Source organism: Peromyscus maniculatus, chromosome 15 (assembly GCF_049852395.1).
Source record: "Peromyscus maniculatus bairdii isolate BWxNUB_F1_BW_parent chromosome 15, HU_Pman_BW_mat_3.1, whole genome shotgun sequence".
NCBI lineage: Eukaryota > Metazoa > Chordata > Mammalia > Rodentia > Cricetidae > Peromyscus > Peromyscus maniculatus.
Genome location: NC_134866.1, coordinates 26,217,964 through 26,506,321, shown reverse-complemented (window position 1 = coordinate 26,506,321; position 288,358 = coordinate 26,217,964). Strand labels below are relative to the sequence as shown.

The 288,358-nt window shown below is 44.6% G+C and overlaps 3 protein-coding genes and 2 long non-coding RNA genes across 14 annotated transcripts in view; 3 read left to right on the top strand and 2 right to left on the bottom strand.

Moving 5' to 3' along the window:
• Pdzd2 (PDZ domain containing 2) overlaps positions 1-67,888 on the bottom strand; it is a 384,162-nt gene extending 316,274 nt beyond the window's left edge. Inside the window, exon 1 of one of the 3 annotated variants that reach the window (XM_076551730.1) lies at positions 67,593-67,888. The gene's annotated coding sequence lies outside the window, so the exon portion shown is untranslated. The remainder of the gene's footprint in view (positions 1-67,592) is intronic. The other 2 variants (XM_076551729.1, XM_015995051.3) reach the window with 2 other exon arrangements.
• On the top strand, positions 55,643-59,635 carry LOC121822715 (uncharacterized). The gene is made up of 2 exons (XR_006063893.2): positions 55,643-56,767; positions 59,423-59,635. It is a non-coding gene; the product is annotated as an uncharacterized LOC121822715 (long non-coding RNA).
• A 75,394-nt stretch (positions 67,889-143,282) lies between the features above and the next one.
• On the bottom strand, positions 143,283-160,207 carry C15H5orf22 (chromosome 15 C5orf22 homolog). The gene is made up of 9 exons (XM_006976111.4): positions 160,016-160,207; positions 159,007-159,152; positions 155,824-155,973; positions 151,619-152,051; positions 149,804-149,866; positions 149,318-149,439; positions 147,958-148,024; positions 145,216-145,355; positions 143,283-144,235 (listed from the first exon to the last, which is right to left on the bottom strand). The coding sequence occupies exons 1-9, from the start codon at positions 160,151-160,153 to the stop codon at positions 144,103-144,105; spliced, it is 1,392 nt and encodes a 463-aa protein (XP_006976173.1). The 5' UTR covers positions 160,154-160,207; the 3' UTR covers positions 143,283-144,102.
• A 12-nt stretch (positions 160,208-160,219) lies between these two features.
• Positions 160,220-279,443, top strand: Drosha (drosha ribonuclease III). Of its 8 annotated transcripts, none has more exons than XM_006976109.4 (35): positions 160,220-160,489; positions 161,733-161,821; positions 164,334-164,399; positions 167,578-168,408; positions 169,232-169,324; positions 175,120-175,230; positions 175,477-175,711; positions 179,401-179,542; positions 182,408-182,562; positions 186,633-186,713; positions 194,279-194,365; positions 196,965-197,051; positions 203,664-203,735; positions 205,271-205,352; positions 206,299-206,373; positions 218,032-218,201; positions 221,985-222,109; positions 223,686-223,785; positions 226,289-226,396; positions 233,295-233,402; positions 233,759-233,897; positions 234,239-234,299; positions 242,957-243,016; positions 244,444-244,543; positions 248,368-248,470; positions 250,313-250,383; positions 255,350-255,394; positions 257,034-257,191; positions 258,370-258,475; positions 268,488-268,629; positions 270,545-270,627; positions 270,711-270,814; positions 274,126-274,218; positions 274,988-275,034; positions 279,185-279,443. In XM_006976109.4, exons 3-35 carry the CDS (start codon positions 164,383-164,385, stop codon positions 279,313-279,315), a joined length of 4,122 nt encoding a protein of 1,373 aa, XP_006976171.1. In that variant the 5' UTR covers positions 160,220-160,489; positions 161,733-161,821; positions 164,334-164,382; the 3' UTR covers positions 279,316-279,443. The 8 variants fall into 8 exon arrangements, with proteins under 8 accessions (XP_006976171.1, XP_006976170.1, XP_042117335.1 ...); XM_006976108.4 differs by having other exon boundaries at positions 160,221-160,493; XM_042261401.2 differs by having other exon boundaries at positions 160,315-160,493; positions 221,985-222,085.
• Positions 279,444-284,827: 5,384 nt separating this feature from the next.
• Positions 284,828-287,063, top strand: LOC121822777 (uncharacterized). Its single transcript, XR_006064001.2, has 3 exons — positions 284,828-285,195; positions 285,381-285,417; positions 286,642-287,063. It is a non-coding gene; the product is annotated as an uncharacterized LOC121822777 (long non-coding RNA).
• The last annotated feature ends 1,295 nt before the right edge of the window (positions 287,064-288,358 follow it).

Sequence of the window (288,358 nt, the reverse complement as noted above, 5' to 3'; positions counted from 1 at the left end):
TTGTGGGGGAGCAACAAGGATTTATAAAGTAATAAAAGGAAGATACACTCATGAACACAGAACCAAGTCAACAGCTGCCGGCCATTCTGCCCAGGAGTGAATGGATCCAGCCGTCTGAATCCACCCCAAGAAGAAGGGTCACAACACCCCCCACCCCCACCCCCCCGATCCTTTTAAATGATCACATATGAGGATCAGAAGCCACACCCTAAGGTTTATGCCTCAAAGCTAATTGGTGGAACGAATTCCCACTACACCAGGGAGCTATCCAGGTTCCACAGAATCACTCATTTCCATTATTAGGAAACAAGTAATAGAAACTGTAGTGTCTATTTCTTCCCAGTCTTCTCTGGGGGATTTTATATGCCCAAAGAGACAAACCTTACATAGCAACACATGACCTGAAAAGAATACTGTCAAATCTACTTTCACAGTTCTGGGTCCCAGATACAAGAGTCTGGGTACCCAGTAAGCAGTCACCCCCCCCCCCAGGGGCAAGAAGAAACGAAGTCTTTCCTTTGGAAGTGTGAGGTTGGAAATCAATCATGAGCTCCCATTCTGGAGATGGTTGGAAATACAGCCACTCAATCATGAGTTCCCATTCTGGAGACCTTCCTTTAGAGATTCTCCTGCTACCCCAATTACACTATTTCCTTCTCGAATGGCCCGGAGCCTCTTTCATGTATTGATTTAACACCTGGATATTGATTTAAGCATTTTAGAGCAGTAATTCAAACCATGAACAAGGTCCATGGAAGCCTGGACAACATGAAACCCACCAACAGTTTACAAACACATTCACAATGACCACCCAACAACCGAAACCAGAACCAGTCAGTACCCAAGGACTGGCCCATCACAGAGACCCTTGTTTCCAATCCAGGCAAACACTCCTGGCAGCATCCACAGAGCCAAGCCTGTGGGTATAAACCTGTTCCTGCCATAAATGCCTATTGCAGAATAGATTCCGATGTTCGGTCATGCCTATAATCTCAGTGCTGGATGGGTTAATGTAGGAGGATCACTGTGAGTTTGAGGCCAGCCTGGGGGCTTCAGGGTGAGTTTCAGGCCAGCCTGGGATAGAGTAAGACCTTCCCTGAAAAAAAGAAATCTTCTAATGCTTCTTTAAAGTGACTAGCATCAGGACATAAGACAATTTACTGGGTCAGAAAAATGGACACCAAGAAATAGCCTGGACTTCAGTGATCCAGTAGCCCAGGAGCCCAACCGGGAATAATTATCATGCAGATATAAAGATAATTACTACTTCACAGTGGGCTCTATTGGCAAAAACACCCATACAGCCTAAGGTTATGGGAATCTAGAAGCTGGAGGGGCCTAGCAAAGCCTGAGGAAGAGGCAGGCCGTGAAAGACCAGGTTGTAGGCAAACACCAAGTAGAAATCCTGTAAATGGGTATAGGAGAAACCACATGGCCCATTTAGGCACCAATGAATATACCTGCTTCCTTTCTGAGACAAGAACAGCACAGTCAGACTCAAGTACAGAATGAATCTGAATAGCACAAGTGATAGCACATCACAATCCCATTTCCAAGAGGGGCATGATCAATATATAATGGCACTGATGCTCACAGGGTCTTACATCATGGTGTTGATGCTCACAGGGTCTTACATCATGGCATGGATGCTCACAGGGTCTTACATCATGGCATGGATGCTCACAGGGTCTTACATAATGGTGTGATTGATCACAGGGTCTTACATCATGGCACCCATGATCATGGGATCTTACATCATGGTGGGTTTCCCAGAGACCCTCTGGCCACTATGCCCTTGGCAGCCACAACTAGTCAATTAGTACTCCTGAGAAAAATCACCTAGTCTTCCCTGAGAGAGAATTAAGCAAGCCTAGGATAGGTGACGAATTCTGGAGCTGGATGTGACCACATTACTTCCTGAGTAACAGAAGCAAGGAGTTTATATGGCTGTATCTCATCCACAGACTCAAAAGGAATACTTTCTTGTGAGCTAACACTCCTGTACTGTCTTACTTTTCAGTTGCTGTAATAAAACACTATCACCAAGGCAACTGATAAAAGAAAGCATTTAGTTTGGGGGCTTACAGTTCCAGAGGGTGAGAATCTATGAGCATCATGACAGGGAACATGGTAACAGTCAGGCAGGCATGGCGCTGAAGCAGTATATGAGAGCTCACATCTGATCTACAAGTACAAGGTGCACACACACACACACACACACACACACACACACACACACACAGAGAGAGAGAGAGAGAGAGAGAGAGAGAGAGAGAGAGAGAGAGAGAGAGAGAGAGAGAGAGAAAGAAAGAAAGAAAGAACATAAACTAACTGGGAATGGCAAAGGCTTCTAAAACCTCAAAGCCCACCCCCAGTGACACACATCTTCCAACAAGGGCACACCTCCTCATCCTTCCCAAACAGTTCCACCAACTGGGAACCAAGCATTCAATATATGAGACTATGGGGACCATTGCCATTCAAATCACCACATGTACCTCAAAGGCACTGGGGCGTTATCAGTCTTCATTACCCTTGATAGGACCACTGGCTCCAGTTTTCCCATCTTCATGGCCCAGTGGTAGCTTATTCTCATAGATGGCGGTCTTCAGCGCTTCCCTTCACGTGCACGCACATCACTCCTCTTTTCTGTCCCTTTGAGGCTGAGCTGCTCTGTAACAGCTGCATCAGAAGAACTCAGCAGAAGCGACCCCATCTTTCTGTTAAGCTCTGAGCTGCCCTGGAAGACTATGGTGACCTGGCTAAGGAGACCACGTGGAGAAATACAAAGGGAAAGGCCCTGTGACCACAGGGAGAAAGAAAGACGCTGCTGCTACCTCAGAGTATCAGCTAAACTCAGTGGCCTCCCCACTTCTCCCTGCCAGGACCTCTGCCTTAAGAGCGAATCTTCACAGACCCTCTGGAGCAGCCCGGTCACAAGCTGAATCCCACTTGGAGACCCAACAATCCCACATCAAGGAAAGAGTTGTTTGATTAAACTCGATCAAATTCCTGGGCCACAGGATCACGAGCTTACATACAACGGCTGCTGCAACCCGTAAGTTTGTGATGGGCTGCCCGCAATCAGCTGTGCTCAGGCCCCATCCACATTACAGGAAGATGAAGGCACTTCTTGGGGTCCCCTGGAGTCTTACCACATCCAGGCCAGGACCGGACTCTGTGTTTGGAATGATAAACCATAGTTCTGATCCCCCACAGCCATGGCCTCTGCTCACTGCCAACCTCTCTCCTAGGCTGACATGTACAATTCCTCAGGAACACAAGTTAATTGCTGACTTCGAGATTCCAAGGTTCTAAGTGTTGTCTATTCATTGTTCTATTTTTAAGGGCTACAAAGGGCAAACACCCCCTCCTCCTCCTGAGACTGGTGCCTCTGAGGGTGGCAGCCGGTGGTGCCTGAGCTGGAGTAGTGGTTCAGACCCCAGAGCCAAGCTGCAAGGCTGCCTTAGATAAGACAGCCCCCCCCCCCCACATGTCCAGGAATCAGGTGATCATAGGCCCCAGCTATGATCTGCTAAAACCATAAGTGGCCCTAAAGCTTAAAGGGCCCACCCGGTTCATTTTCTAGAAGACGACACTGAGACTTATATGTAAGATGTGACTAGCTCAGGGTCAACAGAAACAGTGACAGGTATAGCCGGCGCTCATCTTGAATCAGGTTAGAAATTCTCTGCTTTCTTTTCCCTGCATGGACAGTGGAGGTAGAGAGAGGAGGCTGGCAGTATGAGGGAAGTATGTCCTCTATCACATGCTGGTTGTCCGTGTCCTTAAGGATCCCTTGGGTTTAGACACATATGCAGCCAAGCAACAGGCTTGCTTTTTCTCTGGGTCTTGCTACTGTTTAAGTGCAGGGAATATCCTGGTCTTGGGAAACAGTATGGGAGATGCATGAACTTTGAAGAAATGGAGCCTAATGGGAGATCTCTGGGGCCACTGTGGGGCTCCTCTTCTTTCAAGTCTCTCATTATACCATAGATGTACATGTGACTGTGTGTTCTGACACACACCTGCCATTGCCGTCTGGATTCTTTCACCAGAGGCCCAAACCAATGGGAACCACTCCATCTCAGACCCGAGCCTCCAAAACTGTGAACTCGCTCAGTAAATTATTTCTGGGGCCAGTGAGATGGCTCACCAGGAAAAGGAGCCTGCTGCCAAAGCTGGCCACTGTGTTCAACCCCAGGACCTATGTGATGGAAGGAAAGAACAGACATGCACAAGCTGTCTTCTGATGTCCACATGAACGTACACACATGCACACACACACACATGCACGCGCATGCACACACATACATGTACATACACACACACATTCCAAATTTGAATGTAATTCACAGGATAGTTAAAATAAATAAATAAAAAATAAACAGTTTATCTCAGTCATCTCAGGTATTTTACTGTAGTAACATGAATCTAGCTAATGCAGATTTCTGTGTAAGAGCTCAATGGCATTTCACCCTAAGAAAACTAATATGGCTGACTCCTGTATTTGAGACCTTCCCACCCTTAACACCACACCACACCACACCACACCACACACACACACACACACACACACAGTAGCTTAGAAATGGTACATTTTCTGGTTTAGTGGGGCAGAGTTCCTTCTGCCCTTTAATTAGGCTAGATAGCATGTTCTGCTACAAAACCACAAGGCAGGAGGCTTCTTGGGTCTGTTTTAGCCGAAAGGACAGAGTCCAGACCCCTCTGCCAAGATCTGTCACAGATGAACAGTATGTCTGGTCCCCAGCCTCTGGACATAGCCTTAGCTGCTATGACCTCTGCTTAAATACCCAGGGGGAGATCAAACAGCTCCTCCGACAAGAGTGAATCCCACGGTTAATCCCTGGAAATGGCTTGTGAGGTGTGTACTTTTCATTACAAGTGCTAACTCGCTGTATGCCAGATGCTCTACCAGGGGCTTTGCAAGCAAGCTAAGGCAGTTTGAATAAAAATGGCTCCCGCCAGGCAGTGGTGGCACATGCCTTTAATCCCAGCACTTGGGAGGCAGAGGCAAGTGGATCTTTGTGAGTTCGAGGCCAGCCTGGTCTACAGAGCGAGATCCAGGTCAGGCGCAAAGCTACACAGAGAAACCCTGTCTCGAAAAAACAAAACAAACAAACAAACAAAAGGCTCCCACAGACCCAGTGGGAGTGGTATTAGTAGGAGGTGTGGCCTTGCTGGAGGAAGTGAGTCTCATTCTCTTCCTGCTACCTGCAGATTCAGGTGTACAACTCTCAGCCACCTCTCCGGCACCATGTCTGCCTGCATGCCACCGTGCTTCCTGCCATGACTATAATAGACTCAACCTCTGAACTGTGAGCGAGCCCTGGTTAAATGTTTTTCCTTTCTAAGAGTTGCTGTGGTCATGGTGCCCCTTCACGGTAATAGAAACCCTAAGACAGAAGCCATCTCCTTAACCACCACAGTGGTGTTCATGATGAAGTGAGGCTCACGGACCTCTTGTGTTTATATTTTAGGAAACTGGGGCTCAGAGACATTTAGGAAGGGAGTCCAAAGGAGAACAGCAAAGCTTGGGGGTTTCCCCACTGACTATATATATATATATATATATATATATATATATATATATATATATATATATATATCTGCAAGTCCAGACTTGAGTCACCATGCTGCACACTAGTAGCTGAGCCTGTGATATAGGCTTGGTGAATCTTGCTCCCCAAATCTGATAGATGCATATACTGTGCATGACAGCCTAGCTTCAGAATGACTTTGAGAGAGAGAGAGAGAGAGAGAGAGAGAGAGAGAGAGAGAGAGAGAGAGAGAGAGAGAGAGAACTTTCTCATACTATGAAATCCAAGCATCAATTTTCCCTTTAAAATATCTTTGAGGGTTCTAGAAGATTGAGAGGGTGAGGAATAAGCCTAATTCAAGCCTAGAAGACAGACAAAGAGAAACAAATGCCCCAGTTCCTGCCACGTGGCCCTCCCCTAGGCCCCAGAGGGAATTTATGGCTGGAGCCGGATGCCAAAAGTAAAGGGTATTCAGTGACCATGATTGTCCCAGTACTATCCACTCCCATGATATGCAATTTTGATTTGTAATTGTGGGTGAACAGTATCTGAGATCAGAGTGGAGCAGAGCCAGGCAAGGAGGGGCCAGGGATTTAGATAAAAAGGTCGCAAAAGATATGGTAGAAAGCGCCAGACCAAAATTGAAGAGATCAAACACCATCAGGACAATCTATATGGGCATGGCCTTTCCCGCTGCCCAATTCTGGCATTGTTCCTCCATTTAAGCTGATGTGACCGCCCTGAGGAGGTGAGATGGGGCCAACACATAGGAGCAGAAAAGGGGACTGATCATGTCTCAAGTCTGCTAAAAATGCTCAACGCTGCGATGCCTAAGGCTTCTGGGACCAAATGTGACACTGGCAGTAGCCCCCACCCCCACCCCCAGTGGGAATGAGTCTGTCTCCTGCCTTTTGTTCGATTCTGAGGATGCAAGTCCAGTATCAACGTCCCATGCTTTTCCTTGGTGTGCACATGCGTGCTGCAGAAAAGGAGCATCCTGGTGTATTTTTCTGCTACAAGGATCCTACTCCTGTTGGATCAGGGTCTCATGCTTCTGACCTCCAAATTCAGTCATCCTGGGTATAAGCGTTTTATCTCATGAACTTGACAGACGGCAGGGCAAAACTCAATTCTTAGCAAAGGGCGCGGGTCTGAGAAGTGGGTGTGAAGGTTGCTTCACTTCTAAGTAAGCCAGCATCCTCACTACACCCTCTGCATGGGTTCTTGCCACATACTCTGCCCCAGTCAGGAGGCTGCCCTGACCCCCAACATGCCCTACCTGCCAAACGGACCATCAGACTGCTTCTACTCTGCACTGCCCATTCCAAAGGGACCCGCAGCAGTCCAGCCCTGGGGATGGAGCCCCACTTTCAGACACAAGCAGGTCAAATTCTGTCCCCACTGCCATTAAACTTGTTCCTTATTTATAGGCTGAGGTTACTTCTATCCTTAAAACTTTACCGTATTAACAACTTATTTATGTGTAAATATACATGCAAACATGTGTGCCATGGCATGCATGTGGACATCATTGGACTCAGATTCAGGCTTGGCAAGTGCATTTACTTGCTGAGCCATTTCCTCAGTGTTCTCTCCCAACCCACCCCCCTGCCCCCCCGCCCGACAATGTTTCACCATGCTCTAGCTCGCTTGTCGCGCACTAAGTAGATCAGGCTGGCCTTGAACTCACGAAGAATCACCTGCTTCTGTCTCCCTAGGTCTAGGATTAGAGGCTGTGCTGCCACACTAATGGAAGTTATTTCTTAATATGTTTTTCACTGTGTCCTTTCTCTTCAAAGGAGCTGAGAGTCAGAACGGCATAGGCTATATTCCCAAATACTCTAGCGCATACAGCAAATGTACTGGTTACCCGTCCATCCGTCCATCCGTCCGTCCGTCCGTCCATCCATCCATCCATCCATCCATCCATCCATCCATCCATCCATCCATTCTTCATGCAGCAAGTATTTATAGAACACCTGCCACATGAAGTCATTCCTCCAGCTCTGTGGGACCTGCCAGTGAACAAATTGAGCAGAGGTTCCTCTCTTATAACACTTACACCTTTTTTTTTTTTTTTAAATTTATTTAACTTTATTTTATGTGATCCCCTGGAACTGGAGTTACAGATAGTTGTAAGCTGCCATGTGGGTGCTGGGAATTGAACCCATGTCCTCTGGAAGAACAGCCAGTGCTCCTAACTGCTGAGCCATCTCTCCAGTCCCCCACTTACACCTTCTTATCTCATCTTCCAGCCCTCATTTTCCCTGTGTTATGATTTATTTCAAAAGATACTTACTTTTTCCACTTCCAAACATATCAAGCTCACAGGATTTCTTGCTTTGAGACAAGGGTCCTACGCTGTAGTCCAGGCTGTCTTAGAACTATGTACTCTAGGCTGACCTCAAACTCACAGCAATCCACATGCTTCAGACTCCCAAGTGCTGAAGGTATAAGACAGGTATGTGACAGGTATAAGACACAATACCCAGCTTTCCAGTCTTATTATGCATGCTATGACCTTATTGAACTATGTGCTTTTATCGGAGCCTCATTTACTTTTTAAAGAATTTAGGTGGCCGGTGAAACGGTTTAGCTTGCTAAAGGCACTTGCTGCCAAGCCTGATGACCTGAGTTCAGTCACTGCAACTAACACAGTGGAAGGCGAGAATTGACTCCCACAAAGTGTCCTCTGACCTATGCATGTGTGGCCACACACACACACACACACACACACACACACACACACACACACACACACCAAATGTAATAGTATAAATTTTTACAATTTAGTGTGTGAGTGCGTGTATACATACATACATATACATACACACACCAAATAGTTTAAGTTTTATGATTTAGTGTGTATGAGTACATGTGTACACACACGTACACATACACACAGTCACAGAGACCTTGTGGAGGTCAGAGGACAACCTTCAAGAGTCTATTCTCTCCTTCTACCATGCGGATCCCAGGGTCAAGTTTGGGTCATAGGGCTTGGAGGTAAATACCAATGAGTCATCGAGCTGGTCATTTTTTAAAAAAAATCAATTTGATATTTATTTATTTATTCATTTATTTATTGATTGATTGATTGATTGATTGTGTGTGTATGTATGTGTGTATGAAAAATGCAGCTCTTTCTAATGGAAAATAGGCAGGGTTACTGTAAGGAAATTTTAATTGATTTGTGTAAGCACATTGCTGGGACTCAATACAAGGTCATTTCTATCTTTCTAAATTCCAGATGCTCTTTAAAACCAACTTCTCTTTCTGTCTCCTCTTAGTGCATATTCATCACCGTCATAGCTTGTAGTATTCTTCCACGCGCTATGCTTTTATTCTTCCCTGTAGGGCAGATAGCAAACTTCTGGGAGGAATTTGACACCCAGTGTGTATTCTTCATGCACAGGATACCGTCCAGGTTTAGGTACAAGGTGATGTATGATGCAAACATCCCCCCCCCACCCCCCCCCCCACCCCCCACCCCCCCCCCCGTGCTCACTTGCTATTTTCTGCCTTTGAAGTTCAGCAGCCCTTGTTTATGAAACAACTCATGGTTCTTAACTTGTAGAATTCCTCTGCATTCAAAAGAAACTTGATTTCCATTGCTAGAACATGTCTCTATTTTAACATGGGGGGAAGCAGTGAGAAGTCAAGCCAAAGAGACACTTCCCATACTTAGAAGCGAAGGAGAAGGCTCCTATGACACATCCCGTGATAGTAAACATTTGCAGACAAAACACGAGAGAAAAAGCACACTCGCTAGAGCCCTGTGAGACAGTCACTGGGCTGAGGATTAGACACACATTTTTGTTCTATTTTTGTTTTTGAAAAAAAGTTCTCATGTATTTCAAGCTGGTTTGAAACTCACTATTTAGCCAAGGATGACCTTGAAGTTCTGATTCTCCTGGTGAGGGGTGTGTGCCAGGAAGCCCGGTTTATGGGGTGCTGGGGATCACCAGGGCCTCAGGCATGCTAGGCAAGCACTCTGCCAATGGAGCTCCACCTCCAGCCCCTCGTTAATTGTTAAAAGACACACTTCAAAGGTTCCTTAGTGAAATGGGAACATGTTCACAATATACTGTTATATTGGAGAAAAAAGCAGTATACAAATTATAGAATATGACCATAGTCTTAGAAGCATTCTATTTATATATCCACACATAAGGCACATAGAACAAAAATTAAAAAGAAATTACTTGATATGAATAGCCATCTATAGGTGGCAAAATTAAATTTACTTTTCTCATATTTTTCTAATACACACACACACACACACACACACACACACACACACACACACGCTCATGTACTGAAAACTGAAGTCAAAGAGCACCTTCAAAGGACCCCTTTGGTAACATGTGCCTCGCTGGGGAATATGAGGAGGACCAGGGACCGTGGGGTCTGGCCCTTACCCCTGCTCCTAGTGTTCAGAAAATATTCCGTTAAGTCATAATATGGGCTGCACATCTTTATAAACCCTGTAATTCAGGCTTTCCACAAAGGCCAATGGACGCTCTTCCCAATTACAGCAAGAGCTTGTCTGGAATTGAAAAATGAGTATGCTGTCATCCTGCTGAGAGAGGAGGGAGCCCTCCAGCGCTCCACATAGGGGTGGGCTGCAGAGCTCGGCTGGGGGCCAGCAGTCATTTCCAAAGAGAACAGGGAAGGCTGTACACAGTCAAGCAAATGGGAGGGCATGGGCCATCCTTCCCACTTCCTCTTGTCTGTCCTAGCAGGCTGGGAATGGAATTCATAGCCCCTCCGCAGCATCCCGCCGGAGTCCTAGCCAGCATCCATGTGGGTATTTTTAACAAGGCATAAAACTTGCAATTCTATTAAAAACACATGTCTCTTGTTTCAAAGCACAGTTAGCAACAGACACTGAGAATTGGTAAACACGCCATCAACTACGGGGACACTCTCGTTCAATTCCAAGCCTCTCATTCTGTGGTTCTGGAGACTTTTTTTTTCTCTTTTTTTCTTTCTTTCTTTCCTGAAGAAACATAGTTCTTTTGGTGGTAATAAATTTGGAGAATTCCTTATGCTCTTTTCTTTGAAATCTGGGGAAAAAATTGTGCTACCTTCTGACAGACAGTACTAGCTGGACCCATTTGTGTTATTTCTCAGAACAACAATAAAAGGTTGAGAGGCTAAAACCTGAAACATGGAAAGGAATGGGGAGGAGACAACTAACGAACCACAGAAGAAAAGCTGGGACCCCAGAGTTGGAAGGCTGGCCTTTGTTGCTGTGTGGGCTGGTTTTATGTCAACTTGACACAAGCTAGGGTTATCAGAGAGAATGGAGTCTCAGTTGAGAAAATGCCTCCATAAGATCAAGCTCTATACAAGCCTGAAGGGCATTTTCTTAGTTAGTTATTGACGGGCAGGGCCCAGCCCATTGTGGGTGGTTCTATCCCTAGGCTGGTGGTCCTGGATTCTGTAAGAAAGCAGGCTGACAGTCAGATCTCTGTGAGTTCGAGGCCAGTCTGGGCTACCAAGTGAGTTCCAGGAAAGTCGAAACCCTGTCTTGAAAAAAATAACAACAACAAAAAAGCAGGCTGAGAAAGCCAAGAAAAGCAAGCCAGTAAGCAGCACCCTTCCATGACCTCTGCACCAGCTCCCTACTTTGTTGGAGTTCTTGTCCTGACTTCCTTCAATGATGGGCTGCCATGTGCAAATATAAGCCAAATAAACCCTTTCCTCCCCAGCTTGCTTTTGGTCATGGTGTTTCATCGTAACAATAGTGACCCAAACCAAGAAAGTTGTCTTAAGTATCCAGCTTGAGTCCATCTCAAGTCAGCATCTGGGACAGGGTGCCTGGGATGTCCCTGTTAGAGAAGTGTCCTTAGACCCTTCAAAAGAGAAGGAGAGAGAGGATGTAACTCAGTGTAGCGTGCTTACCTAGAATACACAGGGCCCTAGAGTCTACCCTGAACACTGTGAACACAGGCAAAGATTTATCTCTTCTTAAACTGTAAAATACATTCAGTAATAAAGACCTTGGGCCTGCTGTTAGACAAACCTGGCTTTAAATCCATTTCCCTACATAACAGCTGTAGGAGCTTAACTTGCCTAGGCCTCAATTTTCCCATCTGTACAATGGAAAAACAATGCGGCTGAGTGATTTGTTCTCAATATTTACTTTTTCTGCATCATAACTAGGTGCAGAGTGGGTAGGGATCTTTATCCACCAAGTCCTCTATTAGTGGTACTCTCGTATCTCCTGTGATCTTCAAGCAATCCTGTAAGGAGGTAGCAAGACTTAGCCAGTGAGTTACTAAGAATGGACTCCATGTCCAAGAGCCAATGTGTCATCCAGAGGACAGGCTGTGTGGGAAGCAGTTCCCCCTCACACAAATTACTAGGCATTTAAAAGCTTCCCCTCAAATCCTGATGCTCGGAGTAGAGGAGAAGGCAGGGAGGGAACCTCCAGACCCGGTATTTTAGGCTTCAGGAAGGGAAATAGAAAGCTTTATTTATCTGGGCTCCCTAGCTTGCTAATTAACTTACGGACTGGACACTACTCTCACTGCGTTGGCGCCTGCACATCTTCTCATTATTAGAAAAACATCTGCCCGTCATCCCCATGGTTTCAGAGAGTGAGAGAGGACCAGAGTTCCATTCCCAGATGCAAATGTGTGGCATCAAAGCTGCCTCCACTGAAACCGCCCCTCCTCATCCCCTACCCTGGAGGGCATGGGCTTTGGGAGATTAGAAAAGTTATTGGATTTTCTAAATAAAATTGGGTGAAGCTGCAAGGAGCGTGAGCAGAGAGATTGTGTGTGTGTGTGTGTGTGTGTGTGTGTGCGCGCGCGCGCACGCGCGCGCACGCGTGCACAGCTACAGCATGCTGTTGAATACATTAGGAGAAAGTACTTACCCAAGCTTCAACTTGGCTACATAAAAGTTGGGACTCCCGGATAGATATTTATCAGGGGGTGGTTCACGGTGTGCTCAATGCGGGTCTGTACACGGCTCATCACAGAGGACAGAGAATTCATGTCCTGGACAGCATGTGGATCTAGAAGGCCAAAACACACCTGCCAACTCTCAGGCAAAGTCAATGGTGACCCAGGTATAACCTGGCAAGTGTGTGGTGACCCAGGTTTAACCTGGCAAGTGTGTCTCTGAGATAGAGGGGCTGGGAACCATGACACAGCAGCCCCCAGGGGATTGGGACATAAGCCAAGAGTACTCCCAGCATAACAGCGTGACTCCGGGTCTTCTCCCCACGCAGTCTAGGTAATCAGCAGTATACCCAGGATGGAAGGGCATCCTGGCATTGCCAGATCAGCCCTGGCAAACTAGGATGACTTGACTATGCCTTCTGCGTTTCCTTCTTCCTCTGACCAGACAATACCTTCATCCACCTCTTGCTTTGACTATTCAACAGGTTGGACAGCTTGGCCTCAGTCTCCTTATTTATAAAGTGGGAAGAATAACAAATAGTCCCCACCATGGGCCCTGGGATAGTTGCGGGACATGGCAAGACGGGTCATGTGCTGGTACAAGGATCAGGGACACAGAAGGCGAATAAAAGAATTGGGGGGCGGGGGGGGGGGGTTGCGGGGCTTGGGCAGAGCCTTCAGATTCTACACTTACAACCAAAGGAAACCAACTCTTTAGCTCATGGGCTCCTCCTGCTCATCTGTCAACAGGCCCCCTCCTTTGCAAAATCCTTCCTTGGCCTCCAAGCGCGCCTCTGTTCCCTTCCACTCCATCCCCGCATAGTCCAAAGTCAGGCAGCATCTTTACTTCTTTGCTCTCTTACTCTCTCTGGGCTCATCCCCCATCTCAGTGTGGACCATCCCTCCTGATGTGGCTCACATCTCATCCCCTCAAGTCCATTCCTCCACGCAGCTGTCCTTCATCTTGAATGGCTCCCTTCTCCATTGCCATAGGCTCGTCTCCGCCTCGGCGAGAAGTCAAGAGGTGGTCTTCTATCACAGGGAACTGACTCCTGAAAATTCTACAGTGCTCCTCTAAGCCTTTGGGGCTCCAGCAGCATCAGCTCACCCACAGGGAATTCCCTCCAAAATTCCCAGTGGATGCTCAACACTGTAGGAGTACTGAGTCCCATATATACTATGCTTTTCCGAATAGCTATCTTCCCGTGGTGGTACTGCACGCCCCCATTTTGTGTCTTTGGCATCAAACTCACCTCCTCTCCTTGCTCGAGTTCTCCAAAAAGCCCTCCTGCTTCTCCTCACCCCTCCTTCAAAACCCTTCTCCACCTGGCTCCTCCCTACCACTTCCTGTCAGCTAGGCATCGACTCGGCCGCCTGACCACAGGTGAATTTTATTTAGTCAAACACACCTTTGCATCATTAAACAAATGTTCCGGAGCATAAACAAAAGTAACTCACCTTAAAATAATATTCCACAACAAGGAGAGGCCAGGCAGGCTTCTGATATGGAACTATCATCAACATTCTTGCTTGGGTATGGCCCCTGCTCATTAAAACACCAACATGCAAGGCAAGGATGCGCCTGCTTGTGCAATGGTGGTCCAGCTATCTTGGGTAACGTCAACAGCCTTCCAAGTTGATTTAAGACCTGCTCCACAAGAGGAAGTTCAAGCCTGGTACGTGAGCCAGAACTAATACCTACGGCTTGGAGACCACATAGGTCTCAATGGGGAAACAACTTCTATGGTTTTTCTAGATGGATGTGATATGCCTGCCAAACTGCCTTCTGAACATGTGTGTTCACACCCATAGATCACTGTTGTCAGCCTTAACTCATCACCGCTGGTGAAGCTCCTGGGAACAAGTGGCTGCTACTGTGGCAAGGTGGCCTCCTTCTCAGTCATAGGTGGACATCTATCCCACCCCCTTTCAGGGATCATTGCAGAAGATAGAACTTTATGTATCATTTCCCTCTAAGACTGAAACCTTCCATCCTGCAGGGAAGCTCCTTGAATAGGAAGGCAAACAACTCTAAATAGCTCCAGGAAGTCCCTGAAACTCACCAGATTCACTGGGCCCCTCCTGGCCAGAGTCAGTGATAAATGCTGAGAGTCCCTCTGAGACAATCCAAGCTATAAAGACCCTAAGACAAGACAAGGTGTAAAGAAGACTCTGAGACTAGACCAGCTACCTGGGAGAAGCAGAAACCAGCTAAGCTGCCTGAAGAGCTTTAGACCAGTGGTTCTCCACCTATGAGTCGAGACCCCTTTGGGGGTCAAATGACCCTTCATAAGGGTTGGCCTAAGACCGTTGTAAATATCAGATATTCACATTATGATTCATAACAGTAGCAAAATCACAGTAATAAAGTAACAAAAATGATTTTATGGTGTGTTTGTGGGGTCACCACAACAAGAGAAACTATGTTAAAAGGTTGCAGCATCAGGAAGGTTGAGAACCGCTGGGTTAGACCAACTGAGCATCACTTGGAACAGACATTCTTCAACCTGTTGAGCAGCCCTGAAGGTTGAGGAGTGTGCAGCAGGTTCCCAGGCTGTGAGCTGTCGCCCATGCTGGGGTGGCCTTTGGTGAAACAGCCACATTTGAGTCATTTCTGCTCCTGTAAGCGACCCCAGTAAAACTCATGGTTCACCAAGTTGGACTTGGGTGGCATCCGTACTTTGATCCGTCATGGGCTGCCTATCAGAGGTGAGCAGAAATGTGTGTAGCGTCTCTCCAGGAAAAAGTTTTGTCACTCAGCAGTCCTATTATTTTAAAAATATATATATATTTTATTAACTATTCATACATGCATATGATGTGTTTTGATCAAATCTATCTTCCACTCCCCGCCACTCCTTACCTATTCCTTCCACTGCTTCTCCCTCTCAACTTCACGGGCTCTCTTTCTCTGTACTTGAACACCTACTATGTCTGCTTAGTGCTGCCTGTATGTGTGTGGGTGTGGGAACACCCCCTGGAGCATGGATAGTGCCTGCATCCCAGAAGAAAACCGATTCTCCCTCTTCCAGCAGCCATTAATTGCCAATCACTTCTCAGATAGGGGTGGGACTTCATAAACTCCTCCCTCTCCCCAGCCCTCACCCCCCCACCCCCGTTTTTAAAATTTATTTATCTGTTTGTTTTTGTTTGTTGTTTATTGGCTTTTTGAGACAGGGTTTCTCTGTACAGCTCTGGCTGTTCTGGAGGTCCAGAAACTTACTTTGTAGACCAGACTGGCCTTGAACTCACAGAGATCCACCTGGCTCTGCCTCCCAGGTGCTGGGATTAAAGGTGTGTGCCACCACTGCCCGGCTTTTTTATTTTTTGAGAAGAGTAGCCTCAGCCAGTGTAGAACTTACTATATAGGCTAGGCTGGCCTCTGCCGCCCGAATGCTAGGACTAAATTCGTGCACTATCCCATCCCACCCATTATTAAGTAGTAAGAGTGACTTAACACAAGCACCTTGATATGGAGACTGTGGATCTGATAACTGAAACAGGTTAGGAAAGTGATGGGCAGTGTGTACATCCTGGACTAAGAGACGATTCAGGTTCTGGCTGGACAGGGTAAGATTTCATCACTCTATTCAGAGTACCATGCACCTTAAACTTGATGAATCACGTCTCCATTGCTGCGGGCTCGTCTCCCACCCAGGCTGTTCTCCACTCAGAAGCCAAAAGGTGGTTTTTCTATCGTGCACAGCTGATTCTCAGAATCCTACTGTGGGCCCCTCTAAGCTGCTGTGACTGCAGAAAAATTCCTTTCCAACATTTTCCATGTAATCATTTCTGAACAGATGTGACTAGAGGTAACGAAAACTGCCAAACACCAAAGTCCGGCTGAGCAGGGGAGGATCCCCCACCTCCATTCTAACTGGGCACACTTCTGGGCTCTTTACTCTGCTCTTTGCCCCTCTGTTAAAGCCGCCCTGAACCACGAGTGCATCCCTACACACTCCATGCAGCTTCATGCCTCTCTGTCTTCCAATTTCAGCTCAGAAACTGCCAGTTCTGAAAAGCATTCCTGAACTGACCCCTCACCCAACTTCCTTAGACTGTTCTGGATGTCAGTGCCTCTGTTTTCCTCCCCCTGTACTCTTAACACAGTGAAAAGTATGGCTTATACATGTGTGTTTCTCTTTTACCAAAATATAACTACAGACAGACATCACACTCCCTGATGGTTAATACCGAGTGTCAACCTGACTGTGTCTAGAATCACTAGGAGGCATGCCTTGGGGCATGCCTGTGATAGAATATCTGGATTAGGTTAATGGAGGTCGACGCTGAATGTGGGCAGCACCATTCCATGGCTGTGTGGCCCCAGATAGTACAGAAAGAAGTGTGCTGGGCACCAGCATTTATCCCCGCCTCTTTCCTCCTGATTATAGATGTAATGTGACCAGCTACCTCGGGCCCCTGCTACTGTGATTTCCCCATCATGATGGACTGTACCCTTGGAACTGTGAGCCAAATAAACCCTTCTGGAAGCTGCATTTGTCAGCACTGTATCACACAAGCAGAAAATGAAACTCATAAACACAACTCCAATTCCCATGGGCAGCACACTACAATGTGAATGGGATGAATACATGAAAACCTGCAACCTTGTACATGCCAAACAGCACCAACCCTCCAAGCAGGTCAGGTTCAATAGTCAGATCCCTCCTGAAAACAGTCCAAGCAAAGATAGACCATCTTCTCTAGCCCCACCACAAACCAAAGCCCAGGCTCTGGAGGCAGATAACTCAGGACTGCAGGTAACCTTGGTGGCACCCCAAGTCCCTAGCTTCCTAAGGCCCTGGTCTCTCAATCATAATAAAGGGGTAAGAATGACTCACGTTGATGTCACAAGGAATAGAAGAAATTATTATGTAAAACAGATATCATTTACTAGATGCTTAGTTCTGATTTCCACCCAGCCCTGCTCCCCTTTTCTCCCTGTGGTGCCAAAATAGAGTCAGAGCCTCATAAAGTCTGTATTCATAACATACACTGGCAGCTCCCATCTCCTGCAACTGGATCTTAGGAAGCAAGGAAGGAGACAAAGACTGGCCCTGGACTGTGACCCTGGAGGGACACCACTGTCTAAAGCACCCACACCAGGTCCCAAGGTCACCATGCTCCTTGGCTTGGAACACAGGTATCTCCGAGACCTCTCTGTACCCAAAAAGCAGCTTCAAGGGCTTTGTGCCGCCGCCGCCCACTAGCTCAGTAGCCAAAGAATAGGCTAGAAAGATTCACAGGCAGAGATTCACTCCCCAATCCAAAAAAACATTTTTTTTTTTTTTGCAAAGAGACATGGGAAAGCGTCTGACAAGACAAAGAGGAGGCTCCATCCTTGCAGAAAACTGACTCCCCTTCCCTGAGAAGCCAGCAACTGCCAATCACTCCTCAAATAGGGGTGGGATTTCATAAGCCCCTCCCTGATCAGTAAAAGTTTTTTTTTTTTTTTTTTTTTTTTGAGACAGGTTCTCACTATGCAGACCAAACTGGCCTCTACCTCCCAAATCCTGGGCCTAAAAGTGTGTGCCACCCAGCCTGACCCACTAGTAACTAGTAAGAGTGACAGCCCAAACACTGTGTTCGCAAAGGCTCTGTCAGAGGGCGAGATTCCAGATAATGTATCTTGCTTATATTGTTCCCTATTTTCTCAGCTTTCTACAATGAAATACTTCTGTAGTCTGACAGCATTTACAATTTACAATGTCCATGGTCCATGTCATCTTTTTTTTTTTTTAATTTTCAAAAGTTTTTTTTTTTTTTTTTTTTTTTAATTTCCATACAGTGTATTTTGAGGTAGGAAGTATTTGTGGGGAGGGCTCATGTTATTCTTTTTTTTTTTTTTTTTTGGTTTTTCGAGACAGGGTTTCTCTGTGTAGCTTTGTGCCTTTTCCTGGAACTCACTTGGTAGCCCAGGCTGACCTTGAACTCACAGAGATCCGCCTGGCTCTGCCTCCCGAGTGCTGGGATTAAAGGCGTGCGCCACCACCGCCCGGCTCATGTTATTCTTAATAAAGGAGCAGTTCCATGCCCGGGGAAGGTTGGGTCTCAGGTAAATTATATTCAGTGTTATGGTTTGAATGAGAAAGCTCCTATGTTGGAATACTGGTCCCCAGTCGGTAGAACTGTTTGAAAAGGACTTGGAGGTGTGGCTTTGTTGGAGGAAGTGTGTCACCCGGAGCAGGCTTTGAGATTGCAAAAGCCCATGCTATTCTCATTTAGCTCTCCATGGTTGTGGACCAGATGTCAGCTCTCAGCTACTGCCGCCTGCCTGCTGCCATGCTCCGCACCATACGGTCATGAACGCTAACCCTTCGTAGCTATGAGCTCCACGTTAAACCCTTTCTTTATAAGTTGCCTTGGTCAGGTGTTGTATCGTGGCGATAGAAAAATAACAAAGACACTCAGTGATTGGGATCAAGTTGCACCCCTCAGTCCTGTTCTGCAAACTAACACAGGAAGGTCAGATCTCTGTGACCTGGGGTTCAGGGATCCTATGACAACAATGGAACCCTTGACTCACCAAGAGTAGTGTGTGTGTGTGTGTGTGTGTGTGTGTGTGTGTGTGTGTGTAATGTGTAAGTTTCTTTCCCAACACAGGATTGGAGGGTTCACTCTGATACCATTAGGTTTTCTATTAGCCAGTACTCATGGGTCAGGGAGCCCAGAGTTTATGGATAGGGAGAGGAAAGGTGCTTTGGGTTCAGGTAAGAAGCTTAGGGAAGCTAAGGACAGTAGTACACACCTATGGTCCCAATATTTGGGAGGCAGAGGCAAGAGGATCATGAATTTGAGACCAATCTGAGCTACAACGGCAAGACCCTATCTGAAAAGTGACAAACAAAAGCTGTTGTGAAATGACACCTCCCCCAGGCATCCCATCCAGCTCACTCATAAAGCGCAATCCTAATTAGTCTTAACGATAAAAACCCAGAGTCAGATATCAGGGTAAATGCTGGAGGATCAGAGACGCAAAGGAACAGCTACAGTCACCTCTTACCTCTCCTACTCCTCAGACCAAACGGGGCAGGACAGAGAAAAGTCTCCAGTTACAGGCTCAGGCTTCATGCCTTCATTAATTCTTTCATTCACCACTTATACACTAAGGCCATCTACGGGGCAATACTGAGCCACTGGGGCAGTATAATCAACTTATAATCAACTTAGTATAACCCCCCAATCCTATGTTGGGAAAGAAACTTACACACACATTACACACACACACACACACACACACACACACACACACACACACACACACACACACACTACCATAGCTGACACTTTTCAGGAATGCTAAGGAATAACAGCAGGTGAACATTTGCTGGGCTTAGAGCCTGTACAAAGCCAGGGCTGTCCTGGAATGCTGATTTCTCTCTCTCTCTCTCTCTCTCTCTCTCTCTCTCTCTCTCTCTCTCTCTCTCTCTCTCTCTCTCTTCTCTATGTTAAGAGGCTGTGGAAATAAGAAGGATGGGAGGAGATAAGGCAGCTGGCAGGAATGAAGAACTCTGGGCAAGAGAATCAAAAACGGTCTCCAGGAGGATTCTGAAGACGCTGCGCTCCCAGCTCCGCCATGAAAAATTGTCAGTAAAATCCGCATCCTTCAGCAAATGCTGTTGCTGACTGACTGGGCTGAATCCAGTGAAGTGCTATTTCTGTTCTCAACGTGAAGAGGAGGAGGAGGTGGGAGTAAAAAAAAAAAGCTGGGCGTAGAGGCCCCCGCACAAATTAAAACTATGCCTGCCTGCAAGTTCGTGGTGCAGTGGTGGAGGATCCTCGCAAATAAAGAAACACCTATGAGTGTGTGTGCCAAGACCAGCACTGAAAAGGACCTTGAACAAAAAGTTGAAGGAAAACAAACAAACAAAATAAATGAATGAATGAATGAATGAATGAATGAATGAATAAGTATTAAGGGGCTGGAGAGATGGCTCTGTGATTAAGAGCACTTGCTGCTCTTTCAGAGAGCCTGGGTTTGGTTCCCAGCACCCACATGGCAGCTCACAACACTCCTTTTCAAAGAATCCAGTACCCTCTTCTGGCCTCCTTAGGCACCACTCACACACACAGCCCACATACATACGCGCAGGTAAGCATACATAAAACAAAAACAAATTAATCTCTTGTTTATATATTTTTGCTTTGCATTTTTTTTTTTGAGAAAAGCTCTCAAACTACCATAAGGTGGACTCGAACTCACCATATAACTGAGGACAGTCCTGAACTTCCCATCCTCCAGCCTCAACCTCTCAAGTGTTGGGATTTATAGGCATGCATTATCTACCCAGTTTTATATGGCCCTGAGGATCAAACCTAGGGCATCCTGCATGTTAAGCAAGTATTTAACCAGCAAGCTACATTCCCCAGCTCATTTGCTGTGGGCAGAGCTGGGATAACATAAAAGTGAGTGAGGCTGAGTCATTTGAGTGTACAATAAGATGTCTCTATCTACATTTATCTATCTGTCTGTCTATCTATCTACCTATCTATCTATCATCTGTCTGTCTATCTATCTATCTATCTATCTATCTATCTATCTATCTATCTATCTATCTATCTATCTATCTATCTATCTAGGACAGAACACATGTGCCACAGGATTATGTGGAGATCAGAGGACAACTTGAAGAACTCAATTCTTTCCTTCTACTAAAACCGGGGAAGTAACCTGGGGCTCAAACTCAGGTTGTCAGGCTTGGCAAGCAGTTTTACCAGCTGAATCATCTTGCCAGGCCCTTGGCCTCCTATTTCAAATACACATTAGGTTCAACAGAGATTTACTGGCATTATCTTGATTTTTAAATATGCTGATATTTTTAAATATCATTGACCTTGATAACTGAGATGCTGGATATCTCTTCAATCCTGTGACTACATCTCTTCACTGTAGGTGGGCCCTGAAGGAACACATTCAGGAATAGAGGACAAACTCTATAGATAAGGTCAGAAAAGCTTCCTTGAGGGCTCAGCAGCTCTGAAGGTGGACTTTGGAGAATAAACAGAAACTAACATATCAAGGAAAAATAAATAATACTACCCAAGCCAAGAGCCGAGTCTGGAATGAGACTAGAGAAGCCATTTGCTCCCATCAGTGGATTAGAAGCCTGGAATAACACAGAAGGACCAGTTACCTGCCCCTTGGTGTTCACAACAAGCCCTGACAGGCTGTGGCTGAAGGAAGAACTGTGGTGTTCCTGTTGCTAAATGCGGTGGTTTGAAAACAAAACAAAACAAACAAACAACAACAACAACAACAACAAAAAAAAAAAAAAAAACAGCCCCCAAAGGGAGTGGCACTATTAGGAGGTGTGGTCTTGTTGGAGTAGATGTGGTCTTGTTGGGGGAAGTGTGTCACTGTGGGCTTTGAGGTCTCATATGCTCGTCACGGCCAGTGAAATGGATGACTTCTTGTAGCCTGTGGGATCAAGATATAGGAATCTCAGCTCCCTCTCCAGCACCATGTCTGCTTGCACATGATGATAATGGACCCAACCTCTGAAACTGTAAGCCACCCCCATTAAATGTTTTCCTTTATAAGAGTTGCCATGGTCATTGTTTTCTCTTCGCAGCAATAGAAACCCTGACTAAGGCACTAGACTTCTAGATGCAGGGTTTCAGGGTTGATATTTTCAATGCCACCATCAATGCAAAAGTAGCTTGATGGGCAGCAAGCTGGCTTAGCACTCTCACCTCTCATTTGTAACTAAGCAACTTCCTCAAAGTTTCCTGACCAGAAAGCTAGTACTGGGACCAGAGTCCAAGTCTCCCAACCCTCCAAGTCTCTGAGAGTTGATGAGCTCTTCATTGAACGAGTTAGGAAATGAACTAGCGCATCAGGGAGCGATTTCTCTCTAGTGCCTTCTAAATGGCTAAGTAACTCTCAGCATTATGCTGATGCCTGGGAACTGTGAATGCACACAGACACGGAGGTTCATCTGAGTTTCCTGCTGGGATGCTCTAGGAAGCTATACCACCCCAAAGCTCCATCTATGAAGGAGACAGAAAAGAGTTCCCCAACTCCTGTCCGCCCACAGGCTCTGAGCAGGCAGACTGAACCTCGATCCTGTCATTCATTCCCTGCACAGCTGGCCTCTAAGCTGCAGTGTCCTCTTCACCCAGAATTTCACTGTGTCCGCACAGGGAACCACCAGATCCCAATGCTGCCTCCTCCTATCCTTAAGTTGTTAATACCAAACAGAACAGAAGTGAAGGGCAGGACGCTGAATCAGACCAGAGTCCAGATGCCTTTGGGGTGCCGCCTCTGGGGATTCCCAGGCAGGACCCTGGATGTACCGCCAGCACTTCTGTACTGCTTTGTCTTGTCCTTGTTGTCAAGGTCACCATAATCCTCACAGACAGCATTTATCTCATATAGAGGGCTGGATGGTGGTCCCTTCCAGGGTCCACATCTCAGCTGCTAGAACGTGTGAATGTCACATCATTTGAAAGAAGGGTCTTTGCCGATGTGATGAAGTTAAGGGCCACGGAAGGAGGCACTTAGCTTCTATCACCCAGGTGTTCCTGACATGCAATGTCGCATACGCTTACCAGAAGTGAGGACAGAGGCAGCAGCCGAGGACAGCCATAGTGACGACCATAGCTGAGGAACGTGTATGGCCCCTGCAGCTGGGCGAGGGCGAGAAGTCTCTCCCAGCAGCTTCAAGAGGCAGTGTGGCCCTACTAACGCTGTGTTGCACTCAGGACCGAGAGAAAACAAATGCTTGTTGGTTTCATCCCAACAGTCATGTGTCAGGAGGGTAACACACTGACCCCTCTGAGCAGCAGCAGGACAGGAAGCATCTCTGGCACAGATCTGGTACATTCCAGGCACCAGGCACTGTACAAGGTTATCCAATAACCCCCATGTGCTATTTCCATTTATCAGATGGGCAAACTGATACTGAATGAGGAAAGCTGGCCAAGGTGGGTTGGGATGGAGGGAACATAACCCTACATGGACTGCTTTCTCCAACTGGAAGACCAGAAGTGCCTGGACAGTGTCCTACTTCTGGGCAGTCCCCTCAGGAATGTGCGCATCGGGCTGAACTTATTTCTGATCTCAAATGATATTTTTACTAGACTGATCTCCGAGGTTTGGCTCCTTCAAAAAGTCAGGGAATGACTAATTGTGGGGACAAGGAGACAAGATCTCAAATGACCTCCGTGGTGTTTCTGATGGATTTGCCAGCACCTAAATAGCTCCGGTGGGCCTAGTGGGTGATTCTTCTTCTTCACAAGGAAATCTTTGGAAGCCAAGACACCACCCAGAGATGACTCAGCATTGACTATCGAGCAATTAATTAATTAATTAGTGATTAATTAAAACACAAGCCTGCCCTATTTTGAATAGAGACTATTATAAACTAGACTCACAAGGAAAGTATAACTTCTCAGAAGTCTGCCTGACCCAGAGATCAGTGTACCAGAAACAAATGCCTGAAGATTCTCTGGAACCCTTCTTAGGGAAAAATCAGTTGGCTGTGCCCAGGAATCTGTGAGTACAGTCTACCATGACAACATTCTGCAGGATCCAGTAAAAGAGGAGAAATGTGGGGACTAAATTAAACCCCAATATTTTAACATATCAGACTCTCTATACAGCTATATACATGACCTGGACCCATTTGAACAGCAATACACCTTGTGGCTACATGTGACTTTATTAGGAGGTAGGGCGGGGACAAATCCATCCTAAATCCCATATTCCCAGCTCCCAGCAATCCTCACGTGTAAGAAACAACTGGCTGATGCCTTTGACAGGGCTGCTTGGGTAACTGGAAATGCTAATTGTCTCCAGGAGGCCTGTAAACTCAACACAAAGCTCTCAAAGAGGAGTTTTGCCCCAGAGTGACCTGGCTAACCACCACCCCCTTCCTCACGAAATCCAATTCTCTCAAGCAGAGCAAATGCTCAGTCAATGTATTTATTCAATCTCCACCGAGGAGAAACAGAGAGGAGGGCCCTGGGAGTTCCCTTGAAGTGCTTTTCTGCCGCTTTCTGGGGAAGATGGCCTGCCGAGCCACCACCTCCCACCCCAAGAGCTCTCAGCCTGTGTGGTCTCAAGTGTAGCCAGCTCTTTGTCCTGGGTCACCTGGGAACACAGAAGGACAAGGAGAAGAGAGGCTCAGCAGGGGACTTGCTGGGTTCTGTTGAAAGAAGTGGGGGTGTGGGGCGGGGATGGGGGAGTCGGTAGCAAGGAATTGGTGGACTGATGTTTGGTGCAAGGCCCTGGTTTTCTCTAGGTGGGAAGCCTCAGGGCCTGGGACCTTAAGGGTTAAAAAATCCCAGAGGAGAGGAGGGCATAGTCCTGCTTGATTCCTCCCCACCCCCCACCTACCCCTACCTATCCCCACCTCCGAGTTCTAGATGTTTAGAATCACCAAGGCCTTTGCTAAGGCAGGGCCACAAATCTGTCTGGAACTCCCCAACCCAAATAGCTTTGGCCTGGGAGTTTGCTTCAGGAGGCATGTGGCAGCAAAGCTGTCTGATCTGAACTGCTGGACCGCTTAATCTCTCTTTACTTGGTCCTAATGGTCACCTTACATTGGGCTGCTGCAATAGTAATTCACCTGAAAACAAGACGTCACCCCAAACCCCACCAGAAGTACTTCCCGATGCATACAGCTATCATATGATCTTCCTAAGATCTCTCAAAGGCTGAGCTCTAAACCACATCTGGCCCCAAGGATTTCCAATAAAGATCCACGGATGTGTCATTCCAAGAATAAACGATTAAAGCCTTTCCATCCCCACGTTCATATGCTGAAATCCCAATACTCCCCATCCTACTAGTACCACGTGACTACAGTAAGAAAGGATGTAGGAGGCTGAAGGTAAAGTTCTTGCTGTCCAAGCCTGAGAGCCTGAGTTTGGATCCCTAGCACTCATGTAAAAGTGAGTCAGGCACGGCCACCCACTTCTGTAACCCCAGTGCTGGGGGTGGAGAACATAGGAAGATTTCTGGAGCCCATTGGCCAGCTGGTGTGGACAAAATGCCAAGCCCCATGTTCAGTGGGAAACCCCATCTCAAAAAGTAAGGGGAAGAGAGATAGATAGAGGACCCTTACACTGGATTCCACATGCATATACACAGGTGAGAGATATAGAAAGGGTCCTTACACCGGATTCCACATGTGCACACACAGTTGAGAGATAGAGGGTCCTTACACTGGATCCCATATGTGCACACACAGGTGAATACACACACAGGTGAGCACACACAGGTGTGTACACACAGGGGAACACACACACACACACACACACACACACACACACACACACACACACACAGATGTGTGAAAGGAACAGAACTCCACCTCCTTCTCCCCAGCTTCATTTCCTCCCTGTCCTACTTGGCCATGGGGAGGACACAGGGAGAATTCAGAAGCCAAGAAGAGATCCCTCACTAGAGTCACCCATGCTGATGTCCTGATTTCAGGCTTCTAGCCTCTAGAACTCTGAGCAATGCATTTCTTTGAAGTCACTAAAGCCTTGATATTTTGTTATAGCAACATTAGCTGACTGATACTAAGAAATAGAGGACTATTATAGCAAATAACTAAAATATGGAAGTGGCAAATAACTAAAATATGGAAATATTTTTGGTACAAGTATTTTGGGACAGAGGACAGAGATTGGGAGGGTATTTAAGGAGCATGCTAGCTGCAAAAAGCACAGACTGCCTTGAGTAGAATGTTCACACAAATATGGCAACTGGGGTGGACTGAATGAGGATGGCCCCCATAGGCTCATATGTTTGAAGACTTGGTCCCCAGTTGGTCGAACTGTCTGGGAAGGATTAGGAGGTGTGGCCTTGTTGGAGGCAGTGTGTCATTTGGGACAGGCTTGAGGTTTAAAGAGTCTCACGTCCTAGCCACTATACTCTTTGCCTCTTGCTTGTGAGACATGAAGTCTCAGATGTTCCTACCTCCACACCATCATGGACTCTGTCAGAAACTATAAGCCCAATTAAACACTTTCTTTATAAGTTGCCTTAGTCATGGTGTTTTGCCACAGCAACAGAAAAGTAACAATTACAGACACTAAAGAGATTGTTCTGGTCAGGTGTCAGATACAAACCATGAGGGACACCACACTGGAAAATGAAGGAAAAGCAATCCTCATAGAGAAGCCAAGAGCCTGGCTGAGCTCATGCTCTGTTATTTCTCTGCCAGACTTGGACATTACCTCCACATAGCCTCTACTGACCAACCTGACCTTGCTATGAACATTCAATTCTTCCTCATCCAGTTCAGGCTTTGTGATGGCTAATCTTGATCGTCAATTTGGCTGCATCTAGAATCAACTAAAACCCAAGCTTCCAGGCACACCAGTAAGGAATTTTCTTGTTTGGATTAACTGAGGCAGGAAGGCCCACCTAACTCTGGACCTCACCTTCTGGTGGCAACCCACATAAAAGGACGTGGAAGAAGGAAGCTTTCGCTTTTTGCCTGTTTGCCTTTTTCACTCTCACTGGCAAGTTCATCTACCCCAGTGCTGAGGTATCCCTTCACCTGCATTAGAACCTACTTCCTAGGGATTCTAAGATCAGCAACTCTCCAGGAATCCTCTAGTGCTCCAGCACCAGGAAGTGCTAAGACAGACAGCCTTGCTGAACAATTACCAGATTCTTGGCCTTCCATTGTGAGATAACCACTGTTGGACTACCCCAACCACAGCCTGTACACCAGACTAATATGCATTGTAAAATCTCTCTCTCTCTCCCTCTCTCTCTCTCTCTCTCTCTCTCTCTCTCTCTCTCTCTCTCTCTCTCACACACACACACACACACACACACACACACATACACACACACTCCATATATATATATATAAAATGAAAATTTAATACAATCACAGATTAGACAATATACAAAAGCTATTAATTCTAATACATATATAAATAATGATATGAACATTATAATGGGTCTGGGAGTGGGGGGTTTATGCCTTTAAGTCCAGCACTTAGGAGACTAAGGCAGGAGAATTACCATCTCTCCAGCCTCCCCCCAGATAAAAATTTTAAGTTAAAGAAAAGGTCTAGTTTGCTTTTGGGTTAAAAGGTTGAGGTTGGCTGTGGTAGCTTACGCCTGTAATCTCAGTATTTAGGAAGATAAAGCAAGAGGATTGCCACAAGTTCAAGGCCCACCTGGGCTAGATAGTGAGTTCTAAGCCAACCTGAACCGAGGCAGGTGGATCTCTGTGAGTTTGAGACCATCTGGTCTATATAGTGAGCTTGAGGCCAGGCAGGGTTACATAGTGAGATCCTGTCTCAAAAAAAGCAAAAAATAATATAAAACAAAACAAAATTTCAAGTTGACAGATTCTCCTTCTGTAAATTCAATATGAATCCAATTAAAATGCCAACAAGGAGTACTTTTAGAAAAATCCTCTAGGAAAAGAAATATAATAGCCATGAAAATTATGAAAGAAGAATTTGTGAAAGAGAAAGCCTGGTCTCATAGGCATTAAAGCTTGTTGTGAAACTATAATAATAAAAGGAATTTGGCAGTGGAGAGCAAAGAGATAGGACGCAGTGCAAAGTAACCTTCCAAAACTTAGCTCAAGTGCCTACTGGTTCCGGGATGGACACCAAACAAAATGGACAGAAGTTCTTGCTATTTTTATTTGTGTTTTCATAACTGCAACCAAAACACTTGGGAGGGGCTTGCCGGTTGGCCAGTCTTGCCAAAAATCACAAGCTTCAGGATCAGGGAGAGACTGTGTCAAAGGCATAAAGCCGAGTGTGATAGAAGACCCGGGATGACTCCCTTGTACCCCCCACAAGCCCTGCTAATCCCATTCTCTCCACGTCCCACCGTGTGGGGTTTACAGGTGTACACGGCCACACTCAGCTTATTATATAGGAGCTGGGATCCAAATCCATGCTCATGGTTGCACATTGAGTGCTCTTAGCCGCCAAGTCATCACTCCAGTCCTGTATAATTTTAACAACATCCTCGTAAGTACTATTAAATGACAGGAGCCGGGCAGTGGTGGTGCTGGCCTTTTATCCCAGCACTCGGGAGGCAGAGGCAGGCAGCTCTCTGTGAGTTCGAGGCCAGCCTGGACTACAGAGTGAGTTCCAAGAAAGGCGCAAAGCTACACAGAGAAACCCTGTCTCGAAAAATTAAAAAAAAAAAAGAAAAAATTAAAAAAAAAAAATTAAAAAAAAAAAAAAGACAAGAAAGAAGAAAAAAGGTCAAGGTACAAGTATGGTCCTACTCCCGTTGAATGATGGACAACTCGTGTTGAGCCTGAATGAAAATTGTATGACCTTCTTTTTGAGTTTCTGTTTGTTTGTTTGTTTCATATTCTGAGATTTTGTACCTTCAGGCTCTGTTGGAAACAGCCAGTACCCAAGGCCAAGCTGTAAAAATTGCAGGGAAGCCACAGGGCTGCCAACCAGGGTGTTTAATGAGCGAAACTTAAGGGCTGAATGCAAATAACTAGTCAACAGCAGATGGCAGGGGTCAGGCAAGAGATGCTTCAAAGAGATAAAGTCAGAGCCTTGGTCAGGCCTGGAGAAAGATAAATGGCTCCTATCTGATTGGGGGTGGGGAGGTCAGAGGGTTCATGCAGCTGGTCCATGCACTACCAAAGGAGTAGGAAAAGAGGTTTTTATATCTCCACTCGACACTAGAAAGCCAGGGAAAGACAATCTGAGGACAGAGAAGGAAGAGGACCATTTGAGGTGGAAATGGATTGTTTGGCCCAATGTGATAATTCAACTGTAGGCTTTCAGTGCTTAGCTGTCCTGAAATCTCAAAATGGGTGAATCCTGAACACATACACATGGGCACACATACACACATACACACGGGCACACATACACACAGGCACACATTCACACAGGCACACACAGAGCCTAAAGACTGAAAGTGAGCTGATTCTATTTAACCTGGGAGAAAAACAAACAAATGAACAAAACTCAATTAAGTTGTTGCCAAGAACTTTAAATGGCAGAGAGAGGTACCCAATTAGCCCTTATTTGTCCTTCTTAAAAAGTCTTTAAAAGTTTATGCCTTATTTAAATACAAAGTTAATAGTACCAGTTATTGCTAACGTCATTTGCCGTAATAAAGCCTTGCTTTTAATTGGAAGCGAGGGTGTATCACTCCACTTCTCCTAATTAACTAACTTTATGGGAAGCCAGGCTTCTGGAAACACAAAGCTATCATGAGGTGCTGATATTTTCCCTGGGTGCATTTTTTCCTAACTCTAGACATTGTATCTTGGAACAAATCAAATTATTAGCATTGGCCTTGCATACTAAAACTTTAAAACTGATCACTGACCTGAAAGCTTTTCAAACAAATGCTGGCCTCTGTTGTGTTCAGGACTGACCAGAATACAGACAACATTATGTATGTACCTCTCCCCCGCCTCTTCATCTACAGCAGTGTTCTCAACCTGTGGGTTGCAACCTATTTGGGCGGTCTCATATCAGATATCCTGCATATCAGATATTTATGTTATGATTCATAACAGTAGCAAAACTACTGTTATAAAGTAGCAACAAAATAATCTTATGGTTTGGGGGGTCACTACAACATGAAGAACAGTTTTAAAGGGTCACGGCATTAGGAAGGTTGAGAACCACAGCTCTCCAGGGAAGGGCAGGCCATTATCTCACCCCTTGCTCTCCTCTCCTCTCATGTAGCCAGTCTTGGTTCCTTTAAGCTTGCCTCCTGGGAATAATTTTCCAATCATATAATTATCTCTGTGGGCCTTAGAGAGAGAAAAAAGAATATGGTGTTTCGAAAAAAAAAATTATACCCTTCTTTTGGTCCTATATTAAGCATTTTCTACATCTGGCAAAGGAATCTAAACTATGTTACTACAATATATTTAGTTGGTGTGAACACCTCTCCACTGCGCTTTCTTTTAAATGTACTTCTCTTTAGAGAAATTAGCTTGGGCAAGCTGAGGTTCTTACATCAAGATTTCTATATTCCCCCAAAGAATATGACCCAACAACACGGGTACTAATAACAGTTGCTAAAGTCAGCTTGAAAATACAAAATGAGATCTAATCTAGTTTCTCTAAAGGTAAACCTTCTATTTCAGTGATTAACTTGTGAAGAGTCCTACATGTCTGAGAACCCACATGGCATTCTGACAGTCAAAATAACAGGAAAGGCAAGTGTGGACAGGTGTGGGGACTCGGGCACACATAGACATGTGTGCATCTATAACACAAACATGAAGTGTTCATATATGAGAACTATATACGCTAATGTACTATGAGAGAAGTAAAACCCAGAGTTTCAGTTTTTGAGGGCATAAATTCGATTAATAGAGGTGACCGCTAGAAGCCAAAGTTGAACACTTAGTCCAGTGGAAAACTACGGCAACTCAGGGGTGACAGCAGGCAGTCAAGTTTTAATTGTTGTTTAATCGTCACTGTAAAGATGTCTTCTCTGCAAGAGAAGCTCCAATCTTCCTGCTCCCTCTTTATTGTCTTTTGAGTGCTCCGAGATAAGAAACTCTGAGATTAAGCTGTAAGGCTCTGAGGAGCTCTGTGGGATCCTGGATTGGATCCTAGAACAGATAAAGGACAGTCATGCAATCTGCATGAAGTGTGGAATTTAGTTTAGAAAACTAATGCACCATGGCCAGTCTTCAGCTCTGACAGATATACCATAGCTGTGTGATGCATTAACCACAGTGGAACCACACACTAGAGGTATGAGTCAGTGGCACGGCATTAAGTCTATGAGTACCTCAAAGATAAGTAAATAAATAACTGAACAGAATGAGGCCAGGACCAACTCTTACTATATGTGTAAGTTTTCTGCACATAATAAAATAATTCCAGAATAAAAAATTCATGACAAATAAAATTGCTGTCATTAAGCATCGGTAAACCAACATTTACAAGCCCTTAATGTTTATCACATGGTTCAGGAAACATAAGTAATTTCCCACCCAAGTAACAGCTCCATTTATCAATAATATGGCAGCAGCCTCCATTCATGGAAAAAGCAAGGCCATTTCCATACATGGTGGTAATTATCTTATAGGTGTCGACCTTGAGGATAAGAAGGCCCAGGGAGCCAAAGGAAGAAATTCAGATTTAGCCAGTCCCCCAAAGAGGCATCACCAGTCAATCATGATCTGAGAAGCCCAGCCTAGTAAAAGAGGCACACGCAAGATGCCCCGTTGCTATGGGGCATCTCTTAGAACCGCAGGAGACAAGCTGCCCAATTGGGCACTGCCGAACTATACCCACAACAGGAGGCATTTACAAACCCAGCAAGGCCTGGCACCTGCTCAGAGATTTCAAGGTCAAGCCAGCATTGCTTCCAGAGAGCAGCAGAGTAATTAAGCTCACATGTCCAGGCAGAAGGCTGGCAGGCAAGGCTGAAGAGCCATGGACTTGTTCCTGGCTGGCATGTGTTCACCACCAGGGTCTGGCCACGCACTCGGGAGCTGCATGCAGTTTGGTTCCAGCTCCTCTCTAGAGAGCATAGAGAGACTTAGTTTCTGGAGGCTGGTTTGCTTCTGAAAAATGACCTTTCAAATGCAAAGATTTTTGCAAGCTCTCAGGTGACTGAATCCCACACCCAGCTCAGTCTTACCTCCCAGTAGCAGTAGGTCTCAGATTTTATTTGGACCCAAATGCCTAAACTTATATAAAAGCATTGAATTTGTCCAGTTTTTGGGTCAATTCTTTGAATACCATGATTTCTCCAACTCTTGAGCTCCCAAAGTTTTGAGTGCATTTTCCTTTCCTTCTTGCTTGGGTACCAGACGTAGGACAATTGTGTGTCTATGGTGCGCTTTGTGTTCATAACGTGATTTAGAAGACTTAGGACCCTTTTAGTTAGACCCATAACTATTTCTTCTCTGATCTGAAGGATGGGTAGAGGTCTTTCCCTTACAAGGTCTACAAAACAAATGTTTCCCATTTTCCCCCACACCTGCTCTATTTTCCCATCTGACAAGAGCCTTTCCTGGAAAGGGAAGCAAATGTTACCAACAGACTGGTCTCCGACAATCCTGGTGATGGAGAGTGCTATGGTTTAAATGTGGTTTGTCCCTCAAAGGCTAGGCTCTCAGCATGGGGACATTAAGAGAAGCAGACTATTGGGAGGTGCTTAGGGCACTGAGAACACTGATTGTATGGGACTAAGGTAATGCCCAGGGGCTCGTGGTTCCCTGAGTTAATTCTTCTTAGCATAACATGTTATAAAAGATTAAACTGACTGCTGGGTCATGCCTGGCTTCCTCTCTCCCCATTCATCACTCCCTCTTGGAAGCACTATTATGATGCCATAAGGTCCATACTGGAGCAGAGTGGATGCCAGCATCATACCCTTGAATCTTCAAAAATTTGGGCTGAATAAAACCCTTTTCTGTAGAAATATCAGCTTCAGGTATTTCATCCTATTGACAGAAAACAGACTGCCGTGAGCAACCATCTTGGGGCCCTGTTCTTCCCAGCCCTGCTCCATCCTGTGTTTCAGAGACAGCCACTCTAACTCTGTACACATGGAAGACGGAGTGGAAGAATGGGGACGTCCCGAGTCTTCTACATTATCTCTTGAAGCACACCATAGACACAATGATCCTACATCTGGTGCTCAAGCAAGAGGAAAAAGAAGATGCACTTACAACTTTGGGAGCTGAACATTTGGAGAAATCATGGTATTAAAAAAAAAAAAAAAACAAACAAAGGACAAATTTTATGTAAGTTTAGGTATTCCCCAGAGATCTTGGGGGCACATTTGATGATCCTTAGTCCATACAGATTTAGTATTACAGGAGCTGAGATAATCAGAAGGGAATGTTCAAAATTCTGATACTCATTTCTGAAGGTAGACTAAAAATAGTTAAGTTGGTATAAGTATGTGACTCTCCAAAATTATAGTCCATAAGTCAGAGGTTGTTCTTGCTCTCTTTTTAAAAGGTGTTTATTCCATGAGCTTGTTGGAAAGAGTAAGTAAGTTAAATGGAATAGTATGTTTGAGACACAGGGAACAATGCTTGGCATTTGGCAATCCCTACTTAACTGCTTGGAATGTAAGAATATAACTAGACACTGTACAAGACAGTACAGTGGCGAGTATCTTCTCAGGTCCCGGCACCTCCCAAGACCCCGGAGAGAACCTGGTGTGATTCTTAGAGCCAACATCTCACAGGTGAAAGACGAGCTGCTTTAACCCACTTCCTAAAGTCCTGTTTCTTAGAGGGAAACTTCTGAGAGCATGCGCTGCTGGAAATGTCTTTAAGCAGAAGCCGCTTTGCAGAAATGAAAACAAATATTTTGCTTTCCCCCAGAAAAATCTGGAATCTGTGCCATCTTGGACTTTCAGTCAAGAGAAAGGAGAAGTACCTGCCATCTTAACAGCACTGTGAGAAGTACAGTGGTCTCCTGAATCAACAAATCACCCATTCCACGGAGATGGTACCAAATATTTAGTACATTTTCCTACACATACATACATACATACATACATACATACATACACACAATACATACACACATACATACATACATACATACACACACATACATACATACACTCATACCTACATACATACATACATACATACATACCTCTGGTAAAGAGTAATGTGTATTAGGCACTGTAGTAACTAATAACAGAACAATAATAACAATTAACTACACTAAAAGTTATGTGGATGTTCTCTCTCTCTCTTTCCTTCCTTCTTCCTTCCCACCCCACCCCAAAAGAGTCAAGACAAATGCTAACATGTTCAGCAAGAAGTTGACTAAAACTGAAATCACAGAAGGTGAAACTTGATAAAGGGGTGCCATGACAGCCCCGCCCCCCACCAGAGAGTCCTCCTTGGCTCAGAACTCAACACAATCACCTTTCCCATGCCACCTTTTCCCAGACAGTCTGGCAGGGCAACATTTTTTTGACATCACCAAGTGACTTAAAGGGAGTTGTGAGATCCACCATGTGGGAATGAGCCCCAGCTAATTCTCCCTCTGATAAAATTTAAACAACAACAACAACAGACATAAGAACTACAGCTTTAGATGTCTAGACTCCAGAGAATATTGTGAAGACCCATTCAGACCATGTTCCAACTGAAAGCCAAGCCCAGCCCCACCACTGCACACAGCGCTTGGCCACAGTCTCTCAGAGAACAGCCTTCAGTAGCTGCTGCCAACATGGGAGGATAAATGCCAGGCTCCCCTACCACCACGCAGGACAATTCCTAAGGGCTTCCCTAGCCCAGAGATCCCAGGAGTTTTCTGCTGGATTGCAAGCCAGCTTGTCTCTCTGCCCAGCCTCTGCTCCCACTTTCTAGGCTCTGCATGCTCAACCCCTCAGAATCTAACCACTAACACACATCAGGTCCTGAGGGATACCTGCTGGCCATCTTTCCAGCATGTTTGGGGGTTTATAAAGAGCTCTTCTGAGGTGTCATTGATGAACTATAATGAAGTGAACTTAAACCACACAGCTTGATGTGTTTTCTTTTTCTTTCCTTTTTGCATGAATAGGGATTGAAGTGAGAGCCATGTGCATGCTACACCAACTACTCTACTACTGGACTCTTCCCTCAGTCTCCTGTGCTGGCTGGTTTTTATGTCAACTTGACATGGGCTAGAGTCATTTTAGAAGAGGGAGCCTCAACCGAGAAAATACCACTACCAGTTGACCTGTGGGCAAGCCTACGGTACATTTTATTTACTACTCATTGGTATGGGAGGGTCCAGTCCACTCTGGGTGGTGCTACCCCTAGGCAGGTAGTCCCGAATGGTATAAGAAAGCAGGCTGAGTAAGTCATGAAGAACAAACCAGTAAGCAGGGTTCCTCTGTGGCCTCTGCTTCAATTCCTGCCTCCAGGTTCCTGCCTTGAGTTCCTGCTCTGACTTCCTTCTATGATGGACTGTGATGTAGGAGTTTAAAAATAAATCCTTCCCTCCCTAGATTGCTTTTTGGTCATGGTGTTTTATCACAACACTAAAACCCTAATTTGGACAGCTTCTTCCTTTCCTTTTTTTCCTTCTTCCTTTCCTTTTTATTTCTTTCAGATTCTTATGAAGCTGCCCTGCCTGGCCTTGAACTTGTAATCCTCCTTTCTCAGCCTTCCAAAGGATTGGGATGACAGACCAGTATCCACCACCATGGTCCAACTTCTAGCTTTTAGTGTATGTATAAATCAATGCAACCGTCATGAAGACAATGAACAAGTCCATGAGCCATCCCCCACTTCAAAGTTTTCTATGTTTCTTTTCTCTTTCCCTCTTCTGCCATTATCCCAGTCCCATTTCCCAGAAAATGCTTGCCTTCTTCCTGCTCCCAAAGATTAGTTTGCATTTTCTTAACCATTTATTTATTTGGGGGAGAGGGTGCCAAGGTGCCCCTGTGGAGATCAGAGGACAACTTGTATGAGTCAAGTCTGTGATTCCAGGGATCGAACTTAGGTTGTTAGGTTTGGTGGCAAGTGTCTCCACCTGTAGCACCATCTTGCATGCCCTAGCCTGAATTTTTTGGAACTTTATACAAATGAGTATATATGGGAAGGATCCATTCTGTTTGGCTTCTTTGACTCTGGATCCCTATTCTGAGATTAGTCCATATTGCTTCATCTACCCATAGCATGTTTCTTTTTATTGCTGAGTACTATCCCACCATATGGACATATCGCCTCATGATTTCCTCCCAGGAGCTCTCCAAAGCCCAACACAAGAACAGGGAAGACAGGACATTCCCATCTACTCAAGCAATCCTGGGCTTGACAATAACATGGCCCTTAATTGCATTGGAAACTTTTAAGCTTTTAGCTCGTATTGGTCATGCCATCCAACTGGGTGATTCTCAAAATCACTTTATTTTGTTATTCATCCCAAGTAGAGCACTGTTCTTACACATTGTGTGTGTGTGTGTGTGTGTGTGTGTGTGTGTGTGTGTGTGTGTGTGTTGATGCTGATCCCAGGCTGCCCAAGAGGATATGGAGCCCCCACAAAACAGTCAATGATCTCTATATACAGTGCTTTTCCCTTTCAGGAGATTGTCTGGTAGGTGGCAGGATCTGGGGGCTTCTGAAGGCCCTGACTTAACACTTTTAGTCTCTGCCCTACTCTCTCTTTCCATTTCTCTCATCAGACAGATCTCACCCGAGCCCAGAATCAAGTCCTCCCATGGACAGTGGCATAACACAATGACCTAGTAGTGCCTCTCAAGTTTTATGCTCCCCGAGTCCCATATTTGAACCCGCCTTCCATCTGCCTTGCTCAGGGTGAGGACATTGTTACCCTGTTTCTTTCTGGCCTCATTTGTAACCCTGAGATAACAACACCACTCTCCTCCAAGGGCTGTCACACTGACTAAATAAAATCGTAGACTTGGAGCTCATAGCACCGTACCCTCCACAGACAGCAGCCATTGATACTTTCATGGTTATGCTTCCCGAATGTTCTGTCTGTGGCCAGATCCATGCCTTCCACAGTTTCTACATGTTCTAAAAGTTCCTGTCACCACTGGGTTGCCCATATTTAGAGGCACCCACAAAGAGCCTGACACAACCCCTCCGACCCCCCTACCCCCACCCCCACCAGGTCCTTCCTTCCTGTCGATAACACCCAAGTCCATCTTCCCATCCAGCCTCCCTTCCATTTTTCTAATTTCCCAATGCCACAAGTTCTACACATCTGGATTTTGCAAGCCAATAAAATATTTTTTTATAAATTATTGTTGGAACAAAACTATTCTAATTTTTTTTTGCAATAAAGATACTAAATAAATACAACTGAGTAACACCACTCTTTCATAGTTTAATCTCCTCCGAGCAGGAAAACCACAGTGCAGCTCACGGCACTGCTCTTTAAAACAATTATGTGGAATTAGGAAAAACCTTGCTGTATGGATTTTATTTCCCTTGTTTCTCAACAGACTAATCTTTGAGCACTGACCAGTACCCATCTCTGCATAGATGGCATTAGAAGTCCGGAGACCTGTCATCTTCCTGCCTGTCTTAATCCATAGGAGCTGTGAGCACAAAGCAGTCCTATAGACTGGGTGGCTGAAGAACAACAGACAGTCAGTTCCTCCAGTCCAGGAGTCTGGGGGTCCAAGATTAAAGGGCTGACAGATCCTGGTAAAAAACTGCCCCCTCAGTACGTCCTCACCAGAGAAGAAAGAGGGAACGAGACGGACTTCCTCATGTCTTTCCTTATATGATCAATGATGCCCTTGCATGGGCTCCACCCTCATGTCCTATCTCCTCCCAAAGACCTTATCTCTACATGCCATCATGTGGGGATTAGGGTTTCAACAGGGGGAAACAAGCATTCAGTTCTCAGCATCGACCAGTCTCCCTCCTGCCCATCCCACTCAAACGTACCTAGAACTCACCTTCTGCACCTATATCTAACGGACAGCAGAGGGATTGTATTCTTGTTGTGTGTAGGGCTCATAAGGTATAGCACCCTTAGCCCGCCAATGGGAGTCCTCAACAGACCATTTTAGAATTTGGAATACATTGTCCCAGGGAGACCATGAGGAGGAAGCGCCCACCATTTGCCATCACATACTGCTTACGGCCCTTCAGAACCAGTAACCACAGGTAAGAGTACCGTCCCAGCTGAGTGGTGGTGGTGCACGCCTTAATCCCAGCACTTGGGAGGCAGAGCCAGGCAGATCTCTGTGAGTTTGAGGCCAGCCTGATCTACAAAGCGAGTTCCAGGACAGGCTCCAAAGCTACACAGAGAAGCCCTGTCTTGAAAGAAAACACAAACAAACAAACAAATAAACAAAAAGAATACAGTCCCAGTTCGGTACCTTGCCACTCACCTTTGAAACTAGGTTCCCTTCACTCCCCACACTAGAGTGATTTCTTGAGGGGACTTTCTCAGGACAGTAGCCACGTTTTTCCCCACAGTATCTCGAAAGTATCGCTAAACCACACAGGAAAAAGTCTCCTAAGAATTCTCACTGCTCCTAACAATAGGAAACAGACAGTGGCTAAAAATAACAATGGGCAAAGTGACAACATTTCTAGAAGGCTGAAAAGAGTTTCATTAGCAGAATTCCTGGGGTTCAGTGGTATGTAAAAGGGGCCCTCCCCTCCAGTGCCATCTGCTTTGAGCCTTTGCCATTCCAGTGCATAACTGTGGCTGCTCTTCTGGATCTTCGGATCTTCGGATGTTCTCCTCTGTCCCAGAGACTCTCTAGACTTCCCCAGAGTTCAGGCCCACACACCTGTGTTTCTCATCTTCCACCCAGAAGCTCCTTCCTAGATTTCCCCCTTTAAAAAAAAAAAAAAAAAAGGAAGACTCAAAAGAGCCAATAGGGCGTTCTGGAGATGGAGAAGGTCCTAGGGAGGTCCTTAAGGTCATCAAAGGAAATCAGATCTACTGTCAACCCGGAAGAAAAGCTTTCCCCTCCCAGGACAAGGACAGGAGGCACCCAGCGGGTGGAAGGCCCGTGGGGATGGGAAGCAGCCATCTCAGATGTCCTCCATGTGGGGGAGCTGGAGGGAACCAGGGGGGCTAAACAAGTTACCAGCTCTTTTGCGGACACCTTTGAGCCCTGGGTCCTGCCAAGGATTTCCACTCAACAGTGTGGGCCTCTCTTCCTCAGAGCATGATCTGACCAACTTTCAGTGCCAGCATCACCTGGAGATCAACAGCAATGGACTCTGGGGCTGTGTTTAAATGAGGCTGTTGATCTCTAGGTAATGTTGGCACTGCAAGCTGGTCCTGTGGATGCAAGACTGAGAGACTGATTTCTAGAACAGTTAGGTTAGGCATTCTCAAGTAGGGTGATTTTGATTTTTTTTTTTCCTTCTGGGATATTTGGCCATGTCTAAAGATATTTTTGTGAGTCCCTGTATGGGGTATAGTCATGGTGGGCAGAACCCAGGCTAAGGCACAGACTATTCGGCAATGAACAACTTACCTGGGGCCAGGTATACTGGCTCTTGTTTACATACCCAGCACTCAGGATGCTGAAGCAGAAGGATTGCAAAGTCAAGGCCAGCCTGAGATATACAGCAAGACTGTGGTAGTCTGAATGAGAATGGCCCTCGTAGGCTTATATAGCTGAATACTTGGTCCCCAGATGATGGAACTGTTTGGGAAGGATTGGGAGGTGTGGCCTTTTTGGAGGTAGGGGTGTTGCTTGGGTGGAGTTTGAACTTTCAAAAGACTCCTGGTGCATTATCTCTCTCTTTCTCCCGCCCTCTCTCCCTCTTTCCTCCCTCCTGTGGTGATATATTATGTCCCTCAATACATTGTGCACCCCAATAAAGTTTATCTGGGAATCAGAGGACAAAGCCAGCCACTAGATTAGACATAGAGGCCAGACAGCGGTGGCACACACCTTTAATTCCAAGACTTACGATCTCATGTCTTTACTTGAGAAGGACACACACCTTTAATCCCAGGAAGTAATATGGCAGGACACAGAAAGGTATATAAGGTATGAGGAAACAGGAACTAAAGAGGTAGCTCAGCTGAGATACTTTTGGGTGAGGACTCAGAGGCTTTCAGTCTAAGGAAACAGGAACTAATGCTCTTGAGACTTTCTTGGGCTGAGGATTTCCTAGGGGTAAGACATGGCTGGCTTACGTTCTGATCTTTCAGCGTTCACACCAATACTTGGCTCCAGGTTTTTTTTTTTATTAATAAGACCTTCTGAGATTCATATTACATTCTTTCTCTTCTTTCACTCTGCCTAGTGGTTGTGGATCAAGCTGTTCCTTTGCTCCACCATCATGGATTCCAACCTCAGAAGCCAAAAGCCAAATCAAACACTTACTTTTCTAGATTGCCTTGTCGGGGAGGAGTCAGTCCTTGGCCTTGGCCTTGGCTGGCCTGATTTTGTTTTTATTAGGCTAACAGTAACAGCCAGAGTGTTAGGAGTCTCTGAGCCAGGTCTGCCCTTTTCCCCAGCCAGCTCCTGCCTTTCTCACCCATCCTTCACTCCCTGCTACACTTCATTAAAGAGCAGGCTTTGGGAAACAACCAGGCATGTGCTGCAGAGTTAGGATTATTTTGTTTTCCCTGGTCTATCATTAGCCACATTTGCCTGCACATAGGATTGATGTTCTTAAGGCTCATCTACTCACAACTCCAGAACATAACCCTCACCGCAGTTATCACTATCTGTTTATGACATTAGAAACAGCAGGAAATCCAAACTCCAAAACTCGGATGATCCTGACATGCAAATGTGTCATAAAACCCCAGCAAGGGCAAACGATTTCCAAGGATTTATTACAACAGCGCTGCTCTTAACGAGAAAGATCTGATGGCTTCTCTGGGCAGTGGTCAAGGTTGCTGCAAAATGGGACGTGAGCCCCCAAGTGATCTGATGAAAGCCAGAGCACCCCCATGGGCCAGAGCATGCCTGGAATGAGCAGCGCTGGGGTTTAGAGAAAGAGAGGACTGCCTGATGCTCTGTCAGCGTCCACAGAGCTGTCTGCAAACAGGTGCTCAAGGTTGGTTGTGCTCATCAAGGTTTGGTTGTGCTCATCAATTTCTCATTTATATCAAAAACAAATGGCTGTGAAGACCGGATAGCAGACCTCCAGAGCTGCATGTGTTTGGGCAATGAGAAACTTAATTGGTTCGAGAATGCTATTCATTCCACAGACTTCCTTTTTAACCTTCCAAACCGGGCCAGTGCCACATAAGTACCATTAGCCCACAGCTCCTGCCTTCCAGGGATGCCACTGTCGGCCCTTCAAGAAGGAGCAGAGTGGCAGGGCTGGACCAACAGAGTGATGGGAGGGCTGCTGTAGTGATGGGGAGGACTGTCATGGTGAATGGGAGGACTGTGGAGATAGGGAGGACTGATGAAGTGAGTGGGAAGATGGATGGGATGGAAGGAAGGACTGCTGTGGTGGTAGGGAGGAGGGATGTAACGAAGGCAGGGACTTCTGCAGTAACTAGGAAGAAGGATGGAGTTTTGGGGAGGACTGCTGTGGCGATGGTGAGGAGGGATGTAACGAAGGCAGGGACTTGTGCAGTAACTAGGAAAAAGGGTGGAGTTTTGGGGAGGATTGCTGTGGCAATGGGGAGGACGGCTATGGCAATAAAGAGGTCTGCTGCTATGAATGGGAGGACTGGACAGGACGACTGTAATTTGTGTGAAGGCATATTCTCCTCTTCCCCCACTCCTAGTCCTTGAGTCCTTTTCGTCCTTTCTCGTTGGCTCTCCCTTCCCTGCGACCAGTGCCTAGCTGCTCATTGCCCCAGCCTCTGAGCCAATGCCCTGTTCTTCCAGCAGTCACCCCTCACAGCAGCTCCCCCCTCCATGCTACATAGTCCCTAACCTGCTTTGATTTTCTTTATGAAGTCTTTAGCCTCTCTCATTTTACTGACTATGCTTTCATTGGCTTTGTGGCGACCACAAGGGCCCAGAAGCTTGCAGCCCAACTCCCCAGACACACAGCAGAAGCTCTGTCAATATTTAGTGCATGAAGAAAGTCTGAGCATGCACTGTCCGGGAGGCCAAGAGACTGAGGGTTTGCAAATAGTGCTAACCAAGAAGGGCTCGAGGTGCCCAACCTTAAACAATGTACCTCATATCTCTGACACTTTGCCCTTGACGGCATCTGTGGTTGTCCTCACAGCAAGACTGATCTCTCCTGGGACAACCAGACAGTGGCTTCAGAGAGTCGAGCCTTCAGATTGCAGAGAGCCAATGGTATGTATTATCCTGTCCCCATTCCTAATGGATGCTGCCAAGTGTTCACTGGTCTATTTTTAGGTAACACGAGTGGTAACCTAACCAGTAAAAGCAGCCATCACCTTGTAAATGCAGGGTCAGCAGGCACTTGCATGTATGAACTTGTCAACATAACTGCAAAAGAGCACTTTTCCTGGAGATCATTAAAAATAATTAGAAGAAAATAGTTTTTGAGCAAGGGGATAAGTTTGGCTACAGAATCATGTTCATTTCTTATACCCCACATTAAAACCTTTGTAGGGTCCTTTTGAAAGATCAAGGACCACTGGGACATGAGGATACATTCCAAGATCATCTTGGCCCAGGAGGATTCTGCACTTTGCCCATCAGTTTCAGTGCCAGATTGAGGCAAGCTGGGTAAATAATTCCTTCTTGCCCCTAGGCTGAGCAGACACTACCAGAACAGCACCTCTGCCCCCAGGGAAATACTGCATTCCTTAGTGAGCATGCACAAAATCTCCCCAGTTATGTTGTAGAATAGAATAATTGTTTAACTATGTAAAGATGTTGCTTTTTTTTTTAATGCTGCATTTGTTCAACTATGTAATGGTGTGTTGCATTTGTTTACCTTGCCTACCTAAGGCACTGATTGGTCTAATAAAAAGCTGAATGGCCAATAGCTAGGCAGAGGAGGGATAGGTGAGGTTGGTGGCCAGGGAGAAAAGGGGATGGGGAGAGTGGAAGGCACTTGGGGCCTAACCAGCCAGACATAGAGAAAGCAGGAAAGCAGGAATGGACAGTTTGTAGATGAGGTGAACGAGCCTCAGGGTAGCATGCAGCTTAATAGGAATGGGTTAATTTAAGTTAAAAAAAAAGCCAGCTAGAAACAAGCCTAAGCTAAGGCTGAGCATTCACAATTAATAATAAGTCTCCGTGTCATGATTTGGGGGCTGGCAGTCCAAGAAAGCAGGCTACAGAGTTACTCTCTAGAAGTGAGGAACCTTCTCGGGGCTGGAGAGTTAGCTCAGTGGGTAGGAGCACTTGACTGCTCTTCTGGCTAAGAGCACTGGCTGCTGTTCCAGAGGTCCTGAGTTCAATTCCCAACAACCACACAGTGGCTCACAACCATCTATAATGAGATCTGGTGTCCTCTGTGTACATGGAGGCAGAACACTGTATACATAATAAATAAATCTTAAGCCGGGCGGTGGTGGCGCACGCCTTTAATCCCAGCACTTGGGAGGCAGAGGTAGGCGGATCTCTGTGAGTTTGAGGCCAGCCTGGGCTACCAAGTGAGTTCCAGGAAAGGTGCAAAGCTACACAGAGAAACCCTGTCTCAAAAATAAATAAATAAATAAATAAATAAATAAATAAATAAATAAATAAATAAATAAATCTTAAAAAAAAAAAAAAAGAAGTGAGCCTTCTCAACTGACTAGTGAAACCCAGGACCAGAAGGCTCAGCTGATGAATGCAAATAACCTGGCCTCTCTATCCTCTCTACCTCAGAGAGTTGCAGAGCTCGCCTTCCACTGGCTGGAAGGTGCAAGGCCTGTTCTTCCCCATGATTTCAAGGCTTTCTTGCCTCTCTCTTCAGAGTACTGAAGTTTATGACATATAACATTTCTGCCCAGTAAGCACAAGTACCCGAGGGCCTTCGGATCCCAAGAAATTATAATTTGTCTTCAGAGTTGGCCAGAACACACACCTGTCTGTGAACTGGATTTGTGGGTCCAAGAAAGGATTCTGGGGGAAATGCATCCCACTTTTCTTTCCAATAGGATGAAAGCTGGGTGTTGTGTGATATTTTGTTTGTGTCCTGACAAAGTTTGCTAGAGATCAGAGAAGCAGAACAGTAGCCACAGTCACTTCTTACCTCTATGAAATCTCAGATCCTGTCTCTATGAATCCTCCAACTGAATGGGCACTGAGATCCTGTCTCCACCTGCCTTATATTCCTGTTTCCACCTCCCGATGCTGGGATTAAAGGCATGAGACTCCCATGGGTGGAACCAAACGCATGATCCTCCATGTGCTGGGATTAAAGGTGTGATCCTCGAGGGCCCTGCTCTGTTTCTCTTTTAGACTTGTTCAATCTCATGTAGCCCAGCATGGCCTTGAATGTCGGCTTCCTCCTCCCAAGTGCTGGGATTAAATGTGTACCACCACTACCTGGCCTCTATGGTTAACTAGTGGCTAGCTCTGCCCTCTGATCTCCAGGCAATCTTTACTTGTCAGACCACAAACAAGATATTATACAACAGCTGGGTTTGCAGAGGATGGACAAGATGGGATGGGAGGAGGGTCAAAGACCAAAGTGGGTGGATGCAACAGTGAGAGAGATACAGAGAGGCAGCACGGAGAACTGAAGTCAAGTTCACGAAGGGCCAAGTGATAACTCCACTGCAGATCCATGTTAGGGTTCCTCTCTCCATGAGTGGGTAGTGTCCCAAGTATATTCCAAGGGCCCAATAGCAGAACCAGCAGCCCAAATTCTACACGGTTCTGAAGTCCCAGATGTTCCCTTTTAGACTGCACAGACAGACCCATCACAGGCAGCATTTCCTGTCCCACTTGGGTCTGAGCAGGGCCATGTACTGGGTACGCTCTCCAAGCCAATGCAGCTCAGACATAGGCATGACTTTCCCCCACCATCTCTCATCTCTTCTACCAGCTAGAGACAAAATATCTGCAACCTTGAGAAACCGTGGAAGACAGAGAAAAGACCCTTGTCTTTGAATTTCCATGAAGGAAAAGACATCCACTGACAAGAGCTCCCGCATGAGGTTATTATGTGAAAGAGAAAAAAAAATTTTTTTCTGAGACAGTTTCTCTAAGTAACAATCCTGGCTATCCTTGGACTCAGAGATCCCCCTGCCTCTGCCTGTCCGGTGCTGGGATTAAAGGTGTGCATCACTAACACCCAGCTGAGAAATAATTTTCATTATGTTAAATGAACATAAACGACACTAAACCTTGGTGGCTGAATGGTCACCACACCTATCATCATCCTAAAACAACAGAGTAGGTACTGTCTACTGATTTATTTTAGTGGGAGTTCCCAGGATGTCTCGACACGGAGGCGTGCATCTATTTAATAAGCTCTGGGGGTGGGGTGTATATGTACATGTCTGTAATGTATACATGTGTTTGCATGCATGTGGAGGCCAGAGGATGACATTGGGTGTTTTCTTCACTCATTCTCCACCTTCATGTTTGAGGCCAGGTCTCTCACTGAACCTGGTGCAGCTGGGCTGACCGGCCAGGGGGCCCTTGGTATCCCCCTGTCTCTGCTCCCGGGACTGGGATTACAGGTGTGCACTGCTCCACTGAGCTTTTTAATAGTCCTGGGGTAGCAGCTCAGGTCCTCATGTTTGCACAGGAAGCACGTTACACATAGAGGTAGCTCACCAGCCCTTAAATAAGCATTTGCTAAATGAGAGTAGTCTATTCTATCCGGAGGACTCAAATCCCAGGAAACAAAAGTTCACAGAAATTCATCACCACACACACACACACACACACACACACACACACACACACACACACACGCATCCACACATGCACGCACGCAGGCATGCAGGCATACACCCTTAAGTTCCTGCACCAAGACCACAATACAGTCAAGTAGCCATGCCTACTCTGGCTATCTATAGTTCCTACGACAGCAGAGACCCTCCTAGGGACAATCTTCAAGGCTCTGCAGCCTGCTGCCCAGCATGGATATCTCACACAGCCAAATACCAAAAAAGAAAACTGGGATAGGAAAGAAAAAGTCACCGAGAAAAATGGTCCAGATTTCTCATGATCTCACCCGTGAGTCAGATTGGCGTTTGGGATAACAACTAACTGAGCCGACCAGAACAGTTTGTCTGCAAGATGCCAGCCTGCCAGCTTCAACAGCCGAGAAGGCACACTTTTTAAATTGGCTTAAAAGGACAAATCTAGAGCACTTGTTTATTTTTTTCTCCTAAAAAAAAAAAAAAAAAAAAAAAAAAAAAAAAAAAAAAAATTCCAAGGTGAATGAATCTCTTGTTTAAAAATAGCCCTCTTGGAAATGAAACTATAATTTTCTTTTAAATGCCGAGTGCCGAGTATCTTGCCATTTGGGGCAGTGAGGAAACATCTTGCTGGAGTCTTTGCTGTGTGACCCTTAGAGAGCTGCCTCGTCTTTCTGGATTTGTTCACTTATAAAATGTAAAAGTAGGCCGGGCGGTAGTGGTGGTGGCACACACCTTTGATCCCAGCACTCGAAAGGCAGAACCAGGCAAATCTCTGTGAGTTCGAGGCCAGCTTGGTCTACAGAGCAAGATCCAGGACTGGCACCACAGCTACACAGAGAAACCCTGTCTCAAAAAACCAAAAAATAAATAAATAAATAAATAAATAAATAAATAATAAAGTAAAAGTAGAAGAGATGATCTCCAAGGTTTGAGGAAGAAAGCTTTAGTGGAAAGGAATTAATTTATTTTTTTCTTTTACACCTTGTGAATCTTTTACTGTCCATAGAAATTATTCCTGACAGAAATGGGGTATTTTCATGAGCAGCTTAGCGGAATTTACTCATCCAGGCCGGATGAAGTCCAAGCCACTACCCATGTGACTGCGTCTTTAGTCATGAGACAGGAAGGAGTGGACATTCTCAATGGCCAGCGCTAAGGTCTGAATGCCTGTGGCTCTCCCTAAGTCCTCCTGGGGATCCAGCCCCATGGTGCTGATGGAGTGATACAAAAGGAACGGAACTTTTTGAAGGTGACTGGGTTCTAACTGTTGAACGCTCACTCATGACAATCACAGATCTGCTCGGAAAGACCCAGGGAGCCGCTCAACCCCTTGTAGCTCTCAAGGACAAGCAAAAGAATGCCTCCATCCATGAACCAGCACGACCACCCCAGTCTCATGGCAACTTGATTTGGACTTCTCAGGCACCAGAACAGCAAGAGATATATATTTGTGTTGTTTACAAGCCACATCATTTATAGTCTGTTTACAGAGAAGCAAAAAAGACTAAGGCAGGAGGTGTGGAGATTAGAAGGGGCGGGGGAACCCTGCATGTTAGGATGTTTTCTTTTGTCCTTGTTTGAGACAAGGCTGCCCAGATTCCCCACACACTCCTTATGTAACTGAAGCTGGTCTTCAATGTCTGCTCCCTCGGCCTCCTCTCCAGCGCTGAGATGATAGGCGTGTACCACCACGCCCGGCTTATTTTGGTTTTGTTGTTGTTCAGACACAGGGTTTCACTCTGTAGCCCAGGCAGGCCTCGAACTCCTGCCTGAGTGTCTCACATGCCGGAATTACAGGGATAGGTACGACATCACTCCTGGCACAGACATGTTCTCTTATTTTAGTTTTGCCAGCAAGAGCTCATGTAACCCAGGCTGGCCTCAAACTCACTTTGTAGCCAAAGAGAACCTTGAATTCCCGGTTCTCCTCATGCCTAAGTGTGCCACCACGCCCAGTTGTTGTCTTTTTTTTTTTTTTTTTTAATTGATAAAAGAGGCTTTGGGGATTACTAATGATCATCGCCTCTCTCAGAGAGTGAGCAAAGTATGGGGGGGAGGGAGGGAGGGAGAGGGAGAGAATGAGAGAGAGAGAGAGAGAGAGAGAGAGAGAGAGAGAGAGAGAGAGAGAGAGAGAGAGAATGTTTCTACATGAGAGAACAGAGTTTTGCTGATCCACTCCAGATTTTTGTTCCCGTTCCCACCCTCTTCCCCCGCCCACCCCCTCTGCCCACCCCCCCACCCCCCACTCCACTTGACACTTTTCACCTGGGCTTCAGAGAAAAGGAGGGATGGAGGAGCTGGTTATTTCTATCTATCTTTAGGGTAAGGAATTATTGCAAACTTTAATTACTTGGGCCGCGGCGGTCCCTCAGGCCCACAGGCTGAGCGAGCTCCCGGTCTAGTGCAGCAATAATGTTAGGATCAGATGAAGAAGGAAGGGGAGAGGCGGTGCACACTCAGAGTCTGCGAAAGGATGAGCTCTCCTTGAGTGCTGAGAGCGGCCACTAATGAGTGCTATCAAAATAGCCGCTCGCAAGCCGACCCTTGAGTCCAGCCTTGACAGCCTCGCTTGCAGATCTGGACTCAACTGACCCCCTTGTCCTTTCTCCTGGTTAATGTCCTATGCTGTCTCCAAGGTTGCTACTTAAATCAGGCTGCTGTGTCCTACCAGGACAGTGTCTGGCAAAGAATGTCTAGAGGCCAAAAAATTAAAAGGAGATAAATATTTGTATGTATGTATGTATGTGTATATATATGATTTGTAATTATATACATTATATACATAGTTTCCTTTCCAAACTTGAAGTCTTTCCCATTTTCTTTTTTTTTTGCCAGCTTATAAAGGAAGACCCAGGATGAACCTCATCAAAATCACCACAAACTGCTTAGCCACACCCAGGATCCTCTGAGACTAGGGCCTGTGATTAATTAAAACCCTTTTTAAGTAAAGCAAAGAGTTAACCAACCCTTCTCCACATGTTCCTTTAAGGCCTCTGGAAAAGAGATGTGGTGGCCTCTATAGAAAACCACAGTGAGTGTTGTAGAAATGGAGGAAGTATAGAGACCCCTTTAAGGAGAACTTAGGCTCCAAATTTAAGCTTCAAATCACAGAATTGCTTCTTTCTATTGTCCTCAAAGGTTTAATTGTACCAATGAGGAAGAACAATTGGGTGCATTCAATTGAACAGACGTTTATCTCTACTACCAAACAGAAGACAGTAGTGTCCTAAGTGGAGCGGGCCTGGGGAACAGCAGGTCTCTTATGGAAGTCTCTCTACAGAGCTGGGTCGCCTTAGAAAAAGCACTCGCCTCTAGCAATCCCTTACGGTAAAGTGGTCTAGACACAGTAGACAGAGGGGACGATGCAGTGCAAGGGCACTTGAGTAGAGTGTGTGCTGGAAATCAGATCTCATAGCATGCTGAGGAATTAAGGGGAGGCTCAGGACGGGAACAGCCAAGAGGGACCAATTTTTCCAAGTGACTTGTGATTATGGATACAGGGCAAAGCAGTCTTAATTAGAGAGTGGTGAGGAAACTCTCATAGACACAGAAAGGCTCAAGAGAGACTCTTCGTCAGGTGTGATTCGGAGTAAAACCCGAGGAGACAGTCCCCCAGAGCCATAAACTATCCGGTGACAGGAGATGGGAAGGGAGGCATGCGGGCTGGGCATGGAAACGGGTAGTCTGTAATGAGAGGGAACACGGTGGGAGAATTCCTGCTGCTTCTCTCTCTGAACACCAACTACAGTTCTTTCCTAAGAAGAGAGAAGGCAGCGGCAGGAGCCGAGGGGTGGGGCAAGAGTCAAGGTAGATGCTAGGGTGGTAACTGGTGTGGTCCAGGGCCAGACTGACCAGTTATAGCGTTAGCCTGTGCATCTATCTGATGGCTCTAGAGATTTGCTCTACAGCAGTTACACCACTGCACGTTGCTGGGTGGATCTGGCTGTAGTTAGGATTTTTGGTGTCTGGAAGAGACCAGGCTGGCCCAGGACTTGCCGGGAGCCCCCTGCCTCTGCCTCCCAAGGGTGAGGATTTGGAGCATACACCCCAACACCCATCTTAAGTGGTTTTTGTTTGTTTTTCTACAGAAATGCTTAGCAGTCAGACCACAAGGATGGGAAATGCAGGTGGATGAACTTGGTGTGGAAACTTTGGAGGGCCTGGGAGGGGGGCAGGAAGCTTGAGACAGCAGCCAAGACCTGGTCAAGTGCTGGTCCACAGGGGTACAGGCTGGAAAGGGGAAGGCCCTGGGAGACAGCGAATCTCTTTCCTGGAGTTCTCTCCCGCTGACTCCTTGCTTTGGTCCCTTCTGGATATGTTGCCTTACACCTCAGGTTTCACCAAGCAGAACAGGCTAGATGTGGGGCTCCAGGGCAGAACTCGGCGCCTGGTGCTTCCGGCCCCACACACCTGGGGCTGACCTTATTTAAGAGGCGCACTAAGTCCTTTCCACGAAGGCAGCTGTTCAGACAGGCTCCTGGCCATCCCATAATAAACGCAGTTGGCTTTTTCAGACCCGAGCGCAGGCTCTTCACTTGAGCCCCTTGGCTGACTTCTGTGAGGCGTGGCCTCCATTCCCATTCTGGTTCCTGGAGTGAAATGAGGTCACTATGCTTCCCAGATCTGGGTCATGAGCAAATGGGAGAAACATGTCACCCACGCCTTTGTTCAGGTTGTTGGGGAAAAAACGTTAGAACAGGAACAGGATAATGCCAGTGGCAGAGCTGTGCCTGACTCTCGCTCTCTGGAAGTCACTCTCTGGGTGATGGGCACCAATCCATCTACCTCTTTTGGTAGACAGCTGGTCACCTGAAGATCTCCCCCTGGAGCTGTGGCCACTGCTGGCCAGGCCATATCTTTGTGAAGACATCACAAAGGCTGGGTGCACTGATACATGCCTGTGATCCAAGCACTTCACTAGGAAAGGGAGGAGGAAGGCAAGTTTGAGACTTATCTAGGTTACACAGCAAGACCCTGTCTTAGACAAAACAATGAAAAGATAGAGGTATCCACCTTCCAAACCCCTAGCTGAAAGGTCTAGATCAACAGCACCCCTCTGGTGAGCTGCTCTGGTAACCTTACCCCTCCATGTCAGAATACAATTCACCTTTCTTTGCGGTTTCTTATTCACCTCCAACCAGATGAAGATCGCTTTACGGCATTTTATAGCTTTGTGACATGTCCCAAAGTCTCACCATGGTATCATTTTCCCCTAAGCCAAGGGCTTCAAAAGGACATAAAGGTGTTAAGGGCTTAGTTTCAGGCCTTTCTCCAACTCTAGTATATCAGGTTACCTCCTCTCCAAGGCTGCTGAAGTGAACAATATCACTAAGATAATGTAACTCTAGTTGAAAAAAAAAAAAAAACTCCAGAGGCTGGAGAGATGGTTCTATGGTTAAGAGCACTGGCTGCTCTTTCAGAGGGCCTGGGTTCAATTCCCAGCACTCACATGGTGGCTCATAACCACCTACAACTATAGTTCCATGAGATCCAGTCCCCTCTTCTGGTATGCAGACATACATGCAGACAAAACACCTGTATACATTAAATAAATAAATAAATAAATCTTAAAAAAAGCAAAACATATACAATTTTAGAAGAAGAAGAAGGAGGAGGAGGAGGAGGAGGAGGAGGAGGAGGAGGAGGAAGAAGAAGAAGAAGAAGAAGAAGAAGAAGAAGAAGAAGAAGAAGAAGAAGAAGAAGAAGAAGAAGAAAAGCAACTCCTTGGAATAGACAGAGGGACCTAAAATGCCCTCATTGACCTGATTGGCCAAGTCTTCTCAGTAGGCCTAGGATGCAATTACAATTCTATCCCTTTGCATCTGACTTTGAAAATAAGGCCAAATGTCATGATGTCTGGGCTTTCTTGAGTATACTTTCAAACGGGGTACTGAAATCCTGGGGTTTAAAAATCTCATAAGATGTATATTCAGTTGCCTTTTTAAAAAAAATCATAAAATGAAAATGATATAGATCAATGATAAGCCAGAGTGAAAAATGCCAGGATGTTTATGAAAGAGATAATCCCTATTATGAAGGATGTGGCATCCTTCCCCTAGGCAACCTTTCTCAGATAATGCTGTCCATACAGTAAACAGAAATAGTTTAAGCTATCCATCAGCATCTACTTACCACCTACTTCTGGGGACTCACAGCCCGGTGTGAAAAAGTCTAGTCTACTCTGAGAGGGAAAAAAGAAAGTTACAACGAAACCAGGACGTCCTCAGCAGCGGGCTCACCTGCTCCACAGCTCGGGCTGGATGCCAAGTGACCGTGCCGAGCGTCCTGGAAGGAGCTGCCAGGCAAGGAAGAAAAGACGAGTTGTCACCTGAGTCTCAGCAGATGGACAGAATTTAGACAGTGGACAGGCAGGATTGGGGTAGGGGCTGAAAATGTGTATAGCTCAGGCAGGCAAATGGAGTTTAGAAACAGCCACAGTCAACCCCCCCCCCTTTTATTTAAAAGTCTAAGGTTAACCTGGGACTCTCACAAAGAACTCTGCAATATGGGACCTGTTCCTCCCAAGTTCAGCCGAGGTTATACAGAGATGGATGTCCAGAACACTCACTCTCATAGGATGCTCCAATTAAAACCCTAATATGCTACCCTACCCGGCACCGGTTTTATTAGAACCACTCACTGCAATTTATGCTTTGAGATGAATGGATTTTCTAAGAATATAACAGCATATGCCACAGACGTAAAACTCCAAGAAAGCAAAAAAAAACCAAAAAACAAAAAACAAAAAACAACCCACAGAGTTCAGATCATAAAGCAGTGGTTGGCAACCCCAGCTCCACATTAGAATCACCTGGGGAGCCTTCAAGAAATATCAGCGCTTGGGTTGTACCTTGTGCCAATTAAGTCACAGTCCCTGGAGCACCCATATTTAAATTAAAAATACCACTGATTCTAATCCATTCTCTCAACTAATATTTCCCGAGTGCCTGCTACCAGCCAAGCATTTTTTTCCTAAAGGTAGCAGTGAGGCAAATAAAATTCCCCCCTCCAAATATATAACATCATCAGTCTTACATTGCAATCAGCAGGCAGAAAAGGAAATTAAGTCAGCAAGATATGTGTGTGTGCATATATGTATATGTGTATGCAATACATATATATGTCTGCATGTATATGCAGACACATACACACATATGTAAATACTGAAAGAAAATAAAGATAAGAAGTGGAAACTTCAGGATGAAATAGGGTGGCACAAAAGACTTCGCCAACGGGGTCATTTAAATCAAGACCTGGAAGAAGTAAGACGGAAGAACGTTCCAGAGGGAGTGACATCATAGTCCTAAGGCAGAATCCTCTAAGTGTGGCTAGAGCCAACAGGGGAGTTGTCAGATGAAGTCAGAGAGGGGAGGGCGGGGGCAGAGGAGCACCAGCAAGGACCCGGGGGGGCTACATAATGAGCAGACTTTCACTCTGAGTTCGACAGGAAGTCACTGGGAAGATCCGGGTAGAGAGTGACAATGAGAGGATTTCTATTTTACCAGCATCATTCTGGACGCTCCACTGAGAATAAACTATGAGGGGGAAAGGGGAAAAGCAGCAATTGGGAGTCTCCTAAAATAGCCCAGCTGAGAGATGGGGATAGCTTGGAGGAGAAACGTGCTGGGAAACGGTTAGGTTCCAGATACATTTTAAAGGACCAAGTGGAGGAGAAGCATCGTCTGAGCTGAGCATAGTGGCATGTGTCTGTAATTCCAGGATGAGGCAGGAGAGTCATGAATTTGAGGCCAGCCTGGGCGATATGTCAAGAAAGAAAGAAGGAAGGAGCGTGGAGGGAAGAGAAGGGAAGGGAAGGGGAGGAGAGGAGAGGAAAAGGAAGGGAAGAGAAGAGAAGGGAAAGGAGGAAGGAAAGAAGAAAGGAAGGGAGGAAGAGAGGGCTGAGAATACAGCTCAGCTGGTAGACTTCTTAGGAGACCCAAAACCCTGTGTTTGGTCCCTAACACTACACACACAGACATGGTGGCACACACCTAGTCCTGGTGGGGGAGCAAAGGTAGGAGGATCAAGAGTTCAAAACCAGGCCAGCCAAGGTCACATGAGACTGAGAAAGACCAAAAGAGAGGGAAGGAGAAAAGAAGGGGAGCAAAGAGGCGGGAAGAGAAGGGGGGCTAGGAGGGAGAAGAGGGTGAACCATATGGACCATATGGATCAAATAAGTCGTTCCATATGGAAGCAGTACAAGATGGAGGTATACTGGGGAGCACTCTTGACTTCTGGGTGGCATTTGGAGCCATAGCATGAGAGACATCACAGAAAGACAGGAACTCCAAGTGCTCAGCCTTGGGCTCTCCACCATCGCAAGAGGCATGGGGTGGAGTAAGGAGGCAGCCTTGAAAATGGAAAAGAATGCGGGCTGGGCAGCAAAGAGGAATGTCTACAAAATGTTCCGTTCAGAACCAAGGAGTACCTCAAGGCAGCTGAGGATAGACTGATAGCGCCAAATGTTTGGAGGGATCAAGGACGGGGTCAGAAGTTATCTTTGGAGTTAGCAAATGTGGCATCAGTGACCTTCAGGAGAGCAGATTATAAGCAGCTGGAAGTGTGGATCAATGGGAGAAAGCATACTCACCTGGACTCAGCTTATGGGATTTTTGCCTTTCTTACTGAAATCGAAGGGGCCTCAAATGATACTTGGTTTATTGACTAAATAAGCAGAACTGTGCAAGTGTTACATCGCATAGGGCATTCAGGAAATCATCTACAATAGTTATCATGCTAGATGGGAGTCTTCCCTTTTGAAAAGTGACTGTTGGTGACAGCGTAACCCTTCAGATACTTTCATCAGACGGTTCATCCGCCGAACTGGAATATCTGATGACTGCATCATCTTCATGGCTCAGGTGTGAGCATTGTCCCATCTCTCCTCTGCCACCCTAGACATGACAGCCAACACTAGTTTCGTTCATTTAGAAAGAAGCTTCCCGAAGAATGTATTGCAGCTCAGTATCGATGAGCGCTTGAGTCTCAGCAACACCATGCAAATAGTCTAGGTTTTTTTTTTTTTTCACTTTAATGACTTTTAGAGCATGCATGCATGCATGCACGTGTGTGTGAACGTGTAGCCATCAGTGTGCCATGGCACACCTGTGGGAACTAGAGGATGGTCTGTGGGAGTCAGCTCTTTTTTTTTTTCATCAGGTGGGTTCTGGGAACCGAACTCAGGCTGGGAGGCTTGGTGGCTAGTGCCTTTACTGCTGAGCCAACTCACTGGCCCTGTGGTCAATGTTTTGATCAGCCTTCCCCTCTACTCTTTTGACCGACACTGACACCAAAACTGACTCCACTTTAGACTACAGTTTTCACCCCAGGCAAACCACATAGATCTGCTGAGCTCTAGATATGTAACACAGAATGCCGAAGAGGATCTGCGTGTGGGGTGGGGGTAGACATTAGGAATCCGTTCTTATCAATCTGAGCCTTATTTTTTGAGAGAAGCTCTCTCACTGAATCTGGAAACCATCATTTGAGCTGAACTGGATGGCCAGTGAGCCCCGGGGACCCTCCTCTGTCTCTGCCCATCTCGTGCTGGAGTTATGGCACTCGCGGTTACACTTGGCCTTTATGTGGGCACGGAGAGTTCAAACTCAGGTCCTCATGGTTGCAAAGCAAGTGCTTTACCCACTGAGCCATCTTCACAGCCCCTACCCAGAAGGATCCTAGCCAGCTTCAAGTCCTCAGAAAATGGGGTTTTGGAGGCTCACTATAGTCTTTTGTTTTGTTAAGAAGGTATCTCATACAACGTAGGTCAGCCTCAAGCTCAGCAGCTGAGGGTAACCTTGAACTCCTCCTCATTTTCCTGTCTCCTCGACCCAAGTGCTGGGAATATAAGCACACAGCCCTACTATGTTCTTAATGAGATGTTTTCTCAAGTTTTCTCCCCCTAGACCAGGCAGGATGCAAGGGCAGAAGCACACAGGTGGCTGAACTCACTTGGAACAGAAAATTGTGGGGGATGAGGGCAGGAAAAGACAGGAAGCTGGTGGTTCTAGTAAAGGATCAGACGAAGCGATGGTCCATGGGGTGAGGACAGGCTGAAAGGGAAGGGCCTGACAGGCAGCCACCATCTCTCCAGTCAGCCTTCCGAGGTTCTTGAGCACTTTGATAGATTTGATAAGTCAAAGAAATCGGGATTTCATTTATTTTGCCCCATGTACAGAATGGGAGGCATATGCAACACTTCTTTATGTGGCGTGTGTTAATAAATATCGGCTGAGTGAAAAAAGGAGGAAAAGTCTGAGAGCATCAAGGACAGAGCGTAAGCCTTGAGAGAAAACTGAGCATCATGTTGAGAGGAAAAATACCTCCTCCTCCCAATGTTTGCTGTGCTCTCCAGCTTTCGGTGATTTCTTTTATGGGCAAACTACCCACCTCCTAGCTGCAGGACCACCACTGTTATAAAGTTGGCATGCTGTGCCAAGACGAAGATCGGGAACAGCAGTGGAGAACATGTTATTAAAGAATAGTAAGTCCAACTCTCTTAGCGTGCAGGTTCCAGCGAGGATCTGAACCAATGGAATTCCAGAAGCACACCATGATCCAACAAGTGAGAACTGTGGTGGGTGGTAACATTCCACACAGGAACAGCACATAAAATTCATCCTGGCTCCATTGTGACTACCCACCTGCCTGTTACCAGGAACAATGAGCAGCGGCTCTTTGGTAGATGCTAAAAATAAAGGGTACTACCAATGAGTGGCACTTTACATGCACAACCCTCAGGCAAGTTCTGGTTACCATGGCAAACCCCACTAACGACAGCAGAGGTGGGGTGCGTGATGTATCAAGTAGCCAGGGTTCTGCCTTCCCACAGGAAAGCAGCTATGTCTGCCAGCAGTACTGATCAGCTGCTGTAGCCCTCTCCATGAGGGAAGCCCAACCAACACTTGTGGGTCTTGGACATTCTCAGTTACAATTACTATTGGTCTGAAAGAGTGCGGTCCCCCCCCCCACACACACACACACACAAAATCTGGATGTTTACTTACTGGCATGCTGGTGTAATTGTCAAGAGTGGCTTTATTTTTAAAAGGATGTCTAAACTGAGCACAGTGGGTCAGGTCTATAATCCTAGCTACTCACAAGGCTGAGGCAACGATCACTTGAGCCTAAGTGTTCAAGACCACCTTGGCCAATATGGTAAGACTCTGAGAAAGAGAGAGGGGTGGGAGGGAGGGAGGGAGGGAGGGAGGGAGGGAGGGAGGGAGGGAGGGAGGGAGGGAGGGAGGGAGGGAAGAAAAAAACAAACAACAGACTGAGGGAACCACAAAGGGGGTGAGGGCAGCTGCTTTCTTATCTGGAAAGGACTTGTTCTTGGCTTCTCCCATGACTAGCCCAAAGCTTATGACAGAGGAACAACCTTTTAGCAAGACTCAAGGGAATAAGTTGTCTACCAACCTACAGATGAAGTCTATGTACTCACCCAAGGGGCTTCACCGTCTGGAAAGAGATGCAGGGGCCACAAAAACCAAAAAGGACAGAAAAGTGCTCTTGTGTAAGGAAAATCAGAGCTAAACAAAGACCTCTGGGACTCTTCTAAATCAATTTCATCTCCTAAGCCCAAGTTCTCAGCCATGTTCTACACAGAATCTCTGAGAAAGAGGAATAGCCCAGATCCCAATGCTCCCCACAGATTCTGAGGTTTCTAGTTCCTTTCCTACTCATAAACTCAGGACACTGATGCTCAACACCGTTGGTTATAAGGATTCAACCTGGTCATCTCGACTTTCCCTGTGAGGATTCAAGGAAGACAGTTTAACCCATCAAGTCTCAAGATGGATCACAGAAAGTCTTCATCCCAAAGGGAAGAGAAAGCAAAATTAACTTCTTGGCTTCTCAGGCTGAAGTCCTAGGCCAACTTCTCAGAGAAATTGAGAATCTGAGACTGAGATTTCTTCCCTATGTATTAGCCATCTGTGAGCAGGAAATGAACTTGCAGAAAGCCCAGAAGTCTGAAGGGACTGCCAGGATCCTGGGCCACTCCTGCTTCTCAGAGACTCTATGTAGAATCTGGCTTAGGAGACAAAGAGATGAAGATTCAAATTAAGAAGGTATGTGATCTCATGTCATTTAATCTTTCTGAGACTGTGTCCCTGATCTGAGAAATAGGGATCACTGAGAATAGTGAGGTGTTCAGTGTGTTAAACAGTTGACAATGTGCTAGGGGTGGGAAGCCAGCTCTGATGAGCATGAACTACTCTATGACAGGACTGTTATGAGTACTTAAGATACAGAAACAAAGCAAGATCTTTGCTTTAATGATGTTTGTATTCTAAGAGGTGATATTAAAAATAAGCAAATAAATCAAGGCTATATTTCAAACAGGAATCATGTTATGGAGCTCCAGAAAGTTCCATTTTATATGATCTTAGGGTAAAAGCTTGGAAAAGTGAAGGGCCCCAGTGCATGATGGGAAAATTCCAATGTGTGATGGGACATGGTAGGCTCCAGAATTAAAAGGACAGCATGTTAGGCACAGAGGGAGGGGGGACAATGGGTGGTAGCAGTCACAGGAGATATGGGTCTGCCCAAGGGACACACATCATGTTGGAACCACAAAGAGCAATCCCCAGTCTTCAGCTAGGAAGTGACATGATTTGAACCGTGTTTTAAAAACTATCTTTTTAAGTTTTATTATTTTATGTATATGAGTATTTTGTCTGCATCTATGTCTGTGTACCATGTGCATGACTGGCACCCATGAGAGGCCAGAAGATGGCATCAATCACCAGGAACTAGAGTTACAGATGGTTGTGAGCTGCCATGTGGGTGCTGAGAACAGAATCCAGGTCCTCTGGAAGAGAAGCAAGTATTCTTTACTGCTGATCTACTTTTTCAAATCTTGAATTGTGCTTTTTAATGACCTAAAGGGAGTCAGATATGGTGGTGGGGTACACCTTTAATGTTAGCACTTGGGAAGCAAAGGTAGGTGGATCTCTGGGAGCTAGAGGCCAGCGTGGTCTACAAAGTGATTTCAGTCCAGCCAGAGCTACATAGTGGGAACTTGTATCAAAAAAAATTAATAAAATAAATATAAATTTAAAAAGCTTAAAATATCTGAGTAGGTTAGAGGGAGAAAAGGATGAAGAGGAGGAACATGGGATTTTCAGGGCAGTGATAATACATTCCTATGCTATTATAATGGTGGATTCATGTCTTTACACATTTGCCAAATGATGATACCAAGAAAACACTAATGGAGAAGATAGACTATAGGTGATAACAATGTTTCTTAGTTCAACGTAACAAATACAACATTCTAGTAGAGGATGTTGAGAATGGGGGAGATCGTGTATGCATGAGGAAACCTATACTTTCCTCTTATTTTAGCTGTACATCTAAAATTACACTAGAAAAAAAGACCCCAAACTCTTCAAATAAAACAAGCCCTCTGTGTGCTCTGAGGAGAAGGGACAAGGGTTCAAGAATGTTTTCAAGGTTTCAAGAATGTATCCCAGTTGGACAAATACAATGGGAATCCAGGCGCTAAGCAGCAGTGGCTTTGTGTGGCTTCTCTGGAGGTAGACACTGGAGGAAAAGCTGCCTTATGGTTTGCATGTAGGGTTGCTTAGAGGACAAGAAGGTCAAGAGTAGCTTCTAAACTCCGGGCACTGAGCTGTTGGTACATGGTTGCATCACAACAGAAGGAGGAGAGAACTCCCTGGAAGAAGAAATACCCTCTTGGGTTTGATTCGTAATATCTGAAACTCACCCATATGGAGATGCAGGTGCTGAGCATGAGTGTGAGACTCAGAGAAGTCCATGCTAACATTCCTTTGCTGATATCTGATCCAGCCCTTTCAGGTTTCCAATGGGGACTAAAGGCCAGTGGCTCTCCAGGAACCCTCCAGACTGTCCACACCAGGTTGGGACTGCTGCGGAAGCCCGGTTTACAGGCTGAGTAGCCAAGGGTTCTCACTGGTTCTCAACCTCTTCAACGTGAAGATGCCATTGTTGGACTACTAGGCTGTGGTGTTGTATAAGCTGAATAAACACCCTTTTAGTATATTTTCATTCTATCAGTTCTGTTTCTCTAAAGAATCCTAAGACAATCTGGTTGTCACCAAATTTAATCTCCAATGTCCTTAGAAAAGACACAAAGTGGAATCATGCAATCATGAGAGGACATAGACACACACACACACACACACACACACACACACACACACACACACACACGGAGATTGCCATGTGAGGACGGTGGCAGAGAATGGATGATACAGTCTTCAGGAACGTCAACAGTTACCAGAAGCTGGAAGAGGTGAGGCAATCACCCCCCCCCCCCCGCCCGAAGCGTTTGGAAGGAACACGGCCCTCCCAAAGAGCTCGATCTCAGACTTCTGACTCCCAGAACCACGAGAGAATGCATCTCTGTTGTTTTAAGCCACCACACTTGTGTTAATTTGCTTTGGCAGCCCTAAGAGCAACAAAAGGATACACCTCACTGGATTATTATGAATTGAATGAGTTTGAAATGTAGAAAGTCTAGAATAGTGCTTGCCAAATAGTGAACGTTAGCAGCATCTTAATTTTTACCATGCACTCAGCTTTGTGCCGGATCCAGAAGAGCAAGGGGGAACGACAGCTCATCTTAAGATATGTCATGCTTAAGGTAGGGCAGGTGAGGGACCAGACGGCAGACGAGTGTTTCAGGTACCAGGCGTATCTCCCTGGTGCCCAACATGGCTGACTGCTGCCCCACGGCAGTCACCAATCAAGCAATCAATCAGCTTTACATCTGCTCAGGGTTTCCAAGACCAGCACCAGGTCCAGAGACAGGGTGAATGCAATCTTTTCTGGTGCGTTCCTCTCTTCACGCCGTCTCACAGCCTGCTCTCATGAGAACCCATGCTGATGAGGACACTCAGAGCACATTTTCTGGGCACAGCTGTCTCTTCTTTTAGCCTAATGGTACTGGGAACAACAATGACCAGGGCAGCGAAGGAGTGGAGAGTGGGTTGGGGCAACTGTGGGAGGAAGCCATGCCCATTTGGTATGCTGGGTGATTTGTAATAATATCTGCATGGCTGCGTGAGCCTTGAAAGTTAATTTCCTTACCAGGAGACCCATATAGCACAATCTAGTTTTACCCAAATCTCTATAAAAATACACTGTGCCAAAGGGGGCAGGGGACAGGGTGTCGGGAATGGACTCAAACACAGCTAAAATCAGACATTTTATAAGTGTCTATCGGCCAACACACACACACACAGAGTTTATTGCCATCTTGTTTCATTAACCTTGGCTCCATTTTCAGCTTCATGGGTGCAGAAAGAGCAATGCTGGAACACTTGGGAAGAGTTTGAGATTGCCTGTGTTCACCCACGAGCAAACCTGAGTCGTATGATGAGCCACCTACCACTCACTCTACAGAGGGGTTAGGTTGCGAAGACACTTCTGGTGGCCGCATCACTGGAACTCTTCAAGGTGTTCAAGCATTATTGGGTGTTCAAACATGTTTTATGTCAGTCCAAGATATTACAGTTAACTCAAAAGGCACGTGTAACCGTGTCCAGGAAGGGCACGGTATAGGATATCAGAATGACAGTAATAACCCAGCATATTTAAACTGGATGAGCCAGGCTAGCCTTTGGTGAAGAGTTGAGAGTCTTATTCTGTCTTCCTGCTGAGGAATTCCTACATCTCCTGGAGCAACTGTAGCCAGGCAGGTCCCCAGGAAGTCAAAGCTCCCAGGCTCCCTGTCCCCTCCCACCAGCTTCCTCCTGGTGCCCAGAAACCACCCCTGCGAAGAAGCCCAGCTCCCTGACTTCATTCCCCTACTGAGAACACCAGCATCCAAAATTGCCCTCTTGCCCACCCTCCTTCCTCCCTGCTCAACTCCCACTGCCTTAGCGGGCAGGTGCCAGCCAGGAACTGACTTTGGATTTACACAGCACCAACTATGCCCCCGCTCACAGTAGAAATGCCCTTTAGCATGATCTGAATACCATCTTTATTTTTAGAAAAGCAGCATGGTCACTCTTCTGAGGTCACAACAACAGGGGCCGTGTGTTGTAGTTTGGATGGGTCAGTTGAGGAAACAGAATGAAACCAGTTCTTACAAAGTCAAGCACTAGAGGTGCCCCAGTGCTGATAAGAATGAGCCCAGGAACGAATCTGCTCACATCCATTTCCACTCCTGCAAACCACCTCAGAGGACCCTGTCTGAGGCATCATTCTGCAAAGGACAAAGAGGCCACAGAGGCCTCTGCCCAGAAAGCTGTTAAACCAGTACAGATGCTATCTGGGAAGGCCTCAATTTACTTCAACCTGAAGGCAAGGGAGTAGATTATCCTGCTCAAGGATTTGCCGAGTTTCCGATTCCTTTGTATCCTCCGGGAGGGACCTAGTCATTTCCAGCTGCTTCTGAGAAATCTTTCCACTTTCTTCCTGTTATTTTATCCAAAACTTAAAATGACCCTATGTGCAGAATAAGTCCACATTGCACATGGTGGCCCCCCATCCCCGCTCCCCCAAACCTCCATGTTTTCAGAGTACTTTTGAGTAATAGAAAAAGAAAATCACCTAAAAACAAATAACCCGAGGGAGATTTCATGGGCCAGATGTTCACTGCTGTCTGGTTTCACTAGACTGTGACAGAAAGAGTTAAGAATCTTAAGGGTTTTTGTTGTTGTTGTTGTTGTTTGTTTGTTTGTTTTTAATTCTTTGTAAGTTTCTAACCAGTCACTTACTCATACTGTATTCAACTAGGTAGTAAAAGCACGGGACATCCAGTACCAGATGTGACAGGATGGAGTCAGGTGGAGAGGGTGCCATCTGACGTCTGTGAGAGCAATGGCCCCCAGGTTGGTCTCTTCCCAGTGACACAGCGACTGAGCAGACAAATGTGCCTTGTCCACACACCTGCACCTTAGCAAGCTAGCTCCTTGGCCTTGTCACAGCACAAGGGGCCTCTGCCACCATTGAGTAGGGTCAGGCTATGACACACATGGTGTCCCCTCGAACAAATTTGTCAACAGTATATAGAACCCTTCAATTCACGGTCAGACTCAATCACATGACCTTCCCCGGCTTCAAATGTCTATCTACCCGGATCAAACCCCACACTCCCCCATTTTGCCAATATGGAGGATTTTCAAGTTTTAAAGGTCACATCAATCTTTTTACATGCAGCCAATGCATAAGCCCAAAGGACCACAAGACCCAGGCATGAACGATCCTCATGGAGATCGAAGAATCAGAGAAAACATTCTAGACTTCTATTTCCTTAAGAAGCACTCTTCACATTTCTACCCAAGTTAATTTAGGTCGCCATACATCTATTCAGTGTTTGGTAAAGAAAGTTAAGTGCCCTATTTCTCCCCTTCTTCACTAGTAACTAAGAATATTTATTTCATCTTTCTGTGTGCAAACAAAGGCTCATTAATAAAACCGAGGTGGTACAATGCTTGCTTCTTCACCCACCTCAGCAGGCTCAATTGCTTTGAACTGGACAAGAGTTCTCTGATAAAGCAAGGGTGTGTTGCAATTCTAGTTCCAGCTGGGGTCACTACTCTTCCTTTCCTGGGCCTCGGCTCTCTCAAAGACAGGAACTGGGAACGATGATGTATGGTCCCTCTCCAGATCACAGGGGATGGGGGCAGATGGTCCCAATGAGCCCAGACACTGGACCGTTGCTTAAGAGGGACACCAGAAGGTGGAGCCACGGCTGTAAGCCAACAGATAAAACCCAAAGGATTCCTTGGGGTAAGAACAGCACAGGCAGAGCAGAACAGTCCGAAGCTCTTCCTCCAACACTGAAGGGGAGCCTGCCTGGCCGAGCATTCTCTCACAATTCCATTCAGTGGGAATGGGAAGGACTTTGGTGAGAGATTAATTCTCTTCTCATCAAGCTGTTCCAAAGGGCCCGCTGCATACCAGGGATGGTCATCCGGGCCCTTGCTCACCTCAGCGCCTCTCCGAATACCTCTGAAAAACAGCCGTGAAGTAGCTACTCTGAAATTCCAGTGACCTGGCCATCAAGAAGTTCTCTGCATTGCCTAAATTCCAGCCAAGTCTCCTTCTCCAATTCTGGAATCCTCTCGCCCTTACCTGTCTCAGTGAGAACTGGGTTCACCTCCCAGGACTAGCAGAGGCACGGCAGCCTCTTCCTTCCAAGCCCCCAGCCTAAGGAGATGTCATACTAGCTCTCAGCAGATGGCTCCTGGATTACCAAGAAGACATGAGCCCCCTGGCTGTGGGGCTGTGGCCCGGTAGCCTCCTCTCTCCCCGGGCTCTCCCAGCCTCTACCTTCCTTCTCACGGGAGGGCAGATGGCAGCCTTTTTCTTTCCCTGTACCTGTTCTTGATGTTCTCTCTCTAACCTCATCCCTCTCAAACACCCCGGTTTTGACTTCTTCATTTTCTCCCACTGAGGCTTGCCAAATGGGCCTGCAGAGGGGAAACTGGGACTCGCTCCTGAACACACCTCCCCTCAAGTCCCACCACCTTCTCCGAACACTCCACAGTGCGGCTGGCACTTGGTGCGCCTGTTCTCAGTCTCGGTCAGTGGCCAATCCTTTTCATCCCTCTGGGCATCAGCTCCACTGCCTCTCCCCCCCCCTCCACCCGCTTAGGTCCTACCTAGCTCTTTCTATGTCAAGCACATGCTGTGCTCAGCCTCCTACTTGGCACTCTGGGGACATTCCCGAAGACAGAAGAAAGTTTCCCAGAGGTTCAGCCTCTCCTTGGGTTTGGCTGTGACCTTTGGTGGGCTCCTCCTCTTTGGGAGAGTTTTTCCCCTTGTGGTTGATGTACCCAGGCCTGAAGCTACCTTTAGATGAGGAAGCTTCCTCCACCAAAGTATGATTCGTGTTCATATGTGATCTAAGTCAAGGGAGCGTCTATAGTCTTGTTCCCTTGCCAACCCACCAGGAGCTCCCTCTTGGGGTTTTAGAGACCCCAGAGTGCAATCAGCCTGGGGCAGCTCCCCCTCGACTCTTTGTCTAGCCTGAGGCCACTCTTCCAGGTCTCATGTGTGCATAAGTATATAGTAAGGTCCTGGAGCAGGGGTTCGCAACCTTCCTAATGCCGGGGGCTTTTAATATATTTCATCATGCTGTGATGACCCCCAGCTATAAAGTTATTTCATTGCTACTTCATAACTGCAATTTTTGCTACTCTTATGAATTGTAGTGCAAATGTCTGATGCAGGATATCTGATATCCAACCCCTGTGGGGGTTGCAACCCACAGGTTGAGAACCACTGTCCTAGAGAAATAGGACAGCCTGATGAGCAGATCCTCTCAGGCTCTGCAGAGGGTGGGTAATGAAGAAAGCACCCTGAGGTCTCCTGGAAGAATGGTGCACAGTCACGGAGGAGGCCCAGGAACTGGATCTTGATGAAGAAGAGCTTTGTCAGGACCGCCAGAGAAGAAAGGATATTCCAGAACCCACCACCAGGGAAAATGGTTTTGAAAGGCAGAGACAATAGCAGTTAAGGAAGACTATTCCTTGACTCATATGTGTGTCTGTCTGTCTGGTGTGTGTGTGTGTGTGGTGTGCTGGGTATTGTGGCAAGAGAGACATCTAGGCAGACAGTTAAGTTTTGAACTGTTTGCCTCATAGGTCCCCAGAGCCTTGACAAGCTTTACAACAAACAGTGAGAAAAAGAAGGCTGGGGGCTGACCGGGTGGTTCAGTTGGTAAAGGTACTTCCACCTGAGTTTAGACCCTGGGACCCACGGTGAAAAGAAGAGAACGGTCTCCACAAAACTGCCTTCTTACTTCCACACACGAACCATGTCACACACTCACAGACACTCACCCCCACACGCCTATACACACATACACATGTACACAGAGTCTAGAAGGTTGCTGCTTTGTCGAGTGGTGAAAACCCAAACTCCCTAATTGAGCTCACCTACTTGCGCTTAGAGCCTGCGGGTGGCTTCTGTTTCTGCTTGCTAGATCCCACCCATGCCCACACTTCAGCCCCACAGCTGATGACTCTTCTCTTCCTCACAAGCGTCCGTCCGCCAGCTCAGGACCTCACCGCCTCCCCCACCATCGCACTGCGAGAATCTTTCCTTCAGGCTTGCCGCCTCTCCTCTCTCCCCATCTCAAGTCTTTCTGCGAGAGATTGCCCCAAAGCACATACCTGATCACAATAAGCCCTGCTCAGAAATCCCAAACATTTCTCAACTGTCTGGAAAATTAGAATCCTGGGGGTCGGAGCTCAGCCTCTTCTGCCATGGATGAATCTGAAGATGGGATGGACCTTTCGGCACACACCTCCTCGCCCAGGGGGTCCTTCATAAAGCTTTCAGAGCTCCACCGTGAAAAGCGGCCTTTTTCTCCTCCACACCCCCAAGATGTTTCATTTGGAACACACTTGAATTATTCGTTTAATTATCCCTCCAACCCGTCACCCACTAAACATAGGGGACTCACTGTAGAGCAGAAGGGCACTAGCTTGCGTCATCACTGTCCATCACTGTAGAGAGATGTCTCTCCTGCTACAAGGAACTGATTCCCAGCAGGGACAGAGCCCCTCTCCCCTCCTCCACATGCCCCCTGGAAGCTCTAGGCTCAGCAAACCACAGGTGCACCAAAATGATTGAAATGAATAGAGGAATTATCCTACGTTTCCTTAAATAGTAAACTGCCATGAGTGCATCCAAAATCAATTTCAATGATAGATTGAAAGTGTGACTCAATATTTTTCCAGGCGCCTATTAACTATGCCAAGGGGGCACATTTATACACTTCACATGGTTCTGATTCTTCTCCCAACACCTACCACCCCACCACTCCTCCCTACCCCGTAACACACCCCACAAGCTCACACCATGGGGTGGCTTTTATAGTAGCAGCAATTCCTGGCCCATCCTAATGGAAGAAGAAATCCGCGTAGCCAGAACAACCACCCACAGCCAGGGGTGTGCTCTGAGATATTTTATTCCGCCTTCACAAGAGGCCCTCCCACACCGCACCTGCCAGCCTGTACCTACCTGGCTCCCACCCAGAAGTCACAGGCCAGAAAAGGCTGACCCAGTAAAAATAGTGAGGACCTAAAGCAACAAGCCAGGAGCAGAGAGGAGTGTGGCAATGCACCCCCTCCCCAGGGGGTGCCCTGGAGATCCAGGGGTGTGTCTCCTTGAGAAGCTCACTTTCTTTGGGCACTCAGCAACCACTTACCTATCCGGGAGCTTCATCATGACTTGTCCAGCAAAACACAAGGAAGGGGCAAGACCCAGCTCAGGCCTCCGACAATGCCCAACCTCTGGGATGCCCCGGTGTCTGGGTGTCTGTCTTTCCAGTGTCGGCCACCAGCACATGCCAGACCTGGTGTGACTCCAGTGTTCCTTATCAAGAACTATGCACAGAGCAGGGCAGCTGAGGGCTTCTGGCAAACTTCTGTCCGCGGTCCTGGATCCTTCCCCCACCTCCCAGTTCCCTCGTGTGTTTCACCGCGGGGGGAGACTTCAGGAGGAAATACTTTCTCTACTGGAACATCCCTCCTCTCTCTGGCAGATACCATTAACACCCCAAAGATGTCCCTGCTTTTTATGCCTACTCTTTCTCGCGCCACTTAGTGGGCTGGGGGTTAGCAAGAGATGAAGCGCGGAAGGATGGCCTTTAAGACAGTAATTGATTTAAGGTATAGAGACCAGCCAGTACACTGGGGTAAGGGCTCCTGGCTGGTTTTAGGCGTCCTAAGCAGTGCGCCTCTGGTAATCCCGCTGCCTCCGTCCCTCTCGGCCCAACCCTCTCCTTCACTGTGCCCCGCTTACCTCCCGCCAGATGGAAGAGGAGTTTGCGCCACCTAACGTGGGGGACCCACTTGGGTGCCCTCACTCACCCCTGCGCTGGGACTAGGATTCCCGCACCTACCCGATCGATCGTCACTGAACTTTCTCCGGCGCACACCGTCTTGGGGTTACCTAGCTCCGCTCCCCCGCGAGCCCACCCGAAGCCTCCCCACCACCCCACCCGGTCGCGGCCGCAGCGCCCCGGTCGCTTCACCTGCTCGTGGATCGGCAGAGGCTCGAGCCGCTCCTGGCGCGTCCAGACCCAGGCGCCGCCCGGCGGTGCCCGCGCAGCTACCGCCGCCCCTGCCACACCGGTGCCGCCGCCGCCGCCGCGCCTGCCGGGAGCTGCCTCGCCGCAGGGGTTCGCCGGTTGCGGCGGGAGGCGCGATCGCGAGCGTCTTCCGATCGGCCCGGCGCTTGGAGGGCGCCCGCAGCAGCCGCCTCGCCGCGTCCAGCTGCCGGCTGCCCGCCGCCCGCCGCCAGCACGCACTGGCACTGGGAGTGAGCTGCTCGCAGCGCGGCGCAAGGGATGCTCCGAGCCTCCAGGATGGGCGGGGATTCCTTCCCACTGCTGGATTCGAGGGGCGGGAACTACCTTCCCGGAGTGACAGGCCCAGGGGGCGGGGATTCCCCTGCAGGAATGACAAGGTGGGCGGGGATTCCCCCCGAGCGAGCCCCTGGGCGGGCAGGGCGGCTCTCCCGGGGAACCAGCAGTCCTGGTGCGCCCGCTTCCTGGGGATCCTGGGAGGAACCGATCCAGGGAGACTGCGGCTCAGAATTGCCATGCAAGCAGGGTTTGGGGCGCCATCTAGGTGGAAGAATGAGAGCTAGGAGACTTGAACTTGCTTTTGCGTAGCACTTCACGTAGCGCCGAGAAAAAATGTCAATTGCCTTATCGCAGAATGGGTGGGGAGGCCAAGGGAGACCGCAGAAGAGCCAACCATCCATCCCAAGCTGCCCTGGCCTCTGGTCCTTACGAAACCCAAACTTAATATGGCATTGGTATGAGCATTCCTCATACCAAGAGAGAGAACCTCTTTGCGCTTTTAGAATCTCCAAGCTGTTAATCCTTCAATTAAGTTGCTAGAGGAAATTCCATGGGGCCCCCCGGGATGGAGGATCTGGATCTTGAGAGCACCAGTCAGGGGCTCCTGCTGAGGGGACCTCGAGAGCTAACGCCAGCCGCCCTTCACCTTGTTCCAGGTCACTGGGGGAACGGGAGCCTCGGCTTTTAGGATGCTTCCTCCCATAGATTTTCAGGAAGCCTTCAAATATTTTTGGTTCTCTTTTTTTGTCATCCTTGTCATTCTGCCTACCACAGGGAGAGGACGATAAGCGCATAATAGGGAGACTGCACAGCTCTGCAAATTAAGCTCTCTTGAGAGGAAAAAGCTGGTCTTTTTCAAGTGCTGGCAGATAAGGGTAAAAACATACGAAAAATTACAAACCTCGAGATCATGAGTCGTTGAATAATGCTTTTGACATTTTCTGCAGAGCAGTAATTGGAAATCTTTGCTTTGGGGGGGGGGGGGTAGAGCATGCCTGGGCTCTAGATTTGCCCAGCAAGGCATTAAGCTCTGGTCTCTGGGAACAGCAGATAGGCATACATCACCTGCAGACCCCACAGAACTGTCCCTCAGCATCAGAGACTAGAGTAGTCCCAAGGCATTTCTAGATAGTATTTTCAGCCAGGGTTGGGGTGAAGACATTCTTGGATTTAGCTTTCCCTCGGTGTTTATAGTTTCCAAGCCGCAGAGATCAATGCCTGTACAGATCCAGGCCTCGTGTATTACAAACTGCACAGTCTCCGGCACCCAGAGCATCTTTTCCTGTCTATAAATAGAGAAAACACTTACCATGCAGAACGGAGTAAGGAGCAGCAGTTAAGTTGTTCTTTGTAGCCCTTAGGAGGTGTTCAAGGAAACAGGCTCCGTTGTCTAGAAAGGTGCCATTAGGATGCCACTAAAGATCCTTCCACAATTATGCAGTGCTATCTGCTTGTTCAGTGATCCCAGGCTTCTCTGCCACCCCCCACCCCCGCCACCCCCATCTCAGGAGCCATGAAGAGGCCACCCGTGTCTTCTCTGCCTCTGTACCGAGCACCTGGCACAACCCTGCTACCCTCAGCGCTCAACTGAAATTGCAAATGGCCATGGCTCCAAATGGTCTCACTGTTCTTTCTTACCCAGCTGGTTCCAGTCCTTACAGCTCAGCCCTGTGCTCTAACCTGGAAATGCTGTTTCTTTTGCCAGAATGGCATCCTCACTCTCTGGGGTGTGCTGAGATCCGGGAGTTGAATAGGACTTCTTCGGGGAGGGCTTCTCATCCTCGGCACCAGCGTCAGGTGCCCTCTTCCTCATCAATTGCTGCAAAGGTATCACCTGGTCCATACTGAGACTAGAGCCCTTCTTAGGTGAGCTAAATCATGGAGCTGGTAGCGTTTCTCTGGCATATTCTTAGCTTGTGAGCTCCTGGAAATTAGAAAACAAAACAGAACTTATGGTGTTTCTAAAGTGCAGTGCAGTATGGTGTTCAACCTGATAGCCAACCACTCAAAAAGTATTTCCCAAAGTAAAATGAGTTCTTAGGGTGCTGTGGAGATAACTCAGTGGGTAAAGAGCATACCCTGAAATCATGGGGATCTGAGTTTGAATCTCCAGAACCCAAATAGAAAAGCCAGGCATGGTAATCAGTGTGTCATTAATCCCAATGACAAGCAGAGCTAGGGGCGTCCTCAGGAGCCCCCATCTTGGCATACAGAACAGTAAACAGCAACAACAATCAAAGACAGACAGGTTGTAGACAAGGCAGAAGGTCAAAACTAACATCCTAGGTTGTCTTCTGTCCTACACAGGCATGCAACGGCACATTCACACACACACACACACACACACACACACACACACACACACACACACAAATGCACAGAGTTTACTGAGTTATTATTAAATATATGCATGTGTTGTGTGTGAGTTCTACTACACATAAATATATGCAATTGAATGCTTTTATTATCTGCCTCACTCAGACATGGTCCGGCTGACCTCCTTAAAATGCTTCTGGCCCCAATCAGTTTTCATCTGCTATTTTCCACAGATGTTTTCATGAGTTCTTGCTCGTTGATAACAGCTTGACTCACAAGAGGGCCATCAAGTATGTGGAAATTTTCTTTTGCCCTTGCAGTCTTGTTGATTTGAAAGCTGGCAGCTGAAGTCATCTCATTTCCGGTGTTTGAAGATCAAAATGTAGATCCTTTCTGCCCTCTTGTCAAATATTTAGTCACAGATTAGTACATCTGTCCAAGTTGCCTCTTTAATTTATTGTTGAAAACATGCATGGTGGGAAGGAGGAAATGTAGGGAAACTAAGACTTGAGAGGAAGGAGAGGTGTGCTGGCTAGTTTCATGTCAACTTGACGTAAGCTGGAGTTATTGGAAAGAAGGGAACCTCAGTTGAAAAAAAATGCCTCCATAAGATCTGGCTGTGGGCATTTTTTAAATAGTGATTGATGGGGGAGGGCCCAGTCCATTGTGAGTGGTGCTATCCCTGGGCTGGTGGTCCTGGGTTCTATAAGAAAGCAGGCTGAGCAAGCCATGAGGAGCAAGCCAGTAAGCAGCACTCCTTCGTGGCCTCTGCATCAGCTCCTGCCTCCAGGATCCTGCCCTGTTTCGAGTTCCTGTCCTGACTTCCTTCAGTGATGGACTACAATGTAGAAGTGTAAGACAAATAAACCCTGTTCTCCCCAAGTTGCTTTTGGTCATGGTGTTTCATCACAGCTATAGTAACCTTAACTAAGACAGAAGGTAAAATTGAAGACAAGAAAGAAATATATTATCTCATTTATTATTATCTCAGTTCAATCTCTCAGTGAGAGATTAAAGAATGCTGCATCCTTTAGGTGCAATCCCCAGACTGCACTGACAATTTGGTTCACCTCTGAGCTTTCTTCTCATGAAACAGAATCTACCCACCAGATCGCCTCTTCGTATATTTCTGGAAGAGACATGGAGAGTTTCAATCCTTTTCTGTTGTTCCTCCTCCACTGCTCTTCCAAGTTCATTTCCAGGGAGGAAAAGGAACCTCAGTCACCTGCCTGCTGGGTTCCCTCTCTGCTCTCAGGCTCTGTGGGTTCATTTTCATCTCCAAGCTAGACTCTAGTTCCCTCTTTACTTAGCTAATCACCTCCTTTCTTTCTTCTGCACGTTGTGGTCCCCTAAAACCTCCACTTCATGACTTCAAAATGGAATACGCCATCCCCCGGCCAAGGAAGGGCTTAAAGAGAAAAGTAACAGCTGGATCCTGAAACAAATTGTGTTTAAGGGTTCCTAAGAGATAGGAAAATTCTGTCCTTGGGCCCTCACCCCTGAGGTTATCATGCTCTGGGTATGGGGAAGCTGCTGTTGGGGCAGGCGGAGTTTGCATCATTCATTCTTTACTCAAAGCTCAGTGGTTGCTATTTGGGTGAAGCACAATGCAGCCTTAGAGAAATTCTGTAGGCGAGCAGCTACCAGACAAGAAGCAGTCCAGGCTCACACTGCTATACCTGATCACAGCAGTAACAGATTTTAGTTTAAACCCTGATGAAAACTTTGTAATGTATATTGGTCTCAGGCCAAATCTTTTATGAGCCAGTATAGAAAATGAACCTACCGTTGATGGATGCTCTTTAAAAGGTATGTCCAGGGAAATATTTAAGTTCTTTCTCTCTTACACATAACGGGAATGATGTTCCATGAGAGGCATCAGCATGATGTTGGAACCTGGACAAATGTGCTTTGTCTTTTCAGAGCCGTCTAGTATTTCCACATATGCAGATGTTTTGACTTTCTCCTGGGTGGGCTCACCATTACAAAAATCACACTCTGATTGATTAAGACAGCCAATCCAATCCATTATTTTATTACTTTGATTCTCAGCTCTCCACTTATAATAAGAAAACATTGATTACTGCACTATTTGGCAGGAAAAGTCTATTCTATACTAGCAAGTACAGTTCACATATTATTTATTATGTTCACAATATATATATATATATATATATATATATATATATATATATATATATATCAATGCTTTTTGTAAAAGGGTTCCAGAATGTAGTGTGGATCCAATAGATCCTGTTTTGTTTTTCAAAACAAAAAATGTCATGTAGCAGGGCTAACCTCATTAAATTCCTCATCTTCATGCGTGTACCTCTTGAGTACTGGGATTACAGATGTGTACCACACAGTCAGTTCCAGAGAGTTCTAGAGTTCAAATCCAAGGCCTCATTCATGGGAGGAAACACTTTCCTATCTGAGTTACTCCCCCAGCCCAGTCCAATAAGTTCCTGTGGGTGACGAGGACATTTGGTTTACTTCTGAGCTTACTTGCTCCTCAGAATTAGGGTGCCAGCAATACTGATCTACTAAAACTTGGAAGAGAGAAGAAGTTCAGTTTTGGCTAGCATAACCTGTCCCTAGCCATCAGAATCTCTAAGAGAAGCAACCATAGCAGTCACATAGGCACAGAGGGGTTATTGCTGGAAGTGGGGGGGTTGTTTTGTTTTCTTATAATTTGTCTTCATTTTGTACACCAGAGATGGGACTTAGCAGTGAATCTTCTCTGGGCTTGAGGCTTCTGCTGAATACAACAGTTGTACTCTCCAAGACTTGGGACAATTGAATCAAATCACTGCGTATCCAGACACGTGACTCCAGAGGTAAGCCGCTTGCTACGTCTTTGATTTTGTGCACACCACATCATCAATCCCATCCCGGCTCCCCTGCTGATCATCCTTGTTCTGTTCTATGCAGCTGAGGGAGAAGGCGTCATTTTCAAGTCAGTCACACACTATTTTTACTTCTAAGTAGCTTCACTAAATCATCTAAAAAAGGTAATTATAGAAAGAAATCTATCACTCATGTGTGCTGTTTCCTTTCTTCTAAATGTATTTCTTCGCTCCTTATCTCTTTTGCCAATCTTAGCATCTGTCTTTACTGGTGCTTGGAACGTGGAGACAGAAATGACAATTCATCTGGGAAGACAACAGAGAGCCAGCACTGTGTTTTGAGACCAGTCACAACACAAGGAAGCGTGGGCATAACCTGGGGTGAGGTTCTCTAAAATGACGATAATGTTACTTGCCACTAAAGGTCTCATTAGGCTCTTGGGTCCCTAAAGAGAACATGGATACGGTAGCACTTCCAGAGAGAAATTAAATTCCTCTTCAGATGAGAAGCGTGTGTGAACAACAGTCACTAGACTGCCAGTTTCAGTTTGTCACCAAGTGTGCACAGCTAAGGTGCCCTACATGTTGCCTCAGTAGTGAAGGACATCACCAGGAACACTTGATACGTCATCACGTGCATCCTCTCCACATGGTGTGTCAATTAGTGAGGTAGTAAAAATGCACTTTGCATCTTTGCTGTCTGCAAGGGCATCATCAGTCAATGAAACCCAGAGACATTGGAACCTTGGGTGAGACGCTAAGGTGAACTGGAAAGGTTACATGTAGTCAAAACAAAGACTAGTTGCCCATCCGAGTGGTCTTCCACTCAGCTGCCTTGATGATCACAGTCTTGGCTGGATTTTACTTAACTCAAGGCGTTCATCTCATTCTGGCTAATAGGAGAACATATGGATTCTTTAATGTTAAAATTTTCATGTCTCCAGGGAAAATGAAACTTTTCCTTCTTCTTACTATGATGTGCTTATCAATAAAGCCAATAACTTCAGCTACCTTTATTTTTATTTATTTATTTATGTTTTGCTTTTCTGAGACAAAAATCTCACTAGCTAGCTCTGGCCTAAGACTCCCTGTGTAAACTATTGACCTTGTATTAGTGACTGTTTCGTTGCTGTGACAGAATGTCTGAGAACAGAAACTTCCTTCCAGAAGGGAGCCTTTATTTAGGCTCCTAGGTGAAGGTTCCAGTCCAGCATGGCACAGGAAGCATGGCAGTAAGAGCATGGGGAAGGTGGACATGTTGTGTTTGCAAGCAGGAGACAGATCCAGATGAGGGCTGTTGCTCAGTTCTTTTTCCTTTCTATTCAGCTGGGGACCCAAGCCTAGGGAATGGTGTCACATACATTCAGGATGGGTCTTGCCTTCTAAAACCTTTCTAGAAACACCTTCATAGACAGACCCAGGCGTGTGTTTCCATGGTGATTCTAAATCCTGTCAAACGGATAGTGAGGACTAATCATCACAGACCTCGAAATTGGTGGTGATTTGTCCATCTCTGTGTCCCCAGTGGTGAGATTACAAGTGTGTGTCACCCCATAGGGTTTAGACTGTCTTTAAATAAGTAGCTTGCTGTTGTGGTTTGAATGGTTAGATCACATGGAGAGAAAGTGGGAAGAAGCCAAAGACTGAACGCTCATGGCTTTCATAATACTGGAAGTTGCTATTCGGATGGCTGGGGGAGTCAGCTGTGAACCATGTGAAGTGCTGTGAGGAAAGGCATGGCAAGATAGGCATATGGGCACAACAGTGGCGCAACCGTTATGGACGTAACCAACCACTTTCTGCTTGGATTGAAGGTCCACTCCACGGGAGGAAGCAAATGCATGACACTGAACATCTGGTTGAGAACCCGTGGTTGGGGAGAGCTCACGGGCTCCAGGGGTGAGCCTATTATTATCATTCTGCTAAGTGGATATAGTATGATTTTTATCTCTCAGCTCATACAGATCAGTACAACTCTCACCAGAGAAGTTTCTGTGTTACAGTGGATGGTGGTTAATGTAGAAATTCACAATTGGTGAAAGTACAGAGAATGCGTCATTGTAGTCCACCCCAAATGGGACGTCTATATCACACACACACACACACACACACACACACACACACACACACACACACCTAGAGCTCAGGGATCATGGGATGGAAAGATGGTAGGAGCCAGGGGTTGGGGAGGACCAGAACCAAGAGTATCATCTGGTCATGACAGAACTTCTGCACTCACGAAGGACAGAGCACAAGATCAGGCCAGCCAACTTTCTAGCATGGAGTGGGAAGAGGTTCATGAGCCTCGATGCCTACTGAATAGCAATGGACAGTTGATGATTTGGGGGTGAGGGAAAGACCGTTTTAAGAGCGTGGCTCCTAGTGAATTGACCACACCCCAGTTGGTGGTCCCACACATCCAGGAGTTTATGAACAGTTCAAATAGGAACCGATTGATTAAAAAAAAAAAAAGAAAGAAAGAAAAAAGAGGACATGAAGTTGGAGGGGCAGAGAAATGGGAAACTAGGAGGAGTTACACGAAATAGTGAGGGAATAAATATGATCAAAATATATTGTATGAAATTTCTAAACATGCTTTCAACAAATGAAAGCCAAACAGGTGTTAACAAGCAAAAAGATCCTAGAATTTTAGAGCCCAAAGGAGGCCTCCTTTATTTTTAAAGATTTGTTTATTTTTGTTTTATGCATGCATGTGAATGCTTATACGTATGTATGTGTACCATGTGTGTACCTGGTGCTCACCAACTCCAGAAAAGGGAATTGGATCCCTTGGAATTGGAATTAGGGACCATTGTGAATCACCTAATGGTGATGCTTGGAACCGAACCCAGATTCTCAAGGAAGAGCAGTAAGCATTCTTGAACTGCTGAGCCATCTCTCCAGTCTGCCACAGGGAGACCTCTTCAGTATGGTTTGTTAATTACCTAGGAAGGAGTCCCTCTGCCCCCCTCTCTCCTATCCAGGATGGATGGCCTTGAACTTGATAGGTAACCCTGACTGGCCTCAAATTCTCAGTCTTCCAACATCAGCCTCGGGAGTGCTGAGATGCTAAGTACTCCCGAGTTGCTATGACCTGTGTGACTGGGCCTTGGAAACCTGACTGGAGCAATGAAAAAAGGACAGCCATGGGTACATACAAAGTGTATCGGGTGGGCCGTGTGCTCTATGGAGATACAGCAGCACCTACTTTAATAGATCATCAGGCTTAATATATACTGCAGGTAGAGGGGGTGGGTTTCTTGTACATAGCTACATAAGGAGGAGTCTGGTTTAGCTAATCTCAGTAAGAGGTAGAAAGTCTACCTCTTAGAGGGGAGCAGTCTCAGGCTGCAAACATCCCGGAGGAGAAAGCTGCAGTCTACACTTTCTGAATACCCTATCAACATCCATACATAGGCTTTGCCCTTTGCCTGAGCCCGACCTGGGGAAGGCTTTGCCATTCCCATTGGTTTGAGGTATTGAGGTCCTTGATGTGGTCATGCTCACGTCAACAACACACATTCACTCAGGACTCCATCTACATCCCACACTGTGGGCTGGCTTCAAGAATTAAGGTCATTCACCTCCCCCCCCCCATGGGTAGATGCATATCTCTGTTCCATGACCCAGAGGACATGATTAATCTCCAATGAGGGCAGCCCACTTATAAATTAATTCCTTCTGATAAATTCCAAATGCTCCTCAAAGAATGTTATTTTTCTTATTACACTCTTTTGAAATCTCTGCTATCAGTCAGAATGTCACTCAGCTTATCAATATTGTATCTCCAGCATGAAACTGCAAAAAAAAAAAAAAAAGTGCTTTTAGAGATCAAACAGTTTAACAGATGTGACTGCCTGGGTCACAGAATAAAGTCTCTCAAACTTGCTTTATTGTAGGTAGCATGTTTATTTGTTTTTTGTTTTCCTAGCAAAGGCTAACCATCTATTATAAAAACAAACCTATTTTTTTCATGGAATTGTTAATTGAAAAATCTTGTTCTTCCTTTCTTTCTTCCTTCCTTCCTTCTTTCTTTTTTTCATTTTTAGTTATTTGTTTTTGGTTTTTAGAGACAGGGTTTCTCTGTAGCACTGGATGTCCTGGAACTTGCTCTGTAGAGCAGGCTGGCCCCGAACTCACAGTGATCCTCCTGCCTCTGCCTCCTGAGGCTGGGATTTAAAGCGTGCACCACCACTGGCCAACCAATTGGTAAATCCTGATTCAAATCCAAAGCAAAGGGTCCCAAAGGAAGCATGTCCGAACGTGGTGGGAACTAGGGTGACGCAATCGGATGCTGGAGAGCCGGCCGCTGTCTGGATGGGGCACAGCCCTGAAAAAAGAGCCGGGATGCTCAGACTGTTCCAGAGTCTTTTTCTTTACCCTTGTTTTGATTCTGGTTCTCCTGCAGAACCATAGAATGCAGAAGCCTGAACTCAGAAGGCTGAAAGGCTTGGACACCAAGCAGCCAGAAGTTCAGTGGTAGTAATTAATAGCACAGATTGGAGACAAGTTTAGGATTTGTTAATGACTGTGGGGTTGACCTTGGGAAAGCTGGTTCTAGATGCAACTCCTCGTGATGCAACCCTCCAGCTCTCTGCCGTGCCCACGCCCTCCCTCATTCCCGGCTGGATGACCACACACATCCTGAGAGCGCAATTGTCAACACTTGGCGGACAGTCGCCAGAGGCTGCTCTGGCACCATCATACCCATGCTTTCTATTTTCTGCACATCAACGGAATGCGGTTGCCTGCTCACTCAGCAGCCTGCGGGAGGCATGGGAAACTTAAGTGCTCACACCTTCGCTTTCCGATGGCTCCGTGCCCCCTGTAAGCCTTTTGTTCCCCCCCTTTACCATGGACTTGTCACTGAAATGCCCTGTCTAGACCCTAAGGTGGTTTCCTCTCGTATGTTCCCAAACCACTGTGGCAACTAGCAATCCTGCCCCCACAGCCAACAAGTGTCCCGGTGTCCTCAGCCGCTCTTAACATTCCTTTGCACTCCAGACTTCCACTGACATCCCAGCCTCCCCAGCAGCTGTCTCCAGTGGAGTCTGTTTATTTGATCACAACACGTGTAACCTCATAGCTCACGGTCAGGAGTAGTGTGAGGAACTCAATGTCCTGTCACTTCCCCCACTTGCTTATCTAAACACTCTTGTCCCTGGGTGGCAACTACAGGGGCGGGGGCGGAGGGGGGGAAGGGAGAAGGGGGCCCCAATCCAGCACGAAAGCTGTCCTGTCCTGAGTTGGTACTGTCTGCTGAAATGCTCATAGGAAGGATATAGAAACCTTGGTAAATGGTGACTTTTCAGTTGTCCATCCTAAGTGGCTTGTAACAATGTCCAATATTTGTTTCTATGGCCTACCCACTCTACTATTTATTTATGATCTTCTCTATTAAGGTCAAATTTCTGACTTCATTGTCTTTTCTAAAAATAACCCTCCTTCTTAATTCTCCAGATTGATAGGACTTCCCTGAATCAGACCAATCTCCCTCTTCCTCATGAAGGAGACATACATCTCTTTACTTACAAACCCCTCAGGTTCCTCTGCCTCATTAACTGCAAGCCGAATTCATGATTTTTTTTCTCTGAAAACTGCTCTATTATGGGCCACCCCAGGAAATAAAACACAGCTATCCCCACTGTCTAAACCAAAACTCTCAAAGACCCTTGCCTCTCAAATCTCAAAACTATGTCCCCTCGATTCTTCCTTGAGTACTTATAGTCTTGACCACTCTGTTTCCTTTGCCATGAGTGATGTTTTCCTCTCTTATCTTGCCCTTCCTCAAGTTCCTTCTTCTTCTCCAGGACTCTGACTAACTCCCACGTCCTTCAGGAAAACTGTTTTTCCAGGTTAGGCTAGACACACTATTCCATGACAGTGCTTTTATATTAAAACTCTTATTTCAACTGCTCTTAACTCTTGGTGCAACTATCCACTTAATATTTACTTTTTCTCAGGCAGAGAGCAAGCCTCATGATAGGAAATAGTGTATTTATCTGGTTTAGAGAAGTAACTTCTAGTGACTGGCACAGAAAATATTTGTTGAAGAAATTGGTGATTAATAATAATCTCATAGAGCTGTGGTCAGGATAATAGGAGGAAAAGTACACATGCCAGTTAGTTAATCGCATGCTACTTATAAAAAGCTAGATAACATTTTAAAAATAAGTATTGTGCTCTGTTTTTTAATTAGTTCTAGGCTCCTTGATTTGTGGGGGGGAAAGACATCTCTCTTAACAGCATTTTGTCCTTGTCATATGTGGCATGATTTGTTCTTGGGTTGATTTCTCCTGCTTGGCAGTCCGTAGCAAGCATATTTAGTTGCTCAAAGATGAGACCTTTAAAAAGCCAATGTGTCAAAACCTAGCCACCTAAAATCACGCTAAGATGTGGCTCCTGGGCTGGACTATCCCTGTTCGCCCTCCACTGATGCCCACCATTCTCTCCCCAGCTCCAGGCCCCTGGACTCACCGATGGGCCTCGTGTTCTGTTCCTTTGCCTTCTGCTCTCTCTCTGGGTTTGAGCAGTAGATACCACTGGTCAAAGATTGGAGGCAGGAAAGCAAGGAGAAGGCATCTGACCCCACCCCACCCCCCAACTTCTCTGGCTTATAGGTTGATCCTGTGATCTGCTTTTCTCCCTAAGGCCATAGTTCCTATCACGAACCTTTCTAATCTGCCGTTTCATGCACCTCTCTTGTTACTATTCTTTTGTATTTTGAGATAGGGTCTGGCAATGTCGCCTAGGCTGGATCCAGACTTTCCACCCTCCTCCTCCTCATCTGGAGTGTGAGGATTACAGGCATGCATCAGCCCCCCTGGCTATGCACAGACCCTGTCTTTGTAAATAGTCCTTCCTCATGTTTATTCCCACTCAGGATAGCCACAGCTCCCTGCTCCTGCTACCTCTGGCACACTTCATCCCCCTTGCTTTCCCTTAACTTTCCTGTCAAGTACACTCTCTTTAGTTAGTTATTCTCCCTTTACTATGCCTTTGACCTCTGATAGAACCCCGGCTGGTCCAATTCCATTGCCTAAACAAATAGCATGAAGTGGTTCTCACATGTCTCTATGCTTCCTCTAAGCAAGCTAGAAGGTTGGGTTGATGTCTCCTGAGCATAGGTACCCATTATCCCCATTTCTCCAGCAGGCAACCAACATCTGGAAGCAATCAAAGTTAGGGATGTCCCCAGACTTCTGGAGGTTGGCAGTGGCAGGGTCAAGGAGCTCCTCCTCAGCTCCACACCTCACCTGCTAAACTGATGGCTGCCCCTCAGCTGCTTCCCAGACAGCTGGCATCCCAGATAAATCTCTTTTGGTGGTAAATCCTCTGCAGTGAGTCTAATCCAGGTGAACTCTGAAGCTTGTGAGTGTGCAGCTGGCTCTGTGCCCCAATTTAGAGCAGGTTCAGGAAGCATTCCCAGATGGCTCCTGGATGCTTTTTCTGGCTGCATTCCTGAGGTAGGTGGGAAAAAACACACACACGTTTCCTAGCTGCAAACCCAAGCAAAGAGCACATTGTCATATCTTTAGCAAATGACAAGAGGCCAAACACATATGGCCAAAGGACCAGCTGAAATAATTCCCTCTTTAGAGCCAGGTGCAAGGTCCTAGTCTCTTAATGCATCTATTGCCCTTAACAAAGAATCACCAAGGTGTCTTGCCAACTGGAGATGTTCCAGCATTCCATTTTATGTCCCAACTTTTCCCTCAGAAAAATAAAGTTCTACCCATTGCTAAAAAGAGAAGCAGCTACCCCCCCCAAAAAATAATAATAAAAATTATAAATAATAAAAAAGAATAAAAAAGTGCTCAGAGATTACTCAGTGGATAAGAGCACCTGTTGTGTGATCCTGAGAACTCGAGCTTGATGCCTGAGCCCTCATGGAAGAAGAGAACATCCTCTGATGTGCACCGCCGCAGGCACACATGTCACATACACAAATACAATAATAAAAAAAAAACAAAGTAAGAAGAAGAAAAAAAACACCTCTCTGTAAGCCTTAATTTAGCTCAAATGCAAAATTAATGGTAGTGTAAGGCAGGAGGTGTCTCCCACAGAGACAGGACAGGTTGCAGAGTCAAACTGCCCGTCCTGAATTCCAGCTCTGTTACAACATAGTTAGGACATCCGGGGACATGAACTTAAATGCATATGTACCTTTGTTTCTCCCCATGTAAAATGGGATGATAATAGAGTCTACCTGTGCTTGCTAGTTTCAGGTCAACTGGACCCAAACTGCAGTCATCTGAGAAGAGGGACCCTCAAATGAGACAATACCTTCATAAGATCAAGCTGTAGGCAAGTCTTCAGGGTATTTTCTTAATTAGTGATTAGGGGGTAGGGACCAGTTCATTGTAGGTGGTGCCATTCCTGGGATGGTGGTCTGGGTTTTGTTGTGGGATGTTCTGTATGGCAAATGTGTTAATAAATAAAACACTGATTGGCCAATAGCCAGACAGGAAGTGTAGGCAGGACTAACAGAGAGGAGAATTGAGAGAACCGGAAGGCAGAAGGAGTCACTGGCAGCCGCCGCCATGACAAGTAGCATGTGAAGATGCCGGTAAGCCATGAGCCACATGGCAAGGTATAGATTTATAGAAATGCATTAATTTAAGATGTAAGAACTAGATAGCTAGAAGCCTGAGCAATTGGGCCAAACAGTTTAAATAATATAATCGTCTGTGTGTTTATTTTATAAGTGGGCTGTCAGACTGCCAGGGTTTGGCAGGACCCAGAGAGAAAACTCTCCAGCCACAAGGGTTCTATAAGGAAGCAGGCTGAGCAAGCCATGAGGGGCAAGCCAGTAAGCAGCACCCCTCCATGGCCTCTGCATCAGCTCCTGCCTCCAGGTTCCTGCCCTGTCTGAGTTCCTGTCCTGACTTCCTTCAATGATGAACAGTGATATGGAAGTGTAAACCAAATAAACCTTTTCCTCCCCAAGTTGCTTTGGTCATGGTGTTTCATTATGGCCATAGAAACCTTGAGACAGGGTTTGCATAGAAATTATGTGAGTCGTACTGAGAAAATCACCTTGAATGATGCCTAGTATGTGGTAAAGATTTGAGTAAAATTATCATTTCAATAATTACCCATGTGTGTTTAGAGAGACAGACATATTTAGAATGTTGATCATTCACGGTATGTTGACAATTATCATTGTTAATTTTTTTCTTGTAGCTAAAATAACTTCTAGGGTGAAATAACAGATCCTAAGAAACTCTGCTAACCCAGTTGTTAGATGAAGGGAATGTGGCTTATGCCTTCCCTATCATCGGGGAAAGGACACCCTAGGGATGTAGTCCTTGGCACTACAAAATTAATTAATTAATCAATCAATTTATTTTAAATTATGGTCCAGTATTGATTTTCTGATTTTGAACATTGTTCTCCTGATACATAAGTTTTTACACTTGGAGTATCTTGGTGAAGGATATTAGGGTGCTCTGAATGTTTTCTTAAAATTGTATTTGTGTGTGTGTATGTGTGTGCGTGCACCTGAAGATTAAACTCAGGTTGTCAGGCTTGGTGGCAAGTGTGCCATCACACCACATCTGTTTTGGTTTTGTTTTTTTAAAAATACGATTTATCCTTATCATTTAAATTATGAGTACAGTGTCTGTGGGAGGTGGGGGGAGGGTGTGATGTGGCCTCATGGCTTAGAGGGTTTAAAAGACCTGAGTTCAGTTCCCAACACACATGTCAGGCAGCTCATAACTACCAGTAATTTCAGCTGGAGGGAATCTAACACCTTCTTCTGCCTCCTCAGACACCTGAACTCACACACACACATGTCCACATTCAGACAGATGAACACACAGAACTAAAAATGGATCTTTCTTAAAAAGAAAGGAAGAATTAAATAAAGAAAAAAATGAAGGTTGGAAAAATGGCTGAGCCATTAAAGGATCATAACCACAAAAAGAAAGAAAGAAAGAAAATTGATGTGTTATTTTTGTTGTTTGTTGTTGGTTTTTTACTCTTTACCCTTTTGGGGGCCTGCCACTAAGCTCCCAAATAAATCACACATGGAGGCTTATTCTTAATTATAAATTCCCGACCTTAGCTTGGCTTGTTTCTTGCCAGTCTTTCTTAAATTACCTCATCTACCTTTTGCCTCTTGGCTTTTACCTTTATTCTTCTGTATATCTTACTTTCACTCTTACTCCATGGCTGGCTATGTGGCTGGGTGGCTAGCCCCTAGTGTCCTCCTCTCCTTGTTTTCTTGCTCTTTCTTCCTCTCCTCCCAGATTTCTCCTATTTATTCTCTCTGCCTGCCAGCCCTGCCATCCTTTCTCCTGCCTCACTATTGGCCGTTCAGTTCTTTATTAGTCCATCAGGTGTTTTAGACAGGCAAAGAATCACAGCTTCACAGAGTTAAACAAATGCAACATAAAGGAATGCAACACATCTTTACATCATTAAACAAATGTTCCAGAGCATAAACAAATGTAACACACCTTAAAATAATAGTGTACAACATGATAGCAAAGTACCTTTCAAATTATTTCAAAGGACGGAGTCAATGAAGTTTGTGAAGGTAATGAGACATTACTGGAGGCATATGAGCAACCATCACAAACTGGGTGTCTTAGTTCAGGTTTCTATTGCTGTGAAGAGACACCGTGACCAAGGCAACTCTTATAAAGAAAAATCATTTAATTGGAGTGGCTTACACTTTCAGAGGTTTAGTCCATTATCATGGTGCAACATGGTGGTGGCAGGCAGACATGGTGCTGGAGAAGTAGCCAAGTGTCCTACATCTTGACTTGCAGGCAAGAGAAAGTGGTCTGTCTCGCTGGGTGTGTCTTGATCATATATAGGACCTCAAAGCCTGCCTCCACAGTAACACACTTCCTCCAACAAGATCACACCCACTCCAACAAAGCCACACCTCTTAACAGTGCCACTCTCGTTGAAGGCCATTTTCTTTCAAACTACCACATTGAGTAAAACAGTTAACATTTGAAGAAGAAAACTCAAAGGATGGTTAAGAATAAGTGATGACTTAATGCCAATGAATTATAAGAAAGCCCTGGAAAAACGAAGGCCACTTTCTAATATGTTTGCCAAAACTACACACAGAGTGAAGACTACTGTATCATGCAACACCACTGAATTTTAGTTCAAACATTATGCCAGAAAAATCCATGAGATTTATTCTTTTTCATTCCAAGAATGAGCATGAAGTTTGAATTATAACCCATGTTCTATTGGATGAAATAAAATTTTTATAATTTATAACTTCAATTTTCATTAAATATAACCTTTCCTGAAATGTTAATCTATCTTAAGTGGCTAGAGTGTAATTAATCTGTTCTATCCTCAATGACAGGAAGAGCCAGGACTCAAATGCAAGTAATCTGACCGTCTAGGGTAAGCTCTTTACCACTGCCTTGTGTGGGTGTCTCAACATGGGGGCTTTTTTTGGTTTCTTTGTTTCCATTACTTGATCAAATGTCATCCAATTATCCTAAACACAATTCATATCCTTTATGACAATAAGGATATATTGTGTGCATTGTGTGTGTGATGTATGTGTTCCTGTGTGTGTTTGCCTACTGGTACACATGGGTGGGTGTGAACATTTGTATGTTTGTAGAGACCAGAGGTTGATGTCAACTGTCTTCCTCTACTGATGTTTCTCTTACATTTTGAGAAAGGGTCTCCCGCTGAACCTCTTGTCACTGATTTTACTGGATTTCCTGGCCAGCAAGCTCCAGGAGTCTACCTGTTCCTGCTTAAGCATCAGGCTTTTATGTGGACTCTGGGGCTCTGAACTCAGGTCCTCATAACTTTGTTGGTGACGGGCAACCCTGTAAAGCAATGGAAGACAGGAAGAAAGGAAGTGACCATGCATAGGACCCACATCAGTCATGCTTGTATGGCAGATATGAAATATCTACCCTTTGTCTGGCCCACCAGGGCTCAGTGAAACTGCAGATGGCATTCACTCTTAAATAAATCCATTGCATTCTAGCTCAGAAACCAAACCTAAAGCCAATGAAATAATTAAAAAAATATCCAATGTGTTCAAATGATGACCTGTGAGGTTTTGTTTTGTTTTGTTTTTCAATATTTAGTTTCCTTTAATGACTCCCATCTCCTTACAGGGTGGGAATAGGCAGCTAGACAACAGCAAGAGATGTTCACCTGAAGATCTTGCCTTAGTTGAAGGATTTGCCCATATGCTTGAATACCCCCCCCCCAGGAAAAGAACTCTATAACCAGGGTCTGGGTCTCCTTGCTGCCAGGAGTCATTTGGCACTATATATATGACTCATAGTCTCTCTGCCAATCTGGACCCCTAGTTTTGGAACACCTAAGCTTCAGAAATGGCACTGCCATTGTTAGGTCCAAAGAGGATGATACTGGTAAAGATGTGATTCTTCAGCTTGTCTAATTGCTGGAAGACGTCAGTGATAAGGTTGTAACTCATGAGGGTCTCAGTGAACTCTTCAGAAAGCAGTACTCACTATACCACAGGAGCCATCAACTTTTCCAAAGTGCTCCCCCGAATATGGCAGTGCCAATAAGGCTGTCTCCATTGGAGATACTTGTGTCTTCATTGATCCAACTGGAGGTACACCTTCTTTCTTCTTTTTTGTTTTTTTAGTTTCTTAAGACAGGATTTCATTGTGTAACTACCATGGCTCTCCTGGAACTCACTTTGTAGACCAGGCTGGCCTTGAACTCATGGAGATCTGCCTGCTTCTGCCTCTAGAGAGCCGGGATTAAAGGCATGCGCCACCGTCACCCGGTCCAAAGGTAGTCTTAGACACTGGGGTAAAGGGTCCTTGATCTTGGGCTCAGCAGCTAGTGCCTACTTTGCTCAAGTTTTCTTCTGGAGCTGCAGCAGAAGCTTTTTCTCCCTTTCCACTTGGCCTTGGGTGTCTACTTCTCTTCCTGCAGATGCTTTTCCTTCACAGAGCTCTCTGCACACTTCTTAGCATCAAACCGGGACATCTTCTCAATTAGTTTCATCTTCCTGAAGACGTTCCCATGCAGACAAGGAACCAGCAGATGGTACTGAGGAAGGCCTGGCATAAACAAGACTCTAAGGTCTGTCTATAGAGCTATAAGACGGCACAGGTAGCGGTGGTGTCAGCCAATTCACCCACTATAAGTGGCCTCTTCTTCCAGTGAGTGTCCAGCAGCAGCTAGAATTTGCTTCCTCTCTTCCTTTATGTTTTTCAGTGGTTTGTTTGTTGTAAATGATGCCCAAGAGTAGAACTACCGGGTGCTGGCTGGAGGAGCTATGCCACTATTAGCAACACTCACTCATGGCACCAGCTGATCTGCTGCTCCTAGAGGACTTCTGTGTGGCTTCTCAGTGCTCACAAAATAGGAGATGGCATTGCTCTTTGCACAGATGTCATTTTTTCATTACTGTGACAAAAATGCCCAGACAAAAACAACTTAAGGGGAAATGGGTTTATTTGGCTCATAACTTCAAGTTGCAATCCATCATTTCAGGGAAGCAAATGCAGCAGGAATCCAAAGCAGCCGGTCCCATTATAGCCACCATCAAGTGTAGAAAGCAATGAATTAATGTACGCACGCCGGTGCTCAGCTCGCTCCTTTTCATTCAGGCCAAGTACCAGTCAATGTAACGGTGCCACCCACATGCAGGATGGATGTTCCCACTTGAATCACTCAAGAAAATCTCTTAAGATGTGCCCAGAAGCCGGGCGTTGGTGGTGCACACCTTTAATCCCAGCACTCGGGAGGCAGAGCCAGGTGGATCTCTGTGAGTTCGAGGCCAGCCTGGTCTCCAAATCAAGTTCCAGGAAAGGCATAAAAATACACAGAGAAACCCTGTTTCAAACCCCCTCCCCCCAAAAAAAAAGATGTGCCCAGAGGGTCAACCTGATCTAGATAATCCCTCCTTGAGACTCTCTTCCCAGCTCTTTCTAGATTATCCCATCAGACTCTCAAACACGGAAAAATCCATTGTCACCCACAAATGCTGGAGCCTTGCCTGCATAGAAGTTGCAGAGAAATTCAAGGGTGCAGTTAGTCTGGCAAAAGTGGAAGTGAGGTGGTTTGGAGAGCATGCAGACTTGGGCCCTCCTGCATTGTGCAGCGATGAAAGTCTTGAACACCTCCAGTTTTCAGAGTATATGTGCAGGGTCTCCAGAATTGTGGCCATTCTACAGAGAAAGTGAGTGAGCTGTGATATTTCAAAACAGCAAGGAAGACTAAAGAAAGGAAAGAAAATATACACATATGCACCATCAGAAAAATGCTTCTCCTCCTGACGTCTGAACTAGCTTTAAAAATATTTTTATTGCCAGGTGGTGGTGGCGCACACCTTTAATCCCAATACTCGGGAAGCAGAGGCAGGAAGATCTATGTGAGTTTGAGGCCAGCCTGGTCTACAGAGCAAGTTCTACGACAGCCAAGACTACACAGAGAAACCCTGTCTTGGAAGACAAATATATATATACACATATATTTTTATTAATTGTTGAGAATGTCATACAATGTATTTTGACTCTATTCACTCCCTACTACTCCCACACCCACCCTCACCTCCTTACCTACCCCCAATTTTGTGTTTTCTTCTCTTTTTTAAATAGCCCATTGAATAAAATTTGTACTCCTAATGTGGGGCCATTGACTGGATTGTAGTCAATCTACCAGGGCTATCCCTTAAAAAAAAAAAAAACTGACTTTCCCTCCCTAAGAAGCCATCAGCTGTTCATAGTTCATCAGTTAGGTGTGGGGGCTCCTGATCCTTTTCCCCTTCTGTGCTGACTGGCTTGATCTTGTACAGGTCTTATGCAGGCAAGCAAAGGCTGCTGTGAATTCATGAGTCATTATTATTGTTATCCTTCTTTTTCTTATTCTTCTTGTTTTGGATCTCAAATACTGGAGGCTAGCCTTGAACTCGCTGTGTATCTGAGGATGGCCTTTACTTCTGATTCTCTTGCCTCCAACTCCCACTTCTTAAGTTATGGAATTACATGCATTTGGCACCGTGCCTGGATAAGAAAGAAGCTTCTTACATTTGAAACCATCCGCAGCAAATGATATGGATGGAAAACATTACACTTAGGAGGATGGAAATGCAGAACAATGGAAGAAATGTAGAGGTATGAGGTAAAAGAACAATGGTCCCTTATATCTAGAAACAAGCATTGCTTTACAGTGGTACTCATGAGCTCATGCATACACAGAGCCAATTAAAATTTAGATGCTGTCTTAGAGTGTCTATCACTGTGATGAAACACCATAACTAAAAGCAATTTGGGGAGGAAAGGGTTTATTTCACATTACAGCATTCTAGTCCATCATTTGGGAAATCAGGGCAGGAAACTGGGGACAGGAACTGATGCAGAAGCCATAGAGGAGTAGGGCTTATTGGTTTAGTCTTCATGGCTTGCTCAGCCTGCTTTATTTCACATCCCAGGACTACCTGCCCAGGGCTGGCACCACCTACAATGGACTGGGCCCCCCAACATCAATCACTAATTAAGAAAATACTCCCACAGGCTTGCCTACAGGCCAGACTTACTGAGGCATTTTCTCGGTTGTGGTTCCCTCTTCTCAGATAACTCTAGTTTGTGTTGACAAAAAGAAAAACAACAGAGAGAGAGAGAGAGAGAGAGAGAGAGAGAGAGAGAGAGAGAACCAACTAGACCACACAGAATATATCAATGGCTTTGATGGTTAAAATGCATTATGATAAGTTATCAGTCTAGCCCTGGCACACCTTTGTAGGGAAAGGGAAACAGAACAGGGTGTGGCTATTTTCCCTACAATCACACCCAGGCACAGGAAAGCTGGGTTACACCAGGGTTCGTTCAGGTTCGTCTTTATCCCAAAATGACCCTCAAATAACTGGACAGCACCCCCGTCTTCTAGAAAGCTGTGGTGCCCCTTGTTTGAGAGCTGGTATCCTGGGGCCAAGTCTACACCTGGGAAGCTGGGTAGTAGGGAGTAGCCCCTTATTAGCTTATTGTAAAATCTAAACTTCTTTGTGATCAAGCCACACTTTTTTTTTCCTAAAAGTTGTAAGACAAGCTGATCCCAGGGAGGCGAAAATCCTGGGAGGATCCCTCTCCAGTCAACCACATCACTACTGCCGCAATTACCAATGGAAACAGAGGCTATGCCAGGACGCCGGGACCTTTTCCTGGCCTGGTTCTAACAGTCCTCGCTGCTCTCCTCTAAAGCCTCCCAGCCCTGGGGGAGTGCTCCTTCCCTTGATCACCCTGGCTGTGATATCTCACATTCTGTGGTCCACTGAACGCTAGGTTGCACCGTTTGCTGAAATGTACCTTCGAGGCTATCAGCCTGCAATCGGCACTCTGGAAACTGTCTCGGCTGAAAAGAGCTGCCTGGCCCAAGGGCACCCGTGCCTTCTGAAGCAGAATAAAGATCCAGAGCCCTTGCTCCGATTCGGGGCAACTCCGGAGTTAATGCAGCTTCCCCAGGTTCGCTGGGGCTTCTGTTGAGATGACATCACACAGCAGCTCTTCTCTCTGCCCAGGTCTGCTTCCTCTGTCTGCCTCCACAGGGGCTGATTTTGACAGTATTCGCTGAGCAGCTCTGGGAATGCAGATCTTCATGTAGGGTCTCCTCCTCTTCTTCCTTTCCCACTCCTTCCCTCCAGCCCTCATTGAGATTGATTGGGTCTTGCTATGTAGCCCTAGCTAGCACTGTACTCAGAATGTAGCCCGTACTGACCTCAAACTCATGGCAATCCTCCTGCCCCAGCCTCTTGAGAGCTTGGATGACAGGCATTTGCCACATTCGGGGAGAATCTGCTCCTCAGGGGACTCAATGTACAAGACACCCCATTTCTCCATTTTTGTAGACCGCCCTCTTTGTCTTGACGCTCTTGGTGTTCCCTCTCTGCTTTCACTTTCCAGGGCACTGGCTCTGGATTCCTCATCACTGTGGTCTGCAATTCCCAGGAAAACGTTTCCTTCTCTCCATGGAACCAAGGGTCCCCCGAGAATTCTTCCGGAGAGAGCCACAAGGGCTTGGTCATCATCACCAGATCAGTGCACCCTCCACTAGCAGCTTCTCAAAGGGCCTGACAGAGCCAAGTGGGGGCTGGGAAGAACTACACAAGGGCGATACACTCCCGCAGCTTACTAGAAGACTGAGCATCCTGGCTTCAGTGTTTGGGGGCCATGGTCTATGGCAGCTCCCGCGGTGTGGTGTTAGTCAAGATGCTCCGCCATCCACCTGGCAGCAGAGTTCTGTCAGTACAGCAAGCCAAAAGACACAGAACCACACCATCCATCTGCATATGGAGAGAAAACAGTTGCCGCTACCCAGAGAGGCAGCATGGTAGAAACCAGGACAGCCATTGAGCATAGGGGAGGGCCGGCAGGGCAAGCACGGAGTTGGGGTGGTGACGAGGTAAGTGGGCAGAGAGGAAGGCAGGGAAATCACTGAGCAAAAGGGGAAGGGAAGATCGGCCATTGAGCCAAGAGGCAGGGAAAGGTGGACGGCCTTTGGGAGATGAGCTAGATATTGAGAGTGAGAGGAAGTACCAAGTAGGTCAGGAGGTTCAGTAACCCAAAGCCACAGTCTTGTGCCGAGAAGTCTCCTTCTCCTTCTCCCTCACTTAGGAATTCTGCTAGATAGGAACTCCTCGGAGGCACCTGAAAAACAAAGACCTTCCCAACTCGGTTAAAAAAAAAAATCTTATTATAAGCAGACATGGCACAGTGCCAACTTCCCATGGTACCTGAGCGACAGGGCTACAGAGAGTTTTGCACGGTACTCTGGCTGTCATGGCTCAAACCAGGAGACTAGCTCACTACCTCGCTGGAATCAGAGGTCAAGAATTCTTCCTGAGAGAATCACAAGGGCAAGTGCAGCTTTCTGGCCAGTCACATGCCTGTGAATAGCACGCTGTCATATCTCATGGGAGTCCTCCTCACAATGCCCTGCCAAGCCTAAGGACGAAGTTTCATCCAGTCACACACACACACACCACAACTTTCTTGGTCTCTCAAAAAAAAAAAAAAGAAAAAAAGACCTTTGGTAGGAGGCTAGAAAAGTAACCCCCAAGAACTAACGTTTAGTGGCCTGCCTGAGCCAAGGCCTGTACTGAAGTCATGTTACTCGTCCTGGCCTGGCCACACCACACCTCCTGGGGAGGGAGGCTGACCTTCACAATGTACTAGGTCTTGCTACTTCTGTAGCCAGATGCCTGGTGATGTTTACACAACACTGATTTTCATAGAATCTTTCCAGAATGGACCCTATATGCACTAAGAGCATCAGCTAAGACAATATTTTTTCTATTCTTTTTTATGTGTGTGTGTTTATGTGGTGTGTGTGTGTGTGTGTGTGTGTGTGTGTGTGTGTGTGTGTGTGTGTGTGTATGCTTGTGGAGGTGTTTTGGGGCTGGAGAGATGGCTCAGAGGTTAAGAACACTGGCTGCTCCTCCAGAGGTCTTGAGTTCAATTCCCAGCAACCCCACAGTGGCTCACAACCATCTGTAATGAGATCTGGTGCCCTCTTCTGGTGTGCAGGGATGTGTGCAGGCAGAACACTGTATACATAATAAATACATCTTTAAAAAAATAGGTGTTTTCTTTTATTGCTCTCCACCTTATTTTTTGAGACAGGCTTTTTCATTGAACTGAGAGCTCACCATGTGACTAGGCTGGCTGGCCAGTGAGCCCCAAGATCCACCTCTCTCCCCATCCCCAGCACTGGGGTTACGGACCCATGCCACCGCTCCAGGCTTTTACACCGGTGCTGGAGATCTGAACTCATGTCCTCATGCTTGGGCCACAAGGACTTGACACGTGGTACTTCCTCTCTACTTTAATTTCTCTTCCTAGTAATTAAAACCTCAGCGCTCCCTAAAGGACACCTACTGACCTAGAAATGAAGAGGACTGCTCTGAGAAATGGAAGGTGAGGAAGAAAGCACAGTTTCTTCCTTGTCCTCACCTGTTTGTTTTCTCACTCTCCTCCACGATGCTTTGTGGACCTGCGGAATTCACAGAGGAGTTCCAATAAGGGCTGGGGCAGTGGAGCACACTCTCTGCTGCAATGATTACTCAGTCCTTGCCCGTAGTAGAAATCCCCGAGAACCTTCGGTTTGAAGACACAAATAGTAACGCCTCGATAGCTAACATGATTTCTAAAGCGTCACTGGTGCTTCATCAAAGGTGTGAGAATGCTTTCTTGGAAGCAGAGGAAGACTGTCAAAGCCCTTTTTGCATCTTGGGAATTATCCATATTTCATCCTTTCTTCCAGGATTGCTTTCCACATAGGGAAGCTAAGGCTGGCTGGAGCTGGGGTGAACGGGGCAGCTATATTTGATTGAGAGGGTTGGATAGCAGCCCTGCAGTTAGGTAGTAGTGTAGGGAAGCAAGAAGCTTGTGGAGTGTGATGGAGAATTCTCCACCAGACTGTGAGCTCTTTCCTTGAATGAGACAAGCATCCTTTGCTGAGTGGTGTCAGTGGAGCCCAGTGCAGAAGCCTCCAGGGTGGGCTCTCCCCCAAGACATCGGATGAGGGCTGACTCCCAGGCCTAACCTTAAACACAGAGGCAGTCTGCTATAAATCAAGTAACTTCCTGGAGGGCCTTGCTGTCTCATCTCAACTTCACAGTAGGACCCTTGGGACTGACTAAACAAAGCCAAATTTCAAGTGAATGAAAACTTCATGGCTGCCCTTCCTTTCTCACATGGCTGCCAGGACTTTCATCGTGAGCAGCCCAATCAAAATAACTTTCATCTGGCTAATTAGAAAAACAACTCCTTCCTTCCCCGGTCAGGGAGACCTCTTGTGATGAAAAAAGGTAGGTCTCCCATAGAGTGTTAACAGCTAAGGCCTGCAGTTGTGGGGAGTCCAGCTGGTGGGCCAGCTCACGCTCTCTTTTATACCCCGGACGCCTTTTCGTGTCTCTGTTCAAATATCCATAGGGTTCTGGGCAGGGGCCAGGCACTGTGCCACACACTTGGGGACACCCTAAGTGTGCAAGAGGGTAGGCAGGTGCCCATGAGCACAAGTGGGACCCTCCCACACCCATGGGTGGTCCTCCATTTGTAGCTTTGCACCTTTCCTGGGTCTCACTCTGTAGCCCAGGCTGGCCTCGAACTCACAAAGATCCGCCTGCCTCTGCCTCCCGAGTGCTGGGATTAAAGGTGTGCTCCACCAGCGCCCTGGCGACTTCTCTGTTCTTGAAACCTTTGCTATTGTGAAACGAGGCAGAAGTCGAGAGCTGAGGGAAGCAGGTCTGTCCTCAGTTCCACACTGAGCCTGTGAAGATGAGTAAAATCATTAAACCTTCTCCTGCAGGCTCTCTGTCTATAAAAAGAGGCTAGAGATATCCTGGGACGCATACCAAGATCGTATGTGAAGAGTTTGGAAAGCAAACCTGTAAGTGTGATACAACCAAAGCTTCGAAAAGCTCTAAATCCATCACTCACACAGAGCCTCTCATTCAATTCATGGCTGCTCCCCGGACATGCGTATTTGGGGGGCATTTTCCACAAAGACAAATATCAAGGACAGGTTAGAGAGCCTCATTTCTAGAGTTTTAAATATCTCTCCTTGCTCATCTATTAATGGGGTCTGAGCCAACTAACCCCGAACTTGAGGTAAGTGCGTGCACTTATGCTACAGTTCACCCGACCTAGAAGACAGCGGACACCCAGGACAAGCGAGAGCACTTCTTAGATTTTTTAATCAGCTATTAATGTGTCTACCCTAGCACCAAGATAGAAAATTACATGTTTTCAGCTCTTCTAGGGTTTTTATTTTGTCATAACTTAGTGCTTATATTTAGATGCACCTTAATAGTATCACAATGTTAAGTGATGGCCGGCCACTACTAATTGCTAAGACTCTTTACAGTTTGAAGATACAAAGAGTAATGTCTCAATAAACTAATATACAAATAGTAATGCCTCAATAACTAATATGATTGATAAATTTTTTATTTTTTTTTCATTTCTGGGGCTGTAGGCACAGCTCAAAAGAAAGGTAGTTGCATTTTCTGATATAATCTTTCCTGAGTTAAATAACCCAAAATTTATCTTGCACATTCCTCTTTATTATAAATAGTAATTTCTTATCAGGCCATAACTTACACATCCAAATGAATCTCTTCCTTCCAGAAATAGCTAAAGGGAAAGAAAAAATCTTAAGGTTGTTTTTCTTTTAAAATGTACTGATGAGGACTGATCCAAGAAAACTATTTTAAAGTTTGTTGGCTTAAAAGTACAAATTTGACTGTGTTAGAACCATTGGCTTTATTTTGTCTGCACCACATATGGATACTCGTTCTTAATACAACTGGGTTCATTCAAAATAGTCACTACTTAGTGTGGAGGGAGTAGTAGCTGTCAACCAGAATCCATCCAGCCTAAATGTGTCAGGACTGAATACAGGGCAGATAAATATATATATGACAGATAAAAGATCCATATGCCTTGAACAGCTTAGGGTATTAAAGGCTTTGTACAACACCCAGGGCAGGTTTGACTCTTGAGAACTTTCTGAGGGTGGATATTGGGCAATCAAATCAAGGTCTCGTGCATCCTAGGCCAGCACTGTCCTACTGTGCAACATCCCCAGCCGTTGGTTTTATGAGACATCGTCTCACATGTAGCCCAAGCTGGCCTTGGTCTTGCCGTGTAGCCGAGGTTAGCCCCAAACCTCCACCTCAGCTCCCTGAGTGTTGAGATGCTGGCTACGCCCTGCCATACTTAGAGATCAAGGGAGAACTCTTAATCTTAGACAACTTGATAAAAAGAGCTGGGGGTGCAGACTGGATCCCTTGGGGACCAAATCGTTTTCAGTTCTTGCTTTTCCTATGAGAAAAGCAGCCAGAGGGTTTAGGATATTTTGCAGCTATTACAGATTCATTTATCCTCCTCCCCATAATAATATCTTACAACTGCATTTGATGTCACTGTTTTTCATATCATCAATAAAAAGATAACTGGTTACCCATGGCCAGGCTCACCCCTCATAAGTAATGTCATAAAGCGATTTATCCAAAATGTATGGTTCTGCTTGTATTTCTTTAATTCCATTTGTATGGACTCCAGTGAATGCCATTGCATCTGGTGCTGTTCTGCATGACTGCTCTTCACCATGAGCCAAATATTGCCCTGCTTGCTGTCGTGACAGACAGACAAGTCTCCTGGAAAGTTCCAGACATTGGCCTGAGGTTCTTGGCTCTGTGCTTTTCCAAATTGCCCAGGATCACTGACCTTCTCCTCACCCAAAAGAATAGACTCACTTATATAGTGTTTAGATCCCATACTCCAGGTTATGAGAATCTCTTCTTTTATGAACTACCATGCTGGCTAGTCTAATGTCAACTTGACACAAGCTAGAGTCATCTGAAAGGAGGGAACCTTGGTGAGAAATGCCTCCATAAGATGTAGTTGTAAGGCATTTTCTTAATTAGTGATCAATGAGGGGAGGGCCCAGCCCTTTGGGGGTGGTGCCATCCCTGGGCTGGTGGTCCTGGGTTCTATAAGAAAGCAGGCTGAGGGGCTGGAGAGATGGCTCAGAGGTTAAGAGTACTGACTGGTCTTGCAGAGGTCCTAAGTGCAATTCCAGCACCTACATGGTGGCTCACAGCCATCCGTAATGAGATCTGGTGCCCTCTCTTCTGGTGTTCAGGCATATATGCAGGCAGAACACTGTATACATAATAAAAAATAAAAATAAAAAAATAGAAAGAAAGAAAGAGAGAGAGAGAGGGAGGGAGGGAGGAAGGGAGGGAGGGAGGGAGGGAGGGAGGAAGGAAGGAAGGAAGGAAGGAAGGAAGGAAGGAAGGAAGGAAGGAAGGAAGGAAGGAAGCAGGCTGAGCACGTCGTGGGGAGCAAGTCATTACACAGCACCCCTCTACAGCCTCTAAATCATCTCTTACCTCCAGGTTCCTGCCCTGCTTGAGTTCCTGTCCTGACTTGATGATGAACAGTGATGTGGAAGTGTAAGCCAAATAAACCTTTTCCTCTCTAAGTTGCTTTGGTCATGGAGTTCCATCACAGCAACAGTAACCCCAAGACAACTACTTAGTTCCTTTCTGTCTTCAATTGAGGTTCTTCCTCCAGCTGGGTTCAGTCTGGTGAAGGATTAGGGGCCATTTCAACACAGGAACAGTGACCAAGATTAAACCATAATGAGGCTGCCTTGGATTCAACAGCACACCCAAATACTCCATGTTGTTTTGTTTTGTTTCGACTGGAGACAGGGTGTCTGGCCTCGAACTCTCTAAGACTGACCTTGAACTCCTGATCCTTCTATCTGCCAGTGCAGGGCCAGGATTATAGGTGACCACTGTTGTGTGCAGCCTGGGTGCTCTCCATTCTCATTGCTCTTTGTCTGTTTTGTAATGAAAGGGGAGTGACTTCCCACAGGCTCAACCTGTCTGTGTCCACATTTTCCCCTCAGTTTTCTATGTCCTCATACTTCCCCTCAGAAATATGATGTCTGCCAGAACAGGATTTGTATTTTTCAGTATTTTATTTGTAGCTATCTCTTTGTTAATTTATTTGTCTCTCTGTGTGTGTCTGAGTGAGCGTGTGTACTACAGCATGCGTGTGTAGGACAGAGAATTTGCAGAAATCAGTTCTCTCCTTTCACCAGATGGGACCCAGGAGTTGAACTCAGATCTTCAGGCTAGGCACCGGGTGCTTTATACACTGCACCATCTCACGGGCCCCAAGTCTGAGTTTTTGTAGATATTTTGCTTCATCATGGAACACAGTTGTCATTATCTGTAGAGTTCTCGTGTTCTCTCTCTCCCTCTCTCCCCCTCCCCCTCCCCCCCCTCCTCTCTCTCTCTCTCTCTCTCTCTCTCTCTCTCTCTCTCTCTCTCTCTCTCTCTCTCTCTCTCGTGTGTGTGTGTGTGTGTGTGTGTGTGTGTGTGTGTGTGTGTGTGTATGGGTGTGCACGAGTGTACTTAAGAGAGACATCCTCTTTTGTAAGTTACTCTAGTCCCATTTTTGTGCCAGACATTCATTGATGATAATGTGTCAACAGACCTGGCTGACATTTCCATAAAGGAGGTCGTTCCTGCCGTGAGATAAGACTAAGATAACCAAGATTTCTAAAATAAAAGGAGACTCTCCGCAAAATTCCTGGAAGGAAGTCCCTGTGTAGAGCTCCTTAATACAACCAGACACATACAATCACTACCAAGATAAGGAATTAGAGTATTTGCTCACTCCATCTTCCTACTTTCCCAAAGCAGCCCCCACCTTTCTTAGTATCCTCCTAGCCACACTGACACTACCTAATCCCCAATTAGATACCTACCGCAGACAAAACTGTTAGCTAGTTAGGCCCTTTTCAACTTTAATCCTCATGTCCTCAAGAAGTTTACTACCGGCTTATGACTAGAGAGAGGAGAAAGACACCAAGGCTCCCATCTTGCCTCACCAGCTTCCCGTCTCACCCCACAGCTGCCTACCCTTAGCAGGTTCGCCACCAAGTTACTTCATGTTACCCATCTCTTAACACCATCTAACAATGTCTTCCTCTGAACTAGTGCATGATTTTCAAACCTACAACTCTGCTTTTTAAATGTAGATCCTCTGCTTCTCTAGAGTCTAAATGTTTCTCCAAAGTTTACCACCGTCCTGCCGTTCCCCAGGTCACATGAAGAGGAAAGGGGACTGATGGGGCACCTAATGGTGTGGCATAGGAGGGGTCGGGGAGGGCCAACTAACTCCAAGGATGTTAGTCTCGTGGAAACCTATTGTTGTAGACATTTCCCTAAAAATACTTTTAAAAGGAGTTTCACTGAAGTTCCCTTACACTGGGTGTTGGGAGGGACTGGAGGATGCTCTTAGCAGACTGCATAGGTTATCAAACAGAAACCCCACTGCCAGGTACAGAATATCTGCCTTTCCATTGCCCATCAGGGGAGTCCCAGAGGAGACCTCCCCAACACAAGCCACTGCCATTGTTCTTGGTCACCTACTAGAACTTGATGGTGAGGCCCGATTGTTGAAGACACCACACATGTTGGTCCTAGGACATGGAGAAATTAATCTGGTACTGACCTGGAAGCTTCCTCCCTGCTGGCTAGCTTGCATGGTAATAGAAGATGCTCCGCAGGTTACTGGGGGCAGAAAAGTCATCGAGAGTCTTATGCAGCTGTGAATGCTGAAGACTGCAATAACAATCAGCTTTGCAGGATATGCCTCTTTGTTCAGCAGGGGATATCCCACCACTTTCTGATTCAAATGAAGGCCTGCTTTCCAGCAGGGAACTCATACATGACAATGGAAACATGATCAAGGACCTGGCCAAGAAGTTGAGGAGGTCACATGTCCTAGAAGAGAACTTGCTAGTGATAATTTGCTAAGTGGACACAGCACCAGGCTGTCTTCTAAATACCCTTCTACCCATGGAAGAGCGCAGTTCTTACCCCTCATCAGACACAGCGGCTTCTTATCTCAATAGCTACAGTTACTACAGAGACGCACTAGTCAAAGTACAGAGAATAAGACACTGTGGGATGCTCAGACTCAAATGGGGATCTCTATCATCCTTTTCCTCCCAAGGCAAGGAACACCACAAAAGGGTGACCAGGAAGATTGTAAGAGCCAGATGTTAGGGAGGACTAACATCTGTAAATGTAGTGTCTTCTGTAAACGACAAGGCTGTCGCACATCTTAGCTCACAGAAGCAGTGGTGTGTACAGAAGATTAAGCCGAGCAATGGTCCTGATTGGACGGAGGAGAGTTTCATGAGGCTCTTCCTCTAGCTGAGAGCCATTGACAGTTGGGGTCTTCTGGGGTCAGGAAGAGTCAGTTTTCTCCAGGGGCGTGGCCTCTGGTAGATGGCCAGGCTCCAGAAGATAGTGCTACACTGTTAGAGTGCCATGGGCAACCCTAATTGAGCACAGTGGATTATAAGGAAAGAAAACAAAAGAGAAAACGCAGTTGGGAGGTGGGGGTGGGCATGGGTCTGGGAAAAGTTGTAGGGAAGAGGGGCTGTATTATCAAAATATATTTTATGTGTGTATGGAAATCTCAAAGAATAAAAATAAACAGTTTAGATGCTCGTGTGGAGCCTGGTGCAGTAATCCTATGCCTGGGGTACTACTCTCAGGCACCCTCTGGTAGCTGGCAAAGCCAAGACACCAAGGTCTTTTGTGAGCATTTTGCATGCTTGCCAACCTTTCCCCCACTCCAGTGTGATGCTTAGGACAAGGGAGGCAAACTATTTGGATCACTTAGAAACACAGAACAATTTTTGCTGCTTTGTTTTTTTCAGTATCCCACTGCATCCAATTAGTGTGGCTTGTATGTGCATAAGTGTAGGGCCAGCCAATGAAGCATGAGTAACCTCACCAGTGACCACCATCCCAAGGAAATATGATTCTCCTTCCCCCGCAGCCACCAGCAACTGCCAATAGCTTCTCACCCAGGAGTGGGAGGCAGGGGTGGTTTCTCCCCAGCCCTGGTACCCACACATATCCCAAATAGACGACATAAAAATTGGGAGGAAGATGTGTTGGGTAGAGTCCGCAGGGCTGAGAGTCAGGGGATGGGTGGGTGTGATCATAATGTGTTGGATATACCTATGAGTGTCTCCAAGAATAAGTTTTAAAATTAAACTTCTTTTTAAACAACAGAAAACTATCAACCCAGGACCCTAGTGGGATGATGCTTGCTTCCTCCTGCTGGCTCCAGTTCTAAGGAGGAATGAGTTTTCAACGGAACCTGCCACTTTTTACTTAGCCCTGACGAGAAGTCCGCAGCTAGTCCTTAGATATTACTCCTAGTTTAAAGACCAAGTACTTGAGGTTCAGAAAAGGTAAGGGACTTGCTCCAGGGCACATAAACACCGTAAGCCCAAGGCTGTGAGGTGGAAAAGCCAGTATTTCTACATTTCTGTTGTCCAAACCCACTAGCTTGTCATACTTTTCTTCTTACGCCTTTTACCTAGAAAACGCCCGAGTCTGGGTGCAGACACTAAAGGAGCACGCTTCTGACTCCTCTGCTATGCATGTTGTCTTCACCAGATATTTGACACAGGAGAGTGTGCTAGCTGATGCTTCAGATTATTTCTGTATAGTTATTTAAGTTCAATTGCTGGAAAACCAGCTCCTAAAGGGAGTCTAAGGGAACTCAGGGTTGATATTGGAAGGGAGCTATCTCTCTCTGCTGTGGTTTTTAAAATTCTGAAGAAAACACATAATAAACACACAACAAACAAATATAACATTGGGTTTAATATCAAGGACACAAAGAATCACCAAACATAGAATTGGTTTTAGTTGTTGTGGATATTGCTCTATATAAATAAAACACTGATGGCCAGTGACCAGGCAGGAAGTAGGTGGGACAAGGAGAGAGGAGAATTCTGGGAAGCAGAAGGCTGAGGAGGGAGACACTACAGCCACCGCCAGGACAAGCAGCATGTAAAGACTCTGGTAAGCCACCAGCCACGTGGCAAGGTATAGATTTATAAAAATGGGTTAATTTAAGATAAAAGACAGTTAGCAAGAAGCCTGCCACGGCCATACAGTTTATAAGTGATATAAGCGTCTGAGTGATTATTTTATAAATGGATTGTGGGACTGCGGGGCTTGGGGAATCTGGAGAGAAGCCCTCCAGCAACAAATGGTGCCCAACGGCTCGAGTTTCCACCTTAAACTTGAGAATGTTTAATAACCAATTCTAAACAGAGCCAAAACCAGGTTCCTGCCTCTTGTCTCATACGGGCAGCTAGACGCCACAAAACGCAGGTTTGAACACTGAGTTGAAATTCATAAGGATGGGGGAAATTATTTCAAAATGAGGCTGCAATCCTGAGTTCCTGGATACATAAGACCTTGATGTAGCAAACCTTATTGTTGGACTATGTTTGGACTGCCAGCCCCCAAATAATGACACAGAGACTTCTTATTAATTATGAAAGCTTGGCCATTAGCTTAGGCTTGTCCCACTAGCTCTTACAACTTAATTAACCCATATATATATATTGTTTGTTTATATATATATATATATATATATATATATATATATATATATCCCATATATATATATTGTTTGTTTATTTGTATGTTTGGAGACAGAGTGTCTCTCTGTTGTTTTGGTGCCTGTCCTGAATCTTGCTCTGTAGACCAGGCTGGCCTCGAACTGGCTCTGCCTCCCAGGTGCTGGGATTAAAGGTGTGCGCCACCACTGCCTGGCCAACCCATATTTATCTACGTTTTGCCAAGTTGCTTGGTTACCTCTACTCTATACTGTATGTCTGACCTCTTCAGTGTCTTCCTAGCATCTCCCATGCGCCTAAATTCCTTCTCTTTTTCCTCTCTCTCCCCAGAGATCCTGTCTACCCTCTCCTGCCTAGCTATTGGCCACTCAGTTTTTATTATACCAATCACAGCAATCCAGCTTCACAAAGTGTACAAATATCCCACAACACCTTGACTTAAACAGAATAAGATAAAACAAACAGAACAACCACAAAGGAGGTGGGTGTGGGAAAAGAGCATCCGAATACAGAAGAATGAGGCAGCTGGACTAACCCTAACCAAGGGAATGAATTCAAGATTTGAATCTCTGCAAAGGTTTACCCTTGACCACAAGTCCCACAGCCCTTGGTGCTGGAGTTCTGTCTTTTTAGAGACTTTGACCCAATGAAAGCCATTGGATAAGAGGAAGATGTATGTATGGACTGAGGCAGAAAATGCCAAGTAGAATGCTGCTCGAGTTGGATGGTGTCATATGGTCTGTGCTAGGTAGAGAGTCAGGTTCCAGATCTGGACATGGTTGTACCAAGACTCACCAGATAAGCTACACTTTGGGAAGAAATGAAACTTGGCTATTAATCGCTGTGGCTTCTCTTCCCTTCCTTTTTAATGATTGAGTGACATCAGACACTAAATGACATGCCATAACCTGGTGGTGGCTATTGTAGTTAAGCTCCATATAATTGAAAGAAAAATGTAGACTTGGAAACTAAAATATTTCAACATAGCTGGGAAGATAACCCTTGGAAACTGCCCAAGTCGATTTTTTTAACCTTACTTGAATAATTTAGAACCCAAAGAGTAAGTGCCTGGCATTTAGAAAGTACTAGATCAACATTGGTCAAATGACTGCACAAATACCTTTTCATTTAAAGTCTTTCTACCTACTAATTAATTTACATTCAGGTAAGCATCTCTTAGTAGGCATAAGCTCATGTGGCCAATTTTGAAATGTTATATCCTGTATTAATTATTGCTATACCCTGTAAATAGCAGAGTCCCACGTGAATGGCTTAATAGGTCTTCAAAGTGTTCTTGACCTTCATACATATTCTCTATACCTGGAATGTCCAGTAAGTCTGGCTTTAGTGTTTGAAGCTTTTTACCCATGCTGTATAATTCAGTAGCTTCTAGTCACACTCGGTGGTCTGCACTTGAAATACGGCTACCACAGCTAAGAAACTAACTGTTCTTTAATGCTAGCAATTAAACCCAGGACTTCATACAAACTAGGCAAGTCCTGCAGCACAGAGACACATCGCCATGCTTCTATCTAAACTTAAGTATCCTCACGTGGCTAATAGTCACCATTTTAGAAAGCATAGAAGGGGGAAAAGAATTCAGGAATGGTGATGTGTGTACTTGGGAGCATCCCAGCACCTGGAAAGTGGAGGCAAGAGCATCCCGAGTTCAAGGTAAGACTGGGATAGACCATGAGACCTTAACTCAAAAAGCAAAATGAGCAGACAAAAGATGGGGGGGGGGGAGGCGCGAGGCGGAGAGTTAGTTGGTTTAAGGCACTTCCAGAAGTCGGGATGGTGGTCATCTTCCTTTGATATCCTCTGCCCCGCTGTCAGTTTCAAAGTTATCAGATGGTGGCTGCTGGTCACCAGCTAGTCCTTGCTCTCCTGAGTCTCCAACTTCACTGTGTATCTGCATCCCCTGGGAGACTCTGCTCAGCACGTCTGGAGAGGACTGGGCATCTGTGTTTCCTCAGCTCCACAGATGATTCTGATCTGCAGCCAGGCTTGGGAACGACTCCTTTACAGAGAGACCCAAACCAACAGCCCTTGGGCCAAATACACCCTCAAAACATATGTTCATCCCACACACTGTTTTAAAATGTTTTTAATTAGTTGCCAACTTCTACAAATTGTAATGTTTCTTAATCTAAAAAGTGGAGTTGAGTAAAGGCTGCCCCCCTTCAGACACAGAGAACTTTCCTTTATTTAATACCACTTCCCTATTTCTATGACCCCTGGCCCCCAGTAGGCATTTGCTTTTGAGACCTTTGCCTTACCCCCGTGTATATAAATCTTTGCCACACCACAAAATAATTATCTATATACATGTAGACAGACCAACTCCAAACTCTCACCTATAATATCATAAGGCCACCCATTAATACTTTCAGGAAAACATTTTTGTTATGTATTGTATTCTATGTTTTTGTGTGTGTTTGTAGAGGGGGCATATGTGTACATAAAGGTGTGTATACTTTTTTGTGTGGTACAAGTGCATAGGTGTGTGTGTATGTATGTATGTATGTATGTATGTATGTATGTATGTATGTGTGTGTCTCCATCTCAGTCTCCTCTGACTCCTCCATCCCTGTCTCTGTCTTCTCTGATTCTTCCATCTCCTCCATCCCAGTCTCTGACTCATCTAACTCCTACATCTCTGTCTCCTCTATTTCCTCCATCTCTTCCATCTCCTCTGTCTCCTTCAAATCCTCCATCTCCTTTGTCTTCTCCATCTTCTCTTCCTCAGTATCCTCCCTCTCTCCATCTCCATCTCCTCTGACTCTTCTGACTCCTCCATTTCCTCTGTCTCCTTCTCCTCCATCTGTCTCAGTCTCCTCCGTCTTTGCCTCCTCTGGCTCCTTCTCTGTATTCTCTGTCCCTATCTCCTCCATCTCTGTCATCTCCTCTGACTCATACGTCTCCTCCAACTCTGTCTCAGTGTCCTCTGTCTCAGTGTCCTCTGTCTCAGTGTTCTCTGTCTCCTCCAACTCCCCCATCTCCGACTCTTCTGACTCCTCTGTCTCAGTGTCCTCTGTCTCAGTGTCCTCCAACACCTCCAACTCCTCCATCTCCGACTCTTCTGACTCCTCTGTCTCAGTGTCCTCTGTCTCAGTGTCCTCCAACACCTCCAACTCCTCCATCTCCGACTCTTCTGACTCCTCTGTCTCAGTGTCCTCTGTCTCAGTGTCCTCCAACACCTCTGACACCTCCAACACCTCCCACTTCTCCATCTCCTCCATTTCTGTCTTCTCCATCTCTTCTGACTCCTCTATCTTAGTCCCTTCTGTTTCCGTCTCCTCCATCTCGGACTCCTCCGTCTTCTCTGACTCTTCTGTCTTCTCCATCTCCTCTGACTCTTCTGTTTTCTCCATTTCCATCTCCGACTCCTCCGAAGAAGTCTCCGTCTCCTCCGAAGAAGTCTCCTCCGCAGTCTCCTCTGACTCTGACTCCGACTCCGACTCCGACTCCTTCATCAAGAAAGAATTCTGTGTAGACCAGGCTGTGCTGGAACTCAGAGATCCACCTACCTCTGCCTCCTCAGACCTGGGATCAAAGGTGGTTGCCACTACTATGCCTAGTGACACCGGATGTTCTACGGGTGGGGTGGGGTGGGGTGGGGTGGGGTAAAACATTTTATCCTGCAGGGAAAACTTTTTTCAACTCCGGAAGTAAAAACTCAAAGGCTTCATAAGGTCCCTGAACTGGACTAGATACTCTAGGCCCTTTCCTCCCTAAGCATATGTAAGCAGTAAGGACTGCTGAGAGACATTCTTAGGTCAGCCAAGCTACCCAAAAGACACAGAGACCAGAGAACGTACCTAGAAGACTCTCAGGCCAATAGAACTACCCAGGAAAGCTCCTGCCTGAGCTGCGTGGGCTGTACAGTAGTGAGCAGTGAGCTCCAGGGTCTTTTAGTTCTCACAAGCTGCCACCCATGCTGTTGTAAGTTTTTGATAATGCAGCTGTCTCTGAGTCATTTTTGCTCTGGTGAGTAGCCCTTCTTCACTCATACTCCTGTGAAATAACACCAATAGAACTGCTTGGTTCACCAAGCTGGACTTTGCTCGTATCAGTACCTTGGTCTGCCATTTGTTCACGGCCCCCCAGGAATAGTATCACATAATATAATTGGTGCCTGAACAAAGGGGCAAACAGAACCAAAGATGAGTTCGGGGAGGAATAATTACACAGTCCTGGCTTTGCAAGGTCCTGGTAGCGAGGCATGTAAATGGGGCTGAGCAGCCTGTGGGTAGAGCATCCACCAGGATAGCCCAGATGGGCTGTCTTCTCCTGTGTGGTATGGGATCATGGGTCTTCTTGCTATGTCAATGGTGGTGTGACCTCCATCATGACATGCAACCAACGCTGAGACCTCTGTCTAGAGAAGGAAAGTCTGGGTAGAGAGTCTACAGGAGAAAGCCAGGGGAGGCTGTCTGTCTCTGGTACATGGTGGTATGTCCACTTAATTAATTGCACCCGGCCTGTAAGTATAAAAATGCCCCCTAAAAAGTTTAAAACAAAAAATTGCAGTCCGCAAGTGTAACATCTAAGGGACAGATGTGTAAGCAGGTGTCACAGAGGTAGTGTAGCCCCAGCTAAGTATAAATAAAATGTGTCCAAGGCTGAAATAGCTACTCAGTGGGAACACGCTTATGTAAGAGAGGATGAAGTAGAGATGCTATCATGCTGTTTCTTACAGTTAGCAAATGTGGTGGTTTGAAAGAAAATGGCCCCCCATAGACCCCTAGGGAGTGGCACTATTTGGAGATGTGGCCTTTGGGGAGTAGGTGTGGCCATGTTGGAGAAAAGTGTGTCACCAGGGGCAGGCTTTGAGGTTTCAGATGCCCAAGCCATGCCCAGTGTCTCACTCTTTCCCTGTGGTCTGCCGATCCAGATGTAGAACTCTCAGCTACCTCCCCAGTACCACCTCTGCCTACATTGTCACCATGCTTCCCACCATCCATAATGGACTAAACCTCTGAACTGTAAGCCGGCTACAATGAAATGTTTTCCTTCTAAGAGTTGCCGTGGTCCAAGGATGACACCAGCGAAGACTCCTAGCAATAATGGAGAGAGGGTGCCTGAACTTACCTTCCCTTATAATCAGATTAATGACTACCCTAATTGTCATCATAGAACCTACATCCAGTAACTGATGGAAACAGAGACAGTGATCCACAGCCAAGCACTGGGCTGAGTTCCTAGACCTTAATTGAAGAGAGGGAGGAGGGATCACAGGAGCAAGTAAGGTCAAGATCGTGATGGGGAAGACCACAGAGACAGCTGACCCAAGCTGGTGGGAGCTCATGGACTCTGGCCTGTCAGCTGGGGAACAAGCATGGGACTGAACTAGGCCCTCTGAATGTGGGTGACAGTTGGGTGGTTTGATCTGTTTGGGGAGCCCCTGGCAGTGGGACCAGGACTTATCCTGGGTGCATGAACAGGCTTTTTGGAACACATTTCCTAGGTTGGGATCCCTTGCTCAGCCTTGACACAGTGGGGAGGGGCTTGGTCCTACTTCAACTTTGTATGCCAGACTTTGTTGATTCCCCAAGGGATGCCTTACCCTCTCTGAGGAGCGGATGGGGTGGGGGTGTGATGAGGGGAGATGGGGGAAGGAGAGGAGGGAAGGGTAACTGGGATTGGTATATAAAATGAAAAAAATTAAATAAATAAAAAGTAAAAAGAAAAAAAAACCCTAAACACACATCAGTTTGAAATACAGCAGCTAGCTCCAACCTTGGCCACAATTTTTCAAGCCTCGTATAAATACCATAACCCAACTCACTCATCTGTACATTTCCTTAATAAAAGCTTTGGCCTCATCATCCTGAAAAAAAAAAGTTGCCATGATCATGATGTCTCCTCACGGCAGTAGCCCTAACTAAGAAGATACAAGGATAAAAAGAGCCTATCCTGAGATCCAAAACCTTGAAACCCGTAGAAAGAGAAAGATAGTAAAACAGAGAAAAATAAGGTAAAAACATTACTAAGAGAACTAAATGTTTTAAAAGTGATGTTTGCTCTTCCATTCAACAGACAAGACTCTTCATTCAAGAGTTAAGAAAAAGAATAAGTTTATCACGTAGATCTCATCTATTTCTCCTTCACTGGCCTAGCTATGTGTCTCTCTTAGGGTCTCTCCTTGTAAGCTAGTTTCTCTGGAGCTGTGGGTTGCAGTCTGATTATCCTTTGCCTTACAACTAGTATCCACTTATGAGTGAGTACATACTATGTTTCTCCTTCTGAGTCTGGGTTACCTCACTTAGGATGATATTTTCTAGTTCCATCCACTGGAGTGTGTGTGTGGGGTAATGGAGGGCAAAGAATGGGGGATGAGAACATAAGGAAATGGGAGGGTTGAGCTGGAACAGGGACAGAGTGGGAGAGCAAGGAAAGAGATACCGTGATGATAAATTGGAGACATCATGGGAACAGGAAGAGGCGGGGTGTCGGGGAAGCTCTCAGGAACCCACAAGGATGACCCCACCTTGGACTACTGGCAATGGTCGAGAGGGTGCCTGGACTGGTCTACTCTGGTGACCAGTCTACCTTAACTGTCATCATAGAGCCTTCATCCAGTGACTGATGGAAGCAGATGCAGAGATCCATGGCCGGGTGCCAGGCTGAGCTCTGGGAATCCAATGAATGAGAGAAAGGAGGGATTCTGCAGGCAGGGGATGTCGAGATCATGATGGGAGGATGTGCAGAGATGACCAGCCACACTAGTGGAAACCCATGAACTGTGGACTAATAGCTATGGAGCCCCCATAGGGATAGACTAGGCCCTCTGGGTATGGGGGACAGTTGTTTAGCTCAAACTATTTCGGGGAGCCCCAGGCAAGGGGATCAGGATCTGTCCCTGGTACATGGACAGGCTTTTTGGAGCCCAGTGCCTAGGGTGTGACACCTTGCACAGCTTTGGTACAGGGGGAGGGACTTGTACCTGCCTCAGCTGAGTGTGCCAGGGTCTGCTGACTCCCCATGGGAGACCTTGATTTGGAAAATGTGGGGATAGGGGGTGAGTTGTGGGGGAAGGCTGGGAGGGGGATGAGGGAAGAGGGGGAATCTATGGTTTATATGTAAAGTGAATAGAAAATTTCTTAATAAAAAATTTAAAAAAAAGAATAAGTTTATTATCAGCCTTGGGACTGGGATGGAGCTTTGGTGACTCTGGTGAGCCCCATGGTAGTTGTGGCGTAAGAAAGACATTGGAGGGCATCACTGGCTTAGAAAAAGCATGTGAACTGGGTCCATACAGGGCTGAAACACAAAAAAAGCAAAAAGAGAGAAAGCCGAACAAAGGGACCTCTCTGTGTCACCCAGAGGCAAATGAGGGTAAATTTGCATCAAGCCAGAGTCCCTAGAGGAAGAACTGACTGAAGAACAAATTTGTTGCTGGTGAGCCTAAGGCTTACTAGTTCACTACAGGGGTAAAAACAAAACCAGAGGTACAGATGATTTCTTCAGCACCCTCCACTGTGGAGGAAGGAGGTCTCCAGGGATGGGAACCTCCCAAGCCACTTCCCTAAAGGAATGACCAGAGGCACTTTCCGGTAGGGACCAGGCAGAAAGTCCCCTGCTAAATTATAGATTTAATTATTTCTATTAATGTTAAAGATATTAGGCATTGCAGGTGTGCTTTGGTCCCTGGTGACTCCCAGGAATATCAAAGGCAATAAACATAGATATAAATCAATATTGATTAAAGGAACAACAAGTTTGATTGTGGGCTAGGCAGCTGTGTCCCCTGACACAGTAAACCATGTATATTTCTCTACTAGGTGTAGAGATTGTTAATCCAACCCAGGAGGCAGGTGCAGACATAGCCTGTGTCTCAGAGTTACTATTGCTGTAGTAGATAGAACACCTTGATCCAAAGTCAGCTGAGGAAGAAAGGATTTGTTTGGTTTACACTTCCACATTACAGACCAACACCGAAGGAAGCCAGAGCAGGAACCTGGAGGCAGGAGCTGCTGTAGAGGCCACAGAGGGGTGTTGCCTACTGACTTGCTCCCCATGGTGTTGTAGATTATTGTTTTAAGGTGTGTTATACGTGTTTATGCTGTGGAACATTTGTTTAATGATGCAAAGCTGTGTTGCATTCTTTTATGTTGCATTTGTTTAACTCTGTGAAGCTGTGTTACTGTGCCTGTCTAAAACACCTGATGGTCTAATAAAGAGCTGAAAAGACAATAGTGAGGGAGGAGAAAGGAGAGGTGGGGCTGACAGGCAGAGAGGTTATATAGAAGGAGAAATCTGGGAGGGAAAGAAGGAGGAAGTGGATGCCGGGGCGGTGGTGGTGGTGCACGCCTTTAATCCCAGCACTCAGGAGGCAGAGGCAGGCGGATCTCTGTGAGTTCAAGGCCAGCCTGGGCTACCAAATGAGTCCCAGGAAAAGCGCAAAGCTACACAGAGAAACCCTGTCTCGAAAAAGAAACAAACAAAAACTTCAAGGCAGAAAGTAAGTTAATAGAAATGGGTTAATTTAAGTTCTAAGAGCTAGTTAGAAACAACACTAAGTTAAGGCCGAGCTTTCATAATAATTAATATAAGGCTCTGTGCCATTTTTGTGGGTTGGCAGCCCAAAGAAATGCCCGGCTACAGAGGGGCCAGTTCTCCTCTGCTCTCAGGTCCTCAGATCCAGGTCACCCATACTCACACCACGGGGCCTGGGCTGTGAGCTCTCCTGCTCTCAGGGCTGGTTCACCTGCAGCCCTGACAACAGGGTCAGCTCTAATGTGCTACCCAAGTGAGGTGCGTGCCTGTGGTGAGGGGTGGGGCCATGTTTCCCAAGTTGGGGGCGGGGCCAGCTCTCCTGTTGTAACTATTCCCCCATTGGCCTTACCCTAGACTAGTCAGGTACAGCCATCCCCACAGAGCTCGCAGGGGGATGCACAGAGGCTTTGTAAAGGCACGCCAGGATGAGACAGCCAGCTAACTGATACAGATGCACGAATCTTCCCGGGCCTACTAAAACTTGCTGATGGTTTCAGTATCTTCTCAGAAGCTAAGAGTGATCACCCGACACTCGCTCAGAACGGATGACGGCAGACTTTCGGAGTCCTTCACAAAGGTTATCTCCGTGACCCCACTATTTATTAGGGGATGGTGGCTCAGGACTTTATGTTGTTATGCCCATCCTCGGGTAAAAAGATTTTGTTACATATAGATAACATAATGCTAATCCCTAAGTGTTTACAGATTTAGGGACCCATTCGGGAGCTATGTGGGTGTACATGAAGGAATATGGAGGGCGAATTGGTTCACAAACAGTAAACAAGACGTCCAGGGAGAGTAAATGCAGAGGCTCCCCAAAGCCACAAAGTTGTGAAAAAAAATGCTAATGTTGGGGCTGGATTACCTCCCGAGGGGAGGTCGGCAGGGAGGCCCTAGAGACCCCTGAAACAATAAAGCTTATTGGCATTGATGTTGGTTACATTCCAGAACTATATGGTAAGACCCTACTGCCCAAGATGTCACATGCTTCAGTTACAGGACTTCGACAAATAAGGCTAGGACCGAGCTAGACATGTCCCTCCCCGTCTAGCTCCTATAATGCTGGAAGGCGCTATTAAGGCTTCTGGGGGAGAATTCTGGGCCAGAGTCCTACTCCACTGTGGATTCCTCATTCTTCATGATAGAAGTACCGGACAAGGTGTGTCAGATGGTGCAAAAATAGCAGAAGTAGTTATGGTTGCCACCAACTTTCTGGTTGGACTTGAGGTCCACACTCCCCATTGGGAAGCTCACACCAGGTACCGAGAACTTAGAAAACCCTGTGGCCAGGGAGGCCATAGTGTCCCGTGGAAAAACCACTGCTGGTAAGGAAGTACGATGCCCGTGCTAAAGGTGCTTGCCCAGGCTTGTATTTATGGCCATAGGCTGTCAGTCTCCATTTGATAATTTGATCATTTATGCTTCTCATTTACGGCCTTCCCCTCAGCTGTATTTTATAGGGAAAGACCCCACCAAGACTGGCCACCAGCTACGCTTGAAAACAGAGGGGTCGATAAAAAGACAGGAAGTTCTCCTCCCACTAGAGTTAGACCACAGTCAGCCTTCAATGTTACACCCTCCAAGGCTCAGGAACTAGGAAAAGAAGGGGCAGAAAGAATGTAAGAACCAGCCGGGTGGTGGTGGCACATGCCTTTGATCCCAGCCTCGGGAGGAAGAACCAGGTGGATCACTGTGAGTTTGAGGCCAGCCTGGGCTACAGAGCGAGATCCAGGACAGGCACCAAAACTACACAAAGAAACCCTGTCTTGAAAAACCGGAAGAAAAAAAAAGTAAGAACCAGATGAAGGCTTGGTCTTCCTGCCTTTCATATAGTCATTTGGCTTACATTTAAAATATCATCACTACAGAAACACCGGGCCAGGTGGTGGTGGTGAACACCTTTAATCCCAGTGCTTGGGAGGCAGATCTCTGTAAGTTTGAGGCCTGCGTGGCCTACAGAACGAGATCCAGGGCAGGCTCTAAAGCTACACAGAGAAACCCTGTCTCAAAAAAACCGAAAAAGAAATGCCTCAAGACAAACAAAAATAAGCAAGGAGATCATTGGCGTTGGAACACTCCTACCCGCAATATACCCCTTCCCCACCCTCATTTAACCGATGAGGTACTATGCCCTGCAAAATGAGACAATACAGGTCCTAGAAACAATGACGCATTAAACATAAGCCCCAGTGACAATTACAGGACACCTCTGTAGGAACTGTTGGTTAAAAGTGCCCTCAAAAAACAATAGAGGATCTTACCATTCTTCGTGGCTACTTACCAGAGCTAGGAAGTAGGTATAATCCCAAGGCTGCGGATAAAACATTCCTTGGTTAGAAGCTGTAGAGAAATTAGTCTGGAACAGATCTGGAAGATTCCTCCTGGCTAGCTGGCTCACACGGCGCTCCATGGTGCTGTGCAAGCTGCTATGGGATAAAGGTTTTAACAGTCTCACTCAGCTGTGAACTCTATGAACTACAATACCAACCTGCCAGGCAAGATGTGGCTGTTGGTATAACCACGTCCTGACTGTTGTGTGGGTAACTAGCTACTCACTAATTGAATCTGGGGCCTCCTTTAAAATAGGGAGTCCACACCCACTGCTGTAAACCTACTTTTAAAACACTTGAATTAGGCTGGGCGGTGGTGGCTCACGCCTTTAATCCCAGCACTCAGGAGGCAGAGGCAGGAGGATCTCTGTGAGTTCAAGGCCAGCCTGGCCTACAAAGCGAGTTCCAGGAAAGGTGCAAAGCTACCCAGAGAAACCCTGTCTCACGAAAAACAAACAAAACAACAAAACAAACAAACAAACAAACAAAAAAACCTCAGAGCAACGGAACAAAAAGTCCAGTTTGATAATAGTGGTTAACCTGGAATTTCACAAAGAAATGAGGAATGGCAATGATGTTTTTTTTTTAAAAGTGTGCAAATGTAAGATTTTCCTTTTGCTTTTAATTTTATGTAAAGACTATTTGATTATGTGAAGCAAAAAGTAATAACATATCCAAGAATGTCTAATGTGGGTGACGGTGGAGCTTTGACAACAAAGGCATAAAGAACAAAAGGGAGGAAGTGAGAGGGTAATTACACATCAGGCGGAAGTGTCAGGTGAAGGCAGGCTGTGGTGCACTTAGAGACTGAGTACCGCAAACCCTAGCGCATCACTAGGAACAGTAAAACAGAGGCTAACCAACCACGGGAGAGGGGAGATGGAAATCCAAAAGTACTCAGACCAGAAATCGGGGCTGGAGGGATGGCCCTGAGGACAAAAGCACTTGTACAAGGCTGACGACCTCAGTGCCATCCTAGCGCCCACGGTCGAACAAGGGAAATGCCCCTGAAGGTTGTTTTCCAGCCTCCACGTGTGCTCTGGCAAGAACACGGAAATGCCACCCAACAAACACACACACACACACTAATATTTTTTAAAAGGCCAGGAGGACTGAGATTATATCTTAGCAGTATATCACTTGCCCTGCATGTATGGGGGCCTTATTCAGTAGTTCGGTGGGAGGAGGTGTGAAAGGCTCCAAAATAGTTTGACCACACAGCAGCCATGACAGGCTTAGGGGCCTAGACACAGCTTCTGTGACAGGCTTATTGGCAGGCGACACCCAGATCCAGGAAAAGCCTAAAGCTGATACCACCCAGGGATCTACCCAGGGATGAGGAAGTACCTGACACCCCAAACATTCCAACCATTAGATAAGAAGGCCAGATGTCCCTGAGTCTAGCACACACCTGTTTTTGTTTTACAGATATCCCTACACAAATGTCAGCCAATCAGGGTCCTGAACCCTGGAAATCCCTCACCCCAACCTCTGCTATGATAAAAAGTCTGCCCCACCTTAGCTCGGGGCTCTCTGCTCTCACCGCTGTGTTGGACAGACAGAGGGACCAAGCTCCAGAGCTTGAAATAAAGTCTCTTTGCTTTTATATGCGGGATTCAGTCTCTGTGGTGGTCTTTTGGGGGGTCCCCGTGATCTGGGCGTAACAGAGGCAAGGCATAAAAAATAATGAAATTTGCAGCAACATGAAGCATGATCCTAATTAGTCTTTCAATAAAAACCCAGAGTCAGATACTGAGGGTGAAAGCTGAAAGATCAGAGAAGCCAGCTACCCGAGACTTCTTAACCGCCATGAAATCTCAGACCAAATGATGGGGGATGTGATCCTGTTTCTATAGATCCTCTATAGGATCTAAAGACTAAATGGGCCAGGCCAGAGCCTGTCTTCACCTCCCAAGTGCTGGAGATTAAAGGCATGTGCCACCACCACCTGGCTCTATTTCTCTTTTAGACTTTCAGCCTCGTGTAGCCCAGGGTGGCCATGAACTCCTGATCTTCCTGCTTCCTCCTCCCAAGTGCTGGGATTAAAGGCGTGTGCCACCACCGCCTGTTTATGGTTAACTATTGGCTAGCTCTGCACTCTGATCTTCAGGCAAGATTTATTTGTCAGAGCACAAACAAAATATACAAAAGCAACATGGGTGGACCTGAACAAGACATTGGGTTAAGTAAAACAAGAAAGATATATACTGTAGTTGTGGAAGCTATAGCAGTGATCTCTAAGTAGAGAATAGAAATCTAGCTACTACAACCTTGGAGGATGTGAGGAGGCAGGGATGCAAAGATGTTGTGGGACTTTTTCCTGGGAAGCTGCACACAACCATCTGCTCACCCCAGAGAGGACCTTGACAACAGACGGAAGAAAAAACCACCCAACTCTAGCTTAGTGAACCAGTTGCTTCTTGGGATCGTTTATGAGAACACAGGTACGAGGTCACTCACAGGAACATGGGTTGAGATGTTTCCGATGCCATGCCTCCTTCACCAGGATGGGCTGTGGTTTCAAACCAGGAATCAAAACTTTTTTGTTTTTAGAGATGGGACTTCTCTCTGTAGCCCTGGCTGTCCTAGAACTCCCTTTGTAGACCAGACTAGCCTTGAACTCACTGAGATCTGCCTGCTTCTTTCTGCCTTCCAAGTCCTGGGATTAAAGGCATGGGCCACCACTGCCCAGCCTCTGATACATTTTTAAAATGTAGGTAGGCCTGTTTTTTTTTTTTTTTTTTTTTGGCTGAGCAGCTTTCTCAGCCTGTACTCCAGCTATAGGGGGCTCCAGAGACCTCTTCAAACCACATCTGTTCTGTTTTAGCCAACATGACAGCACCTTTATGAGCAAATCAAACCAAACTGAAGAACAGGAAAATCTTATGAGCATCCTATGAATATGAATGGGGTCTATTCTTACCCTAAATAGAAGATTTATCTTCTTATTCTGTGTTTTTGAGTCAGGGTCTCAGTAGCAGCCTATGGAGCCCAGGCTGGTCTCCAACTCACTTTCCATTCTCTTGAGATAGGGTTCCACACTGTAGCACAGACTGGCCACATTCCTGCTTCAGCTCTCACGCTGGGAATATAGATGTGAGCCACTGCTCTCAACTTGCCCTCCAGCTTTTGATCCTCCTGCCTCAGTCTCCTGAGTGCTTGGATTATAAGTGTGCCACCATGCCCAGCCACAACCCCAACCCCAAGGAAAGTCTCTTGCTCCTTTGAGGCATGTGAGAAGTGACGGGACCGTGCTGTTAGGATTCTTAGAAGGACTTTTCTGCAGTGCTATAAGGTTCTACTTCAGTGTCCCTGAGGGCTTCCAAAGGGGTCTTACAGTCACACACTTGAATTTCACCACAGGCCATGTATCGCAATTCTGAGGACCTTTTGCCAGTTTGGAAGATTGGAAATTTAAAACAGTTTACATTTCTAACCCAATAGGTTCTGGAGTGCTTCAGTTTTCTTGGAATTCTGCTTGCCAACTGCGGCTTATTTAGCCCACTCTTCCTATATTTCACCATACGTACTTAAAATACTGACCCTGTTTGATATTCTTCCTGGAAATAATAGCGTGTTACCTTGTTTGGACTGCCACTTTAAAATGTGCCCATAGACTGAGCGGCTTAAACAACAAAGACATATTCTGCCAAAGTTCTGATGTGGAGAAGTCCAGAATCAAAGTGCAGATGGTGTTGGCGAAAAGCTCTTCCTTATTTGTGAATGGCTCTCTTTTCACTGTGCCCCCATGCTTCTTTTTTTATTCTTTTATTTTATTACAATATTCTTATTAAGAAATTTTCTATTTATTTTACATACCAATCATAGATCCCCCCCTCTCTTGTTACTTAACTTAATTTCTATTCATCTACATGTTACCACGTGTCCATGGCATTACATGTCTGCAGGCATCTTGTTGCTCTTTGAGTGGCAGGCTGGTGTCTCTCCGACTCTACTTTCTTCTCTCCCTTTAGTTCAAATGTCCCGCCTAATCTTATGCTGCCTCGCCATTGGCCAAACAGCTTTATTTATCAACCAGTCAGAGCAAGACATATTCACAGCATGCCTCTGCCCAGTGCTCTTTCCAGCATGGTCCTGGCTACTGCCTTCATCAAAGTCTTTGCTCACCTGAATGACTCCTGTGCCCTCTGGATGGCTCTTCCTTCTCTTCTGATAAGTTCCCACCACAGTCAAGATCTTTAAAATGTCAGCCGTTACCTTTTCTCTAATTCAAACCATCCCAGCCACAAACCCTCACAACATTGCATTCAAATCCCATAGTCCTTGCAGGGTGACCTTAGGGCTCCTGTGACAGTGGCATCTGCAATTTCTTTTGTCAGTTGGGACCCTGTTCTTTGTACGGTTGCAGTCCATGTACTCAGATGTCAGCCTCTCTGGTGGCTTCTGGTTGATCCTTTTGTTTTGTTTTATTTTTCAAGATAGGGTTTCTCTGTGTGGTTTTTGGTGCCTGTCCCAGATCTTGCTCTGTAGACCAGGCTGGCCTCGAACTCACAGAGATCCACTTGCCTCTGCGGCTACCCCCACCCCCTCCAAGTGCTGGGATTAAAGGCATGTGGCACCACCGCCAGGCTCCTGATTGATCTTTAAATCGGCATCTCCACCAGTTAGATGTTGTTGTAAGGCAAATAGCTACATAGACCTCAGTAGCAGACAGGAGAACATGTGTAGGTCAAGTTTGATTCTGGCCTGAAATACATAGGAAGCTCCAGGCCAGCCTCAGCTACATAGCACAACCCCATTCTTTTCTTGTTTAAAAAAGTATTTTGATCAAGCCCAAACAAGGTTGTGAAGAATTGTCCCCATGCTTCTTTCACACGTGTATGTGCAGAGAAGTACAGGCACCCACAGAGAGACTGCTGGTGTCTCCTTCAGAGGGCATCAATCCTATCAGACAAAGGTTCTACCCTGGTGATTTCTTCAACACTACCTTTCCAGGAACCTTAGTCTCTGGATACAGTAAAACTGGAGGCTGAGGCTGCAACAAATGAATTCAGAAGGGATACAGTTAATCTGTAACAGAGTCACATTTTCATTAGTGTTCCAACTCTCTGCTACTATAGAAAAGTCCCTCTGAGTCTACTGTCTCAGGGCAAACAGCATGCATCACTTCCCAGCAATCTACAAGTTGGCTATGGTTTTTTGGTTTTTTTTTCTGTGTGTGGTATTGCTTGAAAGAGTTATTGTTCTCACTGCTGTGATACAATGCCTGGCAAAAGTCACTTAAGGAAAGGCTTACTTTAGGCTCACAGTTGGAAGATACACAGTCCATCATGGTGGGAAGGCCATGGTAGATGGAGCTTGAGGCAGCTGGTCACTGTGCATCCATCATCAGGAGACAGGGAGAGATGACTGCCTTGTTCACTTATTTTCTCCTTTTCATTCAGTCTTGGACTAGAGCCATCCACACACAAGATAGGTTCCCCCACCCCAGTCAAACCTTTCTGCAGAAAGGCTCATAGATGCACCCAGAGATGTGTTTCCACGGTGACTCTAAATTCAGTCAAGCTGACCATGAAGATTAGCCATCACAGGGGTGATATTAGGATGTCTGGGAGGTTTGATTTGGGAGTGGGTGTGGCCACTGGCTCTTCTTTTCTGTGTAGACCTCTTTGCACTACTACTGATTTCCTCAAAGCATGATGGCTTGGCTCCCAGAAGCACCCCAAAGGAAAAATCCGCAGTGTGCAAGGATTTGTCCAGCCTTTGCTTGTGTCCTGTCTGCTAGAGTCAGAGCTGGAAAGAACCAGGTGAAAGTGTGGGCCTGGGAGGAGAGTTGAATGGGGTGCTGGCTCACACATTAATCAGGGACTTAGGGCACATGAGTTCAAAAGCACTGTGGCATTTGAGGAGACAGCAGAAGTCTCTTTTTAGCTCCTTCTGCCACTCTCCCCTTAAGTCCAGCTGCTCTTATGTTCATGTACCCTAACTCTAGAGGGAAGGAACTGAGACAGAGACACTGAGAAACTGAATATTCAAGTCTTGCTAAATTACCACCAGATGCTACCATAGACCATACCCTATTGTCCTTCATCACCTTTTCAGCACAAAGTCTTTATTTTTTTGAATAATTTAACTTTATGTGCATTGGTGTGAGAGTGTCAGATGCCCTTGAACTGGAGTTACAAACAGTTGTGAGCTGCCATGTGGGTGCTGGGAATTGAACCCTGGTCCTCTGGAAGAGCAGCCAGTGCTCTTAACATCTGAGCCATTTCTCCAGCCTACAAATGTCTTTAAATTTGAACCAATTTTCCAGTTTCCTGGGGCCTTCATCTCTCCCCCACCCCCCTCTTGTTTTTTTAAGACAGGGTTTTTTTCTGTAACAGCCCTGGCTGTTCTAGAACTCACTTCAGCCTGGCCTTGAACTCACAGAGATCCACCTGCCTCTGCCTCCCTCTTCAGAGATTAAAGGCGTGGGCCACCACACCCAGTAGGGACCTCATTTCTGATGGGACTTTGTTTCTTCATTATCACATAAGCTTTGTATTGAGTAGATTTGTTTTTGTCTTAGACCATTTTGTGCTCCACTAGCAGGTACTGGAGATGGGATGGTTTACATTGAACAGAAGATGGTTTTTCACCGTCTCCAGGTTGGGAAGCCTAAGCTCAGAGCTAGCATCTGTCTGCCACAGGCCTTCTGTCAGCACCATAACATATGCACCACATGAGGCATCATAACATGGAAGACAGCAGAGGGCACAGGGGCGAGAAAAGGAACTGAACTCTCCCTGTTACAATAAACTGACTGACTCAGTGATGACATCACTTATTTCACGAAGGTAAGGTCTTCAGGCCTAATCCTCTTAAAGGTTTCCCCTTTTTCTTTTGGTGCTGTATATAGAACTCGGGCCTCTATGTACACCAAACCACTGCACTGTCCTGCCCATGGTCCCTTTAATACTGTTACAATGACAATTTTAAGTTTCAACATGAACTTGGGAGGAGACATACATCAAAGCATACTAGTGTGCATTCCTTTGGTCACAGGACTCTTAACCATGATCCTTAGGGGAGAAATCTTTTCTCCCAACAGGGCTATTCAAGTAAGAATTACCACACTGTCTTCCTAGTCATCCCAAGCAATGGTTTTGCTGATTTTCACTCATAAGACATGGGTTGTTCATTTTCTAGAATACTATAGTATTTTCCTCCGAGCTTTTCTAGCTTCCCCCAAGTCTCCTTCTGTCTTTTACTGTCCGCTACCCAGACCCAAAGCCAGAGCTTCATGTGCTGAGTTTCAATGTAGAAGCATCCTTCTATCAGATGCCAGTTCTCTAGGGTAGATACCATGGAAGGTAGTAACTTAAGTCAACAACAGTTTACCATGTTTTATAATGTGCAGCCCAAGCAGCCCCCTGCCTTTTGCTTGGGTTCATTGATGTAGATGCATTCAGCTGTGCTGAAGTCACTGGGGCAGCCAGCATAGGCTGACCTTTTGTTTTTCATATGGGCTTGGATCCTGGACTTTGGCATGGTATGACATTCTCAAGGCAGGCAGCAGCATTCCAAGAGAAAGACGACAGAAATAATGCCACCTCTCGCTCTGGGACTTGCAAAATTCACTTTTGTCATACTCTGTTAAATACAGCAAATAGCCAAGCCAGCCCAGAGCCAACGTCGCGAACAGGCCCTGCCTCTCGGTTTTCATTTCTATGTAAGAGGGTCTCGGGCTATAGCTCAGTCTCTTCTTGAATTCCCAATCTTCCTGCACTGGCCTCCAGAGTGTTGGGCATATAGGATTTGCCACCCACCTGTCTAGACTCCTTAATAGAGTTGTAAAGAAACTGTAGTCATACCAAGCCCACTTCATAAAGTTATGCTGTATCCTAGGCAGAAGGTTCAATATCATAAGGATTTCGACTCCTTCAAATAAATCTAGAAAGCCAGAGTCAACCAAAATCTCAACAGAGTGATTTAGGTCATGTGAAAAGATGTTTCACAGAATTCATACAGAACTCCAAAGGGCTCAAACTCACCAACACTATTTTGAGGAAGAACAGTATGCAAGGATCAGTCCTTACAGATGCCAAGATTATAAAATTATTGCATAAAACTACAATAAATGATATTAAATAAGGGATAAATAACAAAGGTTTTCTCTTTTAAAATAATAATTCCAAATCATGATTTTATATTTTTAGAAAGGCTGTAGAGAGTGGAGAGCACCCATATGCCCCTCACTGAGTATCTCCCTCAGTACAATACTTTTGTGACAATTAGTGAACTAATAATAAATGTTATCATTTTTGCCAAGCTTGGTTTGGAACTCAGAAGCTTGCATCGACCACTGAGCTATAGCTCTGACCCAGAATAAACATCTTGGGAAAGCAGAAACCCATGATAAGAACTGGGAGTTGCTGGGCAGTGGTGGCTCACACCTTTAATCCCAGCACTGGGAGGCAGAGCCAGGCAGATCTCTGTGAGTTCGAGGCCAGGCTGGTCTACAGAGCGAGATCCAGGACAGGCACCAAAACTATACAGAGAAACCCTGTCTTTAAAAACAAACAAACAAACAAACAAAAAAAAAAACAAAAAAAAAAACAAACAACCCCCCCCCCCACACACACACACAAACAAACACAAAAAGAAGTTAATGCAGCCTTGAGCTTTAGGACTGTTTCTCTTTGTTCAGCATTTGTATAAATACTTCAGCTGCTTATAGGCACCATGTGGGCCCTTGGCTTGGCTTAGGCAGAGGCTTGGATGAGTAATAAAAGATGTCCAGTCCCCACTGAGTCCTCTCAGTTCTTTGCTATCTCAAAATAGTCCCCGAGGCTTTCGAGGCCATGGGTTTGCATAAGGCTGGTAGAGCTTCGCCTCTGCTCAGCCACTGAAGAGAGGAGTGAACTCCCACTGAAGAGAGGAGTGACCGCCCACTGAAAGCCAATGAGGTGAGTGAGTCTGTGCGTTGTACCACAGAACATCTCAGCTTCCCAGTTAAGAACACCAGGAGCTAGGATGGTCCACTGGGAGAAGAGAGCAGGAGTCTTCTTGAGAAATTGAGACCTGTTTCAGAGAAAGGACGAAAAATTTAAGTGGGTATACATTTCATCACATATAAACTATATTCCAGTAAGTGCACCATTTTTTTTCTTTTACATTTACTTATGTGCGTGTGCCTATGGAGGACAGAGAACTACTCAAAGGAATTTTTTTTTTTCTTTCTACCATGTGGGGCCCAGAGATCAAGCTTGGGTCTTCAGGCTTAGGCACCTTTACCGCTGAGCCAGACCAAACCAGGTTTGTGGCTGTTCGTTTGTTTTAAGAAAAGAGCCCACAGAAAACTCAAATGGAGAGAGAAGAGAATCACACACAAAAAAAGAGATAGCCATTGCTATTTTCAGAGAAGTGGGGGAGAATATTGTCCCCATGAAACAAAACAAGACGGAAGTTTTATAATGAATATTCAATGGCTGGAGACATGGCTCAGCAGTGAAGAGCATTTGCTGCTCTTCAGAAGACCCGAGTTCAATTGCCAGCACCCACATAGCGTGGCTCACAAGTGCCTGTAACTCCAGCTCTAGGGGATCTGACACCCTCTTTTGTTTGTTTGTTTGTTTTTTGAGACAGGGTTTCTCTGTGTAGCTTTGCGCCTTTCCTGGAACTCGCTCTGTAGCCCAGGCTGGCCTCGAACTCATAGAGATCCACCTGCCTCTGCCTCCCCAAGTGCTGGGATTAAAGGCGTGCGCCGCCGCCGCCGCCGCCGCCGCCGCCGCCGCCGCCGCCGCCGCCTGGCATGACACCCTCTTCTTGTTTCCTTAGACACTTACACACATGTGGCAATTAAGCAATAAGAACCAAAACCAACCAACCAAATAATCCCGATTACATCAACTTTCTTAAATGGAAGGTAAAAAATAATGGAGCTATACTTACACATGTCCATGAGAAGAGTTTTCAGTCAAGAATTCCACATGCGACCCCTTTCTCCTTCAAATAAAAGGGCTGATGCCAAGCAAGGAGATGCATACCTTAAATACTAGCACTTGGGATGCTGAGGCAGGAGACTGCCTCCATCTGAAATCACACTAGACCAGTGAGTTCCAAGCTAACCTGGGCTACAGAGGGAGGGAGACGACACTCTGTTTCAAAGAAACCAAAGTACAAAATGAGAGCAAAACAAAAATTCCAAAGAGGAATAGAAAATAAAGCTGGATGGAGGTGGAGCATGCCTTTAATCCCAGCACACTCACGGCAAAGGCAGGAGAACCTCTTGAGTTTGAGGCCAGCCTGGTCTACTAAGCGAGTTCCAGGACAGGCTCCAAAAGCTACACAGAGAAACCCTGTCTCAAAAAGAGAGAGAGAGAGAGAGAGAGAGAGAGAGAGAGAGAGAGAGAGAGAGAGAGAGAGAGAGAGAGAGAGAGAGAGAGAACAATTAGTGAAAACAGCTTTAAAAAAAGGAAGAAATTGTTTTTCTTGGTAAATTAGAGGGGCAAGGGGGTACAAAAAAGGGCTGTTTGCAAAACATACTTAGCAACCTTTGACCTTTCATAGTGTTTAAGCATACCACTTTAGTAAAAATTAAAAAGTTGTTTATTATTATTATTGTTCTTGCAACCCAGGGCTTGTGAATGCTGAGCAAGTGCTCTACCAACCAGTTACATTGATAGCCTGCTAATTACTATAATTATGTTAGTGAATGCAAAAAATGTATAGTTGTAATTATATAATACCAAGAAATAGGAACCTTCAAAATATACATGGCCACACACTTTAACATAAATAAAAAATATTTAATCATGAATTAATAGCAAAAGGAAGAGAAGATTTGGAAAAGCCATTTTTCACTTTGTGATATACTTTGTAAAATTAGAGTTTTAAAACTGTGATAATTAATTCATAAGAGCTTGACGGTTTCATTCCCACTTTCTGAAGTGTATTAATATTTAAAACCCGAGTCTGTGTTTGAAGCATAAAGAATTTTATCAAATTAAAGAGTGGCAAATCACTCTCTTTTGAAGGAAAAAAATTATAAGTTGCCTTCAAATCCCTTCCTTATCTTTTAAAAAGTAAAAAACACATTGGTTTTGGATCTCATCATATTTTTTATTCTAAGGGCTTGCAGACAGAAATTTTATGGAAATAGACATAATCTTGTTTCTTCCCAGTTAAAGATATACAAATGTGTATTTCCAAGACAGGGTTTCTCTGTGTAGTTTTTGGTACCTATCCTGGAACTCACTCTGTAGCCCAGGCTGGCCTCAAACTCACAGAGATCCACTTGGCCCTGCCTCCCGAGTGCTGGGATTAAAGGCGTGTGCCACCACCGCCGGTGCATTTGTGTATCTTTGCATAAACATAGGTATTTAGGTGTCAGCAACAGTTATTTTCCCATCTGAGGTATGAGACCAATGATGAAACAGTCCCACCCTTCTGCAGGAATGATAAAACTTTCCCCTTGCTCTCTAAAGCTTTGACAGTTGTCTGTGAGTGTAAACAGGCATGCAAATGCGTTTATGTGCTTGCATACGGGAGTCACACAAAATATAATATACCCTCCAAGGGCCAGGCGGTTGAATAGTGCTTTGAGCTGCAGAAAAAAGGCAGGGGTTTCTCAGAGGAAGTGGTAACAGCCAGGAACAGGGGTCCGGGACTTCCAGCGAAACAAAGACCCGTGCACTGAAGTATGTCCACTGAGCAGAGGCTGCCAGACCATGCTGCAGAGCTTCTCAGGTGGGTAGTGTTCAGAACCGATGGGACACCGGAGCATGGTGTGACGCACCCCTGTAACCCTAGCAACTGGGAAGCCAAAGCAGAATTGCTCCAAATTCAAGTCTAGCCTTTGACTATCTGGCAAATTTGAGACCAGCCGGGGCTACAGGAGACCTTATCCCCCAAACAACAACAATAGCAACAAAGCAAAAACAAGACTATGAGTACAAACATTTAGGCCCCTTCCTGTGAGTCAGTTTTCTTTAGCTGATGACATTATGGGGGGCAGGGGAGGTTTGCTCAGAACAAGGGCATCCCTTCTGGAAGAACATCGCTTAGTGAAGGGAACTTCAGAGAGATCCTTTCCCTGGCTGTCATCGGTTTGAGGTGACCAGCATGCCAGAGTGGCATGCTCTGGTACCAGTCTGAAGCCCTAACCCTTCTTTCTTTCCCTCTTTCCAGGAGTGTTCACATCATTTCCATGAGGAGCTGGGTCTTGCAATTACATAAAAGGACAACACACACCTTCTCTATGGGAATTTTTTTTTTTTTTTCAGTTTCTTGGGACAGGTTCTCCTGTGTCCCAGGCTGGCCTTGAACTCCTTCCTAGGCTTCCTGCCTCCCTCTCCCAAGTGTTGGGGTTTCAGGCATGCAGCACCACAGTTGTCGGGAGTTCTAATCCTGCACCACTTTACACAATTAGCTTTGAAACAACATGAAAAGGGAGAAGGCAAAGGCATCAGAGTTTATAGGGTATCTGGAGACTCAGGATATACTATAGACTCTAGGAGACCTGTCTTGGAGTTTCTATTGCTGTGAAGAAACACCATGACCAAAGAGCAAGTTGGGGAAATAAAAGGGTTTATTTAGCTCACAATTCAGCATTGCTGTTCATCATCAGGACAGGAACTCAGACAGGACAGGATCCAGGAAGCAGGAGCTGATGCAGACGCCATGGAGGGGAGCTGCTTACTGGCTTGCGTCCCATGGTTTGCTCAGCCCACCATCTTCTAGAACCCAAGATCAGCTGCAACACAAGGCTGATACCACCTGCCATGGACTGGGCCCTCCCCCATTGGTCACAAAATGAGAAAATGCCTTACAGCTGGATCTCAAGAAAGCATTTCCTCAGCTGAGGCTCCTTCCTCTAATGACTCTACCTTGTGTCAAGTTGACACACAAAACCAACCAGTACAAGGCCAGAATATGCCATCCTTAAAATATGCCTCTTTGGCATATTGATTGTTTGGGGCTGGCTATTTTGAGAAACTGCAGATGTAAGAATAGCGCTGACTGTTGCCAAACCCAGGTCTAGAAGGTTATTCCACAGAAAGCCAATGTCCAGGAGACACAAGCATTAGGGAGAAGCTTTACTCAGTGGTAAAAGATGAAGAGGCAGTCCTGTTCATATTATCAGTTCCTTGGTTCTAGGGGTTTGAGGAGTCAGAGGCAGGACAGGAATAACAAAGGAGAGAGCCTAATATATCCATGCCTTTTTTGGGAATAGGCCCATATCTTCCAGGAATTTGAATGCCACCTCTTTTTATGGTCTGGTGTTTATGGAGAAGGTGGCTAATAGGTTTCTTAAGCCTTTAAGGAAATCTGGTGAGGGAGAGACAAGGCCAGTCTATGCTGATTATGCATTATAGTTCCAAACAAAGCATTTATCAAATCATCCACCTCTATATGCAGAACTGGAGGTTCCCACGCGAAGACCAAGGCAGCAAAGGGGAGAATCACAGATGAAGGCAGAGATGCCAAGACCCCCTTGTCCTGGTAATCATTCAGAATCTGCAGGACCCCACCCCCACCCCCGGTGGTGCACACCTTTAATCCCAGCATTCCAGAGGCAGAGCCAGTTGGATTTCTGTTAGTTCAAGGCCATCCTGGTCTACAGAGCGAGATCCAGGACAGGCTCCAAAGCTACACAGAGAAACCCTGTCTTGAAAAACCAACCAACCAACCAAACAAACAAAAACAGAATCTGCAGACCCAAGAGAAGTCAGGGGTCTTAGCAACAATGGCATCAAGTCCCAGAAAACCAACCCGGGCAGCTGCTAGCTTTGCCCACGCTCCAGAGGTGGTGCCCACAATCAAGTCAGTGGGAAAGAATGAAGGGTTGCCCTGCTGAGCTCCAGACTGGAGGATTCTGAAGTCAGCGAGAGGGTAGAGAAATGACATTTCTAAAAGAAATCCCACTTGTAAGGTGTCTTCTCTGCACCAGGAAGAGAGGGCGGGGTGGGGTGGGGTCGGGGAGTGGGGTTGGGTGAGCGTGTTTGCAGCTCACAGGAGAGGGCTTCCCCAGCATATGCAAGGCCTGGGCTTGATCCCTGAACAAAAGAGTGAAGGAAACAAGGACCTAAATTCACCTAACACCTAACAACTTTGCTTCTGTTACAGGATGCTTTTCCAGGCCTTTATCCTCACTCAGCTTTGCTTCAAAGCCTGATAGTATTTAAGCCTGATGTTTAAATATTTTTTATTTTTTTAAAGATCTGCTCTGGAGTTTTCTTCCACACATACAGGGGGTCTGAGGAGTTTATGTTAACAAACATGTCTGCTTTTCTCTTGTTCCTCTCTCTTTCATTATAGGGAGTTCCAGTTTAGAACTATGAAAGATAAAGGGGGAAAAAACCTGTTTTCACTGCTACCATTGGCAAGAATCTCCGGAGAGGACACTCTCCCTTGGACATGGTGGGCTTGCCAGGCAATAGGAGAGGGCCTCACACCCTCACCTCTCACCCCACAGGAAGCAGCTAGCAGAGAACATCCAAAGTACACACAGGTGATGGTGACAGATGCAGAATACCGAAAGGTCCCGTATGTCCCCAGGTGTTTGACTGGTTCATTGTTGGGCTGACCACAGGCTCTCTCCAAATCACTCACCGGTGAGGAGAGGTGAATAGGAAGTGGGGGGGTGGGCATTGGGTTAAAATTGGACACACCTGCGTGGAGGGCACAGCGGGCTGAACAGAACAAGAAATACATGGCTGTTTCCTCTCTAGCACAGAGAACGCTTCGCAAGCACATTTGAATAAACAAGCGCTCCATGAACAGTGCTACTTTTGAAAATCCTGGGGAAAGGATTCTAATTCAATTTCCAGATTATCCAGGTTAATGCAGGGGGGAAAAAAAAGACCCAACCAACAATTTATATATGCAAATTGGGCACAAGATGTTCTTTTATTCAATTATTTATTGGGCATCTGTTAGGGCTGTCACTAGCGTTCAAGGCAGTCAAGACAGAACGTTCTACTGTTGTGACACGTATTCTTGTGATTTCATTCATCCACAGTTCATTTGGATATAAAACAGTATTGCCAAAAATCGGTTTCAAAGGGCTGGAGGATTAGTCACGTGTGGCGGTGCAAACCTATAGTCCCAGGTCTCAGGAGCCGGAGACTGGGGGCTCTACCGCTGGAGGCAGCCGGAGTTTCACAGTGAACTCGAGCTTGGTGTTCAGGTCTGTAGCCCCGTCTACTAGGGAAGCTGAGACTGAAGGATGACAATCCTGGGCTATAGTCACAGACGTCAACAGCAGAGCGGGTTACAGGGGGACCCTGCCTCAAAAGGTACGTGTTAGAGATGCAGCTCAGTGATAGAGCCCTGGGTTCAATCCATTAGCTCTGCAGAGGCTATTTCCTTAAAAAAAAATAGGGAAATTCGTTATCTTAAGACAGAGAAGAAAGGAATATAGAGCCACGATTTCCTAAGTACAGAATCTCTGTTTTGTATGATGGAAAAACCCCACAAATGGACAGTAGCATCAGGACATAATATCATGAAAGTAATAAATCAATACAATTAATGTAATTAACGAATATCATAAATATAATTATTGAATGAATACTGCGAATGTAATCAATGAATACCACAAATGTAATTAATATCATGAATGACTATCATGGTGTAATTAAAAAAATATCTAGGGGGGCTGGAGAGATGGCTCAGAGGTTAAGAGCACCGACTGCTCTTCCAGAGGTCCTGAGTTCAATTCCCAGCAACCACATGGTGGCTCACAACCATCTGCAATGAGATCTGGCGCCCTCTTCTGTATACATAATAAATAAATAAAACTTTAAAAAGAAAAAAAAAAAAAAAAAAAAAAAAAAAAAAAAAAAAATATCTAGAACTTAAATAAAAAATTTTAAATATAAGAAAGAAACCTAAGCAAAGGGAAAAAAAAAAAAGAAAATGCATCAAGACTGAGTTCGAGTGACCAACAGCACTAAAGAGAGCCGACGTGCAAGCTAATCTGGTCGTCTACTGCCATCTCGTGTCCAAACTCCTCAATTACATGATGCTGTATGAGTTGACCTTTGCTGCTAAAGGGCAGAGGGAATCCCTCCCACTTGGCTAGGGTTTGAGTCTTTCCGTTGGCGGAAAAAGTGGCAGCCGGTTAGAGAAAAGGGGTGTGCACTTATGTGTAGGGGGGGGCGGGGGGGGGCTTTAGAGGAACGTGAGTCCCAGTAACTCAGTCAGAGTCGCGTATTTATGTATCTGGCCTTACAGGGGAGAGGGAAATGGAGGGATGGTGGAGACGGGGCTAGACAGTCCAGAGTGGGTGGTACACTTTTCAAGGAGAGTTGAGGGGCCCACAAAACACACAACGGCTGGGGTCAAAGTTCACTGGGCTCTACATGTGGCGCTTGATTCTCAGTCTCTCCCTCTGATGAATTTAATCTCCTTTGGTTAATGAAATTTCAGTAAGCGGATTTAAGGGAATTGTGTGCTTTTTTAAATTTATTTATTTATTTTTTTTTATGTTTTGGATCCTGCGTGTAGGTAGATAAGGGAACTGCAGAGAAAAGCTTCTCCCTGCCCCGTGGGGGGAGGAAACAACATCCGAGGGACCTTGATGGCTTCCTAGGCCTTCCAATTTCCCTTAGTTCAAAGTGCTCAGCACGCCGAAATGCCGTGCCGTGTGGTATCATTTCCTGAGCCTCTGTACCACTGCAATAAATTATCACATGCTTGGTGGCTTAAAAACAACACAGGAGGTTTTATAATCCGTCATTTGAATCATGCATTTGAAACAGATCTCAGCAGGCTAAAATGAAAGGACCAGAGGGGCCTGCGTTCCTTTTCAGGGCCCCGGAAAATGTTGCTTTGAATTTTGCACCTGTAGAGGTCGACTGTATTGTCTGGTGGTCCTCTCGTGTCTGCAGGGTCAGTCATGGGTGGTGATTCTTCCTCAGGGTGCATCACCCTGACACTGTGTCCTTGTCCATATCCAAAGACCTTCTGATTATACTGGCCCACCACGGTGAGCCAGGATAATCTCCAATCTCCACTCTCCTAACTGCAGCCTTAATTCTCCCTAGCCATATAACACAGCCTATTTATAGGTTTGATATACTAACTTACTACTTCTGGGGGCAAAACAACTTATTTTGCCTACCATAGAGTTATTTTTTTTTTTCGGGGGCAGATATGCTACTTATATTTTAGTCAAATGCTAGTCATTAAATCAGACTTTCTCTGCTTTTTTTTTTTTTTTGTAACTTGGAACTGATGAACAGAAAAAGAAACATTTCTGTCAGTGTCTAAAAATGTTTCCTAAGTGTTTAGAATTCCTCAAATCCTGCCTCACTCCACAAAGCATTATTGACCTTAGCTGGAAAACTCAGTAAATATAAAAATAATGCTAAATAATTCTTAAAATAGTTCTCATTGACAAAAGCAGGCATATAAGTCCAATACTGCTTGATAATATATAAGCTATGTAAGTTTTTTTTCCTTTTCCAAGATAGGGTCTGGTGTGGCTTAGGCACATGGCCTTGAACTCCTGATTCTTCTGCCTCTCTCTCTCAAGTTGAGTAGAAGGTCCTGTGTGCTGGTTTCATTTACAAACTAGCCAGAATTAAGCTTACAAGAATAAAAAAAATAAAAATAGTAAGTCCTAAAGGGGCTACAGGAAGAGAGGAGTAAAGCAGGTGAGCGTCAATGCTTTAGTAGTGGCAGATGGAGACCCATTTTTTTATTGTCATTGGCCAGCCAGGGCAAGGTGACCATGCAACATCCACTAGACATTTATTACCTCATTGGTGCTGGAGATCAAATCTTGGTCTTATGCATGCCAGGCAAGCATCGCTTTATCATTTAGTCACATTTCCTGTTCATATTCCCTGAGTGGCCTTTATATTGTGGAGGATAAACAGGGTCCTCCTTTTTTCTCTGAATGTCAGCAGTATATGCAAATAAACATCCAAGGAAAACCAACAGGATAAAGTTCTTGGGTTTTCTTGAGTGCTTCCCTGCTCTTCTGAAACATTACAAATATAGTGACCTATTTTATGGTTTCAGACTGTTATCCTGAACCAAGTACCTAAGAACCATTATGATCTCATGACTCACTAAAGACAAGTTCCTTAGATGCAAACAAATATAACAAAATGTTCTTACTTAATCTTTTAAACACTGTGAACAATGTAACTTGGATAATCACCCAAAATTGTATATATAGCTATCCTTAAGAATACTATGTTCCCTTGAGAAACCAAAGCCCACGTTAGGGTGTTGTGCTGGCTATTTTTGGTTGTCAACTTGACTATATCTGGAACCATAATCTAGACATGAAGGGCACACGTGTGATCTGGATTTTGAAGCAGGGAAATAACAAGCCTTTAATCCAGACCTTGAGGAGAAAAAATACATACTTTTCTCGTTTTCTTTTTTTATTTATTAAATGCCAAATGCTGTTTATTGAAGGAGGGAAGAGGTCTTAAATACAGGCTTACAGCACAATGGGAGAACCCCGGAGGGCAGAAGTTCCTACTGATGTTTTACAATCTTGCATCTAAGCTGTTAATGCCCATTATGCAGGATGCACAGACAAGGAACTTCCCTTAAGCATTCAGGAGGGTGGAACCTGGCAGGGAATTAGCATAGGGAGGATATCAAGGTCAAGGTCAGCAAGCAAGGCAACAGTTACCCAAAACAGGGGCCAGGACCCTACAGGGCCCCCTTTTACTAAAAAATGAGCTTCTGACTTAGATTTCGTGGGACATCAGCAGGTCACCTTACCCATCATGGAGACACCTGCCCAGGCCACACAGGTGCTCTGTCTTAGATTGGTGAGTGCCCCCCAGGAATTACCCGTCTCTGAATACTCATTATAATACAGGCTCAATCGTGTGTGAGCTGCAGAGTTAACTGCTGCCGAAGATCTCAAAGTGGCACTGGGCTTGCAATCTGTGTGTTTGACACAGAAAAGACCAACAGAGGTCCTATCCCACCCATAGCCAGTAGGCTAAAGGCAACTGAGCCATTCCCTTCCTTAATGAGCCTTACTGCAAATTGGAGTAAGGATACCATTGTAAGATGGTATCCCAGAAGCCAATGGAACTTGAGTTTATAAATTTATAATTTTCAAAGCCGATCAAAATGTATATAACTATTGAATTAAATTTATCATGCCCAATAGAATGAAAGATTAACTAACTGTGGTAGCTACTTTTGCTGCCCGAGTCTCCACTGTGCTAGCTGTAGTAAGCAATTATGAAATGGTAATCCCAGAAACAGTAGCAGCGGTGGCCACCATTGCTATAATAGAAACAATGGCAGCAGCAATGTCAAATTCTCTTCTGGAGCGTGTTTACATCCACTGGCATGGATACAACTCCAGTAACAAGAATCACCAAGCCCATTTTTCTTGAGCATGACTTAAACTGGCAGCTCTTCTGGAGAATCCAACCTCATGGCTACAGTTCCTAGGCTTATATTAATGCTTGCCAAGGCTGGCCATATTGGGCTCTCAATCTCCATTGGCATCAGAAAGGTAGAGTTTTTCCTGAAGACCCAATAGGTCTCTGTCATGTTGGGCTTCAGCATCAGCCACAGGGCGCGTTCAGTGCTCAGGAATCCAAAGAGGAATCTCATTGTCCTGAGGAAAGACATAAACAGAACCCCAGGCCTGAAAAAACACATACTTTTAATTCAGACTTTGAGGCTGGAAGGCACACCTTTAATCTGGGCCACACCTGCTGGGGACTAGCATGACCTGTGGAATAGTCCTTGATAAGAGGAGTGAGGATTGAGAAATTATAGATATGAAAAATATAGAAGTAGACAAAGAAAAAGACAGAGACACAGGATAGCTTCAGGAGGGCGCTGTGTCAACACCACAGTTGCCTCGAGTTTATTCCTAATGGGATTTTTATACACCAGCAAGGGGAGAGGCAAAAGACCTCCCCCTTTCAAGGTCAAGGTACAAAGTACAAACAAAGGTAGACCCTTCTTTAATTTTCAAAACAGCTGGTAACCATGCCTTATGGCAAAGCATCCTGTAATTAGGCCTTGAAGTATAGGACACCTGGTAACCACGCCTTTTGGTCCAAACATCCTATTATGCAGCTTTGCAGGGCATAGCAAACTCGACCCTCTGACCCTGAGTCAAGATGGAATAAGGCCTCATCATGGAGTCTCTGTGCCCACCCCCACACCTTCTGCTGGAAGCCTATGTAAGGACAATGGAAGAAGGAAGGGCTTGTCCTTCCTCGCCTGCTTGCCCTCGCCTTGCCAGCACATCCAGAAGACCAGCTGAGACACCCAGTCTCGGATATGTTCATTTATTCTGTAAGTTCTGTGACTCTAGAGATCCCTGGCTAATACAGGTGTGTACTACTGTCCTTCCCTTATGTGTTTCTCTTCCACTTCCTTAATGCCCTGCTTAAATCTCTTTCTTTCCTTCCTTCCTTCCTTCCTTCCTTCCTTCCTTCCTTCCTTCCTTCCTTCCTTCCTTCCTTCCTTCCTTCCTTCCTTCCTTCTCCTCTCTCTTCTTTTCTTCCTTTCTTATAAGACAGGGTCTTACTATGTAGCCCAGGCTGGCCTGGTACTTGCTATGTAGTTCACCATGGCCTTCACCACTGTGGGCAATCCTCTGGCATCTGTTTTTTGAGTGCTGGGATTATGGAACCTTTTCTTTCTTTCTTTTTTTAAATGTTCATTTTTCAGTTTATTTATTTTTTTATTGCATTGGTGTTTTGCCTGCATGTTTCTCTGTATGAGCATGTTGGATCCCCTAGAGTTGGAGTTTCAGAACAGCTGTGAGCCGATATGTGGGTGCTGGGAATTGAACCTGGTTCCCTTCTAAGAGCCGCCCGCGCTCTTAAACACGGAGCCATTTCTCTAGGCCTGAATTGTAATATTATCCTTATAAATGGATTCAGGTGGGTTCTAAGTTGGTCACTGTTCTTTTTTTTTTTTTTTAATGCCGAATGCCATTTATTGAAGGAGGGAGAAGGTCTTAAATACAGGCTTACAGCACAATGGGAGAACCCTGGAGGGCAGAAGTTTGCTACCGATGTTTCACAATCTTGCATCTAGGCTGTTAACGCCCATTATGCAGGATACACAGATACACTTTTTTTAAAAAACCTTTTCTTAGAGCTGAGTGTGGTGTCTCTGTGTAGTCCTCATCCCACTACTCAGCAGATAGAGGCAGGGTTGCAGGCACAGTTTGCGCTCTCTGAGACACTGTCAAGAGAGGGAGAGGCAGAGTGCCTTTGGTTATTGAACTTCGCTTTGCATTGACTTGTTCTGAAATGGTGTTCTGTGGTATAAGCCGGGAACCCTGGCTTCTCCCGAGTGGGGGTCCTGAAAAGGACTCCTGGTATTGTAGGCAGCAGAGCCAGCGGGTTGAACGGCACCTGCTGCTGTCTGCTGAACCACGGCTCTGAAATGCCTCCAACAGAAGCACTTTACAACACAGTTGAACAAATAACAGTCCTTGGATTATACCTTGGATCCTAGTATTCTTGTGTTGAGGTTATTTATTATTATTTTTGATGTGTGTGTGTGTGTGTGTGTGTGTGTGTGTGTGTGTGTGTGTGTGTATGTAATTTAGAGGCTCTCTAGGTGTTTTCCTCATTATCCACTTTATATAGTAAGGCAGATATCTTAGTTACTTTTCGATTGCTGTGATAAAACACCATCACCAATGCAACTTATAAAAGAAAGCATATATTTTGGCTAATGGTTTCAGAGGGGTAGAGTCTATGATGGCAGAGTGAAGGAATAGCTGAGAGCTCACATCTTGATTCACAACCATGAGTGTGTGTGCGGGGTGGGATGGGGTGGGGTGGAGTATGCAAACACTGGGAATTGCCAGAGTCTTTGAAACCTCAACATCCAATCCCAGTGACATACCTCCTCCAAGACTGTACACACCTCCAAATCCTTCCCCAACAGTTCCACCAACTGGGGGCCAAGCATTCAAATATGTGAACCAATGGGGCCATCCTCATTCAAACCATCACAGTCTACTCCCTGGCCCCCATAGGCTCATAACCATATCATAATGTAAAAGGCATTTAGTTCAACTTCAAAATCCCCATAGTCTTTCACAGTCTCAACACAATTTAAAAGTCTCTTTTGAGACTTCATTGTAATCCCCTTGTAAAATCAAAAAGCAAATCATATACTTCTAACACACAATAGTATAGACTAAACATTACCATTCCAGAAGGTAATCCTAAGCAGGCAGTCAAACTTATCAGTGTGTCCACGTAGTTCTGGCTTTAAAGTCATGAAGGGCACATGAGTAAAGGGGTTGAGAATCTTCCTATGAGGTTAAGGACCTCTGAGGCCAGGTATGTGGCAGGGGGATGCCTGCACGGGGGTCTTGAGAGGCCATTATGTGAAGCTGTGAAAGTGAAGCCTGGATTGGATTAGAGCCCCCAAGATGTTCAAGTTGCCAGAGCTGTGGGATATCTACACACAAGGCACGGAACCAGGCTGAGAGAGAACTGTGTTGCAGGCAGCGAAGTTGGAAAGACAGAGCCATCTAAGCCCTAAACCCTTTACATCAGACATGTAACCACAGGACAGGATCTCTCCTGGGACTCAGAGCCTGCCATGTAGGCTAGTCTAGCTAGCCAGCTTCTGGGGGTTCCATACCCCCACTTCCTGTGGTTTGGAATGGCAGGTGGGCTGCCACACTCATCTGTCATTTATGTGAAGTATGGAGCTCCAAACTTGAATCCTCACATCTGTGTGGAAAGGGCTTTACCAGTTGAATCATCTCCTCAGCCTTATGTGTGTGTGTATGTATGTATGTATGTAATTTGCATTACTGGGGATTGCACCCTGTACTTTGCATGTGCTAGGTTAAGTGCTCGACCACTGAGTTATATCCTCCTGTGTGTGTGTGTGTGTGTGTGTGTGTGTACGTGTGTCTGTAAGCCAGAAGACTTCAGGCGTTGTTCCTCAGGTGCTATTCACCTGTCACTGGTCTGGACCTTGCCAAGTAGGCTTTAAGCTATTTGTCTGAAACTCTCCAGCACAGGGATTACAAAGTGTCACCACACCTGCATTTCCACATGGGTTTTTGGGATTGAACACAGGTCCTCGTGTCTGCAAGGCAAGCACTGTACCCATGAGCTGGCCGATCTTCCTGTGTCCACCTTCCAAGTGATAGTGTAGGCACTGGTCCTCAGCTCTGAGGCATCACTTTCATCGTTTAAAGTTACCTGCAAGGGATGCCATAACCTGGGTCTGTGCTTGGCACCTCCTATGAACATGGAGGCTGGGGGCTGGAACAACACCACGTTTGCAGTGAACGGGCTCCTTGCCAGTCTACGGTTTCCTCTTTGGTTTGACAGTGTATGTGATGTTGATGTGATGGCGCGGAGGCTTTTATCTTCTTGTTTTATCTTCTTGTACTGCTACTGTAAGAATTAGGCTTGTATTCTTTTTCTCACCCATCCGGTTGACATCTGATACTCCCTTTCCCTTTGGTATGAGGCAACAGAGGGCCAGAAAGATGGCTCATTAGGAAAGGGTTTGCTAGGAAAGCCTAAAAGCCCAAGTTTGATCCCCCAAATCCCAATGTCTAAATCTGTCTGTCCTCTGACCTCCACACACATGCCGTGGCATGTGTATATCTACACTCACACAGGCATGTCACACACACACACACACACACACACACACACACACACACACACACACACACACACACAGAGTAATCAAATTTAAACAAATTTAGAGATGATTTGGAGGTTGTTGCATACTCCATGAAAGATAATATTCCAAATTCGAAGGCACGTTTACTGGTTTAGCATACAAATGAAAAGGCACCCAGGATGAAGTATAGGAAGAGTGATACTCAGCTTCCATGCTCTCTAGACATGCCACCTTCCATGCTCACCTGGCCAAGAGCTCTTTTTCTATCTAGCTAAAAATGTTTCCTTGTATATTTCGCCCAGTTTCTAGTTTTCATACTTCTATTCCGGCTCTGTTTATATTATGGCCTAGTTTACATTATTACCAAGAGTGCATAAAGTTTGTTTCATCCCCATTTGCCAGCATTTGCTATGTAGACAGAAACTCATGTAGCTGAAGGTGGATTCAAACCTGCTATTGTAGTTGGGGCTGGTCATGAACTCCGAATCTCCCTGCTTTCACCTCCCAAGTGCCGGGATTATAGACGTGTGTCACAGTACTTGTCTTCTCTTCCTTTTCCTTCTTTTGGTTTTTTGAGACAGGGTTTTCTGTGTAACAGTCCTGGAATTCGCTCTATAGGCCAGGCTGGCCTCGAACTCACAGAAATCCACCTGCCTCTGCCTCCCAAGGGCTGAGATTAAAGGCGTGCGCCACCACCGCCCTGCTAACACTTGTTTTCTTGAAGACTGACTGTTCTGATTGTAGGTGAGATGGACTGTTGATGCAATGTAACTCTCTTCTCTTTGTTCCTGGGTTTGTGAGACACAGTGTCATTAACAGAAAAAAGGGTCTTCTCTTTGCATGTCCCTCTCTTCTCCATTAGACAGGGTCTTGTGTAGCTCAGGAAACCTCAAACTCATCCTTAACCACCTCAGCACTGAAGTTATAGGCAGGCACCACCATACTCGGCTTGGGAGATTTTTTTCTTTTCTCCCCCACCCCCCAAGACAAGGTTTCTCTGTGTAGGGCTTGACTGTCCTAGAACTTGGTCTGTAGACCAGACTGGTCTTGAACTCAGAGAGCTACCAGCTTCTGCCTCCCAAGTACTGGGATTAAAGGCATGTGCCACCATGCATGGCTGGGAAATTTCTTTTAAACAGGCCAAACAACACAACAGAACTCTGGAGAGGGTTTCTGGAGACCCTAGTGTTAGTGTCAGAATGACATTTGACCTTTGACCTGTTATTGAGTGACTATGGCCTTGAGCAAATCCTAGTCTTCTTGGATCACAATTTCTTCTTCTGAAAAAAGGGAGTTGAAGAGAAAATTTCTAAGATTTCTTTCAGCTGCAACATTCTGTGGTTTTCTGCATTCATGTCCTTGAACTGAGAACACGATATTTTGTGATTTATACCTTACTAGAGAATTAAGAAAAAATGTAGTGTAACTTTCATTTTCTGACGTCTGGTGACATTGAACATGTCTTTCATGCGTTAATTGGCCATTTGAACTTACCTTTCAAGGACCATTTGTTCATGACCCCATTTATTGATTGGGTTATTGGGTTTCTTGTTGTTTGAGTCCTTGTATATTCTAGCTATAAATCCTCTTAGACATACAGCTAACACAGCTGCCCTCCCATTCTGTAAGACAACTCTCCACTCAGCTGTTTCTTTTGCTGTTTTGCTTTCTGGTTTCATGAAACGCCATTTGTCAATTGTTTAGCATTAGTTCCTCGATGACTGGAGCCCATTTACTAAGTCTTTGCCTATGGCAATATCTTGAAGTATTTCTATAGTTAATCTTCTAGTAGTTTCATGTATTCTGTTAAGACCTTTGATCCATTTGGAGCTGATTTTTTTTTTTTTTTTTGGCAAGGCAATCTAGTTTCATTCTACATGTGGATAACCAGTTTTGCCAGCACCATTTGTTGAAGAGGATGTCTTGTCTTCATATTTCCGGCATCTGTCAAAAATTGGGTGGCTGTAACTGTGTTGGTCTCTATCTGGATCCTCTGTCTTAGTCCACTGATCTATGTGTTGCTTTGTGCCAGTACTATACTGCATTTGTTACTATGGCTCAGTAGTAGAAGTTAGAAACAGATATGGTGATATTTGCGGTATTGTTCTTTTCTTCTCAGGATTGAACTCAAGTTATCAGGCTTGGATAGCATGAAGCTCAGAATGGCACAGAAGAACTGCTACTTGAGAAAAGGATTCCTGGCAAACCAACCACCATTCCCAATTGTTAGCCTCTGATCTAACCAATCTGGTGGCTATCTGGGGGGTAGCAATGATCTTGAACTCCTTTCTGGCCACTTGTAGTGGGGAACGGGTGTGGGCTGTGTAGAGGAGGCCGCTGACCTTCTCAGGAGGGAAGCAGACACCTGCCTAAGATCCCTGAAAGAGCAGGCCAGAACTGGAGCATGAACAGAGCTCCAGTGGGCTGCAACTTTGTCTTTGACCCTCGGTATCAGTTACCTTTTTAGTTTTGATAGAGTGTTGTTATGTAGTTCTGGCTGTCCTGGAACTTGTTATATACAGACCAGGCTAACTTTAAATACATGGTGTTTGGTCTGCCTCTACTTTTCAGCTGTTGGGGTTACAGACATGTGCCAATGTGTGGCTACCTGAATTTTTTATTTTAGTATAATGTATCTTTCTAGAGTCATATCTTCATTTACATTATTTAATAGGCTTGTAAAATTCTATTTAGGTAGGCTGCAATGAAGTTTAATTGGTGGGTACCTTGCTTTGAATTATAACATCCTATATGCTGACATTTTATGACTACATGCTATTTATCTGGGAATCTTCCTAAGGTGCCATATTGCCTGTCTCAGCATGATGCCAGAAAAAAGTCAAATTACTAGTCTATTAATACTCAAAAGCGGAATAAACCAGGAAGAGCTTAAAAAGCTCTATGCCATGTAGCAACTAAAAAGACCTAATTTAGATAATCTCCTTTTTTATCAGAATTTCAAAAGGCTGCTGAATTTATAAACTTTCCTAGCAATTTTATAAAGCAGAAAATGTTTAATAAACTATTTTACAAGCAGATGTTATATTGGAATTTGAAGAAGCCCCAAAGACATCACCTTTCTCTCCTAATTTTCTAAATAACTGTAGCACCATCACCAATACGGCAGCTAGCAAGGAGCAGGATTCCATCTCTGAGCAACAGCCTCCTCAAGGTTGACTTGGTCATCCAGCGGTCCCACTGTGAACCACTTTCCTGTGGTCTACCTTCAAACACTAGCAACAGTGGATGAGGAGAGCAGAACAAATCCTTCTATAAGAAAAGATCCTGATGCTCCTTCGTTCACTCTTTTGGCCCAGGAAGGAGTAGCAGGGAAGAGCAAGACTACAGCTGTACTTCGAAGTGGAAGGAAATAACCACAAGTGGGGGAGACGTCAATCCTTCAATCGTCAGCAAAGCTCGCCCAAAGCAGGATATTTTTAGGACTCTAAATCCATACACACGGTTCTTGGGAAATCATGTCAAATGTTAGATTGCAAAATTTTAGGCAACAATCCAAGCTGTGCATATTTGTAAGTTATGCTTACCCAGCATTTGGAACACAGTTCTCATCAGGTCTTATTCGTAAGAGGACAGCTCACAAACGACCCAACCATCTGTGACTACCCAAGTGTAAGATAAAAACGTTAGCGGGCTGGGCTACATGGACATTTCCCTAAACATCACAGGCAATTGCCAAGGCTATTGTTTACTGTCCAGAACTGAATGGTAAGGCCCTGTTGCTGAAGACACAACTTCTTATGCCATCAAACACTGAGAAATCAGGCTGGTGCCTAACTAGAAGCTTCATCCCCAATGACCAGTGTTCATAGTGCTGTAAGGTACTTTGCATGCTGGAGGAGAAAAGTAGTCATCAGCATCAACCAGCTACAAACCCTGCAAGCTACAACAAAGACCTTATATATTGCAAGATATACTGATGTAATAGTGGCACAGATGTTATGGGAGTAAGCAACCACGTTTGACTGGATTTAAGACTCACTCCATGAGATGGAAGACATATTTTGACCCTGCGGAAAGGGAAAAATACCTGGGATTAAATAGATCACAGGCCTAGGAGAAAACCTACTACTATTATTCTGCTAAAGGACAGCAATAAAATGACTCCTAAGGACATATTTCCACACCCATAGATCAGAGCATTGCTCAACCCTCATCAGAGAAGCTTCTTTTTGCAGTAGATGGTGATTAACACAGAAACCCACAACTGGGCAATGTGCAGAGAGTTAAAGACTTTGGAGCACTCAGCCCTAAATCAAATGTCTTCATCAAATCCCTCCTCTCAAGATGTAGAGATCTATGTGGAAGAAGAGGTAGAAAGATTGTAAGAGCCAGAGGTGGTGGATGACTCCAAGGCAATAGTATCTTCCAGAAATAAGAGGACTGATACACATATGAACTACAGAGGCTGTGACAGCAATGCACAAGACCTGCAAAGGTTAAAACCAGACAAAATCCCAGCACTGAGAAGAGGATGTGGACACAAAGCCCTACCTGTAACCAAGAAACTATTTACAACTGATATTTTCTCCAGTGGTGTGTTACTGGGTATGTCATCCACTCTAGGGCAAGTCTCATTCCAGGAGCAGTTAGCCTACACAAAATGGACGCCATGTTTTTTTTCTGGTTAGGTTTTTTTTTTTTCCTCCGAGAGAAAGAACATGGAGTGGGTAGGGAGAGAAGATCTGGGAGAAGTCATACACAAACTACATTGTATGAAAAAAAATTTTAAATAGAAATGAAAATATTAGGGTGTTGAAAAGATGGCTCAGTACTTAAGAGCACTGGATACTCTTCCACAGGACCTGAGCTTGATTCCCAGAACCCACATGGAGGCTCATAACTGCCTGTTACTTCAGTTCCAGGGGATTCAACACTCTCTTCTGATCCCCATACATACAGGCAAAACATATAAAACACTGAGGTAATTATATATATATGTATATATATGTTTTCTGAGACAGGGTTTCTCTGTGTAGCTTTGTGCCTTTCCTGCAACTCACTTTGTAGACCAGGCTGGCCTCAAACTCAGAGATCCGCCTGGCTCTGCCTCCCCGAGTGCTGGGATTAAAGGCGTGCACCACCACCTTCCAGCTAAAGAATTTTTTCTTTGTCTTTTTCTAGACAGGGTTTCTCTGTTTAGTTTTGGTGCCTGTCATGGATCTCGCTCCATAGACCAGGTTGGCCTTGAACTCACAGAGATCCGCCTAGCTCTGCCTGAGTGCTGCTGGGATTAAAGGCGTGCACCACCACCACCCAATAATAAATTTTTAAAATGTCAGTCAATAGATGCTTATACTGATTATAATAGAAAACTTTTAAATTATGGATAACTATTTAAACCTCTAGTAACTTCTTTCCTTATGGGAAAATACCTCTTTTTTTGAATAAAGAGCTCTAGTGTTGAGAATCATTATTCATAGAACTTTTGTGAGGATTCAATATTGCTTCAAAACTCAGGATTCCGGGGCTAGAGAGATGGCTATTTGTGTATATATTCCCTCCTGCATTTGAAACACAAATGAAGGATGCTAAATATCTTCCTGTCTGGATTGTGCAGATTCATACTTTACTAACTGGGCTTTAGTCTACAAGTAGGACAGAACACAGGGCGGCAGAGAGCCTGCTAGGGGAACACCTCAAACACCAGCATTTCTATAAAGGAAATGGATTGTTTTGTTCTCTATTGAGATAAGTCTATGTAGCCTAGGCTGGCTTTGAACTCACAGGAATCGTCCTGCTTTAGCTTGGGTATTGAGATTACAGGTGGATACCACAACTTTTATCCAACGCAGGTTAAAAATGAATTACATCAGTGTTTGTTTGAATCATAATAAATAATAACAACCTTCCCAACCACAACAAAAATTTAAAACAAAACATAGCTAAAATCCAGTGAAGTCAACAGACTGACATCAAGAATAATTTGTGCTACAGTTTAACATAAAAGCCTTACAATTTCCAAACATATCATTTAATTTCATTTAGCACACAGAATAATTTATTCATTAAAGTAATGCCTATTTACAGAACTCTAACAGAAAGGTTTCAAAATTTAAAAACTAGCACAATTTTACAGTTCTAAATTTGTATGAACATAAACCTTTTGGGTACATAATGTATCAAAATGGAAGGCTAACTCAGTTAGCTCTGCTTACACAATACAAACAAGCTTTCAAAGTGTCAAGAGAATTCGCCAAAGGACAATATGGCTACTATAAAAACCGAATACGCTTCCATGTACCGAATGACAATGGTCACGTGTCCTGGAGTTCTAGCTGCATCCAAGTAACTGTGATTCTGGCTACACACTCTAGAGGAACACGTGCAGATGAGGGCTGAAACTGATCTGCACAAATGAAACAACTGCTATGCTGAGCAGGAATTACAGAGGTTGAGCTTTTTTCTTTACACACCATGTTACCTTTTAAAGGAAAAGGAATTAAGCAGTTAAAAGTAACAACAGAACAAAAGTGTAGCAAAGTGTGCAAAAAAGGCCAACTGAGAAAATAACTTCCGTGATCAAGAGTGTCTCATTTGTGGTTGGCGAGGTGGGAACTCAGGGTTAGACACTGGCGTCTGCAGAGGCAGAGGGGGGAGATGCTACACCCCTTAAAGCACATTTCCCCTCCCCCCAAGTTTAGTGCAGCCCAAACAGCCTAGCCACTCTTCTGGGTTGCTAAGGGCAAACTTTTTAAATACGTAAAGCATGATCTCCAAATGCATACAGCAGAAAAACATTCTCTTCTATATGCAGTGATGGGTCTTTCCAGGAAAAACTTGCACGAGTCTCCCCAATACAATTCCCTTCTTTCTTTATTTGGGGAGAGACACTATCAGGGAACATTCCTAGTGCTCTCCTCACTGTTCAAACAACGGTTCTTCACTTTTATCACTAGTCTCGTCTTTGCAATCATCTAAGGGAGGACCCACTATGTTCAGTCACATAAGGAGGAGGCTGGTGGAAGGCTGCTATGTCCTTGGGTAGTTATGTCAGGTCACAAAGATATAACTTTCCTACTTTTTCCTTAAAGAGTTGGTTTATCAGAAAAAATGGTTGACCTTGATTTTTAAAAGATTTTATTTATTTATTTATTTATTTATTTATTTATTTATTTATTTTGGTTTTTCGAGACAGGGTTTCTCTGTGTAGCTTTGTGCCTTTCCTGGGACTCACTTGGTAGCCCAGGCTGGCCTCGAACTCACAGAGATCCACCTGGCTCTGCCTCCTGAGTGCTGGGATTAAAGGAGTGCGCCACCACCGCCCGGCTAAGATTTATTTTTATTTATGTGTGTATGTGTGGGTATGTAGCCATGTGTGTGGTGCTGGGAGGCCACAAGAGAGTGTAGCCTCTAGGTCTGGGGTCACAAGAGGTTGTGAGCTGCCATGTGGGTGCTGGGAACTGAACTCTAGTCCTCTGCAAGAGCAGCAAGTGCTCTTAACTGCTTAGCAACTTTAAAGCCCCTTGACCCTGATTGCCAATAGAGTGACACTCAGTGACAGAATGCCAGCTGAGGCCCACAGTGACCACCTGAAGGCAGTAACTCCCAAAGCCTTTCCAAGCACCAAAAACTACAGGCAGCCAGCAGTGGTGGTGCACGCCTTTAACCCTAGTACTCAGGAGATAGAGGCAGGTAGTTCTCAAGTTAGAGGCTAGCCTAGTCTACTGAGTGAGTTCCAGGACAGCCAGGGCTACACAGAGAAACCCTGCCTCGAAAAACCAACCAAAAACAAAACAAAACAAAACAAACAAAAACAAAAACAAACAAACAAAAACCTACAAGCAACAACAAAAAGAGAAATTCTGTTTGGTCAGGTTTACTCAAGCAGACCTCTTACACAAAAACAATGCTCGAGAACATTTAGTCAAAGCGTGGGCACAATTCCAACATCCTTAGACAGGCAGCTTTGCTGTAACATTTTCATGAACTGGCAAGGATGTCTTTGCATCACTTTTGAGAATGTTACTTTCCTACAAGGCCAGGGTACCTGAGAACTAACTGCACGCCCGAGACACATTTGTGGTTCTCTCTTTTTTCCTGAAACTGTTCCCAGCCCATTATTTGCTTCTCATGTGTCTCCCCCAGAAGGGCAGTGTCTGGTACAGTGACATGCTAAATACACATCAGATGAATGAATAAATAAATAAATCTCATATAATCCAAAGGGGAAAAGAAAACAATCTCTTACAATATCAAATTGTGATAAAGACAGCCAACAGTCCCCATCAACTGGGGTTAACAGATTTGATGAAAATCAATAAAATCAAATCAAACAGACATCCCTTACCTCTACCCCAATTGCCATTTTCAACAACAGATTATTTGCTTGAGATTCAAAATATCTGACTGATATCAACTGAAAGTTAACATAAAAGGTGTACTCTGGCTGGGTGGTGGCAGCACATGCCTTTAATCCCAGCATTTGGGAGGCAGAGGCAAGAGGATCTCTGTGAGTTTGAGTCTAGCCTGGTCTACAGAACTAGTTGCAGGACAGCCAAGGATACTCAAAGAAACCTTGTCTCGAAAAGCCAAAAAGTAAAAGTGTACTCTGGAAGACTCACAAACAAAGGCCCCGTGACTTTAACAAAATGCATAGGTGCCTAGTGCTCTGTGTTCTCAACATGGTGGAGACTCTTCTGAATACACCAGGTGAGTGTCCAGGGTCCCATAGAGCGAGTGCAGCACACTGAGGACCTTTTCCTGAATGGTGTCAACTTGTTCAGGAGGACAGTAATCATCCAGACTTGACCTGGAGCCAAGAGAAAAAGAGGAAGGCTATGTGAGCATGATAAAGTCATTCTGTGCGGAGGAACAGCCTGTGTGTGCTACTGCCAGTGAAGAGACATGCGGGTGCTTTACAAGAATTGTTCTTTATTATTATTTTTAAAAAGCTATTCTATAGGACAGGTACAATTACCAACTTTCTGTAGTTTTGTTTTGAGACAGGATGCTGCAACGCAGACCTGGACGGTCTTGAACTAGTTTTATAGACCAGGCTGGTCTCAGGCTCCCTGTAACCTTCCTGCCTTTGCCTCTCAAGTGTGTGTGCCAAGCAGATGCTACCATGGCTGAACTCAGGCCCTCATACTTGCATGGCATGCCATCTCCCCAGATCATGCCCTACATGCTTTTAAAAGCTCACCAGCCCCATGGAGGTGACAAAGTTTCATCTTAGGGTAAGGGAATTCTTTTCCTTAAAATTTACTTTTATGTGTTTGTGTTGTGTGAATGTGTGCCCATGTGTGTGGGCGTCCACAGAGTCTAGAATAGGGCATTGGGTACCCTAGAATTGGAGTTGTGGTTGTGAGTGACCTGATGTTGGGTGCTGAGAACAGAACTCAGATCCTCCGAAAGAGCCGCAAATGCTCTTACCTGCTTAGCGATCTCTTCTGTGTGTACGTGTGGGGTGGGGAGGAGTTTTAAGGCCCACAGCTTTAGGAGAGTTCTGCTCTCTCCCCTTTACTAGCATCTAGACGCTGCCTGCATTCCTTGCTGAGAACAGGAGACCCACTCTCTATCTCCCAAGCTGGCAGTACGCACCTTCCAAACCTTCTCTCCTGATTCAGAGTTCAGACCCCCTCTGAGGAGGAGAACTATGACAGAACCGAGGAGAACCCCTTCCAAACCCTTCCATTCTTCACACTGCAGGGTCCCTACTGCTGTGCAGAGGTTCCAGAGAGCAGGACACGGACGTCTGTGACGGGCCGTCATTCAGCCAATCACACTTACCTTGCAATTGTCACAAGAGTAGGCTTTGGAAGACTTTTCAGTAAAGAATACACAGACTGAATAAGACCCTCAATTTCTTCTTCTGTGCTGATGTGATGAGGGAGTTCGGAATAATCGCAGGTTAGCCCAGCCTGGTGAACCTGAAGATAAGGAAAAAATGACACCGGGAGCCAGATCTGTGTCTTGATGGCAGAGAGTATGCCTAGCGCCTAGCATGTAAAGCACAGGATCCAGACCCACCACTCAAAAAGACTCTAAATGGCACTGTAAGACTTCAGTGACTTCAGAAGACTCTTGGGAGAGTGGGCAGGGAGGAGACAGGGAGAGCCTTAAAGCTCACTGGCCAGCGAGCCAAGCTGAACGGGGAGCTTCACATTCAGGGAGACCTCGTCTCAAAAACAAAGGCTGATGGGGACAGTGGGCTCCACCGATGGAAGCATTCGCCACGAAAAGCCTGGACCTCAGTTCAATCTCAAGAACCCATGTAAAAGCAGGAGGAGAACCAATTCTATAGTCTGACTGCTGCGTGTGCATTGTGATGAGAGAGAGAGAGAGAGAGAGAGAGAGAGAGAGAGAGAGAGAGAGAGAGAGAGAGAACAATCAAGGAATGCTTCAGGCATTTAACTGCATCAACATTTTCAAGCCCTGAGTACCATGCACCTACCATTCTTTTCTTTTTTTAGGTTATGTGTAAGGGTGTTTTACCTGCATGCATGTATGTGCACCACATGTGGGCAGTACCTGCAGAGGCCAGAGGGCATCAGATCCCCTGGAACGGGAGTTGCAGATGGTTGTGAGTGGTCATGTGGGGGCTGGCAACTGAACCTGGGTCCTCTGAAAGAGCAGCCTGTGCTGTTAAGCACTGAGTCATCTCTCCAGCCCCAACATGTGCTATTTTTAACAAACACCGTTTTCAGAGAAGAGTAAGCCTTGGCTTAGCAAGCATTAACCATGCTGCCACTTATTTATTTATTTACTTATTTATTTATTTATATTTCATAAGTGAAGATTAAGTTAGTAAACATCAGCTCCAATAAAGTGGCATGACAGCATTCCACAACCAAAGAAAACCAAAAACACCTCACTGATGAGACAGAAGCAGCAGACTCAGAGGCAGGGACTTGGAGTCTCAGCTGTGGCATCTTAACAATCTGAGGAACGCACCTGAACTGCACTGCTTTGTGGCCCAGACTGGCTTTGAAGGAAGCATGTAGTCCAGGCTAGCCCAGAACATGCTACTGTAGCCTCCACTCTCAGAGTGTGCAGACTATAGTGAAGCCTTTCCTGGCTTCACTTGAACTTTTTTTTTTTAATGATTTATTTTATTTATTATGTATACAGTGTTCTGCCTGCATGTGTCCCTGCAGGCCAGAAGAGGGCACCAGATCTCATTACAAGTGGTTGTGAGCCACCATGTGGTTGCTGGGAATTGAACTCAGGACCTCTGGGAGAGCAGTCAGTGCTCTTAACCTCTGAGCCATCTCTCCAGCCCTCACTTGAACTTTTAAAGCTTTACATATTCTCAAATATTGGGTCAAAAAGGAAAATATCTGCTTCAAGGACTCTAAGGTGCTAGGAGTTAGAAATTATGATCACAGGTCTTTGCCTCACCACTCAGTTCACTACTGACAAGTGGCAAAGAACTAACATTTAAAATGTACCAGACATAGTTTTTTTCTTTTTTCTCTTTTGGTTTTTATGATCTGGTAAATTTTCAGAGAAAGGAAAAGAGCCCCAGTAAGAACTAATGGCCAGGCGTGGTGGCATACCCCTTTATTCCCAGCATTTATTCACAGGAAGTTTGAGGCCAGCCTGGTCTACTCAGCAAGTTCCAGGTTGGCCAGGGATATGCAGTGAAACCTTGTTTGAAAATAGAAAAAACATCAATAAGTAGATGATGAAATTAGAAACCAGAGACTAAATTATGGATGGTGAGGTAAGACTGGATTATCAACAAGCACAGAAAAAAAACAAAGAGGAAGTAACAGTTGGGCCTGGTGGTGCATGCCTGAAATATCAGAACTGTGAGTGGAGGCCAGAGGATCCCGGGTGTGTGTGTGTGTGTGTGTGTGTGTGTGTGTGTGTGTGTGTGTGTGTGTGTGTGTTTGAAACCCTGTCTCAAATCATAGTAAAAACAGTACAAGATTCAGAGTACCTTTGCTTCTTAGATAAATAAAATAAGAATCTCTCTCTGGGCAGTGGTGGCAAATGCCTTTAATTCTAGCACTCAGGAGGTAGAGCCAGGTGGACCTCTGTGAGTTGGAGGTCAGCCTGGTCTATAGAGCAAGATCCAGGAAAGGCTCCAAACTACACAGAGAAACCCTGTCTCAAAAAAAAAAAAAAAAAAAAAAAAAACCCAACCAACCAACAACAACAACAAAATCTTTCTCCTGGGAAAAAAATATATATTTAATTTTATTCATTTTTATTTTATGTGCATTGGTGTTTTGACATTGGTGTTGGGTCCCCTGGAACTGGAGTCACAGACAACTGTGAGCTACCATGTGAGAGCTGGGAATTGAACCCAAGTCCTCTGGAAAAGCAGTCAGTGCTCTTAACCACTGAGCCATCTTTCCAGTCCCCTGGAAAATATTTTTAAAAATCTTTTGTGAAAAGTATGTATTTTATCACTCTTTAATTTTTAAATAAGTAATATTAACAAAATGAGTCAATTTAAGAAAATTTTCACCCAGAAAATTACCTGTATAAAGCATCAATTTTACAATGATATGAAATATTTACCATTTCATAGTCTGGTACTTCCATCCGTTTTTTCAAACTCTGTACAAGTGGAACTAGTGATTCCATTCTGGAAAAAAGCCACCCCAGTCATTAAACACCACAATAACCTTGACTAGCATTGGCAACAAATGGCATACTCGATTTTTTATTTTAAATCATGGATTGGGGTTAGGAGTTGTGCTAGACAGTTTTATGTTAACTTGACACAAGCTGAAGTCATCTGAGAGGAAGGAACCTCAAGAGAGAAAATGCCTCCATAAGATCAGGCTGTAGGCAAGCCTGTAGAGAATTTTCTTAATTAGTGATCAGTGAGGGAGAATCCAGCCCATTGTGGGTGGTTCCATCCTTGGGCTGGTGGTCCTGGGTTCTATAAGTAAGTACAGTGAGCAAGCCATGAGGAGCAAGCCAGTAAGCAGCACCCTTCCCTGGCCTCTGCATCAGCTCCTGCTCCAGGTTCCTGCCCTGCTTGAGTTCCTGTCCTGACGTCCTTTGATGATGAACTGTGTTGTAGAAGCAGAAGCTGAAGAAACCCTTTCCCCCACAAGTTGCTTTGGTCATGGTGTTTCATCACAGCAACAGTAACCCTGACTAAGACAGGAGCATATAGCTCAGTGCTTGCCTAGCAAGCATGTGCAAGGCTCTGGGTTCAACCCACAGCAGTATACAGAAAATAATAATGATTAAAAAATAGAGCTCTACCATGGATACATGCTTCAAATGATGGATGGTTGAGAAATGAAAGATACCATCTTCTTTAAATTACTTTGAAACAGGGTCTCACTATGTAGCGCTGGCTGACCTGGAATTCAAGACCCTCTTGCTCTACCTACTAAGTGCTGGGATTGAAGGTGTACACCACTCTCCTGGCTATCTTTTTAACTAAATTTATTATTATTACTATTCTTACCATCATTTTAAAAAAGTAACTATTTCACAAAGCCCAGGTTAGCTTGTAACTCAATATGCAGCTGATCTTCCTGTCTCTCTCTTAACCCTTCTACAGAGAGTGCATAAATAATACTCAACAAAGGCAGTGGTCAATACTGGGTGTCTTCTTCGTTATTTTTTGAGACAGGGTCTTTCACTGACTCTAATGCCCATCAATTCAGCTAGGCTGGCTGGCCAGTGAGCTACAGGGATAATCTTGTCTCCGCCTCCCTATTACAACCATGTCTGGCTTTTTAAATAGACGTGCAGGATCTGAACTCGGGGCTCATGGCGATGTGGCAAGTACTTGACTGAGTAAGCCGTCTCCCTAGCCCTTGATTCGAATTTAAGGAGCAACTGGTCAGACAAACTTTGAAATGTATCTAGGATGGACAGCTCATGATTTGGGAAGGAAAAAGGTCTGGGGTCTTACCCGGGGGTTGAAGCCCATCTCTGTACAGCTTCTTCACCATCACCGTCACATAAATCAGCAAAAACTGCTTCTAAATCTTCCAGTTGACGAGTTCGAGTATCAACAATATCTACCAAATCTTCCTTCAAAAACATTGAAAAACTGAGGTTACGGTTATTCCTTTAAAAAACAAGTAAAATACTATTATGATGGAAATACCAGTTCAGTTAGCTAAAACTACTTTCTCTGTACTAACCGAAGCATTCACCAAAAGAATACACATGTGTGTGTGTGAATATCTATATGCACACGAAGAAGAATCTGGAGAGCTGAGAACATTTAAATAAGCTACAAGATATTCTTAGAGCTAGGCAAGGTGGCGTACACTTACAATCCCAGCACTAAGGAGGCTGAATTTGAGGCTGGCTATAGCTACACAAACTCTCTTAAGATAATCATCCTAATAATGAAAGCAAGTACTTAGTGGTAGGTCAAGTGCAGGCTTACCTCAGTGAGGTTACTATCAGGCTTTTTAAACTGGTAAAGCTCCTGTAGAATTTTGTACTCATCCTGTAAGACAAAACAAATACCCCAAGGTTAGGAGTTTCCAACATTATGCCTACTTCCAACAATATCCAAACGTTTGTCTGGGAGAATCAGGCACACTGTGTACTTCAAATATCAAAACAGATCTAATATAGTATAAAAATTAGCCAATAGGCTAAGAGATCATCAAAGTTTCTCTTTCTTTTAAGATTTATTTATTTATTGATTTTTTTATTTTTTTGAGACAGGGTTTCTCTGTGTAGCTTTGCGCCTTTCCTGGAATTCCCTCTGTAGTCCAGGCTGGCCTCGAACTCACAAAGATCCGCCTGGCTCTGCCTCCTGAGTGCTGGGATTAAAGGCATGCACCACCACCGCCCAGCCGATTTATTTATTTATTATGTATACAGTGTTCTGCCTGCATGTGTCCCTGCTGGCCAGAAGAGGGCACCAGATCTAATTGCAGGTGGTTGTGAGCCACCATGTGGTTGCTGGGAATTGAACTCAGGACCTCTGGAAGAGTAGTCAGTGCTCTTAACCACGGAGCCATCTCTCCAGCCCCCAAAGTATTTCTAATATAAGCATGTACCATTAGGTGAATGGACACATCCCAAGATCCAAACAGACTTTAGCTGTTCATGGGAGACATACATGTCTTCAATGACGATGACAGAAGATTCCCCATGTGTACCATGTGGCTACTTCCCTAGTCACAGAGACCTCTGGAGTACAGAAGCAATGCTGGCCTGCAGAGTGGCAGACCCAGACCCTGAGTTAAGGGAAAGATGCCTAACATATCTAGATTTTGTAAGTGAGATAAAACAAGCAAACTCCTTCTTAAAAACACAACTGGACAGCTCCGTTTCTAAGTGGTTGCACGTGGCCCAGTGCTAGGTAAGAGCTAAAATGTAGTGTTTCACCGACCATGACAACACTGAGCTGGAGCTTACTCATTACTTAAGTACCTACTCTGCAGCACCGAGGATTGAACCCACAACCCTGAGCAAGCTAGCGCTCTACTGCTGAGGTACACCTTAGCAGGCTGGGGATGACTGCTTCATTGCAAGTCAGAAAGACAAGGACCTTTCCCAGGATGGCACAGCTAGGAAGCTTTCTGAGACAAGGTTTCACATAGCCCAGGCTAGATTTGAACTTATGATCCCTATATCTTCTTCCCAAGTGCTGGTATTACAAGCATGTGCCATTACGCTTTGCCCTGTTATCTTTGTTTATTTTAAAAATAGAGCTGGGCCAGTGAAATGGCTCAGAGGGTATTGGTGCCTGCCACCAACCCTGATGATCTTGAAACTGACTTTGGAAAGTTGTCCTGATTTCCACATGTGCGATGTGGCATGAGCCGCCATCCTCCCGAAGTTAATGCATTCATGTAATGACCAATAAAAATATTGCTAGTAAATTAGAAAGTATAATGTAGGTTGGATATCTTTATCTGAGATGCTTGGAAGCAGAAGTTCCATCAAGTTCCAAGAGTTTTCCAGATTTTGGAAAATCTGGGGACTTTAGGGGGTGCACTTCATCACGGTACGTAGGGAAGTTTTGGGTTTTTGAGTAATTTAGATTTTGCAATTTTTAATTAGGAATGATAAGTTTGTACGTAATTTTAAAAGACTGGAAGAGAACAGAAGCATATGTGGCAGGAAACATGGTCTTTAAACCGAAGATAATTCTCATCTGATGTTTGCGGAGAGGTTGCTCTCTGTCATCCAGAGAAACGCCGTGCCATTCTCAGGGTCTATGCTTCCAAACTACCACATTTACCTGCGTGAACATTTCTTTGAAGGGATTTTTGACAGAAAAAAAATCCAAGTCAATATCTAGAACAAACGCATCTCCACTCTTCAGCGCTTCCAGGATCTCCCCAGTGCTGGCTGTGCCCTGGCACTGCTGGCCTCCAGAGGAACAGGGGCCTGGTGGCTCCGGGCAAGCACGGTCACTCGGTGGGGTCACTGCATCCCCTCGCAGTCCTTCTGAGCAGGGGTCCCCGTTAGCGGCGGCGGCTGCGCTCTCTCGACTGCCCAGTGCCAGCTTGGGCTTCTTGGCAGAAGACACAGAGTCACTGTCCTCTTGATGGTTACAGAGTCTGTGAGGTTCTACCACGACCACGTCCAACTGTAAGGGTTTCTGGTTCTCTAGCTGGTCTTCAGGTACAAACAGGCCGTCACTTAGGAAGTAATAGTCGGTACTGGTGACCCTGGATCAACGGGAAAACTATTGTAAGGAAAGAGCACATTAGCCCACGTCACACTACGACACTGCAGAAGAAAGACCCAGCTGACAAAAACTAGAGACTTTAATGCTTGCACTTGGTCTTCAGTAGAAACAGCTTCTCCACATTCTGAGCTGGCACACCACTGCCCAAAGGAAAGACTAGGCATGTTTTTGTAGTCCACCCTGCAGCTAGCTGTGGCCACCTCATAAGTTCTGGTCAGTGACTGTGACAGGAGCAGTGCTCTCCCCATCATGCTGACCATCCATGAGCATGAAGGTGGGAAGTCACATTGGCCCAGGAGGACTCCAGAGACCATAGAACATGAAGATAGAAGGGCTGGTGCAAGGATGAGGCCAGGCTGGACTACAAAGTGGGACCTGGTCTACACACACACACACGCACACGCACATGGAGAGAGAGAGAAAAAAAAAGAGTTTTTCTGAAAGAAATTGTTAATCAAATAAGAAAACAAAGAAAGGGCTGGAGAGAGAGCGGGTAGGTTAGGAGCACTTGCTGCCCTTCCAGGGGACGAGAGTTCATTTCTTAGCACCTATAAGAGAGAGCTTACAATGACCTGCAACCCTAGCTCCAAGGTATCCAACCCCTTTCTAGCATGCTTTGGCAAATGCACACACACACACACAAATAAGTCTTCAAAAATGTAAAAAAAAAAAACTCTTAAGAAAAAAATTATAAGAAATAATTTCTCTAAATACAGAAGTTCTATTTCATAGCTTCAGTTAAAGTATATAACACAGTATTTTTTTTTAACATGAAAAGCAATTTCAAAAGATCCACATATAAAATTCAGTTTATGAGTTCTGGATTTCTGTTTTAAAGATTTATTTTATTGAGTGTCTCCCCCGCCACTCTATGTGTGTGTGTGTGTGTGTGTGTGTGTGTGTGTGTGTGTGTGTGTACCTAAGTGTGCAGATGCCCATGGAGGTCAGAAGGGAACTGGAGACACAGGTGTTCGAGAGGGTCTTGACATGGGTGCTGAGACCCAACTCCAGTCACTGGATAAAGCTCTAGGTGCTCTCGCTGCTGAGTCATCTCTGCAGCCCTGACGTTTTAGTTTTTCCTTTTCTTTATAAAGAGACAGAGTGTGACTAAGGTGGTTATTGTGGCATCCAACTTCAGGGCTCAAGTGATCTTGCCTTAGCCTCCCAAGAATCTGGGACAATAGGAATATGTAGGTAAGACTTCTGATACCAGCATGTTTGCAGCTTTTTGACTATGTCTTGGTGAGTACTTAGAACATTAAATTCAAATACATGTTTCAGCGGCATACTCTACTAAATGAAAATAATACAGTTTATTCCCCACCTGTCCACACTTAATATATATAGCTTTAAATTGACCTGAGACTGGGTCTCACACAGCCTAGACTGTCCCTAAACTACTGACTCTCCTGTCTCCACCTCCTGAGTGCAGGCATTATGGGCACATGCCAACATACCTGGCATACGTGCTGGGGGTTGAGTCTGGGGTCAAGCACACTAACCACACACCCAAGTGAGGCTCGACTCGCAGCCCCTACAGCTATAAATTAAAAAGAAGATAGTCTTCAAAGCAGATGAATGACATAAAAGTAAAAGTGCAAGCTTGTTAAAAACTGCAACGTCCTAATGAAGACCAAGACTGTAATCCTAACCTGAATTTATAGTCTGTGTGTGGTATGCATGCCAATGTGTATATGTGGAAACTACTCAACCGGGGTGGCAGCCCTTGAGGCTTTTGCTGGTCTGGAGCTCACTAGTAGGCTATGCTGGCTGGCCTATGAGTCATACAGATCGGCCTGGCTCTGCTTCCTCAGGACTGGCATTAGAAGCATGTGCCACCATGCCTAGCCTTTTCATGCAGGCTCTGAGATCAAATGCAGGTCTTCATGCTTACACTGTAAGAACCTTATCAACTCATCTCTCTCCGAAGCCTCATATTCTTCTTAGTAAGCAAATTTTGCTTTGCTTCTATTCCTGCAAATAAATAAACACAGATTCATGCCTACATGCAATAGACTGTTCAAACATGTTTACTTGTTAGGCTAACTAAATCATGAGGGAAGCATAATATTCCCCAAGCTGTTATTAAATTTTGAGTTTCCAAAAATATCTGTGATGTTCTGTGTCAGAATAAGACCCTGTCTCAGAAAACCAAAACCATGCCTGGTGTGGTGGTGCACCTCTTTAATCCCAGTACTAGGAAGACACATCTCTGTGAGTTCAAGGCCAGCCTGGTCTCTATAGAGAGTTAGGCTACCCAAGGCAACATAAAGTGAGGATTATCTCAAAATAGAAAACAGAAAAACTCTCTCACACATATATATCCATATCAAGCTGGCACGATGGTTCACACCTTTAACCCCCGAATTTGGGAGGCCAAAGAAGGGCTGTTGTGAGTCTGGTGAGTAACAGCGACAACAAAAATCTGTTGTTTTTACAGCTTCTGTTAGGTCCACTCAACACACTGAACTCACTTGTTTGTATAGATCAATATTACGTATGATATTTGCTCTATGCTGAGGTCTAATTTCTTTTTAAAAATTATATAGTAAGTACAATTTTCATACATCAAGATGACACCACTCATATAAATGACAAAAACATGTAATACCAAAGGTAACACTGTCATCAAAACGGAAACAGAATTACAGGGCACAGTTTTCATTGTCACTGAGAGCCTAGAAAGCTATGTGTACATTGATTAAAACGTTCTTCCTATGCCAGGAGAATTTAGAACCAGACTGCTACTTCCAAAGACAGACACTGTAGCAACACAACACAGAGGATATTGGTTAAGTAGCATATACAAAAAAACCTGATACATATTGCTCAAATCAGAGGGCACAGTAATTTAACTTAGACTAAATCCAAAAATCACAACAATGAATTTACAACCTAAATCTACTTATCCAGACACCGACTTATTAAAAATGAAAACAAAAACTGATTTATTTGTTTGTTTGAGACAGGGTCTCATGTAGCCTCAGCTGGCCTCAAGCTCACTATGTGACTGAGGATGACCTTGAACCCTAGACCTTTCTGCCTCTACCTTCAGAGGGCTGAGATTACAGGTGTGTGCCACAACTCCCAGGTAAATTTTAAGTTTTTTCAGTGCTGGAAATTGAACTCAGGGCTATAGGCACATTGGGCAAGTGCTCTACTACCGAGCTACACCTGCAGTCCTTATTTTTGCATTTGGAAACAGGGTCTCATTCCGTAGTTCAGGCTGACTTCAAACTTTCAGCATCCTTTTACCTCAGCCTCTCAAGGGCTGTGATTATAGATATGTGCCACTCACCTTGCCTGGCTCATTCTAAAAGTCCAACTCAACACACTATATTTATATCAGAAGGATCAGGGGAAAAAATGTACCATTGGTTATATAAATCTATAAGGTACTATAAGGACTTGACAGAGTTAGCCAGCAACAGAATCTAAGTTCCAGAAAATGTCATAACACAAAAACAATTTTGCTAGTAATAGATAATAAGATTACATGAAAGAGATCAAGAGAATTAAAAATGAATCTAAATTCCAGAAAATGTCATAAAACAAAACAATTTCGCTAGTAATAGATATAAAGAGTACATGAAAGGGATTAAGAGGATTAAAAATCTGTTTCTGGTGATTCAAGAACTCTTTGGAGGAGCTGGGGCTTAATGTAACTCTGTATGGAGGCATTTAGGAAGTTATTACAAGAATCCAAAGTATAATTCAGTTCCTTTTATACTTACCAAAAATAAAGAAATTACCTGATTGTGGTGGTAGAAATGTCTTTGCCTACTAAGAAGTGGTGTTTGCCCTCTGTGATTTGCTGAGCCCATGTGGGATGAAGCCATATTATATGAGAAAAATGGCCAGCATAAACTGCAGGCATAATCCAATTTTCAATACTTAATTCTCTGGAAAAAAAATCAGAAACATTACAATTATTAATGAATGATTTTTCCCAAACATTTGAAGACAGCAGGTCTCAAGTATGGCCCCTGACAAGGTTCCTGAGACTATTAGGTTAAAACGGTTTTCACGGAAATACTATTACCTTTAACTGAACAAACATTTGCACAAGCATGAGGGTGCACAGCATGATGATACACAGCATGACGGTGGATTGGTAACTTAAGTGCCATGCAAGGTCCATTAGCAGTCATTATAACATTACTAGCAATTACCCTGTCCAAAAGCTAGTTTTGCTGAAGAATGGTCATGGTTTTATTAATTCTTGCTCCCAACTAGATATTTTAAAATATTTTGTATAGTTAAAAAAAAAGGAAACCAGGCCGGGCGTGGTGGCGCACGCCTTTAATCCCAGCACTTGGGAGGCAGAGGCAGGCGGATCTTTGTGAGTTCGAGGCCAGCCTGGGCTACCAAGTGAGCTCCAGGAAAGGCGCAAAGCTACACAGAGAAACCCTGTCTCGAAAAAAAAAAAAAAAAAAAAAAAAAAAAAAAGGAAACCAGCAGAACTCCTTCTGTTTAGACGTGAAGCACAATGGTGGCTTCGAGGAGAAACACCTGGGGCTGAAGTGTAACTTGAGTTAATTTCTTCTTTGAAAGATCAATTAACTGAGGTTATTTAGACACAAGGCTGGATTGTTGGATTTTGCATTCCAGCTAAGCTTTCAGAAGCTTGTGGAGTTTTGGTGGAAGATCAAAGAACATCACAACACTACTTATCTGATTAAGTGATAGAAATACTATTCCATTTTCCAATCACATCTATGAGAACATGAATTTTCATGATATACTTCAACCAAAACAACACACAGCAACAGACTGAATGAAGAATCAGAGAATCCAGGTGTCATTTATAGAGGCAAAAATTAGATCTTAAAAGATTTAAATAATTCCATGTGATAGTTTTAAAAATGTATTTTAACAAAAATAACTTGTTTATGCAGACATAATGATGTAATATTTTACAGTGAATATCTGAAAATTTTATTTTTAGTTGTAACGTAAATACACACAACTATAATTCACATTGTTTTCAAGGCTTAATTTTTTAAGAGTATACAGGAATGCAGAAACTTGGGCCTGGTGGCATGTACATGCAGTCCCTGCACTGAGGACGTAGAGACAAGAGGATCAGGGGTTCAAGGCTGGCCTTGGCTATAAAACAAGCTGAAAGTCCGCTTGGTCTACATGAAACCCAATCTCAAAACAACAACAAAACCCCCCACAAAACTAGAAAAAAGAAACAAGATACTAAAAAGTTTAAGAACTGTTCTAACTAATGTGTGGTCTGACTACATGCTTAGCACTCTCTTTCAATTTCTAAACTATGAAAGGAAGTGAGGGAATGGTGGAACTACCACATTGCTTTAGGAATTAGTGCCTTGATTTGGAGTTTTGGAAAAAGTCAACTAGAAGGTCTATAGTAGACTGAACGTAATACGCTTTATACATGAGATGATGACAGGATTTCAGGGAGCTATTATCTGAAGATATAGACTCCTTCCTGAAGGATGGAATGTGAATTATCCACTTTACTTCTATTCCTCTGACTTTATTTTTTAAGATTTCTCTTACTCTTCATTATGTGTGTGTCCAGAATGTGCACACGAGTTCAGGTGCCTGCAGAGGCCAGAAGGTGGTGCTGTCCTTCAGAGCAGTCACAAAGTGGTCTCGAGCCACCCAGTGCAGGTGCTGGGAACCACACTTGGGTACTCTGCAAGCCTAAGTGCTCTTACCTGCCGAGCCATCTCTCCAGCCCCATCTCTACGATTTTATAAAACTGAAAATCAACAGGGTTTGTGACCTGAAAATAAAGTCACTGCGAAGTAGGAAGGACATAATCGTAGAAAGGATGGGCAAACTGAAGATGCATGATTATGAGACTGTTTTCAGAAAAGTCCTATTTTCTGGACCCCACTACCAAGCTTTAAAAGGGGAGGAAAGCTTATTTAGATTACTTCGCAAGTCTCTTCCAGCATCCCAAATTCTAAATTAGAGGCCATCAAATACTGGCTTGGCTGTTTGTTATAATTTTTTTTTGTCAAGTTTTATTGGAACAACTCTTGCCATTTGCTTGCACAACGTCCAGGACTGCTTTCATGTCACAAAGGCAGGGACAAGTAGGTGGATATGGATAGAGTGCCAGGAAACCTAAATTACCACTCACACACACCAGTGTCTTAGTTCCTTTTCCTGTCGCTATGATAAAATACTTTGACAAAAGCAGGTTTTGGCAAGGAGGTCAAGGCAGCAAGACTTTGAAGCAGCTGAACACATCACATCCATAGTCAGGAACCTGAGACAGGAACCAGGGACCAGGGAAGTGCTGTTCACTTCCCTCTCTCCATTTTTACAGACCAGGACCCCAGCCAGGAAGGGCACTGCTCACAGTGGGTGGGTCTACCCCCCTTTCGTAATCCAATCAAGACAATCCCCCACAGGCAAGCCCGGGTGCCCACTTCTCAGATAATTCTAGATTCTGCCAAGTTGACAGTTAACACTTAATCATAAAGAATATTCAATGTAGCGCTGGCTGTCCTCCAACGGTAATTCTCCTGCCTCAGTGCTCTAAGGGCTGGGATCGCAGGTATCAGCCACCATGCCTGGTCCCTGTTTTGGCTCTTTCAGTTTGTCAAAAACTTGTTCTTAAACAAAATAAAAAAGGTGATGGGCAGTTGTGACTGCCTGTCTTTAATCCTAGCAGAGTCAGAGCCAGGCGGATCTCTGTGAGTTCGAGGCCAGCCTGGTCAATAGAGCAAGTTCCAGGACAGGCTCCAAAGCTACACAGAGAAACCCTGTCTTGAAAAACAAAACAATACCCCCAAAACAAACAAACAAACAAACAAAAGACAAACCCAAAATAAAAAGGCAAACAAATAAAAAACCCCACACACATGAGTGTAGCAAAAGTCTATATTTTATCATCTGCTACATGCTATGTTTCAAATACATAAAATGATTTTTAAAAAAAGTCATGTTACCCAAAAAGTGCTTCCTTATCAAACACAGTGTCTGCTGGCATATTCACAGGAATAAGGAGGTCTGGATGTGAGTCAAAATGTAAAAAGCTGATATTACTAGCAGGAAGATGCTTCGAACCTATGGCCCGGTATATGAAAGGCAGAACCTGTAACAGAGACATACACATTGAGAATTGCACACTGTCAAGTTGCAGACTCAAAATCAATCAATCAATTATCAATCAATCACTGCACAAATTTGAAGTGCATCAAGTTGTTAAAAAGTGGAAAAATACAAAATTTCTTTACTCTAGATGGTTCTGATGAAAATCTCCGTCTTTATTACCCAACTGCTCAGAACCACTCACTCTATCATTATCCGTGTTCCAAGTACTCTATTTTTTTCTTTTAGGTCATTTTCTGTCCTTTTAGGACGGAGCTAGGCTGGATGACTCATGTTCTCCTCTTACACGCTATATGCCCAGGTTTCCTCCTAACTTCGAAAGCCCTGACCAACCCAAAGTCGACTTTGTCTCAGGAATCAACTTTCTTTACCGCCTTCATCTTTTTCCATCAGTAAGTCCCCTCCCCCCACTTTTTCCTGGGCGAGGGGTTGAACCCAAGGTCCGTGGCAAACACCGTGCCACCGAGCTTCACTCTTGACCCATCTTGTTTTATGTCCCGAGACCCTCCACGGGTCCTGTAAACAAAGCTCCCAAACCCACGGACCTCTTGCTGGCCGTCTACCAGAAGTCTGCGTACCGTACACACGCTACAACTGCAGTGCCATAAAACGTTCACCAACGCCGAGGACTTAATGTCCTCGGTAACCGCCCTCTGATAGGATCTACGGTTATGGTGCCCATTTCACAGCTGAGGGTTCAGGTTCTTGGCCAACCCTCTTATCAAACTGCACAAACAGTAGTCAGGAGACCGGGCAGCCAGCCTCAGGGGCTGGTTAAGCCTCTGCAGGCTGCCGCGGGTTCGAATCCCTCCTGTCAGGGCTCGGGGGCTTCCGCTGCCCGCTCACCTCCTGGTGATCCTCCACCACCCACACCGGAAGCCTAGGGTAGCGCCTAAGGCGCGTGCGGTCGCCTCCGGTGTCACTCATGTCTCCGCGCGACTCCGGCGGCCGCGACTCCGAGGAACCCGGAGAGCCGCCGGGCATCTCCAAGCCCCGCGCCCCTTCGCTGCCCTTTCGCGGCGGAAACGCGCGCTCACCCGGTTGCGCTTCCGGATTGGAGGGCGTCAAGGTGGAGGGGCGGGTGTGAGAGCGATAGGCAGTGTTGATTGGTCTAGATGTCCGTCACTCTCGCTGGCCCGCCAATCACGGCGCAAAGGTGCTGCGACGCTCTCCGGAGAGTTTTCCCTCCCTAGGCTCAGCTTTTTCAGGTTTGCTTTTTAATTCCCGGGGTTTCCTGTTCCGGAGGCGCGGGCGGCGCCTTTGCCGTGGAGGCTGTTGTAGTAACCAGGCTTGGCTCCGGCGGCGACGCGGGGGCTCTCTGTAGGTAAACGGGGGCGCTTGGCGGGTGTTTGGAGAGCGAGTATCGAGGGCCGGGATTTCAATGGAGTCCAGGGCGGAGCGAAATGATCCTGGGAGTTGGGTCTGGCCGCTTCGGTGCAGATCTGCCGCCGAGGGCGAGAGAGCGACCCTCGGTGCAGATCCCGCAGATATGCAGAAGCGGCATGGGGTGCCTTTCATCTGTTTGTGGAGCACAAGTCATGGTCCAGGCCCAGGGCCGCCGGGGAGGCGAGTCCCGGAGTCCCGCGCTTACCTCGCAGGCTGGCGGGAGATGCAAACCAGAGAACGTGCAATTGAGCATCCACCAGGCGGAGGCCGGGCTTCAGGGTTCAACCATGGCAAAGTGCGGAGTCTCAGTGACTTGTAGTCACACCTTGCAACTCTGTGTGTTCGATTGACGTTCCTGGACTAGTCAACTGTTCATAATAGCTCCCTCAGTTTTACTGCTTTCAAATGACAGCCCAGGAATAGGCATTTTTTCATTTACATTGAATTCATTGACTTGAGTTAAATTTTGCATCCACAATACATTGGTTCAGTATGTTTTAGCTTTTCTGACTGTAGAAACGTCCAGGGTGGTCTGGTAGTGAGTGTCCCACTCCATTTTTACACTATCCAGAGGTGTTAATTACCCTGACTGTTGCCTGACTGTTGTCTAGCTTCATTATATTCCTTTTTGTTATCTTGAAGTCTTTACATCCTTATTTTCTTGTTTTTAATCACGTTGAATTTTTCTTTTTGTGGTGTCTGGTTTTATTTTTTATTTATTTATTTATTTATTTATTATTATTATTATTTTTGAGACAGGGTTTCTCTGTGTAGCTTTGGAGCCTTTCCTGGAACTCACTTGGTAGTCCAGGCTGGCCTCGAACTCACAGAGATTGGCCTGGCTCTGCCTCCCGAGTGCTGGGATTAAAGGCATGCGCCACCACTGCCCAGCTGGTTTTATTATTATTATTATTATTATTATAATAAAAATATTTGTATATGGGTTTTGAGATCTTTGAGCCCTGAAGGCTTGTGTGTGCCATGTTCATCTTTGAGTCTACAGAGTTTGGGACAGTGCCTCACATGTATTGATTGACTCAGTAAATGATGCATGAATCAGTGAAAATGTCTGCTTCCTGGGTGGTTTCAATAATGCACATTTGTGGGGAGAAGGGAAATTCAAACTTAGTGACACAGAAACAAAAAGTAAAACCTGCCTGCCGTTTATTGTGTGCAGAAGTGACCGAATGAACCCATGGTTTCAAGGATCTGGTGACATTGAAGGAGCTCAACATGGGCACCCCTGACTGCCACAGGCAGTTGCTGGTAAGTTCTATAAAAGAAGTGAGTATAGACCAGGCAGTAGCAGTTTAGAAGGGATGAGGTTATGTTCCCAAAGGAAATCAGGACTGCTTCTCAGAATAGGTTCAGTAAGAGGTTGGTGGATGGGTAGGAATTCAGTGGACGAGTAAGGGATGGTCGGAGCTAAGAAGTTTCATGATAGTGCTCGGTTTGCTAATGGGCGGGGAAAGGATGGGCTGAGAGGGGCTTTGTGGAGAAGGAAATAGGATGATAACCCTGGGAGGGGTTGGGTTTCGGTCTTTTAGAACTTCAAATGCTGAGCATGGAGTTTGCACTCAATTCTGATGCCAGTAGTAGCTCTTTGGGTCCCTGGTTTAATCATGAGAGTGTTGGAATGAGGAATAATCATTAATCATATTATTTGGTAGCTATGTTTATTAAACAGTAATTGATAGAGCTCGAGTTATTTGTAATTTTTTTTTTACTTTGTCAGTTTGATAAAGACTTAAGTGTTTTTTAAAAATTTTATTTATTTTTGTGAATGTGTATCTATACGTTCGTGTATATATATGTGTGTGTGTTAGAGTTCTCTATAGTTAAAGAACTACATCTGTAGAAAGGGGATGTATGCCAGGTGGTGGTGGCACATGCTTTTAATCCCTGGGAGGCAGAGGCAGGCACCACAACTACACCCTATCTTGAAAAACCAAAAAAAAAAAAAAAAAAAAAAAAAAGAAGGGGGATTTATTAGTCCAAGCATCCAGTAGTTGCTCAGTCCTTGAGGCTGGATGTTTCACCTGGTTTTCATTATATGCTGGAGCCCTGAAGAAGTAGGTTCCAATGCCAGTGAAGGGATGGACTTGCTAACAAGGCAGGAACAAGCAGGCAAAGAGCAAGCAGAAGTTATATAGGCTTACAGCAGAAGGTATGGCCCAGATTAGATTTAGATTACAGATCTGGATTAAAGGTAAGTCTTCCTACTTCAAAGACCTGGATTAGAAGTGGATCCTCCCCCCACTTCAAATTAAGCATAAATCCCTCACAGATGTGCACCCGGAATAGTTATGTTGACAACCAAGAATAACCATCACAGTGTGTCTACATCAGTGGTTCTCAATCTATGGGTTGTGACCCCTTGGGGTCAACAAAATAATATTATGGTTGAGGGTCACCATAACATGAGGAACTGCATTAAAGGTCTACATTATGAAGGTTGAGAACCCCACTGGTCTACATTTGGCGAGAGGACTTTTTTTTTTGGATTCAGCCTATTTGGTGTTCTGTAAGCTTCTTGAATCTTCATAGGTATTTTTTTCTCTATGTTAGGAAAGTTTTCTTTTATGACTTTGTTGAATATATTTTCTGTGCCTTTGAGTTGGTATTCTTCTATCCCTATTATTCTTAGGTTTGGTCTTTTCTTGGTATCTCAAATTTCTTGGATGTTTTGTGTTACAACTTTTTTGGCATGAGTGTTTTCTTTGATTGATGAATCTATTTTCTCTATTGTTTCTTCAGCGTCAGAGATTCTCTGTTCCATCTCTTGCAGTCGGTTGGTTATGCTTGCGCCTGTAGTTCCTGTTGGTTTAGTCAGAATTTCTATTTCCAGGATTCCCTCAGTTTGTATGTAGAGATTCTACCTATTTGTATGTAGACAAGTGTGCAGGTGCTTCCAGAGGCCAGAAGAGGGCGTGGTATCTCCTGGTGATTGTGAGCCACCCAACATTGGTGCTGGGAACTGAACTCTTCAAGAGCAGCAGGTGCTCTTAACTGCTGAGCTATTCTCCGCCCCTAGAAAGATGGTTCTACATTAAAGCTTTTGGCATTTAGTGTTTGTGTGTGTGTTTTTTAAAGCTTTTTGTTAAAGTTCAAATATTTCAAAAGTCATTTATTTGACAGTGTTCTTCTGTGGGAAGAGCGGAGAATGAAAGTAAATAATGTAACTTGTGTTAGGTTGTGGGTATATTTGAATTTGAGTGCAGGTTTCACTGTGATTTTTGGGTTGGATTTATGCCTTCTTTATATTACAGTGGAGGGAGTGTGAGTGACAGAGAAAACCTTTCCTTCAATCTTTTACCAAACCAGAGATGGGAGGTGGCTGTGCTTCTGGTCAGTTTAGCAATAGTTAGTTTTGAGTTAGTACAACTAATCAGGACAGCTTGAAAGTTGCTTGGAAACTTGATAGTTGTTCCTGATTTTGTTAATAGGCTAAGCATTTTCAAGGGCTTAAAAAAAATTTTTTTTTTTTTGTTTTTTGAGACAGGGTTTCTCTGTGTAGTTTTAGTGCCTGGCCTGGATCTTGCTCTGTAGACCAGGCAGGCTGGCCTTGAACTCACAGAGATCTGCCTGTCTCTGCCTCGTAAGTATTGGGATTAGAGGCGTGTACCACCGCCACCGGCTAAGGGTTTAAAATTATTGTTAAGATAATTGTAAACAAACAAGCAAAAAAAACCAACCAAACAAACAAACAAAAAAACAACTCTACTTTATAGCACTGGCAGTTTTGAAAACATGTTTAAATATTCTTTCTGTCTTGTAGAGCGTACATTCTGAGTGGGAGATGGAGCGTTTCTAGAGGATACATCACCATGCAAGGCAATACGTGGTAAGTGGTATGCTGGAAATGGCAGTTCAGGAAGACTGAAGAAGAGAGGGTAGGTGGTGGGCCAGAGGTGGGAACCTTTCCGATAGAGGGGAAGGGCAGGGATGTGTTCATTCTATGGTCACAGCACATTAGAGGTTTGTGTGCAGGGCTAAGAACCAGACCAGGAGCGTGAGTGAAACATCCTAGAGCCGTCCCCTGAGTGAGCTTGCAGTTTTTGACTGCAGGTAGGCATTGAAGGTAGAATTATATAATTAGTTGGTGGACTGCGGTGCTTGTAAGACCTGCTAAGAAGCAGCATCGAATATTGTAAGAGCAGGAAATCTAAGGAAGACGTGTTAGCCGGTGTTCTCTAGAGTTAAAGAATTTACAGAATGAATTGGTATATACAGAAAGAGATTTATTAGAATGACTTACAGACTGGATGCCCAGGTAATCCAACACTGGCTGGCTGTGAATGAAAAGTCCAAGAATCCAGTAGTTGCTCAGTCCACAAGGCTGGATGTCTCAGCTGGTCTTCAGTCTATCCTGGAATCCCGAAGAAGTAGGCTCTCATGCCAGTGGGCTTGCTAGCAAGGCGAGGACAAGCAGGCTAAGAGCAAAAGCTTCCTTCTTCCATGTCCTAATATATATAAACTTCTAGCAGAAAGTATGACCCACATTACATCTGGATTACAGATCTGGATTAAAGATGTGTCTTCCTACCTCAAAGGTCTGGATCAGAAGTGGATCTTCTTACGTCAAATTAACTAAAAATCCCTCACAAGCATGGCGTCCATTTTTGAGTTTTTAGTTCCAGATGTAGTCAAGTTGACAACCAAGAATAGCTATCACAGAAGACTTATGTGTGGTGATAAGGATGTTGAAAGTTCAGCAAGAATATAATTGTAGTTAAGTAAGGAAGTACTCAGGGAGTATTTACAAAAAAAAAAGATAGGAGTTTTATTTTTTAAAAAATATTGTTGGTACACGCCTTTAATTCTAGCATTTGGGAGGCAGAGGAGGGCTGATCTCTGTGAGTTCCAATCCAACCTGCTCTGTATTGAGTTTTCAAGCAAGCCAGGGTTGCAGAATGAGACTATATCTCAACAAAACAAAACAAAACCTTATTTATTAAGCTGTAGTGACACATACATGATGTCAGTTTAAAAATAAAGTTTTAGTTAAATGGGGTAAGGGAGAAAAAGTTTTCAGGATGATTCCCTTGTGTAGGCATTGATGTCCAACAAATGATATTTGTTGGAAAGGGAGTTGAGCATATTGTTTCTCAGCAACTAGAGATAAAGGTCCTGGCACTAATCCTGCTTGTATATGCATTTATCAGGTGCCAGCATGGTCAGGTTTCAGGTGCACTTTCATGGTGAAGATTACTGTGTGGTGTTCAGGTGGCTTTCTTGCTGTATCATTCCTCACCAGGTAGAGACAGGGTTCTCTCTCTTCCTTTTTCATAAGAGTACTAATCCCATTATTAGAACACCCAGCTGTGAAGAGACACCATAAATAAGGCAATTTTTGTAAGAGAAAGTATTTGATTGGGAGCTTGCTTAGAGTTTCAGAGGGTTAGTCCATGATCATCATGGCAGGAAGTGTGGTGGCTGACAGGCAGGCTGAACCACAAGCAGGGGGGCAAGGAGACAGAGAGAGAGAGAGAGAGACAGACAGAGAGAGACAGACAGAGAGAGACAGACAGACAGACAGACACAGACAGACAGAGAGACTGACTCTGGGCCTGGTGTGGGCTTTTGAAACCTCAAAGCCCACCCTCAGTGACACTGCTCCTTTAACAAGGCCACACCTCCTAATCCTTCCCAATCAGTTCCACTAACTGGGGACTAAGGCTTCAAATATATGAACATATGGGGGACGTTCTCATTCAAACCACCATGCTTAGGACTTACTTTAGTAAATACCTGTGACTTACTTTAATCCTGGTTACTTCCTCCATGTGTCACCACATAGGAATTTAAGAATTTTGAGGAAGCAAAAATGTTTAATCTATAGTAGCATTTTCAGGAAGTTTAAATGTGAAGAAGAGGGGAAAATGCATAGTTGAGGGCGAACTGGAGGCCAAGGCAAGTGTTTTATGTTGAGTAGACTGGACACTCAAGTGCTGGTGTCCAGGGTCTGGTGGCCGGCCGGGAAAGATGGGAAATGGTGGATGGGGGTAGCGGCCCCCTAGTTTTTGGAGATGGGGCTCTAGGTGCTTGTGGTAAGGTAAGCTTTGCTGGGAGCAGGAAATCGGGGATGGGATTGGATGCAGACAAGTTCCGTAAGTTGATACAGCATCTGTTCTGAACCCTCAAAGCCCCACCCTCTGTGACACACTTTCCCCAACAAGAATGCCACTCCCTATGAGTCTGTGGGGGCCATTTTCATTCACACCCCCACAGCGCTCATCAGGACAGTCCCGTATTTGGGAAACCCTGTTTACGTAGTGACGTGTGTGGTCCACATAGATGCATGCAGAGGACAAACCTTGGGTGTCGTTTCTTTCCTCAGGTGCCATCCACTTTATTTTTTGAGATCGGTTCTCTCACTGTATGACTGGCCAGGGGCCCTCAGGAATCCACCTGTCCCTGCCTTCCCAGCTCTGGGATTAAAAGCACATTCACCATATTTGGCTTTTTTATTTGTTCTGGGGCTCGAACTCAGGTCTTTATATTCTCCCTATTCCGAGAGGCTTTTTTTCCCCCTTCTTTTTCAAGACAGGGCTTCTCTGTGTAGCCCTAACTGTCCTGGAACTCTTTTTTTTTTTTTTTTTCTTTCGAGACAGGGTTTCCCTGTGTAGCTTTGGAGCCTGCCATGGAACTCACTCTGTAGCCCAGGCTGGCCTCGAACTCACAGAGATCCGCCTGGCTCTGCCTCCCAAGTGCTGGAATTAAAGGTGTGCGCCACCACCCCGTGTAACTCATTCTTGTAGACCAGGCCTGGCATGAATTTAGAGATCCTCCTGCCTCTCCCTCCTGAGCGCTGGGAATAAAGGTGTGCGCCACCACTGCCTGCATCCCCTAAGGTTTTTTTTTTTTTTTTTTTTTTTACAAAATTACTTCAAAATTCCATTCGATTTGTTGTGCGTGTGTGCAGGTCACAGGACAACTTGCAGGCGTCATTTCTCTCTTTCCATGATGTGGATCTTGGTGAGGCCCATGTTTTGATTTCTCTTTTCCTTCTCTCTAAAAAGTCACAGAATGTCGTTCCACCCAGGACGAGGGTGTCCCCGAGGACGAGGAGGACATGGAGCCCGACCCTCAGCACCAGCTTTCAGGCCCCAAAACCTGAGACTCCTTCATCCTCAGCAGCCTCCTGCGCAATATCAATATGAGCCTCCAAGTGCCCCTTCCACCACGTACTCGAACTCCCAAGCTCCCAACTACATGCCTCCGCGACCGGACTTTGTACCCTACCCTCCACCCATGCCGCCGTCAGCCCAAGGCCCCGTCCCGCCCTGCCCAGTCAGGCCCCCTTTCCCCAACCACCAGATGAGACACCCTTTCCCAGCTCCGCCCTGTTTCCCACCCATGCCCCCGCCAATGCCTTGCCCTAATAACCCACCCGTCTCTGGAACACCGTCCGGACAAGGCACTTACCCCTACATGGTGCCCCCGCCTTCCATGCCGCACCCCCCGCCCCCTCCGGTCATGCCCCAGCAGGTTAATTACCAGTACCCTCCTGGATACTCGAACAGTTTCCCGCCTCCCAATTTCAACAGTTTCCAGAACAACTCCAGTTCTTTCCCGCCCAGCGCCAACAACAGCAGTAGCCCTCACTTTAGACACCTCCCTCCGTACCCACTCCCAAAGGCTCAGAGTGAGAGGCGGTCCCCAGAAAGGCCTAAGCACTATGATGACCACCGGCACCGGGATCACAGCCACGGGCGCGGTGAGAGGCATCGGTCCCTGGAGCGCCGCGAGCGAGGCCGCAGCCCTGAGAGGAGAAGACCGGACAGCCGCTACCGGTCAGAGTATGAGCGGGGGAGATCGCCGTCCCGCCACCGCAGCTACGATAGGAGCAGGTACACCCGCATGGAGAGTCCTTAGTAAAGCCACAGGCACAGGCACGGCCAGTTTCTATCATCTGCCGGCAGACCCACAAAAACTTGTCAACTTTTTTTTTTTTTTTTTTTTGGTTCTTTGAGACAGGGTTTCTTTGTGTAGCTCTGGCTGTCCTGGAACTCGTTCAGTAGACCAGGCTGGCCTCGAACTCAGAGATTCGTCTGCTTCTGCCTACAGAGTGCTGGGATTAAATTTAAATGCATGTGCCACCACTGCCACCGTCACTTGGCATGTACGTTGATTTGTTAAAAAAAAACAACAACAACAAAAAAAACCCATGATGTAGACATTTTAGAAGAGAGACTGAGAAGAAGTAAGTTAATTGTAAAGAAAAACAATGTAAGTTGGGTGGTGGTGGTACACTCTTAATCCCAGCACTTGGGAGGCAGAGGCACGTGAATGTCCTGTTCGAGGCCAGCCTGGTCTACAAAACAAAATCTCTTGTTCTAATCTTGGCTATACGAATTTTAGTCTGCATTTATTTGTTAAGGAAATAGAGTTTTCTAGAAATCAGTGGGTAAGGGAGTCCTTGAATGCTTTTGCTGTAGGGTTAGGTCGTTAGGTCTTAAGAAGTCTTAGGTAGACTTCCGTTTAGCACTTAGTGATGACTTGGAAAACAGCCTGTGTAGAGACTGTCTGTCCCTCTAGTAAAACGAGGAGGTGTAGTAGGAATAGCACCTAGAATTTTCTTAGCCACAGGCTACTTCTTCAGAGGAAAGTTCAGTGCAGAGATGGTGTTGTGAGTCTTTGCTGAAAACAGCTGTGTGTGTTATTTCTTCTAAGAGAGCGGGAACGAGAGAGACACAGGCATCGGGACAACCGCAGGTCGCCATCTCCAGAAAGGTCCTACAAAAAAGAGTATAAGAGGTCTGGAAGGTAAGCAGGTGTCGGAGTCGCTATCAGAATTCCGATTTCTGTGTATGTGCCGCTGTCTGCCAAGTCTTCATTTCAGCTCTGGCCAGGGTGGCCTGGAAAATCAGAAGCCCAACATTAATACGGAATTTGATGATCTTGATAAGTGTCTCCAAATTAGAAAGTGTGTATGTATGTATGTATGTATGTATGTATGTATACAATCCATCCACAGTGCAATAAAACTATGGACTAATAAGTCTAGATTAAAAAAAATTATTCATAATTATGTTCTTAAATTTACTTGTTTCAGAAAAAAAAAAAGAGCAAAGTGTTCAGTTTATGCCCCCGTTAGCAAACAGACACCACGATTGTGATTGCTACAGTTTAAAACATCATTTCTATGTTTAAATCTGTGGTCTTAGGACCACATCTAAGAGTGGTCCTGGAGTTGGACAGGTTGGAGGTAAAATAAGAGAGTTCGATTTTCCTTATTGACTGGTGAAGTGTCACGGAAATAATACACATTAAACACTTAGAACCAACCCTAAAATAAGTACCAAATGAATGGTAACTATATATGATTATGCGAGCACTTGACTTTAGAAATAGGTAGTGTTTTAGTTAGGGTTTCTATTGCTATGAAGAGACACCATGATCATGGCAGCTCTTATAAAGGAAAACAGTTCATTGAAGTGGTGGTTTACAGTTCAGAGGTTCAGTCCATTATCATCATGGCAGGGAGTCTGGTAGTATACAGGCACTCATGGTGCTGGATACATCTTGACCCGAAGGTAACAGGAAGTTAACTGAGACACTGGGTAGTATCCTGAGCATAAGAAACCTCAGAGCCTGCCCCCACAGGGACACACTTCCTCCAACAAGGCCATATCCACTCCAAAGACACACCTACTAATAGTGCCATCCCTGTGAGATTATAGGGATTACATTCAAACTACCACAGATAGTAAGTAAGAAAAGCAGAAAATAGGGTTTCAGAAGCTGAGTGTGGTGACTCACAATTCATTGTCCCAACATTTGGGAGGCTGACACAGGAGGAGTCAACTTTGAGGAACCCAGTAGTGAAAGATCTAGTATGGAGTAGACGCAGAGAAATCTTACCAATGTCTGAAGTAGAATAGGTAACCAGGACTGTAGGGGAAGCGAGAAGAGCGTGTGCGAAGGTCTTAGTGTAGAGAAATGCTCTTAGAAAGTCAGCTGGGGATGTCAGGAAATCAGCTGTGAAGGCTTCTGTACTAATCTGCAGCAGAAGTGAGTCTGATGGTCTAGATCAATGGTTCTCATCCTGTGGCAAACCTCTATCTCCAATTTCCTTATTGTGAGTGGGGGAGATATGAGGAAAGATAAGAAAATGAGTTCAGTCTGGGGCAATAACGTTATGACCAGAGTGTTCTCAAAAGAAGTGACATGAGGCTGGAGAGATGGCTCAGAGGTTAAGAGCATTGGATGCTCTTCCAGAGGTCTTGAGTTCAATTCCCAGCAACCACATGATGGCTCACAACCATCTGTAATGAGATCTGGTGCCCTCTTCTGATGTGCAGGAATACGTACAAGTAGAATACACTGTATACATAATAAATAAATCTTAAAAAAAAAAAAAGTGACATGAACTGTTGTCATGTCATTGGTGATACCAAGTCTGCTTGCTTCAGCAGCTCAGATGCCAAAAGAACTGGAATGTTACAGAGATTATGGCCCCTATGCAAGAAGGACATGTAAACTCATGGAGCACTCCATAGTTTTTATAAGAGAGGGTAGGAAGTAATCAGAATGCATCATATATACGTATGCATTTACCAGATAAGATTTAGTTAGTAAGAAATTGTGAATTAATTTACTTCATTAGAATGGCAAAGATTTCAAAAGAACTGTTTTGATGAGATGTGTGGAGATGAGAACTTGCAAGTGTTTTTGATGGTAGCTTAAATTGGTGCTAGGTTACGGGGACAAGACTGAAAACCAGCACCTACACGGTGGTGACCGCTGTGACAAACAAGTAAAGAAAACACGATGGTGTTCTCAGCAGGGAAATGTTAACCCGCACGACCAGTGTCAGAGTTGTTAAATGACGGTCTCTACATGAGAGATTAAAATCCAGTGCTAGGTCACCCTGTAATCCCAGCACTTCTGAGGTGGAAGCAGGAAGATCAGGAACTCAAAGCTAACCTCAGCTACAAAGTAAGTCTGGGGCCAGCCTGGGCTACATGAGACCCAGCCTCCAAAGAATAGAAAGCAAAAACAGAATGGACCCTGTAAAAAATGACTCAGATATAGGTGTGTTAAAATAGAACATATTCCTGATTAGGAATATTTACAAACATTCATGGACTATGATTGTTATCTATGCAGGTGTGGATATTTTTTTGTTATGTGTTTATGCTTTATCTTTCTTTGCTTTTTATTTTTATTTTTTATTTATTTTTGTTGTTATTTAGACAGGGTCTCTCCATGTAGCTAGCTGTGTCTGGTCTAAAACTTGCTATGGAGATGAGTCTGGCTCAAACTTTCAGCAGCATTCCTCCCTCTGCTTCCTGAGTGCTGGGTTTTAGGCATATGCCAATAAACCCAGGCTGTGCTTTCTTCTCCTACAGTGCACCCACATTTTATTTATGTACTAGTGTGTGTGTGTGCACACGTGTGTGCGTTCGTGTGTGAGTGTGCCCGTGCGTGTGGAGAGGTCAGGAGACAGTGTTTGGACAGTGTTTCCTCTCCTTTCGTCCTGTAGGATCCGGGGATTCTGCTTGTCAGACAATCAGCGTCTTTAGTTGTTGCGCACTATCTCATGTACCAGGCTTTTTCTTCCGGGCCACCAGCTACTTCCCAGATCACGACACAGAGACGAGTGCTTGGCCTTAGCTTAGGCTGGTTTCTGGCTTTTTTTTTTGTTTTCCCCTTTAATTCAAATTATCCTGTTTCTCTTCATCTATGTTTTTCCTCGGGGCTTTTTACCTTTTTTCTGTGTGTTCTACTCTGTGTCTGCTGCCTGGCTGGCTCCCAGCATCTTCCTCTCTTTCTTCCTCATTCTCTCTTCTTTTTTAAAAATTTTTATTAGATATGTTCATTTTATTTCATGTGAATGTTTTGCATCCATGTATGTATGTGCATCATATGTGTGCATAGATAGTGTCTGCAGAGGTCAGAAGGGGAACAGATCTGGAACTGGAGTTAGGGATGGTTGTAAACCACCATGTGGCTGCTGGCAACTGAACCCAGATCCTCTGCAAGAGCAGCAAGTGCTCCTAACTGCTGGGCCGTCTCCCCAGCCCCTTGTCCTCTCCTCTCTTCTTCTCTTCTTCCCAGCCTAAATTCCTCCTCCTGCTCATTCTCTCTGCCTGCCAGCCCCGCCTGTCCCTCCTCTGCCCAGCTGTTGACCGGTCAGCTTTTTATTAGACCAGTCAGGTGCCTTAGGCAGGCAAGGCAAACAGCAACACATCTTTACATCATTAAACAAATACAGCATAAAGAAATGTAACACGTCTTTACATCATTAACGAAGGCTGCAGAAACAAATATAACACACCTTTACACTGTTAAAATAATACTCTGCAACATACACAAATGTAACAGCTTTACATGTTAAGATAACCCACAACAATCTCGTGATCCCATTGGTTTTATTTTGACTAGAGCTTTTTGGTTTTTGGTAACAAAACGAATGATGCGTGCTGTAATATGTGTGTTTAGAAGTTACAGAAATTTTTCAAGGCAGGGTCTCAGATCTGTTTGCAGGCTGGCATGGAGCTCACTGTGTGTCAGGAAGTCTAGAGTTTACAGCAGTCTTCGCATCTTTGCCTCCGAGGTGCTGAGATGACAGCCATGAGTCACCATGCCGGTCTCAGCTTTCTTGGGTAGAAGTAACTTTATCAGTGGACAGTGGGGTGACCACTGGTTTAATAATGTGGCTATTCTTATTAGCTGTCTCTTTGAAGGATTTTTTAGGTTTTGTCTAAATTTAATAGGCTTAAGTTAGAATCTACTCTAGATCTTTTGCCTCCAAGTACATCCATAGGATTAATCTTCATATATTTTAAGCCCCAATAATTCAAGGATAGTAGATTTCTTACCTTCTTCATTAGCTAAGTTGATATGAATATTTTGAGGGTCAAAATTAGGCACAGTTTTGATTGAGTAGCAACACTCAAGTCTGTCTTTATGAGTGTGAGTGTCGCTTTGCGCAGATTACTTGTCAGGCTGCATGCATTCATTTTTAGGAAGCTTAAATTTTTCTTTGGCAAAACAGTATGTGAAAGATTCAAAACTAGAATCTTCATTGATGAAATTGTCCGCAAGTAGAGATTTTCTGCCGGGGTCCAGCCTTGACTCGGGTTCAGGTTCTGAGGTGGGCAAGGGCATCAGCTGACCACCAAGTGGATTGTACCCACGTGGCCCCAATAGCTCAGGCCGTCTTTATTTATACTTAAACAGAGTTTTGTTTTTGTTTTTTTTTTAACCAGGGTTACATGAACAGCTGTATTATTGGCTTCTATTTTTGACTTTAAGAAATACATCACGGGGCTGGAGAGATAGCTCAGAGCTTAAGAACACTGGCTGCTGCTCCTAAAGAGGACCCAGGTTCAATTCTCAGTACCCACATGGTAGCTCACAACTGTCGGCCAATGCCAGCTCCCCAGACCCGTCTGTAACTCCAGTTCCAAGGGATATGACATTCCACACACAGATATACATACAGATGGGACACCAATACACATAAAATAAAAACAAAAAAGGGGGACCCTCTCCTTAAAAAAAAAAGAAATGCATCACAGTTTAAGGAATACATGTGATCATTATGAAAGCCCCCATTGTTCCTCTTTATACTTCCCAACACACCTTCCCACCGCTCCATATTATTCTAGACACAGAGGTCAGCGTTTTTGCAGCTTCACTAAATACCGAGCCAGACACACCCTGCTCTCAGCCCACGTCAGCTGGCAGCTACTTGTGGTTACAAAGTTAAAAAGTAATGGGCGTGGGCACAATGCTTTAAGGACAATATTCAATCCCAGACAGTTCTTTCATGTCCGCAAGATATATTTCTCTACAGTGCCTTTTTCTACAAGAGGGTCCCGTGTCTCAGTCTTCTGTAAAAGGCAGACTTTGACAAAGCACTCTTCCCATCTCTCTACACCATACTTCTCCCACCAATATAAGCTCCTGTGTGTGGTAAAGATGGATCTATCCATCCCACATTTTTATTGTATTTTTCTCTCTTGGAGCAGACCAGATCCTGCCATGACTCTATGCTTAGTGTCCGGGGAACTTACTCTCAACAGTTGGCACTATGTGTATTCCTGAGGCTTTTCCCTATTCTGTGTATGCACACCTTACTCTCCTCTCCAGAACTGTGAGGCATGGTGAATGTTCCAAGTGTTGTTTTCTCCTATGTACCTAACTATCTCTGTTGAGTCAGAAAAGTGCCCAGGATTGGGAGTTGCAGTTAGTAATCGCAGATAAGAGATTTAAGAAACATTAGCCGCCTACTGAATCTTAGGGGAAAGTATTTGAAAAGGAACAGAATTTCCAGGGAAAATTACAGCTGTTGCCTGTGTGACTGATGAAGTAAAACTAAAAACTGCCCAGAGAATCACCAATAATGAGAGAGAAAAGAGTCTGAAAGCGGCACGAATTTTGCAGATTCCTACGCTGTCCCATAATGGTCCTTGCCAAGTGAGAGTCTGTTTCCACAAGTGCCTTGTCCTGAGGAAACCAGATGGACAGGTAGTCACACGCTGATCCGAGACTAGGCTGCATGGCTCCCAACAATTTCCAGATATTTTCTGAGTATCTTTTTTTCCTAGGAGCTATGGTTTACCAGTTACTCCTGAACCCGCCGGATGCGCACCAGAATCACCTGGGGAGAGTATTAAAAATACAGATTCTTGGGCCCCACCCCCGGAGGTTGCGAATCAGTAAGTAAATCTGGGGTAGGGCCTGGGAATTTGTATTTTTAAACAAACCAGGCGATTCTGATGCTAGCAGGCTGGCATTTGGGAATCACTGATGTAGTGAAAGTTGGTGTGGTGTATTGGCATGGCATTGGCATGGCATTGGCATGGCATTGGCATGTAGGTGGAAAATGCACCAGCTAGCTGAGATGATGGCGCGTTATTTTTAATAACTAGCTCTTCATCCCCCCCCCCCCCCCCTTTCTGAAGCCGGTCTCCAAGCAGGGAGAAGAAGAGAGCTCGTTGGGAGGAGGAGAAAGACAGGTGGAGTGATAGCCAGAGCTCTGGCAAAGAGAAGAACTACACTTCCATCAAAGAAAGAGAGTCGGAGGAGGCGCCCCCTGACCGAAACGAGGAGGAGGAGGAGGAGGAGCTGCTCAAACCTGTGTGGATTCGCTGTACACATTCGGAGAGCTATTACTCCAGCGACCCCATGGATCAGGTGGTAGGTCTGAGGCCGAGGCCGTACCCACTAGGGTTTCCCCAGCCCCGCCCTGGTGGCCTTTGCAGATAATTCTTTGTGGGCGTTGCCTGTGTATTATGTTGTCGCCTCTGTATTGTATTGTGTAAGCAGCATCTGTCGGTCCTGTTGGGTCCTGGTAGCACCCTTCCCCAGTGGTGAGAACCAAAGGTGTCTTCCAATGTGCCACCTGTGCCCGGTGTCAGTTTTCTGATGCCGTGGTAAAGTAGCACGACCAGAGACAGCTTAAAGGAGAAAGGTATTTGGCTTGTGGTTCCAGGGGGTTGGAGTCCGACATAGCAGGGACCCACCTGGCATGGCAGCAGCTGGCTGCAGCAAGAAGCTGAGGACAGGCAGTCAGTACTCACCAGGTCCCTGCCTGCCTGTCTTCTGAGACCAGACAACATCGGGCGCCTCAGGATGGTGTGGTGTAGAACAAGATCACATCACGGTGGCATGTAGGAAGTGAAGAGCAAGAGCTGGAGGCAGTGTGAGGGTGTAAACACTCAAAGCCTACCCCAGAGATATTCTTCTCTAGCTAGTCTCTACCTCTTAAAGGTTCTGTAACTTCCCCAAACAGCAGCACTGTTTGAGGACCAAGTGTTTCTACCTGAGCCTATGGGGGCCATCTCTCATTCAAACCACAGTGTTCCCTGAGGGGAACCACCCCAAGGTGAGAATCACTATTGCAGAGAAACGGTGTTTTAAAGATGCCAAAGGCTAAGAGTCTAGTTAGTACGTACATAAGGATTCTACATTCTGTGATGCTAATGATCTTCATACTGGCATTTTTGTGACCTCTAACCTACAACTAGTCTATGGTGGCGTGCATGTGCGAGCGCGCGCGCACGCGTGCGTGTGTGTGTGTGTGTGTGTGTGTGTGTGTGTGTGTGTGTGTGTGTGTGTGTTTCCTCAAATGGGAGGTAAAGGATTTGAGTTTCATTTTGAGGTGTGTGTATATATATACCAAAAGGTCTTGACCGAAAGATCACTAGCCATAGGAAGTTTCCAGCACATCTTGGTTGATTTGGGGAGGGGAAGCCATTCTGTTCGCTTTCCTAGGCCATAGAGGGGACTCCATGTGCATAGTCCTTGGGATGTGCTCCTGTAGGTCTTAGCCATGGGCACTGCCGTTGTGTGGTGGCCTCAGCCCTCCACACACTTACTCTTCTTCATTTTCCTTCATCTTCACTGTTTTCTTTCATCCTCTTTCTTGTTTCCTTTTCTTCCCTGTAAGGATTGTGCCAACCCCATTAATTATAAATTAAGTTCATATCAAATACTTGATACAAGGTTCATTAGTGAAATGAATGAGTCCTACAGATTTAGGGCCCAAGAAGTTGGCCATGTGAGATTTAGTGCATGAGGTTAGGTAAGATGGGGTTCTGCTGTTGGGGGTTCTGTGAAAACAGAGATGCTCTTTGACTTAGGACAGGGCTACATCTCAGTAACACCATGATAAGTTGAAAATGTCTTAAGTCCAAGATATATTTAATACACCTACCAAATGTCATAGTAACCCTACTCTGCTATAAGTGTGCACAGAGCACTTAGGTTCTATTCTGTAGTTGGACAAAAATCATCTTCTGTCGTCTTACAAAGTATTGAGTAGCTCATGGAAAGTTTTGAAATCCTGGCAGCATAGTATGAAATAGAATATGGGTTGTACCTTGTCATAATGGCGTGGCTGCCTGAAAGTTACATCTCACAGTCACCGCCCAGCATCTCAAGAGAGGACCATACAGGAAAAGATTAAAACCACAACTCTGAAGTACAGTTTTGTAAACATTTGTTTATTTTGTATGTGTGTGTGAGTGAGCGTGTGTGTGTGTGTGTGTGTGTGTGTGTGTGTGTGTGCACGTGTGTGTGAGTGAGCATGTGTGTGTGATCACAGGACAGCTTGTGGTATTGGTTCCCTTTATCCACCAGGAAGGTTATGGGATTGAACTCAGGTTGTCGGGCTCGGCAGCAAGCGCCTTTACCTGCCAAGCCATCTTGCTGGCCCTGAAGTACAGCTTCTACTGGATATGCATTGTTTTTGGACGCTCAGTTCCTCCTATTGGGACCCTTCTCTGGGGACCTTGAAAGATTTCCTTGTTTTTGGAAGAGAAGGGTTTGAGGACTCCATGGTAGTGGTATGATACTTGATAAACTGGAGCAGGCTTTTAAGTCAGCTAGTTCCTGTTACGTAGCAAAGGGAAGGTGCCTGTGCTGAGCACTTTCATGGTGCTGACATTTTATTTTGTAGTTCCAATGTCCTAATTAGTCGTACAATCTCTGCGGCAGGAAGTCAGTGTTCTGTTAGCGAGGCTGGCTGCCGTAAGAAATACTGCTACTTGAGTGAGTTGGGTTTAGTTTTCTTATAAGAAGGTGTGTCGAGGGCTCAGGGCTAGCACTCTGAGGTTGTCTTAATCCTCCACAGTTCTGGAGTTGTACTGGGTAGGCATTGTGTTCTTACCTATGTCTGCATATAGGATGCACAGGGCATGGGCCTTGCCCCGGTTCCCCTTTCACCTCTGCCAGAGCTGTACCACTTGTCTCCGTGGGTTATGTTTGCCATTTCGGCCGTAACAAAGCTTTATCAGCTGGGTGGCTTCAAAAGCAAGTGTTTATCATTTCGTAGCTCCAGGGCCCAGAAGTTAAGCTTGGATCTCATTGGCTAAATCAAGGTGTCAGAAAGGTAGTAGGTTCTTTCTGGAGCGCTAGAGAAAATGTTTTCTCATTCATTAAATTCTTTTGTTCTTTGTGGCTATTGAGCAGAGGTTCTGGTTTCATTGCTTACCGTGGTTCCTGTGGGTTCCTCACTCTTGGTAGCCGTTTGTATTTCTCCCCATTCCGAGGACGCTGCCATGGCGGCTCTGACATCCTTACCACCTTCTCTGCCGGAGACAATAGGATTCAACGGCAAATGCCAGACTGCAGGTGTCTGGGCAGCTTCCCTCCTGGTCATCTCCCTCGAACGGTGTAAGCAAAGGGAGCGGGCTGGAGAGATGGCCTAGTGTGAAAGCCCCGGGTGCTCATGCCGAGGCTCCAGGTCCGATCCCAGCACTCATGTGGCAGTTCACAACTGTCTCTAACTCCGCCGCCCTCCTCTGCCCTCCAGGGCACCGGTTAGAGACAAAGCACCCAGGCAAGGTGGTAAGAACGCCAGAGCTGTCGAGGGGGCGGGGCTGAGGAGAAGCAGTCACTTCTCCTTCTGAGGGGCCGATGATTGATTTGCCTTAGGTTTATTTTTATATATGAAAGGTCTGCTTTTTACATTTTGAGGTTATTAGGTCAAAAGGTCTGGGCGTTTAGAGGGATTTTCGTTCTGGAAGGAGAGTGGGTAGCCGCAGAGGACTTCCTCTTGGACTGTGTTTTAGGAGCCCTGTGCTTGTGGCAGGAAGGGCGGGAGGGGACTTTCTTTTGCTCCAAGGGTCATAGTATTTTTTAATGTCACATCTAATGGGCATCGGCAAATAGTTCCCGTGCTGCTCTGTGTTGGTGAAAGCCGTTTACCTGAACTGCCAGGCAAGCAGTGTGTTTGGCCCAGAGGCTCACCCCCGGTGTGTGGCCTTTTCCTTTTCAAATACTGATTGCATTGGGGCTTTAAAAATGGCGTTTTGTAGTTAAAGGTTCTTCTTAGTATGGCGGTTTTTAATATGGCTTCTCCCATTGCTCCTTTCCTTATTCAGGGAGATTCTACTGTCGTTGGAACGAGTAGGCTCCGTGACTTATATGACAAATTTGAGGAGGAGCTGGGGAACCGGCAACAGAAGGCCAAAGCTGCTCGGCCTCCGTGGGAGCCCCCGAAGACGAAGCTAGATGAAGATTTGGGTGAGTGGAGGAGCCCAAGACTGCGCCGTTGTTCCTACTCACTGCTGGCCTTTTGGGGAATAGCCTTCAGACCCCCAACTTGAAATACTTTCCTTTTCATCCTATCTTTCTTAGCTATAGTCAGCAAATATGTGGTCTTATTTCCTCAGTTCTGCTCCAGAATATGTAAGGTCTCATTCTATAGGGCAGGCTAACAAGTCCACCGCTTACAGAGTTGTCTAGCCTTAGAATCAGAAAGGATTGTATTCCAGCACCCCTCTAAAAGCAGGAGTCTGTGCCTGAACCCTTAAAATGGGGAGGGGGCACTTCTTGGCTCTCTCGGTTGCTGAGTGCTCCTTGTTTGATGAGGAAGCATCAACCCTGTGTGAAGGCTTCTACCTGCTCAGAGATGTCTGCTTTTTAAGTCTGAGTTTCGAAGTAGATGGTGAGATTCTCTACTCGCTCCAGCTTTTTGAGACAGGCTCTCATTCTGTAGTCCTGGTAGCCCTAAATTTAATCTCCTGCCCAAGCCAGACTTGAACTCATGGTGGTTCTCCTGCTTCAGTTTCCAAAGTGCTGGAATTACAGGCTCCGAGGTGTGCTGACGGTGTTATGTTTGAGGATAGAAATGCTTTTTGCCAGTTTGTGTCCCTAGCCCCTAACAGAATGCCATGCACAGATGTTACTACACTTTATCATAGCCAGAAGGTGGAGAAGTGATCATGAGACATTCCATATGCTGTTACCTCTTCTGTCTGGCCCTCACTTGCCCAGATTCATTTTGTCTCGTGTCATATAGTAGTGGCAGAATCATAGACTCAGAAGTCAAGTGGCCTGGCTCAGAATCCTTGTGCTCCTTACTTACGAATTGAGGGAGACCAGCTCCCTCTTATTCCCCCAGGGTACTTTTGAGCAGAGAGAAATTAGGAATTTGTAGGTAGAAGTATAGAGAGGAGAGACAGACAGAAAACACGAGATAGCCTCGGGAGGGCCTGGGTCCAAACCCACCAGCCCTGAACTTTATTCCAAAGGGCTTTTTATCACAATGTCAAGGGGAGGAGAAAAGACCTCCCCGCTGTGAGATACAGCCAAGTGTAGACCCTTCCAAACACCTGCACTCAGGCCTGTGGCCCAGTCATCCTCTTTATGCAGACCTGCTGGATAATGCCACCTGGAAACCTAGATGGTTACAACAGCGAAGTGATTTTGGCAGAAGACTTCAGACACAAGTCTCAGTGTCTCCGTCTTCCCATAGTAAAATGGGACTGACAGCCTTGTCCACGGGAGATAACTTTGTGATGCTGGATTTTGTTATTCTGCTGCTACTTTCTTTTTCCAAGCTGTAATAAAATACAACACAAAGTTTACCATCTTAACCATTGGAATCATCTAGTTTGGTGTTATTAAGTACATGTGTATTGCCAGCACCGGTTTGAAGAACTCTTCATCCTGTAAAACTGAAACGTCCACATTAAGCAACAACGTCTCCCACCCCCAACTACCAGCACATTCTGTCTCTGAATTTGATGACTTCAAATCCTTCACCTAAGTGGAATCATGCAGTATTTGTCTTTCTTTTGTGGCTTATTTCACACATCATAATTCTCTCTCTGCTTTCATGCAGTTACTTTCAGGGACTAAAATCTTGTCTGTCTTTTCCTCTCTGTTCTTTGAGACTGTCTCAGTAACCTGGTTTGAAATTCACTGTGTGGTTGAGGCTGGCCTTGAACTTTTTTTTTTTTTTTTTGATTTGTTTATTTATTATGTATACAGTGTTCTGCCTGCATGTATCCCTGCAGGCTAGAAGATGGCACCAGATGTCATTATAGGTGGTTGTGAGCCACCATGTGGTTGCTGGGAATTGAACTCAGGACCTCTGGAAGAGCAGCCAGTGCTATTAACCTCTGAGCCATCTTTCCAGCCCCCAAATAGTAATTTCTTTTCTTTTTTTTTTTTTGGTTTGTCAAGACAGGGTTTCTCTGTGTAGTTGTTGTGCCTGTCCTGGATCTCGCTCTATAGACCAGGCTGGCCTTGAACTCATAGAGATCCGCCTGCCTCTGCCAGGCCTTGAACTCTTGACCCTCCTGCCTCTACTTAAGGAGTACTGGGGATACAAGTGTGAACTGCCACACTCAGAAATAACTCTATATCTTTAATTGCTACTATCAAGAGAAAAAAGTATAAAATCTTCAGTGTTGCTGTCATGTATAATCTAGAGTCTCACTGTTCTGCTGCACTCAGGGTCCACCCCAGTCCTGTCTCCATCCCTGACTACCTGGCCCCTCCTCATTCCTGCTCATCCTTCCATCGGTCTCCTCTTCTGCCCAGGGTCTGAGTCACAAGTGCCCCTCTGAAATTGCCACTGACCTTTCTGGCTCACAGCAGACTAGCTCTTTATTGAGTTGATACTACTTTTAAAGTGTGAAATCACTATTACTGTGTTATTTTTGTTTGATATTTGTCATGATTCCCATTTTCTTGATAAAAGTCCGTATTTTCTTTGTTTCCCAAGCTAGATTATTCCTTAGCATTATGAACTGGTTTTCATGGCATTGCTTAGCGGTGTTTGGTGTCGAGTAACCCCTCAAAAATTTACTAGAGCAGCCGGGCGGTGGTGGCGCACGCCTTTAATCCCAGCACTCGGGAGGCAGAGGCAGGCGGAGTTTAAGGCCGGCCTGGGCTACCAAGTGAGTTCCAGGAAAGGCGCAAAGCTACACAGAGAAACCCTGTCTTGAAACCCACCCCCCCAAAAAAAAATTGACTAGAGCAGTGAACAATGATCCCAGCTGCCCCTTACCTTTAAAGGTCTAGGGCATTTGAAAGTCTTTGCAGAACCTTCTGTTAAGTTCACGAGCTTCTTCTGTGTTCTCTCCTGCCTTCCACTAGAGAGCTCCAGTGAGTCTGAGTGTGAGTCCGACGAGGAGAGCACGTGCTCCAGCAGCTCCGACTCCGAGGTGTTTGATGTCATTGCGGAGATTAAACGCAAAAAGGCTCACCCTGACCGGCTCCATGATGAACTCTGGTACAACGACCCGGGCCAGGTGCGAGCTTTTTTATGCTTTTGCTCTGAAGGTTGCAAACCCACACATCACATTTACGACTCAGGGCTGAGAAGATGCATGTTGGCTGGTATAGAAATGGGACTTTGTCTCCCAGGGCTTGGGTGCCATTTTTCAGAGTTACTTCTTTCAGCTTCAGAGTTCAGCTGCAAAGTGTGAGCGCAGAACAGCTGTTCCTTGAATCACATTGATGGTGTTTGTAAGTTCCTTGTTGGGAGCAGGATAGTAGTGCTGTTAAAAAACCTGCAGTAGGAGAAGAGGAGTGGCGGGGAGAGGGAAAGACCGTGTGGGTCTTTGTAAAGCAGTTCACCTGGAAGGCATCTTGCTGCTCAACAGTGAACTGAATCATTCTCTACAGTATCATTTGTTTTATTTGCTAACGATCTTGAGTTTTTGTAAATTCTCTTCTTGGTTAAGCATATGAGCTAATGACATAATAGCTAGAACACTTAAAAGTTTTTGATTATTATTTTGTTTTGATGTAATATTTGATAAAAATGTCTATAAATATGTATTTGTTGTTGAGACAGGCTCTCATTATATACTTCTGACTTGCTTCTTGATTGCTAGGTTACAGGCCTGTACCACAGACTTGGCTCTAAAAATGGTATCTTTATAACAGATTTGTGCTTACAAATACACAGTTTGTACAAAAATGTGTCTTCTATGAATGTGAATTTGTTGCAAATAGTAAGACTGTCCCTCCTTGTTCTGTATGATAATTTACCAGTAATAGTTGTGAATAAGTTCATACCATTCAGTATTAATTGGAATTCTCTTAAGATTATTGTTAGATAACAGCTATTTTAAAAGCCTTTTAAAATTTTTATTATTATTATTTTGTCTTGTGTTGAGTGTATGAATATTTTGCATGCATGTCTGCCTGTGCACCACGTGCATTCCTTGTGCTCATGGAGGTCAGGAAAGGGCATTGGATCCTCTGCAACCGGAGGTCCATATGGTTGTGAGCCACCCTATAGATGCTGGGGATTGGACCCGGGTCCTCTGGGAGAGCAGTCGGTGTTTTTAACTGCTGAGCCACCTTTCAGGTTTTGTTTTTTGAAAAGGATTAATATAATTTAAATGACTGAGAACAATGTACTTTGTGATGCCCTGGAATTGAGTAGAAGCATTTGCAAAAATTTCAGTGCATCTTACACCATATTTTTATGGATAGTCCAGGTTGGTCTTGAACTTGTGACTCTGCTGCCTCGGCCTCTTGAGTGCTGCCATTCCTAACAGGTGCTACCACATTTAGCAGTTTCCTTTCTATTCAGATGGAGGAGAAAGCTTTCTCCATAGCTGGTCTTTTTCACTAGGTTGTTCTCAGTCAAGAAGTGTCAGCCTTGCTTTCTGTATGTTACTGTCCTGTTCGGCTCCCTTCTTGTTTCACTGTTCTGTGTGCTGTACTGGGTCTCCTGGCCTCCATACTGGGAGCCTTGTGAAGGGGTCCATGTGGGAGCATGGACCCCAGGGAAGGCAAGCATGGAGGCTGTTTGTCTGCTGTCCGGGAGCTCGCACTGGCACTGGGGGTGTGCTGTGATTGCTGACGGAACGTTAGACAGCCTCTGGTTTGCTAGCTCTTCCTTCAGTTGATATCCCAGACTGTCTTTAGATAGTAATGCTGTTTTTCTGCTGTACCTCCAGGAGCGTTCGATTTCCCAAAAGGCTAAAGAGTTTAACTTTACTATTTCTTGCCAAAGTCTATTGAGATATTTTCACTTATATTTTATTTGTTTTTTGTTTTTTGAGTTTTTTTAAATTTATTTTTATTTTTATTTTTTTTCCCCCTGGAACTCACTTGGTAGCCCAGGCTGGCCTTGAACTCACAGAGATCGGCTTGCCTCTGACTCATGAGTGCTGGGATTAAAGGTGTGCGCCACCACCACCCTCATTTATATTTTAATTGGGTTCAATGAATTATAAATCCCTAGAACTTAAAATAACAACAAGAACTATCAATATATAGTCACCCCTCAGAATCTAAGGAGATTTTGGTTCCAGGGTCTACACAGATACCAAAATCCACAGATGCAGAGTCTTTTATGAATACAGTGTAGTATTTATATATAAGTGACACACACCTCTTTTATGCTTTAAATCTCTAGATTACTAATAATACCTTACACTATAGACACCGTGTCAGTAGTTGTTACACTGTATTACTTAGGGAATGAAAAAAAAACTATCCATTCTTAGTACACTTAGTACACTCCTGGAACTAGCATGCCTGCACATAAGTGTGTGTCTGCGTGTGTGCATGGAGATTAGAACACAAGCACAGGTGTGATCCTCAGCATGCCTGCACATAAGTGTGTGTCTGCGTGTGTGCATGGAGGTTAGAACACAAGCACAGGTGTGATCCTCAGCATGCCTGCACATAAGTGTGTGTCTGTGTGTGTGCATGGAGGTTAGAACACAATACAGGTGTGATCCTCAGGTTGCCTGCACATAAGTGTGAGTCTGCGTGTATTCATGGAGGTAAAAACACAAGCACAGGTGTGATCCTCAGCTTGCCTGCACATAAGTGTGTGTCTGCGTGTGTGCATGGAGGTTAGAACACAATACAGGTGTGATCCTCAGCTTGCCTACATATAAATGTGTGTCTGTGTGTGTGCATGGAGGTTAGAACACAATACAGGTGTGATCCTCAGCTTGCCTGCACATAAGTGTGTGCCTGCGTGTGTGCATGGAGGTAAGAACACAAGCACAGGAGTGATCCTCAGGGACCTTCTGTCTTCTGTTTGAAGCAGAGTTTTCTCGTTGGCCTGGAACTTTGCCTCTCTGGCCTGCCTAGCTGGTTTGTGAGCTTTCCAAGGATCTCGCCATTGCTAGAGTTCCGGCATGTGCCCCCTTGCTTGGCCTTTGTGTGGGTTCAGGGGCTCTGAACTCCAGTCTTTACCGTGCGGGGCACATGCATTAACAACTTAGCCGTGTCCTCAGCCTGGGACCTGGCTGTTATGGCGCTTTACAGTTTGATTTCAGCTCACGTTTGGTCTTCACACATACACGGTCCATTCTGTTTAATGGGGTTTCATGTCCCCGAGTATCACACAGGCTTCCTCTTTGTCTCGTGCATGCTGGTGGTGTGTGGGGAATAACCATCTTGCTCGTCTGTGCTGACGAGCACTTCATTTTTTTCTTTTTAGGCCTTGCCTAAGCAACCCCAGCAGCTCCAGTGCCGGGTCCATTTAGACGGCGTTTCTTTTTTCAAAATCCAAACAGTGTCTGCTCTCATTTCTATAATAAATGTTACTTGAGTTCATGGATCCGGTGCTATTATTTATCCTCTGCTGCTTGGTACTTACTGTCCTGAGCGGCCTTCAACATTGTTCACTTCCAGAGTACAGTGAAACAAGGTGGAAGAGGGTGATTTTAAGCTGTCTAGCATTAAAAGCTTTTTATTTTATTCTACTGGATGTCCCTGCCCCCGCTTGTCATACATACTTCAGTTCTTTTTCTTTCTTTTTTCTTTTTTAAAAATTTTTTGAGACAGGCTTTCTCTGTGTAACAGTCCTGGCTGTCCTGGAAGTCATTTTGTAGACCAGGTTAGCCTCAAACTCATGGAGATTCACCTGCCTCTCTGCCTCCCAAGTTCTGGGATTAAAGGTGTGCGCCACTACCACGAAGCATACTTCAGTTCTTAAAACATTAAATCTGCAGGTCATCTTCAAAGCAGTCTGTGCATACCTTTAGGATATGAAGTACATTTGTCTCTCTGTGTGTAAAGTCATTTCCTCTGAAGTAAGGAAAAGGAAAGCGCTGTAGAGAGGCAGGAGACAGTAAGGGTGAACAGTGTGCCGACAATGATATTTCCTGCTTGGCTGCACAAATAACTTGGGATTCCAGTGTTGCTGTACGTTTTCCTCTTATCATCTATTACAGGCAGTTTCCAGTTTATTGGTTTTGGAACATCCGTTTAATCTTCTAGCTGTGACAGCCTCTTCAAGGCCCCAGCACTCATGACATTAAACCTCACAGTTTCGGGGGCATCTTTGTGCCTCGTGTGGATTTCCCCCCAATAAAACTGAATTGCATTCTGTTTCTGACAGATGAATGATGGACCACTTTGCAAATGCAGCGCAAAAGCAAGACGCACGGGAATTCGGCACAGCATCTACCCCGGAGAAGAGGTAACTGGCTTGGCTTATGATTTGTGTAAGCACCAAGGAGTCCCAAGGAGACGAATGCCATTGTTATTCTTTTCCCATGAAATGAAATAATGCCATCAAAATGATCTATTCGTGTTCCCTGTTATAGCCTGAGTTACTGACAGTTACAGAGGGAAAATATTTGGGCTTTGAGTAGATTCCAGAATGCTGTTGAGGAAACTAAAAAGAGTTTGGAAGGTTCATGTATGGTGTATGCGTTATTCTTAAGTGTTCTCAAACTGGATACACTAGCGTTAGTTTCCTGTTTTCACCAGTGGTTATGGATTGCCCCAGGGAAATGTTCTAACTCTAGCTATGAGGCTCATGTTCTCGTCCCCTGGGGACCTACCCTGTTTCTACCTGCAGGTAGAACTTTACCTTCACCATGGAACTTGTCAGAATCTTTATCTCTACCAATGTTGAGTTTCCATTGACTCTATGCCCCAGCCTTGGCTTCTCAGGGACACTCTAAGCTTGGCTGAAGGGATAGAAGACCTTTACACTGTAGCTATTTGTAACGACTGTCTTTTGATTAGTTTCCTGTGATTTTTTTCCTCACTATCTTTCCGATTTATCAAATTATTTCCATTAATCTCAGAATTACTGTTTTATGCTTCCACACATACCTACACACAGAATATGTAAGTTCTTAATTTCTATTTAAAACTTGTTTGATGGGCTGGAGAGATTGCTCAGTGGTTAAGAGCACTGGCTCCTCTTCCAGAGGTCCTGAGTTCAATTCCCAGCAACCACATGGTGGCTCACAACCATCTGTAATGAGATCTGGTGCCATCTTCTGGCCTGCAGACATTCATGCAGGCAGAACACTGTATACATAATAAATAAATAAATCTTAAAAAAAGAAAAAAAACCTGCTTTTTTTTTTAAAAAAAAAAAAAAACAACTTGTTTGAGGCTCTAATAAAGCTATGAGACTGCTTGATAATTTCAATGACTTAGTTATCTTTGGAGCCCAGCGAGTGTGGTGAGGAGTTTTGACCAAGTTTCACCTGTGGGCATCTGTTCCTGTGCCTCAGGTGAGGTGGTCTGACCTGTTGCTGGGGATCAGTGTCTGAGAAGAAGAGGGGGGTCAAGAGTAGAGGGGGTGATTCATGCTCTGCGGGCCTGATCAAGCCAGCTTGACAGAATTTCCTTTTGTTGGCCGGAATGGCCTTCATACCTTCGCATCCCTTGATCTCTATAGCAGCCCTTTTCGGGAAGCCCATGACCTTGGGAGACGGGGCTTTGTAGCTGGGGGTGACCTCACAGGAGCTGTCCTGTGGACCAGCAGCTGCAGCCTGCATGCCACCTCCGTTCCCTCTAGCGAGGTAGTAGGCTTCTCCGGGATGGGAGCCTGAGTGGGCCACGGTATCAGCTGTACGCCCGTGGGCTATATTCTACTTGTTTGCTCCTGTACAGATAGAAGAGGCCTGGGTAGTCAGCTTGCTACTAATGATGGTAGCTTGTTCTCCAGGGGTGGTGCCAGTGCTAACTAGCCGTTTGTATAGATGTTCACTAGCATAAGGTTAGCTTAGCTCGCTTATTTCTTGTTAAGTGGGGCCTGTGCTCTTGGGTTCTTGTGACTGTGGTCACTACACTCATGGGCCTGCCCTGTCAATTCTGGGATGGTGTGGGCACAGACATGACCGCCCTTGTCATTCTGTCTGTTTGGTGCCATAGTAGCTGCTCTCTGGTGGTCGCCATCCTGATGGGAAGTCCTGAAGTCCCTCCCTCTAGCCCACTTCCAAGTCTCTCCCAAGACCTTTTCATTCTTGATCATTTGGTCTTTCCTCGTGGACAAAGGAAAGAAAGGCTACTTCCTTTTCCATTCCAAGTACCCGATCGGGGCATTGCTGGAACTGTTCACTGCAGAGATTTCCCCCTCATTGGGGTCTTTCAAAGTCATCTCAGAGCAAGACTGCAGTACCGTCCGTTTTTGTTTGCTTCTGCATCCTAAATTAGCTTGTTTGTAAACCAGGCCTAAGCTTTTTCCTCCACCTGCATCGTTATAGCCTTAGTCATCAGCTGAGGAGAGAGGGACGGTGATGCCACAGTGTGGAAGCCAGTAGGGATCTGGGCCATCTGCCAGACAGCTTATCTGTTCCTTGTTTCTATTGTGGGTTTGATTCTGAATGTGCCACCTTCCTTTTAGGATGGATTGTTGCCTGTGCCACTCAGCCTAATTGCTTGATGGGATTGACAGTACCCAGTTTATGACAGGCAGGTCTGGACACATATTGATTTGGTGGTGTTCTCAAGCCAGGCCTTCTATACTAATCAGGTACACTACACTTACACCACCACCGCCCGCATCCCCCCAAGGCATGTAATTCTTTACTTCAGATGATCTGGCCTAGGTCCAGAGACCAGCATTGTCATTCTCCAGTGTGGTCTGCTGTGAGGTCTTTTGGCACCTTTTCCTGACCTTGCCATTGTGAATTGTGGGTCATAGCAGTAGGAGTGTGTGTGTGCGCCTAGACTTGTTAAGGTGTTTTTCTGGGACCCCACTTGATACTCCAGCCTTTTGCACCACCATGTAATTGGCCAGAGCACTCTTGTTGGGTGTGGGTTTGGGGTATCCTATGAACCTGTAAGAACGTCCAGATGTTAACGCTTCTTTCTTCATTGTAGGAAGTAGATGGTAGGATAATGTATCTTTTACTCTGCAGATGATGTCATGGTAGTCTATAGGAAACTGAACTTTATAAGGCTGTGGTAGGGCCTTGAACCTTTGTGGGGTTTTTCTCTGATCCTCTGTAGTACATACGTCTTTATTAAGGTTTCTAGCTTGAGTAACATAATTCCGCAGAAATAATGGAACAGTTTGATCTGTAGCATGTCTGGACAATTGGGACCCTTTTGAATATTGGGATGGAGATGTAATGCAGAGAGGTATTGTGAGAAATTCCAATCCTCATTTCTGATTGGGATGGAGGCAAACATGTTGACTGAATGAGTTGCCGTGGAGTTTGGTTAATGTCCCATTGAGCCACAGTACTTGGCACAGCAGCTGCCATCAGAGCTGCTGCTTGGGAGAGACCATGGTAGCCTACTGTAACCCTTTAGGACCCTCTAGGGACTACACTGGTGAATTCAACAGTACCAGTACCTCTGTGAGCCTTAAGGATGGCGGGGATCTCCATTGTCTTATAGTGCAGGATTGTTTGTGGTTCTTGGGTTGGAGGAATGGTGGTGGTAATTTACAGTAGCTTTTGCCTGGTCAAGTGCTGTTATGGTTGCTCTTCTTCCACATTAGGACCCAGTGTGAGGAATAGTTTCATATGCCAAGTTATGTCAGTTCCAGTGAGCAGTCAGCAGCCAGGGAAATGACTGCTGGGTAGATCTGAGGTAGATTTACTAAACCAGACGTGGCCAACATTCCATCATATTACACCATCGCCCACTCTTACTGGGTGCAGGGATAACACATCCCATCCCTATGGTATCGATGTACAGAGTCTCAAGGAAATAGTCATTGGACCGTTGAGGAAGGATAGGGTATTCATCACCAGTTGTAGTCATTACAATGTGCAGGATTTTTTCTTCTGGAGTCTGGTTACTTTTCCAGCCGATGGATTTCAGTCTAAAAGTCTTGATGAATTTGGAACTGGAACTGGTAAGGGGATAGATAGTGTGACTGTTGAGTGGAATACTCGCCTTTAGACTCTTGGTTATCCCTGAGTTCTTCTGCTTGTATAAACTGCGCACTACACTGGTTGATTGCTCATTGTTTTGTAACCAGTGACAACATGTTCTGTTAACTGTTTCCATGGTGCAGACCCCCTTGGCTGGTAATCTGACTTTACTGGTCATAATGATAATTATGTGACATGGCTTCTATTGGCTTAGTTTCCAGCTTGTGTCATCCCTGTTGTTCTTGACAGACTCTGACTGCTTGTCCTGTGGTCTGTCCTGGCTGACAGAGGAGGCCACCACTGACCTTGGTGATGCAGCACTCCTCATCACCTAGCACATTTGTATCTGCATATTCCTAGTTGCAGGTACTACCTCCATCCCAGCATGCCTACTCCTTCTCTCCAACATTTGGTTGGGCTCTTTGGGGCTTTCAGCATCTCTTAGATGCACCATTGCATCTTAGACCTACCCTCGGAGGGAACTCCAGCATCTCTTGGTTTTATATCTCGAGTTCTCCCAAGTTCACAAACTCTTCCTTAACCTTGAGCATTCTCCCCATCTGGCCCTTGGCAGACCCCCTGATGGGACGCGCTGAGTGTTTCTTAGAGCTCCTTCCGGACGTAGGCTCCTTCTCCCAACCTCCTATACAACTGGGTTGTTCTGTGAAATAACTTGCAGTATATGTCTGTTGGCAAGGAGGCTGATTGATGGGGTCTGTATGTGGGCTGAGGTATAGTGGACACTGCTGTCTGATGGGATCTTCCGTTGCCTTCTGGTGCAGGTGAGTGAGTGATCTAAATAGGGAGGGATGTGCCATCTCTGCAGAGTCAGAAGGTCCCGAGGAGTCTGGGGAGTTAAAATCTAACTGTCCTGTCCCAGGTTTCCAGGGCCCTGACCTTGCCATAGCAGACCTACCTTGGTTGGCTGTCAGTTGTCCTAGAATTATGGCTCTTTCACAGGTAAGCTCTGGTTTGCTCCCAACTTTTTCTGAGGTCTCACTGCGAGTGATGGGAAGTTCTCTTTGGATCGTCAAGAAGCCCGTTGGCATTCACATCTCCCCTCCTCTGCCATTACATTTTTTTTAGAGCGGTAGTTCTCACAGTGAAGTTTTCAAATTAGTGTCAGCTTAATCTGGAGCTTGTTGGGAATGTACACTGTCCACCCACCAGCTGCCAGGGGGAAAGTATGCTGTGATTTAATAAGCCCTCCAGGTGATTTCATGGCAGACCAAGGACCAAGACCATGGTAGAGAATATGATATTTAACACTTGCCATCCATTTCTAAAATCCATGACCCTTTCTCTTGTAGACACCATTTCCTCTATAGTCCTGAATACTTGGTGTCCTGTACCAGCTCTTCCAATGGTGCAGCCTCCCATTTCTCAAAGTCTGAAAACAGTAGTCGTCTGGCCACCTGATGCCAGGGTCATTTGTACTGTGTTTACTACCGGTGATAGGGACTTTTTGTTAGGTGGTGGATAGTGTTTCTAAAACACCATCTTTGTCCTTATTTCCTTAAGCTTATTTGTTCCTAATACCATCTGCTACGTCTTAGGTTCTCTAGAAGCAGAGCTAAGGTGTCTCATGCAAGGTTGGTGTGATACAACTCAGGTCTGGATTTCCAAGAGGCTCACTCCCTCAGCACAAATGCAGCTTTCTGAAACCTTTGCTCGATCATTTTAAAGAGCTTCAAGTCCCTTAATGAAGGAACACCTGGTAACTGCCTCAAGCTGAACACTGGCGCAAGAAAGCAGGACGGATGCCCCAAATTCCAAGGGCAGTTTCATGTAGGGACTCTTCTGGTCAGTCAGTCATCTATTCCATGTGCCTGACCCGCTTTGGTTATGTGTTTTGTGATGGTGTTGCCAGGATAAACTGCCTGAGCATTGGGCAGTACCTAAGACTCATTTGAGATGTGGATTGAACTGACGGGAAAACAAGAGCCCTAGGGGCTGATTAACTGGGACCCCCCAAGAGTCCTGAGCATGATGGCTGGATATTAAGGTGGGATGCCTATAAGCAAGTGAGTCATCACTCACTTCTGTGGGAGGATCAGGAGAGTGGATAGTGACTGGATCCCACTGGGAAACTCGGAATGCTCCACAGTTGGCTTGGTCGCTTTGTTCTGTTTTTTTGACCTGCTTCAGCTTTCTGTATGAACTTCTTGTCTCTGCTGTGGAAACTGCTGCCAGGCACAGTATGGCAGAATGATTCTTAAGACCACTCTGGGCCCCCTCTTTGGGGGATGATTGACAGGAGGATGGTCTGGATGCTATGGGTAGGAAGTGTGCTCCTGGTTTTCAGAGCTGACTGCCAGATGGTGTGTCTCTAGTTGCTGCTGTTTAGGAGTGTGGCTGGTTCCGAAAGTCTTGGCATCATGATGCCACTGAACAAGAGGCCTAAGGAAAAGCTTATCTGCAGAGAGTACAAGTGTTGTTTGTCAGTGGGGCATCTAGACGAGTATCTGCTGATGGGCCCAGCAGAGCCCACGGAATCACTGAACCTCGCCCTTCCTCTCTTCTGCGGAGAGCATGGCCTTCCATGGAGAGTGTCACCCCCTGTGGTGCCTGCCAGCAGCTGTTGGTGCGGTGTTCCCCGTGCCACAAACAGCTATTCCAGCTGAGCACAGGTCTAATGTATGTATTCTCTTGCAGCATAAATTGCAGACTGCATCCTTTCGGTACAAACATAACAAAACAGTACGCTCAAGTCTCCCAGGCACTTCTCAGAGTTGTATTACTCTGCTTGACTGATCAGGAGCTCTGTGATCTGTAGAGTGTTTATGCTGAGTGAGATGTTGTTATTCACCACTTAGGATATGGTTAAGGAGCCAGCTGCCACATACATAATTGGCTCAGATGAAAAAGCATTCACCCAGACACCACTGAGTCCACATAGAGGTATGCCCCTGGTATGGGTGCAATTCACAGATGTAGTCTGCAGTTCACGGACCAAGAAATACAACAGCTGGTAGCCGACTACTAAAGTGGTAAGAATGTTACTGTAAAACAAGGCTTACCCTGGCGGGGCATGCACACATCTTCCTGTACTCTGCTGCAGGAGCTGTTCATGGCCTGGTACATACTGCACCCTAGTACGAGCCTCCTCACATTAAGGTCTTAAAGTGGGGAAGGAAGGGGACTAGGAAGACAGTCAGGCATGTCCCAAAGGATGTTTGCAAGTACTATCTCCACAGGACAAGAGCACCTGGAGATCATATATTTTGCAGTTTGGTACCCTACCACTGGCTAAAGATCCTGTGGAGCTGCTGGTGGAGCTGCTAAGAGTTAAGTAGCTCCTCGGGGTCTTTGCCCTGGAAAGGCCAAGGAACTCACGACAACAGTAGTCCATCTACTTGGTGCTACTTTCGGGGCCTTTGCAGGCTCATCCGCCTTCTAAAGAGACCCCGGGCAGCTGCCTGCAGAGTGAGTAGAGCAGTCTCTACTGGTTGTATGCCAAATGGGGCTCCTGGTTGGCAAGCTGTGAGTCCTTCCAGACCCTCCTGGATGCTGACGTCACTTACATATCTACTTGTACTGAATAGAACCAGAGTATACCAATAATGGTTTCTGCTATGGGTACTGGGGGTCTAGCCCTGTCCCCCAAGTACTCAACTGATGACAGATGCCCATTCATTGAGACCATGTATTTGATGGGGACATAAAACCTGCAGATACTTCTGGTCTCACTGAACACCAGATCACAGAACACAGATCACTTCACTAGTGCGTATGGGGAAGGTTGAGAACCCGTGACTAGCCACATCTTTTTGGTCACTTAGTTAATACATAGTAGAGTGAACAGGAACACACAGAAAAGCAGGTGTCGGATGTGAAACTGACGATATAGTTCCTTTTAAAAGACAATCATTTTCTACTTCATTTGTAAAACGTTCTCATTTTGTTCCCCCAGGCAATCAAGCCCTGTCGTCCCATGACCAACAACGCTGGACGACTTTTCCACTATCGGATTACCGTCTCCCCTCCTACCAACTTTTTAGTAAGTTACTGATGAAATCCCATTCTAGCCTAGGATGGCCTGGAACTATGTAGCCCAGGCTGGCCTGTAACTTACGGCATTTCTCCTGCCTCGTTTCCAAAGTGCTGGGATTATTGGCATGAGCTGCTAATTCAGTTCTTATGTTGTTTTTACTTTTAAAATCATTATGTTGATTGATGTTTATTTCAGCTTTCCTCCCCCACATTTTATTATGTCCTTTTTATTTGTAATGGTACCATACAATAACCAAGTTTATAGTAGCCAGTGAATTATGAAGCTGTTCTTGGAACAATAGAGTGGGAAGCATAAAGTAGGGCATTTCCATGTTTTAAAAGTCAGTGGGCAGCTTATTGTCTTGTGTCTAAATCAGAAAATTCAATGTCTAATATGACACTATGGTAATATGGTATACTTATGCACATGTACTATGTTCTAGGTACCATTCTAAGTGGTTAGCACGGTTAATTTAATTTTCACAATCGTAACTGTGTATATATTATCCATACTACCCACTTGGGGCGTTAGTTCCTATTTTGTAGATGAGCCTGAGTAATTTGCTCAGGTACTAGGTAGCGTGGTGGTCTTCAGAAGCCAGCCGTCTGCTCCAGTGTACATGTCTGTATGCTACCCTGTGCTGCATTGCCTGTCACATTATGGAGTTGGCTAACTCTGCTAAATACAAGTTTTGATGTCAAAATTATTCATAATTACATATTTTAATAACTTTATGTAGCTATACTTCTTGTGTCATTAAAAGCTTTACCCATGTAAATTGTGTAATTCATGACGTTTAGCATAATTACAGACTTGTAAAACCATCACCACATTCTAACTTTAGAGCTTTCTTATCCTGGAAGAAACTTTGTATCCTTTAGGTGGTATGTGTCTGTGGACTTGGCTAGCCTAGACTTTTCATTGAGACCGTATGGTAACTGCTTTTTCTATGTCTCTGCTCTTTAACTTAGAGTATTTTTTTAAAGATTTACCGTGTTGTGGCACGTATCAGTACTTCACCTCCCTTTCTCCTTTATGTTCCTTTTATTCAACTCAGGTTCCCTTGTATACTAGGCAAGCACTCTGGCATAGAGCTGTGAAGCCTACATCCTTTATAGTTTCTTTTTATGGCCAAGTACTATTCCCTTACGGAGTGTGTGTCTGTGCGTGCATGTGTGTGCGTGTGTGTGTGTGCGATGTATACACACGCACGTGTGTGTGTGTGTGTGTGTGTGTGTGTGTGTGTGTTGTGTGTTGTATAGCTACAGCATGTTTCATTTGTTCATTTATTATGTTAATGGACTTTGGGTTGTTTCCATTGTCCGCTATTGTGAATAATGCTCATAGTAGTACCTGTGTGGGACTAAGGACATGGCTGAGCAGTTTAGGGCACTTGCTGCTCTTCCAGAAGAACCTCTTTTGGCTCACAGCACCCACGTGGCTGCTCACAACCATCTGTAACTCCAGTTCCCGAGGATCTGATTCCCTTTTCTAGTTACTATGGGCACCAAGCCTGAAAATGGTATGCAGACATGCACATGAAATAAAATTGGATGTGCGAGGGATTGGTGGAGACGGACAACAGGGAGGGGGGATGTAATATAATTATATTTTTATTACATTTTAATAAAAGGGTATGTGTATGACTATATAGATGTTTGATATCTTTTGGGTGTAAACCTAGGACTGAGATTGCTGATTTATCTGGTAACCATGTTTAATTTCCAAGGAATGGCCCATTTTTCAGAGTGGTTCAACCATTCATTATTAGTCCATATTTCATCAGAATCTTCTCATTATTTTTAATTTAGTCTTCTTGAGTCACTGCAATAGAAAGTGATAGCTTATTGACAAAAGAGATGATGTGTATATGGATAATCTCTAGTTCTTCCCAGTTCTTATATGTAATTTGTGAAATAAAGATGTTTAGTACCTAGGTAAGAAGTATCTTTTAGGCTACCAATCTTTATAATTTGCTTCACATTTATTTGACATTTAATATCAAAAGGATGGCTATGAAGACTGCCATAGAAGGAAGAGAGTCTCTCATGGTGAGATTGACATGTCTATCATGGAATTACAGATTCTGTTTTTAGGTCACTGAAGTCTTTGGCATTGCATGGTCCCTACCCTACTGCAGTGTTTGGTGGGTTGTCTTCTCCTGGGGAGGATGGGGATGCAGTTGTGGGGTTGAGCTTCTGGCACTTCAAGGCCCTCGGACTCTTTCCTATTGTGGTGTCAGTCTGTTTGTTCAGTTATGGGGTTAAAGATAATAAATTTCTAGAAAATGAAGCTATATATAGCCTTTAATCTCCTTTATGGAGTACATAATAAGCATCACTGGTTATATATATATATATATATATATATATATATATATATATATAGTATTCTGCATAGCATCTGAAGTCAGAGAATTTCATCAAGCCAGAGCATTCCCTTTAAAATTAATCTTTAGTGTATGTTTCCTGATGTTTGGAAAAACATTGAGTCTACAAAGTTGCTTTTGTTTCTGCCTTGAGTTACTTTGTGTCTGGGTGGCTTCCTGCACATGTGAATGGTATCATTAACTTAAATCCTGTCTTGTGTTCTTGTTTACTTTTAGACCGACAGACCAACAGTTATAGAGTACGATGATCATGAGTATATCTTTGAAGGATTTTCTATGTTTGCACATGCCCCTCTGACCAATGTAAGTATGTGCCAGGTGGCTCCTCCCTCCTTCTTCCACCTCCTGCCTCCCCTGCCTTTATCTGTCCTTCCCCCAAAGTAAGATAGATCCCCTTTATGTGTTCATAAGTGACTCTCCATCCCACCTGGAGAGCTGTGGGACCGTGAGTCTGCTAATGAGTCACAGGTTTGGGCTACATTAAATGGTGTAAGTAAACGTGTTAGAATAACATTTAGAGAGTGTGAGAAATTGAAAGAGGAGGATAAACTGTGGAGTGATGTGATAAGCTATTTTTGGGTTGATTGTCCTTAAAGGAAAGTTGGAAGTTTTAAGAGACGTGTGTGTGTGTGTGTGTGTGTGTGTGTGTGTGTGTGTGTGTCTGTCTGAGCAAAGAAAAGAACAGGACTTGTTCAGGACACAAAGCCTGAGGTAACCTCACAAGGTTTCTGCTTTTGAATCCCAGGACTGTACCTGTGTTCAGAGACATGGTGTGACACAAGGACTCGTGATATTTGTGTGGCTATTAGAGATGCTTTCCTGAGCATCAGTCCAAATGGATGCTCTGTGTCTGGGCATCAGAATTGTCCTGTTTTGAAGTTGGGCATTGCCCTGTTGGTCTGCTCTCCAGGTTGGACGGTGGACGGCGTGAGCAGTGCTGGGAAGAGTGCGGCAGGACTTTACCGGGGGCAGGACTTTACCGGGGCCGAGGGTCCTGTGGGGCCCAGGGAGCTGGGGTTTGGTGTGCTGCTTGCCTGCAGTCGGGAAGCCACCTCAGTGCTGTCTGCTTGGAACCTGGAGTTTTCCAGAGAGGCTGAGACTCAAGTCTTGGTCTTACCATGCTTCTATCCATCATTCCTTTTTACTTTATTAAGTAGATATGACTCTAGGTAGTGATACTGACTTAAAACAGCGTTTTCTTTTTTTCCTTATTCTATGATATATCATAACCCCACGGAAATGTTTTAACTTTTTGGATTTTTGAGACAAAGTCTCACTAGATAGCCCAAACTGGCCTGGAGCTGGTATAGGCCAGGGTCTTTGAACTCAGGATCCTCCCGCCTCAGTCTGTTCCAGAGTGCAGGTGTATGCAACCATACCTGGTTTTATTTTGGAGAGTTTTTTTTTTCGGATGATTATACTATCAATATACAAAAACATATACATACTGTTGTATTACTCCCATATTTGTCCCTCACTGCCCTCCCTCTCCCATCTCTCCCACTTAGTTCCTTTCTCTTTCCCCAAATAATTTCTTTCTGCCTTCATTCCACGTATGTACATCTCCATCTCTATGTCTGTCTGTCTGTCTATGAACCCAGGTTTTTCATATCAGAAAATATGCAATATTTTGTCTCCCCATCTCCCTTACTTATTAATGCTCTCCCTTTTAGAACTCTTCCCTCTCATTTCCCCGTTTACTTTCATGTCACTTAAGATACTAGACATTTTTAGAATTTTAATAGTTTCTTTGCCGTGTTTATGTGTCTCGGACAATCAAATTCTTTGTTTACCAAATTCCGGTCTTAAGTCTTGGTGGCCTTTAGAACTTCCGTAGTCTACTAACCTCCACTTTTCATGCCAAGTTTGTTGGCATGGAAATACTTAAGCTTATCTGTCACCTTACCTTTTAATTCCCTAGACGTCATGTAGCTCTCACTTTGACTTTCGGGTCACCTGAATCAGAGAAGACAAACTGTGGCTTTGTAGATACCAATTTGGGGCCTGTAGTGAAATCCATTTGCTGACTTTGTGGTCTGACACTAAACTGTACGCTTTGGTTTCATCGTATGTGGTTAGGGGTATTAGTTATGTTAGGTGAAGGTTAAATGCACTGGCACATGACAAGTATTTATCATGGTAATTGGTGCAGAATAAATATTGGCACCTCTCATTTTGGAAAGATATCAGACAGATGACTTTGAATATTTTCATTCTTTTTTGTTTTTTATTTTACGTTGGACTGGTAATTTTTTGGGCCTTATTAATGATAGCTATGTTTAGGATTTTAGTTAAAGTCAGACCTTTTTTTTTTTTCCCCAAAAGAAAGATTTATTTTTTAATATTTATTTTGTGTCTGTGTGTGGGTATGTGTGTGGGAGTGCAGATGCCCATGGAGGCTAGAGGCATCAGATCACCTGGAGATGGAGTTATAAGGGGTTGTGAGCTGCCCGATGTGGGTGTTGGGAATCGATCTCAGGTCTTCGTTGGGAGCAGCAAGTGCTATTAACTGCTAAGCCACTGACTTATATTTTAAAAGAGAATTTTATTTATCTCTGTCTATCTATGTATCTATCTATCTATCTATTTCTATTTATTTTTGTGAGACAGCTTTTACTATATGATCTAGATTGGCCTTGAAATATACATTTGCTTTTCTAGAGCAGTTTTAGTTTTATAGCACAAGTGAGTAGAAAATGTGATTTTTTTTTTAAAAAGGATAATTTTTTAACAGTTTCCCAGCACAAAGTTTGGCACTCAGAGGCAGTTATACCAAATGAGTCAGTTTTTATTTGTTAAAAGAGATGAAACTGAAAACCAAATTACAGAATCCCTGACCTCAGCATGTATTTTATATAAATACTGAATGTCTTTTAAAATTTGAAGACTTTAGTCATAATAAGGAGCCTTGTCATTTTTGTGAGTGATGTTGAGAATAGCAATTGAATTTTGAGTTGAGGATTCTAAAGTTCACAGAGCTGGAGCCATCAAAGATCTCTTGAATTTGAAATAGACTCCCATAAAGTTTTTAGACTGCATTACTGACCTGATCCATTTCTTAGAACGAGCCCATCAGCAGGAAGGGTCTAGAGGTGACGGTCATGTGGACTCTTGACCAGAGCTGGCTCTGACAGGTAATCCTAAGGTCTTGAATTGAAGTGGATTGAAAGCTTTGCTGGCTAAGTGTGTAGCAGTTCTGGATGCATTGTATCCTGTCATGTAGGACACTTGTGGTTCTTTGTAATACCTGATGTTGTTTGGGGCTTTGACACTGTAAAAGGTGCATTAATTGCATAGTGTTACATAACATTCTCATATGCCCAAGAAAACCCTGTGATCATTCTGTGATCAAGAACTTGGTTGGGGGCCTGGAGAGATGGCTCAGAGGTTAAGAGCATTGGCTGCTCCTCCAGAGGTCCTGAGTTCAATTCCCAGCAACCACATGGTGGCTCACAACTGTCTGTAATGAGATCTGGTGCCCTCTTCTGGTGTTCAGGCATAGATGCAGACAGAACACTGTATACATAATAAATAAATAAATTAAAAAAAAAAGAACTTGGTTGGTTTTCCATTTTTCTTATCACTGATGATTCATTTCATCGCTCACTCACTAGAAAAAGTATTGATTGATTGTATAGATTTGGGGGGGTATTAATGAATTAATTTTGCCATTGTGTGTTAGGGTTTAACATCACCATGCAGCACTGTGTGTGTGCTTTTGAGTAATCAAACCTGTTTTGGGAAGCGCAGGCATTTGTGTTAGTTTGTGGGTTGATGGAAGCTGCTCTGGTGACCTTTGAATGGATAGAGAGAGGACAAGTTCTCTGAGTCTCGGAAGACATGAGGAGGCTGTGAGCTGGTAGGCAGTGGTGCCTTTCCAGCTGAGGGCCTCTCAGGAGGCCTCTGGTGGTGTGGATGGAAGGCCCAAGCGTGCCCTGAGGAGCGCCCCGGAAGTGAGTCCTGCTGCGAGGAGGTGGGGACCGTTGTGTTTGCATCTTTGTGCAGTCCTTCCTCACAGGCCAGGAAGGAGGACGGGTCTCACTTCTGCTCTTGCTCTGCCTGCCTCCTGTGTGTTTTTCCCTCCTGTGTCCTCTCTTGCTGGATGTTCCACAGCACCCGTGGTCTCCGTTCCGCTCTCAGGAGGTTTAACCGTTGTCGTTAGTAGCTTTCTTTGCCCTGCCCTCTCTAGACTGTCTTGTCTGTTGGCGTGTGCTCTTCGACGGCCCCTCGGCATTGCCTCAGTTAGGGTTTCTGCTGCTGTGCCCAAACACCATGACCAAAAGCAGGTTGAGTACGGGAGGGTCTGTTTTACTTGACAGCTTGTAGTCCGTCATCCAGAGAGGTCAGAAAGAGCAGACACTCAAGGCCGGAACTGATACTGAGGCCACAGAGGATCCCTACTTACTGGCTTGCTCCTCATGGCTCGTGGAGCCATGCGTTTCTTCGGGGGACAACTTTATGGATTTCTGCATTGGCATCAGTGCCATTGTGATCGCCCTGGTGACACAAGCCCAGGGATCCAGGACTTGTTCCCAGTTCTTTCCTCTCATGACAGAATGGTCAGTAAGGTCCCCTAGCCGTATTTAAAACCTGTCGCTATTTCCAGCCGTGCCTTGTGCGGGCTGTAGCCTGGTCTTCTGGCCTTTGCACTCTGGCCAAGCCATTCCCACAGTTTACGTCATGGCCCATCTGGGTGTAAACTGAGGTAGTCTCCTTTGTGGATGTACTTGAAAGAGATTGGATGTAGTGGTGGACCCTGGCCCCAGTGTGGTCAATAAGGATGGCATGACAGTGTTCCTTCCCCAGCAGCGTCTGGCTTCTCTGTGTGCACTGTGCTCTCTGAAGAGCTCAGTAACCTCACAGGTCCCTTTTCTCTGTGTTCCAGTACCTGCACCCCTCACCTGGATGGATGTGTCTGTGTACCCTTGGGTTTGTTTCTCCCCGCCCCCCCAATATCTTTGAGCAGATTCTGCTATATTTCTTTGGCTGACCTAGAACCTACTGTCTAGACTAGGCTGTCCTCAGCTATCCTGACGGTACCTCCCAAGTGCTGGTATTAGAGGTGTGCCTGGCTTCCAGCTGGTCTTACAAAGCAACCCAAACGTTAGCTGGACCTCTCGTGCTCTTTCAGGTGCTGTTTTTAGTTGTAGTTACAATGTGCCACCTTCTCTTTGTGCTTGTTTACATTCTTTTCCAAATCCTTGCCCTCTTTCTTTTTGGTTTTTGCGATGGGGTCTCACTTTGCTTTCCAGGCTGGCCTGGGATTCATGATCCTCCCGCCTCTGCCTCAGGAGCTTTAGGGCTGTAGGAGTTATGCCATCTTACTGGACTCTAGCTCCTTGATTTTTAATACAGGGCCTATGGCTTATTCTAAAGTTTGAACCATATGCAGATGTTAGTAAAGAATGGGAATTTTAAAACCAAGCTAAATTGTGTGCCAATTTGTAACTCTCACGAGTATTTTAAATGTCTGTGGGGTTAAAGTAGGTTGTAAAAATAATAGTGTACTAAGCATGTTGCTTTGGTTAGCTGAGGATTGGGGACACAATATGTCCAGATGTTGGAAATGAATCCCATAGTAAAATTATAACAAAAGTTAAAGGTAGCAACCACTGTATTTAAAAAAAAAAAAAAAAAAAAAGAAAGACTAAGAGCTAAACTTCATTTCCAGTAGATGGCATTGTAAGACTGTTTTTCTATTTTCTTACTATCCTTTTTTGCTGGGAGAATTAAAATTTGTTTCTTTCTGACAGCTGTGGTTTGTAAAAGTGATTACAATGTTCCATGGACAGATTGCTAAGCCAGAAAGAGCCTGTAACACATCTACAGAGCCTCTGGTTTCAATTACTGTGCCCAGCTAGCCAGCTCGGTCACCTCCTTCCTCCCCTTCCTCATCCTTTTATTCATTCAGAAATCTATTTATGGAAAACTCCTGTGTCTAGATCCTAGGCTAGTGGCTGATGATGCACTGGGAAGATAAGACAGCTGTGGATTAGTTCGTGCTGGGCCTTCAGTTCCTCCCATGCGCTGGGTATTAGAATGGGGGATGAGGAGTGTGTTCTCTGGTAGGTAAGAGGTGGGTCTAGAAAAAGAATTCCCACTTCACCAGCCGCCTGCTCCTTTATGCAAGGCCCCTACCTGATGGTTCTCGTAGTTTTTTTTCCCTCTCTCCCAGTGCATAATGGTCAAACTTAGGTTTTAGGGCACCTGTGATAGTTGCATGAGTAAATATGGTGAAACGTTAGATCGGTGCCTGGCCCGGCAAATGCCGGCTACTATCTTTTTTTTTTACTAACTCCCACAGCTGCTCTTGCCCCAGAACCAGGCAGGCAGCATGCATTGTGCCCTGATCAATGAACTAAGTGTATGTAACCGATACATTATTGTGCTGCCATTCTTGACCCGTGTGAAGATTAAAGGTCAAATTAGTACGTGATTGGTTTTATTATTTCTTTGTAGAGGTGACATGTCTGAGTTTAGTGTGTTCTTGTTGTGTTTGTGGTGCTTTGCGAATCACATTAATGAAGCGTCAATATTATTGCCGTCTCTCATAGAAGCTCGGTCAGAGAGATTCGAATTCTTGCCATTAGAGTGCAGTATTTTGGGGCTAGGTGTGGTGACACATTGCCTTTAATACCAGTGGTTAGGAGGTAGAGGCTTGCAAATTTCTCTGAGTTTGAGGCCAGCCTCATCTACTCTACACAAGAGTTCCAGACCAGCCAGGGCTACAGAATTGAGACCCTATCTCAAAAAGCAAACAAAGAAAGCAGTTGAAAGTCATGCCCAAGGTTGTTACCAGGGTGGGTGAAGGTAAACTTCATTTGGTTCGTGGTCCTCTGAGCCAGAGAGCAAACTCTGCATTCCGAGCCTGCCGAGAAATGCTGGGGAACTCAACAGCTCCTCTTCTTCTTGCAGATCCCACTGTGTAAAGTGATTAGATTCAACATAGACTACACAATTCATTTTATTGAAGAGATGATGCCTGAGGTAAGAGAAAGGCTTGCTTAACAGCTTAATGTATTTTATTCTGCCTTTATATTCTTTTTTCCCTTAAAAACAAAAAAACCCAACAACACAATTGAAGTTGGTCAGCTCCAGCTTTTTGCTGCTTCAGACCCCTGAAATACCATGTTGAAAGGGTTGCTGTAATGTCGCTCTGATACCACGGTTCAAAAGTGTAAACTGTTGACCTATTTCTGAACTCATATCTGCTCGTCTGCATCTGCTGATAGTCACTGTACATCTGTTCTCAGCTTTGCTTAAGGGACAGAGTTTGGGCCCTGGCCAGTCTCACAGAGAGGACTGGAACAGTGAAACCGAATGCAAGAGCTGTTGGAATAATCTTGCTCATTATCTCCAGTGACAAGATCAGTGCCGGCTTCATTTTTCTTCCCATATATTTACATTTTTTTCCTAATTGTTTTTCATTGCAGATGCTAAACAGCAGATTTATCTAAATATATGCAAGAGATTTAAAATTCCAAAGTAAGATTAATGTGAATCTCAGAATGATTCATTGCCTGATCTGGAATTTAGTGTTGTCAACAAATCACACTGAGAAACAACGGCTAGACGGCAGACAAGCTTGTGTGCTTGATGCGTCGGAGTTGGGGTCGATTTCTGGAGCCCGTGGCTCTTGGGATTTGTTTAACTGGGAAGCGCTGTCTTGGATGGCAGGGAGCAATGGGGAGGGATGGATGGGCCTGATGTGCATTCTAAATTCCCGCCTCTTTCACTCTGGGCCCGTTGGGATCGTTCTACCTGCATTCAAATGGCTTAAAGAGCAAGGGCTGCCCCCTCCGTCGGTGTGGGGAGGTTTCAGCTTCTCTTTTGCTTCTGTTTGGTTCTAAGGTCATAAGCCTTCACTTATCGTTGTAAAACTTTATGATTCCTGACGTGATCTCATGCAGGCTGATTTATGAACCCTGAGCTAAACAAGTAGATGAGATACTAAGAGACAAAACTGACTTGAAGATATGTCTTCTGTGTAGCTCGTCTGCAGGAGGAAGTTTGGTAGACTCCTGCAATTTTCCTCAGCCCTTTTATTTGCCTCTATTAACACTTCAAAATTTTTGGTATAAAAATTGGTAAAATTTGGTAACTTGGCAACAGTGATGATCCTGGGTTGTGGGGTAGGATGGGATGGGAATGGAGGACAAGCTAGTTAGCTTGCAGGTGTGTGTGTAGCCTGAGTTCACATAAAGCTCCCAGGAGATTCTTATACATTTTACAATTAGATCAGAAGACCATGATAGAAGTAAGACTTTAAGTTTCAGATATTTTATTTGTACACGAAAAAGCGCTGAGTTGACATTTTTGTAGCAGTCCTAATGGCATTATTGTCTGCTTCATTTCTCTTTGAAATCGGCAAGCCAGTTTAGGACAGTGGCCAAGCTGTGTAGGGAAGGCTTTTAGTGTACAGTTTCAACAAACCCTTCGAGATACTTGGCTAGGACAAGTTAAAACTTCAGTTAATATGTATTTGCAGATCTATAGTAATTTGATTTTGACTTATTTTTCAGAATTTTTGTGTAAAAGGACTTGAGCTGTTTTCACTGTTCCTATTCAGAGATATTTTGGAATTATATGACTGGAATCTTAAAGGTAAATATACAGCTTAAAAGAAAAAGCAGTTCTTCTAAGATGTATGTCACAGTGTGTATAAAAGCTTACATGAAATGGTGGAGGTATAGTTGAGGGTTTTTTTTTTTTTTTTTTTTTTGCTTCGTAAATACCTAAGTAAAAGCATGACATCTATAGGAATACTTGTAGTCCTCCGACAGGAATAAATGGTTATGGATTTTACTTCATGTAGTTTATCAGTGCCTATTAGCCAAGAAAACAGGACCAGTTATCACTAATACAACTACCTTATTTATGTGTATTAGAGGAAAAAAATCTCAGTGGTTAATATTTTAAATATAATGACTGTTACTGTAATAAACTTGTAAGATAACAGTTTATGAAATTAGAGAACCGATTGCTCACTAAAACATACATGCATGATTAAAGACCTGTGGGTGTCTGTGTTCCAGAAAATGTTTAAATTTGCTTATTTTTAAAGTTGTGTATGGAAGGAAGCCTTTTTGAAGCTAGTTTTTAAATGAAATGAATGAGTAGCTTTTAAAACCAAGTGCATGGATAAATGGTTTCCTAAACCAATGGCATCGTTGAGTTCTTCTAGTGTATTGATTAAACACTGAAGGAATTAGCATATACGCACATGTGATATAGTGCTGGGGTTCAGTTATAACAAAGGCGTTGGTATGTTTTGATTTAAGAAGTGCTTTGCTGTGTGCACTGGCTCCTTGGCTTGCTCTCTCCCCGTGAGCTACTCTAGACCCCTCATTGCGGTCCTCATAGACGCTGTGGCAGCTGCTGCTGATGGATTGAGCTGTGGAGGCAGGGTGGGGGGAGTGGCACTTTTTATGTCCCTGCTTCGGGGGGTGGTTTTTTGTGGTCCCCATAAATCTTGGGAATTAAGTTGCGGCGTTGGCTCTCTAAGGCTGTTTGATCTCTTTCTTCTTTTCTTTTCCCTTGTTTGCTTTAGGTCCTTTGTTTGAAGACAGTCCTCCCTGCTGCCCAAGATTTCATTTCATGCCACGTTTTGTACGATTTCTTCCAGGTAAATCTTTCGGCTTGTCAGTGACCTGGTGTGACTGTGTGTCTGAAAATAAGCCTGCCATTCTCCTTCCAGTCTTTAGGGACAACTTTTCCATGTTGGATGCTGTTAATTATCTACTTCTCAGGTTGAACTAGGAAATGTAAAAGTTTACATGCTGATTGATACCTTTCATAATTTATCATACTCCTCGGTTTGGTGAGCAATAGGTGAATTGATTTATACACTTTGAAAATGTACTTAGTAAAATGTCATGAAAGTTAAAATAATAGAAAAATACATATTGCTTAATTCTGTATATGGTCAATTGGAAAACTATTAGTGAAAATTTTAATTTATAATATATTTATAGCTATGTTAAAATGACTGCAATGGTAGTCATATTAAGTTGGTAGGATTTAGGAGATTATTTTCTATTTTGATAGATAAGTTTAAATTATTTTGCAATGAAAATAAATATATAATTGTTCTCCTTTTAAATTAAAATATATAAGTAAATGAGTAATTTAGTTTGTAAAGTAATGTTTGTTTTCTGATTTTTTTTTTTTTCCCCAAGAATATACTTGTAAGATACGGCAGTATTTAGTATCGTTAATGATTGGGTCTTCAATGAAATCTTTTGGAAACCTTATTTGCCATCTTTTTCTTGGAGTCTTCTGCCGTCCATCTCGTTCTCCGATCTTATCTTTACCCGCTCTGCTCCGTGCTGAGCAGTCTTGCAGAGCTTTGCTGCCGGCTGAGTGACCGTCTCCTGCCAGTCTTCCCTGGGCTGTGTAGTGTTTTCCTTTTCCTACTCCAGTGGCTGCTGCAGCGCAGTCACTGAGTCCTTGAGTAAAACCTTGAACCGTGCCAACACGAAATGGACTTGTTCCTGGACCCGAGCTCCAGTATTTCCCCTCGGGCGCCATCTTTTGTATTCCAGTACGTCTTGTTTTAGCTGACTCCACCCCTCTCCTGTACACAGCCACATTTCTTTGCCTTCTTTACTAAGTTCTCTCACTTGGCTCTTCCTGTCCCTCTGGTCCCTGTGCTATCACCCCTGGCCCTGTCATCATTCCAGCCCACCTGCCTTTGCTAATACATGCACCACCCAGGAATCGGAGGGAGGAAATACAGCTGCTGCCTTCCGCGTGTCTGCAGCCGAACTAGAGAGCTGGTCTCAGTGAAGCTTTTCTGCATGGTTCTCCGCGTCACTTGGGGAAATCCAACCCCGCTCTCATGCTTTGTGCCTGCCTCTCATTCGAAGGTGGCTTGGCTGGCCTTCCCCATGCGTTGGGACCTGACCGATGCTGGCTTCCTCCAGTGGTCTTAGTCTGTTTCACCCCAAGTTCTGCTGGAGTGTCGCTGCCCCCCCCTCCCGTCCAGCCCGCTGTGACATCAAGCCAACCCCCTGCAGAACAGGGCAGAGGACACGTTGCAGTTCTGCCCTCCTCCAGAGGTGGGGCCTGGGCTCCTGGTGCCGTCCTTCTTTTTGGCTTCTTTCGTTCCTCCTTAGTTGCTTTTATTTGTCTGCTGGTTCCCTGGAGAATTTGAGGAAAGAAGACTCTTTTTCAAGGCCATCACACTGGCTTATTTTTATGTTAGGAGAGCATCACTTGTATTTTTACTATTATTGTTATCGTTGATTTCGTTTAGGAAATGCATTCAGAAGCTGCTTTTCCTTGTTGCTTCTGGTTTCATTTCAAGTGAATGGATCTTTGATTTCATAATGGAGCTTCGGCAACAAGCGTCTTAGAAAATAGTGTTAGTGAGACATTGTGGAAAAGCTGTCCTCTCTGTACCTCTCTGCCTCTCAGCATTTCATCACCAAACAAGTCTATAAGAAAGTAGGCAGTTTTAAAGCTGTCATATAGAAAAATCTTACTTTATGGGATTTCAAGTGTACAAAATGCTTCTCATAACTATAGGATAACATTTACGCTGTCATAAATGAAAAGGTCTATTGCTTTATTTTAAAACAGGATTTGCTTTCGTATTAGACTTGCCCCTGAAAATATACAGATTTTAAAAACCTTGGAGGCTACAGAACAATACCCACTATATAAAATTCTTCTTGGACTGGGCGGCACATGGTTGATTTGTTTTTCACAATATGGCTTCATTAAAGATCATTTTAAGAAGGGAATGAAAGCCACATTTGATATATATTTCCATATGTTTCTATGCATGAGTTTTTTTCTTATAGAGTTACATTAGTCTTACATCCTATTTTTAAATAATTCATTGAGCAGATGGGTATTTTTTAAGGATTCTGTTCTTTAGTGCCAGATTGCTTATCAAAGGAAGCACAGCATTTCTGTTGCTGTGAAAAAGACGATGTTACTCTGTAACATCAGGCCCAGGCAGGCTCTTCTCTCCTCTTTCCTTCCCACATCATTTCCTTCCTTTGTAAAAAACATTCAACCAGTTGCTCCTTTGAGGCCAAGAATAAAGCTCTCCCCCTCCCCGCCCATCTCCTCCATTGACAGAGTCTTAGACTAGACACCTTGATGCCTGTCAGTCCTGGTGCTGATGGTGTGGGTGTGTGCCGCCGCCATGTCTGTCCTGGTGCTGACGGTGCGGGTGTGTGCCGCCACCATGTCTGTCCTGGTGCTGACGGTGCGGGTGTGTGCCGCCACCATGTCTGTCCCGGTGCTGACGGTGCAGGTGTGTGCCGCCATGTCCAATTCATCTGCTTTTTGCATTATCAGTGATAATGTGATTCTCAGCGCCTATCCGGGACTCCTTAAATACGTGCTTGCTGATCTTAGTGTGTCACAGTAGCACACTGTTTATTTTTATTTCATATGTATGTGTGAGTGCCTGCATGTATGTATGTGCACCATGTGTGTACATGGTGCCCACGGAAGACACAAGAGGACATTAAATCTTGGAAATGGAGTTACAGATAGTTGGGAGCCATCATGTGGGTGCTGGGAAGTGAACCCAGACCCTCTGCAAAAGCAGCAAGTGCTCTTAAATCCTCAGCCATCTTTCTGACACGACGGTACTTACTTAAATGTTGATGTTTTAGTTATTCATGAAGGTGCTTTTCAAACATTTGTTATTGCCTCTACCATGCTTTCATGTTTTTTCTTTTTTCTTTTTAAAATTTTTTTTTTTTTTTTTTTTTTTTTTTTGTTTTTCGAGACAGGGTTTCTCTGTGTAGCTTTGTGCCTTTCCTGGAACTCACTTGGTAGCCCAGGCTGGCCTCGAACTCACAGAGATCCGCCTGGCTCTGCCTCCCGAGTGCTGGGATTAAAGGCGTGCGCCACCACCACCCGGCTCTTTTTAAAATTTTTTTTAAAAGACATTCTTACTATGTGGCCCAGGTTTTCTCACTGCATAGCCCAGGCTAGCCTCAAACTCATTTTTTCCTTATGCTTCAAAGCCTCTTAAGTGCTAGAATCATGAGCGTGTATCACAGAGCCTGGTTTTTGCCTTTTCTGTTTCTCCACCCATGTTCTGACTGCCCAACCCCGCTTAGCTTCCAAGCCACATCAGCTTGGGTATGTTCAGGGTGATATGGCTTTACACTGTATCTCATTTTTCTAAAGTAAAGCTTTAATCAAACTGTGGCAAAATATTGACAAGTGCATACATCCTAAGGATAGATCTCAGTGAATTTTTATGAAGTAAATGTGACTGTTTTCAGTACCCAGATCAAGACTACCAGTGTCTGAGAATCCACTCTGAACAGACCTGTTCATTGTCCAGAACCTCGATAGAGACCCCTGTTCTGGCCTGCAACACTGTGCACTAGGCTTACCTGATTTTGAACTATATAAACTGGAATTTTATATTTTCTTTTGTTAAGTCTACTGTTGCTGTAACTGGCTCATTTGCCTAGCTGTGCCATTTTATATGATATGATTAAAATAAACTTACCTGGTTAATGAACATTTGAATATTGTCAGATTTCATAGCTGTGTGAAGTATATGTATATTGAAGTAGCATATATATGTTCATTAAAGACCCGTGCCTTCTGCATATATGTCTTCTGAGCTATGCATAGGAATGGGAGTTATCGGTGTTTTATATTAAGTTTTATAGTTCTTTCAATTTTCAAAAGCGGACCATGTCATCAGTAGTGTGTGTGAAAGTTCACATTCTTCACAGGGTTGGACGCCTCACTCACTCCCCGCTCTCCATTCCTCCCCAGACCTCTTTGTTCTTGGGTGTTTCTGGGCCAGGCCCCAGCTGCTTCACCGTCGTCTTTTTCAGTTGAGCTCTGCTGATAGTGTCCAGAAGGACCCCAAGTTCTTGTTTGTTGCTTTGGTTTGGTTTTTGCTTTAGTGCAGTGATTAATGAAATGTAGATCACTTTATCCTCTTACCATTTCTTACTATTTTTTGAAGTAGTAGTTCAAATCTTGCCCATTGTTTAATTGAGTAATGTCTAAATGTCTACCTTTCCCCATATTTATTTGCAGAATTTGTAAATCTACTATATATGGCATTTTCTTTTCATTTTAAAATTTCATTTTTTAAGGGGTGTGTGTGTGTGTGTGTGCGTGCGTGTGTGCGCGCGCGCGCGCGCTCTCTCGCTCGAGTGCGCGCGTGCGTGCATGTGTGCATGGCATGGCACACACGTGGAGTCAAAGGGAAGGTCTCAGGAGTTGGCTCCCCTGCACCTTGTGGAATCTGGGAGCAAACAGGTCTTCACGCTGCTGTGCAAGTGCCTGTGGCTGCCGAGCTTCTCCCAGGCCCCCTTTTGTCCCCTTTGAAACAGTCTCCTCTCACTGTAGCACAGGCTGGCCCAGAACTCACTGTGCAGGACAGGCTGGTCTTGAACTTCTGTTAGTTCTGCATCAGTTTCCTGAGTGCTGGGATTACAGGCACAGGCCCCCTTGCCTGTCCATGTCAGCTGCTCTTTGCCAGCACATTCTCCATGGATTGCTTTTTTATAATCTGCATGGTGCTTTGTGATGAGCAGAAACTCCTAATCCTAGTGCTGTGCTCTGGCTTACATTTGTGGTTTTCTCATCGCTACAGCTTTTTGTATCGTGTTCAAACGTGCCTATTCTAATGTCATCATGATTTTCTTCCATGTCTTCTTTATACTGTCTTGATTTTTTTAATAATTGTTATAAAATGTAGGCCCAATCTCTTCATCTTTAAAATGGACATCAATTACTGCATATCATTTTTTAAAGACATTTCTTCACAAATTGGACTGTTTTTGTCATCCGCCCTTAATCAGGATGCCTTGTTTAGTGTTCACAAACAACACAAGAGAGAAAAAAAAAAGAAAGCTGAGCACACATTTCTGCTTATGTCTTAATCTGCATGAGGCATGTTATGCTTTGCTCTTCAAATGAGATTGTGTTGAGCATGCTACATAACTTGCCCTTTTCACTCCAAAACACCTCAGCCATTTTTCTGTATAAATGTTTTGTGTCATTTTTAATAGTGACAAAGAAGAGAATTCTGTATTACTGATGGCTGTGACTTTTCGGACAATTGTTGAGGTGATGAATAGTTTGAGGGTTCCCTGTTTTACCCATTCCACAGAGTACTTCAGCAGAAGTCCTGTGCATTTGTCCATTTGCATTCTGTGTTTCTAAAGATAGAATTCTAGAAATAAGATTGCTTTGTTAATAGAGCACATACACTTTAAAGAAGAAAAAGTGGCCAGATTACCTCTGGCTAAGAATTTTGGTGAAGTATTAAGTATTCTTCTGAAAAAGTTATTTGCTGACTGAATATTACTATCTATTCTCTACAATTTTGTCCAAGATGCAAAACATAATGCCATTGTTAGTGTGTACATGTTTCTTAAATTTCTGAGGACTAGATAGTTTTTCTGTATTTCTTTTTCTTTTTCTTTTCTTTTCTTTTTCTTTTTTTTTTTTTTTTTTTTGGTATTTCAAGACAGGGTTTCTCCATGTAGTTTTGGTAGCTGTCCTGGATCTTGCTCTATAGACCAGGCTGGCCTTGAACTCACACAGAGATCCGCCTGGGTCTGCCTCCCCCAAGTGCTGGAATTAAAGATGTGTACCACCACCGCCTGGCTCAGTTTTTCTATATTTCAAGTCCTTTTATTCTTTTATTTATATTTTTGTAAAACATGTTTTCATTTACAACTTAAAAAAAAAAATGGAGACATGGTCATTGTTACTCCTGTTGCTCTGGCTGGCTTGGAACTCATGTAGACCAGACTGGCCTTGAACTCACAACACCTCCACCTGCTTCCCTAGTGTTGGGATTAAAGGATTAAAGGGATTAATGGTGCCTGACTTGCAGTCTATTGATAACAATGTATTATAATACTGAATTGAATGCTAAAGTGTTATCATTTTTCTGATTTGAAGACATCTATCTCTCTTGCCTCACGCGTATGCACAAACCCCTGCTTGATAGTGTAAACTAGGCATTGTGCAGCACGTGCAAGTTTGCCAGAAACCAAGCGGAGAGCAGCTGCTGTATTCAGACTTTCGGGATCTTCTTCCACTGGTCCCTCCTGTATCCTGCTCTTCCCTCTGGTGGTCAAGTGACTGGGAGGAACTAGACGCAGGTGAAGGTTTTGTTCTGACCATAGCTGAGGGGAACAGGAAGTGACTGCAGAGGACTGTGCATTACTTGTGTCTTCATGGGAGTGAGAGGGAAATCCTGAGTCTGTTTTCCAGATCGACTGTCTAGCAAATTGATTTTTGGAAACTGCCCCGTCTGGAGCGGTAGTTGTCAGGTATGGCTGTCTGGAGGCCAGGAGGATGAGAGGTCGTCTTTCAACATTTCTAGGAATTAAGTGTATTCGGGGGAACTTCAATTGATACAGCATCTCTAAATTTTTTATTGCTATTTTATTTTAAAAATTTAGTGTGTATGAGTGTTTTCCCTGCATGTATGTGCACCAGCATACATTCCTGATGGCCTTCTTCTTGATTTGGAGTTCTGTGCATATGGGTGCTGGGATCTCAACTCAGGTCCTCTGTAATAGCAGCAAGTGCTCTTAACTTCTAAGCCGTCTCTAGCTCCTAATATAACTTTACACTTTGAATTTAAAAATACTTGTTATGAATACCAACTTTAGAAAATAAAATCATTCCAAATCATCTTGGTAGGAATATGTAGAAGACATAGTAATATAGTTAATCTTAGTGTAAGGAAAGGGGCAAGTATTTTTATATTTCTTTGAATTGAGTGTTTGTTATATCATTGATAAATACATGGTCAAGCAGCCATATATTTAACACAGATTCCCTAGCAAACTGTCCCCTCTTCCAAATAACCAGGCAATATAAACGGAGGGAGTTGGGTCTCTGAGAAACAGTTTATAAAGTCTGTCAGTTCATTAATGACTGTCCAGATTCATTCCCTGAAACACAAACTCCAGTTCTTCCCGAATAATGAGCCGTTGTCACGGTTCCAGCCCCAGAGCTGGCAGAATTCCTGCTAACCTTAGCTTACCCGCTCTAATTTCTCATTTGTATCATGTCCTATTTATCCCAGCCAACGAGATAAAAATTACTTTGTTGCCTTCAGTGACATAATTCCATAAATCCCCAACATAAACATGTAGCAAAACAGACAAACCCAAAGAGCCAATTCATTAGCATGGGTAAATTCATGGCAGCGTGAGAGCAAGTGGCCATATGATTAATCTGCTTCAGAAAGTATTCCACAAGTATTTATTATGGTGTCTCTCTGCTAGGCGGGGTGTGAGGGGTACAGCTTGTACTCTGTGGGCTGATACAGGGCTCTTAGGCCTTCTCTACCTCTTTGATATTTCCATGCAGATTGCATCCAGAGTCTCAGGCCCCTTCCTGGATAAACCTTTCACCTCAGCCCGTCTGTCCTGAATTTCTGTGTCTTTCCACAGTTGTAAATGACTATCTTTTTGAAGCTGCCATGTGAATTATTCAGTAGATTTTTAGCATGGATTTATTATTTTCTCTTCCAGCAGCAGCAACAGCTTTGCACCTGAGAAGTATTTGCGTGTTTAATTATGTCCAGTGTCCGTGCTGCTGTCAAAGCAGGCTTGCTCCCAACTCAAACCTGTAGACCAGGTTGGCCTTGAACTCACAGAGGCCTGTCTCTGCCTCTCGAATGCTGGGATTATAGGCATGTGCCACCACCGCCTGGCAGACCCGTCTCTTAATACCTTCTTCCTGTTGGGGATGAAGATTTTGTTTACATTGTTAACTTGGAAGTCGCCTGGGAAGAAGTCTTAATGAGGAATTGTCTAGATTAGGTTGCCTATGGACATGTCTGGTGGATTATCTTGATCGAGTTAGTTGATGTGGTAAGTCCCAGCCTAAAAATAGGCTCTGCCAGTTGGTAGGTTTGGGTCCTGGACTGTATAAAAGAGAAAGCGAGCTGAGCACATACACACAGGCATGCTTGCATTCACTTCTGCCTACACTTTGTTTTTAATTGCATAGATTTATTTATTGAGAGGAAACTTCTTTTTTAATATTTTTTAAAATTTATTTATTTTATGTATATGAGTGCTATATCTGTATGTATACCTTCCAGAAGAGGGCATCATATCTCATTACAGATGGTTGTGAGCCACCATGTGGTTGCTGGGAATTGAACTCAGGACCTCTGGAAGAGCTACCAGGGCTGTTAGCCCCTGAGTTCTCTCTCCAGTCCCCATTTCTGCCCACTCTTAACTGTTGATGTGATGTGACTAGCTGTTTCAGCTTCCTACAGCTTTGACTTACCCCAAATAAAGTGCTGTATCCCAGAACTGTAAGCTAAAATCAACCCTTACTCCCCTTAAAAAAAAGTTACCTTTTTTTTCTTTTAAATATTATTTACTTATTGTGTGTATTTTATGTCCAGGCACACATGAGGACACAGACACATACACAGGTGTGTCGTGGCATGCATGTAGAGGTCAGAGGATACCTTATGGGATCTACTCCCTTCCTACCCCCAAATGGGTCTCAGGAGTCAAACTCTGGTCGTCAGGCTTAGTGGCAGGTACCTTAACCCACCGAGCCATGTTGTTGGTCCCCCTGAGTTTTTTTTTTTTTTTTTTTTTTTTTTAATCAGTGTATTTTATCACAATAGACATGAAACCAGGACAAATGTCAACATACTAATTTTGAGGGACACCAGGGAAGTTTGCTAGTCAAAAGTGAATATTGGCTTTAAGGTAGATGTCTTCTAATAAGGTGTAAAAATACCACTGCTGTGAACAGTAATCTTGGGTCAGATAGAATACACCTTTGGGTAGTTTCTTTGTATTTAGATATGTTTTTAAGAGGCTCATGGTCTTTGATGAAGATAATTTGTTTTCAGAATGCTATTTCTTTTAGGACTTTTGTGACTAGTCATTATTAACTTAGGTACTTCTTGAGAGCCTAAGGCTTATGGATTTTGTTTGGAGTGGGCATAATTGCACCATGGGACCACTCACAGAGTCTGGCACCTAATACTAGAAGACATCCTCCAGCTGTAACATAAAACACCGAGCTCATAGTGAGTGCTGTATCGCTCTTCGATCACTGCGTCCTGCTGCCCCTCTGCCCCTCTCCTCCACGCCGGCCTTGCAGTTCCTGGAGCATACCCATCTCACTCCATCTTTGGACGTTCGCTGATTCTTCTATTGAGATACTCTGCCCCTTGTGATGGTCAGTTTTAACTGTCCACTTTACACAGTCTAGAATTACCTGGGCAAAACGACTCCATGAGGGATTGCGTACATTAGGTTGGCCTGTGGGCACGTCTGTGCGTAATTGTCTTGTTTATGTTAATTCGTGTGGAAAAACCTGACCTAAGAGTTGGCGGCGCCATTGCTGAGTCCTGGACTGTGTAGAAAGGAGGAAGCCGAGCATAAGCATGCGTGCTGTTGGTTCTCCGCGGCTCTGGACTGTGGCTCCGGTGTGACTAGCTGTTCTGAGTTCCTGCAGCTGTGACTTGCCCAGAGTGAACTGTAACCTGCGGAGCTGTGAGCTGAAGGCAACCCCTTCTCCCCTAAGTTGCTCTTGTCAGGGTATTTATTTTACCACAGCAACAGGAAAGGACATTAGGATGCTGCGTAGCCGCGTGGTGGGTGGTAGCTGCATGGTGGGTGGGCTCTTCTTTAGTTTTGTTTTTGGACTTGTTTCAGTGCTGAGGGTAAACCTAGAGCCTTACCCATGCCCGGGAAGACCTCTGCCACTGAGCGTATCTTCAGTCTGTTTATTTTGTATATCTCTTCAAGGATGCTTTCTCTGACTAGACTATCAGAGAGAGAGAGAGAGAGAGAGAGAGAGAGAGAGAGACACCATGTGTTGCTGTGTAGCACAGGCTGGCCTTGAATTCACAATCTTCTTGCCTTAGCCTCCTGTGTGCTGAGATTACAGGCATGTGCTATTGTGCCTGTCTCCTTGATGATCCTCTCTTCCCTATCACAGGCAGATTCTCCTTCAGTAGCTCATCTTGTCCTGACCTATTATATAGCTGCTTTTAAATGTCTGTTCCTTTCCACTGGGCTGTAAGCTTTAGGGGGAGGTACAGGACTTAGCTGTTTGGATCACTGATGATGTTCCCAGGATCTCTAGAACGATGCCTGCCAGCGACAGGTGTTCAGTAAATGCCAACTGTGTGAATATTTATGAGGAGGAATGGATGTCGACTTATGTCAGTGGTGGTCGTGTTCAGTTCAGAGCAACACCTGAGGTAGAGATTTGATCTTGCTTCTTTCAAGTGTCTTGGCCCATCAAGGGTCTTGGCCAACCCCAGCTGTGCAGTCTTTATCCCCTTGGGTTTTCTACTCACCAGATTCCTAGGTGCCAGGAATTCCTCTGACCCAAGCAGGGTCTTCTTGCTCCTTTTGGCCACTCGATGTTTGGCTTGATCCTCGCTTATAACATAGCTCATGTTTGAGGGGAGGGTACTAATTGTCCTCTCAGGAACAATCTTCAAAGTTCCGTAGAAGGCTTTTGTCCTTTTGGGTGGAGGTAGGCAAAGAAAAGTAGTACAAGATGTGCTACCCATGTGGTTATGAAGCTAAGTCCAAAGAGGAGGCAGAAACCTGCAGCCCCCGTCTTGGGGCCCACATGAGCCGCGTGTCTTTCATTTATAAAGTGCAGATTGCCCTTTCCCGAGCTACTTTAATGACGTCTTTTGTTGCCCCCCCCCCACTTGTAAACCTCCGACAGTTGGTATTTTATCCTTGCACTAACTCCATAATGGTCTTCTATAATATTAGTACAGGCTCTTCAGCTCCATCCATCATGGCAGGTGCAGAACATTAGCACCCTCAAATTAGATCATAATGCAACAATATCTTATTGAAAACATCTATAAATATCTCATAAAGCTTAGAATTTCCTAAGACAGTCACATCGCTTCGGAAAAGCTTTCATCTGTTACCCTACAAAGAATGATAAAATATTTAGACATAACATGATTCTGTTTATTACAAACTGTGGTTTCTTATGCTAGGTTACTTTAAATTTATTTAGGCAAACACCTTTTTTGGTATTCATACCTCACAAATAAAGCCTTTATCATTTATAATGTTGTTGTTCCCAGTTTAGTAAATGAGATGGTTTATGAGCACTGTTCATCAGTGAGACAAATGGTGTTCATGTGATTTGGCACCTGGCTGAACAATGTAAATTTTCAAGTACTGTTTTATATGTGCTCTTCTGCAGCATTGTCTTGTTTTACCTTGGTGAGTTGATGATTTGCTGTTAATTGAGCAGCTTTATCCCTCTCCCGCCCCCTGTGTTCTCACCCAAGACGGAGGCAAAGAAGTGCTGTCCATGCACCAGATCCTTCTGTACCTGCTGCGGTGTAGCAAAGCTCTGGTACCCGAGGAGGAGATTGCTAATATGCTCCAGTGGGAGGAGCTTGAGTGGCAGAAGTACGCCGAAGAGTGCAAAGGCATGATTGTCACCAACCCTGGCACGGTAAGTTCTGGTGCCTACGCAGCATCCTTGTCGGGATGCTCCACACAGACAGTGAGAGTGTGGAACTGTTCTGAGTACCGTGGTTTCTTGTCCTCTGGGTAATTTTTCCCTAAGTGTTTAGGAAATAAGAAAAATACTAGAATTTGGGCGTATTTAGTGAGTCCATCTGACTAGTATGTTTATTCTTCCTGAAGATGTGTACTTTCAAGGCCTTCGGTGTACATTTCAAATTTCCCCCCAGGAGGATTATGTGAGAATACTCATTCCTTCGTACTTACTGCTCATACTGGCTTCAAAACAAAAGCCCTTGCCAGTTTGATAGTGGAGGATATTTAGTTTTTTGCCTAGTTTTATATTTATTTTAGTTCCTAGTGAAAATTCATATTTTAAATGCTTTTTGTCAATTCATGTTTTTTAAAAATAAATTCCCTGTTAATACCCATTATTTGATTTTTATTTTCTGGTACTTACCCTTTCATTATTGATCATTTGTGGTAAAGATAGTACTTTTTTCAGTCAGTGCCTCACTGCGGCTTAGGCTGCCCTGGAGCAATGCACTGCATAGCTCCTGCAGCCTTTATCCTGCTGATAATAACAGCCTCCCGAGTGCTGAGCTCAGTCCTGCTTCAGCCTCCTGAGTGCTAGACAAAGGTTTGAACTACCACACTAGGCTTCCAATATTAATTTATAAATAAAAATTAGAAAATAAATAGCTCTTATTATAAAACATGGCATTGTTTTGTATTACATCAAATGATTTTTCCTTTGTTTCCTAAAACAATTATATGTTGGCATTTTATCAGGATCAATTTTGGCAGAAATGGAGAATTAAAATATATCCATATAGGAGCTGAGGAGATGGCTCAGTAAATGTGTGTGTGTGTGTGTGTGTGTGTGTGTGTGTGTGTGAGTGTGTAAATGTGTATGTATGTGTGTATATGAGTGTGTGCGCACGCGCACATGCATCCATTTTACCAGGTATGATGATGTATGTAGTCTCAACTGGGAGATTGCGGGAGGTGGATTGTAAGTTTCAGACTAGCCTGGGCTACATAGTAAGTTAATGGCTACCCAAGTCTGCATCGTGAGACCTTGTCTCAGTAAACAAAACACAAAAACTCAAATAAAGAGACAGTGAATTGTTTAGACAAAGCTTTTTGTTGTTTTTATTTAATTGTCTTGATTGATAAATTATAAACTCTGCTGTACTTTTTATAGCATGGTAGTAGTACCTGAACAAATATTTCAGATAATAAAATTCCAAGTAAAATAGTTCAGTCAAAAGTATTTATCCAAAAATTTATTTAAAACTAGAAAAGTAAAACAAATGTTTGCTGCTACATTGTAAAATCCACAAAATTAATAAAGTATCTTTAAAAAGGAAAAAAAAAATAGCACTGTGTATGACGATGAATCTTCCTTTTCTTTAAACAGGTGCCTATATTTTCATTTCTCCTGACCATTTTAGAGCTGAATCAGAGAGTGGGCGATGGTAGGATGCGGAATGTGCCCTGTTCTGTAGTGCTCTCTGGAAGCACGCCACCCTGGGCTTCTTTCGTGGGATGGTTCAGCTTCCCGGAAACCCGCCCATCAGTTGGAAGTCTCTGAAACAAATTAAGAATGCTCTGACTGATCATTGCCTGTGTTCTAGACAGTGGGCCCAGGAAGTCACAGTTTAAAAAAGTCTCTGGTGCTTGTGGTTTTTCCTGGTTTGTTTTGATGTATTGGTGTAGGTCACTTACCTGTCACCCAGCCTTCACGCAGCTGGTTTACCGGTGAACCACCGTGTGAGCCACAGCTGGCGAAGCTTGTCTGTGAGGCAAGCAGCCCGTATCGAATGTTTGGTTAGCAGCCCATGCACGGAAACCTTTGGTTTTAGCAGAGATCAGTGTGCTACAAATACTAACCGTGTGAAAACTCACAGGAATGAAGAGGTTGTATTATCATTGGTGTGATTAATGTATATCCTTGAGATGGTGAAAGACTTGTCTTTGTAGCTAGTGAAAGAAACCAGACTAGTCAAGTAAAAGGCTTATATACTGGAAAATAATCAGCAACAGACTAGGAAAGGAAATGTAGCTGTTTTTGGCTTAGGGACATGATGGTGAATAACTCAGTTACTTCTCACTGTTTATGCAAAGATAGTTTATTGTCATAGAAGCAGCTTTTCATTACGTACTCTCCAGCAGGATGCGTGTTCCTCACAGGACAAAGGAGGCGCGACACTGCATTTCATCCTGGACAGTGCCCGTTTTGAAAGATTGCCTGGTGACAAGGACATTGGGGAATTGATTAAGTTTTTCAAGCCATTATGGTCACATTAAATACTTTCTTGCTGCAGACTTAAAATAATTAATGTTCCTCCCTGACAGTTTTGCCTCTGCCTGAGAACACTTTGGTCATTAGTGAAAATGCTTTAAATTCTTACAGAGAGATGGGATGATAGATTTGTAGGCTATAGCCAAAGTCTTGGATTTACTTCCTTCCCCAATGCACTAGCCTCATAATTTAGAAGTGATTTTTAATTTTTAAAAACTATTTTTTGGTAGTTTGAGCCAAGGTTTTATGAGCCCAGACTGGCCTTAGACTCCTGATTCTTCCTGTTTCCACTTCCCAGTGCTGGGGTTCTATGCCTCTGTATCATACATGACTTCTGAAGATACTTTTTTTTTTTTTTAATATCGTGTTATGTTGCTCAGGTTAGTCTTGAATGATTAGGCTCAAGTTATCTTCCTACCTCAGCCCCTTGAGTAGCTGCAAGTGTAGGAACATACTACCTCTGTAGTGATACTATGTAGTAGTAGTATGATACATAAATAACGCATGAGCATTCTTTGTACAGTTTTTATAAAAGCACAACATGGCACTTTATGCCCAAACAAAACATGGCATGTTTCTACTGTTAATGTGCATTCATGTAATTTTATGTTTAGGTTACCTGTGGTCAAAATCATCTCATTTTGGATGTTTGAGAACAAAGACCATTTTCTCAAGCTTGTAGTGAGATTTTTATTTTTAAATGACGTGCATTTTTTTTTTTTTTTGAAATTTGACATTATTTTTTAACAATGTGAATGAATTTCTACAAATCTGCTTTTTGTCATCTGGTTGTATTCGTCAGCTGGCTGGGCAGGCTGGGAACCTACAGGTAGGAAGTACCTTGTTCAACCTCCACTTCCAGGGGAATCCAGGACCTTCTGACCTCAGGGTACCAGGCATGCACATGGTACACATGCATGCATATGTATGAAGCACTCATATATGTAAAATAAACCAATCTTAGAAAGGGAAAGCCAGCTGTCTGTTGTATGGACTTAAGGAGTATAAATGTACACTGAAAGCTAGTGGAGAATTGAAATAGAGGCATCTGTCCTGAATAGCAGTGTGTTAGTCATTTGACTACGATATTGCAACAGACTAAGCCTGAACGTCTTTCCTGTGATGCCAAACGCTTCCCCTGTGCCTGGAAGAAGTTAAGCAAAAGTTCTGTCTGCCCAGGCATCCTTTTAAAAGTTTAATTCTTTAAGGTTTCTGTGTAGATTACAAAACAAAACAAAAAAGATAAAATCACTGCTCATTATGCCAAATGGCAAAGACTTGCAGGGATGACATTCCAGTATTTACATAGTAGAGTTTTTACATGGTATAGTTTGCTGTGCCGTCTTCTGTTTGGAGATGAAGGTTTCCTAGAAAAACAATCCGGATTAGTCCCTTTCCTACTTGGGTTAAAGTCAGTGTGACTGACTTTGGGAATAAATGATCTTGATATTCTTTTCTCCCCAGAAACCAAGCTCTGTCCGCATCGATCAACTGGATCGTGAGCAATTCAACCCCGACGTCATTACTTTTCCAATTATCGTCCACTTTGGGATACGCCCTGCACAGTTGAGTTATGCAGGAGACCCACAGTAAGATATTTCTCAGTGTTTGTCTTGGCCAATTTCACCTTCTACTAACAACTGAATTAGCAGAGGAGTACCTTTAGTGGACATCTTCCTTTTGAAAGTTAAGACTTGAAATGAACCATGTTTCCAAATTTACAAATTAAGTTCTGGTAGCTTGTGAAGAATGAGTTTCTTTACACATTTGACTGCAGTAAATTACTCAGTAGATTATCCCTGACAGTCTTGTCACCAAGAGCCCTGCATGGATTTCAACTCTAGGGAGCTTTTCCTTTATTTATCGTTATGATATTTACTCATTTTTGTTGGGCTTTGTTTTTAATTTGCTCGGTGCCCTTATGGAAAGTAGCAGTATATTGGTTCCTATCATGGGGGTATTTGTAAGATTCCAGACAGAGTCAGGGTTGTGTGGGATGTAGGAATTGTATATTCCTACTCTTAGAATTCATATTGCTTTGCAGATGTGGGCTTTTCCAACTGGCACATTAATATTTTTCTGGGAGAAGATGAGAGGATATGTGGGAATGGAGATAGATAGGACCATTATATTTTTCAGGTGTGTTTGGATTTCCTACCTTTTAGACAAATAAACAATTTCCTGACTTAATTAAAAAAAAAAAAAAAAGAACTCGTAATGGGCGAAAGGGCATGGGAGATTTTCAGTTCGTAACTGCAGTTCTGGCTGACGTATATTAGAAGAGGCTAAAGGGTTCTGTTCTTTTTTTTCCCTCTTTGGATAAAAGTATGAAGCAGTGAACCAGGCCCTGTGTAAGTACTTCTTTCTTTCCTCCATTCTCTAAAAACTGTTGCAAAAGGAGAGAGGCCCAGCTCAGGCCAGGCAAGGAGCAGGGTCAACAGGGCAGGCAATCTTTGGCAAATCCCTTCTTGTCAGAAAAATGTTAGTAGAATGTGATTAGGCTCTGTCAACTCTCACGGCAGGACTGTGAACTGATACAGGGCTACGTAGTCTGCATCCCCCGACCACTTTGCCAGTATCTGTTAGAGTGAGCCCAGCTTACCGTGAACTTGGATGCAGCAGATATGCTGGTTTTTATAGTGTGGTAAATACAAAGTGTGCATACCCTTTGTCTCTCCCCGCCCCCTCCCGCTGAAAAATGGAATCACTCGTGTGGCTTGAGCATCAGCACTAATGGGCTCTCCGTTCTAGTGCTCTTGAACTGACCGTCCCTATTTTAAGAAAGAGATTTTTTTTTTCTCATAAAAGATACATTGTAAATTTAAACAAACACTTCACTTATAAAGAGTAACACTGAGAAATGGAACACAAGTCCGTTGCCTGAAGTGGTTTTGTGTGTCTTCTGTGGAGTTGTTTCTGGAGACTCCTCCATTTAATTAATCTAAACGAGATGTCAAGTCACGTAACCACAGGCTCCAGGTGACACCTGGTCACCCAGTCCCTGAACTCTCAAACCACGTGTTTCTTTAGGATGAGCGTTTTCTGCCATCAGAGTATTTAAAGGAATGTATGTGTGAACACGCAGGCTTATTAGAGTAGCTGGTTTTATTTTCGCTGTAGACTTGCCTTCTCTTTGTCTAAGATGACCATCTGTCCTTTTCCTAGGTACCAAAAATTATGGAAAAGTTATGTGAAGCTTCGCCACCTCCTGGCAAATAGTCCCAAAGTCAAACAAACCGACAAACAGAAGCTGGCGCAAAGGGAGGTAGGTATTGAACCCGCCCCTCGATGACTGACCTTGGCCCACGACCAACCGTGGTGCATGCTGGGTTTGTTTCCAGACTGGTGTGTTACACTTTAGTGATGACAAAATAGATTTTAAACAACTCGAGTTACTTCTCTCCCTATTCTTGTATATTGATTACTTCTTTTTTTTTTTTTTTTTTTTTTTTTTTGGTTTTTTGAGATAGGGTTTCTCTGTGTAGCTTTGCACTTTTCCTGGAACTCACTTTGGAGACCAGGCTGGCCTTGAACTCACAGAGATCCGCCTGGCTCTGCCTCCCGAGTGCTGGGATTAAAGGCGTGTGCCACCACCACCCGGCCTTGATTACTTCTTAAAAACCTTTCAGTATTTAAAGAGGCTTTTTTTTTTAACTTGAGAATTTCATACACATATACAATGTTTTCATGCAGTCCACCTTAGTCCCTCCACTGTCCCTTGTAACTCCACATACCCTTTTTTTTTTTTTTTGAAAGCACTGGGCTTGGTTGGTGTTGCTGGTACGAGCATGGGTGTAGGCCATCCATTGGAGCACATTTTTACCCTTAAGAAGGCCAGTTTCCTCGTAGATCACTGTCTTGAATCACATGTCCGTTGTTTGTTTCGGTATTGGTGACTGAACCAGGGACTTAGGCACTTGCATGCAAGGTGAGGACCCTACTACTGAGTTACATCTCAGCCTCTAAATATGCCTTCTGAAGAAATAGAAAAAGCTTAAAATTTGTAAATCAAACTTTATCCCTAATTTGATATTGCATGACATTGGATCTTAGATTTGGGGGTGTTATGATTGTAAAAGCCCATCCTCTCATAATTCTGTAAGGTTGGATATCTCACATCCCATGTTGTTTACTAATGAGTAGTAGTGTCCTCTACATTCCAGAATTCTGTTTTAAGTTTACATGTTATGAATACATTTAGAATGAACACAAACTTCTAAGTGAGGTCTTATTCTGCTGTGGGTAGTTCAAGGCTTAGAAGCTAGGAAAAGATGTGAATTCTGGCTTTGTGCTTCCTGTGGCTTGAGTCAGTCAGAGCCTTTATTAAGAAAGGCCCTAAGGGCTGGCTGCAGGCCTACTGTGTACTCAAGGCACTAAGGCTGAGGGCTGGCTGCACGCCTACTGTGTACCCAAGGCCCTAAGGCTGAGGGCTGGCTGCAGGCCCTACTGAATACCCAAGGCCCTAAGGCTGAGGGCTGGCTGCAGGCCTTACTGTATACCCAAGGCCCTAAGGCTGGGGGCTGGCTGTACGCCTACTGTGTACCCAAGGCCCTAAGGCTGAGGGCTGGCTGCATGCCTACTGTGTACCCAAGGCCCTAAGGCTGAGGGCTGGCTGCATGCCTACTGTGTTCCCAAGGCCCTAAGGCTGAGAGGCTGGCTGCAGGCCTACTGTGTACCCAAGGCCCTAAGGCTGAGAGGCTGGCTGTACACCCTACTGTGTTCCCAAGGCCCTAAGGCTCAGAGGCTGGCTGCAGGCCCTACTATATACCTAAGGCAAAGGGTGCTTGTGTGGACTTCTGAACTGTGTCATTGAAAACCCCTCTCCTGGTATGTGGCCTATAGTAGGAACTTAATGATGGAGGTGGTGGTAGTTACTGTTTTCTTTATATTCAATTCCTGGGATTTTTATGAAATTGCATGTATCCAAATACAATGTTTTGTGCATGAAGGGTAGTGAAAAGGAAGACTTAAGTTCTGATTGTGTCTCATGGGTGAGGTCTGAGGCCATTGTCTTTACTTTCCTCTTCTATTCCTCTAATGGAGTCTCAGTTTATCGCCTCCTGGGTTGTACTCACATTTGCAGTCATCATGCTCACAGCCTTGTGAGTTCTAGAGTTACTGGTGTGCGCCATTGTGCTATCCGTTTTCACTTGCCCCCGCCCCTTCTAACATGTCCCCCTGCATCAAGAGCGTAAGGGTTGTGCAGACTCGGCAACTTTTAGAATCATGTAGGTATCAGATTGATTATCTTTCTTTCTTAAATGGAAATGCTTAATGTGAGGCGTGATATAAATGTACTTTTTACACGATGATTTCAGATCCCAAGCCATATATTGCTTCTCATTTGTAAATTATATTTTGTTTAAACATGCTGGGTTAGTAAGATTTAGTTCAGGGCCTGGCGGTGGTGGCGCACGCCTTTAATTCCAGCACTCAGGAGGCAGAGGCAGGCGGATCTCTGTGAGTTCGAGGCCAGCCTGGTCTCCAAAGCGAGTTCCAGGAAAGACGCAAAGCTACACAGAGAAACCCTGTCTCATGAAAAACAAAACAGGATTTTTGTTATGTGGTTAATAGGAAGGATTGCCTTGTACCCAGAGCACCTCCCCACTTGGCCTTCATCTCAAATACAATAGTCTCCTTTTGCATAAGGAAGGTGTAGTGTCTGAATGTAAGGAAAACATTGAGTGACTCTTTGTTTTCTAATGCTTGACACATGGCTTCATGTGGCGTCAGCACTGCTGGGTTACTCAGGATGAGCTCTTTTCTAGGAAGCACTCCAGAAAATCCGACAGAAGAACACAATGCGACGAGAAGTGACTGTGGAGCTGAGCAGCCAAGGCTTCTGGAAGACTGGCATCCGCTCTGATGTCTGTCAGGTGAGGACGCTGCTCTGAAATCAGGGATGCCCACACATCTCTTGCTTACAGGCATCGGCCACGAGCTTTTTCTCTAATTGAGAAGTTGCTATGGATTATACCCTGATGGGAAATGGAATACCAAACACAGGCTTCTTTCTAGCTGTTTCGGGTTTGTTCTTATTTTCTGTAGCGGTGCTGTGTGTGTTGTGGAGGTGCGGCAGGGAGGAGCACATGCGTCTCTTCGGGTGAAGGGCAGTCTGCTTCCAGATGTCTCTCTGCTGCAGCACATGTGTAGATACTTGTGCACAAGTCCAGCAGCCGTGCAGCTAGTCATCAGAAGTTTGCCAGGCTTCTGGACCAGTGACTCAGATTTTGCATAGAGAGCTGAAGGCTTTTTCATATTGGCAATGACTATACTTTTTCCTTGAGGTGAACTTAATAGAAAACATTTCTGCTGCTTTTATCAATGACTCATTAGTAAGCTTTTCTTTTTTTTTTCTTTTCTTTTCTTTTTTGGTTTTTCGAGACAAGGTTTCTCTGTGTAGCCTTGGCTGTCCTGGAACTCACGCTGTAGACCAGACTGGCCTTGAACTCAGAGATCTGCCTGCCTCTGCCTCCCAAGTGCTGGGATTAAAGGCGTGTATCGCCACCATCCGGCTAGCATTATCTATTTTGTGGTTGAAATTTACACCAGCTTTGATGTCCCACCAATCAAAAGCCAGGCATACTCTGGCTTTTCCCTTGATTCTTGTGTCATGGGTGGTATTGGCTAGAGTGTGAGAAGGGAAGGGAAGGGTACCTGGATGGGGGGAGGCAGTACCGTTTGCTTCATTCAGCCCTTTACAGGAAATACTTCACGCTTCCACATCTGTCTAATGGTAGCTGTATTTTAATAAGTTCAGGTATATACTTGTAGGTATTCATTTTACTATAATGAATTAAAAAGTTCATCTTGCCATTTAATTCTGTTGAACAGTGGAATTTGTTCAATTGTTAAAAGTGTTTTTAAGTGATTAATATTCTGAGTGATAGTCAAAATTAACTTTGTTTTTTGTTTTTTCGAGACAGGGTTTCTTTGCATAGCCCGAGCTGTCCTAGAACTAGCTCTGTAGATCAGGCTGGCCTTGAACTCACAGAGATCCACCAAAGGTGTGCGCCACCATGCCCGACTGAAACTAATTTTGCATTAAGATGAACTTAATTATGAATTATTGATATAATAGACAGTTGGAAGTAGTTGGAGGACAGTCAGCTACTATGGTATTTAGCCGCTGACCGTATTTCCTGTTCTGGATTACGTGCCCTGAACCTCTGCCCAGCATGACCACATTTCTTACTGCAGTGCTTTGAGACACAGTTGTCTTTCTTGCTTTCATTCGCTCTCAACTGTGTGACGTCATCACTAATTTCTGTGGTTGGTAGTATTTCTCCAGAACCAAACACAATGTTGTGAGATGACATCGTTGACTGTGAGCAGACTGGTGAGCAGGCCACTAAAAAACAGTTGTCCTCGGTGGCAGCTCTCAGTTGATTGAGAATCAGGAACTGCTTGGGTTTGAGTGTTGCATGTAGTGGCAGCGTGCTTGTGTAGCATTCCTGAGACCCTGGGTTTGATCTCCAGTACCATGGGGAAATCCTGAGAATGTGATGCATTGAGAACTGGAGCTGGAAGAGACCTTTGAGACTTTGAGTTTGAGTGGCTTTTCTTTTCTTCCTTTCCTGTAGCTAGAGTTTTCCTGCCTTGCCCACAGTCAGGACAAATCTTTGTCACCTGCCAGTCCCACAGCCGCTCAGACCCAACCAAGTAAACACAGAGACTTTTATTGCTTACAAACTGTATGGCCGTGGCAGGCTTCTTGCTAACTGTTCTTATAGCTTAAATTAATCCATTTCCATAAATCTATACCTTGCCACGTGGCTGGTGGCTTACCGGCATCTTCACATGCTGCTGGTCATGGCTCTGGCTGCAGTGTCTCTCCTCGTCAGCCTTCCACTTCCCAGAATTCTCCTCTCTCCTTGTCCCACCTACTTCCTGCCTGGCCACTGGCCAACCAGTGTTTTATTTATTGACCAATCAGAGCAATTTGACATACAGACTGTCCCACAGCACTTTCCTTTTAAGATGTGTTTTATTTTATGTGTATGAGTGCTCTGCCCGCCTGTATGCGTGTGTGCTGCGTGCACACCTGGTGCCCGTGGAGGCCCGAAAAGAGCGTCAGATTCCCTGGCATTGGAGCTACAGATGGATGGTTGTGAGCCCCCATGTGCGTGCTGGGAGCCAAACTCAGGTCCTCGCCGAGAACAGCAGGCGCTCCGAACTGCTGAGATCTCTCCAGCCCCATGACCAGTGGTTTTTAAACTTACATTTGGTTCACTCAAAGTATATTTTCAAACAAAACTTATGGAGAGCCCATTTGTGACAAGATCCACATGGCTGATGGATGGTGAGTGCTCATGCTTACTTGGTTTACCTAAGAAACATGCTTTAAAGCATTGAGCCCCTCCTTAAAAATAAAGTTATCATTGGAAATAGCCACTGCTTGGTCTTCCTGAATCTGACTGACATGGTGCCCTCAGCTCATATTCATTCTTGTTTTGTTTGTCTGTTTGTATGTGTTTCGAGACAAGGTTTCTCCGTGTAGCCCCAACTGTCCTGGATCTCACTCTGTAGACCAGGCTGGCCTTGATCTCAGAGATCCACCTGCCTCTGCCTCCTGAGCACTGGGATTAAAGGCGTGTGCCACTGCTGCCCAGCTTCTTGCTTACCTTTATTTCTGTTTTGGGACAGGGTCTCTCAGAGCCTCCCACACCAGCCTCCTGAGCGCTGGGATTACAGTCATGGCCACCGCCGCCCCGCTTCTTGCTTACCTTTATTTCTGTTTTGGGACAGAGTCTCTCGAGTCCTGCTCCAGCCCCCTGAGTGCTGTCTCCTGCAGCTCACGTGTCAATGCTGCCCCTGGCACATACTGTTGTGCCCAGATCGTGACCCCCAGAGAGATCACCAAAGACGAGCATGCCAGAATGCAAAAGCAAGGTTTAATTCTGGATATCCAAAAGCAATACAAGCCTAGGCAGGGACTTCGTCCAATACATCCAACGCAGTGGAGGCTGGAGGAAGCGCCCACCTGTCTGCAAGCTCAGTTTTTAAAGGGAAAAGTCACAAGGTTACATCATTTAGGGGTGCTAGTACGGGTACAATTCTGATTGGCTCGCTTCTAGGGACTTCTAGAAATTATTTCTAAGGGAGTGGTTGCCCGCCACCATTTCTCATTGGCTGCCCTCAGGTGGAGGCATTTCTGTGATCAGTTACCCTGGAAACCAGGGAGAGGACATTCCATAGTTTGGTAGGCATTACCTCATGACTATCTTGTGGCTCTGTACTTTTACACTTCCTGGTTTCTGGAATCTGAACTGACTGGTCTCAGTAACTTCTGGCCTGTTCTAGTAACTTATGGCCTGTAGCTAAAAGGAGCAGTCTTAGGCCTTTAGTTTTGGGGTGAGAGCATTTTGGTCTTATTTTGGTTCCACAATACCACGCACTCCGTGTTTGCCCTCTGGGTTAGTCTGCATCCGCTTCTTCAGTTACTTTGTGCTCTTTGGAGTTCATGTCTTCACGTCTTCCTTGCTCTCCTTCATTCTCATTTCTATAAAACAACTTAGTTATCATTTTCATTTGTAACTTTCATATTCTTATTTCTTTAAAAGACTTTTGACTCCTTTCTATTGGCATCTTTATTAAAAATAATTATTTTTCTTTTTCCTTATAAAATCTTTATATGAGACTTTTGGTTTTTCGAGACAGGGCTTCTCTGTGTAGCTTTGGAACCTGTCCCGGAACTCACTCTGTAGCCCAGGCTGGCCTCGAACTCACAGAGAGCCACCTGCCACTACCTCCCGAGTGCTGGGATTAAAGGAGTACACCACCCCTGCCTGGCTTTATATGAGATTTTATGATGATTGTTCTCTGTAGCTCTGTAAGTTTTTTAAATTGGTTAAATTAAGCAAAATAAATGAACTATTTCCCTGTACATTCTGGATGGAAGTAGAAACCACTATAGATTGTTGTGGTTCTTGAACATTTGTTTTTGCAGATTGTCCCCACCCCATGCTGGGTCTACCTTCTCTGCTCCCCTACCACGTGTTCATTAGGCCTCATCACGTGACCCGTGTTGTCTACCACCCCCCACCCCCCACCCCCCACGTGTCTCTTGTTAGTAAGGAGCTTCTGGGCCAGGTTCGAGAGTGCAGGGCACGTTTGATCCAACACCATTCGCCTGTCCTTGTGGGTGTAGCCTGCCCTGGTTTGCTCATATTTAGCAGTGAACACACACTGCCAATCTGTGGGTTCCTCAGTCTTTGGGCTGTCGGAATATAGTCACTCTCCTTTTCTCTCACACAGATCCTGACACCACTAGAGTTTTTAATCCGTGTGCATTGCTCTTGGTCGGGGATCTTTGATTTTGGTAGTCTGTATTTTTAACCTTTGTATTTTAATCTTTAAAAAAATTCATAATGCATACAATGGGTCATGGTTATGTCACCTCCATCCCGTCCCTCTAGCCCCACCCCCCAGTCTCTTTCCTGTCTCCTTCCCAGCTTTATGCCTCTTCCTTTCCTTTTTCTTTTTTGATAGTAAATGAAGTCCAGCTAGCACACGTTTGTGGGGTCATCTACTAGGCATTGAGGCCCTCACCAGTGGCTTAGGCACCCCTCCCCAAGGAAACATGACCTTCCTCCAGCATCCATTAACTCCATTAGTTCCTCACCTAGGTGTAGGGGGCATCAGGAGCCTGACTCGCAGGTTTGTTAGAATTGGAAAAGTACACATTGCTGTTTTCTCACAGTATTTCAAAGGGGCTTTCTTCTTCTCTCTCTCTCTCTCTCTCTCTCTCTCTCTCTCTCTCTCTCTCTCTCTCTCTCTCTCTCTCTCTCCTCTCTTCTTCCTCTCTCTCTTTCTTCCTCCTCCTCTCTATCTCTTCTCCCCTCCCCTCCCCTCCCCTCCCCTCCCCTCCCCTTCTCTCTCTCTCTCTCTCTCTCTCTCTCTCTCTCTCTCTCTCTCTCTCACACACACACACACACACACACACACACACACACACACACACACACACACACACATTTACCATGGATTAAGAGGAAAGTGAAGATGCCTGGTGATTGTAATTTAACACCGAGCTGTCCACATAAGCTCTCTTGAGCTTCCTACAGTTTAAGTGGCTGGAAATGGTATAATATTGACTGCATGCTTTGTGTTCAAATTATCGTATTTTTGAATACTGGAATTATAAAACCAAAATTGACAAAGTGCCAGTAGTGTATATCGTAATGGTATGTCTCTTGTGTCCCTGTTGAAAACCTTGGTGTTCGTCTTTTTTATTGTCCACAGCACAGGGAGGCCGTGCACACACAGGTACTCAGTGGATGCTTTACTCAGTTGCACTGGCAAGCGAGACCGTCTGTAGCTTAGATCCTATTGGCAGAACTAGTGTTTCTTTTTAAGTGAATAACATAAGACTGATGTCTGTAGCTTCACGTAGACCCGTTTTTATGTGTATTTTTAATAATGCCAGCTTAAAATACTTCAGAGAGCAGAATGAAAAGCATATGTCAGTCATTCTGTGGGCTGTACCCCCCCTCCGGCTTCTGGTGAATAAAAATGATTCCTTCATTCTCCTGAGTTCTAGAGAAACATTATTCAAGAAAAGAAAAAGATACGCCTTTCATGAAATCATCTCCCAATAAGGAATCTTCAGCCAGATAAGAGTGATTGAAGCAAAGCTTTAAGTTCTGAGTCCTCAGGTGCCTTGACTGTGTAGCGCTTTTATGAAGGCTGTCTTGGGGTGTATGATCAGTGAATGTTAAATCTAGTGTGGCTGTGGTAGATCTTGTGCTGAGATATTCTTAAAAGATAATGGTGAGGTTTAGGGATTTGTGAACACATTAAAAATAGCATATAGATTTTGCATATGGAAATTTTTCTGGAGAAAATTTCTTTTTTTATTTGAGGCTCCAAAATGTCTTGACCTGAAAATGTACAAATGTGTATTCCCCTGAAATTAGAGACAAGGAGGCATAGAATGGCTTACTTGAGGCTGTTCTGCTGAATACTCATAGACCCGGAGCTATTTCTTATAAGATGCCCATAATCCTAGCACTTAGAAGCTTGAGGCAGGAGGATTGTGAATTCAAGGCCATCCTTCTACATAGCGACTTCCAGGTTAGCCTAAGCTCGATAGCAAAGCCTTGGATTTAAAAAATAAATAAATAAATGCAGGCTGGAGAGATGGCCCAGGGTGTCAAATAGTGTTACACAAGCAGAAGGTCCCGAGTTCAGTTGCCCGGCACCCATGTAAAAGCTGGGTGGGGTGGCACATTCCTGTAACTTCGGGATGGTGGGGACAGGCAGATCCCTGAGACCTGTTGGCTGGGTGGTCTAGCCAAAAAGTGAACTCTCTATTCAGTGAGAGACCTGTCTGAAAATGAGGAGAGCGATAGAGGAAGACACCTGAATTGATCTTGTGCCTTCACGTTGCATTCACGCATGCCCGCACACACTCGTGGAGAAAGGGAGAGAAAACAAGAGAGTTTTACACTTCCTTTTTTCCATTTAACTGTCCTTGAGGTTAGCTACATTTAATACCCTCATTTTACAGGTAGGGAGACAGGCAGACTAAAATAGCCCCAGGTCACACAGTGAGTGAGTGGTAGAACCAGATCCAGGCATTCCGGTTCCAGAGACTTAGAAACTATAATATACTTACTGCTCCCGGTAGACAGTTCTCCATGCTGCCACCTAGCCAGTAAACTGCTTCAGGACTTTATGAGAGAATTTGGAATGAGGAAATAGTTCTTACTTATTGTAGAATAAACAAAATGTTTTTATAGAGTTAAATATATTGAAATATTTTTTTCCCAGCATGCAATGATGCTGCCTGTTCTGACTCATCACATCCGATACCATCAATGCTTAATGCACTTGGACAAGTTGATAGGATACACTTTCCAAGACCGTTGTCTGCTACAGGTAAGAATTGCCGTTACAGATCTGCAGACTCCCGCAGTATAGTTGGAAGAGTTCGTCTTGCACCCTTTCTCTCTCTGTTTTTTGAGGCCTTCCTACAAAAGTAGACCAATTTACCGTCTGTCAGCAGTCAGTACCTCTTTCAGCCTTCCCTTGTTTATGGCTCTTCTTTCTAGATTCCAGGACTCTAATCCTCCCCTGAAAAGGGTGGGATTTGGGGGTTGTTTTCAAAAGAGCTTGCAGCACAGTTCTGAAATTTGATTCTGAAGGAGCTAGGGTCCCTTAAATGTGTTGTTGGAGCATTATAAAGGTGGTGCCTGTGTGCTGAGTGTTTCAAGCTTATTCCATTCAAACCATAGCTGGCCATGACTCATCCGAGTCACCATTTAAACTTCGGAATGAATCCTGATCACGCCAGGAATTCTTTGTCTAACTGTGGAATTCGACAGCCCAAATACGGAGACAGAAAAGTTCACCACATGCACATGCGGAAAAAAGGTTTGTTTGGATGAACCAAGACACTGCTCTCCCTTTGTTTAGTCTGTGCTTCTTCCTAAAACTCGAATCCAGTCCCCATCCGTGGTCCAGTTCCCTGGTGCCTCCTTAGTCCCTTCCCTCTCTAGAGCTTCTCACACATACTAACTAGCATTCACTCGGGTAGAACATTCTAATAAAGATGGATGACTATTTTAGAAAACATGTATTCTTCTATCAAATATTTTAAATACTTGCATGTAGATGTTAAACTTTTTATAGTCAAATTGGGGTGAGAAAAATTCTTTTCTATATGTCATAAAATGCTTCTTTTTTTATTTGTATCTTTGTGGTTTTTTCAATAGGAATTAACACCCTAATAAATATTATGTCACGCCTCGGCCAAGATGATCCAACTCCTTCAAGGTAAATTTTTAAAAAGCAGATTTATGAGAAATAATGAGCATATTCTGTAATTTACTCACTTCACGTGTACACTACATATGGTTTGGAGAGTCTATTCATAAAATTCTTCAACTGCGGCTGTCTAATTTCAAGACATTTACACCATATCAAAACAAATACCTGTGCCCATGAGTAGTTCTGGTATTCCTCAGCCTACCCAGCCCTAAACACCCGCCACCTGCTCTTACTACATGTAGTTAACGCCTTTCTGAACAGTTCGTGTGAGCAGCTTCATTGTCTATGGCTTTTACTTCATCTTCTGTGGCTTACTTCTCTTGACATGATTTGTCTATAGCAAACGTTCCTTATTTCATCTCATTGCTAAACAATACCCCATTGTGTGAATCTAACACATTTCGCTTATTCACTCAGTTGATGGGCTTATGGACATATGCTTTGACTTTTCTTGATATTTATCCAAGAATGGAATTTTGAGGTCATGTAGTAACTATTTTATCTTTCAAGGAACTGATTTTTTTCCAAGTGATTACACCATTTTATATTTATAACAGCAGTGCATAAGTGTTCTATACCTCTAAAGAAACATTTAATTTAAAAATATTGCTGTCTGTGTGGTATAGTGCACATACTCTTGTGTGCACAAAAGGCCAGCAGAGGACATGAGTATCTCCCCTATTGCTTTCTGCCGTGCTGCATTAAGACAGGATCTCTAGCTGAACCAGAAGCTTGCCATTGTCACTAAGCTGACCTACCAGCAAGCTCCAGAACCTTCTTGTCTCCGTCAGTACTGGAGTTAAGTATATGCAGCTGTGCCCAACTTTTTACATGGGTGCTGGGGATTTGAACTCAGGTCGTTGTGTTTTCACAGCAAGCTGTCTTTCCACTGAGCCATTGTCCCAGCCCTGTCCCTGTTTTTAAGTAGTTGTCTAGTTACTCATCTTTCTGATCCTAGCCATCCTGGTTGGTATGAAATATCTTATTTCCCTCACATGTCATGATGTTTAGTATCTATTCATGTACTTATTGGCCATTTGGAAAGATATCTGTTCATATCTCTCTCATATCTGTTGATCTCTCTCATATCTTGTTGAGTTATTTTTTATTAATAATTTAATACAAGTTTTCTACATTCTGGATGAGTCTCTTATCAGATCCATGATTTACAGTCTTTCCTCATTCTAAAGATTGCCTTTTATTCTGAGTCCTTGGAGACAAAGAAATCTTAATGAAGCCCAGTTTATCTTTTGTTGTGATTTGGGGATTATGCCTAGAAAGCCATTCCCAAGTGTAAAATAACAAAGATCTTTGTAGCTTTATCTCATTTGTGTAGGTTTTTAAGTCCACTCGGAGTTGACTGGGATGTGGTGTGATGTAGAGGCCACTCCACTGTATTTTTCTGTAGTATCTAGTTGTTCAACACCATTTGTTGAAGACTCTCCTTATGCCCTGATGAAATGTGAGGGCTTGTACTGGGACTCAGCGCCATGCTGTCTTTGGAGGAAGTTTGGAGATATTGATGTATAGTTTTTTCTTTCCTATGATTTTTTTATTTGGTTTATTATGGTATATTGACCACAGTTTGATTTTCCTTATTTCTTGATTTCACAAAAGGTATCTTTATTAACATCTGCATTTTCATTTGGCATTGAGTCCTTAAAGAATTTGGGAAGGAAGTGGGCTGGGTCTATATTATGACCCACATGATGTTACACCTTAAATGTGAAATGTCCCCCATAGGTTCGTGTGTTTGAACACTTGGTCCCCAGCTGGTGGCACTGTTTGGAAAATTGTGGAAGCTTTAAGAACTGGGACTTAACTGGAGCTAAGGGGCACTCTGAGTAGACTTCAGTCCTTCCTGGTGGCAGACACAATGTGGCAGACTACACTCCTGATGGTGTATCTTCTACACTATGATGCCCTGTGTCTGTTCACAATAAACCCTCCTTCCCTCAGATTGCCTCTCACAGATGTGTGCTGCGCACCCCTCAAAAAAAGGAAGAGACTCCCGTCCGGTTGGCTGATATGCTGAGCGTCAGCAGGAGGATTATTTGTGTGTGAGGTAGAGCAGCCTATATTCTGAAAGCCAGTTGTGGAGATTGTTGAGGGAAGCTTCCTTTCCAAGTGGGAAGTGGAAATGTGTAATGGTGTTGGCTGTCACTCCCTCCGTCTAGGTTCAAGGGGAGGAGGGAGACGAGGCTAAGGCAGTAGCTTCTGAGCTGCCTTCCTGCACAGCTCCCTTTCTGTCCTTCCTGCAGCTTGTGGGTCTTCTCTGAAATGCTTGGGACCAGGAGGATTTAAGACTGTTGCAGAGTTTGAATTGTCTAACATTTTAGACTATCGCATTGACTTGATCACTTTGAGTAGCTCTAATCCCAACGTCTAAATGTTCCGGAATCCAAAGATTTTTAAGAACATTGATAGGATGGCTTGAAAAGCTTGTGTTTCAGTTTCATCCCTTTTGCTGTGATGATGATGATGATAATAATCTGACCAAAAGCAATTGGGGAGCAAAGGATTTGTTTCTAATAATAATAATAGCCTGACCAAAAGCAATTGGGGAGCAAAGGATTTGTTTCAGCTAACAAGTTACAGTCCATCATTGAAGGAAGTTGGGGTGGGAATCTGGCAAGAACTTGAAGTAAAAACCATGGCAGAACAAAGCTTTGTTCCATTTTACCTTATATCATGGAATCCACCTGACCAGTTCTTTCATACTTTTATCACATTTTTGTTTGTGGGGGCAGGGCACACATACTGTGGTGTGTCTGGAGGTGAGAGAACTAACAGGGAGCGGCTGCTTTTCCTTCCACCACGTGGCTCCAGGGATTCAGCTCGGATCCTGAAGCTCGGCAGCCAGTGCCTCTACTTGCTGAGCCTCTCCTCCTCCTTTTCTTGCTCCTCCCTTCTCTACTTCTATTTATTCTCTCTGCCTGACAGCCCCGCCTAGCCTTTCTCCTGCCTTGCTATTGACCGTTCAGCTCTTTACCAGACCAATCAGGTGTTTTAGACAGGCACAGTAACACAGCTTCACAGAGTTAAACAAATGCAACATAAAAGAACGCAACACATCTTTGCATCATTAAACAAATGTCCCACAGCATAAACGAATGTAACACATCTTAAGCTAATATTCCACAACAAGGACCCCTACATAATTCTCTAACAAAGCACATCACTCCCACCACAGTTGTAAAAGATGTAAACTACATCTTTTGATGGCACTCATTGGTCAGATCTCAAGAGGACTTTCTCCTCCTCCTCCTCCTCCTGTTCCTCCTCCTCCTCTATTAAAAGAGATGGATTTTGTGAGGATGTAGCTGTCTGGTAGTGCATGCCTAGCATTCCTAACACTGGATTCCATTTCCAGAGAGAGTCTTGGAGTGGGAGTTTGAGTGTGTGAGGATGGGAACAGGAGTGGAGGGAGGGAAGGGTTAACCAGGGGTGGGGGTGGGAGTGGGGATGGGGGTGGGGAGAATTTGATCCTCGGCAAAAAGAATGACACCTCAGAATCATGTCCTTTCTGAATTTACTATTTTGAAGCTTCAGAGCGACAGCAGCTGAGATCTAAAACCGAGGTAGCAAACGTCGTTAGGTGGCTGATGGCAGCAGCAACCTGGAGGAAGCTGGCAGAATGCTAACATACTCCTTTACTTTTGCCGGGAATATGTGGTTTTTGTAGATGTAGAGTTGACCTCACATGTCACGTGTCTGATCTGCAAGGGCCTGCTGGCCTCAGCCGCAGGGTCTGCTGCATGACGGCCGCGTGTGTCCCGACTTAAGAGCTTCGCCCACATGGAAATCCACGGACATTTATCCGGAGTCTTTTAGTTTGAGGCAGTTTGCAGGTGGTTTAGGGGATCCGAGATCAAGTACCACAAAATCCCCACTCTTCGGGAGGCACGGTTGCCTGGGGTAGGATGAGACTGCTGGAAACCTGAATTATGTAGGAGCGACTCTGTTAAGTGCTTCCGTGCAGATCAAAAGGGAAACAGAGCAACTGCCAAGGGGCTTGGGAATGATGAGGCCGTTGTTTTGGGATCGTAGGTCGGTTTTGTACTGTGCACTTGAATAATTGAGTTGGCTTTCAACTGCTCGCCCTCTCCCGTGTTTGTTTCTCAGCTGCTGTTGTAAATGGGATGCAGTCACCTCTGCTTCTCGGGAGCCTTTGCTTATCTTTGAAGCACGCTTCCCGGGAGTCTGCACATCGGTGGCTGGGTCTCAAACAAGGGGCTCTGTAGAGATGTCTCTAATACTGACCAAGGGGGGAAGAAGGGAGGCACCCAAGCCGGAACTTCGGTCCACCAGGGTCTTGACAAAGCTTTCCTTGGAGTGCCCTGAACCCTCTGCACCCCCCTGCAGTACCCTTACGAGTGGCCAGCCACTTTCTGCCTGGTTTCCTGGAGCTGCTGTTGCATTAGCATCTTACTACCGCCGACGCCTCGGGTTGAGATCTTAGCTGTTGTCTGCTGCAAAGCTTCCACCGGCCGCCTGGCAGTCCCAGCCCACGTGACCTGGCCCTGGACTGTGTTGACAGGCATGACTTCTTCATGTGGAGAGCCACAGGCTTTCTGAGTTGGGAGGCATTCCTGCTTCCTTCCTCACACGCCAGTTGTCATTTTACACTTGCTTCTGGAATGCCTAGCTGGCCTTGTGAAATCCTGCTGGTGTATTTTCCACAACGCGTGTCCTTTTCTTTTGCGTATTAGGATCATGCGGCAGTGCTAATTTTCTTTATTAGACAGTGAGGGGTTTGAAAGTCTGTGATCCTGGTCTTTTCTCTCCTTTTCATTTTGTAACCAGTTCCTTTCACAGAGAAGACACTTCAGTGAATAAGCATTCACACAAAGAATTACTGTTGACAGTAATTACTGTTGATGTGTGTGGTATATGTGGATCGGTGTGTTTACATGTGTGTGCAGATGAGCATTCCCGTGTGTGTGTGTGTGTGTGTGTGTGTGTGTGTGTGTGTGTGTGTGTGTGTAGGCCAAAGGTCAGTGTCTTCTTCATTACTCTCCGTCCAACATTGTTCACATGATGCATGCAAGTCCAGTGGGCCTGAGATCTGATGAGGCTGTGGCCTCTCTTCTCCTTCCCTCAAGTCCAGCTACATACAGTGAGAGACGTCCCTGCGTCGGGTAGGAGTTCCCCTGACCTTCAAGAACCCTATAGATCGGCCCTACCAGTCACTGCTTGAGACATGAAATATACAAGTGAGAAAAGTTGTGTATTTACCCTGGGATTTGGTCCATGCCAAGATGGCTTTGCATGGAATAAATGGCACCTTAGACTGTTCACTGGTATAGAGAGATTGATTATGTCTTTTATAAGGTGCATTGAAGTCCTTAGATGAAATTTGAGGTGTAAATGTGACAGTTAATTTCATAATAGCTCTGTAATTCAGTTCTCAAAATCAGACGGCATTTACTGCTCAGCAGACATCCCACCCTGGGTCTTGCTTTATTGGTAGAGATGATTACGTTGTGAACAGTGGGAGGGACAGAATATTTGCCGTTGCTATCAGCTCTGGTGGCTTACTCTGTTTTTAGTTACTGTTCTACCATGGTGTCAAAACACCATGACCAAGGCAGCTTAGGAAAGAAAGCATTTGACTTGAGGCTCATGGTTCTAGAAGGTGAATCTGGGGCCGTTCTGGTGGGAGCGTGGCAGCCAGGGTGGTGCTAGAGTAGTAGCTGAGAGCTTGCATCATTTCCGCAGGTAGGAAGCGGAGCGGCCTCACTGAAGATGGTGTGGGCTACCCTCAGTGACACATGTCCTCCGACAAGGCCACACTTCCTCATACTGTCCAGATAGTTCCCCCAGCTGGGGACCAGCTGTTCAGATCTATGAGTCTGTGGGGCCGTTCTCACTCAAACTACCACACTCTGTGTGTCCACTTTCTAGAGAAACTGTTGGGTTAGGAACTGACCAGCATAATAGTCACCAGAATGGAATGCTGGAACCATTTTTGGTTTATGGTTTATTGTCAAAGTTGAGTCATAATGTGGAAATTGAAAACCAAAGCCAGATATGGACAATTTTTTTTTTTTTAATGAATGGTAAACTCAGTATTGAACAACCCTTTTTAGAATTGTTGATCTTGGATTTTAACCAGTCCAATTTCTGGTAATTAAAATACTAGACATAGTCATTGTCTCTATTAAAGTTCATAAAAGAAATTAAGGTAAAATTTATGCCAGTAAGATGTCATTTAAAGTCACATATGACTTAGCAGTTCCCGTTCTTTGACTAGGTGTCTTATTATTCTCTAATAAAGCTCCAGTTCAGATATAGTTTGTCCTTTTACCCCTTCCCCCAAACTCCTAACAGGGCTCCGTGTTTTCACAGTAAATAGTTTTCACTGTGTAATACTTGGAATTGTTAGGGGGAAAAGAATCTCTGTCAAAGAAAATGGAATTTTATTTTCATGGCTCATAAAACAGACTAGTGTAATTTCTTTTTCTTTTAAAAACCTTTCCATTCCTTTTTTAATTTGAGTGTGTGTGGGAAGAGAGAGACATATGCAGGGGCAGATAGAAACAGACAAGGTGTTGTTTTCCGGCTCAGGATGGCCTTGAACTTCATGGCATTCTGCCTCTCTCTGCTTCCTGAGTGCTGGGATTACAGGGGTGAGGCTTTATACCTGGCAATCCAGTTTCTTAGAACAACAGCTGACTATTTTAAAACACACACACACACACACACACACACACACACACACACACACACACACACACACACACACAAGGATTTCAGGGTTGTTTCATCCTACCTTTAATGTCTTTATTCCTTGATGTTTTCTCTTAAGAGAAATGGCAGGCACTTTTGGAAGTCAGTAGTTTTTGTTTGTTGTTTGTGTTTTTTCAGACAGAGTCTTGTTACATAGCCCATGCTGCCCTAAACTAAGTGTCCAGATTGGCCTGGAACTCAGAGCCCTTCTGTCTCAGCCTCCTGAGTGCTGGTATTACAGACTTGCACCACCATGCTTGGCTCAATTAAAAACATACACCCTTCCTAGTCACTCTTGGCTAATAGAGTAGTAAAAAACAACAGCAACCCAACCCAAAGTGGTCTGTAAGATCTATAAAACTGTAAGAATCAGAAAGGGCCGACTGCTTTTTATGTGTATGTACGTGCAATATAAGTATATGTGTATACTTGAAGCAATCAGCGATTCAAGAGGTCCTCAGCCTCGGCTCATTCTTTATCCCCCACTATTGGCTGCTGACTCCTGAAGGAGTTTTCTTTTGGAGGGATGCTACTGAGGATTGAACCAAGAGCCTCGCATGCAAGGCAGGTGCTCTACCACCAAGCTACGACCACAACTGAATAGCCTTTTCCCGCAAATATGAGCCATCAATTGAGATCAGGTTTCAGGGTGACTTCTTTATAGATGTTGCCTCATCATATCAATAAAGTATGACCTATCTACAGGGGAGGGGAGTATTTACATTGATGAGGGACTTCTCAGGCAGGATTTCCTCGAGCTTTTCCTGAACCTTGAGGGAGAAAGTGGCTTTTCAGTGTATCTGAGTGTAGAGGGGCAGAGAGTAGAAAGTTCCTGGGAGGGAGAAAGCCTGGCTGAACGAGGGGCAGTAACTGGTTTGGAACAGGCGGCCAGCACACGGGGGAGAGAGGGTAGCAGCAGTTAATGAGGTGGTGGATAGGTTAGGCCTGTCTTCAAGGGCTAGATACTAAGTTGAGTTTGGAGGTGAGGTGGTGAGATGCTGTCTCGGGGACTCTTCTGGAACACGTTCCTCTTTCTTTGGCTCACCTGGTAGCAGAATGGAGACAGTCACCATAGTCAGTGTGAGAGCGCCCGGCTTTTTGGGAAGCTTTGAAGTCTTGTGTCCAGGGGAAGCTTGGGGCCTGAAAGTTGGAGCCATGTAGTGTAATGGGTTTTGAAACCCATTCTCCACTTCTCTCTTGGTGACGGTTCTGTTGCTGTCAAGAGACACCACGACTGAGACAACTCTCAGAAAAGAAAGCATTTAATTGGGGGCTTCCTTACAGTTTCAGAGGTCTAGTTCATTATCATCATGGTGGGGAGCACAGGGGCATGCGGGCAGGTGCTGGAACAATAGCTGAGAACTACATCCTGGTCTGTCGGCAGAGAGACTGTGCCTGGCATTGGCTTTTGAATCCTCCGAGCCCACCCCCAGACACACACTTCCTTCCACAAGACAGCGCCTCCTAATCCTTCTAATCCTTTCAGCATCAACTATCCGAGCCTACGTGGGCCATTCTCATTCAGACCACCCTACCTCCCTACTAGGTGGGGCCTGGATGCCTTCAGGATAAGATAGGATAGCCATTGCTCTGGAGTATGAGAGATATAAGAGGTTGGATTACTCAGTGAACTAACTCTACTGTTTCCTTTTTGAAGAGACAGGGAAAGTAAATGTGCTCTTTTTTCTTTTTTAAATAAAAGCTTTTTAAAATTACATGTATCGTGTGGTGCACACCCATGTGCCCCTGTCATGGCACATGTATGGAGATCAGTGGACAGTTTGTGGCAGTCATTCTGTCCATCTGTCATGCCCCAGGATTCACACTTGGGTGATCAGGCGTCCTGACAACGTCTTTCTTTACCTGTTGCGCCATTTCGCTGGCTGCCCCTAAATGTGCTATTTAAATGCTCTTTTGCATTTTCATTGTAGGATTAATCACAATGAAAGGCTGGAGTTCCTGGGAGATGCGGTTGTTGAGTTTCTGACCAGGTAAGGAGGTCTCCCCCATGCAGCCCCCCAGTAATTATATTTGATAGGTTGCATGCTTATTATGTTACCTCCTTTGTAATTAGCCAAACAAGGCATTGGACAACTGTGTCTTTTCTCTTCTGAAAGGCTTCAAAGCCACATGTCTGTGGCTCTTGCTCTGACGACTGCTCTTGCTGCTGCTGTAATGAGTGAGATTACAAGATGAAAGGCCGGTGTCTCTGGCCTGTCAAGCATGTGTTAAAGTTGCTTACAGCCACAGGATTTCAGCTGGTCCTAGACTAGTGCTCCCGAGCTTATATTCCATTTGAAAGGGAAGGGATGATATTTTAAAATGTCATTTCATCTTCCAGGATTTGCCTTTGATCCTGTTCTGTCTTTCTAATCTTGAGGGAAGTAAAGCTTACAAGTAATTTTAATGACTAGGTGTGTGTGAGTGCGAGTGTGTGTGTCTGTGTGGCTGTGTGTCCTGTCCAAAAGTATTCCAACGTTCTTCTAAGATCTTTGATTGGAGGTAGGGATTGGAAGTGCATTTGTCTTTCCATGCTCACAGTCTGTCCCTTAGGGAGATGACACAAGCCTCCCTTGGAACCGTCTTGAACTATTTTATTCTCTTTAGGTCAGTGTTTTCCAAAGAAAGACACAAAGACAAGGGGCCATTTCCTAACACTCCGAGACTAATGAGCTTAACTGTCCCGGTGGACAGCAGCTCTGATGAAGTGGGGTGCCACAGAACAGCAGAGCACTGTGATCCGGATGGATTCCATGTGACCCTCTGCCTTGTCACACTGCCCACGAGTTTCCTTCACTCATCATTGCATAGGACCCGTCACTGTCACTGCTCTGGGATTTGGGGCACTATATCACAACACTGCTACTCAGGGCTTCCCAGAGTTGTCTTCAGGGGCCACCCATAATCCTACCCAGTGTAAAGCGTTGGTTAACATCCTAAGTTTGGACTTTCAGATGTGTGCTTCTGTTAGTCACAAACAGTGTGACAGATTGTATCGTTATCAAATTTCAGAGAAATCTTTTTTTGTTTTGTTTTGTTTTGTTTTGTTTTGTTTTTGCTTTTTGAGCCATGGTCTTACTGGCTATCTCTGACTGGCCTAGAATTCGCCATATATACCAGGCTGGCTTTGAACTTGTGGTGATTCTCTTGTCTGCGTCTCTGGCATGCTAGTAGTACAGATGTGTGTCATATGTCTGCCTCCAGAGAAGTCTTCTAACAGAAGTATATATGGACCTGTGAGTGTGTTGCTCTTTGGACTTGAGTGCGTTCGTACATCATTTCCCCTTTCGGCTGTTCAGTGCAGCTGGTGTCTGCTGCAGACGGTGTCACCTCTGTCTCTGTGTTGCAGGGCCGCAGACAGTGTTGTGATGCATGTTTATATGCTCTGTTGTGTTCTCTCCTCCCCGCCCCCCCACAGTGTCCACCTGTACTACTTGTTTCCTAGTCTGGAAGAAGGAGGCTTGGCGACCTACCGGACTGCCATCGTGCAGAACCAGCATCTGGCCATGCTTGCAAAGGTAGGGGGAACCCCCGAAGCTTTTGTGTGGAGTCGGACATCCTCTTCCCGAGTCCACACAGTTCTGCAGCTGAACGAGTCATTCTTGAGAGTATGCTGGGGGAATTGTGTTTTTTGGACCATACTATGGTGGGGGTTGGTTTGTTTTGGTCTGTTACCTTGGTGGTTTTCACCAGCAGCTAATGAACTCCACAGTGAGGTAACTTGGAAACAGAGGAGGAAGAAATTGACAGATGTAGGAGAACAGGCTAAACATTTGGGGGAAAGTAACATGAGAGCTTTGCAAAAGAGATGAACTAGTGTATGTATTTGTGTACCGTTCCTGTATTATGTTTGTTATTAATTTGTGTTAGCAGGCGGAATTATAGCTCTGAACAGAATACTTCAGGCAGTTCACATCTCACGGGATACTTGTTAGGCCTTTGGGAATCTCCAAATCCTAAATCCCAGTAGTAATAGTTAGGATTTAGGCTGTGTGCTGGCCTCACTGACCTAGCTCAGTGGCTACCAGGACCTCTACTTAATTCAGACTCGTGCTAGGACTTTATTGCCCTGTCTGGCCTGGTGTTTCTCTTTCTATGTGATGTTTCACAGAGGCACATACAGATAGGAACATGGACACTTGGCCTAGCCCCTCGGGGTTCTGTCCATCCCTTTTCTTACATACTGGGTGGCAATAGATGAATAGTTCTCTCTGCCAAACCTCAAACCTCTCTCATTTCTAAGGTGGGAACCACATTAGCTCCCACCACACATGCTGGTTATGAGAATTAAATGAGGTTATGAGTTTTCATGAGTCTATTTAAAGTGGGTTTCATGATCCTTGTTCATAGAAATCACACAGACGTGTCAATAAATTTGTGGCAGCTAGTTCCTTTTAGTGTTGTTCATCATCGTTCTTATGATAAATTCTCACATTTTATAGCCTTTGTGTTTATGAAACACCAGAAAGAATGGAGGTTCTTAAGTCCCTAGACGGCAGCATCTATGGGAAAAGCTTTCCTTTGCTTTGCCTTAAGTAGTTTCTTCCCCTACCCTTTCATTTTGATATAAAAGTTGGAAAAGACTAGTTTTGTGACTGGCTTGTTGATTTGATCTTGTCGGGATGCTAATATTAAAAAAGTAGCAAACTTTATTCTCTGGTTTTTGTGTTGGCAAGAAAGCATTATTTTACTTTGTGTAGTTCCATCATCGTAGTTTACGGTGGGAGGCTGCAAGCCGCCGTTGGTGGCATTTGAGAATGCAAATGAGAAGAATGCCTAATGAAAAGCTATAAGCAACCAGGTAAACAACCACGATTTCAGCGTCTTCCAGTGAGTGATATCCAAGTGCCGTATAAAACTGCTTCGGTGGTTAGTTGGTTTGTTAGCTGCTTCCTGGCAGTTTATATTCATGTAACTGGAAGTATGTCATCCATCTTTGTTTTCTTTTCAGTTTGGGACATAGTGACATTGCCCAACTGTCCTTCAGAAACTTACAGGGATGACAGTGGGGAGGATATTTACCGGGTGTAGGAAATTGCCATAGCCCGAAAGCCAGTCATTATTAACACATTGGATCCTATACAGGGATCCTATCCGTCCATGAGAGATGACCGGCTGGCCAGTGTCTCCCACTGGGGATTTCTATATGGTCTTTTATTTCACCCAACCCACCCTAGCACAGTTCTCTCACTAGGATTCCAGGTACTGGAAATATGGTGTCTATAGCCAAGCCTGGCTCCTTTGCTTTGATATCTGAAGTTACTTATTTCTTATGCTAATATATAATTAAATATAAATCTTTGTAGAAGCAGACATGTTAAATGAATATTTTCTTACAAAGTTCCTCAGACTGAAATTAGATGACTGGTCCCCCATCACCTAGCTTCCCTGTAGCATTTGTCTCCAGCAGAAGGCCACGTGGCCCCACCTTTTCCTAAAGCAGTGGCCCTGAAACTCTCGGGCAATAAGGAGCCAGAGAACTACCGACAGGGCTGTGAATCGGGCGCTTGGATTCCAGCACTCACTCTCCTTTAAGAGTTCTGCCAACACCCACATAGACAAATAAGGGTAAGAGGGTGGGGAGTCTGAGGAGTTGAAATTCTCAGCACTCCAGAATAATTGTTCATAACATAAATATGCAGTTTGCAGTCTGCTCTCAAGCAGGACTCCAGACATAGCAAGCAATTGTATTTTCCCAGTGAGGCTGTGAAACAGATGAAGTTTACATTTTCTAGTATAAACTCTGGCACTTTGGGATCAAGGCTTTTTTTGTGTGTGTTGTTTTTTAAAGGAACTTTCTGCTGTTATATTTGTGGTAGTTGAAACTCATTTGACTATATTTTATACTAGATTCTTAGCAGTGTTTCCAATATAAATGTATATGGATGCTTGACATAGAGAGTGAGACATATAATCTGAATGTCTTTAATCCAAAAACTGGTGAGATTCCAACTGTGTTAGGTTGTTCAGTAGCTTGTATCTTATTCCATATTATGTTTCATACTTTTGTTTAGTAAGTATTTTTAAATTTAATTTTATGGAAATGGAAACAGATTTATTACATGTTTATGTAATATTTCTGTCTTAGGGATTCTCTTGCTGTGATGAGACACCATGACCATAGTAATTCTTATAAAGGAAAACATTTAATTGGGGTTGGCTTACAGTTTCGGAGGTTTAGCCCATCTTTGTCATGGTGGGAAGCATGGTGGCTTACAGACAGACGTGGTGCTGGAGAAGGAGCTGAGAGTTCTACATCTGGTTCTGCAGGAAGAAGAAGCCACACTAGGCATGGCTTGAGCATCTGAGACCTCAAAGCCCACCACCCCCAGTGACAAGCTTCCTCTAACAAGGCCACACCTACTTCAACAAGGCCACATCTCCTAATAGTGCCACTCCCTATGGACCTATGGGGGCCATTTTTATTCAGATCACCACAATTTGCATCTTTTTCTTTTTATGAAAAATAGTACTTCAGTCTCAGGAATTTTTAAGGAAGTTTTCATTCATTTGGGTCTAGCTTAAAAAGGTCTTACATTGTGTATTAGGATATGGAATGAGTAGATGTGGAAAACCATGTAAAGGAGCTAGACTTGGTGGTAGAAGCCAGAGTCTGAATTGGAAGGTGAAAAGAACTAAGCCAGCCTAGCCAAACAGTGAGACTCAGTCTCTAAAAACGTTAAACACCCCTCTAAGAAGAGAAATCACATAAGGCCATAAAATGTCACCAAATGTAAAGGAAGTAGACACTAGTGGATTAATAAGTGTTATTCCTAGTACTGGGCCACACATTTTCTAAGGCCACATCCAAAAAATAAAATACTATTAAGTACAAATGATATTCTCAAAACCCCTAAGATTAATCTGGTGGTTACATGGCAAGTCTCAGCCCAAGAGAGATGGGCGTTGGAGCCTCTGGAAGGAGACATACATGCAAAACACAGAGCTCTTTGAAGCCTCACCCAGTTAAATATTTAGATCTGAAAGTATTTTTGAAATCCTCACCTGTTCTGTGTGGTACAGACATATCTTTGTCATGTATTTCTGGAATCTAGAGAGGCAAGACTCTTGGTTAGACCTTTGGTTAGGTTTGCATCTTCTATGTGAACCCAGACGTCCATGTTCTTGTAGCAGAATCTTTTTTAGTGTAGTCTCATACTTGGTTTGCATTTGGATTTGAAATGTCAGATCTCAGTGGTTTCTGACCCCAACTCTGACTGTTGGAATCCTTCAGCTGGTCGGGACTGAACTGCGAACAGCGCATTTACCGTTGCTCCTTTCCCCATGAGACGCAGTTATTTTGGCAAAACTGTCTGACTTTTTATCATTTTGGATTTTGCAGAAACTTGAACTGGATCGATTTATGCTGTATGCCCATGGGCCTGACCTGTGTAGAGAATCGGACCTCCGGCATGCAATGGCCAATTGTTTTGAAGCATTGATAGGTAATTTCTGTTGAAAATCTGCATGTGTTTAGCTTGTTGGAGAGTGCATGAACTTCAGTGGAGAAGCTTACAGTAGAGTGACTTGTTCCTAACGCACGTGAACACCCACCACACTGTGCTGTAGCTATTTTAGTGTCTCCACGAATCAATCATGCTTTCTAGTTACTGCATGCTTCGTCTCTGATGTCATGCTTAGTGTTTCCGGAATTGAAGTGAATTAATATGGACAGGGCTTGCTTTCTAGCTTTGACATATGTACACACGCAAGGAGACAGGAACTAAATTGCTAGTAACATCCCAGTGTGGTTTTTGAACATATTTTAAATTATTTACAAAATTTTCTGATTTCAGTATCTTGAAAACAAACCCTTTTTAATTCTTAGGTCTTGAATCTGTGTAACTATTGTTTGTTTTTGCAAAGCAAGACTGATACAGGCACTTCTTACCCAGGCTTTAGAACTGCAGCATATGGTTATCTGTTGGTACAAGAAAATTAATGGAGAATTAATTAGCTGGTAATTGAAATATCTTTACAATAAAATATTATAGTTGATGGACAGTTTCTTAATTTTCAAGTAAACAATTAAGTACATTTTATTTCTCAAAATCCTTTGTGTTTCTTTTTGCCTTCTTCCTTTGAGAATGAACACAGAAGTTTCTATTACAGTTGCTATTGGTGATAGTGGAAAGAGAATGTTGGTAGTTATCCACTCTTTCCCAGCAGTGTCTGTTTTTCATAAGTAGGTCCATTTCCAGGAAGTTTACCACGTGGAATTATTGGGCCTTTTGCACATACTATCTACAGTGTGGCGGTTTGGCATCGGGGTTGAGCAGACATGATTCGGTTCCTTATTCCATCAGTTGTCCGATATGTGTCTTTGGCAGACAATCCAATCTCTGATCTTCATTTTCCCTGTCAGAGATGGAGACAGTGTCACTTCCTCAAGGAGTTCTTGAAGGACTCATTCCAGGCCTGCCAGCCCCCGGTCCAGAGTTGAGTTCCACATAGCTGAGCTTTCCCAGCAGTCAGCGAAGAGCCTGGACCCCACGAACCTTCTGACTCTTTCCTGAACGAGGAACGTGGAGTAGTTAGCCCGGTGCCTGCTAGGCCCTAGACCACAGCTGCCGTGCTGTCCACTTTGCTACAGCTGTTGGTCCAGTTGGTAATACTGATCAAGAACGCCTTAGCACTTTAACACTGTACGTGGAAATGTGGCCACTCTGAAGACAGATAGAAAATTTTGGTTGTAAGAAAATACGACTTTTCTATTCCAGGTATATTTTACTACCAAGGTAAAATGTTAGTATAGCACTAACAACTTATGACTAATGCTAAGTGCATTTACAGTGCTTAATTATTTCAAATTAAAAGTGTAGCGTATCCTGGTTTTTATTTTCAGAAGCCTTCATTGTTCTAGACTCTGGCTTTATGTATTTTTTTTTCCCTTAGAGTCGTGCATATGTTTGTTTTAAAACATGCACTATGTAAACAGAAACTGAATTGAAGTGTTTTATATATATATCCCATACACACACACACACACACACACACACACACACACACACACACACACACTTTCTGTATAGTTAAGTATTGTCTCCTTATTAGGGTATATGCCACATCTTCATGAGAATTCATATTTTGCCTCTCTTGCTTACAAATTTTAGTGAGTTAACTATATTTCAGTCTGAATTCCGCACAGAAGTGTTCCCTTTCAAACGATCTCTCCTTATTCCTGGGCTGGTTTTGGCTTACCTGTTGACTTTTTTTTTTTAAGAGCTGTGTAATTTTCTCTGATATTAATGCGGCCTTCCTTTTGGCATCTGCTTCCTTCCATCTAGGAGCTGTTTACTTGGAGGGCAGCCTGGAGGAAGCCAGACAGTTGTTTGGACGCTTACTCTTCAATGACCCGGTACTTATGCTCAGTCATCTTCTTCTCTCAGCTGTCTATTGGAGCAGAAACTTGGTTCTTGAAAAAGACGGTAGGAGAAACTAGAGGCCAGCCCTCGTAGGCCGCAGATGGCGAGAACGTTAGTATCAGCCTGTTCAGCGCTTGCAGATGTGAGAGCTCGGTGGTGTTTTCCCCAGGGATTTCTCTTTCACCTGATCTCTCTTCTTTGTGGTCGCTTCTAGATTACATATGCATTACACATACAGTAGGGGTGGTCGTGTTGTGTCATTTCTCTAAGTTAATTATGACTTTACACTTTTTAACAAACGAGTACCGGCCTCATGCAGGCTTAGTTAAAGATATTAGTCTATTCATGGTTTGTTTTTGCTTTGTTGGATTTTTTTTTCTCTTAAATTATGTAGACTAGGAAAATGAATATTTATTTTAGACAGGAGTTTCTGATGGGTCTATGAACAAATAAATCATCAAGGAGAACTTTTTAAAGCAAATTGTAGTGTTTGTTTTTTTAATTCTAAAATAGTTTCTGTTACTAATTTTCTAAGCTGTTCATATTGCCAGGGATGCCCTTCTACTCTTGCATGGGCTAGAGCGTCCTAAATGCTTTCTGTGCCAAAACAAGTCAGTTTAACGTTAGGAGAGAAATGTCATCATAATTGAAATAGCTCTTGTGGAGGATGGAGAACATAGGATGCCAGTGTTGTAAGTCCTCATGAGACCTCTTCTTACATGCCTGTCAGGTGTCATGACTGCATTACTTGGTGTAGTTAAAAGTCAGCACTTTTAAAAATGTGACCTCACTGTTGTGTCCAAGAATTAAGTCTATTTTCCTAGATATGTGATGACTTCTCTATTTGTGTATTTGCTTGTATTAGAAGAATTATCTGCAGATGGTCCATAGTCCCCCATTTTGTCCTACATGCACAAACAACTGTGTGTCTTGATTTGTGTCTGTAGCAGATGGCATGTATTTTAGGGCTTTTTCCTCAAATTTTAAAATATCATAGTTCTGGCCTTTATCTTTGGTTGGCAGTTTCGGCAGCCTTTCCCCCGCCTTCCTCCTCCAGTGTTTTCCTTACCTCTGCTTATCCCTGCTCCGCTGTCCTGGCTTAACCTGCTCCTGCCCCTGCGCTCCTTCCCGGCATGCTTGCGCCTTGTGTTCTTAATTGGATCCGCTTGTGTTTAGACGTTTTCCCCCTTTAAACTACTCTGTCCCGTTTGTCTACTTAGTAAGCTTATCTGGTATTTCCAGCGCCTAGTGCAATGCTGACCTGCCCAGCATTTAATATTTGCTAAAAGGGTGAAATGAAGAAGTGTGTAAATGGAAAAGCAGAGCCCAAACATTATCTTACAAATGGAATGGCTGGGGTTCAGAATTCATTTTGGTGTCTCTTGTAAAACTGAGCAAGGCTCAGTAATACACAACTTTATGCTTCAGAATTTTCACGTGAAGAAGCTTGGGCCTTTTATCTTGAGTGGCATTTCCACATTGTCTTGAATCTGCTAGTTATTAAATGAGTGAAATGTTGACAAACCTGTGTGTGTGTGTGTGTGTGTGTATAATGTAATGAAAATGTAGTCAGATGAACTAACGCAGGTTGACGAACTCTGTGACTCAAGAGTGTCCATACAGCAAGGAGGGAGGCATCCTTTAAGGCCAGGGCTGGTGCTGAATACTGAGGTTCTTGGTTGGCTGCCGGGCATGAGACCAAATCAAGAGAAAGGTTTAGTTTGAAATGGGGCGCTCTGGTGAGGTTTAGCAACTGAGTGTGTCCCCAGTAGTTATTCAGGGGACCGGGCACCGAGGAGCAGGTGAGGGCGCAGTGTTGTCCAGGAAGAGGAAGGTTCTCTGGAGAGGGTCCTTTCGGGTTTCTCCTGCTGCTGGCCGAGAAGGAAGTCCTGCTTTCCGACAGCGTCCCCTTGCAGCCCTCTCAACAGCAGGGCTGGCTGGCTTCTCTCCCTCAACTGATTCTCACTTTCTGCAACAGTGTTTACTTGTATAGCCCTGCAGCCTTACCCAGTGAGTTTTCCTGCGTGGAAAGCTTGGGTTTCATTGTCCCACTGGCCCTCTTAAAACAGTGGAGAGGTGTTATGTAACCTTCCCTACCTTCGCCCGTCTTTTCTTTTTGTGTATCTGCCCTCAGCATCTCTGACCCAGGCCTTTCTCCTGCCCTCTAGAAATTGGAACTGTGTCTCTTTGAATTACTTCTGAGCAGCCTGGTGTGGGGTCTTCCACAGACTTGCCATTTTAACATGTTTAGTATTGGCCCCATCACCTTTAGTCTCTGTCTTTAAATCAGAAACCTTAGAATCTTTCCTGTCCCGAAGCTTGTTTTCTCCGGGTATCCGTTCAGTTTTAAATTTTCATCACTGTTGGTTGAATCAAGTGAGTCTTGGATTGCGTCTCTTGAAACTGACCTGCATTCTTCTTAAGGCCTCGAGTCTCTCCCTTGTTTAGCTGTCTGTTGTCCCTCACTGCGTCAGTCTTTGGTTATGCCAAGAGTTGTTGTGTGAGTGAGTGACGGGCCTTTCTAGTTTAAGATACTAGATTGCTAGTCTATACAACGATGCATAGAAGGTCTGGGTAGGTTTTGTTGTTGTTTGGACAGGACCTCACTGTGTAGCCCTGGGAGCTCACTCTATAGGCCAGGTGGCCTCGAACTCAGAGAGATCCACTTACCTCTCTCTCCTGAGTGCTGGGATTAAAGATGGGCACGGAGACCTGATGTTGTCCTCACCTGTTCGACCTGTTTTAGTCTCCTTTTCGCCCACGCTTTATGCCATTCCTTAGACGTTTCCCCTTTGTGCTTGTGTGTGGCTGGCTTTCGGTTCTCACCCTCTGCTGTTGGCTAGATTTTTCATATTCTTCCAGTCTTCTTTGAAGAGTTTCCTAACAGCCCCAGGCAGAGTGCTGTGGCCTTCCCTCTGGTGCCCACTCCCTCCCATCCTGGTGTAGGAGCTGCCATCCTTCAAGGGGCCTGTCTCAACTGCAGCCATTTCTTTTCATAGGAGATTTAATCTGAGAAAGTGGCAGCTGTGGCGTAGTTGAGAATGATTTTTCTCTATTAAGGGACCTACTGCAGGTACCTAAGCTCTGTTTATTTACCTTCGTTCTTCCTCATTAGGCCCCTTTGAGGACAGAGTTGTATCCTATTTATCTTAGTAACCTAATACATAATAGGTTTTTAATATCAATATGCTGTGGTAATGACCCAGTCAGTCTTGAGTCTTTTCTAGAAGCATGTCATAGTCCTGGAGCTAATTAACGGTATTGCTGGGACCCTGGTCTAGATCTTTCTAGTGTATTTTCTCTGACACTGCACTAGGGTAAGTATAAGGAGATGGATGTGAATGAAATGCCTGGTTGTAAGGTGGCATGGATTTACACCAAGATGGATGGCCATGACCATCCAAGGAGAAATCATACCTTTTTTAAAAAGAGAAAACCATGAAGCAGCAAGGAAATGAATTCGAGTGTCTATGTGACTCTTGGGTTCTGGAGAACTTGGGCACGGTTGGAGGAGAGGGCTGCTTTATGAATGCTGCTGATCCATTGTTATTGATGTTGCTGTTTTTCTTTGACCCGGCACCGGGCTCCGCGCCTTCACTGCGTTACTCACTGAGATAGCAGGGAACACTTTGACACAGGGACTCGGATTCTCTTTGGCTTACACCTGAGGCTTATACCTCTAGGTTTGGAGAGAATAAATAAATTCCAGTGTGGGATCAGAATGAAACCTAGGCGCCCCACCAGACTGCAGCTCTTCCTAACACCACACTCCCTAGCTTAATGTGAAACGTGAAGAGTTACTGCCTGAGTGCACGTGAGGTCAATGCCATAAGGCATCCGAAATTGTGACTTAGATGAGAGGTCATTGTAGCGGAATAAAATAATCCAAACTGAAGCAGGAATGAGGATCTGTAAAAATGACGACATACTCCACAGGAGACAGGGGCCGATTTGGAAGCATTCATTTTGTTGTGGGAGGAGAGAGAACCAGACATTGAGAGGACACCAGGAAGTGTGAGGAGGGATGGCATTCAGTATAATTCACTCTGGGGAATAGAAGGGAGAGGTGGTTGATTTGGCTAACAGTAGTCCTTTCATGTGCCTTTAGAAATGAGTTTGATGTTTAAACCCTGTCTTTAAACATTGTCTGAGAACCTCTGTGTGTTGTTCAGAAGTAAGTTGTTCAGAAACATGGGACTTTCATTTCGCTTTATGACCTTATGTGTCACAAAGGATCTTAATTTTCCTATACCCGGCCAAAAAACAAACTTTGGAAAAATACTTCTCTTCAGGTTATTTTTCTCACTTTTTAAAAAAAGTCTAACGTCAGGGCCTGAGAGTAGATCTAGGTTGAGGCTCCCTGAACCTGGAGGAAAACACTGTAATCCCAAGGAAATAGGAATTTATAACTGCTCCTGGATTTAACTCAGCCAATGAGATAATTTAACAGGATGTTCCATAAAGTTTATTTGTTATCATATTTCAAGCAAACATTTGTGTGAGCCGTGTTAAAGCATGGTCTCATAGTTGTGGGGACTTAGGAACTAGACTCGGGGTGTTTCTGCATCCTCTGAAACGAGCTCACGACCATGAAGTGAAATGAAAGAGATGTGAGGTGCGTTTCACCCAAGCTGCAGCAGGTACCCAGGGCTGGGGCATGCGGATGGAAAGTATGAATACAAGAGTGGTTTGATCCAGCGTAGTAGGTTCAGCAAATGTGGAAGTTAGTTTTAAAAGGCTCTCTTCCTCCCCAGCTTAATAGGCTAATGAGAGTCACTACAGGCAGTTTGAGTGGTGAATACACTTTTAAAAAATTAGTTTGCTAGCACTATTGAATTTGCAGTAAGTGGAGTCAGCATCTGAAATAGTTCAGTATTTCAAATAATGACATTTTATTTAGTACTCTAGAGTGTGTTAAATGACTCCCTTGAGCACTAAAGGCATCATTTCATTTTCCAGGATCTTCGAGAAGTCTGGCTCCATTATCCTCTCCACCCACTCCAAGTGAGTATGGCCTTCTTGTCTGCAGTGAGCCTTAGAACTCCATGGCTTTCCCTTACTTCTGTCCTGTGCACACACACCACCACCACCACCACCACCACCACCACCCCCCAGCCACATACACACACCTTTATCCTTTGATTCTCTTCCCTGGAATTAAGACTTTATGTTGAGTGCCAGTATAGGAAATTTTGGAAATAAATAGTAACTGTACCCAGGTGTTGTGTGTGCCCATGTGATCTGAAAGTCATGGGAGTCATGTTCCTCACAAGACAGAAAGGGACAGCCCTGTCCCAACAGATGCAAATGTACTAGGTTAACTCTTACATACCCTCGCGCCTGCTAGTGTAGGGAAAATGATGTTAGAGGTGATCTTAGGCATAGTTAAAGTAGAACACATAATTAATATTACTAAGTTATAACCTTATTTGGGCCTTAGGTATTGATTCAGATTGCATACAATTTACTGCATACTGATTTAGAAATTTAAAGGATCTGAAACAAGGTGCATGCTTTTCCTCGGTTCACTTTCAAAGTTTCTGTTCTTTGTTTTTCTTGCTGCTTTAGTTTAGGGTATGTGTACATGTATTTCACGTAGTCACACATCTTATATGTGAATATGTATTTAACATAAATAGTAATTACTAGTAATCAGATGTTCATGGGAGGTTTTATAATAGTAGATGGCAACTTAGAGTGCTTAAAGAATATTCTATTAAAAAATAAGGTTGCCCAATGTTGTTGAAAATGTTAATTTTATTTATACTTCTTATATTTTCTCCTTGCCAGTTGTTAAAGGCTCGTTGTTACATGGAGTAACACCTGTCTAGTGGAGTAATAATATCTACTGGAATCTGAATTCAGTTTTAATGATGCTCATTTGCCCAAACAGTTTGGTCTCTAGTTAGATGCACAGTAGTCCATTTACTCTAAAATCAGACTCTCAAAGGGCAGTTCCCAGACAGCAGCATTCCATCACCTAGAAACCTGTCAGAAGGGCAAATTCCTAGCACCCACTCTAGATGTGGAAAACCCTCGAGTCTTTCTACTCTAGGGGCAGGGCCCAGCCATCTGCCTTTACCAAGTCTTGCAGGGGCTTCATGAGGGTAGAGAACTGTTGCTTCTTGACCTTTTGGCTAGATCGAGTGGAGTTTAAGAGTCACTGCTCCCTGGCACAAACTTCCTCTACACACACACACACACACACACACACACACACACACACACACACACACGCACGCACACAGGCACACAGACACACACACACACAGGTACACAGACACACACATGCAGACACACAGACACACACACACAGACACACAGACACACACATACGGCAGCTGTTCTTCAGCTTGCATCTTCCTTAGAGAGTTAGTCTAATACCAGGGATTTTGAACTATCTGTGTACAGAACTTGGCCTTGAAATTTGAATGAAGATTGGAAAATATTATTTGAGCCTTCTTTAAATATTAGGTTTGTTTGCTATTCTAAGAGTGAGGAAGAGGCTTTTACTTTTTATTTGGCATTTCAGAAATTTCTGCCCACGGGAGATGGAATTTTACAGAACAGTGTCCTGCAATTGATAATTACTCTTGTAACAAAACCTACATGTGATTTTTAGTTTATTTCTATTTCCCTATAGCTACAAGAGCCAAATACGGATCGACAACTTATTGAAACTTCTCCAGTTCTACAGAAACTTACAGAGTTTGAAGAAGCAATTGGAGTCATTTTTACTCATGTTCGACTTCTGGCAAGGGCATTCACGTTGAGAACTGTGGGATTTAACCACCTGACCCTGTGAGTTCAGAGTACCCATGTAGCCCTACTTGACCATTTAGAGGAGGGAGTTCCAAGCCTTCCTGCCCTTCAGAGGAGAGTCATGTGGCTAGACGTACAGCAGCTAGACAGTGATGTGGACCGGGGGTGGTTCTCTCCTCCCATTCCTTCGGGTCTGTTCACAAGCATCTTGCTGTCTTCATGAAGTTTATGAGATCTGAGGGAATTAAAACCGTTCCCCATACAGAAACATGTATTAAATATTATCAGATTTGTAGACCATGTGGTTTATTTGTCAATTGCCATAAAACCTTAGAAACAGCCATAGATTAAGAAAAATAAATGTGACTGCTCTCTAGTAAAAGCTGCAGACAGGCTGTCACTGGATATGGCTTTCCAACTCCTACTTTAGATAATTGATTTGTTGAGACTATTGAAATTAAAAATAAGAAAAACTTTGCTAGAGATTAAAATCCTGAGTTCAGTCCTCAGCACAGGAAAAAAAAAGGAAGTAGCAAAATTATAGGTGTGAGTATGTATACAGCGTTATATAATACAGTGGTTTTTTTTTTCCTCTTCTCTTGAGTGGAAAATTCCCAACTCTCTTTAAACTATAAAATTAAAGACTCTAATAGCTTTTATAAATATTTGTAAATTAAATTCCAGATTTGAATAAATAACTTATATATTTAATAGCTTTAGAAAAAAATAGAGGCTCTTTTCTTTCTTATGAGAGTTTTTTCCATATTTTACTGTATTTTTCAGTTGATAGGACTAATCTTAATTTAGTAGTCATTTAATCCCTAAAGTATTCACTGTCGAGCTGGGCAGATTAGTGAAGGAGTTAAAGTGTGTACTGCTCTTTCAGAGGACCTGAGTTTGGGTCCTGTACCCATGCCAGGTGCTTACAATCATTGGCAGCTCCAGCTCCAGGTGATCTGACACCTTCTTCTGGTGTTACGTGCACATACCTATCACAAACACATAAACACCACACATACGCAATTAAAATAAAAATATTTTTTTAAAAATTCATTTTCCTAAATGTTCCTCAGTTGAGTGTGTCAGGGTATTATATTTAGTTTCATGCTTTAAAACAAAATGAACCAATTTTAATTTTTAAGTTGTAATCTTAAAAATTATTGTTTTTAAATCAACAAATGCTTATTGGTTAGCTTACAGTGATGTTTCTTTTTCAGAGGCCACAATCAGAGGATGGAATTTCTAGGTGACTCCATAATGCAGCTGGTAGCCACCGAGTACTTGTTCATTCACTTCCCCGATCATCATGAAGGACACTTAACGGTGAGTCTGTCTTCAGTCATCCCCTCTCATAACTTTACAGGATAATGGAGAGCAAGAAATGGGAGGCGCAATACACACTTGTTTAACCTATGACTTAGTTCTCGGTGACTGTGATAGTCATTTTTCTTTCATCCTGAGGGGAATAAAAGACAGACAGGGGAATAAAGTAATTACAGAAAAATACTCTGCCATATAAATTACATGGGAGCATGTGTGTGTGTGTATACATATGTGTGTATATACATATATATATACACACATGCGCACATTATAAAATGTGAGTGAGTGTAACCCAATGCAAGGTTGAATGTGTCAGATACTATAGAGGCACAGGCCAGTTGCTGGACTTATACGGTCAGGAAAAGATTCTTCTCGTTACAGAGTGCAGGGAAGGCTTCGTGGGCGTGGTGATGTTGGACCTTCAAAGATGGGTAGGATTTAGCCATTGTGAATTTGGTAAGAGTTGATTGCTCTGCAGTGGCTTCCTCCACACTGAGTCCAGAGAAACAAGGGCATGCATGAAAAACCTGGACTGAGGCAGCAGGGACTCGTGTGGCCCTGTGGCAGCATGAGAAGCGAAGTACGGAGACGAGATTAGGTTCACCCCCAGAGTAAAGTGGTCACCGCTCCTCCCACTTGTTTCCCTTAGCCACAGCTTACGATCTTTCGTTTGCTGCATGCAGTTGCTGCTGTGACACTCGCCAGTCACATACAGGTGAAAAGGCCGCCCGGCAGTCACTGAGGTCGGAGGACTCAGCGTGAACCCCAAGAAGCCCCTCGAGAATGGCATCGGGAAGGCTGGGGCTCCGTCAGGAGGAAAGTGGTCCTGCGCTGCCTGTTCTTCAGTGTAATCTCTGTTGTGTCGGAGCTAATGGCAGTTCGTTCATCCTTCTTAGATTGCTGTGTGTGGTTTTCTCTGGACAGAATCAAATCTTAGTTCCGCCACGGTGAGACCTGTTGGTAGTCCGTGTGAGACCCAAGTGTTGGATGCAGAGAGAACATGGAGCTTAGATGGGAATTGCAGTGGCGTTTCTCAGCTCAGTCTTCACTCCCTCCCTGGGTGCTGTGCTTCTGTCTTACACCGTGCGCTGCCTGTGCTGGGCTAAGTGCTCAGGAATCAGCAGCACCTCTCACTTTCCAGTGACCAGCTTGATTGCCATTTGAAATTAACTGCCTTGAGAAAGACAGGAGTTTCTTTGTTTAGCTGATAATTGAATTCTTGAGAAAATATGGATCTTTTTGAGAGCTAGTGTATCACATCTTGCTTATGAAGACAATATGTTGCACGTTCCCTTTTCTCCTTTAGAGAGGAAACTTCATAGATGTCAGAAGTATCTTGTTTATCTGAGAAGTAGTTAAACCGTACCAAATAGCTTGAAGTAACTGTTTTAAGGACTCTGAGGAAAATATGTGGTTCAAATGGGCATCCTCCTTCCCCTGGTAGTCTTCCAGAATTAACTGTGGATTCTAAGACCTTATGGGATGGGGCCTTTCTTCAGATGCGGATTCTAAGACCTTATGGGGATGGGGCCTTTCTTCAGATGTGCGGCCGCTCACGAACTCCAGCACTAGGCAGCAGTGAACTAAAGCGCAGGAGACCTGAGTCCTGCCTGTGAGCAAACCCAGGGCAGTGCTGGAGGTTCAGGGCCTGGCTGCTTTCCACAATCCCTTCAATGCTAGGAGTGGGTCTTAGTCAGGGTATCTGTTGCTGCGAAGAGACACCCTGACCACAGCAACTCTTTTAAAGGAAAACATTTCATTGGGTGGCTTACAGTGCAGAGGTTCAGTCCATTATCATCATGGTGGGGAGGGACATGGTGGCGTGCAGGCAGACATGGTGCTGGAGAGGTAGCTGGACATCTTGTACAGGCAACAGGAAATGAACTGAGATGCTGGGTGGTATCTCGAGCATAGCAGACCTCAAAGCCCACTCCCACAGTGACATACTTCCTCCCACAAGGCCACGCCTACTTCAACAAGACCTCCTGTCCCATTAGTGCCACTCCCTGTGGGGGCCGTGTTCTTTTAAACCACCACAGAGTAGAATTGATTTTGGTTTTGTTATTTTGAGATAAGTTTTGTTCTGTAGTCCAGGCTGGTTTCAAACTCATGGCAGCTTTCTTGCCTGAGTCTCTCAAATGTTGGTATTATGGGTGTGGTCTAGCACACCTTGCTCCAGAAGCAGCTTTATACAAGATGAGTTTCTCAGCCTTGCTGTCTTCAAATTAAGAGTTTTTATTAGACTGGTGTTAGCAAATGATGAAACTATGGTACAGTGGTTTTATACTGCATTATTACAGAATGGTCTGGAAGAAATGAACAGCACCAGCAGATCTGTTGGCAAGACAAAGATGATCTGTCCTAAGCACAATTAAACACTGACGTGTTTTTTCCTTCCTTGAAACGGCATCTCCAATGGCTTCTATCGCTCTGTATTCTGGACCTTCCCGTACCTCTTTTCTTAGCTCCTGTGTCTTTGACTCCTTTGCATGTTCAGCTTATTCCTTACAGCTAGCAAATATGTCAGCATCTAAGAGGTCACTACCAGAGCATGTCTCCTTCTAACATATTGTCCTCAGACAGTCTATTCCGTGTGTATCAGCAGTTTCATCTTACTGGCAGAAAGCTTGCAACTGATCTCTTCAAGCTCCCTTCTGTCCTAAGCTCTAGTTCCAGGTGCTAAAATGGAATATAATGTTCTTCCACCTCAGTCTTCTTGAAGCTTCCTGAGTAATGGGTTAATGACAACATCAGCTATCTGGTTCTGTGTGTCAGAAACCTGGAAGTCCTCTTTGTCTCCTCCCTTTCTCTTCCCTCCTCCCAAGTTCTAACAGTGTTACTCTGTATTTCTGGAATGTGTCCTATCTCCATCTCCATAGCTACCCTCCCAGTCCTGATCACCTGGATCACTAAAATGTGTTCTTCATAGCCATCAAAATGTTACAGGAAGAACGTGATTGTCAGGGATGCCCAATTAGAAGCAATAACTTTTATAAAATTATAAAGGATGGGAGGCTTAAGGTTCTGGTCATACAAAGCACAGGGTAGTAGAGCATCCTTCTGCAAGAGGAGTAGGCTCCCCAAGTCCCCAGATTCCTTCTGGACTATCTGCTACTCTTGAAAAGCTTGCCTGGCATTTTTGAGGGCACTTTTGTACTCTGCCTAAGAGATGGACAGTTTAAAGCTGAATCTTTCAGGAGGCCCTGATCTCAGGATGGCTTGCAGTCATTTTTCTTCTATCACTTTGTACCCCGATGCAATCCATTTTATGTGTTTCATCCAGAAGAGCCCTTTTACAGCAGCCCTCCTGTGACTACACCAACCAGCCGTTTGTCCTCAATTTGCCAGCATCAGAACTGTCCCCGTTCTCAGTTGTCAGACCTCCCCGCTTCCTTCAGCTTCTCCCTAGATGACCTCATCCTGTCTGTCTTGTGATTTTGAAAACATCTGAATGCTACTTCCTGATTTATGTCCACAGCCTTTCTTTCCTCCTCACACTAGACTCACAGCTACGGGGTATAGCGATTCTCAGATATCTAGATATATAAACATGCAAGCCTTTAACTGGATTTCTAACAGGCACCTCAGACTTACGTGTCTAAAGAAAACAGTTTGAGGGGCTGGGGATTTAGCTCAGTGGTAGAGCACTTGCCTAGCAAGCGCAAGGCCCTGGGTTCGGTCCTCAGCTCCGGAAAAAAAAAAAGAAAAAAGAAAACAGTTTGCACCTCAGTTGTGCTTTTTTTCCCGTTCAGTGTTCTTCATGCTGATACAAATGATTCCATTAGTTCGGTTGCCAGAGGCCTTAGGGTCACCCTTGTCTTTGCCTGGTCTTACACCTCCCCAGCTTGAGCGCACCTGTGGACTTGAACTTCTCAGTCAGCTCCGCGTCTGACAGCAGCCCCGCCGCTGACGCTGTCTGGCCACAGCCACGCTCTCCCGTCTACCTGGCCCTTTCCTCTCCAGTCTGTCTTCCGTGCAGTGTGTAGAGGGATTCTTTTCCTCCGTGTTGGAGGCTGAACCCCAAGGTTTGTACATGTGAGGCGGGCACTCAGCGCTGAGCTGCACCCCTAGACAGGCCATTTGGAAAGGGCAGCCAGGTAACAAGTCTCCTTTGCCTCAGACCTTGCATTCTTTCTACCTTCAAGGTAAAAGAAGATGCTGTTTAGTCTCCTCCCAGCCCCTTGACATGGGCCTACACGGTGATAGTCCTGTCTAGGTGATCCACGTAGCCAAATTCCTCATCCTCGTTAGCTCTGTTTGGTTAGCCTGCTCTGCTTAAACAGGCAGTCCCTTCCTCTGGTTCCTAGTTCACTCCCTTTGATTGGAGCTTCATCCTCATTTCCTCCCTGGGACTGGGCATGTGTTGTTCTAGCCGTCTCCCATCAGAGTAGACACTGAAAACATTGTGTCTTTTCTATTCCGAATTTTGGTTCATTGGGAAATTCCTGTTATATAGGTACTCAGAAAAAATAGGCTTTGAATGAATGCTCTTCACAGCCCAGAGTAACCATCTTTAAGTCTTGTTTGGACCGCGGCTAGAGAGCCAGCCAGACCCTTAGTGGTCTTGCCTACACCTCTTGAGACCGTCACGTGCTCTTTCCACCCTGCACCAGCCTGCTTGGTCCAGGCCTCTTCCGCCATTGCCTTAGCACATGCTGCTTCTCTGCCTGGAAACCGTTCTACTTCAGTCCGTTATTCTGCCTGGTATCGCCTCGTATCCCCTCACTTGGCAGTTAAGACCTGGCTTCTGGGTGTAGGAGAAGCTTTCCTGATCCCCCCTCCCCCGCACTCCACCCGTCTAAAGTCTGCGTTCCTTTCTATTCTAGCGTTGATTTCAGCTCGCCTACTCCACTAGACTATAAGTTCCATAAGAGATGCTTGATTTTTTTCCTCTCTAGCCCTGCAGTACCTAAGATAGGTTAGGTTCTCAACACAGACTTGGTAAAGAAGTCAAAAAGGGACAGTTTGCAGAAGCTGAAGTCACACAGCGGGCAGAGCGAGCGGTTCTCTAGAGAAATGGCATGTTACTTTACGTTCAAAGGATGAACTGGAAACTGACTCTTAAATGTGTGTGCAGATTACTGGAATTGCATGGGAAAGGGTAGCAGTTGTTCCTTCTTGTGATTAAAGGCATTGATTGAGTGGCAATAAATCGCATTGGAAAGCCTGACCATGGAGCCAGTTGGGCACACACTTGTTTTACAAAGAATAAAGACAACAGGGCAAATGTAGTTGTGTCTTCCAAGTTTTACAGGTTGTTGAGGAAAAGTCTTGCCCTGTGAGTGAGTACTGGAAGAGCCTGCTCAGGAAGGAATGCAGATCATATACAGTTAATACACAGTAAGCCTTAGCTTAATGGAGTTTGAATTGGGACATCTGGGGGAAGTCTTCTATCTAGACACTCAGGTTTTTGTTCTCTAGGTAAGATTACCTATAGGGTCAGCGTGACTAGAGAGCACCAGAAAGAAAACCTTGCTCAGGCCCGAATGCCTGCCCCACACACTTGCAAACACATACCCTTCCTACTTAGCACGGTGTTCCGCTGCGGAGCTAGCAGGGGCTGCTCGTTCCATGGCTGCCATGTGCCAGGCACTGTGTCCGATGGTGACCGCACTAGCAAGATGAACTTGTGCAAGTGTTTGGCTTGATTTTAGAGGCGCAAGGCAGGGTAAGAGGAGAGAGAGCAGGGATTGCAAACAAAAAGCTGGAGAAGTGGTGATCTCATCCTGCCCTGCTGCCTCCTGATAGCAGAGTATAAATCATCCAGGCAGGCAGGTACCCCAGCCAACAGAGCTCTGAAAAGATGGATTCCCCAGCCTCCCAACGGAGGATTTCTCTATCACTGACATCATTTGGCTCCTCACGTCTGACCTGCATTCTGCCGGCTATCGTTTGTGTACCTTTGCTTTAATTACCATGGGAAACGGAGACCGGCTAGCTACCCCTCTTGGTATAAAAGACTGTGTGGCAGGTCATTGTCAATTTTAATTGTAGACTTTGCTTTCAGTCCACTGTTAAAGCCCTCAAAATAATAGATCCCAGTCTACTTGCCTTACACTAGGTGGCCCTCTTGGGTAGCCTATGTCCTACACTGTGGTTTCCTCCTAGAACCAAGATTGACTAGGGAAGTTGAAGGAAACCAATAAATCTCGTCCTTATGGAAGTTTAAGTTTAAAGTAAGTGTGGGAGACTTATATGCTGAGATTGTTCAAAACCAGAATCTGAGATTTAGAATATTTGTTGGCCCTTGGCTGGCATTAAGGGATCAGCAGTACCTTTGTCAGGTTTTCAAAGGCATTAACTGTACTTTTGTTTGTTGTTTTTGGTTTAAAATTAAACTTTGAGGAGGGCTAGTTTAAAAAAAAAGTTGGTAGGGATAGGTAAGTATTTGGTAGAGGGGAGGATCTTGAAGGCAGTAAGGAAGTGGGTATCCAGAAGGTTTTGTATTAAAATAAAATCTACAGGGATTCTAGAACTTTCTAGAATCATTTCCCTATTACTGAAGAGTGAGCAAACCTTACCTAATACTGATGCTACTGTGGATAGCACCTAGATTTCTCCTAAAACTAAAAGGTAGATCATGCCCTCTGTAGAAAATGGTAATTACAGTATTAGCATCTTGCCTTGCACGAGCCCCTTTAGGGGCTCCTTATCCTCTGCAGGGACATTTGGACCTTCTTCCAGCTCCTGTGGCCTTGCCTGTATCAGCTCTTCCTCACTTGGCTCTGATTTTCCTTCTAGCTCCCTCGATGGTCACCTTGCTGTGTCATGGTTCCTACTTTTGCCGCTGTGGTTCATTTTCATAGAAAACCCTCCCAGCCATTTTCCCATTAATTACCTCACTCTTTTTTAGTTCTTTGTTCATCAGAATCTATATGAACTTTTTCCCCCCAAAGGTCAAGCATGCCGAGCTCAGAGTTCACAATTCTGATGACTTGGTGTTTGAGAGAAATGTGGGTACCAACACCTGAGAAGCATCTTCGACCTCAGTCTTGCAGTTGGGTAGAATGCTCTTGAGAGGAGTCACCCAGGGCAGCTTCTCTGGAAAGCTTGGTCGAGAGGAGCAGCTGGGTGCTCCTGAGTCTCGGCTCGGGTCTCTGGGAGCATGGTGGTGACTATTGTGGCTGACTTGTGTGTGGCTTTCTTAGGAGTGGGTCCATGCGGAAGGAAGCACTTGAGAAGGATGCTGTTGATCCTGTTGGATCCTCAGCCTCCACTGTTGCCATGCTGACCTCACACGGTCACAGGTTTTGCTTCTGTTGTCTATCCTCACTGTACCCATGATTTGGCAAGTAGCAGATTTATCCTGAAGTTGAATTCACCGGAGGACAAAGACAGAAATTGTCACTTTAATGCCCCTCCATTTGGGCTTTCATGCTTCAAGAATAAAGTCTTACCTCATTTTACTTCATGTTCCAAATGGAAATGGACTACAAAAATAAGGTTAATTACTGGTCCCCCTTTCCTCATTGATGATTGGTTCATACTCTGAATTTTTAACATGAACTTCACAGGTCTCAGTTTCTGTTAGCTACCTTGCTGCTTTAAGCCCTGCCAGGGGTTGTTGTAAAGTAAAGCTGAAAGCATTCCCTGTTTTCATCCACACTGCTTTCTTTCTCTGTCAGACAGTGTTACTCCATAGTACCGAAGGAGGGTCAGTGACCCTGGAAGTGGCAGCTGGGGCCTGATAGCTGGTGTCTTAGTCAGGGTTCTATTGCTGTGAAGAGACACCATGACCACACAACTCTTAGAAAGGAAAACATTTCATTAGAGCGGCTTACAGCTTCAGAGGTTCAGTCCATTATCATCATGGTGAGAAGCATGGTGGCGTGCAGGCAGATATGGTGCTGGAGAAGGAGCTGAGAGTTCTACATCTTGGTCTGCAGGCAGCAGAAGGAGACTGTGTCACTAGGCCTGGATTGAACATATGAGACCTCAAAGCCCACCTCCACAGTGACACACTTCTTCCAACAAGGCCTCACCTCCAACAAGGCCACACCTCCTAATGTGCTGTTCCCAGTTGGCCAAGCGCTCAGCCACATGAGTCTGTGGGGGCCACTCCTATTCAGACCACCACAGCCAGCATCATGTCATCACTTATGTGTGTTCTTATTCACATGGGCATTGGTCCTGGGGCATGAGCACGCCATTTACACAGCCTGTGGAATTTCCCTTCTTACCCAAAGTGTGGATTCAACTTGCTCAACATAACCCCATTCCCCGAATAAGCTTCCTATCCCTGTGGCATCTGCTTCAGCTCGAAAGAGGTAGCTCAGGTACTCTGTAAGTTGGATTGGATTTGGCCTTTTCAATTTTCAGCTCTTTTGTGGGTTTTAATTTTTATCTTTTTATTAGTGTACATTAATTGTACAGAACAGCATGTATATAATTAGTTTTAAAGAACGAGTGTTCGGAAGAAACAATGTAGTGAGGGGGAATAGGAAGGAAGTGGAGCAGAGACAGGCGAAGAGTTACGGTCTCAAATTCAGTCGCGGGCATGGCTTATGAAGATCAAGTTGTATTTCTGCTGCATGAATCATTGCCAGACAAATTAAGAACATATTGTTCCTTATTTATCTATTGTCAAGGACTCAATATCAAGCACTGAGAATAAATCTTGATTTTCATAAGCTTTGTTGACACTGTGGAGCCATAGAGCATAAAACTTGCATCTGATAAACACAGTGCACTCTGGACCGGTGGCGGGTGTGATGCCCGCATGACTCATGGCTGCTTCCTCCTGACCCCGGGTTCAGGAACCAACAGTTTGTGAGTGCATCTGGTGAGGAAAGTTAGAGATTTAGGTGCAGTGTTCCCCCGAGTCTTCGGGATTGGGGATACTTCTGTCAGTTCTTTCAAGTTTGATGAGTTCTCATCTTGTTATCTGCCTGCTTCCCCAGTCCCCCTTCCCATCTCTGTCCTAGTGCATGTTAAATGCTGAAAGTGGGCTTGTTATGGACACTTGGAATGGATCAGTTGTGTAGTTTCCAGGCAGTGTCTCATATTACTATTCAAATAATCCTTGGAGGCCTCTTAGTAATCTTGAATTCCTAGGAGACATTTCTGTTTGAATTCCTGAGGTTAAAATATACAAATAATTTTGAAATTGGGGGCTGGAGTGATGGCTCAGTGGTTTAAAGAGCTCGCTGCTCTTGTAGAGGATCTGAGTTCTGTTACTAATAACCATGTGGGGAGGCATACAGCTGCCCCCCCCAGGAATTCCAGCATCCTATGGTCTCCACAGGCATCTAAGCACATGTAGTGCACATGTATGCACACATGAAAATACACAGTAAATAAATAAAAATAAATCTTAAATAAAGTGTCTGAGTATGAAAAGACTGAGATAAGGGAGTACATAATATAGATCTTTAAAATAAAAATGATATAAATAAGTAGGTGATTCAATAATATTGAAACATCTCTTCCGTAAGTCATGTAGTATCAAAATTAGGATCTGTACCATGAAATATGATGTTTCTTTTAGATTTAAAACAGGTTTGTTTGGTGGATGTGCCCCCTATAATTATTGGCTATGACTGATTATTTCAGGGTATGGGAAATTTGTTTGGGATGGTAAAAATGTGTAAGATTTTTAAGATTAATGTAAATGTACACACAAAGGGGTATATTTTATTGGATGTAAATTATATTTAATTAACATGATTTTTTAAAGTTTCAATGCTTCCTAGTTTGTAGCTTTGAACCTGTTAGTAGTCATATTTTAGTCATACTGCTGTGTACCTCTCTCCCAAAGTCTTCTCACTGCTACTAATTAAGTGATTGAGTGTGTGACTGTTGGGTTAAGTCGAGGTGGTAGAGCAGGGTGAGTTTCTGAGGAGACGGTAGAAGCACTTGGAGTAGGTTGTAGTCACCCAAGGATGAGGACCTAGATCTTACCTTACCTGGTATCCCTTCATGACGCGCTGTCCAGGTGATTGGCTTCAACACAGGAACAAAGGAGAGACCAGACTGCAGTGGTGTCTAACTCTGCCCCATTCCTTTTTACCAGTTGTTGCGAAGTTCTTTAGTGAATAACAGAACTCAAGCCAAGGTGGCCGAGGAGCTGGGCATGCAAGAGTATGCCATCACCAATGACAAAACCAAGAGACCCGTGGCCCTGAGAACCAAGACACTGGCAGACCTTTTGGAATGTGAGTACTCCCTACAGGGTAAAGCTTTTAACCAGCACGTTCAGGGTTCAAGTTGAACTGACTAGAGCTTCTTCTCATGATGATGATGATGATGATGTTCTGGCTAAAGAACCTCTCTTCTGTCTTTTTCTAGTTCTTTTCAACGAAGTTCTATATATTCCAGGTTAGCCCGGAAATTCCTGTGTAGTCAAAGGTAGCCTTGACTTCTTGGGTACTCCTGCCTCTACCTCCCAAGTGCTGGTATTATAGGCATGGGTGACCACATCTGTCCAAGAAACCTCTTTTGTTTTTAACTTTTTATTTATTTTTGCTTTTCACTGAGACGTGAATAATATATTTTTTGTTCAATTTATATTCAGGAGTGGCTGGCCCTCCCGCCGTCCTGACCCTCGGTCACCAGATCCCTTTGTGAGAAGCAGTAATGCGATGTGAAGACTTGTTACTGTGACTCACAGTAGTGGTTATCTTTTGTTTGTTTGTTTGTTTGTTTGTTGTTGCTACCCAGTGTCCTTCATAAAGGGACACAGGTGATGGGATAACTTATTCACTAACTACTGAAATTACCAACTGTATTTTGAGTGAGTACAAAACTCTGAACAGACCCCATCTTTTGCATTTTCTGATATGGTCTGGAAGCATTATAATTAATTCCACTATAGCTCATTAAGGGATTATACACATAATTTTATTATTTCTCATATTACTTCAAAAGAACTAGAATATTCTCTGGGCCTTAGAGCTTTTTATATTATAGTATTTTTCAGAGTTGGAATTATGTGCAAATCCTAAAGTCTGCTGGGCAAACCAGCTGACTTACAAAGCATAGACTGTCTAATCAAGACACCTGAAGAGAAGTGAAACTCAATTGAGTGATCAATGGCACTGGCACTTTTATTTTAGCTCAATGAAAGATACTTTCAGTCTCTTAAATAAATGCACCATTTGTCTACTTAGTTAAAATTCTTTTAAATGAACTCATCTTTGGAATTGTCCCTTATTAATTCAGTTACATAGATTATTGTGTTGTCATTGAGTTGTTCTTAATTTGGACAGGTAAAATCTTTAAATTTCTCATTTCTTTTCCTGTTTATGAACTTTAACCTGGAACTGGTACACAAGTGGTCTCAAGATTGGTATTGGGCACGGCGGGTCCAAAGATGTGCTTATTCCGGCATCGTCTGATCTGCAGCTCGAGTTTTGATTTCTTTGGTGTTAGCTTGGTTATTTTCCCAGACACCATTTCGACCTAGTCTGCACTGTAGCATTTGGTATAGCCTTTACACCAGTGGTTCTCAACCTGTGGGTCATGACCCTTTGGGGGTGTGTGTGTGTGTGTGTGTGTCAAATGACCCTTTCACAGGAGTCGCCTAAGACCATTGGAAAACACAGATATTTACAATTCGTAACAGTAGCAAAAGTACAGTTATGAAGTAGCAGTGGAAATAATTTTATGGTGTGTGGGGGTCACCACAACATGAGGAGCTGTGTTAAGGGTCGCAGCAGTAGCAGGGTTGAGAACCGCCAGTTTAGACTGTTCACTTAGTCCCTAGCTAAGTGCAGTTCAGTCTCTGTGTTCTGTGATTTTGCATCCTAACCACGCATCTACGTTGGTGCTTCTGGTGTTAGTGATAAAGGGCACAGTTTTATTTAAAGAAAAAAGAAATAATTATGCTTTTAAAAAAAAGTGTCTAGAAGTCAGAAACCTTGTGAAAATACTGCTCAGCCCTAAGGACCGGGAGGTGTCTCAGTGAGCATACACGGCCCTTGTGGAGGACCCGAGTTCTGTTCCGTTCACCCATGTTGGCACACATATACGTGCAATTAAATACGAAGGTTAATAAAAATGAAGGAAGTTCAGCTCTTGCTGTTTCTGGCGAATAGCAGTGCACTGCTTACCCCGCGCTCTGTTTTTCAGCATTTATCGCAGCGCTGTACATTGACAAGGACTTGGAATATGTCCACACTTTCATGAACGTCTGCTTCTTTCCGCGGCTGAAGGTGAGCTCTGGCGCTGTCGGCGCTGTGCGCTCTGTTTCCGGTGGTCTGAGCCACAGCACTCAGCGCTCTGTCTGATCCCACAGGAGTTCATTTTGAACCAGGACTGGAACGACCCCAAATCGCAGCTACAGCAGTGTTGCCTGACGCTGAGGACCGAGGGGAAGGAGCCCGACATTCCCTTGTACAAGTAAGTGCTTCCTGCTCGGCCATGGCCGCGGTGTTCTCGGTGGGTGTTCTCGGTGGCTTGTTCGTGGGCTCAGATGGAAAATGCAAAGTGCATGGATGACGGAGACGAGAGACTTCCGGAGACGCTGGCTAAGCCCTGAAGTGCTCTGTCGTAGCAGCTATAAGTGGGTGCATCTTGATTGTTCCCGCTTTCTCCCAGGTACAAATCTCTCTGACCTCCTGCCTGCCTGGCAGGAAGATCTGCTAAGGCTATGAGATCAAAGTACTGCAATTCAGATGCAGTACTTGTTGATTTTTTTTAGGTGTATTTATATATGCATATGTATGCTTTGCCTGCATATATGTATGTGCACCATATGATGAGTGGTTGGTGCCTGTGGAGGTCAGAAAGGAACTGGAGTTACGGACGCTTGTGAGCTGCATTTGGGTGCTGGGAATTGAACTTGGACCCTCTTCAGGAGCAACAAGTGCTCTTAACCCCTGACCTTACCTCTCAAGCCCCCAGGGGAAGTAGTTTTTTTGTACAGTTTTTTATGTGTATGATTTCTTGTAGGGGTGGTGAGCTATGTATTGTTTGTAGCAACCTTTGAGTGCCGCTTTGTGCTCTCCCGTGAGTACAAGGGAAGCTGTTGGCCTCTGTCTGTTACTTAGCACTGTCTCCCTTGAGCCTCTGTTGGCCTCTGTCAGGTCTCCCATGCCAGGCTGAAAGGGAACAAGTGTTTACTGCTGCTACTTTGTTTCTCAAGTGCTTGGTCTTCCTGGAATCCGTTGCCTTCCACTTTTGAATGTAGCCAGAAGACATTCAGAAGCAATGTGCATGAGTAATGGGTCACTGTATCACATAACACCAGTACTGATGAGAACAGATTCGACTCGTATCTGTTGATGTTCACATGTGGATTGAGAAGGGCTTTAGATGGGAATTGGAAAGTAAGGACTCATTTACATACATGACTGCCTCCCAGGGTATGTTGATACATGATTTTAGGGATGCTTCAAAATCTAGTTTCACAGGCGGATCTCTGCGAGTTCAAGGCCAGCCTTGGCTACAGAGTGAGTTCCAGGAAAGGTGCAAAGCTACACAGAGAAACCCTGTCTCAAAAAACAAAAAACAAACAAACAAGCAAAATCTAGTTTCATTGGGCTGGGGAATCCTCAGCAGTTAAGAACACTTGCTGCTCTTGCAGAAGGACCCGAGTTCAGTTCCCAGTACCCACATTGGGAGGGCTCACAACCATCTGTAACCCAGCTCCCGGGATCAGATGCTCCTCTGGCCTCGATAGGTACCTGCATATGCTTACTGCTGTAGTTGGCGGTTTGAACCTGGAGAGTGAGGGGCTAAAGTGAGCCGACTAACTCTCATGCAGTAGCCATCTTTATTCAGAGCATCAGGCAATTTATACTCTGAGGGATAGATATGAAGAATCACATGAGTAAAGTGCTCAGTCACAAGGACAAGCCACACATGACAAAAACATGTTTTTGCATAGAGGCATATGAGTAACAGCTGAAGTAAACTCACACCCATGCACTACACTTGGGAGGAACACGAAAACACACTCCAAGAACATTTGTGTGTTTTGTAGGAACTGATGTCACAAGGCCCTTGTGTTTTCTTGGAGTTTTCTCACAAACACTCAGAATTCTTACATGACCTCATTTTTACACACACACACACACACACACACACACACACACACACACGCACGCACACACGCACGCACGCACGCACGCGCACACACACAGGCACACACGCACATACATATATACCCTTTATTAATTAAAAATAATCTAGTTTCAGTACTGTTTGCTCCATGCCTTTGGGAACACAAGGTTCTAAGCAAACCCATGTGTACAGGTGTGTTCCTTCTGAGAGCCCCTCCTTTGGACTTTCCAAACTTCACACCATTAAAACAATAGTCACAACAGTTTCTGAGCTTTTGTGCAGCCAGTAAAACAGAGGTCAGAAGAGTAGTCACCCTGTGGCCAGCTACTCTAAATTGTGCAAGTGGCTGTCAGTATGAAACAGGTTTTGTTGTTGTTGTTGTTGTTGTTGTTGTTGTTGTTGGGGAAAAGCCCTAAATATTTAGCAGTAGGTTATTCATCTGTCTGATAAGCATAATGAATACGCTATGAGAAACGAGTGTCTCAAAGACTCTCCATCTAAGTGATAACTGAGGGTCAGTGATAAAGATGGCGCCTGTCTTACAGCACAGGCATGATTGCTTTAGTAAGAACTGCCTTTAATGGAGGCTGGAGAGATGGCTCAGTGGTTCGGAGCACTGGCTGCTCTTCCAGAGGACCCGGGTTCAATTCCCAGCACCTACATGGCAGCTCACAACTCTGTAACTCCAGTTCCAGGGGATCCATGGCACCAGGCATGCATGTGGTGCACATATATGTGCATGCAGGCAAAATACTCATACACGTAAAGTAAAATAAATAAATCCTTTAAAAAAAAAACCAAAAACAAAAAACTACCTTTAAGAAGCCACAATGCGCACCCTTGAATGTGTAAACACAAAGGAAATTGCTGTGCGCTCTGCCCATACGTCTTCCCACCAGATGATGACTTTGTTCTTGTTATCAAGATGATGGGCTTGTTTTACATAGTTACATGATTACTGTGTTCATTCCATTATCATTCTTGGCTACTTTTAATTTCCCTTTTCCATGAGTTATCAGTTTTTTTACATTTGAAATCTGCACCTTGTCATTAAATCCGGAGTACCTGGAGCTTTGTTTTTTAGTGGTTGTGTTATATACTTGCCATTATAGCATATCTCTGAAATGATCACAGATGTTTCAGAAATTAAATATGTTTTCTAATCTCTTCGATAAAATACTAGACATTAGAAAAAAATCCATAAAGGGTGTGAAACCATTGAGGTGTGACTTGAGATGTTATTACCCATTTATTGCTTTTAGCTGTGATAAACATGGTAAAATAGCTAAAGCCCTCAATTCTTCATATAAAAGTTTGTTAACTATGTGATACTCAAATATCCACACTTAGAAGTTGTTTTAAAGTATTACATATTTGGGGGAAAATACTTGACTATGAGCCCTCAGATACTGTTCCTATTTGAGAAAAATAAAATGCAATGCAGATATTTTTTCAGACTTCCTATTTCCAAACTCTATGTAGCAAATCAAAAATTGAACCACTTCCTTGTTCCTATTTCTTGTTATTTTTATGTTCCCCTCTCTCTGCAATCAGAATAAGGTTTTTTTGTTTGTTTTGTTATTTTGTCAGTTATATGATATCAAATAATTGAGCATTTTGTCATAATTGATGTTCTTTCCTTTCAGGACTCTACAGACGGTGGGGCCATCCCATGCTAGAACCTACACTGTGGCTGTTTACTTCAAAGGAGAAAGGATAGGCTGTGGGAAAGGCCCAAGGTATGAGAGGGAGACATTTGTTTCATTGAGTGTGTCTTCAGGGAAGTCCCTACCTGGTATTTCAAAGCTCTGCAGTCTATATTGCAAAATTGGAATGTGGAGTGTCTGCACTTAGAGCAAAATGAGTCCCGAGGACTAATGTCTTCTCTTAGCCAGCTGTGAAGCCTGGTAAGCAGCCTTGGGCCAGGCATGCCGTTACACAAGGGGCCTTGGCCGAGGGGAGGAAACTCTGTCAGTTGCTACACTGGTCAGTTCTGCCCAATGGCAGCCTCTGCAGAGTTAAGATATGTAAGGTGTGTCATGGTGTGTATAGCACAGCCGTTAGACATTTCATTTCCTATCACTTGAGCTTTGTGGGTATTCTTACCATTTTTTAGGTAAAAGAATTATATTTATTATCTCCTTTCTTTGAACCCTCTAATCTGTGCCTTGCCTGTTTCTCTCTGTACACATTTGATCCTTTCATGTTTAAACTTTACATGGAATGTTTTCAGACTTAAGAAACACTTCAGACCTAATATAAATGGGAGATATTCTGCTGCAGTGTTAGAAGTGTGGAACAAATACCTTAAAGAGGCTTGTGCAAATCAAAGGCTTTCCTGTGTACTCTTGTGTATATTCCTAGCCATGCAATTCAATGTGTGATGGAAGTAATCACGTGGCATTTTATGCATGAGATATGAAAAATCAGTGTTAATAATTTGTAGCTGTAATTTGTGTTTTTGGAGAGGCAAACCTTTAAAGTCTACCTCCCCATTTTATTCAACAGTATTCAGCAGGCAGAAATGGGAGCAGCGATGGACGCACTTGAGAAATGTAAGCCTATCTCTTTTTCTATAATTATACCTTCCTAGTGTAATGAGTGTTTTGTGGAAGGAAAATGAGGAAGTAGAAGAATGGTTAGGTTCTGATCGACTGTGATCTTATTTTGTTCATAATTATCCTCCATACAGAGTACAGTAGAAGGTGTGCTATGTATAAAGCACACGTAATGTTTCAAAGGCATTCCTAAGTGGGTTTGGTTTTCATTTTCCTTCTTTACATAGAGCCCTACTCTCAGCATAGGGACCTCTGTGAATGGCATGTTGTTTCTGACCATATTTCCCCGTACTTTATAGTCATATAAGCTAGGCATGGTGACACATGGCCTGTGGTTCCAGCTCTTAGGAGGTCAATTCAGGAGATCACGAGTTTGAGGTTACCTGAAGCTATATTGTGTGGTCAAGGTGAGACTGGGCCACATGAGACCTTGCTTCAAAGCAAAACAAAACAAATGAAATAAAACAATAGTATGTAAATGGGCTTGGTGGTGCACGTCTTTAATCCCAGTACTCAGTAGGCAGAGGCCTGTGGATCTCTGAGTTCAAGGCTAGCCTTGGCTACACAGAGAAGCCTTGTCTGGAACCCCCCCCCCAAAAAAAAAAAATCTTATGTAGACATAAACATAAACACAGGGAGATTTTTTTTTCCTGTTTAGTTTTTAACCATTGTCTTATTTGAATTGGATGGTAACTACATACTTCTGCATACATTTATGTGCTAATGTATGTATATAATAAAACATCTCACTTTTGTCCAGTATGTCATGGGCAGCCCTGTGAGTCATAAAATACAGAGTGGCGCCAATTCAGCCTTTCTTACTAGTTGCAGACTATTTTCTGCTGTGGGTGTGCTATATTTTATTGATGATTTTTCTCATGATTGGTGACTAATTTGTGTGTGTGTGTTCAATGTCTACAATAAATGTCTGTATTGTAGTGTATTTAGTTCTGGGGATATAGATTGTCTCCAGAGTGGAATGCCCGTTTTGAAGAAACTGCAGTTGCCTAACACCGTATAGAGAGCTGTCTGGTCTTGTAAATTGAAGGCATGAGTCGGGACACTGTCCCAAGGTCTACTGTGCCTCACAGAAGGGCCCGTGGGCACAGCATGCCAGTGCTTCAAGAACCAGCTGTAGGAGTGGGAGAGAGTGAACACTCGAGCTCCAAGTGAAGTGGCCCAGGGTCCTCAGGCTTGAGAGAGGTTCTGGGAAAGGTTAGAGGAAATCGGCAGACAACGGCTTACTGTTGAGGGTCAGAAGCCAGGGCTGCCAGGGTCTAGCATTGGTGGAATCCGTCCGCACTGAGAGCTTCACATTGACTTTTTTTTTTTTGAGACTGTTTTCATTGATTGTTTGTATACATGCACCATCATTTATTGAAGTAGAGTGGGATTCTATTTTCTAGTTAAAACAACAGAGTACCCCCCCTACCCCCCACCCCGCATCCCTTCACCCCCAGCTTCTGATGCTTATATTCAGCTCTCAGATGGTACAGGAAAAATTACTAACCCCCAAAAGTACTATAGGAGTGGATTACTTAAATGCTGGATGGTAATTTGGCATTATGTCAGGTCCTTAAAGAAGTTCTCACCTTTTGGTTCTGATTCCGTTTCTAGGAATCCAACCTAAGGAAATACTCAGATTCTGAACTATAGCTCATATACCACGGCAATCGTGACAACTTGATTTATAATAGCAAAACATTTAAGAAAAATGAAACTGCACATTAAAGTAAGCAAGCTTATCAATAAATGGTATCTCAAGGGTTGGCAAACATTTTCTGTAAAGGACCAGGTGCATGTATTTAGGCTTCACAGGTCATAATCTGTCTCAGTTACTAAATTCTGACATGGTGGCACACAGGTACAGGTGGTGTCAGACGTTGGTGTCTGTTTTAGTTACAGAAACCAATTGAGAGCTGGGTTTGGCCTGTTGGCAACAGTTTACAGATTCCCAAATATCCAAGTGTGATGTTTTTGTAGCTGTTGAAATAATGCTGTTCAAGACTGATAACAGAGATACAAAGGAAAGTATGTGTAGCAGGAATCTTAAAGAGTCTTTATTAATAAAACAAACCTGGAGCCAAGTATTGGGGTGAACTGGAAGATCAGAGAACCAGAACAAGCCACAGCTACCTCGCCTTGCTGAATCCTCAGCTGGTCTTGTCTCCTCAGACTGGAGGCCTCTGAGTCCTCATCCAGAATGGGTCTCAGCTGAACTGCTGCTAGAAGCCTGAAAGCTTAACCAGGCCAAAATGCTTAACCAGCCAAATGCTTCTTATTTCTGGTCTTCACGCCTTATATACCTTTCCTTTCTACCATCACTCCCTGGGATTAAAGGCTCAATTTCTGGGATTAAAGGTGTGAGTCACCATGCCTGGCTGTTCCCAATGTGACCTTGAACTCACAGAGATCTAGAGGGATTTCTACCTCTGAAATGCTAGGATTAAAGGTGTGAGTGCCACCATTTTCTAGCCTTTGTATCTAGTGGTTGTTCTGTCTCTGACCCCAGATAAGTTTATTAGGGTGCACAATATTTTGGGGAACACAATACCACCATAAGTATGTATCCATAAAGACATACCAGTGTAGGGATGGAGTGTGGAAAGATTGTCACTGTTCATGTAGTGTATGTGTACACATACGTACAAAACATATATGTTACTACATACATGTGGTAAAGCTATTCTAAACAAAGCGCTGTGGATACATTCTGAAAGCTTGCTTGTTCGTGGTTAGCTATGAACAATAAGACTTTAGTCCAAACTCATTTACACATTAGAATCTATTCAAGAAACAGGGCTTATTTAGCAGAAACTTTTCACTGAGTTTGGGGGATTGGTTTGACCAATTTTTTTAACTACTTACAGTATTGGAAGTCAAAATGTATTCATTGTGCAAGGGCTCAGTATTCCTGATAGAATGAGATAGTATTCCTGTCTTAGTTCTCAAGTGATGGTGTCATGGTCTTGTTAATCACTCGCTCTCAGATACACGAGGACTTTATGATTCATTGTTTGTCTTCCAAGTGCTTTTCTACCCTGCCCCTGCCTTCTCCAACCTGTAGTGAAGATGGGACACGGTGTAGAAAAGAGATAAAAAAGAATTTAGGAGCATGTTGCATATAGACAGACACACTTCCTTATGCTCCGCCCTCCAGCAAACAAGTAAACAGACTTGCCTTCCTGGGCAAGCCACATCCCCTCACCTCCAATTCCTTGTGTGTGAAAAGCAGAATAATCGGTTTGTAAGAACACTTCCTTAGCTGGCCAGACAGAGCTGTTTTCTTCTTCCATATGTTGCCAGCCAGCATGTGTCCTTTGTGACCTTTGTCTGAGTGTGTGTCACTGGCCAGGTGTACGCCATGACGGTTTCTCATTCTGTGCTTGATTTCTCACCTCATTGGCGCACTAACACTGTGTGTGTGTGTGTCATGGGACAAGAGAATTGTGGAATTGCTAAATCTTCATCCAAATTTTCATTGTGTCTTTGCTGTTACATGAGGTCAGATCTCAGACTAAATATAGCTAAACTGTACCACTGAGTGACAGTTCTCCTTTTATCAAATCAGAGTTCTCCACATGCGTTACCTTTGCAAATACAGCTCCGGCCTTTGATGGTCCTCAAAAGATAGACTTGCTCCCCGCACACAGTGACTGAATGTGGCCTCCTTTTGTCCCTCCCTCGCGGGTTTGCTCTTCCGAGAAACTTTCCTTCTTGGTAAAAAAGGGTATGATAGCATTGCTTGCAGGGAACTTTTAGTTTGAGCCTTTCCAATCTATAAGACCCTACATTCCTTCACTCTTCCTGTCTCCCTGAAGTCACTCATAGAGAATGCTGCTTAGAGCACCTGCCTGTTTGGAAACACTCCAGAATCTTACGCCTCTCTTTTAACCTGCTGTGTGCTTTGGTGCCTTTACTCGGTTTTATATCCAATATTGAAATTAGAGGCAGAGATGTCAATCCAGACTTCCAATGTGCTTATGAATAACGGAAGAGTAAAAAAGATCACTCTTAGCCTCTATTTTACAAAACATGATGATGTATGTGTGGTGAGCGTGTGTTTGTCTGTGTGCGTGTGTCTGCCGCCGTTCTTTGCACTCGTGGATATCCTTTATTAAGTACTAAACATATCTCCTTGTGTCAGATAACTTCCCCCAGATGGCCCATCAGAAGCGCTTCATTGAACGGAAATACAGACAAGAGTTAAAAGAAATGAGATGGGAAAGAGAGCATCAAGAGAGAGAGCCAGATGAGGCTGAAGACACAAAGAAGTAAAGGAGGGCACGGGAGTGCTGGTGCATTTACTTGCCTAATAACTGTGACTGCTGCCCATCGAGACCTAGCCTAGTTTCCCTTCAATGAATGAAGTGTGCCCATTGAAATAAAACTCCAAGTCAAACTGCGATTGTTGTTTCATTGATTAGATGGTCTGTTTCTAGCTGGATGGTCTTTATTACAGAGTATTTGATTTCTATTTAGTGGGTTGCATTAGTCCCTTTATTTTGCTTTTAAAAGATTAAAATTCAGGAAACCATATTCTATGGAATAGTCATTTTCCGTTTCAGATTGTGACTTCAGACTATCGGCTGACGAGGAACAAGCTCACTTTACCAGATAGTTGTGGTATTTGTCACTACTGACTGTGGTAACAAATCTCCTTTTTTGCAATCTACATTGTTGATGGAATTTTTCAGCTTTCCTCTGGATGTTTCTCGAGTACTCATGAGCAAATAAGAAGCTAACCCACTGCAGGCAGTGAGTGTGGGGTAGAAGAAAGCCGTTCAGCGTCTAACCAGTTAACGGATCTGCAGAAGGGCTCCAGTGAGTCACACACCTTCCCTGAGTCATCCGAGGAGGGGAGAAATCATTGTGCTGTGTCAGAACATCTTTTAAACAGCTGCTCTCACCCCGGGGTATGGAGTCCCTGCAGAAGTTTATAGTCTCAGAGTCTCCTGAAGTTGCATTTAATTTTTATGTGTGTGGCGTGGGGGTAGGAAGGGCTATGAGTCAGGAAGAGAAGTTTCCATAGCTTTTATCAGCTTCTCTCATGGTCCCCTAGTAAAAAGACAACATTTTTTTTTTTTAAACAGTTATTTTGCACTGAACATCAAGGGTTTCTTATTAATAAAAGAAAAACTTTCTTGTAACACAAATGTGTTCTATTCATTATTTCAACAGCTATCATAGAGTAAATGCTTACTATGTATCAGGAACTGTTCCAGGCTCTGAGGATACAACAGGGAAGGAAACAGACCACACCGCCACCTCAGGGAGTTTGTGTGCAAACACAAGGACACCCCAGTATACAAGGGACAAGTAAAGCAGGGAGGTTGGTAGGTGCAGTTTCAAATGGGGTGGGAGAGGAAGTCTCCCTGAAAGGATATCATTGAATTAAGACGAGAACAGGAGAGAACTGTTGGGGGAACCTGGAAATGTTTCTTATCTATATAATGATACCTTATTGAACGTTCTAAAATGTATTTTAGCAGTAGAAAGAATTGCTCCTTTGAAAATATTAGTAAGCACAAGCAAGAAAGTAAACCCCTCATGGTTCCATCACCCACAGAATTTGTATATCCTGTCAGACCTGTGTATGTTCACGGGTACAGCTCACCCAAGCATTTAGTCCGTGGGATGCTGTTTGAAAGGATCTGGCTTGGGGTGTGGAACACGTTATTGTCGATGGCTGTGTGGATGTATCGTCTTTAGCTGAGACACCGAGAGATGTGTAGGATGTAAAAAGTTTGTCACGTGTTCTTGCTTTGCACCCTCCAGAGCGGAGGGGTGGCCTCCCTCGGGCTTGTGCCTGTGAGAAAAAGGTCGTCCTGGTGTCTCCCCTACCAGGGAGGCTGAGGCCAGGACAGCAGGCCAGCTCTGGGGAGGGAGAGAAGCTCACCTTGAGCCAGTTGTTTATAGCACGTCTCCCAGGCCATTGGTGCAGTCATGCCTGAGCATTATATTTAGGTTACATATTCAGTGGACAGCAGGACAGGAAGTGAGCAATGTGGGACTCCTGGGTGGCCTTGACAGTCACGACAGTGGTGGCTTATGACACATGTTTGGGTTAAGACAACTCCACCATGTGGCTCCAGGGATGGATGGACCTTGGTCATCCTGCAGCCCGTCCTTTTATTTATTTATTTTTTTAAATTTTAAATAAGCATTTTCATGAATCTTAAATGTTCCAAAATAATGCCTAATTTAGTATGTGAGTCACAAATCTTTATTGGGACTTGTCCTCTGGCCTTTTCTGTTTCCGAAAGTGAAGGGTCTTGAACATGGGAGAAGTGAGGTCTAAAATACCAGCATAGCTCTCGTCATGGGGACTTGCGGGCACATCAGAGCAGACTGGCTACCGTGACCACAGACTCCAGTCCTGCCTTCTCTCCACCCCAACCCAGTGTCATGCTTCCAGTTCTGCTGAGGGCTAAGTCCGTGCAGGAACTCAGCTGAAAGTAAGTCCTATTGGTCACTGAATCGGAAGGTTGCTTGGGGTGGTTGACAAGATCATTTGGTGCTGTGTATAGAGATGAAGGGACTCAACTCTAGAGACTGGGAGGGGATGAAGGGAATGCAGCCCAGCCTGGAGTTTGCAGTTGGGTTTATAAGTCTGGGGTAGTGAGCAGGAGATGCCGAATGTGTGTGAGAAACACTTATCTGTGTACCACAGCTGAAACTTGGGACTTGTCCACTCCTGCACCTAATGTTGCCTTGAGTAATGCATCAGCACTTAGATGCAATTAAGTGTTCATCAGCCCAGCCGTATGAAAAGAACTTGTTCGCTCACAGGCTTCTTGCACTGACATTTACTTATGACTCAGAACTTCCCCTGTGTACAGGTGAAGAGATGTTAAGATTGACAGCCGTGAAGCAGTCCTACTTACAGTATAGGGGTTTTCAGAACACACTGCATTAAAGGTTTACTAGCATTTGTAGCATATACCACATCCTGGGCATAAGGTTAGAGGGCAAGCCCTTGTCCTGAGGGGGCTCACTGTTTAGGAGAGGAAATGCCAGTGTGTGTCGGGGGCCACCCAGGACCAGGCGAGAATGACCTGTTCCTTTCAGAAGACTGGGGTTCAGTCTGATCAGGAGGGATGGCCTGTCCCACTACGTGGACTCTACCCACTGGACAAAAAGACTTTTTCAAGTCAGACATTTTATTTAACCAAAATAGTATTGTGACACTGTTAAATTGCCAACACGTTTTTAAAAACTTGTAATAACCACATGTTCAAGGAAGGATTCAGATAAGGTTATAATGTGTGTACATTTGGTTTTCATAGACTCTTAAGGGACTTTTGACCTAGAGGAGTTCTCAATTCCCTTTTTTCCTGACCAGTTGAAGAACCACGTCAACACACGGTGTTCCATATCTGGGTCTAACACGTTGGTTTCCTCTCACATCATTCGCTTCTTCTCTGTATGCTCTAGCTTGGGTCTGAAGCCTTGGTTTAGAGGGAGGTTGGAAACGTTTGACAAATGTGTATTTTAGAAACACTCCTTCCCCAACTATTACTTCAATAGTGCCATTTATTTCATTCTTTTTGGCAATAGATGATTGGGATGGTTAGTTTTATGTCAGATAGGAAAGCTACAGGTGTTTTAAGATGCAAAGTTTGTGGTAATTTGATATCTCATGGGCTCCCTTATGGCCTCTAGAATAAAAGTTTCTTACAGTGGCATGGGAATGGGATGTGAGCAGGGGGCATTAGCCTTTTACACAGTCCCACCTACAGACTGTCCAACCTACAACATTATCTCTTCTCTTCCCTCCAGGGCCTTGGCTGCCCTAAGAAGGTCATCTTTTTACTAATCATTTCTTACCTTTGGCCTCAGCTCGGCTACTAACTCCAGTCAGCCATTTCCTGGGCCTCAAATGAAGTGTCCATAAGCTCTTCCTGGTCCATTCTATTCTCATCCATACTCAGTGTGTGTGTGTGTGTGTGTGTGTCTCTCCCTCTCTCCTCTCCCCCACCCCCATCTTACTAGCCCTGGGTGTCCTGGAACTTAAGAGATCCAGCTGCCTCTGCCAAGTGCCAGGATTAAAGGGATGCCCCAAATCTTTACTGTCACTATACCTTGGCATACCCACCTTCCCTCACTGGTCCACAGCTCCTGATGAGCAGGACCACCGTGAATCTACCTTGGAAGCAATGGCTTCTAGTACTCCACTCTGATCCTGTGGGCTCTCATCACTGTTCCATGAATAAACATAGCTGGGCTCCTCTTGGCTGTTCTCCCGAGAGCCTCAGCTCCCTCCAGCAATAATGTAGCTTCCTTTACACCATCTTCCTGAAGGACATCTTGAGACTGAGGTGAGGAGAATGACATTGGGGTCCACTGGACTGTGCCTGCCCTCTCAGGATCTCCTGCACTTGGTTGCAGCAGGAACTAGATTCTCAGACTGAACCCCAGGAGCCCCCGTGGAATCCAGGGTGGAATCCAGGCAGAAGTAGAGTGCCTTTTGCCTGCCCTGGCTTGTCTTCTTTCCCAAGGCAGAAGCTCCCAGGAAGTGGACAAATCAGATGTCAGCTCTGGGAGCTCTAAGACAGTAACGGCCTCAGAAACCAGTAATGGAAGCTCAGTGTTTGGCGACAGCGTGAGCTGGAGGCTTGGGACAGGCTTTTCCCACCAATGCCCATGATCTTCAGCCTCAGCCCCCTCTCCAATACGCTCCACCTTTATTTAATCTTAGGTCATCTTGGGTAACACATCTTTTATTTCTAACTCAATTGTCACCAAACGGCTGCTGTTTTCTACTTATGGAACTGTTCTGAGTTTAATTCTAAATCAAACCCCAGACTGTTTTCCCTTGCGGCCACCCCAGATAGGTTCTTACTGCTGACTCACAGATCTGGGGCTCAGAGACATCCCTTTGAAGAGAACCCCTCCCCCATTTGTGCCAATAATCCCACGGTAAGTGAAGCCAACTGTCCCATGACTCCAGTAGGCGCCCATGAAAGTTCTTTCACTTCATATTAGGAGAAAGTTTTAAATGAAGTGGGGTGTTTTTTTTTTTTTTTTTTTAATCCGGCTAGCTAATCATTTGTATGCTGCATATTAGCCCGTCGTGATTTGAAACTCTCCGATAAAACAGCTCCTAATGAAAATGCAGTGAGACGTAATGGTGGCGGGTCCAATGCTCACCTCTTTTATTGCAGTAATAGGGGTCTCATGCAGCTGTGGAGAACAGTGGCTGCCCCTGCCTAGAATTCAGCTGGAAAGATCAAGAGAGAGCCCTAATTGCCTTTCTTCTGAGATCAAACAATTGACTTAATTCTCCAGGCCTCCACATGGAAATGTGTTTGAGGAGATTCAAATGGGTTACTACAGAGGATTAAGGTTTTCTCTGCAGATTATACTTTTATGCCCTGTAGTTCATTGCTTGAAGTGTTAAGTAGTTTTGTCAAAATAAGCAGGGCTGGAAGGATTTTTAGAAACTTACAAATCACCTAAGTCTTGCTGAGTAACACAAGGGACCTTTTCCCCCCTTCTCCCTCTTTTTGTTTATTTATTTTTTAATTGAATGGTAGTGACTCGGGGGGTGTGGAAAAATCAGCCATATGAAAAGATCAGCTGGGAACTTCTAGAGTCTCAGATAAGAGGAGTACCAGCGTGGCAGTCTGTTGTATTTGACTCTTAAAAATTGTCTCACAAATGATGCAGTTAAAGAAGCCACATAAAGAGAAGGGATTTTCTCCTGAATGCTTAACTGCCTGCAGACAAAGTCCAAAGGGGATGTGAAATCCGACCCTGGAGGCCTCTCTGGAGTGCTCTGCTAATCAGTGTTATTTTACCCACTGAGAAGTCAGTTCTGCTTAAAGGACTTGGTGGCAGAAATAAGCTTTCATTTGCTTAAAAATGGAACATTCCCCAGAAAGGGCCCTTGTTAGCAAGCCATCAGTGGTATTGTGTCCTTGGTTCTCTCCACCTGTGACTGTTGGCCACTTCCTCTGACTGGCTCTCCTAGGATCCACGAGAATGGGTCTGCCCTAGTCCAAAAAGTTGCTCCTTGGAACTCATCCTGGTCATCAGCTGCCGAGAGAGTGCTGATCTGTTCACCCTTCTACTTGAGTCTTTTGGGTCATCGCTGGGCTTGGCCACACTGAGAAGCTGAATAGATGCCTGAATACAGTATAACAAAGAGCAGATGTAAGCTGCAGATGAGGTGAAACTCTGACGGTGACTGGCCAACCTTGATGTGCACTCGTGGGGGTTGTTTTGGGTTTCGGTTTTGTGTTCTGGGCTGGTACCGTCATTTACTTCTGGGTCAACTCCTTGTACCTGGGTCCTGGCAGTTGCCAAGGAAATTATTCTTTGACTTTGATTTCTCACAGGAATCTGTTTTTCTGGGCCTCGCTTCCATTCTTATAGGTAAGAAATCCATCAACAGACTGAAGGACTTGCCAATACTCCCAAACCACTAACAAAGGCTTTCAGAGCACCAGTTCACTCCCCAATGTTTGCAGGGTCCGGGAAACCTCATATATTATTTATGACCCCTCTCTCCTAGGAGGCGAATTGCAAGGCAAAGTTAAGTCGTACGGGTGGGGGTGTGAATTTGGCCCAGGCAAAGCAAAATCATGCAAAGGGGAGAGAAACCAAAAAAAACCCAGAGGGAAAGTGTGAGAGCTGGAGGCTGCCAGAGCCTGCTGGTTCTCAGAGCTGGGAGCACTGGAGCATGAGCACCATGAAGCACAGGTGTGGGGTGGAGCAAAGTCCAACCGGGTTAAGGATCATAAAGTGCACCCCCCCCCCCCCCCCCGGCGCTGTATCCTTCCTGACTCTCTGGAGATCGCATCAGAAAACTATTGATTGCTCAATCATACAAACCGCAAGAATAAAGGTAAGTGTTGACATCAATGACCGGAATGGCCCTAAAGAGAACTGCCACTGCACAGGTCTAGTTGTATCTGGGTCACGGTGCCGAGAGAAATTATATTCTTCCACCTCTGACATTTTGTATTTCCCATCCCTGTCACTTTTCCCCCTTTGGTCATTCACATCCTGATGGAACCCCCAAAATGGACCCCTCTGCTTTATCCATTCCCCAAGCCAAAGCTGCCTTTGTGTTTAGATCATTATCTCTCTGTTAAGTTCTCAACACTGATTAAACCCCTTAGGCAGCATGGCAGCCTCACAGTGAGGACTTAGAACGCCTTATATGCAGGTGCTGAATGACTGCTTGAAGATGGGACTCAGCTGACTTTGAAAGCCCAGATAGGCCATGATAAAGATTTTATAGACATTGACATTAGAATTCCATATAACTTTCACATATTAAAAGTATTATTTTGATTGCTTTTCAACTCTTTTAGAAGGTAGAAAACATTCTTGGCTTGGGATGATAACAAGCAGATGATAAGGCTAGATTCCATCCATGGGCCATAGCTTCATGACCTCTGCTTTGAGATTGAAAAATGCCACCAGGAAGCAAGCTGCATTCAAAGTGTATCGCGGTTCTTTCCTACCTCTGAAGACGTGCTAGGACAGTGGATAAAAATGCCGGTCATCAAAGCCTCAGATGCAGGATCAGTCCATGATCCCTGATGGGCAGACAACAGGACGGACTTACAGAATTCTCTGCTTTTCTTCCAGATAATGAGGCTGCAGGCCCAGACGCCTTTGTAATTTACACGGCACGTTCCTTAAACCCATGCCCTTTATCTGAAGTTGGCACCAGGGACCACGGGGGCGAGTCTGAGTTTTCATGACAGCGTATGATTTTCAAGGCATTTAACACACGTTGCCTCATCGAATCTTCAGAACAACCCGAGAGATAGAATAATGTTTTTCTTCATTTTTATGAATAAAGAGAACACAAACAAAACCAAGGCTTCGAGAAGTCATGGTGTTACTGCCTGAGGTCAGTCACCAGGAGGGAACGCAGACTGTCAGGAGCTGGGGAAAGTAACAAAGAGACTCTGAGTCTTGACCAACAAAGTAGATGGCCAGCCCAGAAAGCAGCAATCCTGCGGTCCCGTTAACATGAAAAGAAGTGGTGCGCGTACAAAGATGAAAAAGAAATGGAAGTCCTTGTTTGAATATTTTCAGAAATAGCCAGCCTTGTTTGTTGTAACCTAAAAGCATATCTTAAGGTAAAAGGGTCTAAAAGCTGAATAAATCTCAAAGATAAAAAGAATAGACTTCAAGGCAATAATTAGACTTCCCCCACGCAGTCTTCGGCTGCTTTTAAATGGCCGGTACTACTATGTGAGTTTTGGTAGTCTCGCCTATGTCCAAATCTTAAAGCAGGCAGCAAAGAGAATGTTAAGAAAACCACAGAGCTCAGGTTGAACATAAAGGGAAACATGAATTGGGACACAAAGCCTGGGATTGTGACCCTTTCGCACAGACCCGAAGGGGATCATAAAGGCCTGAGGCTTTAATGAACCACAGCAGGTTAGTGGTGAAGGCGATCCCGCTGCCCGCTTTGGGTAGCTTTCCTTCTGGGAAGAGGTCAGGGAAGTGGGGACAGCCTGCTGCTACTGTCTGCTTCAATCGAGGCCACACAGTGACATCACACAAACCCAAAGGTTTTTGAACACTACCCTCAGGAAGTGTCACTTGATGACAGAGCCGATGCCCTTGCTGGGTGCCGGCCGAGAGCAAGAACTTGGGAGTTGCACTAATCTGGGTTCAAATCCCCAGTCCTCTCTTACGTGTGCCTGTGGGGTACTTGCCTCTTATACGTATAGCGGATGACTTATAAAGGGTAATGTAGTCACCACAGCATTGGCTTATGGGGAGCCCTAAATAAGACAGTGCATATAAAATGCCTGCCACGTAGCAGGTGAATGGTACAGATAGGCTCTTGTCACTGGTGTTATTTGTCAGGCCAGTAGCAAACTTGCATGGCTAATGACTCTGGAGAGGCCAAGTCAGTTAGAGAAGGAAAAGCTTTGGATTGGGATTCAAGACAGGACATGCATATCAAATTCTGGCCATGGGGGAAGGCTGTTCACGAAGCTGGGTTGTCTTATCTTAGGAATAGAGTTCATAATGTCTGTCTCACAGGGTCACTGGGAGTATTAAGGAAGACAAGATAACTTTATAAGATTATATTGTTATATTGTATCATAAAAATGCTCAGGACAGCATCGCCAAATGCACACATTTATACATACCACATCTCATTCCATAAAAGATTTGAGACATTCTTCAAACCTCAGGCAAAGCCCAAAACCCACATAAGAAAAAATCCACACAGAATAATGAACTATAAATACAATGTAAAAATGAGGATTCAAGAAGAGGTGAAAGTAGGCACAAACAAACATTCAAAATTATTGGCAAGAAGATTGTGTCTACTTTC

Coding starts and splice junctions, on each gene's coding strand:
- C15H5orf22 (XM_006976111.4), bottom strand. CDS start 160,153: ATGCCCGGCGGCTCTCCGGGTTCCTCGGAGTCGCGGCCGCCGGAGTCG. Junction 149,867..151,618: donor TCAAAGAAATGTTCACGCAG/GTAAATGTGGTA, acceptor TTTGTCTTACAG/GATGAGTACAAAATTCTACA. Junction 149,440..149,803: donor CTGATAGTAACCTCACTGAG/GTAAGCCTGCAC, acceptor ATGTTTTTGAAG/GAAGATTTGGTAGATATTGT.
- Drosha (XM_006976109.4), top strand. Junction 175,712..179,400: donor GCGACCCCATGGATCAGGTG/GTAGGTCTGAGG, acceptor TTCCTTATTCAG/GGAGATTCTACTGTCGTTGG. Junction 205,353..206,298: donor ATATGACTGGAATCTTAAAG/GTAAATATACAG, acceptor TGTTTGCTTTAG/GTCCTTTGTTTGAAGACAGT.